The sequence below is a fragment of the Mytilus trossulus genome, chromosome 6, assembly GCF_036588685.1.
Source record: "Mytilus trossulus isolate FHL-02 chromosome 6, PNRI_Mtr1.1.1.hap1, whole genome shotgun sequence".
NCBI classification, from domain to species: Eukaryota; Metazoa; Mollusca; class Bivalvia; order Mytilida; family Mytilidae; genus Mytilus; species Mytilus trossulus.
The window spans coordinates 30,933,206-31,221,563 of record NC_086378.1 but is presented as its reverse complement, the minus strand read 5'-3'; the positions used below and the strand labels follow the sequence as shown (position 1 = coordinate 31,221,563).

General features: G+C 32.2%; 12 protein-coding genes across 24 annotated transcripts; 7 read left to right on the top strand and 5 right to left on the bottom strand.

Annotated features, from left to right (window-relative positions):
• Positions 1–3,068: 3,068 nt before the first annotated feature.
• On the bottom strand, positions 3,069–16,923 carry LOC134721110 (transmembrane protein 192-like). Of its 2 annotated transcripts, XM_063583856.1 has the most exons (7): positions 16,742–16,923; positions 13,636–13,782; positions 10,987–11,257; positions 9,800–9,928; positions 8,982–9,087; positions 7,530–7,556; positions 3,069–3,312 (listed from the first exon to the last, which is right to left on the bottom strand). In XM_063583856.1, the coding sequence occupies exons 1-7, from the start codon at positions 16,775–16,777 to the stop codon at positions 3,168–3,170; spliced, it is 861 nt and encodes a 286-aa protein (XP_063439926.1). In that variant the 5' UTR covers positions 16,778–16,923; the 3' UTR covers positions 3,069–3,167. The 2 variants fall into 2 exon arrangements, with proteins under 2 accessions (XP_063439926.1, XP_063439927.1); XM_063583857.1 differs by lacking the exon at positions 7,530–7,556.
• On the top strand, positions 16,904–25,235 carry LOC134721109 (deubiquitinase OTUD6B-like). Its single transcript, XM_063583855.1, has 4 exons — positions 16,904–17,012; positions 20,273–20,504; positions 21,268–21,628; positions 24,300–25,235. Exons 2-4 carry the CDS (start codon positions 20,286–20,288, stop codon positions 24,608–24,610), a joined length of 891 nt encoding a protein of 296 aa, XP_063439925.1. The 5' UTR covers positions 16,904–17,012; positions 20,273–20,285; the 3' UTR covers positions 24,611–25,235.
• A 14,297-nt stretch (positions 25,236–39,532) lies between these two features.
• On the top strand, positions 39,533–43,905 carry LOC134722485 (zinc finger protein 345-like). Its single transcript, XM_063586107.1, has 2 exons — positions 39,533–41,426; positions 42,278–43,905. Exons 1-2 carry the CDS (start codon positions 39,533–39,535, stop codon positions 42,697–42,699), a joined length of 2,316 nt encoding a protein of 771 aa, XP_063442177.1. The 3' UTR covers positions 42,700–43,905.
• Positions 43,906–55,388: 11,483 nt separating this feature from the next.
• Positions 55,389–60,337, bottom strand: LOC134721108 (uncharacterized). The gene is made up of 3 exons (XM_063583854.1): positions 60,018–60,337; positions 58,013–58,044; positions 55,389–56,498 (listed from the first exon to the last, which is right to left on the bottom strand). The coding sequence occupies exons 1-3, from the start codon at positions 60,039–60,041 to the stop codon at positions 55,571–55,573; spliced, it is 984 nt and encodes a 327-aa protein (XP_063439924.1). The 5' UTR covers positions 60,042–60,337; the 3' UTR covers positions 55,389–55,570.
• A 7,696-nt stretch (positions 60,338–68,033) lies between these two features.
• Positions 68,034–70,261, bottom strand: LOC134722484 (uncharacterized). Its single transcript, XM_063586106.1, has 2 exons — positions 69,836–70,261; positions 68,034–69,794 (listed from the first exon to the last, which is right to left on the bottom strand). Exons 1-2 carry the CDS (start codon positions 70,259–70,261, stop codon positions 68,034–68,036), a joined length of 2,187 nt encoding a protein of 728 aa, XP_063442176.1.
• An 18,977-nt stretch (positions 70,262–89,238) lies between these two features.
• Positions 89,239–98,377, bottom strand: LOC134721107 (fatty acyl-CoA hydrolase precursor, medium chain-like). The gene is made up of 3 exons (XM_063583853.1): positions 98,277–98,377; positions 93,907–95,459; positions 89,239–90,487 (listed from the first exon to the last, which is right to left on the bottom strand). The coding sequence occupies exons 2-3, from the start codon at positions 95,436–95,438 to the stop codon at positions 90,292–90,294; spliced, it is 1,728 nt and encodes a 575-aa protein (XP_063439923.1). The 5' UTR covers positions 95,439–95,459; positions 98,277–98,377; the 3' UTR covers positions 89,239–90,291.
• Positions 98,378–106,240: 7,863 nt separating this feature from the next.
• Positions 106,241–116,829, bottom strand: LOC134721106 (nucleoredoxin-like). 2 transcript variants are annotated; one of them, XM_063583849.1, is made up of 6 exons: positions 116,587–116,829; positions 116,198–116,397; positions 113,484–113,640; positions 110,021–110,098; positions 107,260–107,513; positions 106,241–106,590 (listed from the first exon to the last, which is right to left on the bottom strand). In XM_063583849.1, exons 1-6 carry the CDS (start codon positions 116,678–116,680, stop codon positions 106,450–106,452), a joined length of 924 nt encoding a protein of 307 aa, XP_063439919.1. In that variant the 5' UTR covers positions 116,681–116,829; the 3' UTR covers positions 106,241–106,449. The 2 variants fall into 2 exon arrangements, with proteins under 2 accessions (XP_063439919.1, XP_063439922.1); XM_063583852.1 differs by having other exon boundaries at positions 107,260–107,462; positions 116,587–116,789.
• Positions 116,830–127,931: 11,102 nt separating this feature from the next.
• Positions 127,932–176,113, top strand: LOC134721104 (small conductance calcium-activated potassium channel protein 2-like). 7 transcript variants are annotated; one of them, XM_063583846.1, is made up of 3 exons: positions 127,932–128,014; positions 158,131–158,208; positions 173,350–176,113. In XM_063583846.1, the coding sequence occupies exons 2-3, from the start codon at positions 158,188–158,190 to the stop codon at positions 174,766–174,768; spliced, it is 1,440 nt and encodes a 479-aa protein (XP_063439916.1). In that variant the 5' UTR covers positions 127,932–128,014; positions 158,131–158,187; the 3' UTR covers positions 174,769–176,113. The 7 variants fall into 7 exon arrangements, with proteins under 7 accessions (XP_063439916.1, XP_063439912.1, XP_063439914.1 ...); XM_063583842.1 differs by lacking the exon at positions 127,932–128,014 and adding an exon at positions 137,022–137,196; XM_063583844.1 differs by lacking the exon at positions 127,932–128,014 and adding an exon at positions 146,083–146,195.
• A 10,189-nt stretch (positions 176,114–186,302) lies between these two features.
• Positions 186,303–190,916, top strand: LOC134723318 (small conductance calcium-activated potassium channel protein 2-like). Its single transcript, XM_063586938.1, has 2 exons — positions 186,303–186,446; positions 188,508–190,916. Exon 2 carries the CDS (start codon positions 188,619–188,621, stop codon positions 189,927–189,929), a length of 1,311 nt encoding a protein of 436 aa, XP_063443008.1. The 5' UTR covers positions 186,303–186,446; positions 188,508–188,618; the 3' UTR covers positions 189,930–190,916.
• A 12,723-nt stretch (positions 190,917–203,639) lies between these two features.
• Positions 203,640–206,322, top strand: LOC134723317 (toll-like receptor 4). Its single transcript, XM_063586937.1, has one exon. The coding sequence runs from the start codon at positions 203,643–203,645 to the stop codon at positions 206,193–206,195; it is 2,553 nt and encodes an 850-aa protein (XP_063443007.1). The 5' UTR covers positions 203,640–203,642; the 3' UTR covers positions 206,196–206,322.
• Positions 206,323–210,561: 4,239 nt separating this feature from the next.
• Positions 210,562–224,685, top strand: LOC134721103 (repressor of RNA polymerase III transcription MAF1 homolog). Of its 4 annotated transcripts, XR_010107826.1 has the most exons (8): positions 210,563–211,200; positions 213,179–213,316; positions 214,484–214,649; positions 215,367–215,491; positions 216,243–216,362; positions 219,531–219,608; positions 221,118–224,016; positions 224,060–224,685. XR_010107826.1 is itself a non-coding variant. In XM_063583840.1 (7 exons), exons 1-7 carry the CDS (start codon positions 211,118–211,120, stop codon positions 221,137–221,139), a joined length of 732 nt encoding a protein of 243 aa, XP_063439910.1. In that variant the 5' UTR covers positions 210,563–211,117; the 3' UTR covers positions 221,140–224,685. The 4 variants fall into 4 exon arrangements, 2 of the variants coding, with proteins under 2 accessions (XP_063439910.1, XP_063439911.1); XR_010107827.1 differs by having other exon boundaries at positions 210,562–211,200; positions 219,531–219,673; positions 221,118–224,685; XM_063583840.1 differs by having other exon boundaries at positions 221,118–224,685.
• Positions 224,686–233,578: 8,893 nt separating this feature from the next.
• LOC134721102 (Golgi apparatus protein 1-like) lies at positions 233,579–279,815 on the top strand. Of its 2 annotated transcripts, none has more exons than XM_063583839.1 (25): positions 233,579–234,019; positions 238,913–238,945; positions 241,810–241,896; positions 244,190–244,408; positions 246,024–246,272; positions 249,885–250,068; positions 250,966–251,213; positions 251,599–251,720; positions 252,638–252,739; positions 258,023–258,176; positions 259,315–259,461; positions 261,029–261,181; positions 262,713–262,823; positions 263,257–263,345; positions 264,119–264,233; positions 265,047–265,139; positions 265,761–265,832; positions 267,020–267,082; positions 267,698–267,818; positions 268,473–268,615; positions 269,369–269,470; positions 270,324–270,491; positions 271,541–271,661; positions 273,082–273,188; positions 274,729–279,815. In XM_063583839.1, the coding sequence occupies exons 1-25, from the start codon at positions 233,606–233,608 to the stop codon at positions 274,894–274,896; spliced, it is 3,585 nt and encodes a 1,194-aa protein (XP_063439909.1). In that variant the 5' UTR covers positions 233,579–233,605; the 3' UTR covers positions 274,897–279,815. The 2 variants fall into 2 exon arrangements, with proteins under 2 accessions (XP_063439909.1, XP_063439908.1); XM_063583838.1 differs by lacking the exon at positions 258,023–258,176 and adding an exon at positions 255,225–255,384 and having other exon boundaries at positions 233,580–234,019.
• The last annotated feature ends 8,543 nt before the right edge of the window (positions 279,816–288,358 follow it).

Below are 288,358 nucleotides of genomic sequence, written 5' to 3'. Positions count from 1 at the left end.
TCCTGGCATTTTTCAATATCACAATATCACAAGAACCATAACCGATGAACGGTGAAAGTGAAAATTGTCAAAATCAAATTTGAGCTCCATTTTGTCATCTGTAACAACATGTTAAAATTTGATCAGTTTACAGGGTGAATATTCCACTTAGGTGGGTGAACATGTCACTTAGCAGGTAAACAGATCAGTTTGCAGGATGAACATAATCACTAAGCCAGGTGAACATATCACTAAGCAGGGTGAACAGACCAATAAAAAGGATGAACATATTAATTAACGGTTGGACATGTCACTTATCATGTCAACAAATCATTAAACAGGGTTAACAGATCAATAAGCAGGGTGAACATATCACTAAGCATGGTGAAAAGATCAATTAGCAGGGTGAATATATCACAAGTGAACATACCACTTAAAGGCAAGTTAAAGAGTGAACAAAATCAATTACTAGTAAAAAAGATAAAAATAAATTTTAGCAGGGTAAATTAATCACCTCAGGATGAATATTGCTTTATTTTAATTCTAGAGATAGTTCACTGTCTCATTGGCAACCATATTACATCTCTTCAATTTGTATGAACAAATAACTTAGCATAGACAACAAATAACTTAGTATAAATGAGATTATAACATTTAACCCATTTAAAAAGAAAATGCACACTTTATCATGCCAAGCAAACCTCCTCTACTTATTTAAAGTGTCACAAAACAGGAATTAGGTATCTGACAGAAAAACAGAAAAAGTACCAGTGGTGGATCCAGAACTTTTCATAAAAGGGGGGGCTCCAGTCATGCTTCAGTAATTCCCTATATAATCAACCAAAATGTTCACATGCCCCTGGATCCGCCTATGAAAGCACACACACAATACAACTCTTTTGAGCTGCTGATGAAAAATCATCTGCACTAGCCTAGGATTACAATCCATTCCCCTCCTCTCCACCCTTGGCTGGCGAAGATGATGAAAAATATGGTTAATCGGTAAAGAACTTCCTGGAAAAGTGTGACATAACAATTGATAGATTGGAAAATGGTCTGCTGAGGTGATTGCAATTATGCACCCTTTTCAAAATTAGAGGGTATAAAAAAAATAATTATTAACCAAAATTCCCAAAGATTTTTTTCTAAAGAGAGGTCAAAAATTTGATACTAATTACTATGAAATAAATTGGAAGGAACATATCGATGCATTTTATTCATATAATATATAAACATATAAAAGACACATTGCATATTATACATGGCAAAATATTGTAAATAATAATTAAATAATATACATATATACTTTTACAAGAGAAATACATAAGCATGAAGCAAAACAATAAATTCTCAACCTTCAGTGTAATAAATCTTCATCTAGATTCTTAAACTAAACCAAATGAAAAATCAATTAGTATATATAAACAATAATTGTGACTGCAGAAATATATTTTAGATTATATATTAAAGTGTTAAAACAATCAATAGATGCTAAACTTCAACGTCGTTTATTTTATGGTAGTTGGCAATTATACCACATCTTCTTATATTTATGAGTAGAGGTTGCAAAACAGGTAATTCTAAATATGCATTATATTCATCAGTGGCGGATCTAGAAATTTTCATAAGTGGGGGCCCACTGACTGACCTAAGAGGGGGCCCGCGCCAGTCACGCTTCAGTGATTCCCTATATAAGCAACCGATTTTTTTCCCAAAAAGGGAGGGCCCAGGCCCCCTGCCCCCCGCCCCCCCCCCTAAATCCGCCTCTGTTCATGCTATTGATTGTTTCTCAGATATTTCAGTCATTTTGACAGCAGTATCAAATTCTGAAGTATGGAAAAGCTACAGATAATGGCACATATAATGGTATTTCTGACTGACAAGTACAGCAATAATACTACAGAATAAAAGGACTTTGATGTTTGTGATGCAGTATGGTTTTACTCATTGTTGGAGGCTGTTTAATGACCTACAGTTGCAAACTTCAACTTCAATTAGTTTTTGGTGAAACTTTGTCTCATTTGTAATCATTTATGCATCTTCTTATTTTTATATCTTTTGGGCATACTAGTGGAATTAAGCCGTTTAAGCCAAAAACTTATGACATGTATTTTTACATTTAAATTACCAAACAGCACCTTAAAATCTACTTTTCACAAACAATAAGATCATTTAAAAATAGTCATTCAAGACAGCACTAAATATACATATTTAAACAAAACATAATGAACACTTTACTGTTGTAATACAATGAAAGAAATGGTAGTACATGTAATAATAAAGCAATATACAGTTGTACACATAATCACTTTACACATAATTTGTGTTGATGCAGTATGAAGATTTTAATGGGTTTTTCTTTTTTCTTTTAATTTTGCTGTGTTTTTTTTAATTATTTCATGCTTTTTTTAATCTAACATATTTTAGATGTTCTTTTAAGTACCGTAACAAAAACAAAAAACACTTTAACATTCATCATTGATATAATTTTGTATTTTTTATTTTGTTGAAACAAAAAGCTACAATTTGACTAGAGAGTAAAACAACCTGGTTTTTGTTCTATTTATTAGTTCAATCTTTCAAAAACAAAATAATCTCTTTTGGATGTAACACGTCTCCTGATTGGCTGATGTTAATTTGTTATGAGCCCATAAACATAATTTAGTCATGTGACCGTGATGTCATCAACGTTTTTTCATGGTTTTCTACGGTTTAAAATGGAATTTAGAATCAAATTATAAGAAATGACTGTAATATTTTTTCTGTCTATTCGAAATAACAGAAAAAATGTGATGCACACTGTTAAATATCCCGCTACACGCGTTATTCAGTGTGCACCAAATTTTTTATGTTATTTCTTCAAAGACAGAAAAAATATTACAGTCATTCCTTAAATGAAATTAACAGAATACTTTTTTTTATCAATGATGTACTTATATCTAAATAATTTCTATTCATAAGTTACATCAATGCATGTAAATGGTTATACGCTATCAATGATCAAGTTTGAGTCAAGCTTAAGTTAATTGTAAATTCATTTGAAACTTTTTAACATCATTCTTTCAGCACATATTTACCCTATTTCTTTAACAGTTAATCGAGTACATATTTGTAGAATTTGGCGTGACATTTATTGATGTATATGAAGCTTGTCATGGGACATAAATGTAACATTAAACATTTGAACATTATCTCTGACCGATCTGAGATCTCAATGCATTATTTTCAGCATTCAAAGCTAGAATACGTTTCCCAAGCTGTGAATTGTGTTGTTTGAGATATCGTATCATATCTGCTTGTTTCTCTAATACTTGATCTGAATAATTCTCATCTCTGAAAAACAAAAAGAAAAGAAGATATAAGATAAGTGATTTTAATGCAGGTCAGCTTAAAATAAAAATATCCAATCACATTTAATGATGATGAAAGGCTTATTAAAGTCAGTCAAAAATAAATAGAACTCATGATTTTTATATTTCATGCTAAAAAAAATCATGCCACAGCAGAGTCATAATGAAGACTGTACAGTGAAGCCATCATGTGTACATTAAGGTGTTGATAAATATAGATTCTACCACTGCATCGAGTGTAATAAGATATTTATCCACTCGAGACGGTTTATTTTGAAATTTAAAATGTGAGGCTTGCCCGAGCGTTTTAAATATTTAAAATTTAACTAACTAGAGTGGATAAATATTGTATTACACGAGATTTGATGGTGGAATCTGTTTCTCTAATGATTTTCTAACATTATGCCACCTTCCAAGCAAGGACCGAAGCTCATAAACTTGGCAATCAATTTGTTCGAATCTTTTGTAAAAGTCTGAATCTTCTATGAATTCTACGTACTTTTCTTATATTTAAAGCAATTCACTATCTGCTCAGATTCGATATGCTGTTCGCATTTTTGTCTAGCCAGTGATTTATGTCCCAAAAGTGAGACAAAACGGCATCAACATTTAGGTTCCAAATGTGGATAAAGTCTTTTGAATGACTCTCTGTGAAATTTTACGAAAGTTGGACAGAAACTGTTTATGATCAAAATAGTATTCAGAGTAATCTAAAAATGCAATTATATCTTTAATTTCCCCACATTTTAAGGACAAAACGTATTTCATTCTGCAATTAATCAGTGGTAACAGGTCGCAGTTTGGGCTTACATTTTGTTATTTCTCAATTACATTAACTACATGTCGAACCTTCATCGAATTTTATGAAAATGCCAAACAAGCTTTTTCTATTCGGTACTTATGTCTAAAACTAAAATTTTGAAAGCATTTTTTTCGTTCATTTTTCTGTTCTTTTCTGATAGACAGCCGGATAGCCAAACTCTTCTTTACGCAATTATTGTTTTACATGCTCAATTTATAAACCTTCATAGATTGTCGTGAAATATTCCAGATCAAAAAAAAAATTTCAAAAGAAAATTTTAAATAGATTTTTTTTAAATCCCTTTAAAAGAACGATAAATTGATTCACTTTTTGTGGGAAGAAATCCTAGGTGTTCAAGAGTTTTTTATATTGCACCTCTTAGAAATATTTTTTCGTGTTCATTAAAAGGTGATTTTGTTGATTGTATGCTCACTCACAGCACCATATAAACTTATTTAAAAGTAATATTGGTTTGGACATTTTCTCTAAAACCAATGACCACTGGCTAGCTTCCAGTTTAACACGATGAATAAGTTAACATATTACAAGATTTAACCAAAACAAACAAGAGTGCACACACTGAAATGTCTTAGATATAGGAAGATGTGGTGTGAGTGCCAATGAGACAACTCTCCATCCAAATAACAATTTAAAAATTAAACCATTATAGGTCAAAGTACGGCCTTCAATTGCCTTCTTTACTAATTCTTGATACTGTCTTGCTGGACCTAAATATAAAGCTTTATTACAACTGTCACATAAACTCAACATTAACCAAGAAAATGAAACATTGATCAATGAACCATGAAAATGAGGTCAAGGTCAGATGAACCATGCCAAGCAGACATGTACAGCTTATGTGCATGTAACAATTCTTCAATACAACAAATATAGTTGACTTATTGCTTATAAATAAAGAAAAACAGACCAAAACACTTAAAACTTAGCAATGGACTGTGAAAATGAGGTCAAGGTCAAATAAAACCTGTGTAACCGACATATAGATCATAAAATATTTCCATACACCAAATAAAGTTGACCTAATGCATTAAGTATTAGAAAAATAGAATTAAACTCAAAAACTTAACTTTGACCACTGAACCATGAAAATTAGGTCAAGGTCAGATGACACCTGTCAGCTAGACATGCACACCTTACAATCATTCCATACATCAATTATAGTAGACCTATTGCATATAGTATAAGAAAAACAGACCAAAAACAAAAACTTAACTATAACCACTGAACCATGAAAATGAGGTCAAGGTCAGATGACACCTGCCAGTTGGACATGTACACCTTACAGTCCTTCCATACACCGAATATACTAGACCTATTGCTTATAGTATCTGAGATATGGACTTGACCACGAAAACTTAACCTTGTTCACCGATCCATGAAATGAGGTCCAGGTCAAGTGAAAACTGTCTGACAGGCAAGAGGACCTTGCAAGGTACGCACATATCATATATAGTTATCCAACTACTTATATAAGAGAGAATTTAACATTACAAAAAATCTTAACTTTTTTTTCAAGTAGTCACTGAACCATGAAAATGAAGTCAAGGACATTGGACATGTGACTGACAGAAAGTTCATAACACGAGGCATCTATATACAAAGAATGAAGCATCCAGGTCTTCTACCTTCTAAAATATAAAGCTTTTAAGAAGTGAGCTAACAGCGCCGCCGCGGGATCACTATCCCTATGTCGAGCTTTCTGCAACAAAAGTTGCAGGCTCGACAACAAACCATTTAGATTCAAAAGTATGTTGCTATCAATGATTTTTTACTGACAGGAATCATTATGGTATCTCATTCTCGATAGCTTTCCCTTTCGAACCCACTACCAGCAAGTGCTTTAACATTGAGCGGTTGGCACCCCTCATATCCCTTGCCAAGGTTCAGGCATACACGTAAAAATGACCCAGCTACACCACTGCAGAGGAAAGCAAGAAAATTCGACGTCATAATCGGATTTTAACCAATGAAGTACTGAGATCAAACTACATTGTAACCACACCTTGATTTAATTTTTTTATACAATGGGTGCAGAAAGGGATAAATTGACGAAGAATAAGAGAAAATAAAATACTGTTAATAATAAATAAATGATAACTATAATGTAGCACATTGATCTGAGTGCATTGCCTTGCTCTGAAAAATAAGCAACACCAAATATTTCAATTGCTAAATGAAGTTTGCCTTTTTCAAAAATGTTAATAAATAATATTAAAAAGGTTAATGATTATAGCCTGGTGAGGTTGGTGACAATAATTTTCTTTGGTAATGAAAATCATCAATTTGTCTAGATGCATTACTTTAAAATCTAATCATTAAGTTATAATCTTTATATAAACCATACTATTGTAGTCTTAAAAGCTATAATAATGTTATTTGCCAATGATATTAGTATACTGCCACCTACAACAACATGCTATAGATTTACATATCTAACAATATATACCAACAACTGTTACTTCTTTATACATGTTAAACATTTAGATTAGGATCAAGGAAAAGTAGGACATTGATTTTAAGATTACAAGACTTAAAATAAAGCTTAAACAACTACATTTGAATCAGGCCTTCCAGAATCAGGGATTGGAGTTAACATTTTGGCACGAAAGCCCACAACATTAATTTTAGTAGCCAATCTATATAGTTTCATAAAAGCTGCAATTTTAGTAGCCATTGGTAAGTGGGCCCTTGCTTATTTCAATTCCTGGATATGAAGTTATCATGAGGCATATAAAAAATTGACTATATCTTATTAATGATACTTGTCAAAATAAAAATAAAGGGACTTTTACTTTAATCAGTTTAATTTCAGTGAATAGAAGCTCAAGTCATAAACAGGGATAGTTTTTGATTCTGAAAGTCATTTTCTCATTTTGATTTTCAGCACTAATTTGAAATAAAATTTTATATCTCTAAATATATCTCTATATATAATCTGATAAATGTACTATCCCTAACATTGCAGTTCAATCCTGAAAATGGTTTTATTCAGTGTAAAAAAAAACCAATTAGTGGCAGCTGTTTTGCTGCTTCATTTCAGGGATATAATCACTGACATACATGTACACAAATTAGACAGTTAAAAAAAAAGTTAAAAAAAAATATTTGTAAACCAAGGATCTAACCAAACTTAACGAAAATAATTCTATACAGAAATTAAAAGGTATATAGTTCTAGATTAGTTATAAATCTGACTTTCACAATATGAGTGAGGAAAAACTATGGTTATTTATGATGATTACAAATAATACACATCAAACCCACAAAATTAAATAAAAATGTCACACCCATGTGTTGCTACTACATTAGTGCTAGGCAATGTTAACATATGTCTATAACTCATGCAAAAACTAAAACAAACTAAATAAACAACTCACTTAAATCCAATATCATTACATCCAAAACTGCAAACCATACACAATGCAGAAATTACAACAAGTGAATATATGTACAAAATTTAAGCCTAACTTGTATGAACTTATGGTTTATTTTAGAATTGTGAGGGCTTCAACATTACCATTCTGTTATTGGGTAAAAATTCACATAGTTTTTTCACTGCCAACAACCCCCCCCCCCCCCCCCCCTTTCCCCCCTCTTAACTTATTTTAGGAAAAATTGATTGACCCATATAGATATATGTAAAAATCAAAGTCAGATATCTACATCTTGCAGCAGTTCAACCCCCACCCCCAAACTATTTGAATTAAGTTTTTTTTATCTTATATTCTTTTGATGTCATCCCTTAGCATTAAAGAGTATGTTTTGTAGCTATATACATGCTTCTTTCTTTGTTAAGAAGTTGTGAAAACAAAACCACAATCCGTTCATTTCTCCTGTCAATTGTAAGATGGAAAGGCATTTTCAAAAGTCATGTTAAATACCCTGTAAGCTTAGCTGGGAATGGATTAATTTTAGCTAACTTTTCACTAATCATAAAATGAGAATTCTTCACCAAAAGTTGTAATATAAATTAGGGAGTTTATTTTTATAGTAAAATTGAAATTTGACTAAAAGGATCAATATTTAGCTCAGACAATTATGGTTTCATCCAAAACAAATAAATTTTGCAAACATTATATATATATATTCTGAAATGCAAAATACGTAAATATTTCCACAATGTGGATCCTTTTCAGGGAAGAGCAAAAAGCCAAACATAAGTACAGTAAGGACTGATGACAGAAGTAAAGCAATAAATAAAGTGAAGTGAAAATAAAACAGGAGACTGGTGTGTGTAATAGAAGAAAAGACATAGACTTAAGAAATTTGAAAAAAGGACATGAATATAAAACGTCTGCAAAATTGCTTTATTACATATATAAAAGAATTTACTGCATCCAAATATTACTGTGGTGAATTTTTGAAAATAAATATTCAACAAAACATGTGACAGATCTCTTTTATTTTAGTTAATCAATTAATCTTCCATTTGACATAATATGGACTTGTAATTATATTTAAGTTAAAAAGTATGAAATAGTCTAATTTTTGCAATAGTGTACATGTCTGCCTTCAGACAATAATTTCAGTAGGTCCAGTCAAGCATGGGCATCTCGTAGCAACTTGCTATATGGACCAGCATACACAGTAGTGCTGAAATGGACCTACATATATACATGTATTAGAACTGTATAGTATACCCTCTAAAGTATTTACTTTAAATGTTTGCCAACAGGTAATATGCACGTGTGGATGTGTCTATGTATTCATCCTATACCTTTATGAAATTCCATAAGTGAGGGGGGATTTCAGGAAATGTGGTTTATAACCAGGACTATCAATATCAAGTTCTATTGTCTAATTGTAAAACTATGTCATAACTTCTTTACCTAAAACCAATCTCTGAAGTACCACTGTTCTGCATGAAACTAGAAATCATTTCATCTTGAGCGACATCTGGGGACATCAATAAACTATTAAACTTTACGGTTTTTACTGAAAAAAATGAATGAAACTAAATATCATTTCATCTTAAGTGACATCTGGTGACATCAATAAACTATTGAACTTGACTGTTTTTACTATAAAAAAAAAATGAATGAAATATTTACTGAAATACATTTATTACAACTACAATGTACATAATAGGTCTCTACTAATTTCTGAATCGGTTGGATATATTTTGTATTCTAGCACATATAAATGATGCAGAAGCAGATTCAGTCATTTTTAATAGGGAGGGGGTCCAAATCAGTTTTCTATTAAAAGATCATAGATTATCTCATCATTATCATTCTCATGTTAAGAATTATCTCCCCTTAATCTTTATCAACTCTTCTACAAATGTAAGACAAAATTGTAATGAAAAGGTCAAAGCATAAGAAATACAAATCAAGCTTTTAAAATAACAAATTTGAATTAGTAGTTTGGTACATATTCAAATGAGTCAGTATTTAGGCATGTTGGATTTTGGACCATACTCAATGCTTTTGAATTTGACATTTGTTGATGGACTTTGAATTTTTCTTGTAATATATTTTTGTTAGTGTACATTTTGAAAAGATAATAAAAATGATAAAGAACTTAATCAAATAATGTTGCAATAAGAAAACACATTGTCTTTACAAACCAAGTTTAAAACAGATTTTTCCAGACATTATTTTTGACAAAATCTTAAATGTTTATGAATATTGTTGATAACATTTACCAAGATAAATCATCAGCACTGACACAGCTAGCACAGCCTCCAAGGCAATCACTATTTCTATATATAGATCTGTGTGGCTTCCATTTAAATCTTGTAAAATCTTCAGTACTACTAATAAGGCAGCATTACCTGTTAAATATCAATCAATAGTAAAATAATATAATAGATTAAAAATATCTGACTTTGTCTCAGACAAAAAAAAGGACTCAAAGTTACTCCATCTGGCATCAGTACAAAACATGTACAGAATCAAAGTAATAATGTATGTCCCATAGGATAAACATTAATGACAACTAAATTACTATTTGTGGTTAACCCTTTCCTCCACGGATTTTTTTTTCTTACATACTTGATTTGCATAGGATTTTGTTAATAAACAAAATTCATCGGGTTTAAAGTATTAATGGCTTTAATGCATTGTGAAAATTAATATTTCATCAATGAAATTCAAATCAGATATTCTCATGAATATCCTTTTAATATTGAATACTAATTTTTTTAAGTCTGATGCAGACATTTTGTAGTAAAAGCGTTTCAACTGAGGTACTACACAGGCGTCAAAAGGCGTCATTATGGAGTAAAGGGGATGGCGTCAAAAGGCATCATTATGGAGGAAATTTATAGGATACTAGGATATCTTGGTGCTTCCTACCAATAAATGCATTTTGTTGTTGTTCCATGTTGGTCTATGTTTGATTTTAATAAATTGAGTTTCTTGTTTGTTCATGCCATGGCCTTTAATAGCTGACTATATGGTATGGATTTTCTCTCATTAGTGACGGCTGTACAGGGACCTATAATCACTAACATCCATGTAATATGAAGTATGGTGGATAGTTGTCCTATTATCAATCATACCACATCTTTTTATTTTTATGGAATATAATATTAAAAAATACTGTGGATTCATTTATTTTCATGGATTAAGGAAAACTTGCATGTTCATGGACATTTGATTTCGTGGTTTTGCAAAATCTACATACAAGCATATACATATAAAGTATCTTTTAATTTTTATAACATTTAATTTCATGGTTCACCTGTCCCCACAAAGTTCACAAAAATTTGTATTGGAATAATTATGAATTCACTGTACACAATTTAAATTTCCATTTATGAATCCATACACCAATTTTTTTTCTCTTAGGAAATACACTAAAATATCCTAAGAAAAAAATTTCACTCACCTGCTGAATTTGCTAGCAAAGGTATTTTACGTAAATGTCTCGTTCTTCTATAAAATTCCAGATATCCACACATTCTGTGTCTGTAATGGTGGTATCTCAAATATCGATCAAACCCAAGCAGGACAAACCAAAGTCCTCCATGGACATAACAGGCTACGGATATTTCATCAATATGTGCTCCTAAATGTTTTCCATCATGTTTTGTAGTATTTCTATCAGGCTGTAAGACTTCAATATGTGGTAGTACAAAGGTAGCTATGACCAGACCAGTCTGAAAAAAAGGAAAAAAAAGTAAAAATATAGAAAAAAGAGGAAAATGGCTGTTCAAGAATTTAAATAATTTGTAATATGAAGGATCAAATGCTATAAACTTAGAATTTTCCAAAGAAAGAAAAACACTTCAAGTTACAGTGTCGCTCACCTTGGTCTATGTGAATATTCAACTAAGGACACAGATGGATTCCTGACAAAATGGTGTTTTGGTGATGGTGATATGTTTGTAGGTCTTACTTTACTGAACATTCTTGCTGCTTACAATTACAAAAATGTATCTCTATCTTTAATGATTGGCCCAGTTTTTTTCAGTGGAAAATGTTAGCAAAAATTTACAAATTATATGAAAATTGTTAAAAATAAAGGTGATAACTCCTTAGAGGGTCAATTGAATATTTTGGTCATGTTGATTTATTTTTAGGTATTACTTTGCTGTAAATTATTGCTGTTTACAGTTTATCTCTATATATAATGATATTCAAGATAATAACGAAAAACGGCAAAATTTCATTAAAATTACCTATTCAGGGGCAGCAACCTAACAACCAGTTGTACAATTTCAATTCATGTGAAAATATTGCAGCAGATAGATATTGACCTAATATTTCACTTCACCCCAAGTCAGATTTGCTCTAAATGCTTTGGTTTTTGAGTTATAAGCCAAAAACTGCATTTTACACCTCTGTTCTTTATTTAGCAATGGCAGCCATCTTGGTTGGTTGGCCGGGTCACCGGGCACAATTTTTAATCTAGATACCCCAAAAATGATTGTGGCCAAGTTTGGTTTAATTTGGCCAAGTAGTTTCTGAGAAGAAGGTTTTTGTAAAAGATTACTAAGATTTACGAAAAATGGTTAAAAATTGACTATGAAGGGCAATTACTCCTAAACAGATCAACTAGATATAGGAAGATGTGGTGTGAGTGCCAATGAGACAACTCTCCATCCAAATAACAATTTAAAAATTAAACCATTATAGGTTAAAGTACGGCCTTCAACACGGAGCCTTGGCTCACACCGAACAACAAGCTATAAAGGGCCCCAAAATTACTAGTGTAAAACCATTCAAACGGTAAAACCAACGGTCTAATCTATATAAACTGACCATTTTAGACCCGTTGACTTATTTGTAGATCTTGCTTCGCTGAACACTTTTACTGTTTATAGTTTATCTCTATCTTTAATAATATTCAAGATAATGACCAAAAACGGCAAATTTTCCTTAAAATTACCAATTCAGGGGTAGTAACCTAACAACAGGTTGTCCGATTCATCTGAAAATTTTAGGGCAGATAGATTTTGACCTGATAAACAATTTTACTGATGTCAAATTTGCTCTAAATGCTTTGTTTTTTGAGTTATAAGCCAAAAACTGTATTTTACCCCTCTGTTTTATTTTTAGCCATGGCGGCCATCTTGGTTGGTTGGATGGGTCGTCATACACAATTTTAATCTAGATACCCCAATGATGATCGTGGCCAAGTATAGTTTAATTTTGCCATGTAGTTTCTGAGAAGAAGATTTTTGTAAAAGATTACAAAGATTTACGAAAAAATGGTTAAAAATTAACTATAAAGGGCAATAACTCCTAAACGGGTCAACTGACCATTTTGGTCATGTTGACTTACTTGTAAATCTTACTTTCTTGAACATTTTTGGTGTGTATAGTTTATCTCTATATATAATAATATTCAAGAAAATGACCAAAAACGTAAAAATTTCCTTAAAATTACCAATTCAGGGGCAGCAACCTAACAAGGGGTTGTCAGATTCATATGAAAATTTCAGGGCAGATAGATCTTGACCTGATAAACAATTTTAATTCTTGTCAAATTTGCTCTTAATGCTTTTGTTTTTGAGTTATAAGCCAAAAACTGCATTTTACCCCCTATGTTCTATTTTTAGCCATGGCGGCCATCTTGGTTGGTTGGCTTGGTCACTAGACACAGTTTTTAAACTAAATACCCCAATGATGATCTTGGCCAAGTTTGGTTAAATTTGGCACAGTAGTTTCAGAGGAGAAGATTTTTGTAAAAGTTAACCACGATGGACGACTGACCATGCCGACGACAGACGACGGACGACGGAGGACGAAGGACGCCAAGTGATGAGAAAAGCTCACTTGGCCCTTCGGGCCAGGTGAGCTAAAAAAGTAGTGCTGACAAACTAGGTCATCTACAAGTAAGCAAAAGGGAAGAAAAAACTAAGTGTTTAGAAAATAAATCAACAGTTTTAAAAAGTTGATATAAGAAATTTTCCATATCAATAAAACCATGTCTGCACAAAATACAAAAAGTATTGATCAGGAAATGAACCATTGTAAAATATGGGGGACAACTCTTTTGTTCAATTGCTGAACATTTAAAGTTAAAACTTACAAAGAGTAGTATTTCCACTACAATAGCCCAAACTATGTGAATTTTTCTAAAAGGGGGATCCAATTCTGCACTTAAAGCAGGACTTTCTGACAGTAAGTCTTCTGTATCTTTGTTCTGTCCTGATCCATCCTCATTGAAAAAATAGCCCTGTAATAAACAATAATTGCATTTTTAAGTACATGCATTTGCATTGACAGTATTATTTCTGCCACCAGATATAGCTGCTTTTATCATAGACCAGTCAGATGCTTAATTGGTCATTCTTATCAACAATCATGAAGCTATATTATTAATAAAAAACTTTCAGTACAATTTTAGTTATATTTCATTTAGGGTTAAAACTTATGTTTATATAATTGTAGACATAGTAGACATGGCAGATGCTTCTACTTGTATAAGGATATTTGTAAGATCTTTTACACTTACATGTAAGGGCAACTAGATATCATTGAGATGGGAGCCATCTCTGTGGGCCCCGCTGTCAATAACGTGGGTTAAATAAGTTGTATGGATAATCTGATATGAAGCATTATTTGAAGTTATTACATAGTCTCACGTGTGATTTTAATCTAAGATTTTCAGTTAAAACTGATAAATATTCTCAACTTACTTTCATAGTATAATTATTATAGTGATATGACTGCATGATGTGAACTCATTGTTGACTACTCTTAGGTGACTTCTGGATATATGGATTGATGTTTGAACAATATGTTTAAAGGTGCTGCCCAATTGATATTTGTCACATATTTTTAGAATTACGCCTTCAATATGTTATGACCCACCTAGTATAAAGTATGAAATATTAACGGTTCTCGAGAGGTAGAGAGGAAACAATTTGTTAAGAACAACGATCGGATGGACAGACCGACGGACTGACCTTTGACCTAGGATGCATACATTATGACACATTCTCTGGTGTTGGTTAATATATATGTTAAGTTGAAAATGTTTGTCAGGTATAAAGTATGAAATAATAACAGCTGTCCTCTCAAAATATAGCGTGGATCAAATTTGTTAGTGATGGACTGACCAACAGACAGACAGACCTTTGACCTAGGAAGTGGTACATACATCATGACACACCCTCTGGTGTTGGTTAAAATGGATGTCAAGTATAATATTTGAAATCATAACGATTCTCAAGATATAGAGCGGACACAATCTTCACAACAGGACACAGGGTTGTCAACTGAAACCAAAGTTTTTTTGACGTTGACCTTTGACCTAGGAAGTTGTACATACATCATGACACGCCCTCTGGTGGTGGTTAAAATGGATGTCAAGTATAAACTTTGAAATCATAACGGTTATCTAGATATGGATTGGACACGATCTTCACCACAGGACACGGGGTTGTCAACTGAAACCAAAGTTTTTGACCTTGACCTTTGACCTAGGAAGTTGTACATACATCATGACACACCCTCTGGTGTTGGTTAATAATCATGTTAAGTATTAAGTATAAAATCATAACGGTTACCTAGATATGGAGCGGACACGATCTTCACCAAAGAACACAGGGTTGTCAACTGAAACCAAAGTTTTTGACCTTGACCTTTGACCTAGGAAGTTGTACATACATCATGACACATCCTCTGGTGGTGGTTAATATACATGTAAAGTATAAAGTATGAAATTATAACGGTTCTCTAGATATGGAGCGTACACGAAAGTGTTACGGACAGACGGACGGACAGACTGATCACTATAGGGCGACCCGCCTTAAGGCGGGGCCCTAATAAATCCTCTAAAAAGTTTTTGATGTAAATGGACAACAGGTGAATCACAACATTCAGTTTGGTTAAAATTTCTTTATCTTTTACACACATGTTTTTAATCTTTCAAAATAATCAACAAAAATGAAACTAGAGGCTCTCAAGAGCCTGTATCGCTCACCTGATTCTACTTGGGTTTTTGAAATCATATAAAAAAATATAAAATTTGGCTAAAAGTAACAACACAACCTCATACATGTCATAAGGAAAGAAACATTCAGGCTATGTTTGATTTCATTCAATTCAGTGGTTCTCTAGAAGAAGACTTTTGTATACATTTCCTATTACTTAGGGTCCTATGTTAAACTAGGTCCCCCCACTGGCGGCTATCTGGGATGATGGATCGGCTACAAAGTAACAACACTTGATCAGCACCTCATAAGGAACATTCTTGCCATGTTTGGTGTCATTCCATTCAGTGGTTCACTAAAAGAAGACATTTGTATATAATTCCCATAGGGTCCTATGTTCAACTAAGTCCCCCACTGGCAGCCATCTTGGATGATGGATCGGCTACAAAGAAACAACAATTGGTCAGCACCTCATAAGGAACATTCATGCTATGTTTTGTTTCATTCCATTCAGTGGTTCTCTAAAAGAGGTCATTTGTATGCATTTCCTGTAGGGTCCTATGTTAAACTAAGTACCCCTCTGGCGGCCATCTTTGATGTTGGATCGGCTACAAAGTAACAACACTTGGTCAGCACCTCATAAGGAACATTCATGCCATGTTTGGTTTTATTCCATTCAGTGGTTCTCTAGAATAAGTTCAAAATGTAAAAAGTTGACGACGACGACGGACAACGACGGACGCCAAGTGGTGAGAAAAGCAGAATCAACAATTAAGGACAATAACTCCGATAAGGAAATGTTCAACCATTTAAACTTTTGTGGACAGCAAGGTAGATTTCAAAATGCTCAAATTCTGGAACTTTAATTGACTGACAAACTGGTCCAAGTAGCTTTAATTTGATCTGTGTTGTCTTCATCATGTTCATACTCTCCAAGTTGTCTTTGAAGTAGGGATTTGGTCTGCATTATACTAAGTCCAAGATCAAATTTTTTTGCAAAAAAAATATTTTTGAATTATCATGATTATTGCACTCATTGGTTTATATTATATTTTATTAAGAGTCTGTTTGCGATGCGCCGACGTATTTTCATCAGTGTGTTGATGGATCGTCGTATGATGTAGATATAGATGTAGACATTTCCTTGGCCTTGTGCTTATGCCAGTTAACTGTCATGACTGTCAGATCTATATATCAATTTTTTTTTTAAATGTCATAATTGACGAATGAAAGTTCATACTGCAGTAAAAGTCATACCCCTGTGTGTCTCGATTCGTTAGATAAGCTGACCATCGTTAAACCAGGAAATTTTTAACTGTCACGTCGCAAAATCCAGTAATATATTTCATTAATATTTATCCAAAAATAAAATAAAAATCGCTACACCATAATTTCTCCCCTCCATCGTTAAAGATTTCACTTCCGGTCTCAGGAACACACTTTTGCGATTTCGCACAGTTTTTCTGTCAGTTCACAAAGCCTGAACTATCTTGATAATTACGTCATATTCTTATTTTTTATTGTCAGTGTAGGTATTTTATTTATTAACCGTTTTCATTCAAACAGACTTGACTACAGGTCAGAGATATGTGTAGCCCTTTTGAAAGAACAGTCGCCCCATACCAACTCGTCCCTTTGTAAAAATAACAATGGAGACTCTCGCCCCTCTTTCTACTTACTCGGCCTACATTCTACCACTCCTCCTACAATTGAATAAGCATTCTGTGAGTATTGCATGGCAGATTAGCCAATACATAGTCCTCTACTGGATACAAATTCAGAGCAATAGAACACAATTCTAGCAAGTCCAAATAATTATGATGTCTTGAAAGGCTATTATAGACGCCTTACTTGTGGGTCTCATTGGGGTCTAAGCGTGACACAGGATTGCCTACACGTGAAAGTCAAATTATTGTGCCGTAAAAACGGGAAATGAGGTTTTGCGGGACCCGGGAAATGACAAAAAAAATAAAATTGATTACGTACATAGTGTAAGCAGAACATGGGAATCTGACAAAACAGTAAGCGGGATCCGGGATCGGAACACCCCAATGAGACCCCCTTACTTCAAAGTAAGGCGTCATAGAAAAAAATAAAATAGCCTTTCAAAACGTCATAATTATTTGGACTAAATTCTAGCGTGATCTTTGATAAAATACATGTAATACACCAAATATAAAATTTATAAATCAAATCAAATAATTTATTGGTGTAAATTCCTATACCAAAATGATACCAGCCGACATTTACAAATACAAAAAAAACACAAAAAAAACCCAAAAAAACATATTTTCTCAATGTTAAGAGATACACATTTTATATTTACATTGTATGAAGGTGTAAGTCATACAATATATTATTAATTCAAGCTATTACATTCAGCTTTAATACTATAAAAGCTCTTAGCAACATTATTTTTGCTTTAAATGAATGTTCAAATCATACATATTGCTTATTCCAGCTACATTTTTTTGTACACTTACAGTATTATTAAATGTCTGTATCATTATTTTCAAAATGAAACTAAACTTATGTTGTTCACACATATAAACAAAAGATTTCACTTAAATTACAAAAGAGACTAAATTGAGTACATTTCTATTAAGTTCTAATGCTTTACATTGAATGAGAAAATGGAACTCATCTTCAATTCCATCCTTGCAAATTGGACATATTCTCTGTTCCTAAGGTGTTCTAGTATATCTACCAACTTTCATTTGACTTTTATTAGTTACTAAATTTACTATTACTAATTCTGATTATTACCATTTTAGAAATAACACTTTCATTGAGGTCCTGTCATGCCAGTAAAAGATATTTTTCTAATTCAAAATTATTTTTAACTTTGCGATATATGTTCTTAGCTTATTACCATGACTATTATCATTATTAAAGTAAAGAAAAAAGAGCTTGTTTCTAGTATTTTATGAATTCCTCTTCTAATTTCTTTTAAAATGAAAAAAGGATTTTTTTCTTTGACATAGTATTTTGATTTTTCCAGACATGCTGAAAACCAAGTTTACCTAAAACACTTTTAATTTACTACAAAAACCATTAGGAAGTTTAAATTTTCATTGTATGCTCTCTTTACCATACTCTTGCTGTCCATATTAATGATATGAAGCCAGAAATTACTTGTATTTATAAGGGCTGACAATGAAAGTGGGAATAAACCTAAAATTTATATCTTCAAGCATGAGGAAATAAAGTGAAAAACTGATTTAAACTGATTTGCCAGACTGACAAATAGACAGAGAGACAGACAGACTTCTTCAATAGGGGTCAGTAGGGGTCTAAACAGAACCTAAATTTTGGCCTGTCCATCTGCCCTACTGATTACATGATGATGAATGGATGCTTTACATGAAAAGGAGATTGTTGTGGCCAATGACACTTCTTGTTTTTTAGTTTTCAAGGATGACCTCTGTTAATCTTTTTAAATTCATACAGGTCAAGTGAGTTTGAAATTGAAGTTTCATTTGTTGTTTAATTTGCAGGTTGTTGAAAGTTTGTGAAAATACAGTCATCATGGTCATGACAGTGAATTTGTGAAAATAAAGGGTATAACAATCTATTATTTGAACTTGGAATTATCTTTAATTATCATGATCATGGAATTTGTCTAATTTCTTGTGCTTAATTTTTTTTTTAAATTCCATGTTGATTTGATATTATATATAATGTTTGGAGCGGTTCATATAAATTTCCATACAAAGTATTTTGTATAGATAGAGTTGTGCGTGGCACAGTACATTCTATTGAAAATGTACTATCTTTTGTGTAAAGCAACCAACAATCAATCAATCAATCTTTTGTGTAACAAAAAGTGTTGCGCACAGCACAGAACATTAAAGTATAGAATAAACATGGAATTTATCGATAATTTCAAGCACTAGAAATTATGCAAATTCCATAATTAAAAATAATTCCAAGTTTAAATAATAGACTGTTGTATGTATAACGTAAGGGTACCCAAATTGCACCGAGTACCCAAATTGCAACTATTTAGAAAAAATAGCAACGGAAATCTTGCAAGATTTCCTAGAGACTAAACAATTTGTATTTTTATGATCTGATACTACACACGTCTTTCAACATAGGTAAACACATTTAGATATACACAAAACGTTCACAGTATTTATCAACAGATGGACTGTTTACTGAAAGCGCAAAATGTACGAAAATGTCATCATGCGACGTCATCAAAAGGTCATATTTTTTAAATTAGCAAATACAATATATTATAAGCATCAATTTCGTAAAATATGAAGAGTAAGCATGGACTAATATCCAATTGTTCAAAATATTTGAAGAAATTAAACAAAAGCTCGGTTATTAGACTTTTGACGATGTGAATTTAAGCATGGATGCAATTTGGGTACTCCTCATTACAGAATCATGGATGGTTTGGAGGTTGATTCAAACTCATTTTTTTATGACTCAATATGGATTAAAAATTAAATTGGTGTACCTATACAATAAAGAAGGATAGGGCTACAAAATAAATACATTAACATGATTAAGGACATTTAATTCTTGATCATAAAAAAACGTTGGTGAAAAAACTGTCAAAATAGGTGCAATTTGGGTACCGTTACGTTATACATGTATAATATGGGCCAGTTCTTAATTGTTATAATTGTGTATGTTGGATATATGGGGTACATTTGCCATAATGACAAGTTTGCACTCAGTCTATATCCTCTTATCCTGGATGTGTTTGCCCATATTAAGTCTGTTCTCTGACACTGGTAAATTTACCTTATTTTATAGTATAATACATTTCAGGCTGGGAAAGAAAATGAGTGACTATGAAAATGATGAGGAATCAGTGGTAAAAAGACACAAAAAAGAAAAGAAGGAATTGCAGGCTAAAATACAACAGTTAAAACATAGTGTGTCAAAGGGAGATAAAAAGAAGAAAAAAGAGATCACAGAACAGATAACAAAGTTAGAAAGTGAACTTACAGATAAACATGTAACTGAACTCAAAGAATTCAAAGACAAAACAACCCAAGAGGTGACAAATTAATTTAAGAACGAATCAATTCAATCAAATATCTTCTTTTTGGCATTTTGCTGGTTGTTTTAACATTGAAAGTTTATTCATATCTTATTTTTAATGGACCGGAAGATGAATTTAATAATAGCTTTATGCTAGTATAGGATAATTGAATATGGCAACTGAATATACATGTAACTGGAGTAGTTATTATATTCAATTGACACTCTTTATTTCATTGGTTGTAATCTCATTCAACAGTTTCGAATTAACATGTCAAACTACCATGAGGACCATGAAAGGCAGTACATCACACTCAAAGGGTTTGATAAATTCTTTTTAAACCTTTTTTTTTATACCTTTACTTAATTTTATGCTATTATACTGAATACAATATTGTAATTATTAATTTCAAAATCCAAGCTTACGTTATTCATGCAGACAGGAAATAAGACTAACATGTTTCAACTAGATTTTAGGCTGTTACAATATAAAAATATAGATAAGCACTATGGTTTTTTTCATAAAAGTTTTAGGGGCCCAGCCTATATTTCAGTAGCATTGGCTACTAGGCCCCTGTTATTCATTTCCCCTGGCAGATATATCCAAAGCAAGTTCCAAAGTAGATTCAGCAGACTTTTGACTTTCTGACATACAAAACATTTTATTTTTGTTGAAATTTGTACCCATCATAGTTATAGAGAAATAATTTGTATGTTATCATCCTCATTGATATTTACTGTTATATATATTCAACCATGATTGAATGCATGTTTTCAAGGTAACAGAAAGACTCAGTTCTCTGAAAACAAATGATACTGTTGACACTGAAGCTGCTGGTGGTGATGTAGAAACCAGAGAGGACTCGAAAGAAAAGAAAGTATCAAAAGCTATGAAAAGAAGGGAGAAACAAGCAACAAAAAATAAGGAGAGAGAGGAAAGAATTAAAGAACAGGAACTGATAAATTTAACTGGTGCAAGACATATAGAATTTGAAAAAATCAAATCTATATTAAAAATTAAAAATTTGCAAATCTTTGAGATACCATCTGATGGAAATTGTTTGTATACTGCTATTAGTCACCAAGTTCCAAATGAAACATATGATACACTTAGAAGGAAGACTGCACAGTATATGAGAGGTATTTATTAATTTCCACACAACATTAACAAAAGACATTGTATATATAAAATGTAGTTATAACATGTATAATGTTAACACTGTTATAATGCATCAAGATACTCTAGAACAGGCTTTTATTGGAACATGGAATTATTTTTATTTGCATAATTTCTTGTGCTTGAGATTTTTAATAAATCCATGTTTATTTGGTATAATGTTCTGAGCGGGAAAAGCACTTTCCATACAAAATGTTCTATCTTCTTTGTAATAGATATTGTTATGCGCAGCTCAGTATATTCTATTGAAAATGTACTATCTTCTTTGTAATAGAAAGTGTTATGCCCAGCACAGTACATTCTATTGAAAATGCACTATCTTCTTTGTAATAGAAAGTCTTATGCCCAGCACAGTACATTCTATTGAAAATGTACGATCTTCTTTGTAATAGAAAGTGTTATGCCCAGCACAGTACATTCTATTGAAAATGTACTATCTTCTTTGTAATAGAAAGTGTTATGCGCAGCTCAGTATATTCTATTGAAAATGCACTATCTTCTTTGTAATAGAAAGTCTTATGCCCAGCACAGTACATTCTATTGAAAATGTACGATCTTCTTTGTAATAGAAAGTGTTATGCCCAGCACAGTACATTCTATTGAAAATGCACTATCTTCTTTGTAATAGAAAGTCTTATGCCCAGCACAGTACATTCTATTGAAAATGCACTATCTTCTTTGTAATAGAAAGTCTTATGCCCAGCACAGTACATTCTATTGAAAATGTACTATCTTCTTTGTAATAGAAAGTCTTATGCCCAGCACAGTATGTTATATTGAAAATGTACTATCTTCTTTGTAATAGAAAGTGTTATGCCCAGCACAGTACATTCTATTGAAAATGCACTATCTTCTTTGTAATAGAAAGTCTTATGCCCAGCACAGTACATTCTATTGAAAATGTACTATCTTCTTTGTAATAGAAAGTCTTATGCCCAGCACAGTACATTCTATTGAAAATGCACTATCTTCTTTGTAATAGAAAGTCTTATGCCCAGCACAGTACATTCTATTGAAAATGTACTATCTTCTTTGTAATAGAAAGTGTTATGCCCAGCACAGTATGTTATATTGAAAATGTACTATCTTCTTTGTAATAGAAAGTCTTATGCCCAGCACAGTACATTCTATTGAAAATGCACTATCTTCTTTGTAATAGAAAGTCTTATGCCCAGCACAGTACATTCTATTGAAAATGTACTATCTTCTTTGTAATAGAAAGTGTTATGCCCAGCACAGTACATTCTATTGAAAATGTACTATCTTCTTTGTAATAGAAAGTGTTATGCCCAGCATAGTATCTTCTGTTGAAAATGTACTATCTTCTTTGTAATAGAAAGTGTTATGCCCAGCACACTACATTCTATTGAAAATTTACTATCTTCTTTGTAATAGAAAGTTTTATGCCCAGCACAGTACATTGTATTGAAAATGTATTATCTTCTTTGTAATAGAAAGTGTTATGCCCAGCACAGTACATTCTTTTGAAAATGTACTTACTACTATCTTCTTTGTAATAGAAAGTGTTATGCCCAGCATAGTACATTCTTTTGAAAATGTACTATCTTCTTTGTAATAGAAAGTGTTATGCCCAGCATAGTACATTCTTTTGAAAATGTACTATCTTCTTTGTAATAGAAAGTGTTATGCGCAGCGCAGTACATTCTATTGAAAATGTACTATCTTCTTTGTAATGGAAAGTGTTATGCCCAGCACACTACATTCTATTGAAAAATTACTATCTTCTTTGTAATAGAAAGTTTTATGCCCAGCACAGTACATTGTATTGAAAATGTACTATCTTCTTTGTAATAGAAAGTGTTGTGGGCAGCACAGAACATTAAAGGACAGAATAAACATGGAATTTCTCAAAAATTTCAAGAACAAGAAATTATACAAATTTCATAATTAAAAATAATTCCAAGGTAAAAAAATACCCTGTTCTAGGTACATTTCAAGAAAATACTCTGGGGTCCCACAAAAAAATCTAACAGATGTTTGGACCCATTTAAAGGTAGAAATGCAAGGCAATTTATGATTTTTACAGTACATAACTCAAAAGTTGATACATAATGATACATAAATGCAGACATGTTCTGTTAATGTATACAATTTCAATAGATTTTTTTTGCATTTATTGAAACCAAAAAGTATTTATACGAAAAGCATGAATCTGCTAAAATTAATTGTTTTACTATACTTGTTGTTACATTTTGTATATGACCTTCTATACAGTTGTGCAGTACAAATGTACTGTAAATTTAGAAATAATTGCGTGCATTTATTTTTATGGTTTTGTCATTTCAGACTTAATTGCAATTTTAATTTTTAAGATTTTGAGAAAAATCCTGGTTAATTCATATAAAATAGTTCAAAATGCGGGTTCAAATTATTGCGTTTGCAACTCTGTCGCATTTTTGGCAATAATAAAAACCGTGCAATAATTTCTGAATTTACAATATATAATTAAATTGTTATACATATCTTGTATATTGGTCATTACTTTAACCTTATTGTCCTTATTGACTAATTTGATATATCTTGTAGTTGGAGGACAGTTTTAGTATGTTTTTTAATGAAAAAATAAATGGATGATGTTAATATTAAAAGATTAAGATGTTTTCTTTATTACAGAGAATCCAGATGAATTCCTACCATTTCTTACCAAGGACAATGGTGATTCTTACAATGAGGAAGACTTTGAAACATTTCTACAAAAAACTGCTGAGACAGCTGAATGGGGAGGTCAATTAGAGGTCAAGGCTATGTCAAGTGCATTACACCATCCTATAGAAATAATTCAAGGTGAAGGCCCACAAATCAAAATAGGAGAAGAATATGGTGCAGATTCATTAACAGTTTGCTATCATAGACATGCATTTGGACTAGGTGAACATTATAATTCAGTTGAAACTTATGTACCTGAAGAAGAGGCATTTTCATGATAATTATTTTATTTAGGTATTTTAAATATTATTCAGAATAACAGAAAGCCATTCAAAAATGAATGTTTGCCTTTAACAGTCATTTTGGTCTAAGCATCATCTGAAAAAAACTGACACAATGAACAAAAAATGTTAAATCTTGTAAGGTTGTTATTTTTTCAGATATTTTATTGTAGTAAATTGAGTACTTATACTTTTTAGATATTTTTTGTCAAACAATCCAGTTTGTTCTTCTCTGTACAGGAAAATAATTGCTACTTTCCATGCATGTATGCTTCACCTATCTTACTTGACTGATCGCTAACAGTCTGAATAGTACTGAATTAATGACAGTGGATAAGTCTGAAAATAGATTGAAAGACTGAAACAGTCATTGAAATCAGTGTTTTAATTAAAATCTGTTTAGCTAAAAATGATGGTAGTTTCAGAGTAAAATTTGTTTACTGGTGTGAAACTTGATATAAAAAATATGATATGAAAAAGAAGATGTGGTATAATTGCCAATGAGACAACTATCCACAAAAGACCAAAATGACACAGACATTAACAACTATAGGTCACTGTACGGCCTTAACAATGAGCAAAGCCCATACCGCATAGTCAGCTATAAAAGGCCCCAATAAGACAATTCAAACAAGAAAACTAACGACGTTATTTATGTAAAAAAAATGAACAAAAGACAACCACTGAATTTACAGGCTCCTGACTTGGGATGCATTTTTTTCTACATAACTGAGTACAAATCTATATATCTAATCAATTAAATCAAGTTTATATAAATGGGAAAGACATGAAAGTATTTACTGCAGGTCTCACTATACAAAACATTTATAAAAAATATTGAGTGTACATGTATGGTAAAGCTGAAAAAGTAAAATTGATGAGTAAAATATTTCAACAGTATAATTGTGATTTTTGTGTGCTAATTTTAGTATATAAAATGTATTGTACAATGTTGTATTTTCTACAGTTGTCATACTTAGTATATATATATATAAAAGAATATTAGACACACTCGGTAATGCGATAACGCACATGCTTGCCCAACTAAACTAAGCCAAATTTCTTTCAATGGAACACGGATCATTCGATAAAATCGATAACGGAAATAATTCCGGAAAATTTAAGATATAAAAAAAAAAAAGAGACAAGAAATTTTTAACAAAGATCTGTATGTGTATTCACAATATTTATTTAATATATTTGTGAAATCAATTATACTATAGATACTAATATTATGCAGGGCCGTAGCGTAATGGAGGCAAATGAGGCAAATGCCTCACTTTTGAAACGACGAACAAACTTTCGAAATGTCTTTTTTTTAAAATTATGTATTCTACATTACCAAAATGCGAGTTTCGAGTTTCAAATTATCTACCGGCACACTACATACAAGTGTTTCCAATCTGCAGCAGCGATTACAGCTTTTACCATAGCGGTGATGGTAAAAAAATAAGTATTCAGAACACAAATCAAAATAAAAAAATTGAAACAAATCTTAATGTCGTTACAAAACTGGTAGAAGAAGGGTTCTTAAAAGAAGAAAAAAAGATGAAAAAGGTAACTCATAAGTAAAAACACCCCCTATTAGTATGCTGGCTTATCTTCCTTGGTTTATGTTTGAATCGATAACGCTATACATGTAGGTATACCAATGTTTACAATATCAACTCACTGAACAACAAATGCTAATCAATAAAATAATTCATTGAATGAGAAATAATAATTATTAATAATTAAATTAAACAAAACCATGAAGCGCCTTTTCTATGTAAGTCTTTGATGTATAAGGCAATTCATGATTTTTATTTATCTTTAATAAAAGTATGAAATATATTTTTGCTATTGTTTGAAAATATTTTTTTCGTGTTTCTTTTTCTGATTATGATCAGCATTGTCTGGTTGTATGCTAGCGTGTTCCGTTTATTCTAGGGTTCTAGTGCGGTAGGTCGTGGGTTCGAACCCCCGTAGGTCAAACCAATGACTTAAAAATTGGTAGAATAATGTGTCCAGGTAGGTTGACAGCGGAATGTTTACAGACAACTTGTGATCACTTGTGTGTGACATTAGAATGCTTATAACATGTTCTCGTCTTCTAGAAGCTTATAACTTGCTACTGGAAATAAATATAAATACATGAATATACATAAGAACGTGACCAACAGAGATTAATTTTAATATTAACTTATAGGGTAGCTAATAAAAATAACGCATTTTTGTTATTTTTGTTTTTGATTTTTATCATAAATAGTAATGCTGAAATAAGCTAGCTTCTCCCGTTTCAGCCACAATACCCCCCTAAAAAAGGCTTAAAATTGCCTCACTTTAAATGAACATGCGCTACGGCCTTGTTATGAATAAGTTATATCTTACCAAATAGTGTTTCCTTAAACTATTAGGTAAACTAACATGAGGGATACTAAGTTACAAGCTGTAAACTTGGTTAATTGTAACAGCAAATTTGAAATAAAGATATTTATTACGTTTAAAAAAAAAATAAAAAAATATATATATATATATGTCTTGTTGAAACCTTGTTATAATTGATGTTGCATTTTAAAGTTATCTAGATACAATTAAAAGCAAATTTCAAAATATCACTAAACAATTAACAGGATATTTATTAAACTTTAATTTTCACTAGACTTTGTTATTTTTATGGAGGTAATTCCTGGAATACAGTGAGACCTGTATAATTCAAAGGCACCTGACATAACTATTTGACTTATCAGAAGCTACGAGTTACATCACATTTTCCCTTTCAATATTCTTCTGTGTATTGTCAACCTGTTATCATAAATGGTTTGGTTGAAGATTTGTTCATCTGAATTCAAATATTGTAATAGATGTAGGAAGATGTCGTATGAGTGCCAATGAGACAACTCTCCATCCAAGTCACAATTTATAAAAATAAATCATTAAAGGTCAAGGTACGGTCTTCAACAGGGAGGCTAGTCTCACACTGAACAGCAAGCTATAAGTGGACACATTCCCCATTTATTTTTGTATCATATTAAAACATATCAAACCATTTATTCCATAAATAATGAGAGTTTTAAAACAATACTCTCCTGATGCTAAGGGACTTTAGATTTGCACTCTGTCTGTCTGTCTGTACCGCAAATCAGTTTTCCAGACTTTTTTTCCCATATGCTTGAAGATATGGATTTGATATTTGATATAATGTTTTATCTGACATGACAAGTTACAGGTCAAATTCGATTTTCAGGATTTTAGCTTTTCTAATTGTTCAGTTAAAGCCCTTTTTCCTAGAATTAAATTTTTGATTAAAAACTTATTGTATTGACTAGATTTCTGTTTAGAGGAAATAACTCATATTTTAAAAGACAATGTATTAAGATAAATGACATTCTGGAGTTTTGCCCTTTCTTTAGTAAATTGTTTGAAGAATTTTAGTGATAGGTTTGTTTGTTATTTTATGTAGTTTTTATACCATGACAACTTATAGATCAAGTTAGAATTTCGTTCCATTACAATAAATTTTTAACCAGTAGGAGACTAGGTATTGCCATGCAATACTCACAGAATGCTGGTTTCTTATATTTGTATGCCCACACAGTAGCAGAGGTGCATTAAATTTTACCCATGTTGTACATTTGTTCATATGTGTGATCTTATATTGGCTTCTGTTCGATGACTATAGTTTGCCTCAATTAAATGTTTTGAAACTGATAAAAAAAATGCTTATTACCACAAAACATAGATCAAGTTTGAATTTTGATGGCATCACTTTTACCGTTTTAGAGTAATACCCTTTTATAAATGGAAAACTTCCTGAATTTTTCATTTCCAATCTGTTATCTTAATCTGCCTTAACCAGTGGCGGATCCAGGAATTTTCATAAGTGGGAGCCCACTTACTGACCTAAGAGGGGGCCCGCTCCAGTCACGCTTCAGTGATTCCCTATATAAGCAACCATATTTTTTCCAAAAAGGGGGGGGACCGCCCCCCCCCCCTAAATCTGCCTCTGTTAACCAAATGTTATGAAAGTTGTACTCAATGCATATTACTAGATCATTTAAAAAATTTAACGGTGTGACTATTATTGTTCTAGAGTTATTAGACTAAATTTTATCATCTGTATATGGACATCATTCGTAAATATAGCTCAACATGCAGACTTCTTATACAATTTTTTATTGAAATATTCTTTATAAAGCACAAAGTCAGTCATGATAACGTTTGCTTTGGTTTTTAGGTAACTGCCTTCAGCCCTGACAGCACTTTGATTTTGAAATTGTGACAGATGCTTGATAATGACCAACATACTGAATCCAAAGAGAAATTTGGAAATATTTATTTTCATTTTTGTCGAGCCTGCAACTTTTGTTGCAGAAAGCTCGACATAGGTAAAGTGATCTGGCAACGGCGGCGTTAGCTTCATACTTTGTATATAGATGCCTCATGTTACAAACTTTCTGTCAGTCACATGTCCAATGTCCTTGACCTCATTTTCATGGTTCAGTGACTACTTGAAAAAAAGTTGACATTTTTGGTAATGTTAAATTTTCTCTTATTATAAGTAATAGGATAACTCTATTTGGTATGTGCGTTCCTTGCAAGGTCCTCATGTCCGTCAGACAGTTTTCATTTGACCTCTACCTCATTTTATGGATCAGTGAACAAGGTTAAGTTTTGTTGGTCAAGTCCATATCTCAGATACTATAAGCATTAGGTCTAGTATATTCGGTGTATGAAAGGACTGTGAGGTGCACATGTCCAACTGGCAGGTGTCGTCTGACCTTGACCTCATTTTCATGGTTCAGTGGTTATAATATATAACCGTTATATTTAAGTTTTTGTGTTTTGATCTTTTTTTCTAATACTATATGTAATAGGTCTACTATATTTTGGTGTATGGAATGATTGTAAGTGTACATGTCTAGTTGGAAGTTGTTGTCTTACCTTGACCTCATTTTCATGGTTCAGTGGTCAAAGTTTTTGAGTTTTTGGTCTTTTTTTCTAATTCTATATGCAAAAAGGTCAACTATATTTGGTGTATGGAAATATTTTATGATCCATATGTCAGTCGCGCAGGTTTTATTTGACCTTGACCTCATTTTCATTGTTCATTGCTAAGAGTTAAGTATTTGTGTTTTGGTCTGTTTTCTTAATTTATAAGCAATAGGTCAACAATAATAGTTGTATAGAAGAATTGTTAGCTGTACATGTCTGACCTTACCTCATTTTCATGGTTCAATGATCAATGTTTTGTTTTCTTGGTTAATGTTGAGTTTATGTGAGTTGTAATAAAGCTTTATATTTAGGACTATCAACATAATATCAATTACTAGTAAAGAAGGCGAGACATTTCAGCGTGTGCACTCTTGTTCTGTATTTTACTTATAAATGGTGTGAGTTTTTTATACTACCACAAAAAAATTGTGTTCATATAATTCTATCATCTAGGCATCTGAAGAAACATTTTGTTTCTGGACAATAATTTTAGTATGGATCTCTAAGATATTTTACCAATTCCACATAAGGAAGGTTGGGGTTGATTTTGGGTTTTTATTATAAAACCAATCAGCATCCAAAACCAAACAATTTTGTAGCTTTCGGACCATAACTTGTGTGTAAGTGTATAGATCTCATGACAGTTTTGACCCAAAGTTGATGGTCCATGGAACATAAAAAATGATTGTGGGCATGATTAATTGGCCAAAGTCAAGTTTTGTCATGGTAAGCAAGAATACTTATGGTTTAGGACAAGAATATTTTCAAAGGTCTAAGGTCAAGGTTACATGAAGGTTATGAAAAAAATGTGGCATTGTATCATATGGTAATACACCTCTATGCTAAAATATCATAAACCAGTGTCAAAAGTTAAAGCAGTTATGGACCTGAACAAGGTTCTATGAGAACGAGAATTTAGTAGGTACATTTTTTCTCATTAATATATCTGTTTCCACAAAACTATCCATTTCTAAAAATTATCAATTTTAAGACTATAAGAATGAAGAATAAGGTCAAACAATATCCTTGGTGTCACCATTTATAAAAGATATAAAACAGGTTTACTTCAAAAGCAAACGCAAATAATGAAAATTATGGTACGATTAAAAGATGAAAATCACACCATAATATTTGCCATATGAGGAAATAATCGAGTGTTTATCAACGTATTTTAACCAACCAAAGGCATTTTATTATTGTTCTGTTTCTTAGTTACCGGTGGTTAGCATCCTTTACCAGAAACACAATAAATTTTATACTAGTAGTTACTAAAACGTTCCAAACGTGCCTATTTTGACTGAGTAGAGAAGAAATAGTTCATGACCTGCATAATTCTTATTCAGGATATTTACAATTACTCTCTGAAATATAACAGGACCGCCACATTTTGATTCTAGCATGTTCAGGATTTTTTTTCGGAAATATACTTCAATCAAATTATGGAGGTCATGAAATGCTTCTGTAAAAACGAATCATTGATATTGAGATCCTCTATATAATTCAAGAGGTCAATAATCAGGTTCTCCTGAATTCGAATTATGATGGTCCGAAAATAACTTCATAATATGCAAAAACATAAGTGTCCAGACAAACCTTAAATTGCCTAGAATCATTTAAACAAGTTTTGAATAAATAGAGATAGTTACAAAGAGAATGGGCTGCCATTAACTCCAAATTAGAAGAAAAAAAAACACAAAAAATAAACACTACCACTGACAATATTTCTGACGTGTGGACCTGCAAGTTGAATGGTATTTAACCTACTCATTTCTATTATTTCATCAACAATCTAACAAATGGTACATATAGGATTATTGAAGACCGCATTTCGGTTGTATAACTTTTTAAAGCAGCAACGTAATCCTAATGGAACACATTCATTAAGTAGCCAGTAAGAAATAATCATTCAATTTTAGAAAGTAAGAACATGCCAACTTTTTAATTTATTCGCAATAAAACATTAGTTGAGGAAAGAAGAAGCCAGATTTCATGTTCTACTAATGGCACCGGTTATGTTGCTCACAATACAGGAGAGTCAGATGAAAATCGCATAAAATTATGTAATAAAGTAGGAAAAGAATGACTGGGTTTAGTGGCTGTAACATATACAAAAAGAGCATATTCGTAATAAACTTACAATTCCTGAAAGTGGTATTAGCTTCGATGTAATAAAACCCCAAATTGAAGTATGATTTAGTTTGTTGGGAAAATAGTGAAATAATAACAAAACTTTTTGAAGCCAGTTTTGTTTTAATTTTTTCGAACTAAGCTGCCGTAATAAAGCTATACATGTATAAGCAATATTGCTGGTGAATTATTAGTATTCACTTGCAAATAAATAATTCGACCTCATTGTATGACTATCCGTATTCAAGTTACCTTCAATTTATCTCCTTATCTAAAGATTGGTTACGCGTAAATAAGCCGTGTTTATAGTTATTAAAAGACAAGACTGTCAACCATGAAAGTGAAACAATGGTAAACCATTTGATTGAATGATTCGATCCAAAAAAACTCATTCTTGTACAGGTAAAATCGACGATTAACAGATCGTTTTAGCCTATAATAGGAAATCAAACATACCGAGAAAAATTTAATCCATTTTAATGTAATTTTATGTTTATATTGGTATATTACTAATGCTGCCGTCGGCGGTCTCCTGAGGTCACCTCGATGGTAAACTAGATGGCGTCTAGACTTAAATTCGAACGAAATGCTGCATGATACATATACTCCATATACAGGTGCTTTTGGAATGTTACTACATTAAATAGGAAAGTTTATAAAAGGAAAAATGTGAGTCAAGATAAGGTACTGTTTGGAATTTGGAAAGATTCAATAAACGTTGTCATCACAATTTCAATTATTCGATGACAGAATATTAGGTGGAAGATAATGGTACCTTCTTTTCATTCTTCTTGAAAAGCTTCTGTATAAAGTGTACATGATCAAATACGGCAAGAAAAGGGGTACAGTTGGTTCTAATGGGAATGATTTTGCATACTAGTACATGTAGTATTATGATCTGACTTTTTCTACAAGAAACAGGCCTGAACCAATAATCTCAGTCCTTCTTTTAAGTTAGAATAAGGAATACGTCTGTAAAGGGTGGTAAAGATCAAATGAGTTTTAATGCATGATATAAATAATGTGAACTTTCCATTTCTCATGTTTCTATGTAGCAAAATCCCAGCAACGCCTGCAAGTGCAGTATGTTTATACATCTTTAGTAGATACAATATTCCGAAAATTGCGTTTCTTATAATTATTTCTTATATGCGAAGGGTTGCCGCTTACACTTGAGCTATTGATCATGAACCTTTTTTTTTTTAACTTTTAAGTTATATTCATTTTTTCGAAAGTTTACGTTCACATGTGTTGTATATACATGTATGTCTCTGATTATTTATGGACTTATCGTTTGTTGGCTCTTCCAAGAAATATTAGTATGTATATAGAGCAAGTCATAATCAGTTTCTTATTTCCTATATTGGATTAAAAAAGAAATTGTTCTTCAGTAAATCTGTAAAGAAAAATTAACAGTAAAAGTATATGGTTTTTGAAACAGTAACAAAAGTTTATTTAAGTAAAAGTGATCTATTATGGGCCCCTTTCTTGAAAAAAGTTAAAACACAAAGATACTGAACTCCGAGGAAAATTCAAAAAGGAAAGTTCCAAATCAAATGGCAAAATCAATAGTTCAAACACATCAAACGAATGGATAACAACTGTCATATTCCTGACTTGGTACAGGCATTTTCTTATTCGAAAATGGTGGATTGAACCTGGTTTTATAGCTAGCTAAACCTCTCACTTGTAGGACAGTCGCATCAAATTCCATTATATTGTCAACGATGTGTGAACAAAACAAACATACACAATAAGTAAAATTGTCAAAAATAGGGGTACAACAGAAAAAATTGTGCCGTTATCATCTTAATTAATCACTATAATAAACAGCTGCGCCACGAGCGCATGATACGCCCGACGTCTTATGTGGAAGTTATATGCAATAATCATAAATAGTTTCTGAGAAAGTTTTAAGCAATAACCATATATAGTTTTGAGACACGGCGGGAAACACCCCACCATGTTTTTTTTACAAAAACTAAATATCATTAAAATAAAATCAAAACCAAAATCTATACAGATCTTTAGATTAATATAACAAAGAAGTGTGTAAAGTTTGAAGCAGTAATCATAAATTATTTTTGAGATGCGGCGCGACATGTAAAAAAAAACTCCCCTGTTTAACAAAATACTCAATAACTCAAAAATAAAATTTTGAATCATTACCAAAAAGTATACAGCTCTTTAGATCAATTTAACAAAGAAGTGTGTAAAGTTTTAAGCAATAATCATAAATTGTTATAGAGATACGGCACAACATGTAAAAAACCCTCCCCCTTTTTTTTTACAAAATACTCAATCACTCAAAATTTCAATTTTGAATCATCATTAAAAAGTATACAGATCTTAAGATTAATATAACAAAGACATGGGTAAAGTTTATATCAATAATCATAAATCTATTTGACCATCATGAGAAACAACTATATGAAGTTTCATGAAATTGGATAAGTCGTTCTGAAGTTACGGTGCGACATTTTTTACGCCGGACAGACGGACAGACAGACAGACGGACGGACTGGCTGACGGAAACCGGACATGTGTATACCATAATACGTCCCGTCAAAATTTTGACGGGCGTATAAAAACAACAAATTGTCCCTTGAAGCATGCAAACTACTTATTTCCATGTGTAAAAAAAATAATCCTCCCCACCACTTTGCCTATATATTTTGAAAATATAAAAAAACTTTACTCCGACATTTTGACAAGCCCCCTCCCAGCCAGGTAAATATAATAAGTCCGTTATAATCAACCATTTCGGTAGTTTTGAACTAATATCCCGGTTTCGGTTACCCGTGATTACTTTACGACTATCTTTTTACTTTGAAATTGACTAACACGAATTTCAGTGTGCCATTTACAAAGAATATAAATTGTCAACGGATGGCTGTATCACTGGTCGATAGTATTAAAAAAGACATTAGACATATAAATAATGTTTTCATGACCATATAAAAACGGAAATACGACTCCGATCCGGTGACGGTCTAGCACTTAGTGTTCGTGCACTTGCAGACAGTTGATGCAGATGTTGGATCTCTGTTCCAGGATAAAGCATCGTTTGTCAACATGATATTGTTATTGCATTTCGTCGATACAAAGTAAATGAATACCCTTACACGCTCCAAGCTCTTTCTAATAACGTTTTGATACACTCAAACGAAAAATTGCATTACTGATTCAACCCAAATTTGGTATGCAGACATCAGCATAATGAAAATATTGATTTTACATATAATTATAAACAATGGCTGTTTACTACGAATTTTGTGGTAAATCAGAGTGAGGATAACTTTATTATGCTATTTGCAAGTTACAAAAAAGCTCAAATGTTACAGTATTTTATGAAAATATTAAATATTTTTCAAGATTAGTTTCCTGTTTCATAGTCTAAATAGTTATGATGTCTGGAAAAGGCTTCTTTTTCTTTTCTTTCTGTGATATCTTCCTACAATGAAGGTGTCACAGAAAAAAAAGGCCTTTTAAGACTTCATAATTATTTGCTCTGTTTTCTTTGTTATTTGGTTCAATGCTTCTCATTTCATTCTAAATCTATACTCTTAGTCAGAGGAATCAAAACAAAAAATACTAGTACCGGTAGATATGAAAATTAAAATGTGGTATGCCAATGAAACCACTATCCTACCAAGTTTTAATGACCTCAATGTATAAGCAATTATAGTTCACTCTACAGCCTTCAACAATGAGAAAAATCTCATACTATCTATATACATAACAGCTCTTACATGAAAAAAAAATTGAACGATCACACATGAATTCTACAGTCCACAGGTTATTGAAAATTGAATCTCCTAACACAAGAAAATATTTTAAAATTGACAGACATAAAAAACTTTTTTAGCTCACCTGGCCCAAAGGGCCAAGTGAGCTTTTCCCATCACTTGGCGTCCGGCGTCTGTCCGTCGTCCAGCGTCGTTAGCTTTTAGAAAAATCTTCTCCTCTGAAACTACTGGGCCAAATTAAACCAAACATGTCTACAATCATCATTTGGGTATCTAGTTAAAAAAATGTATGGCGTGACCTGGTCAACCATCCAAGATGGCCGCCATGGCTAAAAATAGAACATAGGGGTAAAATGCAGTTTTTGGCTTATAACTCAAAAACCAAAGCATTTAGAGCAAATCTGACATGGGGGTCCAAGTGTTTATAAGGTCAAGATCTATCTGCCCTGAAATTTTCAGACGAATCAAACAACCCGTTGTTGGGTTGCTGCCCCTGAATTTGTAATTTTAAGGAAATTTTGATGTTTTTGGTTATTATCTTGAATATTATTATAGATAGAGATAAACTGTAAACAGCAATAATGTTCAGCAAAGTAAGATTTACAAATAAGTCAACATGTCCAAAATGGTCAGTTGACCCTTCAGGAGTTATTGTCCTTAATAGTCAATTTTTATCTATTTTTCGTAAATCTTAGTTATCTTTTACAAAAATCTTCTCCTCTGAAACTACTGGGCTAAATTAAACCAAACTTGGCCTCAATCGTCATTGGGGTATCTAGTTTAAAAAATTTGTGGCGTGACCTGGTCAACCAACCAAGATGACTGCCATGGCTAAAAATAGAACATAGGGGTAAAATGCATTTTTTGGCTTATAACTCAAAAACCAAAGCATTTAGAGTAAATCTAACAGAGGGTAAAATTGTTTATAAGGTGAAGATCTATCTGTCCTGAAATTTTCAGACGAATCAAACAACCCGTTGTTAGGTTGCTGCCCCTGAATTTGTAATTTTAAGGAAATTTTGATGTTTTTGGTTATTATCTTGAATATTATTATAGATAGAGATAAACTGTAAACAGCAATAATGTTCAGCAAAGTAAGATTAACAAATAAGTCGACATGACCAAAATGGTCAGTTGCCTCCTTCAGGAGTTATTGTCCTTTATAGTCAATTTTTAACAATTTTCATATAATTTGTAAATTTTTATTAACATATTCCACTGAAACTTCTGGGCCAAGTTCATTATAGATAGAGATAATTGTAAGCAGCAAGACTGTTAAGTAAAGTAAGGTGTACACACACATCACCATCACCAAAACACAATTTTGTCATGAATCCATCTGCTTCCTTTGTTTAATATTCACATAGACCCTTGTGAGCGACACAGGCTCTTTAGAGCCTCTAGTTATTTTTTTTTAAATGAAACAAGAAACATGGAGTTTGGAATTTGCTTGACAGAGAATCTTTTTCAAATGCCACTTACAGGAAATTGTTGAAAAATTGTTTGACATCAATCATTTCTTCATTAATAATATTGTGATATTATAAGCTATTTTAGACTTATTTAAGTACAAATGAAACTTTAAAAAAGAAAATATAAGAATATCATGCTATCAAATTATCATAGATGGATCAGGCCAAGTGAGCTTTTTCTCATCACTTAACGTCTATTGTCCGTCTCCGTCCATGCCTGTCGTCCATCATCTTTAATTTTTACAAAAATATTTTCCTCTGAAATTACTGGGCCAAATTTAACCAAACTTGGCAACAATCATCATTAGGGTAAATTGATTTAAATATGTGTCCAGTGACCTGCCTACCAACCAAGATGGCCGCCATTGCTAGAACATAGGGGTAAAATGTAGATTTTGGCTTATATCTATGAAAACCAAAGCATTTAGAGCAAATCTGACATGGGTAAAATTACATATCAGGTCAAAATCTATCTGCCCAGAAATTTTCAGACGAATTGGAGAACCTTTTGTTGGTTTGCAGCCCATGAATTGGTAATTTTGAGGAATTTTTGTCGTTTTTATTTGACCACAATTTTTTTTACGGTCGTATATTGGTATATGGGGAGGGTTGAGATCTTATAAACATGTTTAACCCAGCCACAATTTTGCGCCTGTCCCAAGTCAGGAGCCTCTGGCCTTTGTTAGTCTTGTGTTATTTTTAATTTTAGTTTCTTGTTTACAATTTGGAGTTTAGTATTGCTTTCATTGCTGAATTAGTATATATATTTGTTAAGGGGCAAGCTGAAGGACGCCTCCAGGTGTGGAAATTTCTCGCTGCATTGAAGACCTGTTTGTGACCTTCTGCTGTTGTCTGCTCTATGGACTGGTTGTTGTCTCTTGGTCACATTCCCCATTTCCATTCTTAATTTTATTTATCTAGTGTCAGTACAAAAAGTTGTGTACAAGTATTTCAATTGTTCTGAAATTGTACCACAATGTTTAATACCATAAGTAGAAGGGTGGGATATATTTTGTGGGTTATTGGGCAAACAGTTTAGAAAAAAAGGGCCAAAAAGGAGCCAAAAACGCGTTTTTGTAGTTTCAAGACATTAAATTTGAGTTTTCTATCTTTGTCACAGCAAGATTGTTCAGTAAAGTGTGATCTACAAACACATCACCAACACCAAAACACAATTTTGTCACGAATCCATCTGTGTCTTTTGTTTACTATGCAGTTCTTTAAAGCCTCTAGTTTACATCTAGTAAACAAAGAATTGATTAGGAGGTTAAAAAGTAAATGAAAGCTTTAGGTAAAACCAACAATATTTTTTCATGGTCTTATTTAAACCAAAACAATTTGCCAAATAACAAATATGACATAAACATGATAAATGAAACAAAGATAACCACTGAACTACAGGCTCCTTTAACTTGTATTGGGATATGAAGAATTTAGTGGAGTTTAACAAGTTTGAAAGGGCATTCCAGTGGCGGATCCAGGGGAGTTCAGGGAGTTAGATACCCCCTTTTTTTTGGACAATCAATGCATTGAAATGTGAACATATAGTTGGAACACCCCCCCCCCCCCCTTTTACTCTGGGTTGGGACCCCCCCCCCTTTTTTTCAATGGCTGGATCTGCCACTGCATAAACAACATAAGAACAAACTGTAAAACCCAGTTGCAAATGGCTTGACTCAAATGACCAGTTTGAAGCTGATAAAACTAAGATGAAAACAAATAGACCCAATGCACTGGTTTGAGAGTACTTAGAGGTACAGTTTAAGAAACTAATGACCTGGGACAATCATGACAAGCCAGTGATATTGTTGACTTTTTTCAAAACCACCACTTCTCTTTTTTATTGGGAAAATATGCATCATTTTCATCAAATTGGAAAATTAAAATAAACCACAAATTTGACTGAAACTTCAATTTACAGACCCCCTTTCAAGATTCAACTCCTGCTTTGAAATAAGACCGCTTTTTGTCAGTGATTATATATAAATACACCCTCAAATCTGCACATATAGTCATTTTAGGCATGAAAAATGTTTCAATAAGTATGTATTCATGCACAATCATTTCTGAGACTGCACTGTTTGGGAAAAAAGTTGTCTGTTGGGGAATAATTTTAAGCACTTTTTTTTTCTTCAATTTTTCAAATTGGGATTCTTCTCCAGGGGGAAAAGCCTTTATTCTCCACTAATTGAAGGCAAACAATATCACTGCAAGCCAACAATATGAGAATTTACTTTCCTATTATCATGATTATTTTTTATTGCTACAAGTTATTCATGTTATTGTTATACAATTTTTTGGTAAATATGTTTTTCTATTTAAAAAGTAAGACGATATTTGTTTATTTTCAGTTAAGAAACTTAATTAGAGTTGTGATGGCTGACAGTATAGATGTTGTTCGTATCAAACAAGAACCTATGGATTCCGATATACCCCCAGATTTAATGAATTTTGGTGAACTGAATCAACTGTCCAAATCAATCTATCAAAAGTTGACGGAAGCATTCAAACAGAATGGAATTAACAGCATCAAAAATACTGATTCTGATAAAGGTAAAAAGGGATACAGTGTGAACGGGAAAGGGAAGAATGAGGAAATGTATCTGATCAATAGAAACAGTGATTTGTCTGGAAGCAATGAAGCAAATACTGGATTGTCTGATGATAATTATCTCCCTTGCAAAATTAGATTTTCTGATGATAATTATCTCCCTTGCAAAACTAGATTTTCTGATGATAATTATCTCCCTTCTAGATTGTCTGATGATAATTATCTCCCTTGCAAAGAGCTTAAAACTGATAGACAAAATTCAAATGACCCTGTAGACAATGTTCCTGGTACCGGTAAAGTTGAAAATTCTGTTTTAAGAAATATTCTTAGCAAGGAACCTAACTTTGATAAATTGAGCAAAGATTATAGTGATGAAACAAATAACAGTGAAAAAAATAATGTTGAAATTGAATCATATTCATATGATGATTTAGAGGTTTTCGAAAGAATAACACAAAATAAAACACAACAGAAAAAGAAAAGTATACAAAAAAAGCAGTTATCTAGAAGAAGCAAAAAGACAATTGAGAAAAAAACAAATACTAGTTTGAAAACAGTATTGACTACAGTTAAATCCACTGAGAAAATCTTGAAAGAAAATGAAATTAAGAAAGAACCAATAATTTTGCATGAAGATAAGGACATTGAAGAAGAGAAAAAAGAACTCGACAGATTGATTAAAGATGAAGTAATGGCTGGATTAATTAAAACAGAGTTAGCACCCCCTGAACCATTTGACTTTTCACAAGTCCCTGATCTACCAGAACTGGCAACAACTCATTCAGAGGCTAATCAGTACATGAAAAGCTACATGCATAGTACAATTTATTCATCTGATACTGTCCAGATCGATAAACCGTCAAGTTGTGAATATTGTGGAAAGGTTTTTGTGAGTGGACAAAACTTGGTGAAACATTTAGAACAACATGTTGGTGATCGACCATTCGTTTGTGATATTTGTGGTAAAACTTTTAAGATACGTCAGAATTTACGTCGACATAGTGTGATACACAGTGGAGAAAAGCCGTACAAATGTTCTCTGTGTGATAAATCTTTCACAACATACACAACTATGAATAAACACAGATTTGTACACACAGGTGAAAGGAATCATGAATGTGATGTTTGCGGAAAAAAATTTGCCCATAAAACAAACATGAAAACCCATCGTCTTTGTCATCTCAAAGAAAGACCATTCAAATGCCATATTTGTCAAAAAGGATTCAATAAAAATGCAAATTTAAGATCCCATATGAAGGCACATCTTGGTGTTAAGCCACATAAATGTGAATATTGTGGTAAAGGTTTTACAGAAAAATTCCAACTAACAATGCACGTTAGGTCCCATACCAACGAGAGACCCTATCAATGTAATCAGTGTGATCGTAGATTTAATCAGATTTCTAACTTGTACACCCACATGAGGGTCCATACTGGTGAGGTTCCGTTTGTTTGTGAAATATGTGGTAAGGGTTACAGGATTAAAATACATCTGGAGCATCATGTCATGAAACACAAGGGCAATAAGCAATATAAATGTAATTTATGCAAAAAAGAATATTGGTTTAGAGGTGAGCTTAACAGACATATGAAAAGACATACTGGGGAGAAGAGTCATAAATGTGAAAAGTGTGATGCTATGTTTTTCACTCCAGGAGAGGTGAGAATACATGTACGAGGGGAACATGGAGGGGAAATGTACAACTGTCAATATTGTGATCGAGAATTTTTAAGGTACAGTAATAAGATGAGGCATGAAAGAATACATCTTGGTATTAGGCCACATGAATGTGATGTTTGTGGCGAGAAATTCTTCCAGCGAACAGAATTACGGGATCACAAGTATAAACACGAGGGGATTTTCCCATTTCCATGTGATTTATGTGAAAAACAGTTTCGTAAGAGGTCACAGTTCAATATGCACAGAAAGATTCATACAGGTATTTGACCGTTTGTTTTTATAGTTGTTGATCAAATTGATAATTGACTTATATTTTAATATGACAGCAATTAATTTAAGATAAAAAGTTTTGATTTTGGACACATCAGTGTAGAGATGAAGATGTCTATGTACATGATGTACCTAACTTCACCCCTAGTTTATATTTGGTTTTGTGTTGCTCAAACAGTAGCGTATTGTGTTGATTTACATCATCAGTTGCTTTCTTTTCTCTCATTTTCCTTTGGCCATGTTGCTATGTGTGTGTTTTATTGTGCTATTTTTGTCTTCTCACATTTGTCATTTCTTATTCAAGTTATGAGAATCCATGCAGATACTGCAACATATTAAAAAAAAGTCATGTTCATAAAACCTAAATGGAGTTTGAAAAAGTTTAGGCCCAAACAAATTGTGTGTATATTTTCTGATATAGGCTTAGTTTTTAGACAGTTAATATCATAATTCTACTGAGTACTCCAACATCATCACTCCTAGGCAAGATAGACTGTTCCATTGATCTCTTGACAAATTTGTTACCTTTATAAAAAAAATACATACAACCATTTTTATGCTCATACTGCAATTACCAGGTACTGCTTTATTGAGAAGAACATACACATAACATAATCATCATTTTATGTCAAATAATTACACTATCATGACTATGTCATGTATGTAATTTAATTATTTTATGACAAATAATTATTATTTTAAAGTACATTATCATATCATCTATATTATTATTGAAAATCTAAAATATATCATGTATATATATTATTGCATTATTTACCTGAGATTAGTCTTTGTCATATGTTTGCTTTGATTTATTTTTATAAAGCTCATACTTTTCAGGTGAAGGAATTGTTGAATGTGTTCCCTGCAACAAGAAGTTTAATTACAAAAGTTCTTATACAAAACATTGTGAATCTGAGCGCCATCATAAACAGGAGGTCATCTTCAATGGAAGAGCTATGAAAAAGAATAAAACGGCGTCTAAAAACAAGACAAAATCAACAAAAGGGAAAAGAGATGATACAGAAAGTGATGATAATACTGATGAGATTGAAGATGAAAGCATTGATGAAGAGGACGGAAATTTGAATGCAGATGAAAAGAATGACTATTCAGATGTAGATGAAACTAATGGAGAAGATATTGAAAAAGGAGATGATTCTTCAGACACTACAATAGATAAAAATTATTCATCTTCTCTGAAAGAAGACAAATTAAAGGGAGGTAATCCTGGCATGAAGCTTATAATAAAAAGGAAATAATAATGAATTTGTAACTGTAACTAGTGTTATGCAATTTATGGACTTTTGTAAAATTAATTCTTCATGTCTTTATTTTATGGTCTCTATATATTGTATACATATTATTATACTGGTTCATCATAACATTGCAAATTTACTAGTCAGTGTGCAGTTCAAAGAACATTCTATGGCTGTGTCACAGTTTTACTTGTTAATAATTGCATGTTGTACAGCTTTGCTTTGTGATAAATGTATTTTATCCAACTTATCTGCATCTTTTTTTAGTCCCCATTTAGGGCATAATGGGCCCCTTATGTTTTTCAGTTTGTGCATCCATTTGTTTGTCCTTGTGTTCATCCCTCCCCCTGTCTGTCCCTTTGTCCATTATTCTGTCTGTTCCACTTCAGGTTAAAGTTTCGGTCAACTTGAAACTTTGTTCATATGTTCCCTATGATATGATCTTTTTAATTTTAAACTACAGTTTTGACCTCAATTTCACAGTCCACTGAACATTGAAAATAATAACGCTTGAGGGGCATCAGTGAACTATGGACACATTCTTGTTATCAAATGTGTTCTTCCTACATTGTCATACATTTCTTAGCTTTCTTTTATATATTTATTTATATTATGATACAGCGAATTCATGAACATGATTAATGCAAATGCTTACAACATTTTTGATTCATAAAAACTTTAACTTTAAGTGAATAAAATATATCCTTTGTATTTTAGTTTTGTGAAATATTTTACAGAGCGTATTTAGAGTGCAAAAGTGTCTTCAATATTATTTTAAAATGATATTTTAAAATATTTTTGTTGTACTTAATCATCTATAACAAGTTACCAACAAAGTTAAGCATCTTTATTTATAATTTTTATACAATATGTCGCAGGATACCTTTTTGGAAATAATTTATGTAGTTCTTTATAAGCTTCTGTAATATAAAATGCCAACATAAACAACAAATCATATTATCCAAATCCAAGTCGTGGATAACCTTGTGGTGCAGTTATAAATTATTCTTATTGGACATAAATATGCAATCTGCATGTTAATATGTTTATATATTGATCAGCAAATATACCAGTGTCAAATATTAGACATTTCATAGGCTATGTACATTACTGAGCTTAAATTGTATTAAGAAGAAAAAAATCAAAGTGCTTTTTAACAAATATTTTGTAGGAATTGTTGCTTCTTAATTGTAAAGAATGATTTTAAAACTTGACTCTTGTGATTTTAAATCACATTTTTTTAAAAGAATTTTAAGAAATTCGTAAGGAATTTGATGCGACTCATACAAGTAAGAGGTTTAACTAGCAATAAAACCAGGTTTAATCCATCATTTTCTACATGAGAAAATGTCTGTACCAAGTCAGGAATATAACAGTTATGATACATTTGTTTGATGTGTTTGGGCTTTTGATTTGGACATTTGATTAGGGACTTTCCATTTTGAATTTTCCTCCTAATTCATTATTTTGGTGATTTCACTTTTAGATTGTAATAACAAAACCCATAAAGAAGGTCATGTACTAGTACTCATTAAAATCAAGTTTTAATTTTTACCTATCAGGAAGTCAATTGAGCATCGAACACTTTACAATATTCTAAGTTTGTAAGAAAATGAAATTGTCTTTCTTCATGTTAAAAGTACTACCCTTATAAAAATGAAATTGAGGTATTTAAATGGAGATGCAGCTCAAATGTGGTTTTAATTTACAATTGAATAGTTAGTATGTCATGTGCAGCTTGATGAAAAACCATATAACTATAAAATAACAACTACTACTATTGGGAGTTTTAAAGACTGCAACTATTTATAAGGGTTTGCACAGTGATAAATTTCATCGACACAAAATAGTTTTCAGATCTGTAGAATAAGAAAAACACATATTAAGTTGTTAAACCATAGCGGAGAACACAGTATCCTTTTTTTGCAAACTATTTGTTTGTTTTGAAAAATCATAATCTAGTCGTTTATCTAAAAATATTATTGCATCATTTATTAGCTTAAGTAACTGATAAAATTCAACACGTTCTTAAATTTAACTATTTTGCTGATTTTGTATTTTTTAAGGCTGTGAATGTATTGGATTAATTGTTATTATTGTATTATTTATATTATTGTTTTGTATATTTTTATTTAAGTAAAATAAATGTTATATAAAGATCAGATTCATATTTTTTACAGCATCTGAACAAAGTATCAGGATATATATACATCTTGCTTTTGGTGGCATTCACAATTTATACCGTTTAGAATTTAAATGATCTGATTTTTGCCATTATTGTTTGTTACAAGTCTAACTTTATCAATACCTTAGTGCATAATGAAACTTTTCAATAATGAGCAAAAATTAAATAGAATGTAAAGTAAGCTATAAAAGGCCCTGAAATGACAAATATAAACAATTCAAACAAGAAAACTAACAGGCTAGGTTTTTTTTACAAAACAAGAGGAAGATGATATAGTTACAACCAACATAATGGATCCAGGGGGGGGTCTGTGGAATGAAATCCCTTTTTTTTGGCCGCTCAAGGCATTTGAATGGGGACATATAGCTACCCCCCCCCCCCCCCTTTGTCCTGGGTTGGGAATTCATTGAACTAGTTTGCTAGCGGCAAACACTCCCCCTTACCTGAGACAGGGGTCATCACATGAATACAAACAGTAGATATCTAACAAAATACACAGACTAGGCATGGCAGGGTATTTATACATCCCCACAATATAAAACATGCTCAGTGCAGATCTGGTAGTATTCACTGCTTCTGAAAGTTAGTTCAAAGCCATAACAACATTAATCTAAAATGTCATACAGTACACATCCTACATCCCATGGATTTAGGACAAAAATACCATTTATATCCAGAAAAAACATAAACTCGTGTTGGTAAACAGCACACAAGTTTAGATGTGCTATCCTGTTAAAATCTTATTTATTTTTTCATAGTATTTGAGACTTTGACTGGTCCATGATAAAGCTATGAAAAATCAAGAGAGAACATTTTCCCGCCAAAATTCAAATGGCTGACATCTAGAAAATGAGCACATTGACCCCTATATTTTTTTTTGCTTTTTTGATTCCTCAATTAATCCCCTATCAATATATACTAGTTTCATGGAAAGTTATTTATTTTGAAACTGACCAGCGAACATCCTTAAGTTGTGTTCTCAGCCAACCCTCATTGTCAATTTCGTGATGTTAGCCAAGATTTGAGACAGACTGTTGCATCCCAAATTCAATTTTGATAGGATAGACGAGTTCAACATAGTTACCAAACTTTTGAATTGTTCAGTGAGTTGGCATCAACTACATATATAGCGGATAATGCTAGCTTCTTATTATTATTCCTCAGAAGCTCCCAGGTGTAGGTAGTCCGAGATTACTCTGACGTTCAACGGCTGTTATGCCAGACAAGCTGGGGCCGTGGGACATACGGGCCCAGCTTGTCTGGCATAACAGCCGTTGGACGTCAGAGTAATCTCGGACTAAGGCGAAGGCAGCATCATAGGAATATTGAAACAAGTCGGCAAGAATAGGAGCACAATTGGTTCATATGGTTATACCCATTTTTTGTTAACATATGTTATTTATCAATCAAGAATACAAGCATGGTTATGTCAGTTATGATATTTGTACCTTCGTCGGTCATTTTGTTAACAAAGCAGGACTTATTCTTCTATACACGTGTGTTTTAGATTTGAATGTTGATTACATGTGATAAGGTTTGAAAAGAAAAATAACTAAATACTATTTCAGGAGGAAAGGCTCTTAGATAGTATGCACCCTAACAATCACTGTATCACACTTAGTAAAGTAGGTAGTTGCACGATAATTTTGATACCTGATTAAGATTGCTGATCACGTGACAACTGATGTTAATAATTTAGAACGAGAGGTTTCATGGAGCACTCTGAATACCAAGTAATATAAGTAACGTTGTTTTAAGAACACTTTTAGGTATCAAACACAGTGAAAGAAAATAAATTTCAAATGAATATAGAACACACCTATGATTGTTCAGAATTTCCACTTAGGCACTTAATTGTCAGGGCTATAAATCAATCAAATTAAGGTCATCACTCAAGAAATTTTACGGTTGCCATCATGAGCTGATTGGCCATTATGACAAAAGTGTGTCAGAAATCATATCTGATATTCTTCCTCAGTCATAATAACCTTTCTTCGAACTGTACAGAGAAATAACACGACGGGTGCCGTATACGGTGTAGGTAATGCTTACTCTTCCCTGAGACTACTATGTTATAGTAGTCTCAGCTCTTCCGGAGCACCTGATTTCACTCCCGGTTGTTAGTGGAATTCGTGTTGTTTTTTAATTATTATTTACAACCGTTGATGTGAATGTCCTTTGGTTTTCTGAGTCTTTGTTTACTCCTTGGTTTTGATTGTTATTGTCTTATTTTGTAATGAAGTAGTTCATTTTGATGGAACGACCTGACAAATAAATATTAGTTGAATATTTGGTGAAAATTAATATATAAAATATTTGAAGATTTATAATTTATCATGAGAACAATATTTCTCATGACTATTGCACATCTGTATATAACTGTTGCGTTTATTTACATTCTTAATATACAGTTTTATAAGTCAAAAACAGGGAAATCTATAGTTTTCTAATATGAATTATTTCGAGTACTTTGTACAGGTATTGTCATCTTAAATGAATAGAGTTATCTTTCTTTGTTTATATTAAATGAATATAGCTATTTTTGTTTTCGCTTTATCGGTTTGATGAAATTTAGTACGGTGACCGAGTAAGGAAAAGTCGCTTATGTTCTTATTCATACTTCAAACGAACATAAAGCATTTACAAAGTAAAAACTCAACACAATTTTTGGTTATCAGCTCGCCCCGACAGCACAGAAAGCTTATTTTTATTATAAACAATAAACAAATGTCCAATTTGCTGTCATCGACCGCTGCCATCACATATAAACACAATCTACAATAGAAAAATGTTCTATAAGTTGAAGAAAAAATCTTTTCGATTTTCATACATGTATTTTATCAACTATTTTCTACATAACATATTGAATCACATTCCTATTAAGTCTTAATAAAAGGGGTGGGTGGGTGGGAAACGAACCTTTCTGTCGGATAGGCGAACCTCGAATGACAATTCTAGACTATCTTATTATAATTTTAGCGCTAAAATTCTAGCATGAAGTTATCATGATTGATATTACTTAAACCGGTAATAACTTACTGATAGTCCAATCAAATTAAACATAAACATGTTTTGATTTTAAAAACACACGTGTTAAAAGTAAACAAATACACGTGTTCCCGAGTAACTGTAGGTGTCATACCACCAGTTACTCCCTAAAATTTAGAACGTATGTGAAAGTAGGCCTACTCGGATAAAAAATAGTGCATTTGATGTCATTGTTTACTTAAACTAACCAACAAATTGGCAGAAATGAAACTTTTGGTGAAAGAGAAATATGTTAAGACCATTTTGAGCTAAAATTTACTTGTTTATGAGTTTGCATTCAAAATTGAGGATTAATGCACTCCATAGTATACTAATTTAAGATTTCAAGAAAACCAGGGGTTATTTTTAGCGGTACCTCTATTCGGAAGACCTTTTGTTTTTTATATGATTTTAAACACCTGTTGAAAATTGGCATGTAGAAAGCTGATACATGTGCAATTCAGAATATACCTGGTTTCTATGAAGTTAAACTTAAGGTAAAATATTTAGAAAGCTGTGAAAATTGTAAAATTTGGTTGAATAGATAGGGACTTTTAATTGGTGGTATGACACCTTAAAAAATATTTGTTCCGGCGTGACATTTGTTCCGCCGGAACAAATTTGATATAAAAAATATGTTCCACCGGAACTTATGTCACAGAAAATATGTTCCAGCACTATAAAATTTGTTCCGGAACTATTTTTTTAAACAAGTGTGAAATAAGTTCCGGAACAAAAATTACAGCACCATGAGTTTTGTTCCAATACTAAAATTTAAAAGAAAAGGTGAAATAAGTTCATGTGATAGTAGTTTTGAACAAAGGTATTTTAAAGAAATCAATGAAAATGTTTTGCTCGAACCTATTTTACAGAAAATAAGTACTGTGCTTGAATGGGGTACGTTTGCAATTGAATGCATGATTGTAGGATGAAGATAAGAGATAAAAGCGATGATAATGTATCATAATGTACTTAGCTATGGTCATTGCAGTTTTTAAAGAGTGTGTCTTTTGTTTCTTTGTCTTTTAAAATAATTGATCAGTCACTTTGTCCTTTTTTAAAAAGTACAAATGTTCACTTTTAACTATGATACCTTTTTTGGGGGAATGACTTTTATTATTATTTCTTATTCTTCTCTTTCCTTGTTCATAATTGTCATTTTTAGAATTATTAATTGAGTATGTTATTTAACTTTTGCTGAACTCCACATGATCCACATTGGATGTTTACACTTTTTATTTATTACATTATCAATATAATACAGACTAAATACATGTTTTTTCTAATGACTTTAAACTGACTGATGACAAGTGCTCAGTATATAAGATAACTTGTTTAACCAGTGGAACATATTTCATAGACAAGGAACTTATTTCACCAGGTGAGGAACAAATCTCACAAATCCAGAACTTATTTCACCAGGTGAGGAACAAATCTCACAAATCCAGAACTTATTTCACCAGGTAAGGAAAAAATCTCATAAACATGGAACTTATTTCGCTAGGTAAGGAACAAATTTCACCAACCCAGAACTTATTTCACCAGGTAAAGTGTGGAACTTATTTCATATAGATGGAACAAATTATATTGAAATTGTCTGTGTAAAAAGTTCTCCCAGAACATATTACCTGTGAAATTAGGTCCACTGGAACTTTTTTCACAGGAACAAATTTTGGCTCACATAACCATTATAAATACATTTGATTAAGGAGTTTAATTGTTATTCGGACTATACGGCTATAAATCACAGTATTGGTAGATCAAAGGTTAAAGTTAACATTTTGACTTGTCGTCAAAAAAAATCGTACGGTGCAATTTTCGTAAAATGGACTTTGAAGTACGTTAGTTTACTTAAACAAAAATTCGACTTAGAAAAGTTTTGAGGTCTTACTACATTGTAAAAGTCATCCGTTTTATGATTTCTGTTGTTATATTCATTGTTGGTACAACTTATTTTAACAATTTCAAATAAGTTTAGCAAAATTAATTCGTTATTAAAGAGTTCATGTAAAAGATTACCAACGCGAATATTTGCATCTAATAGAGTTTGTTTCAAATTATTTTTTTATTTTTTTTTTCTAACGCAAAATGTCAAATAATTAACATTTATATGATATTTCATACCTTTATTAATCAATAATATTACATTCATTTATCTCAGAAGCATTATTTCAGCCATTTAAGCCAGACACATGTCCTAATGCTCATATGACGGAGATATGTGAAGCTCATATGCAGCCTCTTATAGATACATATATAAGCAATGGGGATGTGATGTATCACTTACATTCAAATACTATGATGTTTTCCTTGAAGCAGTATACATTTTGCTTTCAAATGTTAGTGCAAAATGAGAAGGAAATGATCAATTCCTTCAGATCGTCATGCCAAATGTATCCTTATTATTTGTGTAACCAAACGTACCAATTAATGAAGGTGGATTTACATACTCAATATCCTTCAACTTTCTGAGAATTTTATAGATGGCTACTTTGCTTTAAGACAGACTCCTTGACATTTTAACGGTACATGGGCCGTTATAAAAGCCCAAGGTGATCAGGTGGCACTGTAGGTATAACAAATCAAAAGTCAGCGCCTATTAGATTGACCCTTACTAGAGATTTCTAAGAATCCCTTAGTCGTGTAAAGCTAAACAAAGGCTGGAATTGCTGCAAATAATGCGAATTCACAAGAGGAAACAAAATCAATAGCAATGAAAAGCGATGAAGAACATGTTGTTACCATTATGAACTAGTTGAATGATCCATGAATGATCCGTTTGATATCTTCTCCATGTCTTATTAATATCCATCTAGAATGCATGCTACAAGAGATATTCGATTTCTTTGCTCACAACTGTAGACGAAGGCTTGAACATGTCTAAACATTGCATCACTAGTGTTTTTTCTTTAAATCCAGTCAAGGAGTTTTTATAGTCCGATATCAAAGTCAAAACTAAAAACGTTTGAACACATGACCACAAAAACATACCTTAAATATAAATCGGGGGAAATACTTTTAGGTCACATAAATCCATAACTTGTATTTGGACATGCACTGATTTTGGAAAAATGTTGAGATGATGTTACCATAAAACATGTTCTGTCGCACCCTTTAGGTCCCATTCGAATTTCCTTTTTTTTGCAAGATGAAGGCACCATAAGAAAATTATGCAAGTCTTATTTGGTGAAGCAGTATGAATCTGTATTGATATTAAGAATCCACCAAAGTGTATCAGATTATTGAGGGGAGAAGTATTCCTGACTGCAAAACTTTGAAATATCCCCTATGAGTCCACCTGATGTGAAATTGTCAAAGACATATATATTAACACTGTTAATGGCTGACGTAGCTTGCTTAACACTCAATATGAGATCTAGGTCGATACTCACTGTCTTAAACTATTAATATTAATTCCAATTCCAATACTTAAAAATATTATTATTATAAACTTTGACACGAAGTTTATAGAAATGCGAAAGAGCGGAAGAACAATCATAATGCCTCTAATACAAATGTGATTGGTCTGTGTGTTCACAACTTTAAATATATGACACATTCAAGCGAGTTGTGATTGCGTTGTGATTGCAGATGGGGAACATTAGCTGTGTAAAGGATGGGCGGAGATTTTCACCTATTCACTAACTATGTCTGTTTTTCCCAACAATTTGTTAACTATGAACTGCTGTACATGCAGTTGCAGGATGAGACTCTGTTTGGAGTAGGTAAACACACTGTTTACAAGATTTTGATGGACACGCACGACTATTTCAGTGGTTTTTAGAGTTTCGGTAATATTGACAAAGATAAACCCCCTGCTTTGGCATGAACGTTAACTTCAAAGCTTTATGATCAGAAAACTCTCTTTAAAACTTGCCAATAGTAAAGATGTAAGTTTATTCGGATCACCTCCCTGTTAGGCGACAGTGAAACAGCATGTTTCACGTATTACGTTTCAAACTAAAAATTTGGACCGCATTACACATTGCTAAACCTCTATTCCGTCAATTTTACAATACGGTTGGGGAAAGTTATATGATTCATTACACCCCGTGTATTTTAAAGAACATATGTCAGCAGAATTCCAGCAGGATCTTGTGTTTTCATTGAAGAGAAAATCTTTATGTAAAAAAGTCAGGTGTTTGTTCATAACAAACCCTACATGTCCGGAGCTTTGCTACTGTAAAGGGTCAGCATTATGTAGAAATTTTAAATCATGTTCCTTGACAGATGAACCAGAAGATACTTAGTATAATTCTATTGTGTGGATCTCTTTGATTAGATTTTTGAATTGTAACTGTTTTGAGTGCTTTTTGGTTTTAATGAATTATATGAATGAGCTTAGGCAAAATATGCCTTCATTATAAAAGGCTTCTTTCGGTAAAATAATAATATTTATCTTTTATTGATGAGGTTGAATGTCAGTCTGCAAGGTTATAACTGTAATGTTAACAGAAATTGTGTAGAATAGATCAAGTGTTTGAAAAACGCAAATTACAAGAATAAATCGATTTCCTAATTCATTTTTTTTTTACATTTTTGAAATAATTTATTTGTATTTGATTTGAAAACATGTCTGTTTCTGAAATTTAACCTCAATTTGTGTATATATCTTCAAATTTAAAAAGTATGGAAGAAAAAAGGAAAACACAAAATTTGATCTTTGACCTTATTTCATGCAAAACTGTTACCACATTTCTTTTTGACGACATCGATAATATAAAAGTACTCATTTTTCCGAATCCAATGATATATAATATAGCCATATAGTATGTTTGACGATTAAATATAAAAAATAGTGGGTCTGGTCACCGTACTAATTGGGCAGCGGTATACCAAGTTGTTCATTTTTTTGTACTGATTATTTCAATTCATAGTGCATTGATCTGAGGTATTTATTTTGTTGTACGAACTAAACAACCTCGTTGCATAAAGCTCTATATTATACCTGTAATATATAGGTGGACTAAAAGATATATATATTTAATCGAATTATTCGAATCATTTCACAGTTTCCATGCTTAGCATTAGTCTTCTGTTTTTGTTTATTGAATGTGTATCAAACCTATTAATATCATTATTAAAAAAGATTTCAACTTACGTTTGTTCATTGAATAAGTGTCAAACATATAATTATTAGATTAAATAGCAAGATTCCAACTCGATCAGTCAAAGTTTATCTAAAATGAATTTTGCTATCTTTTATTCATATATATAGATCTTTGCGTATTGAGATCGTGCTTTGGCTTTCAATTAATTGAGTTTGAGCGTTCCCGAAGAAGGTAAATAAAAAGAGCGCATCGGACTCACGAACAGATTGATATATAGACAATAATAGTTCATTGGCTTGACATATCAACGATATAATATGTGCCGAGCACAACCTCGCTTTTCCCCGTTTGAAAATCCCATTTACAAGCTGATTCGCTCTTTTCGTGACAGTCTAGCAGTTGGTCGTAACGTGTTTCGGAATGTTTTGGACTCTTTCACAACCTCTTCCTTTGTTTCATCCCATATGTTTCTTTTCTTTTTAGATCTTACTATGAACGCTACCGTTGTTGTATAGGGGAAAGGTATTTTTTTTATCTTAGAGTTTTACTGTGTCATATAGTGAGGTAGACAGCCTTTTCCAACACAATATCCGTTATTAGACGTCTTATCATTGGACGGAGGTCGCTCAACCACAATGATTGGGTCATGGTTTAATACCTGGCATGTCTTTAAGACGAATCGTTTCTAATGCTTAGTTTCGATTTCTGATTGTTTCATTTGTAAAATATTTAAAATAACACATGAAAGTCATGAAGACTTGATGAAGAAAAAAAAATGTATCAAACAGATAAATATAAAATGTATACTTGGTGAAAGGTTAGTTCGAGTCAGAACTAAATTCAGTTGAAGTGTGTAATATTTGAGAGCAAATTTGAATTACAAGCAATAATAGCTTAAGACTTCGTTAACATATTAAATATACTTTTCAATCATGGTAATATAATGGTTGATATCATAACATCTATTCAATGATTTGACAAGTTAAAATATTGCCTTGTATTTCAAAAATTGGGCTTCATACATACAATACAACGTACAATTTATGAAGCAGTCACGAGTTACAGAAATGCTTCCCAGTAAGGATTCAAATTCCATTACACACGATACATATTTGATATTAACACAGCAGGTACCATTTTTTTGGTTTCTGTAATTTTTTTCACGAATCTATGCATTATTCTTGATAATAGTGATGTTTTTGTCCCAAGCGGATAACCCTGACCTCACAACCTTTTAGAACTTTTGGTCCTCGGTGATCTTCAACTTGGTAGTTGTTATGGATTTCAAACTTTTTACATCTGAGCATAGTTTTGTGTGGACGTAGCGCGCGTCTGGTGTATAAAAGTATTGTTTAACCTGTTACCTTTTGATGGCTTTTATTCGTTTGTTTCTCTGTCCTATATTTTCTCCCATTTATCTGTTTATTTATTGTAACCCTGTCGTGTAATGTTGTCATTTTAATGTTATAATTAACACTGCCATTAAAGCGGGAGGTTTGACATGCCACAAAACCAGGTCAAACCCCCATTTTTTCATTAAATGCCCTGTACCAAGTCAGGAAAATGACCATTGTTACATTATAGTTCGTTTCTGTGTGTGTTACGTTTCGGTGTTGTGTCGTAGTTCTCTTATATTTGATACGTTTCCCTCAGTTTTAGTTTGTAACCCGGATTTGTTTTTTTTTCTATCGATGTATGAATTTTTATCTGCGGTATACTACTGTTGCCTTTATTTATAGCTATTTAAAAAAAAAAGAGCTTGATAAATTGATAGATGACTGACGGGCGTTGCCCTCGTGCTGTCTTTTGTTATTGTTGTCGCGGGGTTGCTGGGACAGTGTCTCGTCGGTGCAGATTTCAGATAACTATATAGATCATATAGATATATATGCAGCCTTATTCTCAACATTTAAGTGACCGAATATTTAGTTTTAATAACTGCCCGAGTCCCTTCTCAGAACCAAATGGTCTACGTCCCCAATAACACAATATTGACTGCAGTACCCCTATTTTTGACATTTGTTCCTATAATGTCTGTTTGTTTTGTTCACACATCGTTGTCAATAAAATAGAATTTGATGCAACTGTCGTACAAGTGAGAGATTAGCTAGATTTAAATCCAGGTTTAATCTACCATTTTAAACAAAAGAAAATGTCTGTACCAAGCCAGGAATATGACGGTTGTTATCCATTCGTCGGATGTGCTTGGGCTTTTTATTTTGCCATTTGATTAGGGACTTTCCTTAATGAATTTTCCTCGGAGTTGATTTTTTTTTTTTTTTTTAACTTTTTACAAATAAAATATTCTAGATGTATATATATGTACGCATTTAATGCTTCATAAGTATATCCAAGGAAAATAGAGATTAAAAAGTATCCATAGATTAAATTATTCTTTATCAGGACAAGACAAGTCATATCAGTCTATTCATATTTCCCCCCTTTAAATCAAGGTACTATATATTTTATTTTAAGGAAACATTGCCCATCTATCACATACATGTAGAACATTTAAAAATTTAAAAATACATGTTCTGATTAAGTTGACAACATGCAAAATTATTATAAAAATAACTTTATTTTTAATTTAATGCTAGTAACTTTGTTGTCTTTATGCAGTAATTTCTAAAACAGCATGTCTGGTAGATTTCGTTCGCCTTCTTTTTCCAGAGGAGCTTGTTGCTGATCTGGTAAATCTAACAGATTTAGAGTCCCCTGATTTAGGAGGTTTACTCGAATCATTTTGTTTATGTCCACTTAGACTCCTAACTTTAGCCATTTGAGTTATGAATGGAGTAAATGAATCCTCGTCATCACTACCACCTAGTTTTTCTATAGTAAATTGCTCATTTTCAGGTTTAAACTCTAATAAGTTTGTTCCATTTACTGGTGTGTTCGATTTGGCAGAATTTGGTTTCATATTTATATTGTCAATTGTGTGTTCGGGTGTCAACCGTGGCTTGTGATAAGACCACCCAACCTGTAAATCTGCCTTTTCACGTCTCGTTAGTCTTACACAAGGTCGTACAGTGCTTTCAAACTTCATAGGTTCCTTGTCATCTGTTGCTTCCTCCCAAACATTCTTTTTATTGCTGGTTTTCACTGTAAAAGCGTCAATAGTAGTTAATAGCGAGGGTGTGCGCACTTTGGAACGAAGTTGCTTCATGTAATGTGGAGAATTTTCTGGGTCTAAATAGGTGTCGTCTTCGTCATCACTGTATGCTAATTTCACAATTTTCCTAATGACTTCCGGTGATGGCGGTCTTTCAACTAATATAATAGGGTCATAATTTAAAACTTGACACTTTTTGACGAAATATTTCTTTTTCTGTTTCATTTCTATTTCCATCCGTTTAATTTGTGAATTGATATATTTTAACTGTTTAGATAATTCTCTGTCTTGTTTAGAATTTACATCGACTAAGGTAGTTCCATATTTGCTGACTCCAGGATTTCTAGCACCGTCCATAGCCTTTTCCCGCTCTAACATTGCTCGTCTGCTGGTGAAGTTCGCGAACTTGAGACTACGCTCCATTGATCTAGAGGAAAATAAGATTTATTATATTCTAAGGAAACTTAAATAATAAAGTGTAAAATAAAGTGGTAGTATGCATTAATAGGCAAGCGTATGACCTTCAACAATGAGGAAAACAAATATTGTATAGTTGGTTATTAACGTCACGACATGAAAAATATGAAACATTCCAAACAAGAAAACAGTTACCAAAAACCCTTAACCGGTATGACAGACATTCGTTTTTGGCATGAATGTTGAAATTGTAGGTAAAAACATAATAAATTCGCTCATTGAAGAAACATATAAATGTTATTTTGCACTTGCTACGAAACAGAAGAAAGGGTGGTAGCCTCGTTCTGTTCTCTGTTATATTTAATCTCGTAAAAATAAAATTTGTTCCAGCGATGTACAAATATAGTAAAGAACGACGAGAACACATTTGACAACTCATTCTCAAAATAGCAATATAGTTCCACGCTTTGGAAAGGCACAATTAAATGTTGGGGCTAAATTCTTGTTTTAAATATCAACTTCCATTTAAAAAAAAGTAAAATAAATCATTTCCTGTATGTGCCAAATAATCATTATTCGATTTCTGATTTCAAAATAATCTAGGCGACGATAATCACAGATATATATATGCAGTCCTCCTTGCTTTTCTATGCAAGCACAAAGAACAAAAAATTGTTTTGTTCGTTATACTAACCATATTGATATATTCAATCAATTCATTTAACTTATACCATTGGTAAATTATTATATATCATTGTATAAAATGTTTATGAAATTTTACCCGCATTCAAACATTGTATGCCGAGTCATTTAAAAGTTAAGTTCTCAGCGATATTAGAATTAAATGCAGAGTGTCGTGTGTAAAGTTTACCATAATATAATATTAATTAAATACCAATTAAAATGATAAAATGAAAAATGTTTTATGCGGCTTTTCGTCAGTCATGTATTATTGACAAGAAGTCAACAGTAGTTAAAACATGATATACAAGTAAATACGGTGGCATATTTATTGTTGTATTTTCACGAAATTCTCAGTACGTATATTACTATGTATATTTGAAGTATAACTACTATCAAGTATTTTCTCGACTGCTTCGTCTATTTTGCCACTGGACTTTAAACCACTAACAATCAATCAATCATATTTTTGTCATAGCCTCTTGACATCTATGGTATTCCGCTTATGTTTATGCATGTTATCTGCGATGTTTCCTCCTTTTTTTCTGCTGTGCATGCACTGATTGTTTTGTCATGGATGGATATCACTTTGTTTCATTATTATCTAACAACTTTTGCAAACTGATTTTTTGTTATCAATTTAAAGCTTATTCCAATAAACGCATTCCCGATATTAATTTCATTTTCAACCATACCATTTCAAAAACCGGTGTTACATTTATTTACCGAAGAAACCGACAAAAAGTCCGGAAATATGTAACTTGAGTGAAATTCAATATAATTCAATTGTCTTTATACACATGTAATGAAATAAATTTAAAAAAAAAATCTAGCTAAACTTACCTGCTTTGTCTCTTTGGTTGCTGTCTAGCAAACTACAAGTACAAATGAAACTTGATTTAATTGAGAAATAGTTTGTCTCAATATATTTATGCATGTTACCTAGAAGCAAAGTAGAAATCGATTCTTTCCAAAACAAAATAACATAAATGGCCAATTTTCATTTCATTTCAGACAGCAAATTTTCTGTTCGATTATTTCGATTTTTATTGAAACTGTTTTCCGGTTGGTCTTATTTAATATCAAATTCTACCAAATAAATTCCACCTTTTATAACTCTTACTGTGAAAGATTTTTAATCAATAGTTGTATATTTCTATAACAGTAGGTAATAGGATATGTTAATCTGAAGAATCAATTTCCCGATATTTCTATTCACATACTTATAACAATGATTCATTTCTATCTAAACTTTATCACGAGTAAATCTAAATCTTTCACTAAAATCAAAATATTTATATATGCGAACAAATTTATAATTTGAAAAAGTTTCTTTAATAAATATTTTTTATCAACTGGTACTCAAGTTCAGTAGAGAACAAAAGTGACTAAGTTAAGTACTAATTTGAAATTTGGCAGCACACAGCAGACACATGCTTCTTTAAAAGAGGGGGGGGGGATACTAAAAGAACATTCAAACTCATAGATCGAAAATAAACTGACAACACCATGGCTGAAAAAGAAAAAGACAGACAAACAAATAATAGTACACAAAAACAATGTAGATAAAGCAACACTAACACAATCAAAACTTGTGGTGATCTTGGGTGCAATACATCAACTTGTGGTGATCTTGGGTGCAATACATCAACTTGTGGTGATCTTATGTGCAATACATCAACTTGTGGTGATCTTAGGTGCAATACATCAACTTGTGGTGATCTTATGTGCAATACATCAACCTGTGGTGATCTTATGTGCAATACATCAACTTGTGGTGATCTTAGGTGCAATACATCAACTTGTGGTGATCTTAGGTGCAATACATCAACATTTTGTTAGCATCAAAACCAAAAAGGACTTAAATACAATAGCTAAAACTGTCAAACAAAATGTTAACTTTGACACTAGCTTAATAAAAGGAGATATGATTTATCATTCCAATTCTAGTCACCATAACCCCATCCTCTTTCCCGCAATTATGTTCATTGATTAGTTTATAATTACACCAGTAACACGACGGATTATCCACGAAGAGCAGGAACTGTTTATCCTCCCAAAGCACAATACCGGTTTGTGGTGGGTTTCGGTTGCTAAATCTTTAGTTAGTTTTTTGACATGGCGTTGTCAGTTTTCATCGATTTTATAAGTTTGAATTTCTCTATGATATCTTCGGCTTCTCTTCATCTTCTATATATGCTTTAACGACCAAAATAATCAAACTTGTGTTTGTTATACTCTGTTCTTTTCAGTTGGTTAAGAGAGATAAATGAGAAAGGATGAGGAATACAGTCCCAGTAAAGGAGGCGTTCAGGAGACAGATAGAGATAGTATGGAGGAAGAAGAAAGAAAAGGCAGAATTATGATGATTGATGTGAAGGAGAGAGAGAGAGAAACTTCATGTTTGTTCATTTAATTACTATCAAATTGTTTTGAAGAATTGCTTTATCGTTGTCAAGCTTGTGAAATTCTTTGCGTAATTAAAGCCATCTCTTAAGTTTCGGGCGCCTTTTGAAACTAATAGTGCATTGACGTTACAATTGTGCATATTGCTTACTGCAAAAACGAGAGAAAATACCAAAGCGGCAACCAAAAGCAACAAGCCAAAGCAAATAGACTCGACAAAAACACACAAAAAGACAGAAACACAAACCACAGTGATCAGAAAATAATTAAAAAAAAGTAATAGTAACCTCATCTTTTACCCAGACCAAGGATAAACTCGGGGGAAAAAATCGGAGTTAACCAATGGAACAAAAACAAATGCACGTTGATTTATGTGTCATTCTTGCTTGATTGACATAATCAAACATCTTGAAAGCTATATTATAATGTAGGAATGATTTACCTTTAGTTTTCTGATGCTTGCCATTCTTCCTTCCTGTTATCCGGTAGTAAGATAAGTTAAAATTCTCCGATTCTCACGGTTGACAATGGATTCAGTGGCTCTATCGTTCTAAACAGTAAATAATCCTTTCTGCATATGATTTATACATTTCTGACGGATAAAATCTTTATCTCGTACTAGAGACAATTTAATCTAATTTTTGTGTCATTTTAGTATCGATCAAGGTAGACATAGGAGTCGTTAGCAACCAACAACTACCTTTAACTGAAGTGTAGGATGTTTTAAATCATATCTCATTGGGACAGTTCAACCGTCACAATAATTCAGTAATAAATAGATCTGCTCCAACTTCTTGTATACATTTATATTTAAAATTTAAATTTATTTAAAGGTCACTTTATTCATTTATCGAATTTAAAATTCTTAACGCTAAATTTATCGTCATTTCACAAGTTTTTGATGTTTTGATTAACTTTATAGCTGTAATTGGATTTATTCGATAGACTGTTCATGGCGATAAGCAAGTGCATTACGATCGCAAACCGTTCACGTGCAATATGTGCATTACTGTATTGAATGTCTGCATCAAATTAATCCGACGTTGAGGTGCAAAGTCCTTAAATTCGTCAATAATAAATTTGACAAGGCAATAGTACTTCTTATTACCATTTTATGGATATATTATGGTTATTTTACAGGATTTTTAAATTAATACCATTGAAAGCATTGAAATTTCTTTCAGCTACAATCTCGTTAAATCGGAATACTTTAATCTGAATTCTCATAACATGTCTGTATCCGAAAATTTGCCGATCTGTATGTTCAGGTATATTTCCCCAATTTTCTTTAAGGTGTAATACCACCATTGATTTCACCTACAAGTTTTTGTTAAATTTGAAATTTTCCAAAACATGTTCCGAGTTTATCGTTGTTCCAAATAAAGAAATTCAGGACACGATTTAAGTTTTATCCTGAATGCTATAGATATTAGACAAAATTTCACGCAATATTTCATTGCATATAGAAAAATAGCCATTGCTGGAAATTAACCAATTGAATGTTCACCTCTTTTATTTATATGTACAAGCTTTGGTAACCATGTAACCTCAAGTTTTAGAAATATTCTATAGAAACACTAAATAAAACAAAATAATGGTGCTTTTACACCTCCAAGATATATGTTTATGACTTAGACCAGTGGCGGATCCATAAATTTTCATAAGTGGGGGCCCACTAACTGACTAAGAGGGGGCCCGCTACAGTCACGCTTCAGTGATTCCCTATATAAGCAACTTATTTTTTCCCAAAAAAGGGGGGCGGCCCCCCTGCCCCTCTAACATCCGCCTCTGTAGACATTTGTTGCTGCAATGAAATGTAGAATTAATTTTCTACAACTGTCAAATTCAAGGGAATATTTTTTCTATCTTTTTTTTTGTGTGTAGAACTATGTATAATGATTTGGTGGTAATACACCTTATTACAATACAAAGTAAAATTTAGTTTCAAATTCAACCAATGGCAATCATTCTGTAAGCTTTATAGTCAACTTTATTGCAAAAAACATGAAACCCTGACGGGTTAAAATGCAAAAATAGTACATTGTCTATTGACAAGAAACATAATTTTACATGATACATGTTTTTAAAAAGTGAAGTTGATATTAATAACATATATCTATATATATATATATATAATTGACATATGTGGACCTTATTTTCGCAATTCCACAGATTGCTTTATATAATCTACAATACTAGACAAAATATCTTTAGATGGGATCTAGAATAGTTTTAAGTTTAGAGTTTGAGTCAAGCTGGTTAAAATTAGGATAATGGGTTTTAATTGCATTTATAAGGGAATGTCTTGCATTACTGTTAATTTGACAATGAAGGAAAAAGTGTTCCTCATCATCTAAAATTTTACAAACTTAGCACAGTCTGTGTTCTCTTTGAATTTTTTTTATAACGTCCTAATTCAATTTCCAAATTATGATCACTTACACGTAATTTTGTTAAAAGCTGACGACTATACCAATGATATTAATCCTCTGTTAATACCAATGATATTAATCCTCTGTTAAAAGAAGCCTATGAATTAAATAAGTCCCTGCATAATGATGGTTTTCATAGTTGGTATACATTTGCTCTAAATATTTTTAAAGAGACTGGATTAAATGCTAAAGATTTTAAAACTTGTGATAAACCATACAATAAAATTAAATATTCCTTAAAGATGAAGTTTAAACAGGTATCACATGAATTTTATACAAAAAAAGTCTTGAATAAACTTTCTTCTATAACAGACAGTTCGAAATTATTTCTATATAGTCAATTAAAAACTGAGATAAAAATTGAAAATTATTTATTAAAAGAATCAAATTTTAAAACCAGACAATTAATTTCTAAATTAAGGGTTAGTGACCATAACCTAGAAGTTGAAATGGGAAGATATAAAAATGTACCCAGAGATCAAAGGTTATGTAAACTTTGTAATAAAATTGATGATGAATACCATTTTTTACTATACTGCAAACTAAACTCAACTTTAAGAGATTGCTTATTTTTAAAGATTAATAATTTAAATCCTGATTTTACAAATTATCAACCACTTTTAAAGCTAAAACAACTTTTAAATCCTAAATCTGAGCTTTTGACAGAAATTGGTGACTTTATAAAGCAATCATTAGAATTGCGAAAATGAGGTCCATGTCCATCAAAGGCTACATTAATTACCATTTATAACTATGGGTTTTTTTTATGTTTATATTTGTAATTCTTCACTGTCTGTATTAAATGTTGTATTTGTGTTTGCTTGACCCATATGGGTGTATTTTTGCAAATAAAATTATTATTATATTAAAATTGTTTAGATTGTGCAGGTAGTCCTCAAATTTGATTTCATTTTTAGGTTTACTATAAAGATAAAGTTTTGAACTGTTATCAATATTTGAAAGTTTTTGAAGAGTGATGTTATTATACTTTTCCTTCACTATACGTTTAAAAGTTTTTTTGAGTGATTTTTTTATAAGTTTAAAAGGTTTATCAAAATCAACATATTGTTCCTCATCAATATCAAATTCTTTAAAAATATGCTTGGCAAAAGTGTACCAAGTATATATTTCATCTTCAGACATAGGCTTATTTACTGCAAAAGCTTCTTTACAAGAGGGTTTCAGTCGGAAACCAGGTTGAAATAGAATAAACGAATCGAAGCTCTTTATTAAAGAAGGCGAAAAAAGACTACTGTATAGTTTACTATAGTGACAAAATTTTTAAAAGTTAATAGAAACAAACAAAATTGCATTTTTCTTCTCAATTACGAGGTGTTTTATTTTAAAAACACTATTTGCATAAGTTTTCAATTTATCTAGTACATAGTAAAGCAGAACAATTAGATATCAAGTCGACGACATGGGTATCTTTCAAGTTGGATGATGAAAATGTATAACCTCCTATTTTTTGGAAAAAATTACCACGGACGGAAAACATATTAATCTATTAGTTCAGTAATTTTCGTGTCTGCCCTTCCATTATGTGACTGAAGAAAAAAATACAAAAAAATGGGTAGCAATTGTATCGAAAAGAGAAAATCGAGGGCACCTTTTTATGTTAGGGCGTGTTTTAGTTAAGTATTTTGTCTTAATATCGTACAAAGTAAGAATATTTCATACATCGTTTCGCTTCAGATTCTATCATTTTTATATATTAAAGCTACAGGTTGACTTTATAACACCAACAAATCACAGTACTAAAAGATGAAATATATGGGTCAAGTGAAATACCTATCTAGTGAGTCACAAAATCAGAGAAGGTGTGTTCGAATAGCTATTTTTTTACTGAAAGTACTTGACGACAGTCTTTCAAGTTGGATGATGAAAATGCATATCTTCGAAAATTTCTAATTTTTTGTGTGTGATAACTAGGGTTTATAGTCATCATACACTATAAAAATCTAGTCTGCCCTTCCACGAAATATTTAAATAGGATTTTTTAAAATGTTTATGAAAATTCCACCTGACAACCGATCAGAAAATAGTTTTAAGTTGAATCATTGCAGAAAAGATTATTAACTGATGCTCATTAGCTAGTTGATACATTTGTCTTTGAAAATACAACTGACATATAAGGATCCAAATGATGCAATGTGGATGAATTTATTAGTTTCCAAGAGCAAACTTGGTAGCGCGTCATCCCAACAATGGCTTCTATTTCTACGATTGTGAAAATGAACTGGCGTAATGGGGAGATAATTTTGACGAAGTAGACTTCTGACTGGGTTTATTTCATGGCAGTTTATTCTACAAAAATATAATAAAACTTGAGTTTTAATAAAAGAGTCAAGTGGAAATCGTCCTAACTCAGACTTTGCAGCTATATTACATGAGGTTTTTTTTAATTCCAAGAACAGTTTTTCAAAATTTATGATGCACTTTCTCAAAGCTGAATCTATCTGTCAATGATAAAATATCACAGTTAGTTCCATGCAAAGTGGCTCTATTTATGGCTCTAAAAATTGAGTAATAATCTTCCATAAACCAGGGTTGAGTTCAATATCGTATCAGCTACGTAGTCTATAGCTGCGCGTTCAATAGTTAAAATCTACGTAGCACTACGTATAGCAGCTACGATATTGAACGCGGCCCAGATCTCGCTATTTATAATTCATGCGTGATTATCATTCGTCTCAACTCGGCCGATTTCATACCCTCATCTAAGATTAGATAGGAGGAGAGTAGCGGATTCTACCGAGGATTGCCGAATGTCGTGATTATATCGATATCAACCACTATTGCAAAGGCTTTATCAGGGACTGTGCAATATTTATCTGAGGGTGGGGCCGGTGCAAACATGGACGGGGCACATACTTTTTTTATGCAAATTATGAGCGGGGCGACAAGTTTTTTTTTAAGAAACATTTGGCGGGGCGCACACTTTTAAAACCCCTTTGCGTGTGCATAAAAAATAATTAAATCAGAGTAAAAAAGATTAAAACTATTTATTACAATCAAATTGAATAACAGCACATTTAACATATCGATGGCATGAGATAATGTTAGTTCATACACTTATATATTATCTGAATGCAACATGTTTAAAGGTCTAAATGTTCTTTTCAATACATATATTTGTGATTTCTGTGAGAAAAAAATAACTTAAAAAAAAAAAAACACAATGTAATCTAAAACAAATTAGCCTAATACAGTGCTTCAATATATTTTTGTGTGTTTATGCTTTTAATTATCATTTAAAAAAATGAAATACTGACCAACATATAAATATATAAAATGTTCATATACAATGTATATATAACCTATTTGTACACATGTACATATATATTGTACTCACATTTTTGTTTATAAAAGTAAAGGAGAATCAAAACATTAAACTCAAATGTATTAAAATGAAAAAAAAGAATGTTGAAACTAAAACAATGTAAAATAAGAAAAATAAATGTTTTGCACTTTAAAAAAATATCAAATTGCTTTTAATATAGTACATTATTATTATCTGTATAAATAAAATATCTGGAAAACTATTAACATTGGTTTGTAAATTAAACATAACATAACATATGGAAAATAAATGCTTGAACAAGTGAACATCAACAAAAGAGACAAGATGAAGGGGCTAAAGGATTTGAAGATTATGACTGGGTAGACATGTTTGAAAATAATAATATTGATAAACAAACAGTGTCTATTCTTGACAAATACATAATTCATAAACAGCTGGGCTATTTTAAATATAAGCATGAGAAGGTTCAGGCAGTTAAGAGAGCAATTGCATCAAATCTGGTAGTTGAGGAGGAGGAATTAGTTGATGATGAAAATGACGATCTTGTTATGGAACAGAATGAATCTGAATCTGAAATAGACACTGACGCTGGATCTGTCTCTGAAGCTGAATCGGACTCTGAACAAGATGCTATTAACCATTCTGCATGTTCTGATAGTGACATTGAAAGAGGGATAACCCCAGTGATAACAACTAGATCTAAAAGACAAATTCGTGTTCCATCACGATTTCATGACTTTTTTTAATAAGTAAACTGTTTTATAAAATACATCAAAAATGAGTTATCACAAGCCTGGTAGTTAGCACATATGTGTTGACACAATATATGAATGACATAGTTAAATTTATAAATTTACAGTTTGCAAATTTTGAATTCATTGAAAAATTAAGGATTTTCTTCCTCAGGCATAGATAATTCCTCAGCCTCATTTGGGATACTTTTTTGGTATTTTTGGTCCCCAAGCTCTTCAATTTTATACTTGATTTGGCTATTTCACAATTTTTTAAAATTTATATAGTTTTGTCAATATCTCAAAATAAATACTTCTTCAAAAGTTTATAAAACTTAGTAAAAATGTTGGGTAAACCCTTATTAAAGTTGAATTTCATAATTCCAAGGAAAGTATATCATGTATATCAATGAATATAAAAAAAAATGTATAGAAACATTCTAGTGGCAGTATAAAATATTATTTTCAAAACACAATTAAAATGTGTTATAAAATCTTTATAATATTGAAATATATGCATTTGAGTTGATATATTAACTCTGATATACATGTGTTATTGAATGTTGTGCATTTGAGTTAAAAAATATCATGTTTCCATATGTGTGTTTTATTTTTTTCAAGCGGGGCAAGGACTTTTTTTATAATTAATTGAAGCGGGGCAGGAACTTTTTTTTAAATAAATTTTGGCGGGGCATAAAGTTTTTTTTTAATAAATATTTGCTGTACACCGGCCCCACCCTCAGATAAATATTGCACAGTCCCTCAGACCCCTCGTTTGTTTCGTTTCACGTCATGTGACAAAATCTAGTTGAGCATTTTAGTTAGACTTGCTATATGTTCCTTCCTAATTTCCCCTTTTTATTTAAAGTTTACCCCTTCAACGAGTTCACTGTAATAGCTAAGAAATTGCCACCATCGACAATCAATATAATGGCATTTTTAGTAAACAAATAAATTAGAGAGAAAGATGTAAATTGATTGATTGATTCATGTTTGCTTAACGTCCAGTTGCAAATATTTCATGTATATTCCGGATGAGAACAAATCAACAATTAAGACGAAATGTAGGCTTTGTAATAGAGGTTTCGGAAATAGACTGTCGTGGGAAATGAGAGAAATGAGGGTATATTGGATATGGACAGAAATGTAGCCGTACAACAGGTCACCTACGGACCCCAAAAAGAGTTGCAAGGGTTCTTAACGTGCAAAGGTGGAGTCATCGTATTAAACGTCCCCATTCTGACCGGACTTGGCTACAAGTTTGTTAATCCCGCACAGCCAAACGGAAGCACTTTAGCTAGAATTTTACTGCCGGTCGGAGGAAGACTAATGGTGACCATACTTCTATACCCCCAGAAAGATATAAAAGAAAGGGAATTGTTAAGGGTACATTTTTCAATATCAATTACCATATTGACCTTCAACCGATGTAATCCCTCGATTTAATCTCTTGTGAATATATGCAGTTTTTTTGTGTTGTCTTAGGTACAATTTTTTCGATAGGCTTGTATTTTTTTTCTCCATTTGTTATATTGTTTACAGTCTTTTTGCTTATAGTTTTTTTTATTGCATCTTAATTGTTTGTAAGCTACTGTCATCGTAGTGGCATGTTCGGAGCATCAGAGTCTTGAAATAGTTTTCGGTGCTGTTAATGTTGCTCAAAGCTGAATGTTATATTTGTGGATGAACATTCGTCTTTAAATTTAATAGGTTGTGTGTCATTAAATCGGCCGTCTACCTTTGATTCACGTTATTTACAAACTTGCAAAAATATGTCGACGACCTACTATACTAAATGTATTTATACAATCATTTAAATATAAATAGATCCATTTAAATGTCATTAAAACTAATTATATCTAAATTCTTTCTTCTTATTTGCCAAAAAAATAAAAAAAAATATTGTCTCACGTCATTCATACTTATGTCATACCAAAAAAAGAACTATACAAATAATCTGTACTTTAATTGTTCTCTATTTCTTGGGATCTTTATATTTGAAACTTCCTCTGACTAGACTTCCGGTTCCAGAGGGTATCATCAGCACAGCAGCTAGTACTCTGACTAGACTTTAGGTTCCAGAGGGTATCATCAGCACAGCAGCTAGTACTCTGACTAGACTTTCGGTTCCAGAGGGTATCATCAGCACAGCAGCTAGTACTCTGACTAGACTTTCGGTTCCAGAGGGTATCATCAGCACAGCAGCAAGTACTCCGACTAGACTTTCGGTTCCAGAGGGTATCATCAGCACGGCAGCTTGTACTCTGACTAGACTTTAGGTTCCAGAGGGTATCATCAGCACAGCAGCTAGTACTCTGACTAGACTTTAGGTTCCAGAGGGTATCATCAGCACAGCAGCAAGTACTCCGACTAGACTTTCGGTTCCAGAGGGTATCATCAGCACGGCAGCTAGTACTCCGACTAGACTTTAGGTTCCAGAGGGTATCATCAGCAGAGCAGCTAGTACTCTGACTAGACTTTCGGTTCCAGAGGGTATCATCAGCACAGCAGCTAGTACTCTGACTAGACTTTCGGTTCCAGAGGGTATCATCAGCACAGCAGCTAGTACTCTGACTAGACTCTCGTTTCCAGAGAGTATCATCAGCACGGCAGCTAGTACCCCGACTAGACTTTAGGTTCCAGAGGGTATCATCGGCACAACAGCTAGTACTCTGACTAGACTTTCGGTTCCAGAGGGTATCATCAGCACAGCAGCTAGTACTCCGACTAGACTTTTGGTTCCAGAGGGTATCATCAGCACACCAGCTAGTACTCTGACTAGACTTTAGGTTCCAGAGAGTATCATCAACACGGCAGCTAGTACTCTGACTAGACTTTAGGTTCCAGAGGGTATCATCAGCACAGCAGCTAGTACTCTGACTAGACTTTCGGTTCCAGAGGGTATCATCAGCACAGCAGCTAGTACTCTGACTAGACTTTCGGTTCCAGAGGGTATCATCAGCACGGCAGCTTGTACTCTGACTAGACTTTAGGTTCCAGAGGGTATCATCAGCACAGCAGCTAGTACTCTGACTAGACTTTCGGTTCCAGAGGGTATCATCAGCACGGCAGCTTGTACTCTGACTAGACTTTAGGTTCCAGAGGGTACCATCAGCACGGCAGCTTGTACTCTGACTAGACTTTAGGTTCCAGAGGGTACCATCAGCACGGCAGCTTGTACTCTGACTAGACTTTCGGTTCCAGAGGGTATCATCAGCACAGCAGCTAGTACTCTGACTAGACTTTCGGTTCCAGAGGGTATCATCAGCACGGCAGCTTGTACTCTGACTAGACTTTAGGTTCCAGAGGGTACCATCAGCACGGCAGCTTGTACTCTGACTAGACTTTAGGTTCCAGAGGGTATCATCAGCACAGCAGCTAGTACTCTGACTAGACTTTCGGTTCCAGAGGGTATCATCAGCACGGCAGCTTGTACTCTGACTAGACTTTAGGTTCCAGAGGGTATCATCAGCACGGCAGCTTGTACTCTGACTAGACTTTAGGTTCCAGAGGGTACCATCAGCACGGCAGCTTGTACTCTGACTAGACTTTAGGTTCCAGAGGGTATCATCAGCACAGCAGCTAGTACTCTGACTAGACTTTAGGTTCCAGAGGGTATCATCAGCACGGCAGCTAGTACTCTGACTAGACTTTCGGTTCCAGAGGGTATCATCAGCACAGCAGCTAGTACTCTGACTAGACTTTCGGTTCCAGAGGGTATCATCAGCACAGCAGCTAGTACTCTGACTAGACTTTAGGTTCCAGAGGGTATCATCAGCACAGCAGCTAGTACTCTGACTAGACTCTCGGTTCCAGAGGGTATCATCAGCACAGAAGCTAGTACTCCGACTAGACTTTCGGTTCCAGAGGGTATCATCAGCACAGCAGCTAGTACTCTGACTAGACTCTCGGTTCCAGAGGGTATCATCAGCACAGCAGCTAGTACTCCGACTAGACTTCCGGTTCCAGAGGGTATCATCAGCACAGCAGCTAGTACTCTGACTAGACTCTCGGTTCCAGAGGGTATCATCAGCACAGCAGCTATTACTCTGACTAGACTCTCGGTTCCAGAGGGTATCATCAGCACAGCAGCTAGTACTCCGACTAGACTTTCGGTTTCAGAGGGTATCATCAGCACAGCAGCTAGTACTCTGACTAGACTTTCGGTTCCAGAGGGTATCATCAGCACGGCAGCTAGTACTTCGGTACTCAGTGACATGATTTATAACAAACTTTGTAAAAAATGCCCGTTCATAAATTTTGAAATATTAAGAAAGAAGAATTTAACTCCCTCAGGCAAAGTGAACTTAGATGGACTTGGCTATTTAAGGATTTTTTGGTCATAGAGCTCTCTGTCTGGCCTTGAAGTCTTGAAATATTTGCTACTGGACGTTTATCAAAAAATTCATAAACACTGTCCAAATTAGAATAAACTGGAATTCGAAGACACGAAGAATGTGTTTTGGGGATTTTTGTTGTTGTTACACATTTCATCCATTTGTTTAACTTGATTTTTATAATGGAACTTGTGTAATCACAAAAATTATTATTTTTAACAAAAATGATTATTTTTAACAAGTTACTAAATAAAGACGACTGAAGTCTTCTTAGAAAATTGATATGATAATTGATAAACATTTTTCAACAAGTCGTACTAATTGTTTTAAGGAGACACTTTATTTTTATTTGACGTGACAATCATATTTCCTTTTGTAATTAATTCCACTTTACAAAAACAAAATTATTTCTCCATTGATTATTTTATTTGATTTCAGCAATTAAACCAGTATGATCGTGAAAATATAATCGCGATAATAGGAACGATTATATTCTTTGGTTTCCAAGAGAGAATATTGTTATAAACTAACTCTAGTCACGCAAATGCCCAACTAAGTAACTTGTAAATTAAATTGACAAATAGATTTCTGCAATTACATTAAATTTTGAGATTAAATTGGTCTGGTTTTGAGAAAAATGTCTCCTTGCAGAGCGAATGTTGTCTAATTCTTTCGATGTACAATGTTTATAAAGCTTGAAGATGTGGTATGATTGCCAAAACGGATTTATGCAACATTTGATATGCTCGTTATTTCAGTTAAATTCCAGCTAGGCTTGTTTATGTAATATTTTCATTTAAAAGATACTTGTATGTATAACACGAATACGTATTTCAGAAGTTGGTCATATATGTCACTAAGCTTCACAAAAAATATAAGTTATTGTTGACGTATGACAAATGGAAGTTTTTAACGACCTGTACTGGCTACACAGCCCTTGCACGGTCGGGATGACGCATGCCTCATCTTGCGAGAACACAAAAAGTGGTATTTCATAACCTGCTATTTATTGTTATGTTAAAAAATTCAAACACGTATATATACCAATTGTCCGTCAAAAAAACTTTTCATCTTGTCTTAGTGTAGCAATGGATGAAGGTTATGAATATAATTTTTAGATTATTTTGGTTCCGCTTATTTACATTTTAAAACACAACTGAATCAGATTTATTTTTTATTCGGATATTCTTAGATACATTTCTTTTTTGGCACAATTTTACCATCTTTCTGAATTTAAAACACTGATTTAAGATGTTTGCTGTACACTTATTATAATAAAAAAAATTATGTTCAAGCTAAGATGAAAAAAAAAGGAATAAGAATTAACCTTTCATTTTTCCTATTTTGAAACTACGATATCTACGGGGGTTGGAGGCTAACATGTCATCACCCTAGTATTGGATAAAGTAACGTGTTTTGGCTTAAAATAGTCAATATTGTTTTTAGTCTCGCTACACTCGGCGACATTTCTTTTTTAATTTGATATAATAACGCCCATTCAAAATCTAGGAACCGCCCCTAAAGGTAAAAATAGATGTGAACTGTGCAGTATATCTGAGGTAGTTAATGCACACCTTTGCTTTGCATTATTCAGATTATAGTACAGTCAGAACAAAGAGATTTTACTCATGTCATGTGTTAGTTATGTATAATTGTCATTTTGTTTATTTTTTTGGGGTTACATCTTCTGACATCAGACTTGGACTTCTCTTGAATTGAATTTTAAATGTACGTATTGTTATGCGTTTACGTTTCTACATTGGCTAGAGGTATAGGGGGAGGGTTGAGATCTCATAAACATGTTTAACCCCGCCGCATTTTTGCGCCTGTCCCAAGTCAGGACTGCCTCTGGTCTTTGATAGTCTTGTATTATTTTAATTTTAGTTTCTTGTGTACAATTTGGAAATTAGTATGGCGTTCATTATCACTGAACTAGTATATATTTGTTTAGGGACCAGCTGAAGGACGCCTCCGGGTGCGGGAATTTCTAGTTTCATTGAAGACCTGTTGGTGACCTTCTGCTGGTTTTTTTCTCTATGATCGGGTTGTTGTCTCTTTGATACATTCCCCATTTCCATTCTTAATTTTATTGTTTGCTTTGTTTGTATAAATAAAATTGAGAATGGAAATGGGGAATGTACCAAAGAGACAACAACCCGACCATAGAAAAAATAACAGCATGAATGTTTGCGCATTGAAATTAAGATTGACATGTGCAAATAAAATAGATAGGAAAAGATGAAGCTGCATATATTGTGTTTAAATTTAATTGGACACCATCCCAAATACAATTGTACAATACAAAAACAAAGCAAGCAAGCAAGCTAACAAAACTTTTACCCTACACACATTAGGAAATTAGCTCTAATGTGTTTTAATATGAAGCTTTAGAAAGGCCGTCCTACATTGTTGTCTTACAGAAAACATTTTAAGGTATGAACACTGATTAAAGATAGGATCTTTTTCAATGTTCAAGGTCAGTTTGTGTACAGAATTTCAATATTGAAAAAAACACAAAATAAACCAATTCAGTTGTGTTTTAGAATGTAAATAAGCGGAACCATAATAATCTAAAAATAATATTCATAACCTTCATCCATTGCTACACTAAGACAAGATGAAAAGTTTATTTGACGGACAATTGGTATATATACGTGTTTGAATTTTTAAACATAACAATAAATGGCAGGTTATGAAATACCATTTTTTGTGTTCACGCAAGAGGAGGCATGCGTCATCCGTGCAAGGGCTGTGTAGCCAGTTATTGTAGAGGCAACTGGTCATTTCGATGGCAGCTGTATGCCACCATAATGATACTTCTTTACTGTACCATGCTTGCTTTAATATACCAAGGAGGAATTCACTTAATATTGTATGATGCATCATTATTATATCCACCTTGTGTTTTGTTCCTTATCATTAGCGTTTATGATTCTGTATTCTGTTGTGCAGTCCATTTGATTTAAAAAAAAAAAAAAAAAAAAAGGTTGTTGTGGTATAAGTTGGAATTCAAAATAGTTCTTATCAGAACCATTTTGTAAGATCAAATTGGTGTAACAGTAGAACAACTGATTACATTGTAAAAATAGGCTGCATAGGACTAGACAAAGTAACAAGGAGTAGAAAAACAACTAATAGAAGGTATCAAGGTGGATGGGGGAGGGGCTAAAACAGCCCGAGTTTTACTTTCATATGTCTGTTGAAATAAGGGAATTAACTGGGTTCCCCAATTTCCACCGTTTCATCCGTGAATGCAGATATATGAATTACAAACCATTTTTTTTCAACTTAAAAATAAACCGGATACCATACAAAATCAATGAATGTACAGGCCTATCAGATGGTGCCTCGTGTGCAGTCTGATGAGATTGGCATTGATGAAAAATTGAACCGTAGTGCTGTGATATGACTAGATTAGGTGTACTTGACTCATATTTTGAAAAGTATTTCAAAAGAAAAATATCAAATTCGGTTCTATTGTTTTAATTTGTTTTGTTCCTTAAATCAACTTAAGATGTACAAATGTTATTTTTAATTAAAAAAAAATTGACAAGTAACAATTTCATTCGGACAAGTAAGTTTTGGTATGTACTTGTCCTAATGGACAAGTTGATAAAAAAAAGTTATTGTATAGGCAACTGGTCATTTCGATGGCAGCTGTATGCCACCATATATATACTTCTTTACTGTACCATGCTTGCTTTAATATACCAAGGAGAAATTCACTTAATATTGTTTGATGCGTCATTATTATATTCACCCTGTGTTTTGTTCCTTATCATTAGCGTTTATGATTCTGTATTCTGTTGTGCAGTCCATTTGATTTAAAAAAGGTTGTTGTGGTATTAGTTGAAATTCAAAATGGTTCTTATAAGAAACAATCTGGCCATGGTTTTGTCGATTTAAAAAGGTCGTTATGGTGCGTTATTTCTAAAACATTATAATCGGTATTGGTTGAATTTATAATGGTTTTTGAAAGAAACAATCTTGCTATGGTTTTGTCGATTTAAAAAAGTCGTTGTGGTGCGTTATTTCTAAAACATTATAATTGTTATTAGTTGAATTTATAATGGTTCTTGAAAGAAACAATCTGGCTATGGTTTTGTCGATTTAAAAAGGTCGTTGTGGTGCGTTATTTCCCAAACATTATAATTGGTATTAATTGTATTTATAATGGTTCTGGAAAGAAACAATCTGGCTATGGTTTTGTCGATTTAAATGGTCATAGTGGTGCGTTATTTCTTAAACATTATAAAACTTTTAGCTGGAGTTTTAATGGTTCTTAAAAGAAACAATCTACGATTAGAAAAGGTCGTTTTATGCGTTATTTCTCAGAAAAATATAAATGGTTTTAGTTGGATGTTTTAATGATTCTTATAAAAAGCAATCTTCCTTATATGACTTACACCGTGTATCCTCGTACAGCGGACAATACTCACCAAGCGGGCGTGAGCGATTTTGATCTTACACAGTAACGAAAATCTTTGTACCTATATCCGCTGTACTGATGATACACGATGACTTAGAACTATCTATAACAAAATATTGAAATATCATAAAACAACAAGTAATAGCTTTTCTAAAAGGCTTGTCGTCTTGTAATTGATAATATTGAGATCAGTGGTTTGTGAGTGAAGGTTATTTTTATTGGAATATTGCACTCCAAGCAAAATGAATACATAGCACTTTTTCTACTAATTTGTGATTCTAGTTGTTTTATTGGTGGACCAGGGTTATAATAGGAGACTTAATAAAATTGAAAATGGAAATGGGAATGATATTATAATAAAATGCATACAGTGTCTATTTCAACTTGATAAAAAAAAAAGCATATAACCTACCACTTGCCTTTCAAATTTGAGAATGTTACATCTTATACGTAAAGAAGTGATTTTATCTTATCCGACTTTTGTCACAGAAGAATTAGTTTGACGGTACACGTTAAGTTATAGTTATTGACCAAGTAAGTAGGTATATAGAAGTTAATCTGCACAGCTCAGGTGACCCTTATTAACCCGAACGACGAAGGAGTATATCTGAGGTAGTTAATGCACACCTTTGCTTTGCATTATTCAGATTATAGTACAGTCAGAACAAAGAGATTTTACTCATGTCATGTGTTAGTTATGTATAATTGTCATTTTGTTTATTTTTTTGGGGTTACATCTTCTGACATCAGACTCGGACTTCTCTTGAATTGAATTTTAAATGTACGTATTGTTATGCGTTTACGTTTCTACATTGGCTAGAGGTATAGGGGGAGGGTTGAGATCTCATAAACATGTTTAACCCCGCCGCATTTTTGCGCCTGTCCCAAGTCAGGACTGCCTCTGGTCTTTGATAGTCTTGTATTATTTTAATTTTAGTTTCTTGTGTACAATTTGGAAATTAGTATGGCGTTCATTATCACTGAACTAGTATATATTTGTTTAGGGACCAGCCAAAGGACGCCTCCGGATGCGGGAATTTCTCGTTACATTGAAGACCTGTTGGTGACCTTCTGCTGGGTTTTTTCTCTATGATCGGGTTGTTGTCTCTTTGATACATTCCCCATTTCCATTCTTAATTTTATTGTTTGCTTTGTTTGTATAAATAAAATTGAGAATGGAAATGGGGAATGTACCAAAGAGACAACAACCCGACCATAGAAAAAATAACAGCATGAATGTTTGCGCATTGAAATTAAGATTGACATGTGCAAATAATATAGATAGGAAAAGATGAAGCTGCATATATTGTGTTTAAATTTAATTGGACACCATCCCAAATACAATTGTACAATACAAAAACAAAGCAAGCAAGCAAGCTAACAAAACTTTTACCTTACACACATTAGGAAATTAGCTCTAATGTGTTTTAATATGAAGCTTTAGAAAGGCCGTCCTACATTTTTGTTTTACAGAAAACATTTTAAGGTATGAACACTGATTAAAGATAGGATCTTTTTCAATGTTCAAGGTCAGTTTGTGTACAGAATTTCAATATTGAAAAAAACACAAAATAAACCAATTCAGTTGTGTTTTAGAATGTAAATAAGCGGAACCATAATAATCTAAAAATAATATTCATAACCTTCATCCATTGCTACACTAAGACTAGATGAAAAGTTTTTTTGACGGACAATTGGTATATATACGTGTTTGAATTTTTTAAACATAACAATAAATAGCAGGTTATGAAATACCATTTTTTGTGTTCTCGCAAGATGACTGGGCATGCGTCATCCGTGCAAGGGCTGTGTAGCCAGTTATTGTAGAGGCAACTGGTCATTTCATTGGCAGCTGTATGCCACCATATATATAATTCTTTACTGTACCATGCTTGCTTTAATATACCAAGGAGAAATTCACTTAATATTGTATGATGCGTCATTATTATATTCACCTTGTGTTTTGTTCCTTATCATTAGCGTTTATGATTCTGTATTCTGTTGTGCAGTCCATTTGATTTAAAAAAAAAAAAGTTGTTGTGGTATTAGTTGGAATTCAAAATAGTTCTTATCAGAACCATTTTGTAAGATCAAATTGGTGTAACAGTAGAACAACTGATTACATTGTAAAAATAGGCTGCATAGGACTAGACAAAGAAACAAGGAGTAGAAAAAACAACTAATAGAAGGTATCAAGGTGGATGGGGGAGGGGCTAAAACAGCCCGAGTTTTACTTTCATATGTCTATTAAAATAAGGGAATTAACTGGGTTCCCCAATTTCCACCGTTTCATCCGTGAATGCAGATATATGAATTACAAAACATTTTTTTTCAACTTAAAAATAAACCGGATACCATACAAATTCAATGAATGTACAGGCCTATCAGATGGTGCCTCGTGTGCAGTCTGATGAGACTGGCATTGATGAAAAATTGAACCGTAGTGCTGTGATATGACTAGATTAGGTGTACTTGACTCATATTTTGAAAAGTATTTCAAAAGAAAAATATCAAATTCGGTTCTATTGTTTTAATTTGTTTTGTTCCTTAAATCAACTTAAGATGTACAAATGTTATTTTTAATAAAAAAAAATTGACAAGTAAAAATTTCATTCGGACAAGTAAGTTTTGGTATGTACTTGTCCTAATGGACAAGTTGATAAAAAAAAGTTATTGTATAGGCAACTGGTCATTTCGATGGCAGCTGTATGCCACCATATATATACTTCTTTACTGTACCATGCTTGCTTTAATATACCAAGGAGAAATTCACTTAATATTGTATGATGCGTCATTATTATATTCACCCTGTGTTTTGTTCCTTATCATTAGCGTTTATGATTCTGTATTCTGTTGTGCAGTCCATTTGATTTAAAAAAAAGGTTGTTGTGGTATTAGATGAAATTCAAAAATGGTTCTTATAAGAAACAATCTGGCCATGGTTTTGTCGATTTAAAAAGGTCGTTGTTGTGCGTTATTTATAAAACATTATAATTGGTATTAGTTGAATTTAGAATGGTTCTTGAAAGAAACAATCTTGCTATGGTTTTGTCGATTTAAAAAGGTCGTTGTGGTGCGTTATTTCCAAAACATTATAATTGGTATTAATTGTATTTATAATGGTTCTGGAAAGAAACAATCTGGCTATGGTTTTGTCGATTTAAATGGTCATAGTGGTGCGTTATTTCTTAAACATTATAAAAAGTTTTAGCTGGAGTTTTAATGGTTCCTAAAAGAAACAATCTAGCGATAGTTTGTCGATTAGAAAAGGTCGTTTTGATGCGTTATTTCGCAGAAAAATATAAATGGTTTTAGTTGGATGTTTTAATGGTTCTTATAAAAAGCAATCTTCCTTATATGACTTACACCGTGTATCCTCGTACAGCGGACAATTCTCACCAAGCGGGCGTGAGCGATTTTGATCTTACACAGTAACGAAAATCTGTGTACCTATATCCGCTGTACTGATGATACACGATGACTTAGAACTATCTATAACAAAATATTGAAATATCATAAAACAACAAGTAATAGCTTTTCTAAAAGGCTTGTCGTATTTTAATTGATAATATTGAGATCAGTGGTTTGTGAGTGAAGGTTATTTTTATTGGAATATTGCACTCCAAGCAATATGAATACATAGCACTTTTTCTACTAATTTGTGATTCTAGTTGTTTTATTGGTGGACCAGGGTTATAATAGGAGACTTAATAAAATTGAAAATGGAAATGGGAATGATATTATAATAAAATGCATACAGTGTCTATTTCAACTTGATAAAAAAAAAAAGCATATAACCTACCACTTGCCTTTCAAATTTGAGAATGTTACATCTTATACGTAAAGAAGTGATTTTATCTTATCCGACTTTTGTCACAGAAGAATTAGTTTGACGGTACACGTTAAGTTATAGTTATTGACCAAGCAATTAGGTATATAGAAGTTAATCTGCACAGCTCAGGTGACCCTTATTAACCCGAACGACGTAGGAGTTCGGGTTAGAGGGTCACCCTGAGCGTGCAGATTAACCTCTATATACCGATTTGATTGGCCATTAACTGTTTTAACACATGACGTCATCAATTAACAAGAACGTTTTAGATGTGGACGATGTTCAGCAATCCACGGATCCTAGGATAGTTCCTTGTAGGCTTGTAGGGTAAAGAAAGGGGTGAAATACGACTTGGATAAGTTTTAAATTGCTATTTTTTTTTTTGGTTTAGACTTACTGTAAAATTGCGATTTAATGGTAGAATTTTTTAATGTTTCTTTTAAATCTATTCCCATTTTTTATTTAATAACTTACGATTAAGACTTTGGCAAATTGTGTACTTTCTGAAATCGTTGTATAGGAAAAAAAACATAACTGAAAGGTTGTTAAGCTTTTGAATGTCTTTCCCTCAATGAAATGTTTTAAAAGAGAAAGATAAACCGAGACAGATTACCTAAATTTTAAATGTTGAATAAACAGAAAATACGCTTCTCTTTCCAATCTTTTACTCCCCCCTCCCCAAAATTGCTTTGTATCTACTGTATCAATTTTGAAGACACAACCATCTAAATGAAGTCTGTTTGATCTCCAGCTAATCTCCCTGTTTTAAAAGAAACTTAAAATGACTCCCTTTAAATTCGATCCAAAAATATAGGGAATAGATATTCAAAAAGTCGTTATAATCTTATATTTAGTCTAAAACTAATCAAAATCAGATTTATTTTTTATTCGGATATTCTTAGATACATTTCTTTTTTGGCACAATTTTACCATCTTTCTGAATTTAAAACACTGATTTAAGATGTATGCTGTACACTTAATATAATAAAAAAAATTAAGTTCAAGCTAAGATGAAAAAAAAGAAATAAGGATTAACCTTTCATTTTTCCTATTTTGAAACTACGATATCTACGGGGGTTGGAGGCTAACATGTCATCACCTTAGTATTGGATAAAGTAACGTGTTTTAGCTTAAAATAGTCAATATTGTTTTTAGTCTCGCTACACTCGGCGACATTTCTTTTTTAATTTGATATAATAACGCCCATTCAAAATCTAGGAACCGCCCCTAAAGGTAAAAATAGATGTGAACTGTGCAGTATATCTGAGGTAGTTAATGCACACCTTTGCTTTGCATTATTCAGATTATAGTACAGTCAGAACAAAGAGATTTTACTCATGTCATGTGTTAGTTATGTATAATTGTCATTTTGTTTATTTTTTTTGGGTTACATCTTCTGACATCAGACTCGGACTTCTCTTGAATTGAATTTTAAATGTACGTATTGTTATGCGTTTACGTTTCTACATTGGCTAGAGGTATAGGGGGAGGGTTGAGATCTCATAAACATGTTTAACCCCGCCGCATTTTTGCGCCTGTCCCAAGTCAGGACTGCCTCTGGTCTTTGATAGTCTTGTATTATTTTAATTTTAGTTTCTTGTGTACAATTTGGAAATTAGTATGGCGTTCATTATCACTGAACTAGTATATATTTGTTTAGGGACCAGCTGAAGGACGCCTCCGGGTGCGGGAATTTCTCGTTACATTGAAGACCTGTTGGTGACCTTCTGCTGTTTTTTTCTCTATGATCGGGTTGTTGTCTCTTTGATACATTCCCCATTTCCATTCTTAATTTTATTGTTTGCTTTGTTTGAAAATAAAATTGAGAATGGAAATGGGGAATGTAACAAAGAGACAACAACCCGACCATAGAGAAAATAACAGCATGAATGTTTGCGCATTGAAATTAAGATTGACATGTGCAAATAATATAGAAAGGAAAAGATGAAGCTGCATATATTGTGTTTAAATTTAATTGGACACCATCCCAAATACAATTGTACAATACAAAAACAAAGCAAGCAAGCAAGCTAACAAAACTTTTACCCTACACACATTAGGAAATTAGCTCTAATGTGTTTTAATATGAAGCTTTAGAAAGGCCGTCCTACATTGTTGTTTTACAGAAAACATTTTAAGGTATGAACACTGATTAAAGATAGGATCTTTTTCAATGTTCAAGGTCAGTTTGTGTACAGAATTTCAATATTGAAAAAAACACAAAATAAACCAATTCAGTTGTGTTTTAGAATGTAAATAAGCGGAACCATAATAATCTAAAAAAAATAATATTCATAACCTTCATCCATTGCTACACTAAGACAAGATGAAAAGTTTTTTTGACGGACAATTGGTATATATACGTGTTTGAATTTTTTGAACATAACAATAAATAGCAGGTTATGAAATACCATTTTTTGTGTTCTCGCAAGATGAGGCATGCGTCATCCGTGCAAGGGCTGTGTAGCCAGTTATTGTAGAGGCAACTGGTCATTTCATTGGCAGCTGTATGCCACCATATATATACTTCTTTACTGTACCATGCTTGATTTAATACACCAAGGAGAAATTCACTTAATATTGTATGATGCGTCATTATTATATTCACCTTGTGTTTTGTTCCTTATCATTAGCGTTTATGATTCTGTATTCTGTTGTGCAGTCCATTTGATTTAAAAAAAAAAAAGTTGTTGTGGTATTAGTTGGAATTCAAAATAGTTCTTATCAGAACCATTTTGTAAGATCAAATTGGTGTAACAGTAGAACAACTGATTACATTGTAAAAATAGGCTGCATAGGACTAGACAAAGTAACAAGGAGTAGAAAAACAACTAATAGAAGGTATCAAGGTGGATGGGGGAGGGGCTAAAACAGCCCGAGTTTTACTTTCATATGTCTGTTGAAATAAGGGAATTAACTGGGTTCCCCAATTTCCACCGTTTCATCCGTGAATGCAGATATATGAATTACAAAACATTTATTTTTAAATTAAAAATAAACCGGATACCATACAAATTCAATGAATGTACAGGCCTATCAGATGGTGCCTCGTGTGCAGTCTGATGAGACTGGCATTGATGAAAAATTGAACCGTAGTGCTGTGATATGACTAGATTAGGTGTACTTGACTCATATTTTGAAAAGTATTTCAAAAGAAAAATATCAAATTCGGTTCTATTGTTTTAATTTGTTTTGTTCCTTAAATCAACTAAAGATGTACAAATGTTATTTTTAATAAAAAAAAAATTGACAAGTAACAATTTCATTCGGACAAGTAAGTTTTGGTTTGTACTTGTCCTAATGGACAAGTTGATAAAAAAAAGTTATTGTAGAGGCAACTGGTCATTTCGATGGCAGCTGTATGCCACCATATATATACTTCTTTACTGTACCATGCTTGCTTTAATATACCAAGGAGAAATTCACTTAATATTGTATGATGCGTCATTATTATATTCACCCTGTGTTTTGTTCCTTATCATTAGCGTTTATGATTCTGTATTCTGTTGTGCAGTCCATTTGATTTAAAAAAAAGGTTGTTGTGGTATTAGTTGAAATTCAAAATGGTTCTTATAAGAAACAATCTGGCCATGGTTTTGTCGATTTAAAAAGGTCGTTGTGGTGCGTTATTTATAAAACATTATAATTGGTATTAGTTGAATTTAGAATGGTTCTTGAAAGAAACAATCTTGCTATGGTTTTGTCGATTTAAAAAGGTCGTTGTGGTGCGTTATTTCCAAAACATTATAATTGGTATTAATTGTATTTATAATGGTTCTGGAAAGAAACAATCTGGCTATGGTTTTGTCGATTTAAATGGTCATAGTGGTGCGTTATTTCTTAAACATTATAAAAAGTTTTAGCTGGAGTTTTAATGGTTCCTAAAAGAAACAATCTAGCGATAGTTTGTCGATTAGAAAAGGTCGTTTTGATGCGTTATTTCGCAGAAAAATATAAATGGTTTTAGTTGGATGTTTTAATGGTTCTTATAAAAAGCAATCTTCCTTATATGACTTACACCGTGTATCCTCGTACAGCGGACAATTCTCACCAAGCGGGCGTGAGCGATTTTGATCTTACACAGTAACGAAAATCTGTGTACCTATATCCGCTGTACTGATGATACACGATGACTTAAAACTATCTATAACAAAATATTGAAATATCATAAAACAACAAGTAATAGCTTTTCTAAAAGGCTTGTCGTATTTTAATTGATAATATTGAGATCAGTGGTTTGTGAGTGAAGGTTATTTTTATTGGAATATTGCACTCCAAGCAATATGAATACATAGCACTTTTTCTACTAATTTGTGATTCTAGTTGTTTTATTGGTGGACCAGGGTTATAATAGGAGACTTAATAAAATTGAAAATGGAAATGGAAATGATATTATAATAAAATGCATACAGTGTCTATTTCAACTTGATAAAAAAAAAAAAGCATATAACCTACCACTTGCCTTTCAAATTTGAGAATGTTACATCTTATACGTAAAGAAGTGATTTTATCTTATCCGACTTTTGTCACAGAAGAATTAGTTTGACGGTACACGTTAAGTTATAGTTATTGACCAAGCAAGTAGATATATAGAAGTTAATCTGCACAGCTCAGGTGACCCTTATTAACCCGAACGACGTAGGAGTTCGGGTTAGAGGGTCACCCTGAGCGTGCAGATTAACCTCTATATACCGATTTGATTTGGCCAATAACTGTTTTAACACATGACGTCATCAATTAACAAGAACGTTTTAGATGTGGACGATGTTCAGCAATCCACGGATCCTAGGATAGTTCCTTGTAGGCTTGTAGGATAAAGAAAGGGGTGAAATACGACTTGGATAAGTTTTAAATTGCTATTTTTTTTTTGGTTTAGACTTACTGTAAAATTGCGATTTAATGGTAGAATTTTTTAATGTTTCTTTTAAATCTATTCTCATTTTTTATTTAATAACTTACGATTAAGACTTTGGCAAATTGTGTACTTTCTGAAATCGTTGTATAGGAAAAAAACATAACTGAAAGGTTGTTAAGCTTTTGAATGTCTTTCCCTCAATGAAATGTTTTAAAAGAGAAAGATAAACCGAGACAGACTACCTAAATTTTAAATGTTGAATAAACAGAAAATACGTTTCTCTTTCCAATCTTTTACTCCCCCCTCCCCAAAATTGCTTTGTATCTACTGTATCAATTTTGAAGACACAACCATCTAAATGAAGTCTGTTTGATCTCCAGCTAATCTCCCTGTTTTAAAAGAAACTTAAAATGACTCCCTTTAAATTCGATCCAAAAATATAGGGAGTAGATATTCAAAAAGTCGTTATAATTTTATATTTAGTCTAAAACTAATCAAAATCATATTTATTTTTTATTCGGATATTCTTAGATACATTTCTTTTTTGGCACAATTTTACCATCTTTCTGAATTTAAAACACTGATTTAAGATGTATGCTGTACACTTAATATAATAAAAAAAAATATGTTCAAGCTAAGATGAAAAAAAAGAAATAAGAATTAACCTTTCATTTTTCCTATTTTGAAACTACGATATCTACGGGGGTTGGAGGCTAACATGTCATCACCTTAGTATTGGATAAAGTAACGTGTTTTAGCTTAAAATAGTCAATATTGTTTTTAGTCTCGCTACACTCAGCAACATTTTTTTTTTAATTTGATATAATAACGCCCATTCAAAATCTAGGAACCGCCCCTAAAGGTAAAAATAGATGTGAACTGTGCAGTATATCTGAGGTAGTTAATGCACACCTTTGCTTTGCATTATTCAGATTATAGTAAAGTCAGAACAAAGAGATTTTACTCATGTCATGTGTTAGTTATGTATAATTGTCATTTTGTTTATTTTTTTTGGGTTACATCTTCTGACATCAGACTCGGACTTCTCTTGAATTGAATTTTAAATGTACGTATTGGCATACATTGGCTAGAGGTATAGGGGGAGGGTTGAGATCTCATAAACATGTTTAACCCCGCCGCATTTTTGCGCCTGTCCCAAGTCAGGACTGCCTCTGGTCTTTGATAGTCTTGTATTATTTTAATTTTAGTTTCTTGTGTACAATTTGGAAATTAGTATGGCGTTCATTATCACTGAACTAGTATATATTTGTTTAGGGACCAGCTGAAGGACGCCTCCGGGTGCGGGAATTTCTCGTTACATTGAAGACCTGTTGGTGACCTTCTGCTGTTTTTTCTCTATGATCGGGTTGTTGTCTCTTTGATACATTCCCCATTTCCATTCTTAATTTTATTGTTTGCTTTGTTTGAAAATAAAATTGAGAATGGAAATGGGGAATGTAACAAAGAGACAACAACCCGACCATAGAGAAAATAACAGCATGAATGTTTGCGCATTGAAATTAAGATTGACATGTGCAAATAATATAGAAAGGAAAAGATGAAGCTGCATATATTGTGTTTAAATTTAATTGGACACCATCCCAAATACAATTGTACAATACAAAAACAAAGCAAGCAAGCAAGCTAACAAAACTTTTACCCTACACACATTAGGAAATTAGCTCTAATGTGTTTTAATATGAAGCTTTAGAAAGGCCGTCCTACATTGTTGTTTTACAGAAAACATTTTAAGGTATGAACACTGATTAAAGATAGGATCTTTTTCAATGTTCAAGGTCAGTTTGTGTACAGAATTTCAATATTGAAAAAAACACAAAATAAACCAATTCAGTTGTGTTTTAGAATGTAAATAAGCGGAACCATAATAATCTAAAAAAAATAATATTCATAACCTTCATCCATTGCTACACTAAGACAAGATGAAAAGTTTTTTTGACGGACAATTGGTATATATACGTGTTTGAATTTTTTGAACATAACAATAAATAGCAGGTTATGAAATACCATTTTTTGTGTTCTCGCAAGATGAGGCATGCGTCATCCGTGCAAGGGCTGTGTAGCCAGTTATTGTAGAGGCAACTGGTCATTTCATTGGCAGCTGTATGCCACCATATATATACTTCTTTACTGTACCATGCTTGCTTTAATATACCAAGGAGAAATTCACTTAATATTGTATGATGCGTCATTATTATATTCACCTTGTGTTTTGTTCCTTATCATTAGCGTTTATGATTCTGTATTCTGTTGTGCAGTCCATTTGATTTAAAAAAAAAAAAAAAAAAGGTTGTTGTGGTATTAGTTGGAATTCAAAATAGTTCTTATCAGAACCATTTTGTAAGATCAAATTGGTGTAACAGTAGAACAACTGATTACATTGTAAAAATAGGCTGCATAGGACTAGACAAAGTAACAAGGAGTAGAAAAACAACTAATAGAAGGTATCAAGGTGGATGGGGGAGGGGCTAAAACAGCCCGAGTTTTACTTTCATATGTCTGTTGAAATAAGGGAATTAACTGGGTTCCCCAATTTCCACCGTTTCATCCGTGAATGCAGATATATGAATTACAAAACATTTTTTTTCAACTTAAACATAAATCGGATACCATACAAATTCAATGAATGTACAGGCCTATCAGATGGTGCCTCGTGTGCAGTCTGATGAGACTGGCATTGATGAAAAATTGAACCGTAGTGCTGTGATATGACTAGATTAGGTGTACTTGACTCATATTTTGAAAAGTATTTCAAAAGAAAAATATCAAATTCGGTTCTATTGTTTTAATTTGTTTTGTTCCTTAAATCATCTTAAGATGTACAAATGTTATTTTTAATAAAAAAAAATTGACAAGTAACAATTTCATTCGGACAAGTAAGTTTTGGTATGTACTTGTCCGGACAAGTTGATAAAAAAAGTTAGTGTAGAGGCAACTGGTCATTTCGATGGCAGCTGTATGCCACCATGTATATACTTCTTTACTGTACCATGCTTGCTTTAATATACCAAGGAGAAATTCACTTAATATTGTATGATGCGTCATTATTATATTCACCCTGTGTTTTGTTCCTTATCATTAGCGTTTATGATTCTGTATTCTGTTGTGCAGTCCATTTGATTTAAAAAAGGTTGTTGTGGTATTAGTTGAAATTCAAAATGGTTCTTATAAGAAACAATCTGGCCATGGTTTTGTCGATTTAAAAAGGTCGTTGTGGTGCGTTATTTCTAAAACATTATAATTGGTATTAGTTGAATTTATAATGGTTCTTGAAAGAAACAATCTTGCTATGGTTTTGTCGATTTAAAAAAAGTCGTTGTGGTGCGTTATTTCTAAAACATTATAATTGGTATTAGTTGAATTTATAATGGTTCTTGAAAGAAACAATCTTGCTATGGTTTTGTCGATTTAAAAAGGTGGTTGTGGTGCGTTATTTCCAAAACATTATAATTGGTATTAATTGTATTTATAATGGTTCTGGAAAGAAACAATCTGGCTATGGTTTTGTCGATTCAAATGGTCATAGTGGTGCGTTATTTCTTAAACATTATAAAATTTTTTTAGCTAGAGTTTTAATGGTTCCTAAACGAAACAATCTAGCGATAGTTTGTCGATTAGAAAAGGTCGTTTTGATGCGTTATTTCTCAGAAAAATATAAATGGATTTAGTTGGATGTTTTAATGGTTCTTATAAAAAGCAATCTTCCTTATATGACTTACACCGTGTATCCTCGTACAGCGGACAATACTCACCAAGCGGGTGTGAGCGATTTTGATCTTACACAGTAACGAAAATCTTTGTACCTATATCCGCTGTACTGATGATACACGATGACTTAGAACTATCTATAACAAAATTTTGAAATATCATAAAACAACAAGTAATAGCTTTTCTAAAAGGCTTGTCGTCTTTTAATTGATAATATTGAGATCAGTGGTTTGTGAGTGAAGGTTATTTTTATTGGAATATTGCACTCCAAGCAATATGAATACATAGCACTTTTTCTACTGATTTATTATTCTAGCTGTTTTATTGGTGACCCTTATTAACCCGAACGACGTAGGAGTTCGGGTTAGAGGGTCACCCTGAGCGTGCAGATTAACCTCTATATACCGATTTGATTGGCCAATAACTGTTTTAACACATGACGTCATCAATTAACAAGAACGTTTTAGATGTGGACGATGTTCAGCAATCCACGGATCCTAGAAAAGTTCCTTGTAGGCTTGAAGGGTAAAGAAAGGGGGAAATACGACTTGGGTAAGTTTTAAATTGCTATCCTTTTTTTGGTTTAGACTTACTGTAAAATTGCGATTTAATGGTAGAATTTTTTAATGTTTCTTTTAAATCTATTCCCATTTTTTATTTAATAACTTACGATTAAGACTTTGGCAAATTGTGTACTTTCTGAAATCGTTGTATAGGAAAAAAAACATAACTGAAAGGTTGTTAAGCTTTTGAATGTCTTTCCCTCAATGAAATGTTTTAAAAGAGAAAGATAAACCGAGACAGAACATCCAACTAAAACCATTTATATTTTTCTGAGAAATAACGCATCACAACGACCTTTTCTAATCGACAAACTATCGCCAGATTGTTTCTTTTAGGAACCATTAAAACTCCAGGTAAAAGTTTTTATAATGTTTTAGAAATAACGCACCACTATGACCATTTAAATCGACAATACCATAGCCAGATTGTTTCTTTCCAGAACCATTATAAATACAATTAATACCAATTATAATGTTTTGGAAATAACGCACCACAACGACCTTTTTAAATCGACAAAACCCTAGCAAGATTGTTTCTTTCAAGAACCATTATAAATTCAACTAATACCAATTATAATGTTTTAGAAATAACGCACCACAACGGGAGGGTCTAAAACGCGGAAGTGGAAAACGCGGAAGTGAAAAATTGGTGTATTATAATTAATATCTCTGGAACCGCTTAAGATAAATCAATAAATAAAAGTGATTCTGAAAGCTATTACAATGGGCTATAAGATTAAATTAAAAAAAAAAATATTTGAATATGCTTTTTTACCGAAAAGTTGACCGGAAGTGTTTCTTAGTGTGACTCTGACAACACATTTTTGAACAGTAAAACTTATATTCACGAAAAAGCATATAACCCGGTCAAAGTCTGTAAATTGATTCTTAAAGACATTTAAATGACAAATAATATGATATAAAGAAAAAAATAAATATATTACTATAAAAGGGCAAAAAGTTGACCGGAAGTCACCCTGGTATATAAATGATGAAGTCAAATTTTCAACTTTGAATTACAAGTCCAAAAAAAATTAAAATCCCGGTCAAAGTCTGTAAATTGATTCTTAAAGAAATTTAAATGACAAATAATATGATATAAAGAAAAAAATAAATATATTACTATAAAAGGGCAAAAAGTTGACCGGAAGTCACCCTGGTATACCACAACGACTTTTTTAAATCGACAAAAACCATAGCCAGATTGTTTCTTTCAAGAACCATTATAAATTCAACTAATACCAATTATAATGTTTTAGAAATAACGCACCACAACGACCTTTTTAAATCGACAAAACCATGGCCAGATTGTTTCTTATAAGAACCATTTTGAATTTCAACTAATACCACAACAACCTTTTTTAAATCAAATGGACTGCACAACAGAATACAGAATCATAAACGCTAATGATAAGGAACAAAACACAGGGTGAATATATTAATGACGCATCATACAATATTAAGTGAATTTCTCCTTGGTATATTAAAGCAAGCATGGTACAGTAAAGAAGTATATATATGGTGGCATACAGCTGCCATCGAAATGACCAGTTGCCTCTACAATAGCTTTTTTTTTTTATCAACTTGTCCATTAGGACAGTACATACCAAAACTAACTTGTCCGATTGAAATTGTTACTTGTCAATTTTATTTTTTTTATTAAAAATAACATTTGTACATCTTAAGTTGATTAAAGGAACAAAACAAATTAAAACAATAGAACCGAATTTTATATATTTCTTTTGAAATACTTTTCAAAATATGAGTCAAGTACACCTAATCTAGTCATATTTGCTTTTCTTTCTTCTAAAAAAAATGTACTTTGCATAATGAACTATATCACATATCATTGCAAAACCCTAGATAACAAGGTTTAGGTTGGAGTGCATGCTACTTTATGTGTTTATATACAGATTAGAAGATGGTGTATAATTAACAACTCTCAGCTCTTTACATGCGACCAAAATTCACAGAAATTAAAAATTATAAGTCAACATCCGTTATTCTTCAATGCCGAGCAAAACCCAAACCGCATAGTTATACTATTAAAAGCCCCGAATTGACAAATGAAAAACGACAATCATGTTATTTCAAAATCCTGGACAACACGATTTTAGGTTGGATTTAATGCTCTTTTGAGGAGTTGAACTTATATATTAAAATTCTTCAAAGTTATACCTTTCTTATTTCTCGATATCAGAATGACAATCGTGCGTAACAATAAATCTCGCTGAGTAGGTTCAATACACTAGTTTCTGATTGAAAACTAGATTGCACATGTGGCTTTTTATAAAGAATTTGAATACTTTAAGTTTAGGATCAGTTTATGTTGACTTGGGGAGTCCAGCATTATTCCTATTTACATAGAAGTCAAATGACCACTCGATCAAAAAAACATCCTGATAGCAGTCCTTTGTGCCTTTAACACATATGTTTTATTATAAAAAGCTCTATCAATATCAAAACACAAGGAATACAACAGATAAATATCATTGAAACTAAAATAATCATAATTCATCACGTTGACCGGTGTCTGGAGTCGCTGATTCCAAATCAGTAGCTGGTAGTTGGTTTGACCAAAGGTCCAATATTTCAGGTTTGTAGTTACTTTTTAGTGCCATCTCATCGTCTAAATTCAGATAATGTTTGTCTTCAATATTGTATGGTTTCCATGGTACCGACCCATCACCACCGTATGGCACTCTACAATAACATAAAATAATGTGTCACTAGTATTAAAGAATGTGGATGGAAAACATAGTTGTTAATATAATCTTTAGCCAGACATTATAGCGGCTATTCTTTAAAAGAAAACTATCGTATTTCATTTATAACATTTCATTTAGCTCCTCGTGTTATTTTCTTTCGCATAAATTTGATTAAAAATTTCACAATTCAATATTTCTGGTTTAAATGCTCGCAGAGTCATTTCTTTTAAAATACTATCAAGGGGTACAATCTAAATCACGTGATGGATATACACACACCGGAAGTAACAGTCGAGCAGACCGCTTGAAAGGTAAGTAGTCGTATTTTCTTGCTTATATCAATAAAATTTAATAAATAAGGCAGTGCACCGAATGTCGGATACTATCTAGTTTTGAAATACAAAATTATCCTTGCTGGAAAGCGTGCAGTTAATGCTAACACCTCGACACAGTTCCAAAATTTCACCAGATAACTGTGTCGAAGTCACAGGCACTTGTTTCTGTCAATATGGGTTTACTATCCATACCAGTACTAAAAAAACACAAGGTAGCTAACGGAAATTTTCAATGTGTTCGCTTCAACCAATATTTTATTACTTTCCCTTGCCCCTTTCACGAATAAAAGTACACCAGTCTTTCGGTAATTGATTTATCTTTACAATGAAACAACTCTCACGTACCTTGAGAATACCCCTCAAACAGTTTAACACACTTGAGATGAGAATAATTGACCTGTTTCCAGACCATTGAATTTGGACGGACTTAACTTCCGGTTTACTTAGGAAGTTAATAAAACTGTGCAATCCCATTGGTCACATTTTTCTGGTTTCTGGTAACTAGTATAAATAAACAGGTAACCAGATGAATTCGACCAATCAGATTGCTGTGTTATATTAACTTCCTAAGTAAACCGGAAGTTAAGTCCGTCCAAATTCAATGGTCTGGAAAAAGGTCAATAATTCTCATCTCAAGTGTGTTAAACTGTTTGAGGGGTATTCTCAAGGTACGTGAGAGTTGTTTCATTGTAAAGATAAATCAATTACCGAAAGACTGGTGTACTTTTATTCGTGAAAGGGGCAAGGGAAAGTAATAAAATATTGGTTGAAGCGAACACATTGAAAATTTCCGTTAGCTACCTTGTGTTTTTTTAGTACTGGTATGGATAGTAAACCCCATATTGACAGAAACAAGTGCCTGTGGTCGAAGTGTTTGCAATAACTGCACGCTTTCTAGCAAAAACAATTGTGGAATTTAAAACAACATACTATCCGATATTCGGTGTGCCAAATTACAATCAATATTTAATTGATATAAACAAGAAAATGCAACTACTAACCTTTCAAGCGGCGAGTTCTACTGTAACTTCCGGTGTGTGTATATCCATCACGAGATTTTGATTGTAACCCTTGACTATAGCATAGCTGATATCATTTTTAGAATTTATGTATTGCATTAATTCTTAGTAAAGTTCTAATGATCATCCACTGTCTCCAAAGACTTTTATATATTACTCCACAACAAAGGATACGAACATTTATTTTGAAATTTTAAACCTCCATCGTGAAAGTGTTTTTTTGAGTTATTGTCCGAAAACTGGAAAAAAAATCCCCCTTTTGAAATTAATAAAAACCCAAAACTCGGAAACGTCAAATCTGAAATTTATAAAAATTAAAAGGGAACTCACAACAATAGATATAAACAATCGACCACAAAAGTTTCATTTAAATTGGTTAAAGCGTTTTGAGTTAATGTACAAACATGTTGATGACGGACGGACAGACGGACAACGGTATACCATATAACACGTCCTGTAAACAGGCGTATAAATACTGAGCATTACGAACGTCATCAAAACCGTTTGGTTATCAAAGGGGCTCTAGAGGGATAAATATATCTCTTTTCACACCAGGCACCAGTAATCTTACAAGTTTGATGTATGTCAAATTCGGTGATGCAAAATTCTAGTAAGAGAGGACGTGGCTGTATTTAGAACAATTCGAATATATCCATCGTAATCTGTGAAACTAGCAGCGGAACCGTAGCTCTTAGGTCCTTATGTTATTTTTTTTAACTTTTTTGATGACCATATGCTAAAAGCGCATGATACGTCTGTTTTCCGTTTAGCTTGTCTTTATGCTGTAAATGATTTTTTTTTTCTTCATTAATTAGGCTTTATTCTACGATTTTTCCTTGATCGTTTCCGACATTTTTTTCAAGAAGAAAAATTCCACAACTGTACAACATCAAATAAGAAATTATATAAAACACAAAGGGTACTTAGTTCAATAGATATAAACAAGTCACAATAGTTTCATCATACACTGCTGAAAGCATTTTTGATTTATTATCCGAAAAACTGGGGAAAAAAGCCTCATTGTTTTTAAGAATAAGACTGCATAACACCAAAAATGTCAAATCAAAAATTCATATAAATCATAAGGGATCTTACATCAATAGATATAAACAATTCAGCAAAGTTTTATAAAATTGGAAAGTGTTTTTGAGTTTTTGTCCAAATACTGGAAAATCCCCCCTTTTCAAGTATAAATTCATAACTGAAAAAAACATAAAATCTAAAATTTATAAAAAATTGAAAGGTAGCAAAGGGTTTAAGAGTGATTGTCCGACAACTGAATCCCCCTTTTAAGCATAAAAATTCATTACACGGAAACGTAAAATCTGAAATTTATAAAAATCGAAAAGGAGCATACACCAATAGATATAAACAATTATTCACCAAAGTTTCATTAAAGTTGATGGAAGCATTTTCGAGTTATTGTCAGAAAACTTAAAAATCCCCCTTTTTTAAGGATAAAACTTCATAACACGGAAACGAAAAACCTGAAATTTATAAAAATCGAAAGGGAGCTTACGTCAATAGATATAAATAATTCAACAAAGTGTCATCAAAGTTTGTGGAAGCTTTTTTTTAGTAATCATAGTGACTGAAGTGTGGACGGACGGACGGACAACAGTTTACAATAATACGTCCCACCTTAGACGGGCGTATGAAAAATAAATAAAAAGGACCATAAGAGTTACGGTTCCGCAACTACTGTGAAACAGATATTCCAACAGTTATCAAAATGCACGATGCATGCCGTGTCTGTAAATTTTGTAAGCGGAATTACTTTAATTCCATCATATTATGAAACCTTAGGTTTGAAACCTTTCTTTCAAATAACAAGTCCATGATAGGAAATGCAAGCTTCGATTTATCGTATCAACTGGGAGAATTATATTCCATGTACAGGTGCTGATTCATTGTTCTATATAAAACATAAGTAACATAAAAGCTGATGCACGCGAAAAAAAATTACTACAGGAGTACCTGCGGAGATATGATTGTAAGTGGACTTCAAGTCTTGCTGGACTTTTTTGGCAAAAAAAACTTAATCGTCATTTTCGACTTACCCAGTCTTAGCAAAATATGTCCAATAGCTTATCATTTTCTTTTCAAAATCCTTATCTTCATTATTCAGTACCACTTCTTCGTCCAGTGACAGAAACTGTGTAATGTTGAAAAAGTAAAGTAATTCATCACCATGCCCGACACCTTTGAACCATGACGGAGGAGGCCCGCCGACAGGTTTTGGACTTAATTTTGATACCACATATTGATATGTGTTACCTCCAGAGTGATATTCTAACATTTTATTGATAGCAAAATTAAATAAAATGTCAGCCCAGGCATCTGTTGCTTTTAAAGATTGATCTGCGATAGACTCTGCGGAATAATATTTACATAGTTTGTCCTTGACGTCTGAGTTGTTAGCATACCACAATTCCACTAAGGGTGATACTATTCCGTCACAAAGTGCTTTGTATGGAATACCTTCAGTAACATTAAAGGCATAGTGTTCTTGAAAGCTTGGTGGAAACATCATATATAATACGGATCCTTCGTTAGAAGTAGCTCCCGCCATGAAATCTAGAGAACGGAAAAAATGGGACACATCTGATGACTTGTCTTCAAGACTTTTAATTGGATGTTCTAGAAACAGTTCATGATCTACGACCGGCATTCCAAGGCAATCAAACATCATCTTGTCCGTTGGCATTGAAGCAAATACGTCGGATAATTTAAGAAATTCATCAGCAGTTTTCTGTCTTAAACAGTCAACGAATATTTGTTTATCATCAAATGGACAGGAAGATTTTTCAGCTATTTCTGCTACAAATTTTTCAACACTGCTATCTTTTAGAAGTACAAATCTAGATACAACACTACTCTGTGCAATAACTCGCTGAAAAAGTCCTTTATTTGAAGGTATAAGTGATTGGAATGATGCACTCATTCCCCCCGCGGATTCACCAAATAGTGTAACAGACTCGGGATTACCTCCAAATGATTCTATATTATCATGTACCCATTGGAGTGCCATCTTTTGATCCCATAAACCATAGTTACCTCTTGCTGCAGAATGACCTACAGAAAAAAGGCCAAATGCACCAAGTCTATAGTTTATTGTTACAATAATAACATTTCCTTCCATAGCAAGTTTTCCACCATCGTATTGGTGTCCATAACCAATCCAAAAACCACCACCGTGTATCCATACCATAACTGATAATTTTTGACCTTGTAACTTTCTTGGAACGTAGACATTCAATACCAAACAATCTTCCGACATGGCTGGTCTACTAGATTCAGGTATGAAATCGATACCCGGCTGCATACAGATGTGTCCGTACTTTGTTCCATCGTGTACTTCTTTTCTTTTTTCTAGTGGTTCTGTTTTTTGGAATCTCAATGAGCCAATCGGTGGTTTCGCAAAGGGTATTCCCCTGAATTCAAATAACGGTTCTCCTGTTTTGGGATAATTCAGTCTAAGTCCTTTGATTGGTCCAGATGGTGCATTTATAACCGCTGTGTCTGCGTTACTATCAGCACCAATTAAAACAACCAAAAAAGTAAAAATTAAACACACGAGAGATGATTTCATTGTGATATTACTGTGATCTACCTAAAAGAAAGATAAAATAACAATTACTGTTTTTACTGTATTTGGCACAAAATCTCGAGATTTTTCGGTGTCATATGCAATTCAAATTTGTGAACTTAAAGCTGTTAAGTATTAAGAACCTCTGGTGAGTATTATATTGATAAAATTCGCCACTAATGTACAAATTCATAAGCCTGGTATCTTTGATGACATCGTCCAGCTCAGTATAGTAAAAAAATAGAAAATACTAATATATATCTGTCAATTTTTTAGTGATAAAATTTTCTACTACTATGAAATATTAGGTTTTCTACCCAAAGACGAGGAATGCAATGGTCGTGTTTGACAATATTTTTCGACATTTTCGCTATTTATAACACTTTAATATCTACGTACGTATTTGATATGCCCGCCCTCCCCCCCCCCCCTTTTTTCGTGGGAAAAATTTGGTTGAAATCAGTGAAGCATGACTGGACCCCCTTCTTCTCTCTAATGAAAAGTTCTGGATCCGCCACTACAGAAGCTCGCCTCCTGTAAACACTTTAGTAAATGTTATGATCACGATAGCTCCAATTATGGTGAAAGCTCATACATAGACATTAGACATTATTTTATTTTCCAATCATGGGCCCTTGTCAGGCAAGATACAAAAACAATGATTATATAAACATTAGTGAAATACACAATAAGTAATACACAAATAATAAATTGATAATATGAGCAAAGTAGGATATAATTATAGTAAGAGACATTGAGTGTAATGAGGCCGATTTAATATTAAAACAAGAGGCTGTCACAACGACAGCAAACCGGATTTATTAGCATTTATTTGTGTCCTGGCAATATCACAAGAACCATTACTGATGATTGGTGAAAGTTAAAATTGTCAATATCAAATTTGACCTCTATTTTGTCATCAGTATCAACATATTAAAATTTGAAAAGCTTAGATTGAATGGTTTGTGAGTAAATGCAACAACGTGAATGGAAACACCATTTTACGATCTTTCAAGAACCATAACTCCTGAACGGTAAAAGTCAAAATCGTCATTATTGAACTTGACCTCTATTTTTTCATCAGTAACAACATATTAAAATTTGAAAAGCTTTGGTTGAATGGTTCATGAGAAAATGCAGGGACACTACTGGAAACACCATTTTTCATTCTTTCAAGAACCATAACTCCTGAACGGTAAAAGTCAAAATCGTCATTATTAAATTTGACCTCCATTTTGTCACCAGTAACAACATATTAAAATTTGGGAAGCTTTGGTAGAACAGTTCATGCGTAAATGCACGGACACGACTGGAAACGCCATTTTTCAATCTTTCAAGAACCATAACTCCTGAACGGTAAAAGTCAAAATCGTCATTATAGAACTTGACCTCCATTTTGTCACCAGTAACAACATATTAAAATTTGGGAAGCTTTGGTAGAACTGTTCATGCGTAAATGCACGGACACGACTGGAAACGCCATTTTTCAATCTTTCAAGAACCATAACTCCTGAACGGTAAAAGTCAAAATGACCATTATTGAACTTGACCTTCATTTAGTTGTCAGTAACTACATATTAAAATTTTAAAAGCTTTGGTTGAACGGTTCTTGAGTTAATGCACGGACAACATTTGATTGCCGCCCGCCCGACCGCCCGCCCTGCCGCCCGCCGAGCATCCCCAATTTAATAACCGACATTTTTGTCACAAAAATCCGGTTAAAAAATGATACGATATTAAGTTTATTTTAAAATACAGAAACTAAAAAATAGTAAAAATAGAACCGGGAATATAGTATCTCAATCTGCAGATACTATATACGAGGGGGAGGACAGGGGGTACCCTTCTCCCTTCTCCCACCCCTCTTCTCCTTTCTCCTACCCCCGTTCTCCTTTCTCCCATTAGAATAAAACATCTCCTTTTGAGATATTTTTTCTTGAAATATTAGATATTTTTTTAAAAGGAGAGATATTTTATTTTTTCTCCTTTCTCCAACCTTTTCTCCTTTCTCCCAGCCTTCCTCTCCTTTCTCCTACCCCCTTTCTCCCTGTCTCCCTTACACCTGTCCTCCCCCTCATATATACGATATTGTACTCCATGTGCGCCAATTAGGTGAAATAAAAAGTAACAAATTCAAACAAAGGCGATGGCTTACCGTCAGACTTTCATTTTTGGAGAGAGTTAAAAATGAATGTTATAGTTTCCAATATTGACGCGAAGGGTGACATCAACATTAAAAGTTATACATAACGCTGTTCTTTCAAATTATGGTGGACAGCAATATAAAATATACACAAGGTCAATTTAAAAAAAAATCTTTCAAATTTAAAAAAAGCTAACGGTGAAGTTGACCGAGCCAATCACTGAACTATGTTGTACTGTTAAAAGTTACTCATTTCACAGATTTATCTAATATAAACTGTGTATGTAGCTATTTTTTAGCTACAGTATAAACAATACAACAGTTATTGAAGTGTTGACACAAAAATGAATACCAAGGATATAAAAATCCATCCTTGGTTTAACGCTTATCAATGAGCCATGTAGGTGAAAAATAAATCCAATATTTAAAAATTATTTTAGAAATAAAGGAACCAGGAAGTGTTAATAAAGAAGTTTCACTGAAATCAAACATCAATTTATATACGAGTTACAGAGGTCAATTTATATTTGTATGATTGAAATTGAAATAAATTTATAAATACATGTGTTTGATATTCTTATCTAAATTACAATATCGCTATATTTTACTAACTTTTGTGTTTAGATCTAAAATATTTGCTTCACACACATATATACACGATGTTTTATTTTTCCAGGGAGGAAAACACACACACTTACCTTTGCAAAAAAACAAGAAAACACCTATAAGCATCTACCGGTAAAATCGATCTTTTTATGATACAGAGATAGTCCTAGAAATTAAACCCCACATTATGCATATGCCTTATTTGGTAATCACGTGATCTCTTAAAAATTACTCAGTTATTATATACAATCTGTAAAAAGTTCAGGTAATAGCGCGAAAGTAGATAATATTATATTATTTTAGGGGTTATCAGGGTGCATATTATAGTTCGTAGTTTCAACTTCAAGGTTTCTATGCTAACACTTTTTTTTTTATAAACTATGATTCAATTCAGGGTTTTCTTGTTGTTTATTTTTGGTTTTCACTGTACATAGGGCTAAATATGGTCTTATTTCTGAATCTTCGTATTTCACCTTCTACATAATAATGTTAGCAAAATCTTTTTCAGACGATTCCTTTTACCATTATACTTTAGTTGCTTTTCTTTAGATCCAGAGCCGAATTAAAATATCATTTAGCGAGAAATAAGTATTTTTTTCTGACCAAAGTTTTTTACTAATTTAAAAATCTAGTTATCCTAGTATTCATTTATAAAAAAACATTATGAAATGCTTAAATGATATGATTTTTTTTTCAGCAGCTCTTATTCATTAAAGATCAAATATAGGCGGAATTAGAGGGGGGGGGGGAAATTGGTTGATTATATATGACCGGGGGCCCTCTTAGGTAGGCAGTGGGTCACCTCCTATGAAAATTTCTGACACAAAGCTTTAAAGGATTTGAAGAGTTTTAATAAGTGTTGCTGAAGAAGATGAGGTTTGAAATTAGGCAATGCCGTAGCTGCGGACTTATGTGAACGTGCATGTTTTATAGATGCATATATACATTACATTGAATAATGTAGTACACATTTTTTTCAATATATGTACATAGTTTACTTTCTATGGACATAGTTTTCCTATAAAATAAAGCACAGAGTTTACTAAGTTTTTCTATATATGCGAATTATTTACTTCATATATAAAAAAGACGATGTGGTATGATTGCCAATGAGACATTTCTCCACAAGAGACAAAATGACACAGATACTAACAACTATAAATAAAAACCTACAGCATTCAACAATGAGTAAAATCAACACCGCATAGTTGGCTATAAAAGGCCTAGAAATGACAACAAAAAAAACCCCGACAACCACTGAATTACAGGTTCCTGACATGGGGACAAGCACATAGAAAATTTGGCGGATTAAAACTAGTCTTTAGTTCACCAACCCTCCCCTCACCCGGGACAGTATTGTAACAGTATTACAAAATCAGAAAAAAATGAAAAAAAAAGTTGAAAAAGTCTGAATTCATCAGATGGATAAAATAGAAATACATCTATCAAAATCACAGAGTGGACGTAGACCCCAACAACCAAAAAAACACTAAGTAAAGATCTGAGTGTACTCTCAGTAAATTACTGCTAGTTCAACTTGAAGCCAATAACAACTTACAAAAAGAAATCATGAATCAAAGGCTAAATTAACACTTAGTTAAGATCCTCATACATTTTCTATATATATGCACATGAGATCACTTTCTATGCACATAGTTTACTTTACATGCGCATAGTTTACTTTATATGCGCATAGTAATTTATATGCACATAGTTACTTATATGCACATAATTTACTTCATATGCACACAGTTGACTGTTAACTTCATAAACGCTTAAGTACTTGATATGCGCTTTGTACTTGATATGCACATACTTTACTTTAAATGCACATAGTACTTGATATGCACATAATTTATTTTATATGCACATAGTTTACTTAATATATACATAGTTTACTTTATATGCGCTTAGTTAACTTTATATGCACATAGTTCTTTACATGCACGTTAGTACTTTATATGCACATAGTTTACTTTATATTCACATAGTTCACTTTGTATGCACATAGTTTACTTTATATGCACATATTTTACTTTATATGCACATAGTTCTTTACATGCACATAGTACTTTATATGCATTAAGCTTACTTTATATGCACATAGTTCACTTTGTATGCACATATTAGTTTACTTTCTATGCACGTGGTTTACTTTATAAGTACACAGATTACATTATATGCACATAGTCTACTTCATATGCACATAGTACTTTATATGCACATAGTGTTCATATATGTATATATATAATTCGTCTAAATAACAGTCTAACAATCACGCAATGTGAAAATTTCCACCAATCTATGACTTCCGTGAACTATTTGTTTAATGACACAGAAACTTACAGACATTTTTATTCTAGCTCACCATTTAAAAAGCATATGCAGGTAGCTCCTAAATTGAGAAAGAAAGAAAACAAACAAATATTATTTCCGATCTTCGTGTGGCAGCCCATATAAGGAATGATCATAATATTATACATTCAATCGATAGAACGTAATTCAAATGAAGACCATAAAAGGGAGTATACTCAAAACGAGACTTAAAAGGCAGTCTATAAAAAGAATTTGATTGCAGAGAGCAATTTATAGGTCGGGACATTTTATATTTGGATAAGCTTTAGACTGCTAAAATAGATTTACATTTTTACCTGATATACACGTTCTCTATTTATAAAAAAATATTTTACGGCCTTTAAAAAAAATTGATAAAAAAATATTAAAAGTTCACACTATTACATCTTCATAATATATGGTTACTTTTGAGGTGGTACCAACACTATTTACTTATTAAAGCGTATTCTAAACACGATTATGTAATCAGTTATATTTGTTCTTAAGTGATATATCCTGCAAAACACTGTCGCTAACAATAATATCTAGCGCTTAATAAGCTTTTGATTTTATGGGTATATATATAATAAATAGGTTCATACAATCAATATCTATTTAGTTAAGTTTTAACCTTAGTTTCATAATGTCATTGGTTTTTTTCAACCTTTCTATATACGGTTACAAGAGGGTTGCTGCTCACTACGGGAAGCTATTAAACAAAGAGTTCCAACTGGTTAAGTTGAAATCATCCCTTCGTAAATTTTAAGGACGCCATCACGAGTTGGTTGACCGTTATGAAATAATCGTTTCACAAATGATATCGGTATGTTCCTTACTATCCCCTTCCCTTTCATAAATGTGACCTACCGAAATAGACTATTTACTGGATTTGTTATATACCATGACCAACACGACGGGTGCCACATGTGGAGCAGGATCTGCTTATCCTTCCAGAGCACCTAAGATCATCCCTAGTTTTTTGTGGGGTTCGTGTTGCTTATTCTTTAGTTTTCTATGTGGTGTCATGTGTACTTTTGTTTGTCTGTTTGTCTTTTTCATTTTTAGCCATGGCGTTGTCAGTTGATTTTCGATTTATGAATTTGACTGTCCCTCTGGTATCTTTCGTCCCTCTTTTACAAAAGTATTATTATGGTCACATCTGTGGTTTGTTTCCTATAAGAGTAAAATAACAGATTTTTATGATGCTGTGTTACTTCGTGTCCATAAGTAAATGTTTTTTGGGACAGACTTTTCTTATAATTTGCCAAAATGAAGATTTTCCTATGTTTTTTTCTAAAATATAATAAAAAGTATGGGTCACCGTGCTAATTTTTTCAAGGTATGAGTCGTTGAAAATTGCCTAAATTTGGTTAGTTTATTCATGAAAAAACACATAAGTGAGAATAAAAAAAAATCTATGAGCTAGAATTTTGAAATAAATTGTGAGAAGATAGGTTTCATAAAATGTTTAAAAAAAAATAAAAATAAAACATAGTGTCACCAAACTTATTTTCTTGCAACAAGTAAAAATAAAAAAAAAACCGAGAGTGGGGCGCCCATATTCGCCGGGGACACAATTTCGCCATTTTTATGATTTGGAGGTGTAAAAACTCCAAAGGATGGCTGAAATGGAAGACATATACTGGTAAAGGATATTATATAACAAATATGATTATTTTTTTAAACTTGCAGCACCTACTGATAAGGACCGAAAAACGGACAACGATTTTCGGCCAATTTCCAGAAAAAAAAACACGAATTCAAAGAAGTATTTCTAAGTAATTCTTTGACTGAATGCCCTAAATTTCAGTTCTTAACACCTTTGAAATGTCTGCTATTCATCTAGAATGAAATTGATTTAAATAGATGTGTAAAAACGGCGAATATGTGTCCCCCATTGACAAGAAAATCAGAAAATTTCAAACACCCTTTAACCTAATTTTTCAGATGATTATATTCAAACAAACACGTTTTCAAGCTTAAAAATATTTTGCATTTGAAGTTATCTTCATATAGAAATATCAGTATACTTCAAAAACATTTAGACATGAACATAAACTGTAGAAAACATGAAAAGATGTGGCGAAAATGAGCACCCCACTCTATTAGCCCACTATAAATTTTGTACTAAAACAGTTATCTCCCCTTACATTGCTCATTTAAAAAAAATGATTTTAAAAACCTAAAAGATTGATATTTGTTAAAATATTTAGTATAATACAATAAATTAACAAGTTTTCTTTATATGGATAAACAGTCTAACCATTAAATTGCCAGTCGTTTCCAAATTTGCTGATTTGGGCAAATAACTAGACCGATTGTGTACTGTGATTGCACAACCCAAGATGGCGGTATACAATAATTCTACCTTATTTCAGAAGTAAATTGAAAAGTCCATACACATTTATTTTCATACGAAAAGGAAAATAAAAGTTGTGTAACCGAGAGATGCCATGCACTGTGAGTAAGGTGGACTTATTGTTTTTACAATGTTTTATTAAAATAGGGCTATTCTCAGGCTCGAGATACTCCACCAACGAGATCAATCATGGGTTCGGTTCGCCTGGCGATTCTCAGTATCGAGATTCGTCTTTAACGGCATTGATTGGTTCGTCTGATGACTCTCATGATCGAAATACTTCATCAACGGCATCGATTGGTTCGTCTGGCGATTCTCATGATCGAGATTCGTCTTAATAAACGGCATATATTGGTTCGTCTGGCGATAATCAAAATCGAGATACTTCATCAACATCATCGAATAGTTCGTCTGCTGATTTGCACGATCGAGATACTTCATCTACGCCATCCATTTGTTCGTCTGGAGATTATAATGACCGAGATACTTCAACATCATCGATTAGTTCGTCTGGCGATTCGCATGATCGAGATACTTCATCAACCGCATTGATTGGTCTAGCGATTTTCAGTCGATTGCATGCACTGGAGACGTTAATATTCGCAAACTGTGAGTATATTCGCAGATACATATATTATATATTAATGCCGAAAAAAACATTTAGTTCCCTTCCAAAGATCAAATAAAAAGCTTCGCTGAGCGCAGTCTTATACTGCGACCGCATAGGTTGAACCCTGAAAAGTTGTGACAAATTTGGATACAATATTCAAGCTAGATTCTGTCAGAATTTGCATTGTGATCAAATTTTTGACATAGTATAGGTTTCTGGCACCAAAAAAATGTCAAGACCTTACAAATCTATTGCATGATACTGTGCAATTTAAGATTCTTCGTGTAGTTGGAAATTTAAAAAAAAAACGATTGCACCCATTAAAAAAATTGGAAACCCCAAAACTATTTGCCCCCCTTTCCTTTTGAATTAATTACCCCCACACATGCAGCCTTTTCTTTGTATTATGGAACCTTGAAGTATGATTTCAGAGAGATATATATTGTTAAACATGAGTTATGGTCTGGAAACTAGAAAAATAGAATTGAGAATGGAAAAGTGCTTGTTTTGGCCCTTTTTAGGCCCCTTATTCCCTTAAACTCAGTTCCAGCCTCCCTTTTGTGATATGGAACCTTGTGGTACAATGTCAGAGGGATCAATATACTTATACACAAGCATGGCGTATACGTTATATAACATTTAGTTGAGGCTCTCACAAGTTAAAGAACGGAAACCAAATTTGGGACGTACGGACGTACAAGGGTAAAACTTAATTTCCTTGATATAGAGTTGCTGCTTCATGTTCCAAATGGTGTAACCACAATCCGGTTCCCTGTTTTCTTTATAAAGCATCATCGGCACCTCGTATTTTCCCGTTTCTAAGCCTCATACAAATAAATTTCATATTTCAAGACACTATACGTATATTGTCTTTATACGGGAATCGAAAAAAAAATGAAAAATGAAAAAAATATGTAACAAAAATTGTTAAAAAAAAAAGTGTTTGGAATTTCCCTCTTGTGGTACCATTTTTGGGTATTTCCCTATGAGCGTAGTCAGGGCGATAAGACATTGACATATTAAGGAATAAGAAAGGGAAAATTAACTTAATTAATAACATTTGATAATCATGGTATCTAAAAAACCAATTTGAAGACGTAAAAGTATAAATTCATAAAAGTTTGACCATTGTTACTTTACGTTGTCATGGTCGTGACGTGACGTTGTTGATGAAATACAATACGGAGGCGGGGCTTATAGGTTAGTTGGGGCCATTGACGTATAAAGCTAACGTTTATATGTATAGTAAAATAGCTGATTGCAGTATAATAAGAGTTATCATATTACTTGTACTTATATGACAAGACAATGGTGTCATAAATAAATATAATTACATTAGGTGTATGTTTCATTATAATACGTTATTCTGATTGGCTAACTGCACATCACATTTTATTCCTCAAGCAATTGCTCAGTCAATAAAACTTATCATTCATGATAGCACGTGGTCCCACAATAAAGTGTACAGGTGAATTAAATTAAAAATTTATAAAATTCGTGTTTTCATGATCATAGCTAAAAAATGTAATTATAAGTATTGAATGCTTCTTTTTATAACTTCATAGGGTTGTAAAAGCGTTGACCGTGCGCACATTTTTAGAATGAAGCGCTTCCGCGCTTCATACAAAATGTACTTCGGTCAACGCTTCTACACCCCAATGAATTTACAAAAAGAAGCATTCAATTCTTAAATAACAATCTGCCGAAGCATCTGATATCACCCCCGTTTTTAGTCGTAATCATGTTGCTAAGTTTTTTCTATGTTGTGATTTGTAAACAGTTGTTTTGTCTTTTTGTCGTTAAGTTTTATTTCATTGTTTTACCATGGCGTTGTTGATATTTAACTCATTAGTTTGAATATCCATTTGGTGTCTACCCCTCTCTTTTGGATAAATATTGTTTCCGGCAAGCAAGTATTTTATTTACAATATGAAATAATTATTTGAATGAAAGAGCATCATTGAGTTATTACAAGAACAAATTTCCTTATTAATGAATTCACAAAAGCAAAAAACAATTGTTAGTAATACATAAATCACCGAAGAATGACGGTAACATACCAGAACAGATATAGAAGGCGTTTGAATATATTCCCGCTGGATGACAAACAATGGTAAGCGTTCGGCCTTTGTTTCGACTGAATGAAAAACAACGGGAACGTTCAAACAATAGTTCGACCTTTATTTTAGACTGAATTAAAAACAATGGGAAGTGTTCGACCTTTATTTCGGCTGAATGAAAAACAATAGGAAGCGTTCGACCTTTAATTCGGCTGGATGAAAAAACAATGGGAAGCGTTCGACCTTTATTTCAGCTGAATGAAAAACAATAGGAATCGTTCGACCTTTAATTCGGCTGGATGAAAACAATGGGAAGCGTTCGACCTTTAATTCGGATAGATGAAAAACAATGGGAAGCATTCGACCTTTATTTCGGCTGAATGTAAAACAATAGGAAGCGTTCGACATGTAATTCGGCTGGACGAAAAACAATGGGAGGCGTTCGGCCTTTATTTCGGGTGAATGAAAAACAATTGGAAGCGTTCGACCTTTGAATCGGCTGGGTGAAAAACAATAGGAAGCGTTAGAACTTTATTTTCGGCTGAATGAAAAAAATGTATAGTTTTCGAACTTTGTGTCAGTCGGATGAAAAACAATGGGATGTGTTTGAACTTTATTACGGCTGGATGAAAACCAATGGACATGATGGAAAATGTTCGATATCAATTTCAGTTGGATGAAAAAACAATCAAATTTGCAGAAAGAATTTTTAATAATAAAAGAAAAACTAAATGAATGATATCCTAAACAAATTATAAATAAGGTGGTAAAATATCTTACAACTTAAAGTTAATAAATAACATCGTATAAAAATTATCAAAACATGTAGATGTGGTTTTTAAATAAATATTGCAGATTATTGCAGATTCAAGAATATCATTTAATATCCATATATTGTCTTATTATACGTTCCATGCAGCTGGGAATGTTTCTGACGACTGGACACTAGCACGGCCATTTTTATCTATTATTTCTCCTGTGTTACCGTTTAAGATGATTAAAGTTGGAATACCACTAACTCCAAATTTACTACTGCAGGTAGCCTGAAATAACAAGGTTAAAATGGAATAAAATTTCTATGGACGAGTTCCAACATTTTATCACTTTCAAAAATATTTCCATTGTCAAAAGGAGTATGTTATACTTGTGTTACTAAAAGAGGCAATTGTTCATAAGTTCTTGATGGCTATTGTTTTATTTTAGAGGACTTTTCTCAATGCCATTACAATATAATTGATTCTGCAAACGATCTATTTCGTTGCGTGTTGATAATTTGGTGATGTCGGCAGATTTTAAATAGTTTTGTTCAAATTTACCTTTTTTCAGACTTCGATTGAATTAAACTTTGACATTTGAGCCTCGGCTCCGAGTTGAAGACTGTACCTTGACCTATAATGGTTTACTTTTATAAATTGTGAATCGGATGGAGAGTTGTCTCATTTGCACTCATAACACATCTCCCTATATCTATATACTTGTATATATAATAAATCTTGTTGAAGAATGTTTGTCTGTTGGCAGTGTGTGTCGTTGTTTGCTGTCTGATTGACATTAATCAAACATCTTATTTTGTCTATTTATATCACAGACGTTTTAAGCAACAACCAAAATGTAACAGTGTTTTAAAAAAAGATTGCAATTACTTTTTTTAATCATTTGCCAACTTGCCCTTCGCCAAGTCACTCCTTACTTAAAGTTATAACACAACAAACCTTCAAATCTCTTTTTTCGAAATCCATTGCTAGCCATGGCATTTCTTTAAAATAGTCATTAAAACTAGCTTCATCACGATCAGAACTAACGAACACAATCTCAAAGTTATTGGCGCCAGCTTTTTTCCAGTCTTCGTACTTCTTGGCAAGAACTGGTGTGAATCCACGACATGGTGGACACCAATGGGCGGAAAAGTACAAACCTGAAAACGTACACAAATATACTTTTAAAAAATAGGCGGAAAAGTACAAACCTGTAAACGTACACAAATAAATTTTCAAAACATAAGAACAATGCATTTAAACACTCAGGGTTCATTGCCTAAAAAGGTTTGACGAATGTAATTGACACGGTGAATGCAAAATAGCCTGGAAGTGGATTTGTGGTCTACAATTCACATTTTGTACATGTTGTAAGACAATTTTGTTTAATAAATAAAAACAGAATTATTTTCAATTTTAAGAATCAAATTACAGTTCTAAAACTAGAACGTTGGATTTATAAGATGCACATGAACATATTCTCGAAATATATTTATGAAATTAGATCTATAAATTCCTTCAATATGTATTCATTTGTTTCATGTTTCATTGCTCTAATATATAAAGTAAAGGGTTACTGTCATTCAAAGTGGGTTATCCGCGCTATGAAGCCTTAAATCAGAGAACAGTGTACAACGGTACAATACCTGATTGAAGTTACATTGATTCAAGGGGTATGTTTATATAACAGTCCCCCCCCCCCCGGCTTCGACCCCCTAAACAGTATTAAAATAAACCAAACCTAACGCAAAATTAAAACTCTGTATGGACTGACAGTTTCTGTTATATGGGCGTTTTTCAATAAAAGCGTTATTTTCAGACCTAAAAAAAAAAGGAAAATCTACTTGTCTAAAATTTAATTCCAAGAGTTATTTTGAATACCTCTATAATAGACCTGTTTGTAAACAAAAAGTGCAATCTTAAATATTCTTTAAAATGATATTATTTTCATAATTTGTGTACTGTTTCGTAGGGTACTTTTGTCCCCTACGAAACGTCTTCTAAACACACATATTTTTTTGCAATTTTAAATGTTTCCTATAGACATTCCAGTTTTTTTACTTTAAATACTAGAAAAATATCATTGTTTTCTGAATTGGAAAACCATTTTTATCGATAAAGATTAGACAGTACTACACATATGAAGGTTCAACTTATGTTACGTAGTGGACATTTTGATGCGTTTCGTAGTGGACAAAAAGTTTCGTAGTTGACATCAACCCTATCATATGTTAATAAAAACATAATAAAAATTACATGAAACTAACCCTTGTTATTTGTTTTGCACGAATATAATTGAAAAAAGATTTAAAAAAGACTGCATGGTAGTGGTAGTGTCCACTACGAAACGTTTTTCTTCCATACTTGTTTCGTAGGGGACCGTTTCGTAAGGGACGTATTCGCATGTTTTATTTTTTTCCCACAATCCCTATATTGCAACAGTAACAAGACTGATTGTATTCATCAAAGCATTTATCAAGCTGTACACAGATATTTTTTTTATAATTTTAAAACCAGATACTGAAGGAGATTTGACCCGTTTCGTAGTGGACATTATCAAAAATACGGTATCACTCTGGTCCATTTGATGTGCTCAATTTTTCTTACCAACAATTTAATTGCCGTTATAAAAGCATCACTTCTTTTGTAAGACCCTAATGTTTATATCTCTTGCAAACAAAAATTACAATGATTTTATAGAACTGTTTATTGGCAAATTTTAATGACTTCGTTTCGTAGTGGACATTTTGTGAGGGACACACCTTCTGAAATTAAAAAACCTATAATGAAAGCTGTTTATTAAAATATGTTGGCTCTGAACATACTTTTGAATATTTAAAGAACTTATGTAAGGTAAAAAAAACCATTTATTTCTTCTTTTTTTATGATATTTTAGAGTATGAATGTTGAACAGGCGGTCTAGGGACATGCCATTTTGGTTGTTTTGGACCATTCAGGAGTCAATACCTTTTCAATCCCTCTAAAAATAAACTGTTTCTTTGCATAAAAATGTTAAATCTAATTCAATGTACTGACTGCACAAAAAAATACTTGCAAAGATCAAACACATTTTTTTTTAAGTGGCTGGGACAAGAAAATACGTTTTTATTGAAAAACGCCCATATATGATTTCAGTTATTGTAACCAACATATGAACTATTTAAAACTTGGATTTCCCAATACTTGAGATAATACATACACAAATATTTACACACGTATAAACACAATTAGTTAACCTTGAATTGTCTGTAGTACTTGATCTATGATATATTGATATTGTTTACATGTGTTTATATTGGAGATTTATAAATAGTGTATTTTCCTTAAACAATCAGATTTTAACTCTTTTTCATTTCTACTTGAATTTTTTTCTTCAAATCATTGATTTTATGACAGAAATTACTGATACAGATCCTTGTTAAAATTTATAATTGGTTCGATAAAAATGTAAGTAATAAACAGTGAAACACCAATAGGGGATTAACACAATGATCAATGAATAAACGAATGGAAGGAAAACTGTTACTGATGTATCCCATTTGACAAATGCTGTCGAAGTTATTTACTTATTTAGTCTTTTTGTAATAAAAACGAAACCTATATTATACATATACGGTAGTTTTTGCCTTAAGTAGGAGAATATCTAAAAATCGTTGAACCATGAAGTTGTAATAATAATAAAGTTTGTTAAGATCAAAATAACATCGTTAAAACTTACCGACAACCTTGCCTTCTCCGGTAAAAGAACTGGTATCTACAGCTCCATCTTTTCCCTTCACTTTATCACCAATTAATTCTACAATGGCAGACATATTGAGTTATTTCACAACAAGTTCGTGGTCAAGCTATATCAACTCTGGATATAAATATACTGACTTGACGTATAGATTAAATGTAGGTAATTATAAATGTAGAAACTCTCAGGTATAAACACGTTTACAGATAATGGAAAGTTTTTACATGTATAGGTGTTAATAAATAGGTTTGGGAATGGGGAATTAATAATGCATGGACAATATTGGTTTAAGAACACTATAACATGTAAATGATCCATTGATTTAAATTTGATTTACTATTTGTTTACCGCGAGTAGAGTAGGATAACTGTATACACCCCCTATTTCTAAAACGCTTGACGTTCCTCATAAAAAATGATAGTAATAAAGCTGATCATTAAAGATTGTTTTTCTCATACTTTTTTGTGAATAAGTCGCTGCAAGGAATTTTATAAATTAATACATTGCTTCGTCGAGCGTAGCTGGATGCGACCACAGAGATCCAACCCTGAACAGTTGGGGAAAACTGGAATGAATATTCGCACTTGATACAGGTCTGAATATGGGTTTTAATTAAATATTTGACACACAAAAGGTTTCTCACACATAATATTTATAGTCAAAGAACTGGAATTGGTTATATAATTTGCTTTTTGCTTTTGTTCAATACACTATGATGTTGCGAATTGACACCCCCTTTATTTTTGCCAAAAAAAAATATAGCTGATTTAACCTTCCCCTGCCCCTTTTCCCAAAAATACCTTTCCGTCAAGATATGGTCATAATCTCAATTCAATTGCAACCATAATAAACCATTTAAATACATCGTTAAAGTCTTAAAATAGAAAATGACATACATCATCATGGCTAAAATTAAATTACCTAAATCAGCATTTTAAAAATAGTAACTTCGAAAAATAAATTGACAGCTAATCACCTTAAGACAAAACATCATTTCTTTATACATAATTTATAAGCAGTGTAAGGGAGGCGCTTGTCAATTTTGTGTTTTAATTACCTCCCATTCACTGTTGATCACTGTTTTTTTGCGGTCGTATAAAAAAGATCCAAATAACTCTCTGTAATCCGGCATTTTTTAATATTTCCTCAAATTTCTGGGCAGCTGCACCCGTTGAGGACAATAACAATCAAACCCAAGGAGTAAACCAAGACTCACAAAACCAAAGGACATTTACATCAACGGTTATAAATAATAAATAAGAAACAACACGATTTCCACTAAAAACCGGGAGCGAAATGAGGTGCTCCGGATGGATAAGCATTTCCTGCACCGTATACTGCACCCGTCGTGTTATTTCTTTGTACAATTCAGTAATGATGGAAGGTTATAATGACTGAGGAAGAATATCAGATATGATTTCTGATACACTTTTGTTATAATGGCCAATCAGGTCATGATGGCGACCGTAAAATTTCTTGAGTGATTACCTTAATTTGATTGATTCATAGCCCTGTCGTAGCAATTTTTGAGAAAGCAGTATTCCTCGTTCAACAAAATCAACATACTTTGAGTAAGCGCTAGAGTAACGTATCAATTGAGACACATATACTCCATATGCTAGTGCCGCTGTGATGTTGCTACACAGAAATGGAAAGTTGACTATAGGAAAATTAAAATCATCGCGCTTGTCATAAATTTTGGTATTTAACTTACCATCAGTAGTCATTTCGAGAAAAAGATCTTAATATCAAGCAGATTTCTCTGCGTCGGTAGTATCTTTAATTTCAAGTTCACTTGCATATATAAAATGTAAATGATCACTGAATCTATTATTATTAAGAAACAGTACATCATCTTGAAAACTGCAAGAGGACGAATACAAGTCAGGATTTTTTTAATTCGCATTACAATGAACCATTCTATTCGCACGACCTCATCATATTTGTTTTTATGGATGTCATCAAGAAAATACAGACTGTTTCCTTTGTTAAATGATAACTACTGAAGTGCCCGCTTGTATACGCAAGCCAGAGAAACAAAAGATGGACTACGTTGTTGGCAAGTACAACCAGTATAGAAGAGATGGAATTACAAGGAAGTAATTCATCGGATGTGTAGCATAATATAAATACTCAGCAAGAACAGATTTATAATTCATTGTATTCCGATAACAAGCTGTTTTTGAAATCAGGTTATCAGTAAGAAATACGTGAACTGAATCATGGAGTCCTCCGGAATCTAAACAAAATTGGACCTTGTTACCGGATTACATAAGCATTCCATGTTTTCACATTTACAAATAAAAGTTAAAAGTTTCTATAAAAAAATAAACGAAAAAGACACTTTTATAGGCAACAAGAAAGTTGCGATTGCATTGCTGATTGATTAGTATCGTGAAGACGAGGAAACTCCATAAGATGCAAGACGACTGTTATAAAGTAGTCTCAGATAAGAGTTCATATAACTTACGACCTTAAATGAACCAATCATTACGGGACACACGGAATTCTTAGGGCTACATTCGAGTTCACCAGCGCAACGGCGGTGTCATAACAATAGTCATTTAACAATCTATAATGTGTGTGTCATAACATGCAACGTCAGCAGATAAATATCATAGCCTTTGCCAAGGGTAATATTGAAATAATTCTGTAGAATAAATAAAGCGAATACACAAGAATTAAAACTAACCATTAGTGGTATGATTAGATTTCATGTAAGTCTTTAGGCTCATTGTTAATAAAAACAAAACCGACATGAGTCGTTAGTTTTCTCGTTTTAATTTTTTTATATTTGTCATTTCAGAGCCTTTAAAAGCTGACTATGCGGTATGGGCTTTGCTCACTGTTGAGGGCATAACGGTGACATATAATTGTTAATTTCTGTGTCATTTGGTCTGTTGTGGAGAGTTGTCTCATTGGCAATCATTACACATGATATATGGCGTGGTTTGTAACTGTTTTAAATGCCTGTCATCGACGATATGTATGATTGTGTATCGTTCAGTCAGTCTGTCCGTTTACATGTAAACACATTTTTAAATAATTTAATCAAATATCATTGAAATTTCGGAAGCGCCAGAGGCCAGAACGGGTTTTTGTGTCGTTCAATGTTACGGGCCTTCTTCACAGCATAAGGCATCTACATGTATATTCAAAGTATGAAACTTTCAGGTTTTCTGCCTTATGAAAAATTAAGCTTTAGGTAGTTAGTTCACAGCAAATAAATGCAAAAAATAATATATCAGGTGGCAATATTTCCAAACCGGAAAGCAGGTTTTTCTTAAATGTTTTACTTTAGGGTAATTATATCTTCACGTGCTTACCATTTTTCGATTTTACACTTTAATATAGCTCCATAGTTTTGAAGATAACAGGTAACCTTTGTGCCAAGTGAGCTTAAACGTATGCTCCGCCAAATTTTGTCCACGTTGACCGATCTTACCTTTGATATTAACCGGATCTGTATTCCATGTTTTCGGAAACTCGTCACTTTCGCCTACATCTTCTGAAGCGTCCTCGCTGATGACAGTACCGGTTTTTCCACATACAATTGATAATGTAGGTATACCCTGCACTTCAAACGTTTCAGACAACTTGTTCTAATAAAAAAAAAGATGTGATCAAGGAACATACAATAGGGTCAATGAACAATGACTGTCATATATGCGATTAAATTCGGGTTATTTAATTATATCACACATGCATGGTTATGAAGTTATGAATACAACATCGACCGGTTTTACTAACCCATAGTTGTTCAACTCTGCGACGGTCGTTTTGGTCTCTTGTGGAGAGTTGTCCCATTGGCAACCATACCACGTCATCGTATTCTATTATTATTATATAAATGACTTTTCAATAAAATATGTCAGAAAAGAACCGATAATAGGGAATAGTAAGATAATAGTACGAAATCGACTTCAGTTCGCATGTCATCGACTCAACATGCTCAAGGATACTCAAAACCCAAAGTTTGAAAAAAAGTTATAAAACACAAAATATTCAATATAAGAATCTCAAATATTATATAAGGTTTTCATAAAATATTATTATATTGTCCAATCTAATGCAATAATAATTGGATTAATGTTCTCCGGTTAAACTTAGTAATTATTATAATAGCGATAATTGTTTCTTTTGTAGTTTTGAAAGATACATGTATTATTATTTTACACTTTTAACTTTAATCCGATGAAGTTGTGAATTACTGAAATCTACAAATACTGTACTGTTCTTGTAATTGTTTAATTAATAGTGATATTGTGCAATACAGTACTATTGTTCAATACTGCTCTATTGCGCAATACTGTGGTGTGAAATTACAGATTTCTAGCTTTTGTGCAATACTTTGGTGTGAAATTACAGATTTCTAGCTTTTGAGCAAAACTGTTCTTTTGCGCAATACTGTGGTGTGAAATTACAGATTTTTAGCTTTTGTGCAATACTGTGGTGCGAAATTACAGATTTCTAGCTTTTGTGCAATACTGTGGTGTGAAATTACAGATTTCTAGCTTTTGTGCAATACTGTTGTATTACGCAATACTGTGGTGTGGAATTACAGATTTCTAGCTTTTGTGCAATACTGTTCTTTTGCGCAATATTGTGGTGTGAAATTACAGATTTTTAGCTTTTGTGCAATACTGTGCTATTGCGCAATACTGTGGTGCGAAATTACAGATTTCTAGCTTTTGTGCAATACTGTGGTGTGAAATTACAGATTTCTAGCTTTTGTGCAATACTGTTCTATTGCGCAATACTGTGGTGCAAAATTACACATTTCTAGCTTTTGTGCAATACTGTGGTGCGAAATTACAGATTTCTAGCTTTTGTGCAATACTGTGGTGTGAACTAACAGATTTCTAGCTTTTGTGCAATACTGTTCTATTGCGCAATACTTTGGTGTGAAATTACAGATTTCTTCTTGCTTTTGAGCAATACTGTTCTTTTGCGCAATACTGTGGTGTGAAATTACAGATTTTTAGCTTTTGTGCAAAACTGTTCTTTTGCGCAATACTGTGGTGCAAAATTACAGATTTCTAGCTTTTGTGCAATACTGTGGTGTGAAATTACAGATTGCTAGCTTTTGTGCAATACTGTTTTCTTGTGTTTTATTGCGCAATACTGTGGTGTGAAATTACAGATTTTTAGCTTTTGTGCAATACTATGGTGCGAAATTAGATTTCTAGCTTTTGTGCAATACTGTGGTGTGAAATTACAGATTTCTAGCTTTTGTGCAATACTGTTCTATTGCGCAATACTGTGGTGCAAAATTATACATTTCTAGCTTTTGTGCAATACTGTGGTGCGAAATTACAGATTTCTAGCTTTTGTGCAATACTGTGGTGTGAAATTACAGATTTCTAGCTTTTGTGCAATACTGTTCTATTGCGCAATACTTTGGTGTGAAATTACAGATTTCTTGCTTTTGAGCAATACTGTTCTTTTGCGCAATACTGTGGTGTGAAATTACAGATTTTTAGCTTTTGTGCAATACTGTTCTTTTGCGCAATACTGTGGTGCAAAATTACAGATTTCTAGCTTTTGTGCAATACTGTGGTGTGAAATTACAGATTGCTAGCTTTTGTGCAATACTGTTTTATTGTGTTTTATTGCGCAATACTGTGGTGTGAAATTACAGATTTCTAGCTTTTATGCAATACTGTTCTATTGCGCAATACTGTGGTGCAATAGCTTTTTTGCAATACTGTGGTGCGAAATTAGATTTCTAGCTTTTGTGCAATACTGTGGTGTGAAATTAGATTTCTAGCTTTTGTGCAATACTGTTCTATTGTGCAATACTGTATGTATTGTGAAATTAAAGATTTCTAGCTTTCGTGCAATACTGCGGTTGAAATTACAGATTTCTAGCTTTTTTGCAATACTGTGTTGTGAAATTACAGATTTTTTAGCTTTTGTGCAATACTGTTATATTGCGCAATACTGTGGTGTGAATTTACAGATTTCTAGCTTTTGTGCAATACTGTTCTATTGCGCAATACTGTGTTGTGAAATTACAGATTTCTAGCTTTTGTGCAGTACTGTGCTGTTGTGGAATTGAAGATGCCGAACACATGCCATTGCACAGTCGAGGCGAGTAACGCTACCACGAAACCACCGAAACTGTTCAAGAAAGAAAGAAAAAATATAAATAATTACCCTTCGTTCTTCGTCATCATAAGGAACTGTTAGCCAAGGCATTTCTTTGAAATAATCGTCAAAACTCGACTGGTCCCTGTCAGAACTAACAAAGATAATTTCAAATGGATGACCAGCTTTCTTCCATGTCTCATATTTCTTGGCCAAATGTGGTGTAAAGGCACGGCAAGGAGGACACCAATGTGCAGAAAAATAAACACCTGCAAAAGGGTGTGGTAAATATAGACTATTTATGGAAACGATCATATTCATATGGGAACATTCCTCAGTGGTCACTCAGTAGACATGCAAGAAGATAGCGAAATAAATCATTTCTTGGGAAAAAAGAAATTTAACAGAGATATTTCAAACGTTATTCAAATTTAATAATCTAATTAAATCAGTCTTACCTATAAGTTTCTTTTCACCACAGAGATCTTTTATATCAACATCACCATTCTTGCCCTTGACTTTCTCACCAAACAGGTCAATTATTTTCTCCATTCTGATTGTATCTAAATGTCTGTGTAGTATAAACTTATAATGGTTGAATCGTTATGGATTTATACTTCAATGTACACTCACTAATCTATTTTTAGGTCTTAGTATGATTGAACTTCTAGAATGTATTGGTGGAATCGTTTATGATTAAGAATAATTATACTGACCACTTACTTACTAGTCTATTTTTAGGTCTTATTTCAACCTGTAGTCAGTGTATAAATGTTAAAAATAGATTTATGAATCGTCTACACGTATGACGTATTTTGTGTAATGTAATAGCATTACCGATAATGCGTGTTTAAACATTGAAACTAATCAATTATTCTGTTTTTTAAAGTGTGCTTTTGAAATTACAAACTATTTACAGTTGAACAAAAAGAATGTTTTGAATATCGGACGAAAACTAAATAAATGTTGTTTAAAGCAAAATGCTTGCTGTCAATTAAAAAAGAAATACGTGAACCCGAGACTGCTGTCTTGTCACAAACAAATGTTGCTGATTGAAATTAATATTTAGGCATGCACGTGTTAGGATTATCTCTCTTACAAGAAATGGTCAGTGAAAAGCATACGCACTTAAATTTATACTCGTCATTGAATAAAAAGTTGCGTCATCACATCATCACATCTAATATTAAAGTTAGTTATAACATAATACGGCATTTTTCCTTTGAAGTTTTTACGTGATAATCTGCTTAATAGTTCGGTTTCTGAAAAACCATCACAAACTAGTCAAAACTTTTACTAAATTTTATCATCGGTATAAAGACATCATTCGTAAATTTAGCTCAACATGCAGACTTCTTATACGTTCAGGTATTTCACATCCATTTTTTTATGGAAATATTCTTTATAAAGCACAAAGGTGTCAGTATTCACCTCATAAACTTACAAAACCTTTGAATAGACTTATTAAGAAGGGATATAATTACGATACTGTAGTCAAGTCATTAAAGATTGCATATTTTGGCGTTAATATTGAGTCACTGATAAGGTCTTTGCGTCGCAACTAAACACAATTATTCTAAAAACAGTTGTTGGCATGACACGGGTTATGTTCTTCTCATATATGTTATGATGGTATGATACTAAACCCCTAACGGGAAGGATTGTGCCTGATGTTCATAGGATGAAATCATAATCTTTCAGTCAGTTTAATTGAAGTCTGGAGCTGGCATGTCAGTTAACTGCTAGTAGTCTGTTGTTATTTATGTATTATTGTCATTTTGTTTATTTTCTTTGGTTACATCTTCTGACATCAGACTCGGACTTCTCTTGAACAGAATTTTAATGTGCGTATTGTTATGCTTTTACTTTTCTGCATTGGTTAAAGGTATAGGGGGAGGGTTGAGATCTCACAAACATGTTTAACCCCGCCGCATTTTTGCACCTGTCCCAAGTCAGGAGCCTCTGGCCTTTGTTAGTCTTGTATTATTTAAATTTTAGTTTCTTGTGTACAATTTGGAAATTAGTATGGCGTTCATTATCACTGAACTAGTATATATTTGTTTAGGGGCCAGCTGAAGGACGCCTCTGGGTGCGGGAATTTCTCGCTACATTGAAGACCTGTTGGTGACCTTCTGCTGTTGTTTTTTTATTTGGTCGGGTTGTTGTCTCTTTGACACATTCCCCATTTCCATTCTCAATTTTATGATAGTTTAATATAAAGATTGATATGTTATTCCATAAAAAAAAGAATCATGACGAACTTTGTCCTTGCAACATATAGAAAGGCGGAGCTTAAACATTGTTAAAGGGGGCCTTATACTATGGCTTAATCTGATAATGTTTATGTTAAACCATGATTTTAACTCCGTCTCAGTGTGCTCCTTCGTATCCTATTTTACAGGCACCATCTGTACAGTTCCCATCAAAACCATTGCATCCTCCTTTCTCGAGTCTTTGTTTTACGCCCTAATGTGGTTGACAGTCCAGTGAATGCACGAGGACAAAGATTTCGTTTGTTAAAACAAATATAATTTCTACTTTCTGGAAATTCCGTGCATGACTTCATAAAGGAGTAGGTCCAGTAAGGGCCTATTTTGGCCTCAAATTTCAGGTTCATCTAACGAAAGTTTTGGGACACTTTTTAAACACTAAAGTGTCTATTTCAATTGATCCGTTTAGTTTATGTGAAAGATTTTAACTGATTTAGTCATTAAAAACGCTCTGATTCAAGCTTAAATATGAAATGTCTATCAAATATGCCAAAAAACGTCACTTTTCAGATGGTTTTTGTCAAAAATGAAAGTGGCGACATGCGTGTTCATCCTCAACCTTTATATATGTTTTGTATTATCATTAAATACAATTTATATTTCAATATTATGAATGAACACGAATGCGGCCACTTTCGTTTTACACGAAAACCGTCTGAAATTAACCAAAATGGTAAAATTTTGAAGATTTCAGTAATTTAGCACGACTTAATGTTGCTAGTACACGATATAAGTGCATTGTATTGTCAAAATCAGCCCAAATTGATGTAGCATTCTACTGGCCAATGAACAACTAAAAATTTAAATTTTAACAATTTTGTAAAACTGTTATATTTTGGGGCCAAAAAGGGGTCTTACTGGACCTACTCCTTTAAGTGATTTAGTGATGTCTTCGTGTCATTGCCCCATGTCCGTCCTTATACATCAGTGGCGGATCCAGGTGGGGTGGGGGTCCGGGGGTTGTAACCCCCTCGTTTTTTTGGCCGATCAATGCATTTGAATTGGATCATATAGTTGGAACCTTCCCCCCCCCCCCCATTTGTCCTGTGTGGCAACGTTAAAGTCCACAATTCCTCTAAAGTCCACAACACCGCTAAACTCCACAACAATTTTCCGCTTAAGTCCATAACGCCGCTAAAGTCCACAAACTTTCCGCTAAAGTCTACAAAATGACCTCCGCTAAAGTCCAAAAGAAAACGCCGTTAAAGTCCACAATAACAAGTTCCGCTAAAGTCCACAAAAAAGCACCGTTAAAGTCCAAACATTTTTTTTATTATCAAAAGATCAATTCGCTGGTTTTATACTCCCAATAGTATATATATCTAATAAAAAGCATAAACCCTTGTTTTTTCAAAGTATTTCTTACGAAAGCGTATTAGGGACATAGTAAACATAAAATTTGTAATGAAATATTTTTCAAAGTCGAAACTTTGACATTCCAAATCTAAAAATTTCGACTTAATCTAGAATTTTTGACCTTCTCAAATTTTTGAATTCCGACTAAGTATTGATTTTTTTAAAACTCGAAATTTCGACTTTTCTCAAACGCAAAATTCGACTTTTTTCAAACTCAAAATTTCGACTTTACTTCAAACTCCAAAAAATACTTTCTTAAACTCCAAATTTTGACTTTTCTAATGATGCGTTCACACGTAATTCGCTTAACTGTCCGAACGTCTTAAACTTTTAATTTGTATCAACAAAAACGGATTTCTAAGGCGAATTGGTTAGTGCGAATTAGACAATTCAAATCAATTCGAATTAAAAAGGAAGAGTGTGTGAACACGATTAGCGAATTCGATTGGCCTTCGATTCGAATCAAATGTACGTGTGGACAACATATTGACTTATTTAAAACAAAAACAAAAAAACTTTTAAAACTGAAAATTTCGTCGTTTCCTCCCTATTCAAACATAGGCTGTTAGTAATCAAACAAAGCTACTAGTATTAAAATTTAAGGAGGAGAAGACATGGACGCAAATTAAAAAGCAACCGAGAATCCAGACATTTTGGCAATTTATTTTCAGAAATTCGTTTGGTTCTAAAAATATGATAAGGATAATATTTAATTGAAGAGTTTCATTCGGAAAGAACATGCATGTTGACAGAATTTTTTAGTTTGAATAAATTTCAAGATTTAAGAATGTCAAAGTTTCAAGTTAAAGTCAAAATTTCGAGATTTGAATAGTTCAAATTTCGAGTTAAAGTCGAAATTTACAGATTTGAAATGCCAAAATTTCGACTTTGAAAAAAGAAGTTCACTGCTAATTTTATTTCTACTATAATATATTAAAAGAAGATGTGATATTATTGCCAATGAAACGGCCTTATTATGTCCCTTATGTGGGGCCTTAAACTAACGGCCTTACTATGTCCCTTATGCGGGGTTCACACATTGCCGATTATTGCCCCCGTTTGAGAACAAACAGCGATACGACACGAAAAGTGAAAAAGTCGGATTACTATCCTCAATTATCTCGAATGTTCTATAATTATATGAACAAAGTCGTATAAGTTCGTAACAGATTCCTACGGGTCGGGAAGGGTCCGAAAGTTCGGCGAAGCACCCCGACAGTTATGTGCGTCCCGTAATGCGGGGTTCACACATTGCCGATTATTGCTCCCGTTTGAGATCAGACAGCAATACGACACGAAAAGTTAAAAAGTCGGATTAGTATCCTCAATTATCTGGAATGTCCTATCATTGTCTGATCGCAGTCGTTTAAGTTCGTAACAGATTTCTACGGGTCGGGAAGGGTCCGAATAGTTCGGCAAAGCACCCCGACAGTTAGGTACGTCCCTTAACATTCGGGGAAATTCAGCCGATTTAGTATAGTCGGATTACAATCGTGACTTTGTCGTGACAGATTCTGCTGTATCGGATCACAATCCTAACAATGTTCTGTGTATTCTGGATGGTGTCCTGTGAAACGGGGATGATCTGGAGAAATTTGCATTGCTGTTTTTCTGCCGTTTGAGTCCAGATTGCATCCAGATCTTGTCGATTGCGAACCGTTTTTGTCGAAACCGTTCCGAAACAGTCCCGTTATCAATTCTAAATTCGTCAATGATACCCACGTCAGAGTCCCGACAATTACAGAATACAATACTACTGAGACCAGACAAAGCCGTTTGCAATGCGATAGAGCGGACCGTGATAGGATTACGTTCCGACAGTACCTGGTCATCCCGAGTATACCGACAGTTTCCGAACGGATAACTTCCGTCAGCGTCGGTTCACTGTCTTGTCGCTATCTGATGGCTGATGGATCACATTCGGTAGAATCGGGACGCAGTAATGACAGACTCGGTCGAATTTTACCTGGCGAAAGATACAAATCGGATTAGAAGCGGATTTAGAACGGGATTATCGGGATAAATTCGCTTGGAAAGGGTTGAATATCGACGCTTCCTGAACAATATCTGATTGTTGTGATTAAAATATTTTTTTTACAAATTTTAATTGAAGTTTGAATTTCCATCCACGATTCATAGGATCTTGATCAGACTTTTAATAAATTTTAATCGGGAATGGTCCTGTCAAGGACGGCAGTAAAAATCGTGAATGTGCGACCCTAGCTTAAAAGATACAAATAAGATTAGAAGCGGATTGAGAACGGGATTATAGGGATACATTCGGTTGAAAATGGTTGAATATCGAAGCTTCCTGAACAATATCTGACTGTTGTCGTGATTAAATTATTTGTTTTACAAATTTTAATTAAGGTTTTAATTTCCATGCACGATTCACAGGATCTTGATCAGACTTTTGACAAATTTTAATCGGGAATGGTCCTGTCAAACTGAGACGGCAGTAAAAAACGTGAATGTGTGACCCCAGCTTAAAGCCCCAGTCCCACTAGACCACGATTGCACCACGCTCACCTCGATCATAAAAAAAATCAGAACGCGGTGAGGTCGCGGTATGAGCATGATTAATATCGCTCTACGATCTGTGAAAAAATGCAAATTTTGATGATCGTAGTACGATCGTGTAGATCGCAGTAAGGTCGTATCACGGTCGTGGTGTGGTCTTCAAGATCGTGATGAGCGTGGCTAACTTTGAACATAGTATTTTTGATAATTTACCTTTTGCTTATGTTGAAATAATTTTTAAAACAAAATAAAACGATATATGAAAAATCTTGCATGTCTGCTTTTCAGTTTTTTTGTTGTTTTTTTTTTTATCAAAATCACTCACGTGTACGTTATAATGTCATTTTTTTAGTTTGAAGCAAAGTCGAAATTTTGAGTTTGAGAAAAGGCGAAATTTTGCGTTTGAGAAAAGGCGAAATTTCGAGTTTAAAAAAAATCAAAATATTAGTCGTAATTCAAAAATTTAAGAAGGTTAAAAATTCGAGATTAAGTCAAAATTTCGACTTTGAAAAATATTTCATTACACATTTTATGTTTACTATGTCCCTAATACGCTTTCGTAAGAAATACCTTGAAAAAACAAGGGTTCATGCTTTTTATTAGATATATATAATATTGGGAGTATAAAACCAGCGAATTGATCTTTTGATAATAAAAAAAATGTTTGGACTTTAACGGTGCTTTTTTGTGGACTTTAGCGGAACTTGTTATTGTGGACTTTAACGGCGTTTTCTTTTGGACTTTAGCGGAGGTCATTTTGTGGACTTTAGCGGAAAGTTTGTGGACTTTAGCGACGTTATGGACTTAAGCGGAAAATTGTTGTGGACTTTAGCGGTGTTGTGGACTTTAGAGGAATTGTGGACTTTAACGGTGCCACAGTCCTGGGTTGGGAACCCCCTTTTTAAAAATGCCTGGATCCGCCTCTGTTCAAAATATATACAATGTACTAGTATACAGTATATGCCTAATTGGCTAAAGCTCTCCTGATTTTTACATAGTCCGGCTAGAAACAAGATATAAAATGACTTGGCTAAAGTAAACGCGATTTATTTCAATTAATTTAGAATAAATTTTAAAACGACAAAAAAAGATAATAAGACTTTAAAAAAACAGGAAAAAAACACCTAGAAAATGTTCCTTCTTCATGAACACCATCAAGGATTGGGACTAACTTCCACCAGATACCGCCACATCAAAGTCTCTAGAAATATTCAAGTCTCAAAACAATAAATTAGCTAAAGCCACAGAACAATTTGTATATAACATGTTTTTTATCATGCCCAACTTGCCAGAATATTTATCAAGTTGAATGTGGTCAGTATTTGGAAGAAGAAATATAAAAGTTTACATATTGTTCTTTTAATATATGTTGTTAAAATACTTGTGATAGGTCATGACAAAATCATATTTTTGTTCTGGGAAAAAATGTAACTTGGTACAGAAATCCTAGCTAGATTTTATTATTAGAAATATGAAATCAGATACACCATAAAATTTGATATATAAAAATATGATAAGAACTATGATCACTGGTAGTTTTATCATAATGTTTTATAACTCATTCTTTTGCATCAGTATCAAAACTCAAGCTATAGGGTATTCCTCCAGGTTTGTTTTGTAAGCACAGATGATTGAATATTTGACACATGTGGAGAGGGATCTGCTTACCCTTCCGGAGCACTGAGATCACCCCGAGTTTTGGTGGGGTTCGTGTATCTAAACGCTTTCCTAACCACGTTTAGACCTAAATATGTAGATGCGTTTCAAATCTAATCGCTGTTTTTACAGTGTAGTCTTTAGATGTCTGTGTTGTGTCTTGTGTACTATTTTTTTTTTATCTTTATTGTGTACTATTATTTGTCTGTTTGTCATTTTCAGGCTTTGTTTAGCCATGGCAAATTCCAAAAAACTAGAAAAGGTGCAGGAAAGAGCACTCCGTTTTGTGTATGAGGATTTTACCAGCTCCTACGAGGACCTCTTACTTAAAGCTAAGGTGCCCTCCTTGCAGATCAGACGGATAAGAACAATGGCCCTAGAAACTTTTTTAATTATAAACAACATAGCTCCTGTGTGCTTACAAAATTTGGTGAATGTGAAAAAATCTAAATATTCTTTCAGGTATGTAAATATTCTTGAAATTCCACAGGTAAAGTTAACCCGTTACGGTAAAAAAAATCGTTCAAATTTGCTGCTGCTACTTTATGGAACAGCCTTCCAAACCATTTCAGGACTGAAAACAGTTTTTCACATTTTAAGTCTTGTTCAGTCCTGGAACGGTTTTGAATGTCGCTGTTATGCTTGCAGATAATTCTTGAGCTGTTTATTATTATGCTGCAGTGAGTGCTTTTTGTTGCTCTGATCAAACATGTTTTTACTTCATTCAAAAAAATTGTTGCTTATTTTTATTGCATGCTATGTATGTGAGATTTCAACTTTGTATTACAGGTTGTTTTATATGTCAAAATGCACTGTTTTTATGTTATTTATATGTTTTTATATTCGGTCAAAAGTTCCTTAGAGCTTGTGTTGCTTATTTGTACTTATGCCGAATCAAAATAAAGTTTTCTTATCTTATCTTATCTTATCATCTCTGTTCGATCCATGAGTTTGACTGTCCCTCTGGTATATCTTTCGCCCCTCTTTTTGAATACGATCGTGAAAATGTTAGCACAAAGGTAACATACAAGTTCTTTTAAAAATAAGCCACTGATTAAGGGTATATTCTTCTGACGTTTCAGTCTCATTGAAATCTCGTCCTGGAATTATTTCCGAAATATGTGATACAAATGGAAAATATCATTGAATTACAAAAAAAATGTTATTATAATCAAACTTATCTCTGTGAAAAAATTGTTTATTTACAATGAATAGTTTTTAAGCATCCAAATTTTCAATTTTTGTTTACATTTCCAGTCAGTCTTTTAGCCAAAATTTTGAGAAAATGATTGAGAGGTACACAAATGATTTTACCAGTAACATGTACATCCCATATCACTTTTTTTCCTTTTAAAATTCTTAGATATGTATTTTTTCAAACATTTATAACAAAAAAGTTGAAATAATATTCATTTTGATCTTAAAACGGAGGTAAAATTTACAAATTTAAAAAATTGTCAGCATGCTAAATTTGACACAAAAAAGCATCAAAATATGAAAAAAAAAATCTTATTTTAACACCTAACTATAGTTTTATTTAAGTTAAATCTATTCAGACTGGCCTACTTCATCTTTATTGTAAGTATAAACAAAAGTTTAATTGTGGAACTGTGACTTTTTTTTTATTATAAAAATTGATGAAAAATGGGAAAATCATCCGTGAAAATTGGGTACTTTCAAAGGGCTGTAGCAAAAAAAAAAAGTGCACCACATTATGATTTTTCTTCCCCAATCACTTTGTTACAGTCATAAAACCCCAAATCAGGTTAAGAAAAATAGTTTAATTCTAGAAATCTTTGACTCCTCAGAGGTGTACATCTCTAATCTTCTTAAAATATTGTGGCTTTAGGTAGCAATTCACTTTTAATACACATCATTTGACTGTTAAACGGGAAATGTGTATTGCAGTTACCATTCTTTGGCCATCAGATCGATTTATTGTCTAGCATAATCATCAGTCAATATAATTATCTCAAAGGTTTTTCTTAAAAGATTTACACACAGAACGATTGTAATGTATAATGAATTCTATTTACTTTCATTGATGGCGTTGTATTAAAGAAAAACAATTTTGCTAACCTTGGCTTCAAATCTAGTGGAATTTTATCTTTGCCAGTTCTTTAAATCAAGAGGGGAAATAATTAATTCGTTGATGATACTAGGGTAGTACAACATCAACTTGTCTTACAATATTTAGAATCCTAGATACCCGATGTGTACACATTGGTACTAGTTTACCTTGTTAAAGGTTCGCCTGGAGTCTTTGAAGGGGGGCTTTTATTTTGCTCCAAGTAAGGGGTTTTCCATTGAAATGTATTTATTCTCACCAATAGTGGCACATCTGGTCAGTATTGAGTACCAAATCATATACCTAGTATGTAAGGATGCCACGCTTTCTACATGAATTCGTATGTGAGCTGTTTTCCTTTTCCGACATGCTCTTCTTTTACGGTGAAAGTCCAAATTCCCAGCCCTCCTTTCTGCATAATCCTGGAGAGACTGTTTTAGGAATATATTAGATATACAATAAAGTCAATGTGAAAAAAATACCAAAACAATTGTATGAGGCTACCGGAGAAACTGGTTTTGTTTTATACTGCAACTTGATTAAATTTAATACATAAATGATTGGTAGCTGTTTAAATTGTAACACAAATTTTAAACTTATTTTCATCTCTAAGTAGACCCTGATTTTGGAAAAAGTTATCCATGATGAATTTGGAATTGCACAAAATTTAGCTTTGCCACTATATTTAGGAGATAAACACTAGTTGAAGTACAACTTTGTTGTAGTCTCGTATATGTGCCTGAACTATTTGCTACTATACGTTAAGCGAAAGAAAACAAGTCATGATTAGTAGAAATTCATTAGACATTTGAGAACCTAAATTGACCAATAATCTGTCTTGTTTCATTTCTAACTTCTGATTATAGTATAGTATATATAGTATTCTGTGCTTTGATAACCTTATTTTTAGACTGTCAAACAAAACAAAAATCGTTTATCACTTGGTGAACAACTAATATAACATAATTCGGACGCTAACATGGTGTTTTTTTGTGTGTGTTAGAATTAATTATCAAACTAAAACATTTCTCGTTTTTTATATAGATAAGACCGTTGGGTTTCCCGTTTGAATGGGTTTACACTGTAAATGTTTTGGAGCCCTCTAAAGCTTGCTGTTCGGTGTGAGCGTATAGGCTCCGTGTTGAAGACCGTACCTTGACCTATAATGGTTTATTTTTATAACTGTGACTTGGATGGAGAGTTATATCATTGGCACTCATATCTTCTTATATCAAATAATTGCTACTGGAAGTTATAGGAAAACAACAATCACCACATTCAGATTTTGTCGGAAAACAGAAATAAACTAATAAAACATAAATTATAAACAATATCGACATAAATAGATTTGGAAATTTATTAAAAGTCCTGGTAATAATTGAATGTAATTTATAGTCATTTTAAGGGGATCTTTGGTTTTGCTCGATGTAATTACTGTTTTATATATTATACGGATACATGTAATATGAACAGTTTTGTTGTTTATTTTTTAACCTTCGATTCTATTGCTCATGCATGTATTCCCGATATGCTTGTCTACCTAGATCATACTTTATGTTGTCTACTCTAAGGTATCAGACTAGAAAAGGAGCGACTGTATTCTCTATCAATTCTTTGTTATTGTATGTTTTTGGTACTTTGTGATTTAATTGATAGGTTTATACATATACTGTATATAGTTGTAATTTAATGTCTGACCATATATAACATTATAGTATAGGAAAATTCAATATTCTCCACTTTTCTGACATTTTGCATTGTGATCTTATCTAGGAAAAATGTACGAGCCAGGCAAGTCCTAAATACCACAAACTTTGGATCACATATAGATTGGTATTAAAATATCCATAACTTTTATCAGGTTTGGATAAATACCAAAAAAAGGAACTTTACGTGTACATTGGGTTCTTATATGTAGGTGTACAGATGGATTACGAACAACTCCGGGACTGTGCGTAGACTAATTTTATATTTCATCCAAGTAGATTTGAGAACAGTCCTAGAAATTCTTTTTAGGTGAGTCTGATTTTTCTGCTTCCATTTTGTTATACAGAACATATCCTTGTTTACTTTTTTAGATATGACGAACTAAAAAAAGTAAGTTTGATGGTATCATTCTACTCGTTGATATGATTTGTAGAATTGGTTGAATAACGTTGAAAATTAAGGACTTCATGTTCTGCGAATTACTTTCAATAGTTTGTCAAAACTAATAATCTAGTATTACTATCCATGTTTTGAAACTTCTGGTCCTACGTCCTGTAGATAGTTAACTATTGCCATCTAACTAGGTCACACTTTCTCAGACTATTTCAAGCATGTTTGTCCTAAATCCGATGGCAGTGTACTGACTGAAACATAATTATGGAGAAAGTAGTGTTTGTTTGTTGAAAAAGGTGTGTTTGTTACTTGTATGCAAGTGTTTCATAGACAGCTTTTAGTTGCTTCGATTCTCTTGTAACTGTTCTTTGTTGAAGAATCATTGGTAGACAGCTTTTAGTTGCTTTGATTCTCTTGTAACTTTTCTTTGTTGAAGAATCATTGGTAGACAGCTTTTAGTTGCTTTGATTCTCTTGTAACTTTTCTTTGTTGAAGAATCATTGGTAGCCAGCTTTTAGTTGCTTTGTTTCTCTTGTAACTTTTCTTTGTTGAAGAATCATTGGTGGTTGTTGTGCTGTTTCCTGCTCTTTTGTTGGATTTTTGACTCTTTGACTTATTCTCCGTTTTTGTGCTGTTTCCTGCTCTATTGTTGGATTGTTGCCTCTTTGACTTATTCTCATTTTTATTCTCATTTTGATCTTTTGTCATTTTGTCTACTGATTTATGCTTAGATTCCGACCAGATTAGTCAAGTTCTTTTCAACTGATTTTTAAATTTTATTCCAATGTTGCAATTTATACGACACGGTTCTTTTAGTTTGACTTTCAGTAACTGTATTATCATTTTCATTGCGGTATGATTAGTAAATGTATTTGTGTTTTTGTTGGCAGTTATTCTGTAATTCAAGAGTTTAGTGCTTTTCCTATACTACGTTTTATTGTATGTTCTTTTCTGTACGGTTTGAAAATCAATTGATCAAATAAAGTGGTGGGTTTTTGTACTTTTTGTAAATCTATTGATTATAAAAACGGAGGAGTGTCTGTACGTTTTGTAAATCTATTGATAATAAAGGGGACAATATTGTCAAGAATTTCAATAACGTCCGGGAAACAGACTTAACTCGACCAAGCCCGACCAAGACAAATTACGTGATCGGGAGACTGGTCTGATTCAATCGACATGAATGTTCGGGATAGTCTACCTTGCTCGTCATCGATCTGACTTTCTACCCGAGAGTTTTTGACATGTCAAAAACATTCGACGCGAGTAAGGATCGAGAAGCAAGTCACTCAAGAAGTGATCGAGAGTTCGTCGAGTAGCGGTCGAATTGATCGGGAAAGGATCGTGAAGAGATCGAGTTTGGTCGGAATACAAACATTTTACCAATCAGTACTCGATCCTTTCGATCTTTGTTCGACTAATGTCCGATCATTTCCAGATTAACTCGACCAATGCCCGATCGCTTCAAGATCACTGCGACTTGTATATTTATATTATCTCTGTCGTCAATGTCGTTTAGTACGTGCAAACCTGTATTGTTGTCTTGGTTGCTGTCAAATTGATCCTACAAATTAAGTTTCCGAGATGATATAGATTGATTAAAAGTTTTCCTTATTTCGAGGGTGATGTAGTTTACTCTATTACATGCCGCCGAGCGGAAGATACCAGAGATGCATTCAAGCTCATAGATAAAAAAAATAAACTGACAACGCCAAAGTGTAAAATCAAAAAGACAAATAATAACTTACAAACGACACAACATAGAAAACTTAAGACTAAGAAACGAACCTCACAAGAAACTTGGGGTGATCTCAGATACTCCGGAAGGGTAAGCAGATTCTTCTCCAAACCGTCGTGTTGCTCATGTTATTACAAACCCGCGGTATATAGTCTTAGTCGGTAGGTCAAGTTCGTTAAAAGGGAACGGGATTGTAGTTACGGCAAGTTTCCCATAACACATCAACATATGCTAAAAGTGGACGCATGTTTAGTTTAAAATACATTGTTCATGAGGACTTTTGCCAAGACAGTTTAAGTAACAAGAGAAGATATACTTTACTATGGTTTACTTTTTTTTAATTGTTATTTGTATGGAGAGTTGTCTCATTGGCACTCACACCACATCTTCCTATATCTATAGTCGATGTTATGTGTTTGCTTCAGTTTTTGGATTACCACTATTGAAGAAGGTAAAACATAAGTGCGTATGCGACAGGGCTTTTAGTTTACTATGTTGACGGTAGATCGATCACAGATACTTTTTAAAGATGGCTGAGACTCTGATTCGCTCTTCTATGATAAAACAAGTAATTCTGATTTAAACGAATTTATATCATCTATGCCCTTTCTATTTACCAAATAACTGTTTATTTTACGTAAATTCATTGTGTTTATAAGAAATCGATGAGACTAATGGACATCCTATAAACAGCCTTAATAAAATTTGAAATCGAAACGGGGGTTGTCATAGAGACAAGAACTCGACCAAAGAGCAGAAAGCAGCCGAAGCCCAATGTGTCATCAATACAGCGAGATTCTTAAACTTTATACAGAAGTGATATTTTAGATGAAACAATCGTACATAAACGATCACCACGATCTTCACAGCTTAATTTTTCATCAATGTCAATTCCACGTAAATAGATATAGGGAGATGTGGTGTGTGTGCCAATGAGACAACTCTTCATCCAAATAACAATTTATAAAAGTAAACCATTATAGGTCAATATACGGCTTTCAATACGGAGCCTTGGCGCACACCGAACCATAAGCCATAAAGGGCTCAAAAGTTTCTAGTGTAAAACCATTCAAACGGGAAAACCAACAGTCTATTCAGTATAAAAAAAATAAAAAAAATATTGATTTCTTTGAAAAATTAGAGATGATCATGAATTTATGAATTTATGAATTTATGAATTAGATGTTAAACAACTAAAGGTTTAAGTTTGAGGATAAAACAGCCGCTTTTCGTCCTGCTTTTAAAGCTCATACAAATATATTTCATACTTTTCGACGATATACTGTTACATATATTGTATATAGTCATCTTGGATGATCTCCTCGGAAAATTAACCCCATGTCAAGAAATGACTGTGCATGGCTGTGCGGGATGTATAAAAACGCAGCCACTGGTCCTAACGGCATGGAGACGTTAAGGATGTCGCGCTTTCCTCACTATCTTTTCTTCCGCAGGTGATCTGTTGCTAGTAGTTGCAAGGAAAAAGTTTTCTTTTATATTAATTAATTTCTTATCCAGTCTTAATGTACCATTCATCCTCGTGGTTAACCAAATTTGCAGAACTTGACTTCTTTATTATTTGCATGCAATGTGAAACAAATAACAATCAATCAATCAATTAAATTGGATAACTTTTTATAATAGTAATCTTTAATCGGCATTCTGAAAACGAGGAAACCAATTTGTTTGTTTTAATGCAGACTTCGATCGAAGGACTTAGGTTAAGTTAGAAATAGCGCTCATTTTTTTTTATATCTTAAACAAGCTCATGCATTTGTGTGCTTATCGCATCAGGCCAAGAGGCTTTGCTTACATTAGGATTGAAGGACGTATTTTCTCGAAAATAATATCCGGAATAAATCATATAAAATAGAGTAAAACACTCGTCGATCGTTTACCCTGATTTTAGATGTACAAGTTGCATCCATTAGAGTATGGATGTATTATATTGACGGCATATATAGTACTTCCCCATGATCAGAGCGTTGGAATCACCTGTTTACCTAGTCTTTTTCCCGGCCATTCTTGACAATACTTTTTTGATATTTGTATATTCCGAAGGCTGGGTATTTTACGGAGGGGACGAACCTACTGTGTACCAAACTATTACTATTGAAGAGATAGATACCAATAATATAAGACAGAAGCAATTTTACCTTTCGTTATGGAAAAGCATGATTATTGCAGATATCAAATAACATTTAATGACATCTTGGTGTAAATTAGCAATGTTATCCCTTACATTTTCATTGGAAATTAATGCCAATACGTTTTCAGGTCTAATAAATATTTCCATTTAAAATCCAATGTTCTATCAGCTACATCGATGAGCTTTTAATGTTCAAGGCAAATGGCCGTTAGTTCATACTTAACGCTTCAGGAAGGGTTCTTTCACATTGTTGGTGATTACCGCGGTATAATAATATTTTGCTGCGAGTAACGTATATAAGCCATTGTGCCATACTGATAAACAGTTTGTCATTACTATTCAGTATCATAAAGACCATTCTGTTTACTTCATTAACTCCAATTATAAATAACTGACATTTTATCGAAGAAATTGTTATTTTTCATCAATTTTTGTTATCCGTGTTCTTTTCTGTTTAATATCAAACCTCATCAAAAATAAAAGGCTTTGACAATAAAACGTGAATATTAATGATAAATTTTAGTTTATTGGCAGAACACAGCTTGTATTTTGGTGTTTTGACAGTTTGAATACAGAAATGAATTACTTTTCGTCTGCATTATTTTCCCTTGTTAGGTTTGCTACAAAAATGGATTATTTACTCTGATTATATTTGGATTTTGGGTCATTAAACTGGCAATTTACAACTTCTATCAAAAGATTAATTATGTTCTTTTTTGGGGGATAGTTTGATGTTCTAGACTCTGCTTGCGAACTGTAAGTTCCGGAGGGTATTACAAACCTAGTAACTAGTGCTTTTGTACTGTCATGATATAGATTTAATATTGATAGGTGTCAAACTATTTCCAGTTAGGATTTAGTCAGTTAGCATGACGATGAAAGTCTTTGTTTAATTGTATGGTCATACTTCTATATCACACTAGGTATCACAACTCGGTCGATTCCGTGCCTCATCTAACACGGATAGAAGAAAGTAAAAACACAAAAATACTGAACTCCGAGGAAAATTCAAAAAGGAAAATCAAAAATCAAAAGGCAAAATCAAAAGTCCAAACACATCAAACGAATGGATAACAACTGTCATATTCCTGACTTGGTACAGGCATTTTCTAATGTAGAAAATGGTGGATTGAACCTGGTTTTATAGCTAGCTAAACCTCTCACTTGTATGACAGTCGCATCAAGGAGAGAAGGAGAGAAGCGATGAATGCCGATTGACAAGCTCCAATATCACACTAGGTATCACATCTTCTTCAGGATTCATTTTGTCTGTAATCAGCATCTTCCTTTTTTAGTTCTTGTCTTTTTTGTCTTTTCGTTTTTTCTCTCTTCCGAACTCGATATTCGAGTTTTCACTGCTTGATTTCGAGCATTGATGATCTTCTATAAAGTTCTGAAATTCACATATGGTGTAAAACCACATCTGAGTAGAATTCTCTTCTAATGAATCATGTCCGCGAGGGTGATTTACAATCATACAACCATTGGATCGGTTATGAGTGACACGGCTAGTGTTCTGAAGATACAAGAGGCTTACATTACCAATTTGGGTTGATATTACTGTTGGTGGACTGCAAGTCCGAAAATGTAACATACAACTACAGTGTCGATATCACTGTCGCGTACACATGGGTATTATAAGTTCGGTATAAACCAGTGCATTTGATGTTTTGCATAGATATTACTTTGATATTGATACTGTAGGTGACACCGTGTCATGTATGCTGTGGTTTTGTTTATGTCATTTGTCGTGGTCTCATTTAAAAGTTTTTGGTCTTCGATATTTGCAAATCTTCTACAGTATTATAATTCGAGCACCACTGGTTGAAAGAGTTTTATCCGATTTTATGCCTTTTATTATAGATCTATATTTAGACCTAATGTATTTAATGATGCTTTAATATACAATGTATCCGTTTTAGCAATAATTTATACATGAACTTCATTTTATGTTTGTTTATGCACATGTAGTTAAATTTTTAAACATCTCTCGTATTCGGTGTAATATTTTCACTTTTCATCTAAAATTATCTGGTTTGTTTAAAAAAAAAAGTACAATTTATTCCACGTCGATTAAATTAAAACACTTAAATAAAGCTGTTGTTTTTATGCCTTTTGTTTTTTTAACCAATGACGTATACCAAATACATCTCCTTTTATTTACACAATCTGGTTTCGCAAATATTTTTGATAGAAAATCTTTAATCATAGTTGTCTTTATGACCAAACTAATTCAATATGTATGTTATAAGTACACTGGTACTTTATGTAACCCAGACATGTTAAAAAGATCTGAGATTTCGTTTACTGTGTACTTAAGTGTGAAAACTTCAATTATTATATTACATCCCATGATCTTCTGTTTGTTGCAGTAATTATCCAATCAACACCTTTGTAAGTATTTAGTTCTTTGTGGTCGAATTAAATGCTTTTTGTTTATTGAGTTATTTACACTTTGTTCATTTGTACTTTTCCATACGAAAGTCTTACAAGAGCCACAAGGACTACGTCTGTCATAGATGACAATAAATATTGTAGAAGTCACACTTCCTTTTGTTTTTGCCTGTTTTTATCATCGTTCAATTTTCACATGGAATTTAAAAGCAGAGGGTGCCACAACGTACCCTTCCAGAATTAAAAAGCAAATGGTGCCACAACGTACCATTCCGGATTAAAAAGCAGAGGGTGCCACAACGTACCCTTCCAGATCATCTGCGACTTTTCTAGGTTTATGGTAGTGTTCAAATAGCAAGGTTTTTTGTTCTCTTTAGGGATTTTTAGATTGTTCTTTGTTCTTTCTATCTTTTTTTCTCTCTTGACAGTAACTTGTGTTCTGTCTTTTCTTGTCCGTCATTAAACGAAGCTCAGTGGAGTGTTTGACAAGCCACCGTCCTACTAGACAAGTTATTCGGTTTTATATATCTCCCACATTGTCTCAAGTGCACGTCACAGAGCCTGATCAAAGCATCAGACTTGTTTGTAATCCAATGTATGTCTTTTGCTTTTTATGGTGTTTGATATAATATATGCCAGGACATTGTTTTTAAGCCCTGTTTATGGGCATTGTGCTTTTTGGTCTGTGTGTCCGTTCATTCGTCCGTCCGTTCGTTCGTTCGTCCTTTCGTCTGTTCCCCTTCCGGTTAAAGTTCTTGGTCGAGGTAGTTTTTGATGAGGTTGGAAGTCCAATCAACTTGAAACTTAGTACACATGTTCCCTATGATATGATCTTTCTAATTTTAATGCCAAATTACAGATTTTACCAAATTTTCACGGTCCACTAAACATAGAAAATGATAGTGCAGATGAGGCATCTGTGTACTATGAACACATTCTTGTTTATCTTTATTTCGTGTAACTAGTATTTCACAGTTTGTAATACCAGTGTCCTTTTAAAGATTTCTATACGGCATTGGTTTTGCTCATATATTGAAGGCCCCGCAGTAACCAGTAAATTGTTCATAAGTGTGCCATTTGCTCTTTGATCGACATTTGTCTCATTGGCATTCGTTGTACTTTTTTTAAATACCTATTGACATATTTTTAATTGGAAGAATATCCAAACTAACGTAGTTGGAATGAGAGAAAGTGTTGTACCTTGTACTATAGGTAAGCTATACCGATCTCTTCAGATAAATACCAAACAGCTATTGTAAGCAATAACACTGACGCCCCAAACTTTGCAATTGATTGTAGAATAGGAGATCAAATGTAGTTAGACGATGCTGTTCTTTTTCGTGGAATTATGGCTCTTCAATATACTCGTCACAACGATACCAGGATTAACGGTTTCTACTCAGGCCAGACGCGCGTTTCGTCTACACAAGACCCATCAGAGACATTCGAATCAAAAACTTTAATAGAGGTCAAATGAAGTTGAAAAGCTTTGAGGATACAGATTTCGTTGCCAAATACAACTGACTGTAATGTATTCTTTGGATAGAAAATCCCCAGTACTTGGAAAACATTTGATGTTTTGGGGTTTCGAACATTGCGACCACTGATTGAAAAATAACTGATCCCCTCTAAACATTGTTATGGTTGCTAGTGTATGTTTCAATCTTTATTCTGCACTGTTTTGAGTAGATGGAACGCTTTTGTTGTTACCATCTGTTTTAAAATCAGATACTGTATCTAAAAATACGAACATATACTAGTATATACTTCTCCGTAATGAACTGCTGCTATGTGTGATCTTAAGAAATGCTTTTCATTTGATAGATCTGGGATTAGTATATCTAACAACATATATGTTCCTGAATACATCTTCAATAGTTGAACAGTTGTTTACGACTGTGGATTTTAATATTTTGAAGTCAACCATTACGATACGAGATAAGATGTGGTATAAGAACCACAAACAGGCACCCACAGTCAGCCACAGTCAAGAAACATCATGTCTGTAATTGCCTTCATTAATTAGCCAAGTTTTCCATGTAATTAAGCTTAAATTTTGTCAGCATAACTCATGACATCAATTATGTATTACAATTAATTCAAAATAAACGAAAATGTTGCATGTTGTAGTGTAAATTTAGCTACTTCTTTCTCTATTACGTATTCTATATTGACTTTATACACATGTTTGTGTGGGAGAAAATATTTAAATGATTTTGTCACAAAAACATAATCTTATAAGAAATGTTATAAACTGAATGAAATCTAACATCTGTTACCAGTTTATCGTACTCTATGCTACATTGACATTTCATTTACACATTCAGCAAATCCGAATAAATCACGTCCAGATTGGACTTTTTTTTATTATTTATAAGATTTGGTTGAAAGAAATTGTAACAGCATGAAATTAATTAAATAGCTTTTCCTTGAAGATAATTACGACTGTTTAGAAGTGAGGAAAACAAATTAGATCTTATTAGTTGATTTGAAGCATCTCTATTCATATGGCACGTTTAGAATTCTCCACAAAGGATCTTCGTGGTGAAGGATATAGTTAACCATCTCGTATATCAGAAATCGATGGTAAATAAAATATATTATAGTTAATTAACCAATCAAATCACAGCGCGCGCTGTGATCGTCTGCTGTTGTATAGCTCGTGCGATGTAATTGCAGTTGTCTGTCATAGTAATTATTAGTAGAGTTGTTTTGACTATATTAGATCTGTCAGAGAATCGCCTCTCGTCTGACACCGCGCCAGGTGTAAAATTGGAATAATATGTCAGACACTCATTGGATGTCATCAATACATAGGTAAGACCATTTCATACGTACAATTCATATATATATTGCAGCCTTGTGATTAACTATGATCATTACTTATAAAAACAATATTACTTTCAGTTTATTAGACCTTTCTGTGTTATGATAATAGAGAAGTTCTGACAATAAACGAAAAAAGAGAAAAGAGCAACTGAAAAGGGAATTGCATTCTTGTACTCTTATGTTTTCATGTGATTCCTTTCCAGTTTTAACACTTTTTAAAACTCTCGAGTTCAAACTGCATTGGTTCATTAATATGACATGATAAACATCCAGAACGAACGTCTATTTTTTGTACGGAACACATAATTTTGACAATAAAAAGGATTTAATTAAAAAAAAATATTTGAGTGACTACAAGTATTTGCCGTCCATCCAAACGGACAGAATCAGGAAATTATGTGTTAAGCGAAATGAAATATAAGTAATTAACTTATTTACATTTCTATTTTAATTTGGTATGGAATACGGGGACGTTACTTTTTTTACTTTTCTATCTTAGAAATTCTTTCTTAAAAAAAAAAGGATGCGTTTGTGTCAATGAGACCACAACTTTAAGAACACAACGAAAACGAGAAAGGACATCTAAAGGTCAGAACATGGTCTTCAACAATAGACATATTATATCTACACCATATGTGAAGAACTAAATCGACCGATATATATAATTCTTCAGCTCAAATCGACCATACGTTAACTCTTCAGAGTTATAAGTCCTAACCGGGCAAACAGTTGTGATTGTTTTTCCATGCAGCTTACTGAACAAAACATCATCAACGCTATTTATATCCTTGTTGTTCCATCAATTAATTTACGAACTGCGTTTATGTCAATCGGCTTAGGTCGAAAATAATATTTTCTTTTAAACACATTTGCATTTTAGTAATAGTATATGATGTTAACTTTTGTTAGTGTATACAAATATTTTTGTGCGTTTACAAGTTGTTTGTGGATTGTGTGGGTTGTTGAAACAAACTAGATAACTATAAAAAAAAAAGTGTCACTATAAATGGAAAGATATATACAATAAAATTGCGTTTATTATTCCTGCATATACAAGTTGTTTTTTTGTTGTTTTTTAAAAACAACCCTGTTTTATGGAACTGTGTTGAAATGTTAACAAAGTTCGGTAGTAAGACGTTATATATACTGTTGATGACGAAACGCATGCACATTTTGCTTGATGCCATAACGGATTTTGTCCGTTTATACATATTTCGAACTTATAAATTGTTATAATATTAATTTACCTTATACCTGCAGACTGATATACAATTTTGAAGTCTACTTTGACATCTTTGTACTTATTTATTTGTTTATCACTGTGTTTTTGAGCAGTGTTTTTCTTCATCTCTGAGAGTTATATAGCAGTGTTTTTGTTCATTAACGTGAGTAAAGCGGTTTTTTGTTCATCACCGTGAGTAAAGCAGTGTTTTGTTCATCACCGCGTGCGTTAAAGCAGTGTTTTTTCATCACCGCGTGCGTTATAGCAGTGTTTTGTTAATCACCATGCGTTATAGCAGTGTTTTGTTCATCACCATGCGTTTAATCAGTGTTTTGTTCATCACCATGCGTTATAGAAGTGTTTTGTTCATCACCATGCGTTATAGCAGTGTTTTGTTCATCACCATGCGTTATAGCAGTGTTTTGTTCATTACCATGCGTTTGATCAGTGGTTTGTTTATCACCATGCGTTATAGCAGTGTTTTGTTCATCACCATGCGTTTGATCAGTGGTTTGTTTATCACCATGCGTTTAATCAGTGTTTTGTTCATCACCATGCGTTTAATCAGTGTTTTGTTCATCACCATGCGTTATAGCAGTGTTTTGTTCATCACAATGCGTTTGATCAGTTTCTTGTTCATCACAATGCATTTGGTCAGTTTTTTGTTCATCACAATGCGTTATAGCAGTGTTTTGTTCATCCCCATGCGTTATAGCAGTGTTTTGTTCATCACCATGCGTGATAGCAGTGTTTTGTTCATCACCATGCGTTATAGCAGGGTTTTGTTCATCACAATGCGTTTGATCAGTTTCTTGTTCATCACAATGCATTTGGTCAGTTTTTTGTTCATCACAATGCGTTATAGCAGTGTTTTGTTCATCACCATGCGTTATAGCAGTGTTTTGTTCATCACCATGCGTGATAGCAGTGTTTTGTTCATCACCATGCGTTATAGCAGTGTTTTGTTCATCACAATGCGTTTGATCAGTTTCTTGTTCATCACAATGCATTTGGTCAGTTTTTTGTTCATCACAATGCGTTTGGTCAGTTTTTTGTTCATCACAATGCGTTATAGCAATGCTTATTTTCATCACCATGCGTTTAATAAGTGTTTTTGTTCATCACACTTGCGTTATAGCAGTGTTTTGTTCGTCACTTGACCGTGCGTATAAGCAGTGTATTTGTTCATCACCATGCGTTTAATCAGTGCTTTAGTTCATCATCATGCGTTTAAGCAGTATACGTTTGTTCATTACCGTGCGTTTGGGCAATGTTCAGTGTACCCCTATTATTTTGGTGATGTGTCTCTTTTGTTTGATGCAGGTAACTTATAGCCATGGAAAAATCTGCAAACAGTCTTGATAGTCAATTAAATTTTCTAGATGAGTGACCATGATAGGTTAAAAAGAAAATAAAAAAAAAACAAGATGTGGATTTGTTTATAAATAAGATTTGCTTCGTTTCTCTTGTTATTAAACATGCTTTCATTCGGAACTTGAGGACTACGTACCATTTCATTGTAAATATCAATTTATCAAGTTAATAATTGATACAAAGTTATGTTCAGAATTCACAAAGTAGAACCGATTCTTATCGTCCTATTTCTGAGTGCTACAAGAAAATAAAACAATGCCTGTGGTTTCCTTTAATCCCCCAGACAAACGTTAAGGTGATTAGATGGAATTAGTCCTTCTCCTTGGCATTAATTTCTGATATATATACAATTGTATCAATACTGACGATTTAATGGTCCGACCTTTTAATAGTAATATTTGCTGATTGTTAACATTAACAAAATGTCAACACGCATCATTTGAGGAAATTGGAAAATATAATCTAATAAAATATCTTGAGTGATTAGATAGTCTTAATAAGTGCATTTTAGATATTAACCTATCGAGGAATTGTAGGTCTTATTTTCTTTTTTCAAGAAATGCTACAATAAATGCAAGTTTCGGGTTTTGAATATCGTAAATACATAACTGCAAAATAAACTATAGGTGTTATTTTCGGTAACGATTTCACTAAACCTAAAATATACAAACCATTTTCATCTTTTTTTTAAAGTCATAAGAAACGAGTGACCGGTGAAAAATAATGTTCTTCCAATTCTTGAACCAACGCATACAAACATCATAAACTTAGTCTTCTGTACTCGAATTTATCATTTTTTTCGTGAAAATTTCGTATAATCGTCAATTTTTTTTTCAATCGGTCAGTGTTGTTGTGAAAATATAGCAGGTAATTAAAGTTCGTGTTTTAAAGCCGAAGTTTAACGATTGTCACCTGTTTGTCAACAATTGACGAAAAATAAACAAAAAGCATGGAAATTGAGCACGTGTATAACATGTAAATACAGATAATAGTTTATTTTAAGGACATCCATGCGTATTGTGGTCACCGGATTTTTACGAGATGGGTCACACTGAGGTCACCTTGCATACGGAAAATATGTCGGGGGAATTGCTTGCTGGAAGGAAGCAATTCATTGCTTGCTGGAAGGAAGCAATTCATATAAGTAAACTTCTTCTAAATATAAATAAATTGAAGAATTTTCTTCAGAAAAAAAGTATATGTACATAAGTTTTATAATGAAAACTATCCATTGAGTTATAAAAAACATATGCATTATTTTTTTTTGACTTGAGGTTTCTTATGACTTTAATTACCCTTTTCCTACATGTCCGCACAGTCGTGTAACTGACCACAGACATTTGTCTCTGATAGTATTGCCCCTATAAACCTTGCTATAAAGGGGTATATTTTAGAGGCAAATGCCTGTGTATCAGACGAAGTAAAGATCATCAGCGATAGAACTGAATGCAGGGGATTTTTGAAAAAGGGGCGTAATTTCAAATAACGACAAAACAAATAATTGTATTTTATGCTACAAAAACATATAAATGAAGAAAAACATGATACAAGAAAATAAAATTGGCGATGAAATGGGGCGTATGCCCTCTACACTTTCCCTGTGGGAAACTCTGGAGTGAAGTTGATGTTGTCACTGTGGGGAGGGCATCTATCAAATACAACAGTTGAACTCCGCATATATTGTTAAAAGAAGTTATTGCAAGTTAGTAAAGTAAATTCTACTTGTGAATGATTATAGTCCAAATGGATTTTTTGTGTTAGCTCATTTAGCCCGACAAATCACTGAGAGTTAATTGATAATTTTTTGTTTCTGTCGATATATATTTTCTTCTTCTCATTAATTACGGCTATAGCTAAACAAATTTGACAGGAATAATGTATTAAGCATTTCAATGTTTTTCAATGTATTCTGATCGTAGGAAAAACAAAAAAATGCCTGATGATATTTTGCTTTATGGTTGGACATTTTTTAAATGTCTTTCTTAAACTACCAAGAAAAGTATTTCAGAAAATTGGTGATTTATTTCCACAATAACATTGCTTTTTTCTAATTCTTTTATGAAATACATGTATATATAACACATATGCGTAATGTAATGAAAACAATAGCATCTCGCTTTAATAATTATCATCGACACATATTCTAAGAAAACATTTCTCAAGAGTTCGGCATCATTGGTATATATATTTGCCGGGTAGTCATTTCCATGTTTTCTTCACAAGAAACAATCATGAATTAAGAACAAATAAGCAACGGTGTGTACTGTTTTCACAGACATCCATATCATATTTACTAGAGCGCTCAGCCCGAGCTTAATAAATATTGCAAACAATATTTCAATTGTGGCAATATTTAGAACTTATCAGAGATGCGATTATCACTGAAAAATTTACCCCCCCCCCTTTTCCCTTCTCCCCCCTCTACATATAAACAGCAACGGGAAATGTGTACTATATTGATGCCAAATTGAATCTAACTTTAACACCGACTAAACAACCTTCCCGCGGTTTAGGTTTAGTTGACTGTGATATGCCCGCCATTATTTCCATTTAAGAATGCGGTCACTGTAGTTAACTTAGAGCAACAGGTGCGATTAAACATGGTAAACAGCTTTAATCCTAAAAAAATAATGTACTTATATAGTATGTAAATACCTTTATCCATGCAATTTATCGATGTTTATGCGGAGACTGATATACAATATGAGAGTCGATGTGTTTGGTGTTTATTGCTAGCTCAAACGTTGTTTACAAGTTCGACGAAAAAGAGAAATAAAAGGTTTCATTTACGTACATTTAAAATGGGTGCGCTATGGGGTGATTTAAATCAGATTGATTTATACGTACATTATTTTTGCATCTCCCCTCTGTCTTCTTGTCTGACCTCGTTCCTATCTATGTAACTATCTATTCTCTTTGTGACTTTCTTTGAAACAACAAAAATCTAAGTACTCCTCACTCCTGTTTGGATGGGGTTTTTTTCTCAGAAAAAATAAAACAAATTACATTCATACCAAACTTAAATATCAAATCATAATCTGACAAAACTAAAGACATAAGGGTATTTCTGATTTATTTAATGACTTTTACAACATCGTCATTGTGATAGCTCTTGAGAAATAACTCGGTGTCAATAATATCGCAAGATGCGTAAATTCAAGAATAGCAAATCAACCAAATCGAATAAGAAACTGTTACGTAAAAGTATGTAGATATCCAGAAATAGAAATGTCAGTAACTCAGGTAGTTGTTGGTTTATAATTATTGTTACAATAATTATGTTCACATTAAATAATAATTACAAATCTTGTTTTCTCTAGTATAGCATACTTACCATACTGGCTAGTAATTACCGAAATGTCTTCGTCTTGTAAGCGCATGGCTTATTCTGAACATGTTACCAAGCCCGTACATTATTTTTGAATGGAATGTCATCAGTAACTAGAAGATGTAATAAAGTTAATTAAAAAGATACAGTTGAGAATCTACATTTTTGAAAAGGGGTCCACCAAGGTAACTTTACGTGTGTCACTGTCTGTGCGTTAATCATATACATAAATATGTAGCTCCATAACATGATGAGGTGAATCACCGCCGTAATTCTCCTCTGAGTTATCACCATATTTTGTATTTTTTATCGACATAAAGTTGAGAATGAAATAGGGAATGACAAATAGATAGCAATCCGACCAAAGAGCAGAGAATGCCACTAATGGGTCCTTAAAACAGCGAGAAAATCCCGCACCTGGAAAAGGGCATCGGTTAGCAACTTAAAAAGCTAAACTCCGAAACAAATAAATGATGCAAAATTAAAACAAACCATAGAAGACTAGCAAAGACCAGACTTAGGACAGGCGCAAAACTGCGGTGAGGATTTGTAAGATCTCAGCGCTCCCCTATACCTCTAACCAACGTAGAAGAAACAAGCACAAAGCAATACACACAGTAAAACAGCATATTTGTCGAGTTTATTGGATTGATATTTCAACTAACCTCACAATGAGTACATATTTCAATTTAATAAGCACATATATATGAACATGAACAAGCATAACAATTATCGACAAAAAATAAGCACATAAAGGCACCCAATAAAACGGCACATGGTACAAGAGCATAATATATGCAATGTCATATTATCTTTCTACTGTGCTTACAAACAACAGTATTTAGATAAACGCAATTAACATTCCCAAACATAAGCAGAAAACATTAATATAAGCACATAACGATATTTATAGCCAATAAGCACGTAGTAAAAACAGATAAAAAAATAGAACATCATTTAGGCTTGAGATTGCAATGTTTTATATTAACAGGCACTGTCAAAAATATGTGTGCCACATCACAATCTAGAGTCTGATCTACAGATGATACCATATTTCTTTTCTTATTCGGCATTGAGTTTCAAAATCATGCTGCTTTATATATAAAAGATTGTTTACTTTACCATTCATTTAAGTGCTTGGTCATTGGTATAGGCATTTTGCATGAACATATTCCGTGCACATGGTGCATTACATTTTGGGCACAACCATTTATCATCACAATTTTAAAGTTTGGTATACGACTCGTTATCTATATGTGTACATCGCTTAAGGACCAATAGGTCACACTCATCACATTTGTATGGCTTTATCGTTTCGTTTTACAAGTGTTTGGCATATCAAACAGCTGTTTTGACTTTGTATCAAACTTCGTGAAAATAATCACCGAAAGCTTCCCTAATGTTTTCGGCAGCACTATTTATTATTGCACGTTGCAGCCAGGTATGTTCGACTACATTCTTGTTTGACTATGATTGGTGAATCTCACTCCATACCCCGGCTTGCTTCTATCACATATACAAACTAGTCCCACGATGCAACCAATAACGCTGAAAGTGGCGTTAAACATCAATAATCAATCAATCAATTTGTGCTCTACAAGTGACGATATATACAAATAATCAACCAATCAATCTGTGCTCTACAAGTGGCGATAAATACAAAACATAAGGATGTGTGGCATGATGGCAAACGAGACAACTATCCACTAGAGACTAAAAAGACGAGGTTTTAATCAATTTCATGACATTGCACAGTCTTCGACAATGAGCAAAACACAATGATGTTAGTGAAAACCTACCTCCGATCATCACCCTATATTCAAAATAGAAAATGGATCGGAGTCTACACATACAATCAAAGAAAACATCACTTCAAAGAAAGCTTGTACGGAACATCTGACCATCGATTTGATAATTAATTTACTTACAGACCAACTGGACAAAAGAACACAATGACATTAAAGAAAATACACCAGAGTGTACTAGGCGATTTATACTATCGAAAAATAAGATAGTAATCTATGCTCATTAAGAGACTAATTTCTGTCTCTGCGATTGCGATTACCAATCGCTTATCGATATATAATTACAGAATCTAGCACCCAACAGCTAGTGATATATCCAACCAGAGAAAAACAACATCATATATCTAATAATAAAAACGTAACCTAATCAGTTCACCGACATTCCTACACCAGATAGAGCGACCATGACATAGTTATTGGCACTCGGAATGATACAGTGCCTAAACAATCTAGACCTGAAGAACGTGACCAGTGACAAATATTTCAAAAACATCAACACAACATATTTGTAGAGGAATTCTTCAGCCAGATAAATTCATCTGGAAGGAATAAACCAAAGAAAACATCATAATAATCACATAACCAAATAACTGACCAAGAAATTCCATCATTAGGACTCATTACTTACTAAAGAAAACGAAGTTGCTTTAACAGACCTAGAAAAGGTTAAGACAATTAACCAACAATTTACAAGGAATTTTAAACTAGAGTGCAATTCTTTACCACAACAGTCGACACTATAGAACACATATATGATAAAAAATCAGTCAATACGAACGCTCAGAGTTATGGCCATCAACTTTCGGTAATCCTCAAGTGAATTCGCTACTTTTTGACAAAGGTACGGAATCGGCCGAGTTTTGACGAATGACTGCTGCAAATAGACGATTTGACGGTTGCAATTTCAGTTTTACTTGCGACGCGTACATTGACGCGTCACTGCGGTAATATTCGAATACGGTACTGGTATTTCTATTATAATGCATTTCAACAAGAACTAGTACAATGTTATATTCAAGATAAAAAAAATCGCTGTTTAACTATGAAGTTATATACTAAAGCAGAAACTAGTTTACGGGAAAGTGCGCGAATTCGAAATTTGTCTCAAATATAACGTCATTTTGTCGTGACGTCACGTTATATATATAGAATTACGTCGTAGAATTTTAGCATTTGACGTCACAGACGTCGATCTGCCGTATGTAATGACAAATCGAATGAACAAATATCGAGCTAAAGGAATTCAGATGGCTAAGGCGTGAGTAAAACATAACAAACACAAAGCACACTAAAAGCTCAAAGAGTTCGAAGTAAAATCATAGCAGGGGGAAACAGCAGTCGTCATGTAAATGGGTATTTGTTAACGTAACATTTAGAAAGATAACATATTTGCCGCATTAGCTTACTTGCAAGCTGAACTATGAAGTCATAACTGGGTTAGGTATACTACTCTCCTTTAAGAGTAGACTAGTCGGAAAGATAGCCAACCTATTTGTCTGTAGGACTAGACTATTCCGAAAGGGGTGTAGTTTACCTGACCTCATAATGATTTCACGGTTCAGCTTCAGAGCAAGCTTACTAAAGATTTTTCGTTTCCAACACACCCAAGGCATTTTGCTGTAATTGATATACCTCTTTAATAAGCCGTAAACTGTTCACTCTCTTCTTATTCATTTGTGGTGAAACTCATATCTGATACATCCACGAAAAGGTACAAATCAAGGTAAACGAAAGACTGAAGACTGGAACCCCACATTTTTTTTGACGATCCATGCATTTGAATGGGGACATGTAGTTGGAACTCCCCTTTTTGTCCTGGGTTAGGAATCCCCCCTTTTTTAAATGGCTGGATCCGCCCCTGAAAATGAAGCTGCTTAGAAATATAACAATGGGAAAACCTGTAATACAAAATTCAAAAAAATAATGTAGCAACTATGTACCAAATGAAATGCGTGTAGTTGAAAAGAAATATGTCGATAGAATTAAACAAAACTCACTTTAACTTATTAGTAACAAAATCCGGTTTAGTTAAAACTGAAGTCTGAATACCATGACAAAAAAACTATTGCAGTCCCAAATCAGGAGTAAACCCACAAGGAATAAACATAAGTAGTTTATATTAGAAATACAATAATGATTTATAAATGTTGACTAGCTCATAACATAGCAAATGCAAAAAATTCCCCCTGAATAAAAGACATTTTGTCAAAATTTCATGTTCACATTTTTCCAAAAGCTTTCTTTTTTCAGTTAAAATTTTTTTTAGCAATTGTTTGTATTTTTGAGCAATTGATTTTTTTTCTTTTCAATTGTATCATGAAGGTTAAATACAGTAATGCTACCAATATGCATTTTCATGTTATTAAACAGATCAGAAAAATACAAGTGTTGGGCATGTTTATTGGCATAATGCATTGATCTTAAAAGATTTATGCTGTGTCTTACTATTTTTCCTTATCCATTGCTTTCATCACTCGGTATAATTTCTGACTAAATAAACAATTATTCTACGCGTTTATCGTTTACATGACGTATCTCTCGTGTTGTATGTTTTATATATTGTTTTATGATTATTTTATATCTCAAGTCCATTACTCTGAACGTTTATGTATTCGATCTGCGCGTATTTCTATGGCTTTCTTTGATACATTCATGGATATGTTGTATGTTTCCCTCAAAAAAATATTATTAATAACCATACCATTTTGATCAATACTAATTTAGCATTCGTATCAATAAAAATATCTTTATTGTGATGAAAACATATATATTCGTTAGATTATTTTAAAGTTTTTTTTTCGATGAATGTTATATATTCTATTATAGTTTCTGCTATTTTCAGCAATTTGCCTTGAAATTATTTAAATGTTACTAAAATTTATATTTATTTACTATTATAGTAGATCTATAGTAGATCTATTTACATGTATATCTGAAAAAAATTCTTACATGTAATGGTTTACAGATCAATACCTTTCTTTTATGTAAAGTCTCAGGGTTTTTAAAAGTATTTATGATGCGCAGTTGATCACGAAAAACAGTTTGCATTGGGGTCATCAACTTTTTTTTTTTTTACCGAACTCCAATGAAATTCTAGACGGAAATTCCCTATGCAAATGGCAAAATCAGAAGCCAAAACACTTGAACGAATGGATATACCTATTGTATTTATTGGTTTTTTTTTGTCCTCGTCCTGAAAATGCATGAAATATTTGCCACTGGACGTCTAATAATCAATCATTACTTGTGTCTTATCTATGTTGCTTAAATTTGGCAAATAAACTGATATTAAACTAATTCTATACCTTGACAATTTTGATTTAAAGTGTCAGGATAAACACCTGAACTAATTGCAATTAAAACAGAAAGGTAAATGTTGCACTGACATCTGGAAAACAGACAATAACGAAACGGAAACTTAATTGAAACAAACAATATTTTCAGAAAAAAAAATGAATGAATGTTTTTAGCAGCGATGTAAAAAAGTAAATAGACAGCTGAAATGAAAACGTACCTTCTGTTTGAACGGTGCAGTTGGTATTCCGATCAAGAATGTCTATAATTTAAAAACATATGTCAACTTATTTTTGGTATGTTGCATAACTAAGATGATTAATAAAACATTCGGAATAATTATATTTAGATTATTTTATTGTTGCTCACAAGGAAGTAATTGAGTTCAAGTTTTTTGTGACGCAGGTTTTTGAACATTTACCATAATTTTTGTCCATTGTGAGTTCCGTTAACAGCTATTTTATTGGTTCATTGAGAAATTGAAAGTTGGTTACATGTGCCAGCCGGTTTTAAACAAGGGAATCGAGTTCCATTATGTTTCATTAGTTTGGTCTGCAAAAATGATTTTCATTAAGATAACGTGAATTATACAAGACAATTTATAAAAAATACTTGGTCACATACACCTGCGAAAAACATGTACAAAATACAGCAACATAAAATTAAAGAAAGAAATAAAACAACACTAATATTGAATATATTCATAATCACTATACTTGAAACGAATAAAGATATATTTTAGTACCTTTATAGTATCAATTGACAGCAATCCTTTCATTTTAACTGCGCTGGGATAATTTACATAGTACTTTGGAATGTAACAAATGATTCGAAAGCTAAGAATAACTGGCTCATACTTCATATGGTTTCTTGTGGAAAGTTGTCTCACTGGTAATCATATATCACATCTTATTTTAATATTTGTATACTTACAAATGTTTTGAAAGTGATATAAGTGGTGCTAAAGATATTTGTTTTACAAAATGAAAAACTCTGATAAAAAGATTGGAATCAGAAGAACATTGAACGATGTGCTTGCCTTATTAACTTATTGATGCTACTGATTTCTTAAAATTGCAGTTAAACAATATGAAACAATACGAACAATATTATCAATTCTCAATTATAAAATAATATTATCAATTATCGCTGTGTTTACGTTATCGTTGACCGGATCTCGTTGTGGGAATTATAAAGTTGCTTCAAAGATGTTGTTTTTCTGGACTTACATTCATCCAGAACACTTGTCCTTGGTTTTCAAGGTTATGAACAGAAATGCAAATCGGACATATTATTCTCCTTTGAGATGTATTTAAGAATTCATATAGTTTTCACCTTCAGTTGTTCGATCAATTGAATCAAGCAGGCATTATAAAGCGACTATCAATATTTCTTATCTAAAGAACAACTGTAAACATTGATTATATACTAAGTGTTTGGTTTAACCAACTGAACGATTTTGTTGTTGTATAAATCTTCAGCTACATCCTGAGACACGACTCGTTATATCATGGAACGGTGATCTATTTGTAATAGCTAATTATAAGACACTTGATTTGGTGCAATATATGCGCTTTTCGAAAAGTTATTTATGGTTAGTGGTCCTTGGAACCAATTATTGAAAATGAAGGTAAGTGTAAGAGAAATGAACTCAAAATAATACGTAAAAACCAGATGATGAATAACGTTAGTTATTTCGTTTGAATGTTTTGCATTTGTGATTTCGGGGTCTTTTAACGCTGACTATGTGGTATGGGCTTTGTTCATTGTTGAAGGCTGTACTGTGACATACAGCCGTTAATGTCTGTGTCATTTTGTGTCTTGTTAAGAATTGTCTCATTGACAATCATATCACATCTTCTTTTATAAATATACATTATTTAGAGGATACTAGAAGAACTTTTTACAACATTGTGTCCATTGCAAATTGCATGGGGGGGGGGGGGGGATTCTGAATTACATCTAATAAAAGTAACAAACTATGATATAAATATAAAGTGTTTGTGAGCTTGCTGTTTTTGGTTTGCTGTTTCGTCGAAAATAACCCCACTTGGTCCCTCTATAGCGCAAAACCCTGACCTTTTGGAAAACTTAGGACCGGTTTGAACTTAATCAATTATACTTCATATGAGTTATTCGGCCAACTGAAAAACGTTGACAAAGTTAGTCAAATGTATTTCTAAGGCAGCAACTATTTAACTTTGAAAAAAGGGGGAGGGGTATGGTTGTTTATCTGAATCAGATTTTTTTTTATCAGTGTTCTATAATGAAAGAACAATAATTTCATAGAACTGAAAATGTACCTAAATAAAGGATTGGTGTTGTAATAATTTAATCCAAACTAGCGTACTATTTTATTACTATGATTTTACACTGAAGGGGCAGCTGGTTGTATACCATGATAGTATAAATAAATTTGGTGTATTTACTGTCAACTGATTGGTTAAAATTATTAGTTTTATTTTCAATGTTATCAATTTTGATGGCGACACGCCCACTCTGACGTTGTGTATTCATACGCTAACATGTGTGTATGTTGTTATTGTCAAGATAAATAATATAAAAAGTTCTTTGAGCCTTATTTTTGATAGAAATTTATTTATAATGAATGGCAATAATTTATTTTGATTTTATTGAACCATAAAACTAATTTTTGACTCTTCGCGGATTATTCAATGTGAAGAGTCAAAAATTTGTTTTATGGAAATAAATTATTGTCATTCATTAAATAGTTCTATGAATGTACAATTAATATATAGTAAAATGTGCTTCTTGTTTCCTATTTGATAGGAAACTCTATTTAAAGTGTAATAATTTAAAACTATTGACTACTGGGCTGGTACGTTAAACGTTTCACCTGAATGTACTACACATAATAGTAGATAGCTGTTAGTACAATTAGTTCGAAGTATATATAATGTAAAAGTACCGCATAAATAGCCTACGTTTTAGTAGTACAAAAGCACACATGCACATGTAGCTGTGTATGTCTTTTGATTAGTCACTGGTAAAATGGTGACCAAATCATCTTCGCTGAACATGCTGAAACGTTTCTCAATAAATTGCTATGTTAACTTTATATATTGATTAGATAAAATATTTCAAAAAAAGTTATTTTGAAATAAGGAAGCACTGGATTTAAATCTATAAATAATGTTTTAAGACGAGATATGCAGTTAAAATCGCATTTTTATTAAAGATTTAGCTTATTGAAGGTTTTTTTAAACTGATTTAAGCGTGTTAGGTATGTACACACCTTCATTCTGTAGGCCTAACAATTTACTGAAAGATGATATAAACTAGAGATATGGAACACCACAAATATATATGAATGCTCATTTTCCCCTTAGGTTAAGCAGGTCCATTCCACAGAGATTTACAACGAATTAAATTATAAATTCCTTGTAATTTCTACAACTGAAAAATGCGAATTTTGTCAACAAATTACACTAACTTTGTCTAATTGCCAATGTAATTAAGTGATGCAGTTTTCACAGCATAGGTAATTACTTTGGTACCAATCCATTGGGGTGCTAACGCATGTCATTCTACATATCTAACGTGGGGGAGGCAGTTAGACAAACATTACGAGCCTTACATATAAATATAGGATAATCATAGTCAGTCCTCATTATGTCTCGTTAATATACCGGGGATCCAAACAGAATCTTTAAAGTATGATTACATCTTATAATGTCTTTTATCTTAAATATACACGTTTTTGTCATTAATTTATCATTTTAAATATTGATGGAATGCCGAAGTTACGTAAGAGTAATGTTAGTTTTAATTGTAAGATGTATAATTCCCTTTAACATTGGTGCCCCCTTGTGGATCCTCACTATAACTAAGTACTGAAGCTAAGTACTGACACAATGCAACATCCCAAGGTTAGATGTGGAAATTGTGGGGAAATAGAACTAGACTTTCAATGAATTCTGATGTGAATAATAGGAAATGTATTACCTTAATGAATTCATCAAATAACGGTAAGAGATGTACAAAATGTCGATATTCCATGGATTTACTCTTTCAGGGTTTTTTCTTTAGAAACCGAACTAGTTTTTTTTTCATCGCATAGCCGAGATCGTCATATAGTTTATTTAACATGAACCCTTTCACGTATTTTTAGTTAGAAACTTTATTATCCAAACTGGACATTTTGCCATAATGGTTAATTATTTTGTCATCGTTGTGCTTTACATTTTGAATCAATTACTTGTACTTTTCATATATATAAACCCCTTCCAGTAATTTTGCATAGACCGATAACTATCTAAATATGCGATTGTTTCAGTGATATATACGATTTGTTGGCATTCTCTTTTTAAAGATTTTGAGTTTAAATTTTAAACCAATCTTTTCGTTTTAAAACACCCGAAATTGTAGCTTAAAGACACTAAATTTGCATTTGAAATACACTTGCTTGCCTCCTTGGTGTCAGTAATCACATACTCACAAATGTTTTGCCAATATATTTACATTATCATAAATAATTTTGTTAAAAACAAGATAACCAAATAATGAAAAATACAGTCCTAGATTATCAAGTAATCAAATAATCACTATTTGGTTTGGTAATCAAATAATCACTATTAAAAGGGCCAAGTAATCACATAAATAAAAACCCATGAGGAGGCTCCTACTTGATCCTTCTTGGGAGGTTGTATTTGCACAGACATATCTTTTCTCAGTATGAGATAATATAATGCAAAACACTAACTGTCATTTCTTAGAGGAAAGTTTGCCAAAATGTTAAACAAAAGAGCGGATGTTATAACTGACAACAGCAATACAAATATTACAATAACTAAACAAGCAAAAAAATAACACTTAAATTCATACATATCATTATCGTATTCTAAACTATCGGTAAATATAGTTAGTACGAACTTTTGACTCGACATTGTTATATTTAATGATAAATAAAAAATAAAAATTATGTGCTATAATATACTAAGAGAATATGTGTCAATTTTGATATAACTAAACTGATCAATTCAAAATAACCACTGCATAACATGCTTCTGACTAGGCACAAACACACACAGTAGGTTGTGGTATACCTAGCATGTTTAGAACGGTAAAAAAAACCCAACAAATTCGAACAAAAACATGAAGAAAAATCAATATATTAAAATAAGAATGTAAAAGTACGCGCCGTTACTGAAAACTATTTTACATGTCTATTTCAACAACTAAATACACTGTTTTCCCAAATTAAATATAAGTTAATACACATTTATCAGATTTAGTACCAACAAAACCCCGTGCTAAACGGTACGAGAAAATCCCGATCTCGAGAGAAGAGCCAATTTATTAGTAGACACATGATGTAGCCCATAAGTATCCATGTCTGTCTAGCAATTAATATCTAGTTATATTTTAATTCATTTTTTATTCAAAACCATGTTAGTACCGTTCAATACATTCATATTCAAAGAGCTTACTATGGTGTTAAAATGAGACTCTTTAAGAATATTAAGATGCTTTCAAATGGTCTTAAAGTTAACATGGACCGTATTTAAGTTTATGGGCTTTATAAACTGATTCAGTGTAAAATCAGTGAAGAGACAACATGTTTGTAATAAGGTTTCTAATGTAACGACACGCTTTCCAAAACCAAATCTTTGTTTCTTTGAAAATTATAATTGGTAAAGGTTTTACAAAATTTTAGTTTTTGTAGTTGATTCTATTGGATATATCCTGTTCAGAATCGTTTAGATTCATGTGTCCAATATCAAACTTTTATAAAGTTTTCTGCTTTGAACATATCTGGAAAAAACACGAGAAATGACGCTTTAAGTGTTACAAAAACACTTGAAAATTGCTCACAAAAAATGATATAATAAAAATCGTGTAGCTTGAATATAAGTGTGTATAGGACATATTGTTATAATGTAATGATTTACTGTGTAGATAAACTTTTATAAATCTTAAACTTTGAAGACGGGTTATGTCGTAACACGGAATTTTTGTTTACTGTTAAGAAAATTCTTCTACGTAGAGTTATGCATAACATACGAAAAAACCTAATTAGTTAATTCGTGTTGGCAATTAATATAGTATGACCGTAAGTACGTATTGATTCAACCGGTGCAAAAATTCTTTATCAGTTGTACATTATAGCAAAACTTGCTATATTATGCTCACTAACTAGATCGCACTGAATAAATAACTATACTACATAGTGCTGACTAACTATAAATTGCACTTACTAAATAACTACTGAAATACATTAGAGAGAACCGATTATTTGTTCCAGCAATATAATTATTGGATATGAAATGAAGGGTTGTTGATTTTTATATGTCATCCGGAAAGTAAAAGGAAAAGTGAAAAACGCCATGTTGAATGTTTCTTTATTCAAAAACATGCATATGAGCCAAGGCTCCGTGTTGAAGGCCGTACTTTAACCTATAATGGTTTACTTTTTAAATTGTTATTTGGATGGTGAGTTGTCTCATTGGCACTCACACCACATCTTCCTATATCTATATATCGTTAATGTTCGGATTCGTATAATCATATATTGTAAGATTCGGATTCTACGGAAGCCTTTTAAGTCAATGCAATTTTCTAGTTTGATATAACGAATTATCTATTTGATATAACTGATCATCAATTTGCTACAACAGATTATCAATTTTATATAACAGAATATCAATTCGATAAAACAAATTGATACTTTGTTATATCAAATTGATAATTTGTTATAGTTAATTGATAATTTGTTATAGTTAATTGATAATCTGTTATTTCAGTTGACCCCTAAATGAGTTATTGCCCTTTATAGTAATTTTTTTCAATTTATAGTTATTTTTACCAAATTTTCGTAAATTTTTGTAATCTTTTACAAAAATGTTCTTCTCTGAAACTACTAGTCCAAATGTAAGCAAACTTGGCCAAAATCATTATTAGGGTATCTTGTTTAAATAGTGTGTGCGGTGACCCAGCCAACCAACCAAGATGGCCACCATGGCTAAAAATAGAACATAGGGGTAAAAAGTAGATTTTGACTTATAACCCTGACACATAAGCATTTAGAGCAAATCTGACAAGGGGTTCATTTGTTTATCAAGTCAATATCTATCTTCCCTGCAATTTTAAGATGAATTGGACAACCTGTTGTTGGGTTGCAGCCCCGCATTGGTAATTTTTTAAAGATTTTTTGCCGTTTTTTGTTATTATCCTGAATACTATTATAGATATAGAAAACTGTAAACAGCAATACTGTTCAGCAAAGTAAGATCTACAAATAACTCAATATGACCCAAATGGTCAGTTGTCCCCTTAAGGAGTTATTGCCGTTTATAGTCAATGTTTTTACAATTTTCATTAATTTGGTAAATTTTGGTAAATTTTACAAAATATTTTCCTCTGTAACTAAAGCCAAGTTTATTATAGATGTAGGAATTTGTAAGTAGTAAGAATGTTCAGTAAAGTAAGATCTACAAACACGTAAGAGCCTCTAGTTTTATATTTACTGCCATTTTTTGTGCATGTGATTCATGATGCATGCTTATTTAAAAAAAATCTATATATACGTTTTAATTTGTGGAATGTTGTTTGCCTGCTCTTTCTTCTTTTGTTGATATTGTTGTGTGTGGTTTTTCCATCGTTTTGTGGTATTTGCCTTTTTTTTACTCTTTGATGTACCACCAATTTGTATTACTAAATGTACTTATATTACAATCGAACAAGTATACAAAAGGTTCATTATGAAAATTATTCCCATTCGAATAAATGTATGGAAAAACCCAGCAAATTTATACGAATGAACCTGTATTCCCGCGTATTATTTAATTATTTTTAGTGCAGATTTTTTAATAAAACATAATGGTCTGATGTTCAGTTGTTGTCGTTTGTGGATGCGGTTCATAAATATTTCTCTTTTTTATATATAAATTAGACCGTTTTCGCGTTTGAATGATTGTACACTAGTAATTTTTTGGGCCCTTTATAGCTTGTTGGTCGGTATGAGCCAAGCTCCGTGTTGAAGACCGAATATAATGGTTTACTTTTACAAATTTTGTCTTGGATGAGGAGTTGACTCATTGGCACTTATTCGACATCCTCTAGATCTTATATTTATAAAGCTATGATTTAATATTGAGAACATGTATCGTACATTATTGTATTTGTTTCTTGTGTTGTATCTGTCATTCTGATTGGTAATATGCCATTGTTTTTCTAGTATTTGCAAAGTGATGTACAACATATTTGCTTTGTTCCAGTTTAAATCTTTGCAATGCAGTAGTGCTCTTTCACCATGCTTACTTGACATTTCTTTCTTGGTTCGATGCCTATTTATTCGGAGTTATATAACAGAATAGAATCTCAGCCAAGAATACAATGCGAACAACATGTTTTACGTTTGTGAATATACCTAGGATCAAACACACTGTCATACATTATTCTGTATGACTATGCAGCCTAAACTTTAAAATACTGGAAGAAATTATACGATTAGTTAAATGTAATATTACTAATAACGTTTATAAAAAATTAAAAACAACACGTTTAATAATTTCTTGCGTCCGAAGCGCTTTTCTGAATTTACCTTCATCATATAAGGTATCCACTGTCTTTTTGATAATTTATTTATTTAATTTTAACTTTGTGTGTAGTGCAGTTGTGCATTATCCTGACAATGATATTTATCCTTTTTTTTCATCAAAATATCATTTAATCTAATTGAAAAATACCAACAAGGATGTCGTTCGTTGTTTCCTGTACCAATGAATGTTCGTGTAATGTTTTGTTTTAATTATGACCATTGGTTTTTGTTTCATATTTGTCATTTTTGGGCATTTCATACTGAGTATATTGTGGGGATTTTTTTCCCTCATTTTTGATTTTTTGTCGTTCTAAAGTTTCTTAAAATTACGTCTTTTTTACTCTGGTGGATAATCTTCTCATTGACAATCATATACAACATCTCTTTGATGTTGTAAGGTCTTAAGACATGTTTTTGACGGTTACAGCGTGATTTTGCAGTAAAGTATCAAATATACCGAACTTCAATAGAAATTTAGATCGGAAAGTCCCTTATCAAATGGCAAACTCAAAAGTTAATACATATCAAGCGAATGAAAAAGAAAGTACTGTTATATTTTGTCTATCAGCTCATAGACATAATTTTGTCATGTGACAGTGGCGTCAGAAAAGTTTTTTCATTATTTCCCTTCTGTAGCACCTTGTGAATTTCATAATTTATAAGATAAAAACTTTATCTTTTAATTATGGGCATACGCTAATTAACAAGGAATTTATAAAATTAAAATATTAACAAAATACTCTTTGCTTTACATTTAATGTAAACCTCCCAAATTAGTGTGGGATATGAATAACAGAAAATTTCCATATTCCCATATATGTGTTCCTTCAAAGTTTTAATGCATTCCAATACTTAACACCATGATGATGGAAATAAAAGAAAGCAATCTAACAATAATCCCCATTCCTGCCAACCCCCCAAAAAAACAATTTATATTATTATAAATAAACTCATCACAGATACCAGGACCAAATTTAGCATATACGCCAGACGCGCGTTTCGTCTACAAAAGACTCATCAGTGACGCTCGAATCCAAAAAAGTTAAAAAGGCCAAATAAAGAACAAAGTTGAAGAGCCCCACAGAAAAATAAAAACATTAAAAATGTATCAATAATACGTATAATTTTTTTTGAAAGAAAGTACAAGATGATTGAAGTTACAACACTTAACTTTCAAAATAATATCTGATGGATTGCTGATTTATCTTGCTGTTTAAAACGTGTAAACAACATTACCCAATGTAGCAATTACAAAAATGCTGTTTTCTGTTGGTACAGACAAGCTCATATTTATGTATTCGCTAATGCTATTTGTCAGAGTTATTGTTTTGTTTTGCAGACGATGGTTTATGAGAGACAGCGAGGATGAAAGAATACAAGACTTTACCATACTATAATGGACCTTCCCTTCCGCCAGGTGAGTTCGTTTGTACTGAAGTGTACCACACTTTACCATACTATAATGGACATTCCCTTTCGCCAGGTGAGTTCGTTCGTACTGAAGTGTACCACACTTTACCATACTATAATGGACCTTCCCTTCCGCCAGGTGAGTTCGTTCGTACTGAAAGGTACCATACTCTTCTCATAATTGGAAATATCAAACTATAAAAAAACATTTCATATAAATATTTTCTTTGGCAAGTATGGTATGCCATATGTTAAAGGACATTCCCTGTAAACTTCTGATAAAAAAGGAGAACCAATGCAATAGTGTGTCCATTCATCAAGCTAACTAACAATACTATACGAAGGATCTTCTTTTCCAGCCGGTAAAGAAAGAAAAAAAAGATTATTGCCCTTCTTTTTAGTCGTAGTAATCTCCAATCTTTCATATATCCTTTGGCAAACAAAATAGAAGGATAGATAACATTCTGATTTTACCTTATGAATTCTGAAAGCAAACCCTTAGAAACGTCATATTTCTGAGTAAAATTCATAAGTGACATACCTTTTCCCATCTGTTACGTAATTTTGTTTTCTATTCATTAGTTCAAATACTAGGATGTTATTAAATTTTCTCTTTCGCAAGACGAAAAATAATCCTTTCTGCAAATCAGCTTAAAACTCAATACATTGATAAAACTTCACCTCATTTATAAATAAAACATGACGTGCGTCATAGGTCTCTGGTGAAGAGCTGTCTCATTGGTAATCATCTTATTTTGATATAATCTTCTTAATTTTTTATCATGTCTTTTTTTGTTTTTGCAAACATCACGATACAGTGGTAGAAATCTAAGTTTATAAATAAAAGACGCTTAACGTAAAAATATGAGCGTGCCTCCCGTCAGATAAAAGACAAACCTACCATCGACTGTAAGAAAACATTTTACACCATTCTTCCTTTCTGCACGTCAATTATAGATTTTTCTCGTAACAGCACTGTGCTAAAACAGTTTATGTTAATGTTAGGATTTGGACTGTAACTTTAAAAGAAGGGCATGTAACTATGGACCCTTCAAAAAATTTGATTTTTTAAACTTACATATACTAGTATATATATATTGAGAATGGAAATGGGGAATGTGCCAAAGAGACAACAACCCGACCAAAGAGCAGATAATAGCCGAAGGTTCCCAAACTCAACTATACCTACAAAAGGCATCGGATCAGATGTAGCCATTTATTTAAACAACCCACACAATCAAACAAATTACTTCTCTTGGCAGATGTTCCCCTCGAATGATTCATGTACATGTATTTTTGAATTTAAGTCATTTAAAAAAAGTTATAAAACCGATGTCCTTACAGACGACACGTAGTGGAGCCAGTTTTAAAAACGAATGTTTCTGACCGTCAAATCCAAATTTAACGACATCAACTGTACAAATACGATACTGTTATTCCTAAAGTATTTATACGAAATATAAAGTGCATTACAAAAAGAAATAATACATTAATTCTTGCAAAAATGTATGAATATATTTTTTTTGCTAAACTTCACAAAGCTTTTTGGAGCATAAACGTCAGGCTTTTATGACGTCATAAAAATGAAAAACTTTTAAACTGCGAAGGTAATTCGGTTACTTGTACGATTCAAATTTGGAAAACATCTCATAAAAGCGGCGTTTTTTTGGGTAGGTGTTGTTTTATTTTCGATTATATTGTATTAATTTGTAGATTCTAGCTATTCAATATGGCGGCTATAGAAATGTCACGGCCAATGAAATAAATTTTATATAAAGGTTACATTAGAAACAACATTCTTTTAGGCAAACATTGGCTGGTAAATATAAGATAATTTGTATTTTATGCAAGTTTTCGAAGTTTTGTGGAAACATCAGGTAGGAATCATTATTGCAAGGTGAAGTGACAGACAGCAGCTCGTTATTCTTTTGAATTGGTTATTCCCATCGGAGGCAGTGATTGATACTAGTTGATTACATCTAAATGAGAGATGTTACTAAGGTTCCCTCAGAATACTTCTGTTTGAAGACAAACGGAGAAAACTAGCCACATGTAAAGTGCATTGCTGTTCTGTATACCATTTTCCCAATGAAAGTCATAGATGACTTTGGATGATAGCGGACTTTTACCCATCTGTCACACAAGAGACCAGTAGAGTTTTAGTTAAATTTTTCTTGGTTAATCTTTTATGCAATTTGTTATAAAAATATGTTGTATTTATCTCCTAGTTTTATTTTATTTTTTAAAATTGGTCTGTTCAAAGAGTACAATTTGAAGATGGACCTTCTCATCTTTCGATTAACTGATCATTCACAAAGTTAACATGAGGGGATAAATCACAAAATTAATATAATCAGCGATATGTTAATTTAGACACAAAGGACATTATGAATGTTGACATCGGTATTTTCAGTATCTTCCTAAGTAATTGCTGAATGTAATCTGACAATGTCATTTACTGTAACTTGAAAATGTCATTCACCTGGATGTTGTTGTATTTTTATGAATTGATTTCCCCTTCCCTGCTGTAAAACTATCGAATTACAGTTGACTGTAATGAATGGTTAACAGTTTCCATCTATACTAAACCATACCATATCTCCTCGTTAAATAGTCATTTCATATTCAATTAAGTGACCTCGAGAGTATAAACCTTTTATGATAGCCAATTATTAGGGATGTACGGTTCAAGTCAGTAGTTTGATGTCGGCTCTAAACACGCTATCATTGTATATGGTTTATTCAATAAAACAAATAAATATTTATTATCGTCAGACAACACAGAAGCAGTCTGGATGTTATCTTTTTCGTCATTGCATTACGTACTGCAGCCCACCTTCCAAAGGAATATGATTTAATTACTCTCGCATTTCATCAAACTTTTACGTAATTATTTTTGATTTACAAAAACAAGACCCAGAACGTACCAAAACATACTTTTGGAATATCCTTACTAACCTAAGTTGCTTCGTTCCGTCTAGTACGCTTAATGAAATATTTTGACTAATTGGCCACTTGTTTGAGTGTACATGATTTACCGTATGTAAACCTTGTCAATCTTGTACATTGTTGTTCAACCCTATTTCAATCATATTTTACGGTATCTGCTTGTCACCTTGATCTGGAATTCCTATATGTTTTGAACGTTCATTGTTCTCTTCTTAGTGTTTTTGATGGCGTATGACTCATTCTTTCTTTGGCATATCTTCTCCGCTCAGCACTTCTTACATATTTTGCATGTACATTATTTTCTAGTTGTTACAAGATCTTTTCGGTCACTGATTTTTTAAGTTTTGTTGCCAAAGATATGAAAAATCGACACTTTTCTCATATCACATTTTTCAGTTGATATATATATGTTTGACAGCAACCTTGTTTCTGCTGACGATCTAAAATATGATTTTGTAATAGCTTTATTCAATTTGACAAAGCTTATTGAATATAGAAAGAACAATGTCAAATATCTGAATCATGGAAGTTATATCTGATTTCCAAGAATTTTCTAATGAATAACCATCTTGACATATGAAGTAGACATAGCGTGTCTCAATATTTACCTACATGTCAAAATTAATTTGATATAAAATCTGGTATCTCTAAATAAATCATGGACATCACAGGGATAAAATAAGACTCTTTTGATAATAGGTTTATATTCCAAGTAGGGAACAATTTTTAGTTCAATCCTTATAACAGAAAACGGATAATTTAACCGCAATTCGTGATCCTCATAAACCGATTAAACTGGCAAAGACGGAGAGACAGCCACGGTGAATTCATGTACCACTCGGTTACGGGTATTAGATCTTGCTTTTCTGACATTTTCTCGAGGAATATAGACAACGCTTTTTTTTTTATAGTCTATACATGTATGTGGTCCTCTGGATGTCCTATTTTATTCTTATTTGTGTCGTTGGATTGCTGTCTAAGGACCTTCCCTACACATCCTTTTATTCATATTTGTAAAGCATGTTTTAAGGGACCCGTCATATGCCAGATTAAAAAAAGCTAAAAAAGAAAAGAAAAAAAGAAGGATAAATCGACATTTTGTTTGACTTTATTGTCAGTCAGAACTTCAACTTTTTATTTGTCGATGATATTCAGCAATTTAACAAATAGTGTTTTATATTCATTTCTTGTTATGATGGTGTCTGGTTTTCCTTTCAAATGTATGTTTCTGTTTTTCTATTAATGAGTGCTTTGACTATCTATCAGACAACAAATACAAAATGATATATTTATTTATGTATTTGTGCATGCAAAAGTACTTTACATTTTATAAGGGAAATATCATTTAGACAGCTACATTGTAAAAGCGTGCCGTACCTAGCATATTACGCTTGTGGCGACGTCAAATTGTGATAACGGACAAACTTGCAAGACATTTTCATTTACCTGTATTTTTTATAGATAACCCTGTAATCTTAATGCTATTTGATATACCAACTTCAACTTTAAAAGTACTTTTTATTGGTATAGCTATCAAAGCCGAAAAATAATCTCCACGAAATCAAATCTCTGTTTGTTTGGCCGTAAAAGTTTTGTGAAGGCATGAAAGTTTAACTCGGACATTTCCGCAAGACATTGCAAATCTATTGTTTTGAATTGAATATCTAGCTCAATTTATTTTCCAATTCGAATTTTGGGAGCTTACACTTAGTACAAAACGATCGTGCTTACAATTTAATGAATTATCTGTCAAAATTTTATTTGTGAACTGAAATGTTTCAAGTTTCCAAATTAAATTTCCGATGGGACATTTCCAAAAATCATAATCTTTTGAAAATATGTATGCAAATTTTAAACAGAGACAGCCATGTTAACCAATACTGAAAAATATCACGTCATAGAATGTTCATGCAAAATTTCGAAGAGTTGCGTGAACATTTTTCGCATTGTTCGAGTTTTATGTTTTGGGTTTGTTACATGGGACAACGCTAAGTAAACGTTTTTTTTTCGGATAATCTGTGTCTTCCTAAGCCTATGAATATTATATGTTTATTCTTTCTCTATCATAATGTGAAAATTTAAGAATCAATCTTTATTTTCATGTATAATTTGAATTATTTATTTCAGCATTTCTATAAAAAATTTCCCTTCAAATATTTACTTTACGCTATTTTTCGTGGTAGTAGCAATATCTAACATTGCGTCTAACTGATGAAAATAAGTGCCCCTTTTAAAAACATAACGACATCACATCTTGTGGGAACGAGATATCTTTCTTATGGGAACGGCATATCATCTTGAGGTAACGACATAGCATCTTGGGGGAACGACATAGTATCTTGAGAGAACGTTACATAGCATCTTGAAGGAACCGCTTAGAATCTTGAGGGAACCACATACTTTTTTTTCCTTTCATGGCCACATTCTTTAACCGTATTTTTGTTATAAAATATAATATAAAAAATATCTATACGTAAGAAAAATATAAATAATCATATTTGATTAACACATTTTGTTTTTCCTATCAGCTCGGCTTTATACGTATAAATCATTAACCCCTTGAAACAATAATTTTGATTATGTCATACCCATTAAATGTAAATATGTATATATGTATGTTTTTCCTCGACATACATTTTTATGACAGATGGAGCTATAATCTCTACATCTATATATGATGTGTTTAATTGTCACTAATTTATCGAAATTAAGTAAATATAATTGTATCAAATACCAGTGTGTGTCTTATTTAGAGAAATTAAGTATATATAATTGTATCAAATATCAGATATGATTGCCATACGTGGGTTACTAGTCATTGCGTATGTAAAATAATATAGCTATATCATCCGCAAAAATAACTGGTTGATCTTATTATTGGTTATACCAGATATATCAATAAAAATAAAGGAAAAACAAATATATATAAATGGTATCTAGTGATAATAGCAGGGGTATCGGATGATTACATTTGATTTGTTTTGTAATTCATACATATTTTCATAATCCTTTTCATTTATTCCTTAATGTTAGGATATTATTTTGTTCTGGTGTTAATATGGAGAACTTATTACTAGGTATTTATATCGTCATCTGCTTCTAGGATTTCTGCTTTTAATCATTTGATAGAGATTATGTTTTGGTTGTGCGTGGACAAATCAACTATTTGACTTTCAACCGTATCATTGAAAAAAAATGTGGAAGTCTTAGAAATAAAGGTAAGGTTTTGTGAACTAATTTCAAGAAAGACAAAATTGTATTAACAAAAATTAAATTGAACATAGTCGTGTTTGAAAGAAAAAAAGTAGAAAAAATATTTAAATGAAATTTTGTTTGCGTCATTGTAAAATTAATACTTGAATTAACATATCTGTTGATTACAAAAATAATAAACATTGGACAAATTCATTTTAATTTTATTTAAAATGTTGTTATTAATAAATTAGTAAAAAAATAATAGATCAAACATTACACATAGACTAGAATAGAATGTTTATTTTCCATTTATTTCCTAACAAATTCATAAAAAAATGTAATACTATCAGGTAAATAAATTTGAAACGCAAAGCCGAAAATGGATCGAGGTGAGTAGATTTAAATAAAGAGATATTCTAAAATCTCACCAAAAAGGAACAATTTTTTTTCCATCAGATGAGTTAAGCCTGATTTTTATGTTGTACGGATACATCACTGTCATAGGTTAGGGGAGGATTGGGATCCCGCTACAGGTCCGAGAACACAATTAATTCGTAGTGCATTTCTTTTAGAACATAAATGAAATTTAAAAAATTCCACCTGCGCTTTCTCAATGAAATTTTTAGTATGTTGTACTACTTTTGGAACAAATTATATCAAAATTATAGAAAACTTCATCGCCTCTAACTCAAAATATGGACAATTTTGTGCTTAGGGTGTCTTGAAATCTTTTGACAGCTTCCGAAGTGCTAATTTTTAACCTTTTTCAGCTGAACCATATCACTACTTTCTTGTAAAATTCTGGACCCAAATTTTTTACAGTGTAATTTCACTCCCCTACTTACAATTTGAGGCATCAAACATGGAGAAATAAATTTGGAAGGGGTATAAAAATTATTGGCAAGTAACCCACTGTTAACACTAGGGACTATATTCAGTGGTTTTTGTTTGTTGCTATGTTAAATATTTGTTCTTTGTTCATTTTTTGTACATTTTAAAATTAGGCCGTTGGTTTTCTCGTTTGAATTGTTTTACATTTGTTATTTCGGTGCCTTTTATAGTTTGACTATGCGGTGTATGTTTTGCTCACCATTGAAGGCCGTATGGTAACCTATAGCAGTAAATTTTTGTGGTATTTGTTCTTCTTCAAAAAGTTATCTCATTGGCAAATATGCCACATCTTCTTTTTTTATAAGTTGAAAATTTATTACGCTATACAAACTTTTATTATTCATATCTCTGACTAGAGACGCTGGAATAAAAAAAACATAGGAAACTAAAATAAATACAAAGTCAAAGAGCATTAATAGCCATATGTCCTTTAAAATTGTCCAAATATGGCTTTGACCATCTGTGTTAATTAAAGAAAATGTGGTGTTTCATGTTACCGCTCTCTTGTATCATAGTTCTTTTTTAAGGGACTTGTATCTTTCTATTTGGCAAGTTTTTAGATTCATTTTAATGGCGTTGCTTCTGTTTTTAAAGACTTACTAAATTATAATCCTATAGTAATTTTTATAAATTTCCTGTTTACGAAACTTTTCGAAAAACTAAGAATGTTCTTATCCCAGGCATGGATTACTATAGCCGTACTTGAAACAACTTTTTGGAATTTTGGAATTTTGGATCCTCAATGCTCTTCAACTTTGAACTTGTTTGGCTTTATAAATATTTTGATATGCGCGTCACTGATAAGTCTTATGTAGACGAAAGGCGCGTCTGGTGTTCTAAATTATAATCCTGGTACCTTTGATAACTATATTGACTTGATGACTTTGATGGCGAGTTGTCTCATTGGTACTCAGACAGTGTAAAACCTTTAATAATACGCAACTACTCCCCCCCTCATTCTTAGTCAGGGGTATAATAGCACATCGTAGGAACTGTAAAAACAAATTGGAAATTTTTTTTGTCTTATCAGATCAACACAAAGCACAAACGACAATACAAAAATTATTTCCGAAAAAATCACATTTTGGCATTATTTTGATTTGTCATTTTCTATATAGCACCCACAGATTTTAAATTAACCCATAACGTTTACATTACATAAATTGCCAATATAACATGTATTAGCAAATGAAATTATGCTGTTTACATAAAATATGTCGAAATTGATTGTTATATATCAAAGCATATTAATTAGTATCGTTAAGAACCTATATTGTCTCTAGAGACTACTAGAGAACTAACATATTCAAATACTAAAACACCTTTTTGTGCAAATGTAGATTAAGCATCTATAGTTCATACTGTTTTTATTGATTAGAAGTCTTCTTAGTATAAAAATGTCTTATCACCAAATAAAATCAAATTGAACAACAACGATCTGTAAATTAGCAGGAATCGTCAAGGTTATATGACAAGTGCTGATAGTGAATGGTGTTAACAAAGGAACACAAAATTGTTTCATTGTAAGCAGCATTACTGAATAGTTTATTTCGTTAAGTATCAGTATGGAATTGATAGACTTCATATTAATATGGCGTGACTAGTTTTTTATCCGTTGGAGTCTCGATATAGCACTGTTGCATGTGTTGTGCTTGTGAAATTATGTTGCTATAAGATATATTTTATGTTGGATATTAATATGGCATTGCTAGATGTTTTAAGACGTTGGATATCAGCATCACGACTTGTAAGTAGAAAAAATCTCAATCTATTTGCTTTTAAAATGTGGGAGAATTGTAATGTGGTACTAGGTACTGACGTTGTGTATTATCTTGATAACGTGTTATGGTGTTCTTTTATAAATGTCTTTGTAAGTTATTACTTTTACTGTTTAGTCTTTTTATGGTTATATCTATTTGCCGAGGCTGGGTACTTATACATGCCGTCATTGTATTATTGTGCTATTATAAGTTTTTGTATTCTTGTTTTTCGTATTTGCCAATGTGCTTTGACTACATGCCTTTTTGTTTTTGTTTGTTTACATATTTGTTTGTTTTTAAAATAATTTAGATTAAATCACAATGTTGTCTGCTGCACCCAAAATATTGACATTTATACCTATTATGTCTGTTTGATTTGTCCACACATAGTTGTCCATTATCACTGAACTAGTATATATTTTGTTTAGGGATCATCTGAAGCACGTCTCCGGGTGCGTGAGTTTCTCGCTGTATTGAAGACCCATTAGTGGCCTTTGGCTGTGACACATTCCTCATTTTCATTCTAAATTTTTAAAAGTGTTTCTTTACGCAGACAAAGATGTCAATAACAAGTTTTGGCACAACTTTCAGAATTTTCAAATTTTCTATGCTTTTCAATTTTGTAATTGAATTGTTCTCCAAGCGCTTTGATCTTGGCGCCTCAGACGAAGTCTGGCATTTGAATTTTATTGAAATTTTTAAACTTGTCTTTATTAATGAAGTAAGCATCCGTTGAATCTTGTTATCTTCATTTTTTATACTTATTTTTCATATTTATTTTATTGCACATAGTTTAAGTTGATTTAAATCTATCTGATTATAAATCACCTAGTTCTATTGCGTAATGAAACGTATTTACAACATTGATAATATAGTATTTACGAAACCCTTCTTTTTTTCTATAACAGAGCAAAATAAAAGCTTTATTTTGAAGCTGATATTCTGATTTGTATTGACAGCTTTGTGTTTTAACGTAAGTAGCAAATTTTGTGTTCACACTTGACATTTTTGCTTACTCAGATGAAATAAAGCAAATTGTAATTACGCCCAATTTTCATGTGATCGGTTTTTATATCAGCTTTTTTAAACGGAGACTTCGCTAATCCATAGTCGTTGCTTCTAAGTAACACAGTTCTGTATCTTCTCTTGTGTTTAGACTGTTTTTATGTCACATACAAATATGAATACTGTAGTGCAATGCAAGATATTGCCCGTGTATATCTTTATATTTATCGCAATATTCTCATTCTCTTTGACACGATCCCCATTTCCATTCTCAATTTACGACAGAATTTATTTTGTCTCGTCACTGGTAATATTCAAGCTAATAATATATTATATTTTTTGTACGTGTTACATACAACAAAGATGTTACGTTAAATCAATTGTAAAAAGAAAAAAAAACAGTAAACTAAATATGAACTGACATGCTTCATTGATAAATAGAGTGTAAAATGTCAAACCTTCTTGTCGTTCTACGTAAACAGGTCTAAATAAACTTATCATTTATACCAAGCTTTTTTTAAGCCTTACGCACATTTCGTTTATTAAAGATTCATGAGTGAAAGTCGAATTATAAAAGTAATGAGACCAAATAAAGTTCAAATGGGAAAAGATTTGAAGACTCAAAATTCCGAAAGGTTTGCCAAATACAGCTAAGGTAATCTATTCATGGGTATTTGTAAAGCAAGACATTTGTTATGTGATCATGGAATATTACGAAGGCTGAATTCTGGTATTTGTGCTACATATTTTGATTTTGTATCATGTTTAAGGCAGGCTTGATACAATCTGTACATTGTCCAAGATGTCATTGAACAAGTTTATGCACACCAAATCTACTAATGCAACAACAAATTATTTTTCACCACTAACAAATCCCACATTTCTGTAAATCTAGTACTAATTACATTTACAAATACTAACATACCTACGTCTGAATGAAAACAAATTCTCTGATGTAAACGCAAGGGACGTGGAAATGGATTATTTCATATGAACACTAGCCTTATTAGTAGTGGTAAAAAAGCCTTTTCTTTGGGGATTCATAATTAAAACTATTCAATCAGCTGTATACACAAGATATATATAAAACAATTTACTTAAAAATTCACAATGTAAAAACCATTTCATCGGTAAATAAAATCAAATTGAATAAAAGCTAAGAAACCTAAAGTTATTTGCTTAACACATTAAGGCCATGATATTGACGAATGGATGATATAAAACAAATTTCTGTGCAGACAAATGTGTTACAAATCTGATTATATCCATGGTTTTATTATACCATCTCATGCGACTGTCATACAAGTGAGAGGTTTAACGCTATTTAAACAGGATCAATCCACCATTTTCTACATTTGAAAATTCCTGTACCAATTCCGGAATATGACAGTTGTTGTCCATTCGATTGATGTGTTTTATCATTTGATTTTGCCATTTGATTTGGGACTTTCCGTTTTGAATTTTGCTCGGAGTTCAGTATTTTTGTGATTTGACTTTTTCAGTTATAATACTCGTATATATTTGTTTAAGTTAATTTACAATGAGAAATCAATTTTTCATAGGAGCATATTAACGTTAGATTCAAAACTGTCGTTTTATATGATGAAATGGTTAGTCATTATGAAAGGTCGTTTGAGAACTTATCTTTCCGACGCAAGAGAAGATTTCGATTTACCTTTTGTGAACTTTCCTTTTCTGTGTAGCAACATTTTGACTTCGCCTGCATGAAAAGTACGTATCTCCCAGTTCGTAGTTTATTCCAGGGCTTGAGTAATACCATATGATTTCCTTGATAAAGAGTTGATCTTATGAAATCAATAGCACAACTGGTCAAATTGAAATTTGAACAGCGATTGCCTTAATTTACGGACGGGATTTTGTTTTTCGTTATGAAATCTCTGTCATAGATGAATATACAGGTTGATCCACTGTTTACTGTTACTGTACCAACCCTTCCTATTTTGTTGAATGTGGTGTCACGAATGCGATTTTCATCCAATTATTTCTTGCATTAGATAACACGATGAGTGATAGAAGTGGAAAACTTGTACTATATTCGGCTTTTGGTTGAGTCCTGGTTGCTCAATTTTAAATGTTTTGCGTGTATTGTTTTGTTGAATGTTATTTGTCTATTACCCACATTTCTTTTTTTCCAATACTGAAAATACATAAGATTTAGATAAGTTGAATTTTAAATAACATGATTGATATTCCAGCTAGTGTTAATTTCATGTATCAAATATTATTACATCATAACATACAGATAGTTTCCCTGTCTGTTCTGTCAATTTCAAGATTGGGCTATGCACTAAGCTTGCCATAAGTTTATTTTTTCTCGAGGGTCTATCTTGTCATTCGCTATGACTCTGTGTAGGACTGTGTAGTGACGTATTTGAATGATACTGACATTCTCTAAATGTTTGAGTATAAACCATGACGTCCTCAAGTGATTAGGTCAGTAGAGATTGCCAGGATATAATCATACTAGTATTCGTTTGCAATCGTCATTCCGCAAACATCTCTGCGATGATTAATTGAGGTATGAACATTTTCGAAGCCTCTGCTTACTGACAAACTACTGTGTACATGCATTCCCCGTTATCCCTTTGTACTAAACATCTTTCATATGGATTGCAAAAGAAAATAAATTTTCTGTATTGAAAAATCTAGAAATATGTCTTAGATTGGTGTTATAATGGTAAAACTTCCACTTAGTAAAATCGATATTGTTAATACTAAATGTTGATAAGATCAAATCTTTAAACTTTCATGGCAATCTTCGAGTGTGTTTTTTAAAACTTTAAAATGATTGACCTTAGTATCAATGTTTAATTTTTACCTATATTGAGTTATCTGCAAAACCAGATTTTCAAATTATTTAATAGGGTTTTCTATGATTGATGCATTTCTTTATTTTAAGTTATGTCGATAGGAGAACTTTAACAGGATGAAGTATGTTATACTTCGGTGTTGACATGAATATCAATAATGTGGTCATTTTTATAAATTTCCTGTATACAAAACTTTGATTTTTTTTGAAAAACTAAGGATTTTCTTATCCCAGGCATAGATACCTTAGCCGTATTTGGCACAACTTTTTGGAATTTTGGATCCTCAATGCTCTTCAACTTTGTACTTGTTTGGGTTTATAAATGTTTTTGATTTGAGCGTCACTGATGAGTCTTATGTAGACGAAACGCGCGTCTGGCGTACTAAATTATAATCCTGGTACCTTTGATAACTATTTACACCACTGGGTCGATGCCACTGCTGGTGGACGTTTCGTCCCCGAGGGTATCACCAGCCCAGTAGTCAACACTTCGGTGTTGACATGAATATCAATAATGTGGTCATTTTTATAAATTTCCTGTATACAAAACTTTGATTTTTTTTTGAAAAACTTAGGATTTTCTTATCCCAGGCATAGATACCTTAGCCGTATTTGGCACAACTTTTTGGAATTTTGGATCCTCAATGCTCTTCAACTTTGTACTTGTTTGGGTTTATAAATAATTTTGATTTGAGCGTCACTGATGAGTCTTATGTAGACGAAACGCGCGTCTGGCGTACTAAATTATAATCCTGGTACCTTTGATAACTATTTACACCACTGGGTCGATGCCACTGCTGGTGGACGTTTCGTCCCCGAGGGTATCACCAGCCCAGTAGTCAACACTTCGGTGTTGACATGAATATCAATAATGTGGTCATTTTTATAAATTTCCTGTATACAAAACTTTGATTTATTTTGAAAAACTAAGGATTTTCTTATCCCAGGCATAGATTACCTTAGCCGTATTTGGCACAACTTTTTGGAATTTTGGATCCTCAATGCTCTTCAACTTTGTACTTGTTTGGGTTTATAAATATTTTTTATTTGAGCGTCACTGATGAGTCTTATGTAGACGAAACGCGCTTCTGGCGTACTAAATTATAATCCTGGTACCTTTGATAACTATTTGTTTCGCCTCTTTTTATGGAAAATCATTAATTCTTAAATGTTTCGACAATATATTAAATGTTTTTGCAATGTATATGATCTGAACTAATAAATGCATCAATATCAAAGTTATCACAAAGCATCAAACATTTCTCGTAATCTGAATGTATATACAGTACTTCCACAAATATGTTGTGCGTCATGTTTGAAGAAGTTCGATATTAACAACCAGTTAACAACTATAATAAAATATTACTAGTATTATGTAACTAAACAGAAATCTGATAAAAAATTGAAAAAATACGCTTCATACAAAAATGCATTTTAAAAATTCAATTGGAAAATAAGGTCATAAAATTCGCTCTCTTGCACCATAACAATAGATTAGTTATCTGTTTATTGTCTGATAAGTTTACATAACCTCAGTACTCTCCCCTTGCAGAGTTTTGTTTTGATTTCTTTAATCGATAAAGCATGGTTACTATCATTTGAATCTTATCAATTTTATCATTCCATTGAATAGTTCGACATATATATAATAATTTTTGCATCAAAGTTTTTACAGATCTTTTTGCAAAGATTTGCTTTGGCAAAAATTTCGAAACAAATTTGAATCATTTATATAAGAATTTAGTTCAGTTTGAATGTCCTTTTTGTTGTTGTGTATTTCTTCTTTTTGACTTCTTTGGCAATGCTGTTTTTGTGTCATTTTCAACTTGTGCCACTAAGCTGCCAAATTGATGTCCTCTAGCATTTTTGTATTTCCACAACCATCAAATCTTGCAAAATATAAACGCATGACACCGATTCTACTGCACAACACATGCGATCTTGAATATGTTTATCATTGTTTCCTTCAGAACGATAATTCGAAAGCAAATATATAAAAATATGGTGTCATTGTAACCAAAATGACTTAAACAAAAAGATATGTCAAGATGCTCAAAGAAGTTATGTTATACATTGACTGAAAATCAACAGCTTAAACATGTTTCAAATAATAAATTCATATATAAATCTACACCTTCATAAAAATTTGCAACAATTCACCTATAACATTCTTTTTAAAAGCACCACATACATTTAAATAAAACCAGTAAGTACGAATTGCCTTTCTTTCATTCCTCTTTCCTCGTGGTGACAGTTATATGAACATCGTTAGCTCTGATGATGCCTTGAAATGAGACAAACTTTGAGTTTACAAAATCATAAATGAATTCAAGTTATTGTCCGTGAATGACATTCAACCAAAGTGTAACAAAAACAAATAAGGCGCACGTGTCCATATATATTTCCCTATGCTGGATGTCAACAAATTTGTAATTTACCAATAATATATCAAAGAAAAGAACCTTTCAAATGAGTTATTTCCAAAGGATTGTTGATGAGTTTGTTTTATAATTTTCAGAAATTGTCCAGAGTTTGCACCATAATGGAAAATGCTGGAATACCACTAGTTAAGTCAGATTTTCAGTATACACGTTACGTTAGTACAGATGAACTAGTTGATGTCCAATCTGTGAATAGTTTCAAGATCATGGATGAAAAGAATAATTTAGGATTTAGACTTCGTCATAGAAAGGAATTGATAAGCCACAGATCAAAAGTAGTTGATACGTCGTTTGTTCTTAGTCTTGTAGGAATTATTTGTAATGTGTTCCATTACGAGCTAGTTTTAGGAGATGTTATAATATACGACGGGGCAGCATCTACCGTTTTACGGATAATTACCACTATAACAACATGTTTTCTGGTAATTTCAATCTTTATGTACAATTTGATTGGCATACGACTACAACTGGTGACAACAGGTCTTGACAACTGGAAGTTAGTCATTAATTCAAATATTATTGTGAAAACATTGCTAGAAATTATTATCTGTTCTATACATCCGATTCCATATGGAAATTTTACTACGCCAATGCTGGTATTAAACCCAGATACATTTATTTATGAAACCCATCAAGTACCAATTAATGCAATTTTATCAGTACTGATGTTTCTACGTATTTACATCTTAGGAAGATTTCTGGTTGTACACAGTGGTCTTTTCAGGGACACTACGGTTCAAAGTTTAGGGACACTAAGTAAAGTCAATATAAATGCAAAATTTGTATTCAAAGCTTTGATGTCAACAATGCCCGGGACCATTCTGACCGGTATATTAGTAACGACGCTGATCGTAAATAGCTGGGGCGTTAGGATATGCGAATATTATTCATTTGAAAATTCTGTCGTCAAATCTCCTGCGGGTAGCTATCTTAGCGCTGTATGGCTAATAGCAGTAACCTTTCTTACATTAGGTTATGGTGATATTGTTCCTTATAGCGTATGTGGCAAAGTATTTGCCATCACAACCGGAATGATGGGCGTCGGTATAATGGCTCTGTGCGTTGCCGTATTGGCGAAAAAACTTGAACAAACACGTTCCGAGAAGTACGTACATACATTTGTCCAGCAGATCCATATGGACAAAATTCGTCGTAATGCTGCAGCTGATGTAGTAAAGCAGTCAATGTTGATATGGCGTCTTCGCAAACTGGGCTATAAACATACCAGCACTGATGTTATTCGTCATCGCAGGAAATTAATATCTGCTATCCGCGAAATGAATAAGTCCAGTGACGAAAAGTATAGATTGCGCGATAATGTCGTTGGCACTGTGGAAATTGCCAAAGGAGTAACAGAAGTATGTGATATGGTTGAAATTATTAAAGACAATCAGGAAACCGTCAATAAAAGGCTTGAAAATCTGGAAACTTCATCCGCCAATATACAAAAACAACTTTATGAAATTCGCAATTTACTTCGAACAAATTTAAGATGATTAGTCTTAAAGACCCATGCACATTATTTGGCCAATTCAGATTTTGACCATCTTCATGAAAACAACATTGACAACTGTCCATCTAAAAACTTTTTGATAATGTGATTTATTATACTTTCACTCCTACGTGCACAGCAAGCAAATATGTATCTTCATATGATTTACAGAAAGACTTTTCAATGAAAATCAAATGCTCATCAAATTATTCTAATAAGTATTTCAATCTTGTCAGTTTTTGTATAACATGCACGACAATGGTTGGCCTTTCACTGAGGGAGCAGAAAGAACAACACGTGGAATGATATTCTGACTTAATATGTTATGTCCCAGGAACATCCGTGGTATGTAGTCATCTCAGGATTATTGGCAGTAAGGAACAAGATGTTAATATGTTGATGGGAATATCTGTGAATGTCTCTTCCTGTCACGTGTGTCATCATTTATAGTCGCATATCATGAAATCATCTGAGGAATTGTGTTTGGTTATTATTGTGATTGCATATCTCATAAAACACCAAGATATTCATATTACTAAAACGGTTACATATTATTAACCAAATATTCCAACGTCACCTTAGTTTTATAATGGAAAGTTAAAATACAAAAACGTTCTATGTAAATCCCTTATTCATTCCGTAGAATGCTAACATTAGCAGTATATGAACACGATTTGATCACTAGTATATGTTCACTTTGTACATTTCCAGTTCGTCGTACCAGTTTTACTTCTTTTATTGGAAGTATCCAGATAAATAGTTGGTGGCTTATTGACTTACACGCACAGTCTATTTGGAGCTTCAACCTATTTTAGGTCCGTTAATGTCTATAAAGTAACGTACAGAATAAGTTTCTACTCAATCGAATTATGCACATCTTTGATGACGAAATTATTTATATTTTTATGCAAATTTTTAGTAATCTCCACGATTCCGCTATTTTTTTTTAACTGCAAGCACATATGAAATTAACTATGGTACACAAAACATGCTTTAAAACTGGCGATTGTCTTTCTGCTAATACTATGTGGACATGGTTTCGACACCCCTGTTGGATTCTCTTCTCTTCTCGCTTGAATAGTTTCCACTGTCAGTCAACCAGAGTTGTAATTTAAAAGTTAAATTCAAACCGGGTAAAGGTAACTACTATTTCCAGTAAATGTGCAAACTTGCAGGGTTGAGGCTCGATCATTTCGATAGCGTATTGAATTTATCTGATTATAAAGAAACCATTTGTATATAAATTAGAAGTTTAGAAAACTGTTGTAAATACAGCATAAATCACCTGCACGGTAATATTGCAATGGATACGTTATTGTTACTGTTGAAATTAAATATAATATTCCTTTGTTGTTTCTTGTTTGTAACGTTATCAAATGCATCAGAAAATGGGATAAACATACATAGGAAAACATTACAACCATTCCCATTTCATAATGAAAATGATAAATTTTCTTATGATATCAGCAGAATCAAAATAAAACAGATTTATACAAAACATATGCAACTGCTGCAAAACATTTAATTCCACAATGTGCATATATAAGGAAACAGTCTTAATTCAAAATTTTGTTGATCCATTTTAAAATCTACTAACCATGTAAAAGCTAATGAGGAATTCATAGTAAGAAGTCCAAAAGACCTTGTTGCGTTGATAGGATTAGCGTAAATAACATTTAGAAGACCATTCATCAGGAGAGTATAAAGTAAAATTGATAAAAATTACCGAACTCCGAGGAAAATTCGGTTCCCTAATCAGAAGGCAAAATCAACAGCTCACACACTTCAAACGAATGAACAAAAACTTTCATATTCCTGACTTGGAACAGGCATTTGTTATGTAGAAAACGGTGAATGAAACCAGTTGTTTTCAGTAGCAAAACCTTTCACGTATATGACAGTTGCATAAAGTTCTATTATATTGACAACGATTTGAGTAGCTTTTGCATAAAGTTTATGTTGATATTTATACAAACGTATGACATTACGTCTTTGTCTTGTTGGTACGTAATTGACAAATATTCCATATAAGTCATGAAATAGAAATTATTTCCACAATTACCGAAATAAAAAATTGCATAAATTAGTTTTTCCAAGGTTATGTTCACATTTTAATGACATATTCTTTCATCAGAGTCTTTCAAATCAAATACTAAAATGTTGCATGCTACCTTCCATAAACAGATATGTTTAATTCCAAGTTACCTTTCCTTGAGCTATATACATCTAAGTTAATAGTAAATAAAACAACGCATTGAAAATTTTGTGCGCTTTTTCTGGACTTACCTTCTCTAGAAACACTCGATATTCAAACAAAAATGAAAGCCAAGAGTGTTTATAGTGTATAGAAGATAAATAACCATTATATGATTGTACGAAATAGCAAAATCTCCATAAGGTCAACCTAAACCCACTACCGTTCAGCAAGATACAACATGAACATATTCAATAGAGAGAACCAAAGGTATGATTTATATACAAAACAAAATGAGAAAATATAATATAAAGCAACGAAAGACAACCACTGAATTTAAATGCTCCTCGGTAGGGATAGATACATACAAACATTTTCGGGGTTGGACGTGTTTGCGGGTGTTCAAGTCTACAGTGGTGATATGGTTACTTAGTAAATAAAGATTCCATGTCAACGATAAATCTTGTTTTTTTTGTTTCGTGTGTTCTTAATTTGAAAAACGTCTGGCAAAATACTACCAACACAATTACAATCTAAATTCAATACACTTAATTAAAGGAATAACATAACACAACTCTTAACACAAAACAAACGAGAAATATATAAATAACATTTATATAATGCACAGTATGCCACTCTGCAATAAACATTGACATTTACAAGTGACAGAGACGCCCTCAAAATGCCTAACATTTACATTATTATGATAAATCTACCAACGCATATTACAAAATGTTGGAAATTATTATAAATTAAGGAATGTATCTCCCTCATATAAAGCTCTGATTCCTTTCACGGATTTGCCTATACTTTTTGGACCTTTTGGATTATAGCTCTTCATCTTTTATATAAGGTTTGGATTTCAAATATTTTGGCCACGAGCATCACTGAAGAGACATGTATTGTCGAAATGCGCATCTGGTGCAGGAAAATTGGTACCGTTTATGTTATTACACGTCTAATATTTATTTTTCTATCGAAATAAACTCATCATAGATACCAGGATTTTTGTATTTACGTTTCGTCTACAAAAGACTCATCAGTGATGCTCGATTCCAAAAAAGTTATAATAAAGGCCAAATAAAGTACGAAGTTGAAGAGCATTGAGGACCAAAATTTCTAAAAGTTTTGCCAAATCCAGCTAAGGTAATTTATGCCTGTGGTAGAGAAACCTTAGTATTTCAAAAAATCTAAATTTTGTAAACAGTTAATGTATAAATATAACCACATCAATGATGATTCATGTCAGCAGAAAAAGTGCTGACTACTGGGCTGGTGATACCCTCGGGAAAATAAATCTCCATTAGCAGTTGCATCGACCCATTGGTTGTAAATAAACTCAACATAGATACCAGGGCTAAATTTTGAATATACGCCAGACGCTCGTTTCGTCTACCAAAGACTTATCAGTGACGCTTGAATCCAAAAAAGTTAAAAAGGCCAAATAAAGTATGAAGTCGAAGTGCATTGAGGATCAAAGTTCCTAAAAGTTTTGCCAAATCCAGCTAAGTTAATCTATGCCTGAGGTAGAAAAGCTTTAGTATTTCAAAAATTCAAAATTTTGTAAACAGTAACTGTTAATTTATAAATATAACCATATCAATGATAATTCATGTCAGCACAACAAGTACTGACTACTGGGCTGGTGATACCCTCGGGGAAATAAATCTCGACCAGCAGTGGCATCGACCAGCGTTAAAAGATGTCCTCAGGAAAAACAACTAAAAATTTATATAAGGGTTGATTTCATATCTGTTAACTCTTTGAACAATCATCATCTGCAGGGTTCAGAGGAATGTTTACAAAAGATTGAATATATCAATCGTTCACAAGGAATTGAACAATGTATGCATAACATGGACTTACTAATTACTGCATGATGCATGTAACATTAAAAGAGAAAACAAAGGGATATTTATTAAACAGGTAATGTACATTGATTCCTGACCTCAGACAGGAATTTTCGTTTAATTCCTGACCTGAAACAGAAATATACGTCTAATCATCGGCTTTAGATGGAAAATGTACGTTCGATTGCTGATTTCAGGCGAAATATGTCAGACATGTTTCACTGTTTATTCAACTGTCGATATCGACAATGTCGACACAATATGGAATCAATATTGATGAACTTAAACAATGGGACCAATTGTGTTCATCTTCTTGTCGACTTGTTTATTTATTATTATGAGACCGAATTCATACAGGAACTTCTTGATAAGAAGAAAGATAGGAGTTAGCAATATCCTTTAACTTTACGTTCCGCTATATATATATGATGTTTTCTCACTAAATACTACAAAATTTGATGACTATGTTTAACAAATCTATCCCATCGAGCTAGAAATAAATCTGATGTACAGTTGTTGTCGTTTGTTTGTATAGTTCATTCGTGTTTATCGTTTCTCGTATATATATATATATAGATTAGACCGTTGGTTTTCCCGTTTGAATGGTTTTACACTAGTAATTTAAGGGCCCTCAATAGCTTGCTGTTCGGTATGAGCCAAGGCTCCGTGTTGAAGACCGTTCATTGACCTATAATGGTTGACCTTATAAATTGTTTCTTCGATGGAGAATTGTCTCATTGGCACTCGTACAACATCATCCTATATTTATATAAAGGATACTACAAATTCAGTTAAGTCTTCCTCATATCTTGATTTACATCTATAAATTGACATAGAGGGTCTGTGGAAAACTTTACGACAAAAGATATGATTTCAGCTTCCCAATTGTGAACTTTCCATTTCTATTCAGCAGCATTCCAGCAGCTCTTGCATACGAAGTATATATTTCCCAAGCAATAAGATATTCCCAGCTTATATTTCCTATCGTAGATAGAGGATTGCTGCTCACCAGAAAACTAGCAAACCAAGAGTTCCAAATGGTGAAGTTGAAATCATCCCTTCGTAAATTTTACGGACGCCATCACGATTAGGTTGACTGTTATGGAATAACCGTTTCACTGATGATATGTAACTTATGTCGTAATTACAATACCCTTCCTTTTACATGAATGTGACCTATCGAATAGACTATTTACCGGATTTGTTATAACATAGCCACACGACGGGTGCCACATGTGGAGCAGGATCTGCTTACCCTTCCGGCTGCCTGGGATTACCTCCGATTATGTATGGGTTTCGTGTTGCTTAGTCTTTAGTTTTTTATGCTATGTCTTCTGTACTATTATTTGTATGTTTGTCTTTTTGTTTTATCCATGGCGTTGTCAGTTTATTTCATGAGCTTTGCTGTCCCTATGGTATCTTTCGTCCCTCTTTAATTCCAGGTTCCCCCTTCTGTCCTTGTCAAGCTTTGAAACTATCGTTTGATATATGTCCTTCCACTCATAATTTGGTGTCAGCTTTTATGTTTTCCTCCAAGTCCAAGTTAATGCCCCTTACATATAATGGGTTTTTAGCCAGATTGAAACAGTCTTTAAAATCTCTGGGATATGACAGTTCTAAGTACTCCGGGCACAGTTTTCGTAGAGGCGGGGCAACTTTTGCATTAGAATGTGGCGTCCCTTCTGAAATTATTCAAACACAGGGGGATTGGAAGAGTGATGCATACAAAAATTATTTAGATCCTTCTTTCACTCACCGACAGACTGTCATGAATGTCTTTGCAAAAGCACTTCCCAAAATGGTATAAAATGGTTTTCTAATCATAAATTTTTTAATAACATTGATATCTAAGTTTTTATTATTCTGTGTACAAATATTTATATACTATCCCCTACCTCTAAATACAGGTTTGGATTTCTATTTTGGAGAACCACAGTTTTTATTACACATCATTTATCTTTTGTATTCATGCATTACTTACATTTTGTATTTGCCTTAATTCATTTAGCATTATCTTCAATTATTGTATAATTGAAATAATTACATGCATACTTAATAAACTGTGGTTAGTTTTCCCTGTCTTTGTTCAAATATATAATCAACACTGCCTTATGTTCTATTTGGCCGCTGAATCCTTCGGGTGTATCCAAACTTGATATGGGACGTTATATAAGTCATACCATATCAAGCGTTGGCAGGGAGGCTGAAAAGAGGCAGTGTTTAACATCATTGGCAAAGGGGGGAAGGGTGGGTCCTTATTTTCATAACATAAGATTAATGTGGATATTTTATTTAAATATATTATTAATCATGGTTGAAATCGCAGGGCAGTGATTGCATTGCAATCGTATCTGGTAACTATGTACATTGTTTATATCTCCTGCGCCTCTACATCCTAACTTGTTCATATTGACCAATTTAGGATGCAGCATAGGTACCGTTGATATGTCTGGCATTTCATATCAACCAATCAAGAGCTAGTATTCATATTTCCCGCTTCATTATTTAGCCAATCAGTTTGTAGGTCAATTAACATCGTCTGGCATCATCGTCAGGTTCAGCATTCAAAATAATAACTTGCAGCAGCAAACACCTTGTTTAAACTAAGGCTAAAGATTTTTATTCCCACCCTCCCAACCCTCATTCATGTATTTATGTAATGGCAATCAGTTCATGAACTGTCTTTTAAGTTTGTATCTTGTCATGTTTATTATTTTTTGTTGTACTGTCTATTATATAATATTGTATTCATTGTATTTTCATGTGTAGTTTAGTCTTGATGTTTGAGAACCACAGTTTTTATTACACATCATTTATCTTTTGTATTCATGCATTACTTACATTTTGTATTTGCCTTAATTCATTTAGCATTATCTTCAATTATTGTATAATTGAAATAATTACATGCATACTTAATAAACTGTGGTTAGTTTTCCCAAACCTGTCTTTGTTCAAATATATAACCAACACTGCCTTATGTTCTATTTGGCCGCTGAATCCTTCGGGTGTATCCAAACTTGATATGGGACGTTATATAAGTCATACCATATCAAGCGTTGGCAGGGGGGCTGAAAAGAGGCAGTGTTTAACATCATTGGCAAAGGGGGGAAGGGTGGGTCCTTATTTTCATAACATAAGATTAATTTATAATATTTTGAATGAAATCTTGAAATGTTGAAAGCTGCCTTTTCATAAAGGAAACTTTTTTAATTCCAAGTTACCTTTATCTATAGAAATATGCATCAACACAGTCAAACAGGAAACAAAAATAACATATGATAAATCATGTGCGCCGATACTTTTTATGGATTAACATTTATCAGGAACGCCCAAAAACTCAACCAATATGTAATATAAGCATTTATTCAAGTTGTGATGATTCCTAATAAAACGAAATTTACATAAGGTCAATTTATACATATTCTGCATGGCAATGTATAAGACCATGACATTACAACATGGGGAAAACATAAAATGAGAAAACCAGAAAAATTGATATGCAAATCAACAAACATAACAACTATCATATACAACAACAAACGGTAACCAATGACTAACAGGCTCCTTATAGGAGATATGCATATAGAGAATATTGCGGGGCTAAACATGTTTGCAGCGCTCAACCATGCAGGGGTGTTATTGTCACTTCATAAATTTATATTCCATGTGTATGATCAGTTTAAAGGTTATGCAAAATAAGAGTTCCATGTACCTAATATGAAAATCTTACGCTTAAAATCAAAAGTACCATGATTATAATTTAATACGCCAGACGCGCGTTTCAACTTCATGAGACTCATTAATGACGCTCAGATCAAAATAGTTATGAAACAAAACAAGTACAAAGTTGAAAAACATTAAGGGCCTAAAATTCCAAAAAAGTTGTGACAAACATTACCAACATTATAACGAGGCTTATTCAAAATAACTATATGTATTCAATAACAAAATACTTAAATCAAACACAAAATATGAGAAATAAAGAAATATCATTTATATAATGCAGAATATGCCTCACAGCAATTACATTTAAAATTTAAAAGTGACAGAGACGCCTTCAAAGTGCCTTACATTCATATTAATATATTGACGGTTCTACCAAAACAAATTACACGAATAACATTTATTCATTTTGACTTTGAATAATTCATTCGAAGAATATTCTTATTCGCCAAATACTTGCAAAATGCGTGAAACATGTATGAAGGAACTGTTTTTAATGATAAAGCCTTCATAGGAAACGCTTTCTGATACAAAATAATCCTTTGGTTTTGCCAAGTGATTATGGATTTTCCGTTTTGAATTTTCCACGGAGTTCAGTTTTTTTTTGTGATTTTACTTTCTACACAATTTCAAGGTATAGTTATACCACATAGCAAGGTGTAAAAGGCCCTGACAAGATAAAATGTGAAAACGACAACAACAGCGGCGTGTTTTATTTACAACACAGCAAACAAAAACAATTGCTACTTAGTTAATTAAAACTTCGTGTGTATGAAAAATTTAAAGGTCTTGCAAATCAGAATGGTAACTAGAATGAAATTCAAAACAGTGTGACTGTGGCCATTGATTGACACATTAAATTCATCCATTGACTAGGACAATTTAGGTGAACGTTTGTATGAAACGACCACTGCTCAGTATGCACTTTTAAAAGACTCTTAAACTATGGGGTCACCAAAGGTTCTCATCACCTAAAAAAGTAATTCGAAAAATTAATCAGAAATAACACGATGTTTTGATTTATATCAATTATATAAATCAAAACATAAAGATTTTTTCTGATTAATTTTTCGAATTATTTTATAATTAAAGGCGTTTAGAAACCTTTGGTGACCCCACAGTTTAAATGTTTATCGTAGGTACGTCGTGAACAGTGGTCGTTACAGACAAACGTTCACGTAAATTGTCCCAGTCAATGGATAAATTTAATCTGTCAATCAATAGCCACAGCCACACTGTTTTGAATTTCATTCTATGTACTTAATTGCATAAGCTTCCGGCATAATACTACCAAATTGAATGTAATTATGTGCCTTATTTCAAATGCATTTATGTGTTTATTATATGAGATCAAAACTTTTAACGTTAGAGATATTCAGAATATACTCGCCCATTTTCGCCTATAGGGCTCGGGCTTTTTTAAAATACTCATAAGAGGACATCACTAAGTTTTATCAAATATATATAACATATATGGATATTATATAATGCAAAAAAATGCCTTACAAGTGACAGAGACTACCCCAAAATGCCTAACATTTACATTTATATAAAGAAGGTAACCCAAATAACACGACTAACGTGAATTTATTTTGACTCCGAACAACTCATTCAGAGTGCATTCGTGCACGCTTAGAACAGTATATCTATATTATTATAATCCTGGTACCTTTGATACCTATATATATTTTCCTGATTAACGCCAGATATAATCAAGATGTGAACAAAAAATTAACAAGGAATAATATCGTCTCATTTACATTATGGTTGAGATCAAATCTGTAAATTTTGAGTAAGTAAAATAAGAATTATCGTCAGCAGGGTCAAGAGGAATATTTACATAACAAAAGCAGAAAAAAACAACATTTAGCATTTGAACACACATGAAAAAACATTAAATGCATAAAATTCGACCGACACCTGACTGTAGACTTAAGCAATCAAAACCTTAGACTAGACGAGAATTTATTTACGTCCGATGTCTGACTATAGACATGTAAATGACATAATGTACACTGATTCCTGACCTTGGACATGAAGTTATCTTTTGATTTACGTCTACATTCTGTCTTTAGAGGGAAAATGCATGTCTGATTCCTGACATCAGATGGAACATTTACATCTGATTCCTGTGATATCAACGTATGATCTTTACTTTTGTAGGAAATGTAGTCTTTTTCCTAATATATAGCTACATCTGATTTCAAAATTTTGACAGAAATGAAGTTCTGGTTCCTTGTTCCATGAATGTATTGTTCGGTTCTTCTGCTGACTGTAAACGGATTATGATAATCTTATTCTTGGCTTTCACAAAACATTTACGTCTGAAACCTAACGATTTCTGATATCTGAAAGTAGACGGGTATTGTAGGTTTTAATCCTGGCAATAGGCGTGATATTTACGTCTGATTTCTATGACGGAAGTGTTTTTCTTATTCTTTACGCTTGACAAGGCAATATCATCTGATTGCTGACTTTAAATGGGAGGGGGTGAAGAGTGCTGACTTGCTTTCGACCAGACAATGGACTTGATTTCAAATGGAGAATGTTGTTTATTTCCTGACTTAAGACGTAATTTAGGCATGAAAAAGACCATAGTTTGTCTATAATTCAGCAATGTGTACTGTTAATTTACAAATGAACATACTAATAATATGTCGAGTCAGCTCAACGCCAGACACCCGATATATCTACATGAGACTCTTCAGTGGTGGTCCAATTAAGTCAGTTGCAAGAGGAAATAAATAGGGCGGCAGTGAATGACTGATAGCTGACTTTCAACGGATTATATATTTACGTCAGATATCTTACTTCAGACACTGTTAAATGTACACTTATATATATATAATTTAGATATATTGCCTTTAACGGGTATTTTTGATACAAATTTTTTTAATGTGTTTTCGACGGGTGAAGAAAGTCTAGGTCATGGTAATTAACGTGTGGTACCTGGATTGGCAAATAATGAAAGTTTTTTTCCATGGATTTTGACTATTGTGCTTTTAGTTCCAGGATTTGGGCGTATAATGGACGTCTAATTTCTTTATCTAAACATGTAATCATCTTATTCTTGGATTCGGATAGCTACAAATGAATCTGGATTTGGATAGTATTGAACGTTTTAATTCCGGTTTTGAAAAAACTCCAGATAAATGCAAGTTAAAATTTCGTCCAAAATTGTTATTCATCAAGATCGAAGCAGAGCATTAAGGACTCAATATTTCGAAAGGCTTCTCAAATACAGTTAAGGTTATATATTCCTGGGTATTTTTAAGACATTGGCAATGCGATCATGGAAATTAAGCGGAATTCTAGTATTTGTGCTACATATCTTTTTATGTATCTTGAAAGAAGGCATCATATAATCTGCACACTGTCCACCATGTCATTTAACAAGGCTATGCACACTGAATCTTCTCATGCAACACCACATTATTTTTCGCACCAAACAAATCCCACATTTCGTTAAATCTTGTACTAGAATCAAAGTTATGTAATACAAAAACACTTACATGGGAATAAAAACAAATTCTCTGATGTTAACGCAGTGGACGAGGAAATGGATTTATTTCATATGAGAAATAGCGTAATTAGTAGTGGGGACAAACATGATTTTTCTGGGGGGATTCATAATTAAAGATATTCAATCAGCTGTATTCACAAGATATATACCAAACAATTTAGTTCATATTGTTTTCTATCGAACTGAATTTGTTCACAGTGTAAAAACCTTCTCATCGGTAATTAAAATCAAATTGAATAAAAGCTTGGAATCTTAAGGTTGTTTGCTAAATACATAAGGAACATGCTACTGACGAAGTAACAACATATTTTTTTCTGTGAAGACAAGCTGTAACAAATCTGAGTATATCAATGATTTTAATCGGTCAGTTCAGTGATTTACATTTTTTAAAGGTAAGTTGCAACAAGGAACTAATTTTTTATAGGAGCATATTTACGTTAGATATGCATTTATATATTGAAATGATAAGGCAAATAGAAATTTGCAATGACGCTCAGTTGAGAATTAAATTTCCGAAGCAATAGAAGATTTTGATTTATCTATTGTGAACTTTCCTTTTCTGTGTAGCGCATTTTTTTTTTACCTCCATGGCTTGCATAGTCTAATACGATTGACTAATATATCTGTCATATGGATAACAAACGAATTAAAATTTTTGATATTGAAAAATCTGGAAATCTGTCTAAGATTTGTAAAACATAATGTTAAAATGTCCACTATGTAAAATCAATATTGTTAATACTAAATGTTGACAAGATCAAATCTTTAAACTTTCATGGCAATCTTCGATTGTGTGATTTTGAAAACTTAATGGTTGACCCTAATATAAACGTTCACGTATGTTGGATTAACCGCAAAACCAAATCTTTTTCTATGTTTGATGGTATTTCTACTTTGCTAGTGTTGTCAATTGGAAAAGTAAAGTTTGCATTTCTGTAAATATCTACAATAAAATTTCCCATAGGAATTCCTTTTAAGGATAAAACTGTACCACTTTTACTATGAAGTTTTGAGATATTAAAAATACCCTAGAATGGAAAGCTCAGATGTACTTCTTTTTTTCCAAAGGTCAAAATATAGCGCTGTGTGGCATATTTTCAACGTTCATATGCCCCAAACTTCTAAAAGTTTTAAATAAAACTGAAAGTATGTTACTACCCTTGTTTTGACTTTAGGATTTCTACAGATTTCCATATGACTGATATGAAAATGTATATTAACTGGTAACAATCCAAATCTATGTCTCAATGAGCTGAAACACAGAAACCTTAACTTGGAACCAGTACATAAACAAAATTAATTATCTATGAATATTATATATCTACCCAAAAGAGGCGTGGTTTGAGAAACAGCTTTAACTACTGGACCCCTACGGATCTATAGAGGGTGAATAAAATCCATAGGGGATTCGGCCTCCGGCCTTACCCCCCTATGAATTTTACTAAACCTCTATGAATCCTTATGGATCTGTAGCGAACCATATAACTTATAATATTACCTTTATGAAATAACATTTTGATATGCATGTAAAGTATTGAAAAAAAATTAACCTTTTTTTGTTTGACCTTTGATGTATAAAACAGTTCAATTTGTATGTCCCTTTTGCTGTTTTTTATTTCTTCTTTTTTTATGCTTTGGTTATGGTGGTTTAGTGTTCTTTTCAACTTATATTATTTAGCTGCCAAATTGGTGCTTCTATCAATTCTTATATTTTCATAACTATCAAATCTTACAAAATATAAACAAATGACACCAATTCTAATGCAAGACGCATGTAATCTCGAACCAAAAGAACATAACAAAATGTCAATATTCTTGAAGACGTAATAAAATTGATAATGAAAATAGGGAATGTGTCAAAGAGACAACAACCCGACCATAGAAAAAAACAACAGCAGAAGGTCACCTACAGGTCTTCAATGTAGCGAGAAATTCCGGCACCCGGAGGCGTCCTTCAGCTGGACGCCAATTATACATTGATTGTAAACTAATAGTACATGTATAAATATGTGATTTAAAATAATAAATTCACATAATCAATACCTTCACAAATGTTTGCAAGAATTAACATTTAACTCTTCTTTTTTTTTAAGATATACCATATAACATGTTTGTTTATAAGTATTACATACAGTTAGAATAAAACCAGTAAACAAGATATGCCTTTCTTTTATTCCTCTTTCCTCGTTGTGACAGTTAAATGAATATATTTACCTATTAACCAAAAGTTCGACAACTCTGACACGAAATAAACACAAATTAATACAGGTTATTGACCATGTATGATATTCAACGAAAATAAATAAAGAAAGACAAAAAGGCTCAGGTACTCATGTCAACTTCCCTCTGCTGGTTGTCAACTGATATGTAGTATTATCGAGAACATATTACACAAACGGCGGTCAAAATGAATAATTTTCGATGAATTTTTGATGAACTTGTTTTCTTTTCAGAAATTGTGAAGAGTTTTCACCATGATGGATTATGTTGAAATACCACTAGTGAAGTCAGACTTTTAGTACACACGGTACATAAGAACAGATTAACTAGTTGATGTCCAATCTATGAATAGTTTCAAGATCATGGATGAAAAGAATAATTTAGGATTTAGACTTCGTCATAGAAAGGAATTGATAAACCACAGATCAAAAGTAGTCGATACGTCGTTTATCCTGAGCCTAGTCGGAATTATATGTAATGTGGTCCATTACGAGCTAGTTTTCGGAGACGTAATTATAAACGACGGGCCAGCATCTACCGTTTTACGGATAATTACCACTATAACGACATGTTTTCTGGTAATTTCAATCATTATGTACAATTTGATTGGCATACGACTACAACTGGTCACAACAGGTCTCGACAACTGGAAGTTAGTCATTAATTCAAATATTATTGTGAAAACATTGCTAGAAATTATTATCTGTTCTATACATCCGATTCCATATGGAAATTTTACCATGCCAATGCTGGTATTAAACCCAGATACATTAATTTATGAAACACATCAAGTTCCAATCAATGCAATTTTATCGGTACTGATGTTTCTTCGTATTTACATTGTAGGTAGATTTCTGGTTGAACACAGTGGTCTTTTCGGGGATACTACTGTTCAAAGTTTAGGGGCACTAAGTAAAGTCAATATAAATGCAAAATTTGTATTTAAAGCTTTGATGTCAACTATGCCCGGGACTGTTCTGACCTGTATATTAGTAACGACGCTGATCGTGAATAGCTGGGGCTTAAGGGTATGTGAATATTATTCTTTTGAAAATTCGACTGTCGAATCTCCTGCAGGTAGCTATCTTAGCGCTTTATGGCTAATAGCTGTTACCTTTCTCACATTAGGTTATGGTGATATTGTTCCTTATAGTGTTTGTGGTCGTTTTTTTGCTATAACGACCGGAATGATGGGCGTCGGTATAATGGCTCTGTGCGTTGCCGTATTGGCGAAGCAACTTGAACAAACGCGTTCCGAAAAGTACGTACATACATTTGTCCAGCAGATCCATATGGACAAAATTCGTCGTAATGCTGCAGCTGATGTCGTTAAGCAGTCCATGTTGATACAGCGGCTTCGCAAACTGGGATATAAGCATGCCAGCACTGAAGTAATTCATCATCGCAGAAAATTAATTTCCGCTATTCATGAAATGAATAAGTCTAGTGACGAAAAGTATAGATTGCACGATAATGTCGTTGGTATTGTGGAAATTGCCAAAGGAGTAACAGAAGTATGTGGTATGGTTGAAATTATTAAAAACAATCAGGACAACGTCAATAAAAGGCTTGAAAATCTTGAAACTTCATCCACCAATATACAAAAACAACTTTATGAAATTCGCAATGTACTTCAAACAAATATAAGATTATAAGTCCAATCTATAAGACCATTGAACATTATTTGGTAAATACCATTTTCATTTAACCAAAACAACATTGACATTTGTCCATTTAAAGTGTCGTTAATGTGATATAATTATACATTTATCCCTCCATGCAGTGCATGCAAATGTTTATCTCCATGCGACTTACAAAAACACTTTCTAATGAAAATCAAACGCATATCGAATTATTCGTAATGCTAAGATTTTTAATGTTGTCAGTTTTTACACAATGTGAAGGACGATGGTTGACCTTGCACACAAGAAGAAACAATTCCAGTAACAACCGAAGTAAACACTCGTCTCATGATTATTCGTGGTAATAAAAACTATGTTTGTTTGTTCATGGGCATAACTGTGATTATCACTTCCTGTCACGTGTGTCATCAACTATAGTCGCATATCATGAAATCATCTGATAAATTGTGTTTGGTTATTATTGTGATCGCATATCTTATAAAAAAAGTTTTTATGTTACTAAAACGGTTACATATGATTAACCAAACATTCCAGCGTCACCTTAGTTTTATAATGGAAAGTTAAAATACGGAAATGTTCTATGTAAAACCCTTATTCATTCCAAATAATGCTAACAGTAGCTGTATTTGAACACGATTTGATAATATGTTCACTTTGTACATTTCCAGTCCGTCATACCAGTTTACTTATGGAAGTATCCAGATATATAGTTGGAGTTGGTGGTATATTGACTTACACACACAGTCTATTTGGAGCTTTAGCCTATATTAGGTCCGTTAATGTCCATTAGTGTCCATAACGTAGCGTACAATTTGTTGTGTGTTTTGTGTTCTCTTATTTGTATGTTTGTCTTTTTCTTTTATACCCATGGCGTTGTCAGTTTATTTTCGATCTATGAGTTTGACTGTCCAGCGTGTATCTTTCGACCATCTTGTTCAATTATTTTATGCGTATCTATGATGATATAATATTTTTTCTCCTATGCAATTTTTTTTTCTAATCACTTTTTTTGGAAATGCAAACACATATGAAATTAGCTATGGTAGAAATGTCTTGAAACTGGCGTCTGTCTTTCTGCTAGCATGCTGTGGACATTGGCTCGAACTAGTATAATTTACTTAATGTCACTGTTAGCCTCCCAAATTTGTTAAGTTCAATTTCAGTATAGATTGAAAAATGAAAAAGTTGAGGTTCAATACCGTTACAAATTTATCTGATTATAAGGAAACCATTTTTATATAAATAAGAAGTTTAGAAAACTGTTGTAAATACAGCATAAATCACCTGCACGGTGATATTACAATGGATACGTTATTGTTACTGTTGAAATTAAATATAATATTCCTTTTGTGTCGGTTGTTTGTAACATGTTATTAAATGTACCAGAAATGGGGTAAACATACTCAGGTTAAAAATACAAACCTTCTCATATTATAATGACCATAAGGATTTTGTATACCAGGAAAATCAAAACGAAACAGGTTCACACAAAGCAACTAAAGCTGTTACAAAATATTCCACAATGTGTGCAAAAAGGGCAACAGTAGCGTTTTTTAAATTTCATAAATCTTTTAAAATCCCATTGGAAAACAATTGAAGGATTCATCACATCTAAGTGAAAAGCGTGGTTGCGTCGGTAGGGTTAGCGTGAATAACATTTTAGAAAGACATTTATAAGCAGAGTACGAGTTACTTTTACACAAATTAATGTCGAAATTATAATTAATTTGTGACATTGAGTCCATGTCTCGTTGGTATTAACTGTAAATGTCATGAAATAGAAATGAATAACCCCAAAATTATATTTATACATTCATTTTTCTCAAGATAATGTTCACATTTTTTTTCAACACAATTAGTAATTGTTACACTTCTATGTGTATGATGAATTAAAAGGTCTTTCAAAATAAGAATTTCGTGTTCTTAGTTTGAAAGACTTCCGACAAAAGAATACCATCATAGTAACAAGCTAACTTCAAATACATCTAAAAGAGGGACGAAAGATACCAAAGGGACAGTCAAACTCGTAAATCTAAAACAAACTGACAACGCCATGGCTAAAAATGAAAAAGACAAACAGAAAAACAATAGTACACATGACACAACATAGAAAACTAAAGAATAAACAACACGAATCCCACCAAAAACCAGGGGTGATCTCAGGTGCTCCGGAAGGGTAAGCAGATCCTGCTCCACATGCGGCACCCGTCGTGATGCTTATGTGATTACAAATCCGGTAAATAGTCTAATTCGGTAGGTCAAATTCATGAAAGGGAAGGGGATTGTAGTTACGACGTACGGAACATATCCGATATCATTTGTGAAACGGTTATTCCATAACGGTCAACCAACTCGTGATGGCGTCCGTAAAATTTACGAAGGGATGATTTCAACTTCACCATTTGGAACTCTTGGTTTAATAGAGAAATAAAATTTATAAAGGTAGAATATGCCGCTCTGTAATCATATTGACATTTACAAGTGACGGAGACGCCCTCAAAATGACTAACATTTACATTATTATGATGAAGGTTCTACCAACGTACATTACACGAATAACATTTATCTATTGTGACTTTGAACAATTCATTCGAAGAACATTCATAGAAGGCTTACAAAATTAGCGAGGAACACCTTTATAGAATAAACTTTCACCAGGAACGCTCGAGGGTACAGCATAATTCAAATCTACATATGGTCAACGTATACTCATTTCACAAAGCAAGGTATAAAAAGCCCTGGCATAATAAAATGTTAAATGATGCAAACGAGAACACCGACAGCATGATATATACAATAAAGCAAACGAAAATAATATATATAGCAACAAGCAAAAAACACTGAATTACAGGCTCCTTGTTTTGGAGAGGCACATACAGAATGTTGTGGAGTTTGGGACGCTTACCTCACAGCGGTGTAATTGCTTCTCACTTAATTAAGATTACATGTGTACGGAAATGGTCTTGCGAAATAAGAGTGGCATGTAATTTATTCTAAAGCTTCCGGGAAAATACTATCAAATTGAAAATAATTACAAATAATTGGATTTGCACATTTGAAAATCACATAAACATAATACAACAGTAAAGTGATGTTTTGAGAAAGTTAGAACATACTTCTCAATTCCTGTCCAATAGAAAATCAGTACACTATGACGTTAAGCAAGATATTGCGTCTCAAATGGTAACGTCAAATTTGTACGTTTTACGACGATTAACGATTATTTGGGATAAGCTTACAATTTTTGTTTTGCATATCAATATGGAAACTTCTTAAGTTTGGTTGTACTGAGTATGCATGAAATATTCCCACTGAAAGTAACGTAAGCAACAAACCAAATATATCGTATTTGGGTAATGCATAAGTCTAAATAAAAAAAAAGAGACGATATATACGGTATGATGAGTGCCAATGAGACAACTCTCTACCAGAGACCAATTGACATAAAACGTAATAAAATGCAATGTTTCCCCATTTAGATCCGAAAAGGAGGAATACATATATTTCGCTTTAATATAAAATGTTTGTCGGAAATTACAAGTTAAACGGGTCTTGCTTATAAAATTCACTTTACTATCTTTAATAGCGGTACAATTAGATTAGGAAATGAACGAAAAAAAGTTAATTATAATTCATCTCAATTGTTTACAAGCTTTGTATGATGTGGAGAGGTATAGAGCCATGGTACGCTTTATGACCAATTTCATTTTTACTGTCAAGTTCTATACATATTAATCTTATTGCAGAGAAATAAAAAAACAAATATTTGAACATTTGAAAAAGAGGATTTTTTACCCTCTCGTGATACAAAACTTTTTCACAACTTAAGAACCCCATCTAAACGAACAACCCATGTCATTGATTTTTTTTATACTTTGTGGTCTGGTTGATAGTATCTTACTATCAAGAACATTATATCTGAGGAAATATATACAGATGATCCACCATAAATAGCATACCCCGAAACGACAACGTTGAAAACATATGAAAATCGTCCAGTGGACAAACTTGCAAGACATTTCATTTCTTTGAAAACGAAGTCGTTTTACAGGCACGCATATTCAGTAATATTGTTATACTTTATATATAAAGCATATTATTCATTCGAATTTTCGTGGAGATAACACTGTTTTGAAGAACACAAACACCCCTGATGCGTAGTCTGTTACGTCTGACACGTCTATTTTTGACGTTTTGTCAATATGTTGTCCTTATTTTAGACTAGTAAAATATGATAAAACATTTTGTACTTTTTTTCGGAATAGTATTTACCTGTCTAGTCTATGGATAAAAGTTTTATATAACTTAACTGTTGTGATTCTATAGAAAAGCTATTTATTAGTGTGGACTGGTTGATTACACGGTATTGACGCAATAACGTGCGTAACGTCTACCTGAATATGGGAGGACTTTACATAATGATTGAGGTCAAATATGTTAATTTTGAGTACGTAAAATGAAAAGAAACATCATCTGAAGGATTTGAAGGAATATTTACATAAGAAAAGTTGAAAAAAAATAAACATTTGAACACATAAATACAATGGGTGCATAAAAATCGACCAATTGCTGACGGTAGACTGATGCAAACAAAACTGTAGACTTGACGAGAAATAATTCACGTACGATGTCTGACTTTAGACGTGTAGAGGGACGAAAGATATCAAAGGGACAGTCAAACTCATAAATCTAAAACAAACCGACAACGCCATGGCTAAAAATGAAAAAAGATAAACAGAAAAACAATAGTACACATGACACAACATAGAAAAACTAAAGAATAAACAACACGAACCGATTCCTGACCTACGACATGAAGTTATCTTTTGATTCCTGACCTAACACGTATAATTTTAGTCTAAATCCTGACTTTAGAGGGAAAATGTAGTCTGAATCCTGACTTTAGAGGGAAAATGTAGTCTGAATCCTGACTTTAGAGGGAAAATGTAGTCTGAATCCTGACATCAGATTGAATATTTACATTTGATTCCTGCAATATTAACGTAGGATTCCTAACTTTTGACAGGAAATGTAGTCCTTTCAAGACTTAAGACGACAAAGTTACTTCCGTGCATTCAAGACCTGACAGTTGGCGTGTAATGTACGTTCGATTCTATAATTTATACTGATAATTTACATTTTATTTCTAATTTTAACAGGAAATAAAGATCTGATTTATGACTGTAAACGGGTAACGTTCGTCTGATACCTAACTTTCAACTAGAATTGAACATCTGATTCATGGAAATTTACGCCTGATTGCTGACTTTAGATGGAGGATGTTGTGTGATTCCTTACTTTAGACATTATTTGGTATGATTTTTTTCCTCACTAGGTAATGTACGTCTGATGCCTGACTTAATACTTGAAGTTTAGTATGATTTCTGTCCTTATCGGGTAATCAACGTTTTATTCCTGGCATTAACCGACTAATGTAGATATGAATCCTGTCTTTGAACGATTAATGAACAAATGAATTCTGACTTTGTGTATGGTAATGCAGTCCAATTCCTGACTCGGGACTGGTTATGAACGACTTATTGCGGCTTTTTTTGCGAGTAATATACGTCTTGTTCCGGTCTTTTGGTGTTAGATATATATTTGAATCCTGGTTTTGAAAAACAATCCAAGATACCAGACATATAATATCACCAGCTCATAACTTATGTGTTGACATGAAATATCATTGATATGGTCATAATCATAAATTATCTGTTTACAAAACTTTGAATTTTTGAAATGCTAAGGCTTTTCTACCTCAGGAATAGTTTACCCTAGCTCGTCTGAGGCAAATACAAAATTTTAACCCTGGTATATATGATGAGTTTATTTTTCCATGCGCCTTTCGTCTACATAAGGTTTATCATTATAGAAAAAATCAAAACAGCTAGCTCGAATGCCAAATCGAATACAAATACGAAGAGCAAAAAAATCCGAAAATTGCAAAATTTTACTAAATAGTAAATACACTCCAGTCAATTTATGTCGGAAAGTAGAACAAACCTTAGTCTTAGATGCATGCCTTTTTTATTAGTTTTTATTACCTCTGAACTAGCTGTCAGTAACTGCAAGTACTCTCAGAACTGTATATACTTGATGTTTCAAATAATTTAACATGTTGAACTGTTAATGTACAAATGAACATATTAATGATGTGACACTGACGTCAACACAAAAGCGATGGCGATACTCGTTGAGACGAAACGTTTATCAGTATTGGAATCTTCCTAGTGGCTGTAAAAAAAACCTTCTTAAAGATACCATGCTTATTATTTGGTTCGCAAGATACCGATTTCGTCTACACAAGACTCACATGTTCAAGAATATGTCCAAGCAAGATAACTCAAGTTGTTTAAGGAATTTTTATAAAAACTCTGATAGTTTTAAGTTGCTCACCGAGGTATAATTTTATTATGACACGTGATATCTCGTATGTGTATTGAAATTAAGTCTTCATAATTTTGGTAAATTGACATAACCTCGGTTTTGAATGTATCTGTGTTATTCTATTGTTCATTTTTTTTATCGAAATATATCATGGCCACGGTAAATCAAATTCATAAACAAAATACGTCATTATGATACATTTTTCTGTATCAAATCTCTTAAAATTCGATAGAACTTTCAATAACAAATACCACTTTTTATTGCTAAATAATAAAAGTGGGTAAAGCAAAAACTATTATAAAGTTAAGCTTTATATTATGTCGATGCATTTGTATACTGTACATACGTCATCTGTCGAACGGAGGATTGAAGTTAGCATTTCAAAATGCAGTTGACAACAGAAAACATTAATTTAAAATATTTTTTTCTAATAATTTATTTTTTTCGTCATTTTTCAATCTTATCTGTTATAGAAAAATTAACTGCGACGAAAAATGGATTGTTTATGATATTTTTAAAGCATTAACCCATATATATTCAAAGGTACAGTAACCACAATAGAAACATAGGGGGGGGGGGGGGAGAAAAAAATATGAATGTTGTTTTCAAATGGCCATTGACAACAGTAAACGCTGACTTAAATTATTTTTTTGTAGATTCAAATTTGGCAATCCTTCCAAATCTTCACTTGCTATGGATTTTTTTTATCACATTTAAGGTAAAAAAGATATCTTAAAAATTATAATAGGGTATAAAAGAGGGAAGAAAGATACCAGATGGAGAGTCAAAGTCATAGATAGAAAATAAACTGACAACGCCATGGCTAAAAAGACAAAGACAAACAGAAAAATAATAGTACATAAGACACAGCATAGAAAACTAAAGACTAAGCAACACAAAACCCACCAAAAACTATATCAGGTGCTCCGGAAGAGTAAGCAGATCATGCGCCATATGTGGCACCCGTCGTGTTGGTTATGTTATTATAAATACGGTAAATAGTTTTATTCGGCCTGGACTGATTCGGATGTGTGTCTATTTTGTGATAAACTTGGGTTTAGTTTTCTGTAATTAGTTAATATTTCAGTTTCATTATGTATATCTCTTTCATATTCATTTGTTAAAATTTACTGTTTGCAATAGCATTAAGTATTCTATATAATAAGGATGTTCTTATCCCGTACATAAAAACAATGCCGTATTTGTCAAAACCTTTTCAACTTTTGATCTTCAGTGTTGTACAACTTTGTACCTTTTTCACGTTCGATCTTTTATATCTAGGCGTTATGTATTCAGGTTTAGTTTTCTGTAATTAGTTAATACTTTAGTTTCTTTGTGTATATCTCTTTCATATTCATTTGATAAAATTTACTGTTTGCAATAGCATGAATTGTTCTATATAATAAGAATGTTCTTATCCCGGGCATAAAAACAATGCCGTATTTGGCGAAACCTTTTCAACTTTTGATCTTCAGTGCTGTACAACTTTGTACTTTTTTCACTTTCGATCTTTTATATCTGGGCGTCACTGGTGGACAAGGCGCGTTTTTGGCGTATTGAATTTTAAACCTGATGCTTTTTGTTATCTATTAATCATGTTTTTCTGTGTCTAATATGTTCTCCTATTTATTTGTATTGTAGTCCTGTAATATTATGTTGTCATTTCAATGTTATATTTAACTTTGCAATTAAAGTGCGAGGTTTGGCATGCCTTAAAACCAGGTTCAACCCACCACTTTTATTCCCCTTTAAAAGTGTCCTGTACCAAGTCAGGAAGATGGTCATTGTTATAATATTGTTCGTTTCTCTTTGTGTTTCATTTTAACGTTGAATCGTTTGTGTTTTCTCTTATTTTTGAGATATTGAGATAAGACGTGGCACGGTACTTGTCTATCCCAAATTCATGTATTTGGTTTTCATGTTACATTTGTTATTCTCGTGGTGTTTTGTCTGATGATTGGTCTGTTTCTGTGTGTGTTGCGTTTCGGTGTTGTGTCGTTGTTCTCCTCTTATATTTAATGCGTTTCGCTCGGTTTTGGTTTGTTACCCCGATTTTGTTTTTTGTCCATGGATTTATGAGTTTTGAACAGCGGTATACTACTGTTGCCTTTATTTACATTCGTGAAAATGGAAAGGGTATTGTAGTTACGAATTTATGAACATATCCGATACCATCTGTGAACGGTCATTCCATAACGGTCAACCAACTCGTGATGGCGTCCGTAAAATTTACGAAGGGATTATTTCAACTTCACCATTTGAAACTCTTGGTTTAATAGCTTCCTTGTGAGTAGCAATCCTCTATCAAGGAAATCATGATAAAAAATACAAGCGCGGGAATATCGTATCAATTGGGAGATATAAACTCCGTATGCAGGCGCTGCTGGAATGTTGCTACATAGAAATGGAAAGTTCACTATTGGGAAGCTGAAATCATCTCTTTTGTCGTAAAGTTTTATTTTCAACCAACCCTCATTGTCAATTTCTAGACGTAAGTCAAGATATGAAGCAGACTTAGCTGTATCTGTAGTATCCTTTATCTCCAGTTCGATGGGATAGATTCGTTCAACATAGTCACTTAATTTTGTACTATTTAGTGAGAGAACATCATAAATATAGCGGGAAGTAAAGTTAAAGGATATTGCTAACTGCTTATCTTTCTTTTAAAGAAGTTCCTGTATGAAGTCAGCCTCATAATAATAAAGAAACAAGTCGGCAAGAAGAGGTGCACAATTGGTTCCGATTGGAATTCCGACAGGCTGATGAAAAACATGTCCTCCAAACGTAACAAATATGTGGTCAATCAAGAAATCAAGCATCTTGATAATGTCAGTTTCAGAGAATTTTTGATTTGAATCAGAGGTATTATTTTCAAAGTAGGATGTATCCCTTCCCAAGACAAAATACGTGAATCTACGTATGCCATGCTTTTTTATGAAACAAAAAAGTAATACAAATTATTTCAATTTGTCTTTTAGTTTGGAATGGGGACACTTGTGCGAAGTGTAGAGAAGTCAATTGTTTTAATACTACTGCAAGATGAGAGAGTCTTAGATTGTATGTACTCTAAAAGATCTTTGGTTTTTTTTATCCACATCTGAATCACGTCACCTCTAAAAAAGGCAGTTACACAAAAACTTTGGAGCCCGGCTTTGATTGCTGATAAAATAGATGTCAATAATTTAGAAAGAGGTTTCGTGGAGCACTTGGAAGACCAAGCAATATACCGTTGTTTGTAAGGACACTTATGTAGATTAGGTATCCAATTCAATGATGGAAGATCCAGTTCTTCATCTTCGGTTGAAATTCCAAATGAACATAGAACAGACCTATGATTTGTATTAACAACCTCACAGCCTTAATCCATTAGGAAAGAGTTTCTACGTCTTCTTTCTCGCATTTAGCCCATGCTATTGCCTGACATAATCCTCGACTGAATCCATCAGTATTTTGAAGATGGATTTAGGCTCACGATATTTCGGACCTTTGGATAACATATTTCGTAGAAAAGTATTATTGACAATGTTGAGGTATCCGGTAATAACGTGCTTAGCCGGATTATATGTGAATGGGGAACTAGCAATCAGGAGGTTTTGACTTGAAGTCGTCAATGTATAAGAATAAGTATAGCCAGAGTTTCCCTTGGGTCAATTATTTTTTTCGCCACCTCTTTCGCCAAAACAATATATTTTTCGCCACTTTATTAATTTTTTGGCCAAGTAACATAATTATATATTTGTTTAAAATTATTTTTTTTCTACCCTCCCTTAAATAAGATGATTTTTCCCCATTGAAGGGTAACTCAAATTCGAAGGGTTGTTCCCAGCCTTTTGGATAGATTTCTTCACAATATTTAAAGGTTCTAATGCCTTTCTTTCGATAAACACTAAAAGAAGACAAGTACATTTGCATAATTGAACAAGTATATCAAGTCTTTTAAAAAAAATGCATGTCGAGAAAAGGTGAAAATTTTCTTGACCCCTAATGCGAACTTCACGAGACACCGGATTTGTTTCTGATGTTTAAATCATTTAGGTTTGAGTGGTGTATGACTCGGTGAATGAACAAAAATCATAGGCGCTATATAAGTTTGTGTTTGCTGCTTTATCAAGTGAGACTATTCAATTTCTTTTAAAAATAAAAACGAGTTATATTACCCCTTATATGTATATATATAAATATAAACGAGTCTTAATTGAAAACTACGTTCAAACCTATGATTGCGTTGGATAAAAACCGCAATTTTTATACGTGTGCATGTCAAACAAATTTCGTTGTAGAAGGGTCTAAAAACAGCACAAACAACATTTTCCAAAAGACCAAAAATGTGAAAAAGTATATTCAAACAAAACGCATTTGTGAAAAAGTATATTTAAACAAAACGCATTTGTATATATCAATATTACGGAAAATTTTAGCAATAACATAACTTTTGCAAACGGAATTACGAGTTATCGCCATTTAAAATTTACGTTCTTTATATACATGTATTATAGTCTATTTCGCATTGCTTTACCGAATATTTCCCTGGAAGTATAGTGAGACATCACAGGCACTCGTCTCAGAAAAAAAATGCTTTACCGAATATTTCCCTGGAAGTATAGTGAGACATCACAGGCACTCGTCTCAGAAAAAAAATGCCTATATACTGTTATATAAAGGTATATAGGAAATTTGTTTTCTGATACGAGTGCCTGTGTGATACCAAGGATTTGTATAGTTAGATTATTACTATGTTAACTATATACAAATCCTTGATATCTGTGAATGAGTGTTATTTTTTGTGAGTTGAAATTACAGAATTAACATTTAAACTAAGATAAGATGCCGTCTTGATTCGATAGTATTCTAAATCATTATCTCACTGTGATATATAAAATGTGAGTTTTAACTGAAATGTAGGTTTAAGAATGACAGGACACATTGATATATATAAACTTCAAATTGAAGAACCAAGTAAAAAGTCTTCTTTTAGTCTTTTAGAATGTTCTGTATTTCCAATTCCATATAAAAATGTATCTGTTGTGAAGTAAATACAGGATAAGAAAATTATATGAATCGAGTTTCTTGTCATTTTAATGTAATCCAAATTATTGAACTAATGCATTTAAAAAAAATTGAGAATGGAAATGGGGAATGTGTCAAAGAAACAACAACCCGACCAAAGAGCAAACAACATATCGAGTGTTCAAAACGAAGTTCTGTATGTACGTTTTTTTTTTTTATATAATTCTTCATCCAGTTATTGTTAGGCATACGCTTAGCACTTTTCGAGTTTGTTACTAAAGTTTACCGGATCGCAGGGACGGATCTAGCTATTTTCAAAGAAGGGTTTCAAGACCCAATACAAATGCATTGATCGTCCAAAAAAGTGGGTTCTCATCCCCCCCCCCCCCCGCCGGAACCCTCGCCCTGTACTGTTTTTCTATAGGACTGCTGGGGGCCAAGTTGTACAGTGGTTGTTATCGGCCTGTTTCTTTATTGCCTTTGTATTGTATCTAATACATAACTGATACTTTAAATACAATTACACGGACTCATTATAGATGATACACGGACAATTTTTGGTTTCTACACGGACACTTTTTATGAATAGAATTACCAGTGCATGATAAGTGAGTTCATGGGCACTTTAAATTTCAATTAAATTTGAACTCTTTGTTTCACCATCGACACATTTCCCGTCTTTTGTAATAAAATTTGAACGTTGGCATCGATACCTATATTTTTTCAAACAATTCCCGTATATTGAGATTCATATCAGTACACTAAGAAGTAAACCATCTAACGCTTAATGGTTATGATTTTCCTTAAAAAAAAATGTTCTGAATATATCAGACTGTATCTTACATTAATTTGTAGGATCCTTTACTATAGATAATTTAGCTGATCTGTAACAATAACATCTTCATGCCTTATATATATCAAAAATTCATGTACTGCAGTATGTCGCTAGATTAAAACTGACGTGGAAAGGTAGCACACGGCCAGCGAAAGCTCTATTATTTTGTAGAGCCTAGGTGGTCGTGTGGTCTAGCGGGACGGCTGCAGTGCAGGCGATTCGGTGTCACGATATCACAGTAGCATGGGTCCGAATCCCGGCGAGGGAAGAACCAAAAATTTACAGATCTAACATTGTTGGGTTGATGTTTAGACGAGTTGTATATACATTATGTATACAGCCATGTATCACCATCATTGATGGCGACCCGATGGATACATCTGTTGTAGAGTTGTCACTGACTCAGACGTACTTATATACGATTTTAGGAAATTGACGGTATATAGTACACTTTGGGTAATTCCTATAGAATATTGAAAATTGTATGATGTTACAGTTGCAGATTTGTGCGGAAATAGTTACAAGGAAATAACTAACAAAGAATCGTTCATCCGATGAATTAGACCAATTGTGTTTTGATATATATTTTTAAATATTTACAATTAGTACGTATTCTTTGTTTGAGCTACAAGGCACACGTATGTATTTAACTAATATATTATTATAACATCGTATAATTAAGCACGTGCCGCATTTCAGTATTTGACCATGGACGGTGAGAAAGAAGACGGAATTGTGGCTTCTACATATTTGTTATATTAAAGTGTCTCAGACAGCAATCCTCCATAACGGACATTTAAATCATGATGAACATAAATAAAAATAACATTAGAAAAAAAATCTTTATGAATACAGAAAAGACATGTTTAAAATAAAAATATTGTGTTCAATCGAATTGCATATACAAAAATATGCATCATTATACAGAAATCTGTATTTTACTCAAAACTTGCCTAATCAAAATAAGAGTTAGCATGAAGTTACTATCATTTCAATTATAAGAATAAAACTTCTTCGCGTAATATAAGACGCTTAAAGAACTTAAAGACGATAAAACTTGGAATAACGTGTATGCCAAACAAAATGAGAAGGTGATTTGCACTTTTATTTTACTTTATTTTTAGTTTGATTTTTTTCACAACAGTCCATTCAAATCGTTATTAGACATCTAAATTATCGTGTTAAAGACCGTATCAAACAAATATTAAAAACAGATTGTGCATGTTGTACATTTCCACTCAGCAAGCGGTCATAAAAGAGTAAGACCGATGACTTATGGGCTCGTAAAAATTCGATTTGCCTTGGTTTTGAAAGTCGATTAGCCAAAATAATTTCTCGTGCTAGCATGTAAAATTGCATAATAGTGATATAAATTTATGTAATCGTGCGTCTAATAATTGCAGTTTGATGTTGAGAACTAATCAATGACCGAATCAGACTATAAAATAATGTCTAAATATTTTACTTTACTTCTATTTTTCTCTTAGCATAGCGTCATGTATTCGACTTATATATTCGTTTTCGGGTTGGTTATGTCTTCCACTCAACATCGTCATGAAGATTCTGAAATTAGTAATTTTAAGAGAACAGCCACATGTAAAACCAATGAAAAGTTTAAGGTTGACTGCACAGGGAAGAATTTATCCCATATTCCCACGTTTCCAAATTCCACAAAAGCACTCATTCTAGCGAGAAACAGGATAAAAAGTATATCGAATGGAATATTTTCTGCCCACACTGTTCTTGAAGATTTGGATTTATCACATAACGTTCTTGTTACACTGATGCCAGATTCGTTTAAAGGACTGACTAACTTATTGCGGCTGAATCTGCAAGGTAATATACTAGGAAAAAATAACACAGAATTCCCGAAACAATGCTTTAAATATCTAACGAAACTACAACAACTAAACATTAAAGACAATCGAATTACTGTATTTCCAGATCTATCTTTGGTACTTAATCTTCAAACATTGAATGCAACTTTTACCAACAAAATGACTTTCGGTCAACAATTACAAGGACTAGGGTTTCTAATCAATCTAGATTTATCTTCCTCATCATGCAAGCCTAAACAACTTGATTATAATACATTTAAAGGCATCACAACTTTACGTTATTTAGATGTGTCAAACAACACATTAGACAGTATATGGAAAGGTACATTCGCACATATGCAAAATCTTCAGTTTTTGGACATATCTTATAATATTCGTCTGGGATTTCGAGGACTAAGAAATGTCACCACTGATTTACCCAAAACATCAATTGAAATCTTCGTATTTAAAAAATTGGTACCGACATTTGCACTGAATCAGATGTTGATGAGAGAGCACTTGGTACTTCTAAGGAAAACCAAATTAAAGGAGATGTATTTTGATAGCAATCGAATTCAGCTTCTGCAAACAGGATTAATAAGTCTTTTACCGAAAACAATAGATATAATTTCTATTAGTGACAATCCGCTCTCGTTTGGAGAATATGTTTTGGAGTTTCGACAATTATCGGCAAAAATTTTAAATGTTTCATTTCTGGGCACGTCACATCCACCAGTCGACGAAGGATTTTGTGTATCGGATTTGAATGAGACGGATTTTAAACAAACTCTGTATGAGTTTAATAACGTTGTAAAAGAACAGCAGGTATCAACTATGTCTCGGGAATTCATGATATTCAATGCTGGTTTTAAACTGAATGTTTTGAATATAATTAATCTACCATTGCAACTTCGTGTAATTTATTTCACAGCCGGTAAATCAGAATTTGAAATGCCTAGGCTACGTTTTAGTGAAAATGTGCTAGAAAAGGTTGATTTCTCCTCCAATATATTCTACTCATTGAAAGGTCCTATAGTCAATTTGCCTCATTTATATGAGGTTGATTTATCAAACAATTTCTGTTCAAACATTTCGAATGTATTTTTCAACGGAACTCCAAATATTAGAAAACTTCAGCTTCAAAATAATTTGTTAGGCTTTATTCTACCCAACGACGAAAAAGGAGAAATATTTAGGCCTCTGGTGAAATTAGAAATCATTGATTTGTCAGACAACCGAATTTCAAGATTGCCTTATTCCATTTTTGAGTCGCATCAATCTATAAAAGAAATAAATTTAAGGAGGAATGTGTTAGACAAAATGCAATTTAAAATTGATCACATGAGAAATCTTACTTTTTTGGATCTGTCAAATAATGTGATACGATTTCTAGATGCTGATGAAACGGTTAATCTTGAGAAAATTGCAAAATACAGTGCCAATTTTACATTAGACTTAAGCGAGAATCCAATCCAATGTATATGTAGCAACATTAACTTTATAAGGTGGATGGCAACAACAAAGATTCGTTTTAATGGGTTAAAATCTTATTCCTGTCAGCTGTCAAATCTTACCAAAATGTCTCTGGCACATCCGAAAGACCTTGAAAAAATACTCGAAAAAGAATGCTCGTCATATCTTGGTTTGATATTAGGTATTGGTTCGGCGTTGGTTCTTTCCGTTGTAACGGTAACCACTGGAATTGTATATAGATATCGATGGAAGCTTAGATATCTTTATTATATGGCAAAACTGAAATATAAAAAAAAGCCGAGCATGTTAAAAAATGATGTTTCCTACGATTTTGATGCATTTGTATCATATGCCGAAGAAGACCAAAATTTTGTTCATGACAAATTTATCAACCATATTGAAAGAGATGAAAAACTACGAATTTGTCTTCATAAACGCGATTTTCTTGCTGGGAATGCAATCTCTGACAACATTACTGATGCCATACACAGAAGTCGTAAGACTGTTTGCATAATCAGTCGCCATTTCTTAAACTCATACTGGTGCATGTTTGAATTCAACATGGCGCGAATGGAGAGTATTTACTCACGAGGTAAAGAGAACATTATATATTTAATCTTTCTAGAACAAATTCCAACCAATATGTTACCCTTGGTTTTATTGGAACTCGTAGAATCACAATCGTACATAGAGTTTCCGAATGACGAATATGGCGATACAGTGTTCTGGGAGAATTTGAAACAAGTTTTGTCAGATTGAAAATATTTCAAAAAAATGGGTGCGCTATATTCATGTTTCCCAAATTGTGGCGTTTATCAATTTCTACAAAAGAGGCTTACTCCTTTCAAGTCAAAAAGGTTTTTAAAGCATGTACACCCTATACAAAACATACACTTAAAACGTTTTATATGACGTTTTTATGTTTTTAATTTTGAATAGAGCGATTATAACTGAATGTATTTCGTCATTATTTTTATTGTGAATTCAAACTTAAAACTAGATAGATAAAAAAACTATCAACTGAAATAGTTTTTTCCGCATAAAGTTTCAAAAGGTCAAGTTTGTATACAATTTCGTGCAGACTTATATTTCGGCTTTTGTTCTATTCTTTACTTTGTGCATACAACATGATAGTTTTAAAAAGAAACGTGCAACTTTTCATGTGAACTAATATATTTTTAGTAAGTCATCATTGCTTTTTCACAAAGCGTGTTCGTTGTATTCAAATTGCGTATGTATATAAAATCATTTCAATGATAATATAGAACTCTTAAATTAATTATTTTTGCTTAAAAAATTTTTGATCTAGAATTATAAAATATAAAAAAAAAGATGAGGTATGATTGCCAATGAGACAACTATCCAAAAAAGACCAAAATGACACAAACATTAACAACTATAGGTCACCGTACGGCCTTCAACAATGAGCAAAGCCCATACCGCATATTCAGCTATAAAAGGCCCCGATAAGACAATGTAAAACAATTCAAACGAGAAAACTAACGGCCTCACTTATGTAAAAAAAAAATGAACGAAAAACAAATATGTAACACATAAACAAACGACAACCACTGAATTACAGGCTCCTGACCCTCCCCCTAACCTGGGACAGTGGTATAACAGTACAACATAAGAACGAACTATAAAAATCAGTTGAAAAAGGCTTAACTCGTCAGATAGACAAAAAATAAAAGTGGACCACGTTTAATAAACAATTGAACAGACCACATCAACCACCCATTACAATTTGCAGAGCCACAAACTGTGATAGGAGATTCGACCAGTTTTATATATACCTTCCTGCTAATAAGGGTCAGTAGTCAGACTATGGTTTCATACATCAAGTGACTATCATTAACCCTACTTTAGTCTTATGTATCAAGAAGAATATGAAAGAGTATGCCTAGCAGTTGGTGCATTCATAGAAGAAGACATCCTATCTAACAACGTTTGGGGTGTGTGCGATGCCTTCATTTTCATATTTTACTTTGGTGATTTGTTTTACTTTTTTTTAGTTTAACATCGATAGATTAAAAACATAGGTTTGGTGCAATGTAAACTAACAGTATTCTGTAAAAAGCAAACCCACAACAAATACTGAACTCCGAAAACGGAAAGTCCCTAATCAAATGGCAAAATCGTATGATAAAACACATCAAACGAACGAACTGTCATATTCCTGACTTGGGACAGGCATTTTCTGGTGGATTGAAACTTGTTGGATAGAGCTAAACCTCTCACTTGTATGACAGTCGCATCAAATTCCATTATATTTACCAGGATGCATGAACAAAACAGACATAAGACGTAAAATTGTCAAAATAGGGGTAGAGCATTCATCACCGTGTCACAATCTCAAATAAAAAAAAAACAACAAATATTTTACAAAGGAGCACAAATCAAATTTAACAACCACATTCATTGCTTACGTATAATGTATTTTTAATTAACCCATAAAGTCCTGTGACTGAATAGCAATGTTCACATCAACTCAAGTATAGAGTGACGTGTTTGATGTCAGAATGTAAACGTCACATATGAAGAGCTATAAATATGATTTTGTCGTTCAAAGTATTTTCAAAATTATCATAAAACAATAACACAATGACGGGATCTTTAAGAGTACCAGAGCCACGTCATATGTACCAAAGAAACACATAAAGTCACACTTACAAAACACACCAGCAATAATGAAAGATAATACAAGCAACACATTGACGTGATGTATAAGTACATAGCCACGTCAAATGGATAACACCGAAAACAGAGCAAACAGTAAAAGTAATATAAATAATAAAACAATGACAAAAAAAAAGAACAATATAACACGTTATTAAGATAATAAGCGACATCAGTACGTAGAATCTATACACCAAGACCATCATGTATTATTTGTGAAGTTGATACGAAATAATTATGAACAAGATATTGGTACCTTCCAATAAACTTTTTTTAGAAAAAAAGACTTTCTTTCACATAACCCTGGTTCATCAACTTTCTGCCCAGACACTGGTGACGATTTACAAAGTCTGTGTAGCAGTTGCAAGCTCTTGAATATCGAATAAGTTGGGAAAATCAAATGTATATCCCGCACGTAGGCGGCGTTAGCTTATTTCTTAACCGCTTTATATTGTAGAAGGTAGACATACTTTGTATATAGATGCCTCATATTACGACGTTTCCGTCAGTCACAAGTCCAATGTCCTTGACCTCATTTGCATGGTTCCGTGAGTACTTGAAAATGAAGTTCAGATTTAATGAAATGTTAAATTCTCTCTTATTAGAAGTAATAGGATAACTATAATTGGTATGTGCGTACCTTGCAAGGTCCTCGTACCCGTCAGGTAGTTTTCACTTGACCTCGACCTCATTTCATGGATCAGTGAACAAGGTTAAGTTTTGGTGGTTAAGTCCATATCTCAGATACTATAAGCAATAGGTCTAGTATATTCAATTTATGAAAGGATTGTTAGGTTTACATGTCCAACTGGTAGCTGTCATCTAACCTTGACCTCATTTTCATGGTTCAGTGGTCAAATTTAAGTAATTGAGTTTGGGGTTGGTTTTTTTTTTTGGGGGGGGGGGGGTTCTAATACTTTATGCAATAGATCAACTATAGTTGGTGTATGGAATAGTTGTAAGGTGTACATGTCTAGCAGACAGGTGCTATCTGACCTTGACCTCATTTTCATGGTTCAGTTGTCAAAGTTAAGTTTTTGAGTTTTGACCTTTTTTTAAAACTAAATGCAATAGGTCAACTTTATTTGGTGTATGGAAATATTTTATGATCTATATATCAGTCGTGCAGGTTTTACTTAACTTTGACCTCATTTTCACACTTCATTGCTCAGTGTTATTTTTTTGTGTTTTGGTCTGTTTATCTTTAACTACAAGCAATAGGTCAACTATATTTGTTGTATGGAAGAAATTGTTAGCTGTATATGTCTGTTCGGTATGATTTATCTGACCTTGACCACATTTTCATGGTTCATTGGTCAATGTTTAGTTTTCTTGGTAAATATTGCGTTTATGTGACAGCTGTAATAAAGCTTTATACTTAGGACTATCAACATAATATCAATGATTAGTAAAGAAGGCGAGGCATTTCAGTGTGCGCACTCTTGTGCTACAAAGGTGGGAGAAATTGATAATCCAAAATAAAAATTGTCTCGTTCGTTATAGATTCTGGAACTGAGATGACTGTGCACTGATCACTTGTTCCTCTGTGTAGAATGTTTTACCCTTTGTTCACTATTAACAAAGCATGCCTTTAAAACTAATTTCGGTAGATATCTAAGAATATAATTAACTTATTATTTTTCAATTTGTTACGTGTTTGAAATAAGAACTGTCCGAGTTGAACTCTATTACCTGTTGGACACTCAAAACTAATCTTAATGGTTATCCTTTTGGTTTTGTTAGACAGATATCATAATAAGTTGAATGTCACTGTATGACTGTCAAGTTTTATTACAATTCCATGTCTATATAGCTTATATAATTATATGGGCTAAATCCGTTCTTTTTTAAATGTCGTTAACCTATGTTTCTATTATGAATATTGTTTTATTTTTCTATCATTAAAATTTTGTTAATATCTGCAAGGATTTGTATAGTCTAACTATACAAATCCTTGGTGATACATATATGATTGTTTTCTATTTGAATACCGTTTTGTACCATGCATCAAAACTACATGTGTCTTCCAGCCGGTGACAGCTACGTAGAAATAAAATTTATTTTGAGCATCATTATGTGACTAAAAACATGCGCCATTAAAATAACAGTAGCAAGTTATATCCGCCATTTTCTACATTAGTTTTTTCCCATTCGTTTAATGTGTTTGAGCTTTTTATTTTGTATTTAGATAAAGGACTTTCCGGCCGTTTTCCGTTTTCGGTATTTTTGTTATTTTTGTTTTTGCTGTTTAGATTATTTTATTTTAGAAGATAGCTATGTAAATAACGTATAAAAATGTAAGTATCTATAAGCAGGGCAGAAAATAAGATTTAGATGCAGTAGATACTTGAGAAGGACAATGTGATGGAACGAAATGGTGGTTTTTGGTACGAAATTAGAATGGTACGAAATGTCTTGATTTATATGAAACAGACTATAGACGAAAAGGCTTCTGGGATATGTTTATATGAGGTCAAGGTTATTTTAAGAAGAGGACAGAAGAAAATAAATACGGAAATAATAATAATAGAGGGAAATTTCATAATTTGTTGAAACATAAGTCACTGATACCAACATCTCTACCCTTTATCTACCGAGTGTAGTGGAAAATCTTTCTAGATTTACCGATTGAGATCAATTATAACTCTATTTTCATTGTTATTTTCATATCAATTTTCAGATGAAAATGTTTGATTATCATTTTGTTGTTGATATGTGTGACAATTTTGCTTATTACAATCAGACTGTAGAAACAACGAAAAGAAAAAACAGTAACATTTCTCCTAGTAGTAATCAACAATCCTTAAATTGTCCTTGTGGATCGCTTAGTATACAGAACTAATTATCTAATTAAAGTTAATTGCATTAAGTGGACAGGTGACATTTGTCAATCAACAGTCACACTTAATTAACCACAGTTCATTTGATTGAAACTTGAAAGAAGTGGTGAATTGATATATATAATTTAAAGGCTATCACATTAGCTAAGAAAGAAGTCCATCATGAAGCTGCTCGAAAATTCACGATTTGAACAAATAAATTCAGCTCTATCACAAGAGCTTGGAAGCTATAAATTGGAGGGCAGGTGAGTTGAAACCGTAGAATATGATAAAAAAAATAATTAATTTTAAAACATAAACAAAACAACACATCCTATCTTTATGTTCAGATTGAGAATGGAAAAGTTTTACTATTACATGTATTACACATGTAACTTAAAGCAAAAAAAGATATACATGTAATGATCTGAAAGAATTACCATTTTACAAATCTCTTAACCCATATTTTTATCAGCTATAGCAGGACTTTGAAGTATGTAGGTCCTCCAAGGTTGCAGGCCAAGACTGATGTGTTAATTTGAAACTTATTTATTAAAAGTGGATTGGAAAACAAGCTACAATGTATTGCGACTTATATCAATCCCTTTCCACTTTGCGGGTGCGAGTGATGCCTTATAGCCGCATTAGCCTGCTCCTTTTCGAAATCTACATGGGTGTCTTTATTGTGCTAGTGCTATTGCTCTCTCTCAACTCAGGTCAGTCATTTATCATCCCCTTCTGACGGAATATCATCCGTTTTCAAGACCATACTCACAAATATCTCAAGGGAGAGCCAAAAAATTCAGTCCCTAAAATTTACTACCCAGAACCATTGAGAACAGGGATCGCACCAGGAAACTTTGATTTAGTAGTCCTATGCGCTAACCACTACACCACGGCTCTCACTAATAAGTTTATTTGACATTTGATAATGGCTGAAATACTAAAATAAAGAACTTCTTACTGGTACATTTACATTCATAGAACTGTTAGTAGAACCATCATACATGTACCTCCTTCTTTATTCTTTCCTCCACTATCTGGAGTATCTGTAGTGTAGCATGGATAAGCAACTTATTACTGTAAGCATTTGCAGGAATAATTTACAGTGAATATAATAGGTGCACAAACCAGTACAATTTCGCCTATAATCAAATGTTCAGCATACTGGTATAAAGTATATCAATACTGCTTGGCGTACCCACCACCAATTAAATATTTACAACACAAATACATTATATATTTGAAAGGTGACACTAAAAAACATATAACAACATTTACATATTACAAAAATGTTTCATATACATGTACATGTTAATATTGCAGTATTGTGTAAGTTTTATTGATAGACATCAATTATGAAAAATTCCAAAATCATGATACATGTATATTTCCCATATATAGATAAATGCAATATACGTGTGTATACATATGTTGATAATTATATACATGTGAAATTGTATATTCTATCCATAGTAACAAGGTATAGGAAACCAAATGACAAGCTTGATTTAACATGTTAATCCAAGGTTAAGCCTTAAGGCATAAATAAGTAATTAACATATCGATAATAAAATGGATGCTATAATTTGATACAATTTAATAGGATTGTAAAAGCTTTGATCTTCATGATCAATTTCTCAATTTTAGTATGGAGCCCTTCTTTCATGTCTTTGCTTCATACAAAATGTTCTTTAGCCAATTCTTTTACACACCAAAAGGACTAAATAACTTTAAAAATAACTGATTCATCATAAATATAATAAATGAGATAAAAGATCACCAGAAAATGACAAAGTAAAAGTTCAGATGTAAAGTTTAAAAAAAAATATATACACATGTAAATATCATATAATTTTGTACAGGTTTAGTCCTATACATTCAGAAATCTTCTTATCATCATAAAAAAAGGAACATAAACTCATTAGGACATACAATTCATATTCAATATTCATTTTGTTGTCTATATACAGTGTATATAGACATAGATCGATTATACATGTACATGTAATTTGAACCCCATATTATTGACAAGAAGAATTATAAATACATGTAAAAGCACATACTGATATGGGTCATTAGGTAGAGTGTTATATATATATTTAATATTGAGAATGAAAATGGGGAATGAGTCAAAGAGACAAAACCCCAACCATACAACAGAAAACAGCTGAAGGCCACCAATGGGTCTTCAAGAAAGAAAGAAAAATTGTATATTTGTTTATTTATATATATTTTTTTAAGAATTGAGAGTTATTCCTGTAAGATGGCTGGAAATGACAAGCGATTGTATAAATTGATCAGTGCAGAAGGTGGAGTAGGTCCAGAAGATCTCCAGGCTTTATCACCACCTCAAACTGTCCTCTCAGTATCACCTTCAAAGTGAGTATATATATCTACTTTAAAACAACTTATTTTTGCTACTTTCGGAAGTAGAAAAATAACGTAATAATCTTCGTGAATATGTTAAACTTGGATCCTTCCCTATCAAAATACATCAAGTACATTTGTAAATTAGAAATGCATAATTAAATACCAGCTAAGAGGACCAGAAATTGTTCATATTTTATAAAACTTAAATACAATTGAAAGAATTAACAACAACATTTTGCTTTATAATCTTTTATTCATTCCAGCAATTAGATAATCGTAAAAAAAACGCTGTAGATTTACACAATTATTACGGGGCTATTATTATGCCTAATGAATGGTGAATAAATTTTCCTTATAATTCTTCAGTCAAACATGCACGATTATTAATTTACATTATTACTTTGATGGCTACTATATGTACCATCAGAAGCACAACGGCATGTCGTAACTAAGGAGTACGCCGCCATCTTGACTTTCTAAAAGAAATTAAATGTTCGATAAATGCAACAGAATCTAAAATGAACTAGCACCTACCTCAAAAACTTCATTTTAATTAGATATTTTCCGAATTTGAAGCGTACAAGTAACGAAATAATCTTCAGTGTGAACGTTTTCAATCGTATGTAAATTCGCCAAATCATGCATGAAATTTCCCGGAATTTTATTTAAATTTTATTTTTATACATTTTCGAAAGCTTAAGTGCATTTATTTTATTTCTTTTTTTTTTTGTAATATATGCATTAGAATAGAAACAACTGTTATGCAATTGTTTTATAATCTCAACTTGCTGAAAATCCCTGTATCCCTGCAAGAATGTGTATCGCGCATGAATAGATTATAAAAGTAGTTTCGGAAACATGGTTTATCGAAGTGTAAACCAAGAGAAAATTTCTAATTGACCTATCCAATTCAAGTATTTATAGATACGCAAATGATATAAGAATTATACCATAATATACATACTCAATTTTTCTAATTCACAAAAAAAGATGAAAATGCATCTCTAACAGTATTAAAATTTTTGCTGTACTGAGTTTACAATATAATTCTATGTCAATCAAATGGAAATGTAGCTACGGTACATGTATGCTTCACTTGTAAAAATATCATTGTATTTGTATTGTTCATTCAGACATTTGTAAACAGACACTAACTATATCCATGTATATTTACAGACAATACAGTAAGAGTACTGGAAGTGACGGAGAGAGTTACTTATGTGATACGATATCAACAAAGACATTATTCTATCTGATCTCAACTCTGAATGCTTCATTTAACCCTGATTACGACTTCAGTAACGCAAAGAGTGAAGAGTTCAGTAAAGAACCAAGTCTAGAGGTAAATACATTTGACTCACTTGTTAGAGGAATATATATGTACATGTTCTGTGGATCAATATATTTCGTGGGTACTAATTTTCATGGATTTTGGATGCCTTAATATATGTTTTCGCAATATTTAATTTCATGGTTTGGCAAAAGTCTGCATATCTTCCTATAGCAAATTCATGATTTGTTGTATAAGTAAATTTGTGGTTCACCTGTTACCATGAAATGCATGAAAATTGATGAAAATTGGTATACAACAAATAGTTATGAATCCACAGGACCATATATCAGTAACTTGTCCTGAACATGCATGAAATATTTGCCACTAGACATTTAGCAATCAACAATCACTATGTGGCTGAAGGGAAATCATACTTATTAATTCACACTGATAAAAAATATTTTAGATGGAGTGATCTTTCTTGGCCAATTGTAGATTGCTTATGCTGCATGTGTTTTGCTCATTGTTGAGGTTGTAGGGTGACCTAAAATTGCTAACATCTACATGCATTTATAGCATTTGGTCTCTGGTGCATGATCATACCACATCTTCTTACTTTAATGTTATGAAAATGTATGTTAAAGATTTTTTGGGGGATAGAACAGTGTCAGGCAAAAAATAAAGAACTTGTATGATAGGAATTTGTAAATTTCACTTCAAACAGAGTTGATAAAATAACAGTTTACAATTCAAAATTTCTCATGGTTTGATAAATTTATATTCTAGTGGGTAGCTCACAACATTGACACACAGTTGTATGCCACTCTTGGTGAAGCTTATGGAGCCTTGAAACAAAATCTGTGGACAGCATTTGATGAAGAATGTTCTCTTCAGGACTGTGAAATTTACAGGTATGCTTTGAAATAAAAGAAGGTACATGTACAATTTGAGCCAAACGTGACTTTAAAATTGTACTTGTTCAATATTTTCAATTTGCCAATCAAATGGTACCTTATGTTTAAAATGTACGTTTTGAGGTTAAACATGGTTTATAAAGTGTTCCTGAAAACAGAAATGTTCATATATTATCTTAACTCTTATTGTTGTGCTCTTAAAACAAACCTCATTTATTATATCATTTTAACCATATCACAGAAAAAGCTAATCATAAGAGTAACAGATACAAAAAATCAGGAATATGAATAAAAGTGAACTGCATGTTTTGTCAATGAGACAGCAACAGAGCAAACACTTATAGCACAAATGACAAAAAGTGGTCAAAATAAAGTCTTTGTCAATATACTCTCTAATCCTGTCTTCAGATTAGAGAGTATATTGACAATCTAAATAATGTATGATTTTTAATGGTGTTGTAAAAGTTTAGCAATATAAGTGTATGCCAGATCCCCATGGAATTTAATTTAGAAACTGGATCTATCATGTTTGTGTGATCCTTATTTCTCTTTTCATTTGGAAACATTTCAAGTATTTTAGAATATCAAACTTGCAGTTTTACCACATTTACCAAATTTTGTACCTTGTCAAACTTTTCTTTAGATATGCGTGACCTATTGTTCCATGATTTGTTTTCTATTCTTTGCATTGTAGGCATTTTGTGTTCACTAATCTATGTTATAATTCTTATTTTGTCTTTTTATAAAGTTACAATCCAGATTTAGCATCAGATCCCTATGGAGAAGCGGGGTGTATTTGGTCCTTCAATTATTTCTTCTATAACAAGAAATTAAAGCGTCTGGTGTTCTTTACCTGTCGTTCATCAAGGTAAGTTACCCATCAGCTGTTTATGTAGGTATAAACTCGTTAAAACGTCTGGTGTTCTTTACCTGTTGTTCATCAAGGTAAGTTATCTATCAGTTGTACATGTAGGTATTCGGTTACACTGTTAGGTATACATTTATGTATATTTTTAAATCTCATTTTAACTGGTAAGTGCTTCATGACATCATTTCATCTTAAGTTGGTACATAACATTACAGGGAGATAAATCTATAAAAATCAGCAGAACATTTTAATCACGTTCTCTAATTTAGGTAATATTAAACATCTCAATGATTAAAATAAGTGTTTGTCAAACAACTATATATCTAATGTTTAAACTGCTATATATCTAATGATTTTTTTCTGATAAAGGATACATATTTTCAGAGCTCCAGATAAGATTTCACAAATTGGGGTTTTTACCCACCATTTTCTTATATAATTGGGTGATAAAGTTTTTTAATTGCATTATCAATTCCAATTCACCCCTCAAGTTGATACCAAATTGGGTTTTTCACCACCAAGCTCCTGAATGTATTGGGTTTTTTCATCACCACAATATTAGTATTAAGGCAATATCAACCCCAGATTTTTTTCCATCTTAAATATGTTTCTTTCTTTGTTTAGCTATTTTATGTGGTTTAGGGTAAGGGTTAGGGTTATTTGCTAGCTGTTTTATTTGGTTTATTCACTGAGGAGCAAATGTAGGATTAATTTGTGTCCCTTTTCAAACCTTCGGCCATTTTTGTATTTTCTCACAAAAACGGATATATGTGTTTTCACAGGCACTCGTCTTATACCTTTATATAATAAATTGTGAGACCAGTGCCTGTGTGCGTATTCATTAATTAACCGTAAAATGAAGAAGAAAAAATAGTATAAAAACTCTAATTATACTTGAATGTTTTTGTTTTATTCAATTTACATAAATCTGGGTTTAGTTGTCTTTTATTAGAAATTTTGGTTTCTGATGCTATATCATATCATAATTGATTTGCCCATTTCACTTTTTCCAACTGATTTTGTTTTTGACAAACCCTGTGTTTATTAGCAATGTTCTCGTTAAGGTACGCACACACGCCCCTGCTTTCGATGGACACTTCCTAAAAACACTTGCTGAGTCTTGTTATCATCATAACTTTCCCTCAGCTTTTCAAAAGAAGCAGAAAACATGCTTCTATTCAAGATTTTTACCGGACATTCACTTTCGTTTTAATTCAATGTATGTTATGATAAGTCCCGAGCAATGCGAAAAAAATATGACTGCGTGTGCACATGACACACGCTAATTGGATAAACGCCGAGAAGATCGAAACGTTTTCAAAAACATGTGTACCTATTGAGCAAGGGAAAACTCCAACAGGGACCCATTTTAGCTGCTTGATGCAGGGATCTATTTTTAGAACGAAAGGAAATTTCCAATTATAAATATTATAAAAATAGACGACTGTAAACAGATAAGGGTAAATAACGCAAACGGTAGTCAATAAAAGGGTTGAGAACTCATGGTTTTGGTATATAATTGGGTTTTCCTTTGAATTAATTGGGTTATTGAACCCTGCAATGGGCAATTGCTTTGGGTTTTTTATTATTTGTATTGCGTGATCACGCAAATACGCAGCTTATCTGGAGCTCTGTATTTTGGATTTTTTTTTTTTTCAAAGGGTCAAAGAAAATATTTTGTCAAAATTTAAGGAAAATGAAACTAGCTAAATTAGTTTTAATCAAGATGTTTGGTACCACCTTAACTGATATTTCAAAATATTAATGGAATATTAAAGATAACTTGTTATCATCGGTCATCATGTAACCTATATAAGTATAGACTGTGGGATCACTTGGTTGTAGTGAATTGTGTGTTTTTGTGACATGATAACTTTGTCGTCATATTTTACACCATTCTATGTCAGTCTGCACTGTAAGCTACTAGTCTGAAGCCCTAGACTAGTAAACTTTTATTTGGACTATTATGTTTTTTCAAAATTTTGTTTAAGCTGCGAAAAAGAAAGAAAAGAAAAAAATATTAGTTTGCATTGGTAATAAGAGACTTTTACTTTATTATTTCATATGAAAGGCAATAAAAGTGAGCTAAATGAAATAAGTTGCTCATAAAAACTAATTTTGATTTACAGGACGTGTATAATAATAAAAGTAAACACTGAGGACAAATTATATTCTAAGATTAAGCACAAATACAAACATGTAGTAACTTTAACAAATTCTGTCTTAAAGTGAGAGATAGGTAGCAGACGATTTATTGACTCTCATTATTAGATATAGGAGCTTACAAAATAATTTTTCCTCTCTGCTACAGAATTCCTTGTCACTCTGCAGTTGTTGCAAAGATATAAACTTCTAACAGCTCACAGCTTTCACATCACATCATTACAGTTTCAAACATTATTATCATATCAAATCTCTCACTGTAGTATTGATGTAAGTTTTTATTGAGTCAACCATGGGATATGATATATAAATCATTTTCAAATTTCTTGCAAAATATGCCATTTTGGATTTAAATACATTCTTCATTATATTTCCTAGATTAATGCTGCCCAAAACAATGATATTTCAGTAATCTCATTAAAGGCATAATATTATTTCCATTTTGACAAAAGAACAATGAAAGAACGAAATTGCCCAAAATCCTTAAGATTTTAAGCATAAAATATTTAACAAATGTTTTTTGTTCTTAATGTATAGTATTTTAAATGACCTTTTTTCAATACCTCAAATCAATAAAACTAGTATTACATAAAAAAGGCCTTTCTTATGTTCCCTAATACAGGCATTTACAGCTCTAAAACAGAATTGAAAAATTACAACAAAATTGGTACGGAGTAAATGTGTTGGCTCAATAATACACTCAAACATTTCATAATTCTTTTTGTCAGCCATTCACATCAACAATGTGGTGTTTTAGTTTTGGATTACAGCAACATGGATGATCAGTATCCCTGACTGCAAATATACTTTAATTTTATATTTTAATTTCAGTAAAATCATCTAAAAAATTTATAACAAAAAAATGTTGAATATTTCAAAGCAAAAGGTGTTTGATCTATTCAATTTTAATGCAAATTGTGAATGTAATTCCTTATTTGTTTTGAAGTAATGTAAAACTGGTTCATGTTGTTGTTTGGTATGATGTTAGACGTTGTTTTATTGTAGTTCCTCTTACACAGACTCTGGAATAGTACAGGATAGCAGTATGTTTGATATGACAGATGATATGGACTCTTTTCAGGAGTGATTTGGGGGCACATCTTCCCTATATACACATGTAGAATGGGGTGGTGTGGGACTATACATGAGTGAGTTGGGGACTCGTTATCACCTTTCATATGCAGTAAAACATTTCTTTCCTCACCTCTACATACTTGTATTAAATTCACTTCTTTGTTTTTTCTTAGCTTTTTAATAAATCTTCATTGGTCGTCAAAGGTCCTTTTAACCTATTTATTCAAATGATAAAGTGCATCAAGATTTGGTTTTTTTATTGAGGCTGTAAAGATTCTGAATATTACCAGAATAGTTCAATCTTCAAATTTACCAAATTGATTTGGCAAACTGATACCGTATAGCGGGTTATTTGCGCGGGGTGTAAATTTTCACTTATTTTAGCGGATAGAATAAAATCGCCAAAATAAATTCCGCCAATTTAAAAGTGTACATGCAAAGGTAATGTTGAAAATGTTGAATCTGCCAAAATAATAACCGCCAAAATATTTCGTATACCTTATTGAATGAAAATCGCGAAATTTTACACCCGCAAAAATAACCCGCTATACGGTAATATACTATGTCAGGAATTATGTGTAAAGTTTCACTGATTGAACAAATGAATAAGATTTGAGTTTATTTTTTTTGCTATTTCTTTCAAAAAGTGAATTTAAATGAAAGGTTTTAGTAAATAACTGAAAAATAAGTGTATTACTGCATTAGAAGTTTTAAATTTTCATGAAATCATTTCAGTAAGTTATTTCTTGACAGCTTTCCATCATCAATCTTTTATTATCTTCTATGTGTCTGCCTGCTAGCACTTCAGTATTATTAGTATAACCAATATATTATATAAAACTGTTAACATCATGCATATAACATATTATGAACTTAAACCTAACATTGACCATTAATACTACTTTTTTGTACTGTTAATTTGATTTTTGTAAAACAATGAAGCCATTTGCCCTTCAATTTGATCTTAGATCGCGGGATCGACTTTGACTCCCACCGGAAGAATTACATGTATGATTCTAATTCATCCCCTGTTGTTTTTCTTTTCAATTTTGATTTAATTATATGCCAACCAACCAATAAGATAAGTTTTCTTTTGGTCTTTTTTTATTCAGTTTCCACCATAGATGCATAATGAGTAGCTGCAGATTTAAGTTTTGTTTTGGTTGATCTTACTTACAACATACTGTGGTTATTGGAGTGGGGAAATCATTGAATTGATTATCCTGGAAAGGGGTTGGGTGAATTCCAACATTTCTGAAGAATTTTTTTTTCACGTTTATGAAAAAACTTAACCTTCTTTCCTGGATTCAGGAAAATTTAATCATTAATTTTCTAGTCCTAATATTGTAAGTCCTTATTTATTCTAATCCATGTGTCCTGGAAAAGGTCCTTCCACCACTCAATCTACAAAAATGTGATCTGTAATTTGTAAATAGGGTTTTGATATTTATTGATCTCATATGAGTATTCATGTGAGTTTTTGATTTATTATTATTATTGGTAATGTTATAATTTCAGGTCTGAGTTGAATATGGACTAAGACTTAACATACAGAAAAGACGCATAAACCAAGCCACTGTATCTAGTTGATGCATGATCAGAGGAGGCATACTACCTCTTATATCATGAATATTCATCGATTGTTAATTTACATAGATGTTTTAATATTTCTATTTTTACATCTAGTGCTTATTATTAATATTATAGAAGTTTTGTTGTATTTTAATTATTTTATTCCTTTTTCCAGTTATTTGTATTTTGTTTTGTTTAATGTCAGTAGTCTAAAGAAGACAGATACACCAAGTAACAAAAGCAATAAAATGTAAATTATTGCGAATTTGACATAACTAACTGAAATTAATAACTGTATACAGATATGTATGCAACTGGTTCACTTTTCACAAAAAAGTTATGACAAAAAATGATCGTAGATTAAACTAAAATTTTCATGACTGATAGGTAATTTTTCACCTTAGATTTTTTGTAAAATATGTTGCAGATATAAAAAAAAATGTGAGTTCTTAATACTGCAATACTCACTAAGTAGCATTATTCTCATTTATAAAAACTCATAATATTTCTGAATTTAGTTTATCTGATTTTTTTCTAACTTTATAAGAATAATTAAGTTTTGGGAAATGATAAAATGTATAATTCATGACAATTATCAAATGAATGAAATACAATTCAGTATCAACACAACACTAAATGCATAATGCAGAAATGGACACAAAGGGAGTTAATAGATCTAAATTATCTCCCCTTTACTGGATTATTAAAAAAAGTAAGTTTTGTCTTAAATAAGTGAGGGAAATTAAAACCAATGTTGACATACATATACTAGCACACATGTAAATAGATTTATTATATCACATTTATAATGTGACTCTAGATACTGGTGTTAATATTTTTTCGATATAGAATTGATAGATATAGAGTACTTTATTTTTCACAGTCGTACTTTATCAACCCTAGTTGAAGTGTTACCTATTCAGCATTTCTCTTAAAATCAGCAGTTAATCAATTTAACTGTGCATACATACTTTAAAATCACAATCATTTACAATAGTTTTAACAGGAATGATTTTAAAATGTTATGTAAAAAAATGTACATTGTAGAGAATTTTATGTTACAATCTTTGAAATATATTTCATAAATATTTCAAAGAAAACATTTTTTTTTGTGTAAATCAGTTTTCTAAATGATAGAAATGTTTTTTGTTTTATAAGTATTGATGTACATTACATATTGTTTTAATGCTATTGCATCAAAAATATTTGTGATATATATTGTCATACAAATTACGTGAAATAGTCAACACTGAGTTTGTGGGTTTTAACCCTGACTCATGACAGATGGTGAGATGCATTGACTCCTCAATCTTTATTGACTTGAATTTGAAGTTTACATTAGAAGACATTGTTGCCCATTGAGGTTTAACATACTCTATGTTTAGTACCTGAAGATAATTGCAGATGTTTTAACTACATATGAGGAATGGCCAGAACATGTGTCTGGTCAGATATAAGAAGTGTGGAGGCTATGGTTCTATTTCTGTTTGAAGAATGTGAAGGCCATGTGCCTTTAAAGATCCTAGCGTGCCATTTTAGTTGTGAACTTATTTTGAGCACGTGTTTTAGTATCTGAAGATGGATGTAGATTTTTTGAAAGATTTTAACAAGATATATTCAATTTGTTTATTCTTCTTGAAAAACTATGTGAAGCAGTGTCAAGTTAGAAAACACACAACATTGGGATGTATTGCACTTGTGCATAATTGATGGCAATTTGAATTTCATTCATAATAGTAAGAGTTTACATTGAATTGAAAGTTTAATAGTTTACTATACAGAGAGTAGTAAAACAAAACAAGGATTCTGTTTTTGTAAAACTGTAGGTAAATACATCTATTATTATTTGATATATTTTTTTGTTTTTAAATTACCTATACTGTATATATTGAGTTGCTTTGTTTAGCCTTATACTAAGATGGTATGGCATTTGAAGGAAATATGTTTATATCTTCTTCTTTTTTTTGCAATCATTCATTTTAAACAGCCTTCATGGATATCTACATTAATTCCATCATTAGAGGAGGTTCAAAAGGGAGGCTTTATTGAGTTGCTTTGATTAGCCTTATACCCAGATGGTATGGCATGTAAAAGATACATTTTGACAAGACTGCCTTTTGAACCCCTTCATTGAATTTTATGCTTATTCCATCAACAGATGGGGTTCAAAAAGAAGACTTTTATAATCTTACTATTTTAATTGTTTGTATTATCTTGCATTATTCTTTTTTAATATTTTTTTTGTCTATTGTCTTGCATTGAATTTTATCTACTTATGGTCATGAATTTTAGGTTTTTAGACTTTCTGCACAATTTGTTCGAAGCATCTTGTAAAATGAATCTTTTTTTTTTAATATTAGAAGTAATTTATCATAAGAATGAAAATCTGGCGGAGTTGACAGCATATTCCTATGTTCTGAAACTATGATGTCTAATGGAGCATTATTTTTCTGGTCTGTACACTCTTGCAGCAAAGTTTAACAACTTAAATTAAAAATTTCAAGCAAGGTCAGTTGTTCTTAAGAAATAACCAACAAGATAAAGTTTACATTTTCATCTTTACATAAAACCTTTACAACTTTACATTTGAACTGTGTTTTAAAAACTTTGAAATTTTGTCTATTCATTATCATTGGAAAAAATAAGTCCTAAGTTCTCAGTACTGATGCTACTTAAGTTTCCTATTCATTTGTAAGATATGATAATCACATTCTAATGCAACATTGTTTATCAGTTTCATTTTGATTTGATTTGATAACTTCACCAATTTTCATAGCTTCAATTCACAATTGATACTTTGATAAACTTACATGTAAGTGCAGACGACTTATGACAGATTTCAAATGTATGATTTAACATTGTTTTCTGTTAGTTTCATTAGAATGGAGAGGACAACAAAGTATTTTAAGTGCAGACTGCATCAATTGGTTATTTGACAGTCGCAAATACCTGTTTAATGGCTCTGTTAACTTGTCACCAGTAAACTTAATTTGTGACCATCATTATTGGAAATTTTGTCTGTTCATTATTATTGGAAAATCACCAATTGATGCCTTTTGGTTCTTAAAATACAAAATCGTTATCTCCTAATTTTCAGGACATTTATAACGATTTTTTTAAACTTCTGTATACTGGAATGTTACTATTGTATTGGGAAAGGCTTGTAAAGACCATATTGATTCTTCATGAGGACAGCTTCATTCTGTAATGCCAGGCAGATAACTATGTTCACAAACATTCTCTAACCTGCTCAGATCATCATAAGTTAAAGAAGACTGTTCATGGCCTTAAAAGAATTTTCCATTGCTGCATTGTAAATAATTGTATTTGTTTTATATTGTACATAATTTTAGATGTTATAACAGTATGTTAAGTCCTGTATATGAGATTTTTAGTTTAGTAATATGTAATTTTACTTATCTTCACAAAAAAAAATCCATTCATGTTGTTGATTTTACAGTTTTCTAGATACACTGTTTTATGTATAATAAATTGTTTTATTTTGACTTACAAACTGTCTTAAATTCTTTCTAAACAACTTTGGGTATAACAATGTTTTTGTGATGTTATCACATTCTTTAATGAAAGGGTGACACAAGTTTCCCAGGGCAAAAGACAGGAAGATGTAAAAACATATCTTCGAGATTGACGGAATTTACCTAATAGAAACATATAGATTGTTTAACTTGTATTTACAATTGATAATTGTGGTCTATTAAGTTATGATTTGAATTGTACAAAAACAGAACTTTCACAGAAAGGTAAACTTGTGTATTTTCTGCCAGGATACCTGAAATATTAAAGAACCTTTGTAAGTATACTTGCATACCCAAAGCCCCCACATTGTCAATGTGCAAACAAAATAATCTTCAGATTCAAAGTTCTCACTCATAACTGCTACAAAAGTGTACTGATAAAGATTTGATGTGGATATGTACATCTTCATTGTATACCCTAATTATCTACAAAGTTTCATGAAATTCTGTTGTGTCGATACAGAGGATTAGCAAGGACAAACAGACAGCAACCTCTTAGATGGGTATAATGTCTTAATATCTTGTTGTTAAGAGAAAAGATATTGATGACAATTCTTTGATACTTTCTAGTGGAATCATTTCAACTTCTGGATGCATGAAAAAACATTCAAAAACAACCGTCAAAATCAAAGAACAGGCCTAGTAATTTTGGGGCCCTTTATAGTTTGTTGTTCGGTGTGAGCCAAGGATCCGTGTTGAAGGCCGTACTTTAACCTATAATGGTTTACTTTTTGAATTGTTATTTGGATGGAGAGTTGTCTCATTGGCACTCACACCACATCTTCCTATATCTACTTATGATCCAAGAACAACCCTAACATGCAAGAACTACCCTCTACATCCAAGAACAACCCGTAACATCCAAGAACAATCCTTAACTTCCATGAACAACCCTTAACATCCAAGAACAACCCCATTCGTCCAAGAACAACCCTTTATTATAAATTTACTGTAAACACCTCAGAAATAGATTACCTTAGCTGAATTTGGATAAACTTTTAGGAATTTTGGTCCTCAATGCTCTTCAACTTCGTACTTTATTTGGCCTTTTTAACAATTTTAGTTCACCTGGCCCAAAGGGCCAAGTGAGCTTTTCTCACCACTTGGCGTCCATCGTCTTTGTTAACAATTTACATTTTGAACTTCTTCTAGAGAACCACTGAATTGAATGGAACCAAACATGGCATGAATGTTCCTTATGAGGTGCTGACCAAGTGTTGTTACTTTGTAGCCGATCCATCACCCAAGATGGCCGCCAGCGTGGGACTTAGTTTAACATAGGACGCTATGGGAAATGCATACAAATGACTTCTTTTAGAGAACCACTGAATTGAATGAAACCAAACATGGCATGAATGTTCCTTATGAGGTGCTGACCAAGTGTTGTTACTTTGTAGCCGATCCATCATCCAAGATGGCCGCCATCAGGGGACTTAGTTTAACATAGGACCCTATGGGAAATGCATACAAATGACTTCTTTTAGAGAACCACTGAATGGAATAAAACCACACATGGCATGTATGTTCCTTATGAGGTGCTGACCAAGTGTTGTTACTTTGTAGCCGATCCGTCATCCAAGATGGCTGCCAGTGGTGGACTTTTGAATGAAATTAAACATGTACCTTTCCTTATAAATGAGGTTGTGTTGTCATTTTTAGCCAAATTATATTTTTTTTATATGATTTCAAACACCCAAGTAGAATCAGGTGAGCGATACAGGCTCTTGAGAGCCTCTATTTTGATTCAAGTGTTACTGATGAGTTTTTTGTAGACGAAACATGCATCCGGCATAAATATATTTTTTTAATCCTGGTATCTATGATGAGTTTATTTACACATTCAAGAACATTTCTAACATCCAAGAACAACTTTCAACATTCAAGAACAACTCTTACATCCAAGAACAACCATTTACATCCAAGAACAACCCTTTACATCCAAGAACAACCCCAAAAATAAAAAATAAAACCTCACATCCAGGAACAACCCCTTACATCCAAGAATGACCCTTAACATCCAAGAACAGCTCTTTACATTCAAGAACAACCCCTAACATCCAAGAACAACCCTTTACATCCAAGAACAGCCCTTTACATCAAAGGGCAATCCCTTACATACAAAGAACAACCATTTAAATCCAAGAACAACCCTTTACATCCTAGAACAACCCTTTACATCCAAGAACAACCCCTAACATCCAAGAACAACCCTTAACATCCAAGAACAACCCCTTACATCCAAGAACAACCCTTTACATCCAAGAACAAGCCCTTACATCTAAGAACAACCCTTACATTCAAGAACAACCCCTAACATCCAAGAACAACTCTTAACATCTAAAAACAACCCTTTACATCCAAGAACAACCATTTACATCAAGGAATAATCCTTACATCCAAGAACATCCCTTACCATACAAGAACAACCCTAACACCCAAGAACAACCCTTTACATATAAGATCAAACATTTACATCCAAGAACAACCCTTTACATCCAAGAGCAACCCTTTACATCCAAAAACAAATGTTTACATCCATTAACAACCCTAACATCCAAAAACAACCCTTGACATCCAAGAACAACCCTTAAAATCAAAGAACAACTCTTACATGCAACATTCATGAACAACCCAAACATCCAAGAACAAACGTTAACATCCAAAAATAACCCTAACACCAGAGAACAACCCTTTACATCTAAGAACAACCCTTTACATCCAAGATTTGAACAACCCTTACATCAAGGATCAACCCTTACACCCAAGAACAATTTTAACGGAAAGGGTCATCAATTCAAGTCAGTTTTCAATTAAACGAAATAGTGTGTGCTAATATAAATATAGTCAAAAAGGCTATGCAATTATGTATAATTTTTTTTATGACATACAAGTATGATGTTGAGGAAAGTTGCAGTTTATCATGTTGGAGACAAACAAGATCATAAAATAATACTCGACACAAGGATAAAATAACCTATATACCATATAGCTACATTAGGATAGAAATCAAAAGGACAAGTACAAACAAAACATTGACTAGAATTATATCTTTTATTTTAAGCCGTCATAAATTATCAATAACTAATGAACTAATGCCTGTATACAGTAACAGTATACAAGATGGTAGACGAAAAACCAGTCGATATGTCAAACAAGAATGTGCCCCCAAGTACATGGATGCCATATTCGCACTATCATTTTATATGTTCAATGGACCGTTAAATTGGGGTACAAACTCTAATTAAATTGGCATTAAAATTAGAAAGATCATATCATAGTGAACAGGTGTACTAAGTTTCAAGTGGATTAGACTTCAACTTCATCAAAAACAACTTCGACAAAAAACTTTAACCTGAAGCGGAATGAACGAACAGACGGATTAGCGGAACGGACGGACAAACAGACGAACGAATGAACGGACCCACAGACCAGAAAACATAATGCCCCTCTACTATCGTAGGTTGGGCATAAAAATCCCCATATGAGGTAGATCTTGTATTGCTGACCTTTTCCGTTGTATACAGTTTCTAATACTTTCTATGTTATTACATTTCATAATATCATAATACTTGCTTTAAACTTGTCTTAGTTATGCAAACACAATGTTTTAAAATTGCAATCATTAATGAATTATTGGGTCAATTAAAATATGCACAATCCTAAAGTTAAAACAAGGACAACTGAGCACAATAATCAAGAGAACAGCTTACCATAGTAAAGGATAGGTTGGTATAAATACATGTATAAATAGTATCATTAAATTACCATGATAAGACTTAAAAGACTATAGCCTTACAAGACAAGAGACACGAAAGATACCAAAGAAACATTCAAACTCATAAGTCGAAAATAAACTGACAATAACCTGGCCAAAACAGAAAAAAAGACAAACAGACAAACAACAGTACACAAATCACAAAACACAACATAGAAACTAAAGACTGAGCCACACGAACCGAATAAAAACGTAACATTTTAATAGTAATACTTTATTGATGCATATGTTAAAGCTTTTTTTGTGTGTAAATACCTTTGTTAGTCTTGGATCCCAGTTGACGTTTAAATAATAAATTAAAACAAATTAAAAACATTAATTAAAGTATTAAATTAAACCTAGAAAGAACTGGCTTAAACCACTAGTAGCAACACACAAACTGACTTGAGCATAATGGACTTTGCTAAAGTGTTTAACAAGGTCTCACACCGTCGCCTCCATTACAAGCTCTATGGTATTCAAATAACACACGTCATCAATGGCATCTCTTCCATCTCAGTAAACGTAACATATTGCGTACCCCAAAGGAAAAGTATAGGGCACATTGTGACAATACTGCTCCTTGTATATATAAACGACCTACCTGAATTTTAATTACAACACAGCAAGCTTAGACTCTTTGCCGATGACAGCATAATTTACAGGGAAATAAAACACACGATGGTTGCCATAAACTACAACTCGAGTATTGTATAAGATATATTCGTATTTATAAAAAAAAAATGGAACTCTGTAAAGTTTCAATACTTTTTTTTCACTGTAGTCCTATTATAATGTTTTATTTCTACTTTGGAATCTGAATCACTCAAACTTATTGAGTTGTTCCAAGTAAATAAAATGCAAACAAACCCTGACAAATTGAAGGTTTTAACAGTTGAGCAAAAGACATATAACAAAAATCCATGCATATACGTATTTCGTGTGAGCCAACTGTCAAACTACTTTGAATCGACATAGATTATAAGCCAAATTTTGATATTTACATTGGTAAAATATGCAGGGAGGTACTATCTCAGCAATTAATATTTTGAAACGTTTGGAAACTTATTTGAACAAGCTTTGTAAGCTAACTATTTCAATTTTAATTTCTGCCCTTTGGTATGACATTTCTGTACCGAGAAAAATTCTCAAAAAAAATCGAAAAAAAGAATACAAGAAAGGGCACTAAGGTTTGTGTACGAAGACCGTCCAAACTCATATCAATAGTTCACTGCCTATTAAGACACAAAGATCAACGGTAATGGAAACTTATAATATAGTTAATACATTGACACCTGTCTGTTAACATGATTAATTAAATGTAAAAGATTGTAACCGAAATTCGAAATAAAACTTTTGTTTTCGTATTCATATACCTCAAACTATTATTGAAACACCCTCTGTTGACAGCTTTAGAGATCCGCTAACATCAGCTGTTCTCTCTAGCTTCAAATAAACAAATTCAAACCAAAACATGTACACAAAACGTATGAATTTTTAATATAATCACAATCTGTGAGGGTAACCAAATTGCACCTATTTTGACATTTTTTTTATCAACGTTTATTTATGCTTCAGACAAAAGTTTTCATTATGTGTTTATTTTGTAGATGTATCATAATGTACGATATGGTTTCACATATTTAATTTTGAATCCATATAGAATCATAGAAAAATTGGTCTGAACTGATCCCTCCCCCTCAAACCATCCAATGGTTCTGAAATGAGGAGTACCCTTTCATCCATGCTTAAATTCCACAGGCACTTGTCTCAGAAAAAAAATTCCCCATATACCTGAGAGAAAAAATTCTGAGACAAATGGTCGTGTTAAAATTCGCATCGTCAAAAGTCGAATAACAGAGATATTGTTTATTTTTTTCAAATATTTTGAACAATTGTATATAAGTCCATGCCAACTCTTCATTTTTTAAGAAATGGATACTTGTAATATATTGTATTTGCCTATTTTTAAAAAAAAAAGGTGACGTTTTGATAACGTCGTTTGGCGACGTTTCTGTACAATTTCCTTTTTCAGTAAACACTTCATCTTTTATAAATACTGTCGACGTTTTGTGTATATCTAGAAAGGTTTACCTATTTATAGATAGAGATAACCTGTAAACAACAATAATGTTCAGAAAAGTCAGATTTACAAATAAGTCAACATGACTGAAATGGTCAATTGACCCCCTAAGGAGTTATTGTCCTTTATAGTCAATTTTTCACTATTTTCAGAAAATTTGTAAATTTTTACTAACATTTTCCACTGAAACTTCTGGGCCAACTTCATTATGGATAGAGATAATTGTAAGCAGCAAGAATGTTCAGTAAAGTAAGATGTACAAACACATCACCATCACCGAAACATAATTTTGTCATGAATCTATCTGCTTCTTTTGTTTAATATTCACATATACCAAGGTGAGCGACACAGGCTCTTTAGAGCCTCTAGTTTTCGTTAAATATACTGTACATTTAATACTTTGAAATCTATTTGATATGGTGATGATAACTTATATTAAATGAAATGGTTGGCATATAGTAGAGTAACTTCTTGATTCATCAGTGAAATTGTCTTGAACATCCTTCCTGTTACTGATTATGGTTATGCTGTTACTTTTTAGCTCACCTGGCCTAAAGGGCCAAGTGAGCTTTTCTAATCACTTGGCGTCCGTCGTCCGTCGTCGTTAACTTTTACAAACATCTTCTTCTCTGAAACTACTGGACCAAATTTAACCAAACATGGCCACAATCATCATTTGGGGTATCTAGTTCAAAAAATGTGTCCGGTGACCCGGACAAACAATCAAGATGGCCGTCATGGCAAAAAATAGAGCATAGGGTAAAATGTAGATTTTGGCTTATTACTCTGAAACAGAAGCATTTAGAGAAAATCTAACACGTGGTAAAATTCTTTATCAAGTTAAGACCTATCTTCCCTGAACTTTTCAGATGAATCAGACAACCGTTTGCTGGGTTGCTGCCCCTGAATTGGAAATTTTAAGGAAATTTTGCTGTTTTTGGTTATTATCTTGAATATTATTATAGATAGAGATAAACTGTAAACAACAATAAGTATCAGCAAAGTAAGATCTTCAAATTTGTTAACATGACCAAAATGGTCAGTTGACCACGTAAGGAGTTATTGCCCTTTATAGTCATTTTTACCCTTTTTTCGTAAGTTTTTGTTATCTTTTACAAAAATCTTCTCCTCTGAAACTGCAGGGCCAAATTTAACCATACTTAGCCACAATCATCATTAGTGTATCTAGTTGTAAAAAATGTGTCCAGTGACCTGGTCTACCAAACAAGATGGCTGCCATGGCTAAAAATAGAACATAGGATAAAATGTAGTTTGGCTTATTACTCTGAAACCGAAGCATTTACAGCAAATCTAACAGGGATAAAATTGTTTATCAGGTTAAGATCTATCTCTCCTGAAATTTTCAGATGAAGTGGACAATCGGTTGTTGGGTTGCTGCCCCTAAATTGGTATTTTTTAAAGAAATTGTGCCGTTTTTGGTTACAAATAGTAAGATATGAAATAAGTTAACGTGACCAAAATGGTCAGTTGACCCCGTAAGGAGTTATTGACCTTTATAGTTGATTTTTCACAAGTTGTTAATGTTTTTTAACTTTAACAATTTTTCATTAATTTGGTAAATTTCTGTAAATTTTCACAAAATATTTTCCTCTGTATCTAAAGAGCCAACTTTATTATAGTTAGAGAAAATTGTAAGTAGCAAGAATGTTCAGTAAAGTAAGATCTACAAACACATCAACTTCACCAAAACACATTTTTTTCATGAATCCATCTGCGTCCTTTGTTTATGATATGCACATAGACCAAGGTGAGCGACACAGGCTCTTTAGAGCCTCTAGTTATCAGGTAACAGGACAGAACAAAACAGAAAGGAATTACACAGTACTTTTTTTTCGAAATTGTGTAGAAGTTTACTTCCATCTACATATATCAATTTGATATTATACTATAAAACACATGTAATGTTATAGTGCTGACAATGAAATATTCCCAGAAGGTGCACAAAAAGGTTGTAACAGGAGAGAACAACAAAATTATTTTTCTCCAAATCATCTGATCTTTGGGGAATTCAGATTTTTTAACCTGGCTGCTATTCACCTAAACATATGGAGTCATACATTCAGGAAATGATGCTCTTCACATTGCATTACAAGAAATACATTTTTGTTTGTTTCAAACATGTCCACAGGAGAAAAAAAAACCCAGCGGTAACAGGAGGGAAATTACCCCTGGGGATAACGTTAAAAAGCCCCTTAAAAATTCAATATTTTCTCACATGCTTTAGTTATATCAAAACCAGACCAGTAATGTAGAAGTTTTTTTTATATAATTTATCCGATTCTTTCAATGAATTAATTTTTAGAAAATAACAGGGGACAACATGGTGTTTTTTGTTGTTTTTTTTTGGGGGGGGGGGAGGTGACCACTTAAATTATCATATTCTATTAGAAGAAATATTAAAAATAATGTTTATGATTGGGTGCAGTTGGTGCATTATACTGCAGTTAATACTGAAACTTAAAATTTTCCCAAAAGATGCCTGAATAAAAAAGTAATTGCTGGTGAAAGATGGGACAAAGAAATAATACATTTTCAGATATTGTCTCCCTGTATACAAACACTGACACCCCCTTTTTTCTCCCCAACACTAAAACTGTTGTTAATTTTTTTTTTATGAATTGATATTTTTTATCAATCACGCATGCACAACATGTTTTCTTCGGTATTGAAGCCTTTTTGGTCCAGAGAAGAAGAAGGGACTCCCTGATAGACATTTGGGTACCGTTTTATAAAGAAGAGTGCAAACGGTCAAGTGTTTTTAAAAGCTAACACTTGTATAGTTTTTATACTGGAAATTATGTCGATTTGAAAAAGGAAACCAGTCTTCAAAACGGAAACTAATACACCACAAAAGATTCCTTACCTATTGTACTGATGATATGTTGAGTTACCACTTTCTAATTAAATAGTATAGCAAAAGTCATAATTAAATATCTACTGTCGATCTTTTTCACAATGTATAATTGTAAAACAGCAGCAAAAAAATTGACAGGCAGGTAAACAGTGTGCAATGATTTTTATTAGTAGTGATTTGATCAAAATGGAGAACACAAGTCGACGTGTACTTCTGTTTTTATTATTTAGTGTTTTCATTGCCCTTGTCAATTGTCAGAATCTAAACGACCAACACGCAAATCCTGCACAGAATGAAGAACGATTTAACCCCAAATTCAAACCCATGGTAGGACAAACTGGTGGAAAATTAGCCGGTGTTCCCAAGGCAAAGGTTGGAGTGAATGAAGAAAGTTTGAGACAGCAGAGACCTTTAGGATTTGGACAAAACGCAGATGGAAACGTACCTGAGGGCCAGGTACCAAAAGGCAGACCAAAAAAGTTTCCTCAGTTCAAACTGTCGGAACAACCACAGTGCAGAGAGGACATCAAGAGATTCTGCAACCCCAAAATAGCTGATAACAACTTCGAAGTCATTGATTGTCTACAAAGTGATGAAAAGGTACATGTACATGATCATAGTTGGCAATTTATACACTGGCTATCACTATTATAGTCAAATATTCTGTATTCAAATATCATCTACTACAATATAAATGTTCATCAAGTTTCTTAATGAACGTAGATACACGCTATCTTGTCTTCGGGAGGGAAAAATCCTACTTTGTAAAGGATGCCTCTGATTCAATTTTTTTATAATCTGAAACTGACATTATCAAGATGCTTGATTTTTTGATTGACAACATATTTGTTATGTTTGGAGTACATGTATTTCACAGACTGTCGGTATTCCAAACGGAACAAATTGTGCCCCTCTTCTTATCAACTTGTGTCTTTATTATTATGAGGCTGACTTCATACAGGAACTTCTTAGGAAGAAAGATAAGAACTTAGCAATATCATTTAACTCTACTTTCCATTATATAGATGATGTTCTTTCACTAAATAATTTAAAATTTGGTGACTATGTTGAACACATCTATCCCATCGAACTTGAGATAAAGGATACTACAGATACAGTTAAGTCAGCCTCATATCTTGACCTACATCTAGTAATTGACAATGAGGGTCGGTTGAAAACAAAACTTTACGACAAAAAGAGATGATTTCAGTTTTCCAAGTGTGAACTTTCCTTTTCTAAGTACCAACATTGCAGCAGCACCTGCATGACCTGCATACAGTGTTTATCTCCAAATTGATACGATATTCCAGTGCTTGCATTTTCTATTGTGATTTTCTTGATAGAGGGTTGCTGCTCACAAGGAAGCTATTAAACCAAGAGTTCCAAATGGTGAAGTTGAAATCATCACTTCGTAAATTTTACGGACGCCATCACAAGTTGGTTGCCCGTTTTGGAATCACCATTTCAAAAATGATATCTGATATGTTCCTTGCGTCGTATAAACTACAAAAACCTTCCCTTTTATGAAAGTGACCTACTGAATTAGACTATTTACCGGATTTGTTATCACATAAGCAACGTGACAGGTGCCACATGTGGAGCAGGATCTGCTTACCCTTTCCAGAGCACCTTATTTTATTTTTTTTTTGGGGGGGGGGGTTGGAGTTGTTTATTCTTTAGTTTTCTATGTTATGTCAGGTGTACTATTGTTTGTTTGTTTGTCTTTTTCATTTTTAGCCATGCCGTTGTCAGTTCATTTTCGATTTATGAGTTTGACTGTCCCTCTTTTAGTGATTGTCATTGTGCATGATAAACTAGATATAATATTTGTTCTGTAGGTACTTACATGTAATCACAATAGACCACTTTCGAGTTCATCTGTCACCGGAAAAAACTCGCCAATTATACGTGCCTTTATCACCGTCATTTGTGCGTTTAGGGGCGTCGTCACTTCCGTTCCAATGTTGAGCAAGTGGTTGGAAACCTATAATTCTATATTGTACAAATTATTCGACAAATTGAATTCTCAAAATTGACAACCAGTACTGCTGTCATTAGGGAATTGTCATTAAGTACCTACAGAACAACCATTATTTCTAGTTTATCCTACACAATGATGATCACTAAGACGCTTGATGAACGTAAATAGTGCAGGGATACAGACGACCCCCTCTATCTGGTAAATGACATCATAAAGGTGTGTATAATTGACGAGTTTTTTCCAGTGACGGATGAACTCGAAAGTGGTCTATTCCCTAATGACAGTGCTCAGTGCTGAAAGACAATTATAAAAATTCATTTTTCTAAAAAAAATCTTGCAATATAGCTTTATATAAAAACGAAGATGTGGTATAATTGCCAATGAGACAACTGTCCACAACAGACCCAAATGACGATGACATTAACAACTATAGGTCACTGTACACCTTTCAACAATGAGCAAAGCCCATACCACATAGTCAGCTATAAAAGGTCCCGATAAGACAATGTGAAACAATTGAAAAGAGAAAAGTAACGGCCTTATTTATATAAAAAAATGAATGAAAAACAAATATGTAACACATAAACAAACAACAACCACTGAATTACAGGCTCCTGACTTGGGACAGGCACATACTTAAATAATGTGGTGGGGTTAAACATGTTAGCGGGATCCCAACCCTAACCTGGGACAGTATTCCAACCACTTGCTCAACATTGGAACGGAAGTGACAACCCTCTAAAGGCACAAATGATGTTCACTAAAACCAAAGTTTTTGACTGTAATGCATCGAACTCGAAAGTTGTCTTTTGCATTTGTTTCCTCACTGACGGGTACTGAATGCCGAAGGGGAAATAAAAAAAATGGTGCTTATGGCATTTCAGTAACTGAATTTAACAAACCATTGTACTTTTAAAAAAATCACTCTTTATTTATTGTTCATTTTAGATAAAAAAAAATGTATATACTTCACAATAATACTTTATAAATTACCAATTCACCTTTTCAAAATTCGAATCCAAAATGAAAAAATGTTATGTTATTGGATGGATTTTCAGTGTTTCGAACAATTAAAACCAATCAAAATGGTTTGGTGTACACTTTTGAATATATTACCCAGAATGCATTAGATTCTGAAACAGCAAATTCGTTGTACGTAACATCATGAACATTGTATATATATGTTAAGAATTTGGAATTATGTGGTAAAATGTTTTTCAATCATGTCAATAAGACTCCTCAATAGGCCATAAAACTTACAGAGACTCATACAGTTTTGAATTATTTCAATTTTAGATCAGATTAATTTTCCAATAGATATACTGATCCCAGTTTATGGGTACAATTGGAATTGGAATGATAATCATGTTAAAAGTTAGCCCTTTAATTTTACACAGAAATTTTGATCTGTTGAAGATTATGTAAAAGACTTCAATTACGAACGCAGTGATTAAAAAAATTCACTGTCCTCTGATGGCTAATCACGGTCCCTCTTATTACCAGTTTTATGTTTACCATTACCAACACCTTAATTTAATTTTAAGATGTTTCCGCCACAAGCCTTTATCAGTTTTTTATATATAAAGAAACTGAAGAAGAGTCCAGTGGCCAAAGCATCTTAAAAAATAAATTAATATTTCTCATTTAAAAGAGCACTGCTTCAATAACATTTACTTGTAGTTCCAATAACATGTACATGTTCATTCAATCACATCAGATCTACATATGTTTAGTTAAGTTCTTAGAACAAAAATTTAATAAAAACAAAATTCTATTCTGATATGTTTAATACAGATGGACTTTATCTAATTCTAAATAAAATAAGAGAAGACCATTATTTATGTTTATATGGTCATGAATGATGGTACTAATATCTAAGCTTTTAAAATAATATGGATATACTTCATTTCTAGCATTTAATCTAACTGTCCATGTAACCCAATAAACATATTATGGGAACTCGCATAATAACAAGTCCTTGAATCTTCTTTATTTTAGGTCTTTTCATTTCATTGTATATTGTTTATTTAAAGAAGTTTGAACACATAATACAAATGTATCTGATTATTTTTGTCAATGTTTAAAAGTTATATAGAGGATAATTTTATTATGTATGGCTTTTTAAATCGTATTCAGGTATTTAAAAATCTTGGGGACATTATTTAATACTGTCAAATCCACAGTGGTACATGTAAATTCCATTGAATTGAGAATTGTCCTAAACATTTAGACTTTTGTTTCTAAAAAAATAAAATTATGACGTCTACTGTTATATTCCACCACTTTCAGTTTCATTCACATTGACTTTGATATTCTAAAACATACTTTTTTCCTACTTGGTACTTGTGGTAAAATTAAGACATTAGTTTTTGTCTTGCCTGCTTTGGTTGTAGATTGTAATTAAAGGGATAACAATCAGGCAGCGATGACAGCAAGATAAACTATTTGTATTATGCTTCATATTTTAGAAGGTAGAACAGGGGCGGATCCAGCCATTTTAAAAAGAGGAGTTCCAAACCCAGGACAAAGGGGGGGTTCCAATTACATGTCCCCATTCAAATGCATTGATCGTCCAACCCCCGGAACCCCCCCTCTGGATCCGTGCCTGTAGAAGACCTTGAAGCTGATACCTTATGTAACAAAGTGTCCATCTTTTATTTCATTGTCCTGGACCTCATTTAAATGCTTCAGTGAATGCTTGACATGTGAAATACTCACTTATTATGAATAATAGGATAAAGGAGTATGTTCGATAAGGTCCTAAAATGGCCCCGTTTTTTAGCGTAAATTTCAAATTCATATTTATCGACCAATATCAAGATAAATTACAGCTAATACATTGACTAGCTAGGATATAAACCATTTTGTTGAAAATTTTACGTTTCTGCGTTTCATTATGACGTCACAAGTTGTACTCATATTGATTTTTCATGAAAAAATCAACGAAAATGGGTAAATTTCCATAGATTATTGGACAGGAAACATAGAGCGCATACGTCGACAACAAAGATCTTTTAAAATTATGTTTGTGAAGACATTTAACATGTCTTCTTTGAATCTTAAGCTTGTCGACGCCTGCGCTCTATGTTTCCTGGTCCTTCATTTGGTTGAAATCTAGCTGATTTTGTCAAATTTCACCAAAATCCCTTATTTTGACCTTTTTTGGATGTAAAAATGAACGTGTTAGAATTAAACTTTGACAAAAACAGTTCTGTTTAACTTTCTAACATGTCTTTAGGGCAACTTGAAACATGTATTGTATTGTAACTATGAACTTTATTATTGGGGCCAAATATGGCCCTTACCGAACTTATTCCTTTGACATATACATTTGTATATTTGATCCTTGCAATGTTTACATGATGGACCTTAACCTTCAAAATCATTTCTGCATGTGCACTTTTGTTTTGTATAAAGACACAAACATTGCACAATGGCTGACAATGTATTTATAAATATTGAATAGTTCATTGCAATGCATTTTATTAATGGTTTTATTATGTTTATTTCAGATTGCAGATGAAGTGTCCATAGATTGCCAACATGTAAGTTTTATTTTTGGATTAAGACCTACTATACTGGATACATTTGTAAACCTGTGTTAAGGAACACTATATATGGCCTTAGACACAATTTATTTATACTTTGAAGTATTTATGTACAGAAATTTAAAAGCAACCACAGATTTCAATGTTGATAGTATATCTATATCTATATGGTCTGAGTTAAATTAATTTATATTTTATCAAATCATTCCTTTTTATGTTGAGGAGAATCCATCAAATGGGGAATAGTTCTCCATATGAGAAGCTATTCCTTAAATGAGGGATACTTTTCTAGTTTTGAAAAACACATTTTGTTTATGACTTTGCTGTACAATGTAGACTTTGTGTTTTATCTTTTAGAGCTCTACTTTTCTAAACATTTTTGTAGTAAAAGCTGGACATATTTTTTAATACGGTAATTTGCTTAAACCAACTCTATGAACTACATGACCTGAGAGACTAGGCATCCCAAAAATAAAGAGGCAATGCCTAGAAAAGGATAAAATTTATGTAGATCAGATCATTACAAATATGGAATACAAGACAAATGAAAATTTACAATCAGAATATAATAAGTGTAATCAAGAAATAATTGCATTGTTTTTGGTCCAAATCCTGGTTCAGAGATAATTATAGATATAATTCATCAAGTAAAATAAATTCCCTTCCTTTTCCTTAACTTTTTTTATGTTGATACATTATAAGTGTCAAATTCGTTATTAATTGTTGACATCAAATTAAATGTTGTCATACGCAATATAAAAAACCAAACAAAACTGTTTGATAAATTAAGAGTTGTTTATTTACCTTGTTCTTTATAAATTTAATAATGTGATAATATATATTTGTATGAAGGCATTTCTGAAATAGAATGAAATAGTCATATTATCAGGGGCAGAAAACCAACAGAAAACAAATGTATTTAAAGGATGCACAAAGCAAACTAAATGTAGGCATAGCTTGTTGTTCGGTGTGAGCCAAGGCTCCGTGTTGAAGGCTGTACTTTAACCTATAATGGTTTAATTTTTAAATTGTTATTTGGATGGAGAGTTGTCTCATTGGCACTCACACCACATCTTCCTATATCTATGTAAGAAATTAAATACATGTATGCATACATGTATGTTAGGGTGGTACCTAACACTATGGGGAGATAACTCTGTAAAATCAGCAGAACGTTTAAATAATGTTGTTTTGTTATAAAAGAAATATTGAGCTTCTCAATGATCAAAATAATTGTTCTTCAAATTGCTATATAACCAGTGTAATTTTTCTGATAAAACGGTTGGTTCAAGTTTTTTGAAATTTTCATATTTTTCTCCAAAGAGTCAATACTTTGTTATTGGTTGTCAAAAATTTAAGAAAATTAAACAATCCAAATTAATTTTAGATAAGGTGTTGGGTACCATCTTAATATACAATGTACATAGAGGTAAATAAAATGATTCCCCAGAAGGACAATCAAAATGAATACCTGTAAATAAATCACATGACTAAGAGAGATATCAATCAGTACACCTCTAAATATGTAAAGTGTAAAAATATCATTTAAAAGTCGAAAGAAGTCTTGACCTTGTTCAATTAGAAATTTTGTTGTTTGTATGATGTAGTCATTACTGAAAAAAAATAAACGAACAGAAAAGTATAAAACATTTTATTTTAGCATGTTAAGTATTGACAATGTATGTATTCATAAATCAGAATTCATAAGATTCACCAATCATTAGACACGAAGTTGTGACCCTACTATCTTAATTTCTGATCAGTGATTTTGGATTTTCAGAAATCAAAACATGGACAGATCAAATCCTTTAAAACTAATTAATAGAATTCAACCTTTCTTGCACAGGGTATTCAAGTTGACATGAACATGATGAAATTGTGCATCTTTTTAAAAAAAAAAATTAAATCTTTTTGATTTTGGGGTTTTCTGGACAGAAACATGTGCATGAGCATCGATGAGATTTCAGTTGTCAGTGACATGTCTTTCTTGGTAGACGGTAACTTTTTTTTAATTTAAGAAAGGGACATGTAACCAATCGGCATGGTGAGCCACTAGTCCGATGCCCCAGACTAGTAAAATTTCATTTGGACCAGTAATTTTTGTACATGTACAATGTACCAATAAGCATGATAAGAAAAATATCAGAATATTGGTCTTCGTACTTTTAGTTGAAAAAGTTTTGGTGCAGACTGCCATGTATGACAACATATATATAATATAAGTTCACAAATATTATATGTTATTCAGGTCTCAGACAGGGTATATACTGTGACATTCCCGGCTTAGAGTTTATATCCCCTGAGCCAAAGGCGAAGGGGATATAAGCTCTAAGCCGGGAATGTCACAGTATATACCTTTTCTGAGACCTGAATTACACATATATTACGGATTACCCCTGACTTAATGTTATTTCCCAGTGAAAGTATTTGTTGACAACAAATATATAAGTTAAAAAACCCAACCTGTTCCGCATACGTGAAGTATTTTCTAATTTGCTTTGAAAATAATTTTATCGTGTATGTAATAATTAATAATAACACTTTTAACATTAAATATAAGTATTAAAAGTGTTAATTGCGTGATTTTGTATAAAAAATGTATTATTGACTGAAGCACGTCGTTATTTTCCCTCTGTGAGCCTTTGACAGTCTGATAGCTTTTGACTACGTCACATAGTAACCGGTGTTATGATGACGTTTTTGAGGTTCCAATTGGGGATAAAAACGTCGTATATACCCCGGCAGTTTCCTGAATATATACTGACATCTCTGTGTTGTTATCCAATCACAAACCTCGACACATTTGTAATCCGTAATATAAGATTATGTATTCATTTAATTTAGTTTACATTTCTTTTCAGCTTCTTTGGAACTATAAGAAAAATTTGACTAAAGATGACAGATTTGAAATGGTTGCAAATGATGTCTGTAAGGAGGATTTGCCTCGGGTAAATATTACAAATAACTATAACTAGAGGACTGAATGAGTACTGAAATCAACTTATCTTTTTCTATACTTTATTTCACATTTTACCCTTTCTAGACCACTTTGCAGCAATCTAATTTCGTGATAATCTTATATACTTGCAGGAACAATCCAGGTTTGACATATTCAGGACAGTTTATATTCGTGTTATTACTATAGCTTGCAAAAATAAGTTGGTTTACAGTAATATATTTGTTATGTTTAAAGGACATGTTTTTCAACAAACTATTGCTATTTCAATGAGAACAAACTGCTCCTCTTCTTGCTGACTTTATTCTTATGAGGCTGACTTCATACAAGATCTTTTTAGGAAGAAACAAAAGAAGTTATCAATATGCTTTAACTTAACTTTACACTATAAAGATGATGTTCTCTCACTTGAAGAAACAATAATGTGATGTATTATGTTGATGACTTTTACCATGTGAGTTCGTCAGGCTGTTTGCTCTCGTTTATGTCATTTAGGGGTCTTAAAAAGCTGTCTATGCAGTGTGGGTCTTGTTCATTGTTGAAGGCTGTTCAGTTACCTATAGTTGTAAACAGTTATGTTATTTGGTGTCAGATATAAACCCATCATAGATATCAGGACTTAATTTTCTATATACGCGCGTTTCATCTATAAAAGACTCATCAGTGACGCCTGAGTCCAAAAAAGTTAAAAAGGCCAAATAAAGTACAAAGTTGAGCATTGAGACGGTAAGTTGTCTAATTGGCAATCAAACCACATCTTCTTATTTTTATAACACTTTAAAAGTTACACTCAGTGTTTTGTGGTACATGATGTAGTACAAAGAAGGCTTCATATTTCATATCCTGTTTAATATTGTGCTCTCTTCCTGAATATATAAGTCTTCTGGTAAACAGCAATTCATTCATTCTATTCACAATAAGGGGGGTGGGGTGGTGGAGGGGTCACCATGAAAATATATAAGCAGTCTCCTGTGTTCTTTCCTTTTCATTAACAGAAAAAAGGAAGTTTAGCTTCCTTTTTTCTAGTGATTTGTGATTTGAGAATTACTACCCCTAAATGAGGAAAAATATTCTTTAGCTTTTGTCAGATGATGTAAGACAAGGTCAAATTTAGTCTTAAGTCATTTATAGTTTGGTTTCTATGAAAAATGAAACAACAGCTTGAAATGATCAATTATAAATGTTAAATTGCGGGATAAAAACAAATTAAATACAATTGTACATGAGTTAAAACCACATACAGGAAAATGTTTAAGAGAATATATGTAAAGTCAGTGACAACTACATGTAATCAATAAATTTGTTTCCTAGAATTTAACAGCAGGTGGTATAAATGTGTTTGAATGACTGTTCTCTTTAATATTGACCAACAATGTATTGATCATACCTGGAAAGATTTTAATGTAAGTGTACATGCCTGCATATCCATCTGGCAGGTTCATTGGTCAAAGTTCATTTTTAGAGGTCAAGTCTGTTCATCAGATATTATAAGCAATCGGTCTTTTATGTTTAGTAAATGAAATGATTGTTAACTGTAAATTTAAAAAAGAAGATGTGATCCATCTGACTGACTCATGTCATGATAATTCTGGGTGTCTGTCCGTCTGTTAGTCGTAATTTCGAAGCATTCTCACATATATACAATACATAACAGATTTTTATGAAATTTACATGATAGTTTAGTATCAGCAATGTCATGTACATACTTGAAACTTAGTTTCAAACAACTATTTATGAGAGATCCTTGAAAATATAATCTTTATGGAAAATTGTATTGAAAGCTCTCTTTAGCCTCCGTTTCTTGAAGACTTATATTATGAAATTTATAGTGACGGTTAATATCTCCAATGTCTCAAATGAGTTTTTAAACCAGCACTGATGAATATATTTTACAAGAGTTATGTCCCTTAGACATGTTAATTAAGTAGAAATGCAGCTTTCTCAACTTGAGTCGGGTGAACAATTCTATATTTGCCAGATATTAATGAAATTTGTATCCAAGATTGATGTCAGCAATAAACTTTCAATTTAATCAACTGTATTGCACTTTACCTGGCGTTCTGACTCGGTACGTTCTTCATCAATTCAACCATATAATCCTGCTAACACATTTGTAACATGAATCCAAGATAACACGAATCCAAGATTTTGTGTATTTCAGCATTAGTTTGTGAAATTAGAATCTATGATTTTATATATTTGCAGTTTGTGAAATTAAAATCTATGATTTTATATATTTCCACAGTAGTTTGTGAAATTAGAATCTATGATTTTGTATATTTCAGATGGAAGAGTGCAATCAATTGCCAAAGGGTAGTGGACAGATAATTCCATGTCTGGTTGACAATTACCAGAAAGTTGAAGCCAAAGAATGTAAAAGATACCTAGAAAAAATGTCCAAAATCGTCTTCAGTGACTACACCTTGATATACAAGTTTGCTGATGCATGTCATGATGATATCCAGAGGTTTACATGTGGTAGATTAGAAACAGTAGAAAAAGAGGTATAACTTATAGTTCATGAGGAACATGGAATTGTAGATCAACGTGACAAAAAGACACACCATTTCACAAACAAACATAAAACATATCAGCATGATCAGTGAATAAAAAGTTTTTATTAGTTACATGTACTTATAAAAATCAATTTCATAATTATTTATAGATTAAATATGGTACTGTTTCACAACTTATGGACTTTGATGATGACGAGAGCATTGGTTTGATCGGATTGATAAAAATCTAATAATATTTACTTTAATTGCAGGATTTTTTTCTCCAAGAAATTTAGTTTTATGGCATTTCATTTTATTAACCAGATTTTTGTGACAAAAATGTCGGTTATTGATTTGGGGATGTACGGCATGCAGGCTGGCGGCAATCAAATGTTGTCTGTGCATTAACTCATGAACCGTTCAACCAAAGCTTTTAAAATTTTAATATGTTGTTACTGACAACTAAATGAAGCTCAAGTTCAATAATGGCGTGTCGTGTCCATGCATTTACGCATGAACTGTTCTATCAAAGCTTCCCAAATTTTAATATGTTGTTACAAATGACAAAATGGAGGTCAAGTTCAATAATGACAATTTTGTCTTTTACCGTTCAGGAGTTATGGTTCTTAAAAGATTGTAAAATGGAGTTTCCAGTCGTGTCCGTGCATTTACGCATGAACTGTTCTACCAAAGCTTCCCAAATTGTAACATATTGTTACTGATGACAAAATGGAGATCAAGTTCAATAATGACGATTTTGACGTTTACCGTTCAGGAGTTATGGTTCTTGAAAGATTGAAAAATGGTGTTTCCAGTAGTGTCCCTGCATTTTCTCATGAACCATTCAACCAAAGCTTTTGAAATTTTTATATGTTGTTACTGATGACAAAATAGAGGTCAAGTTCAATAATGACGATTTTGACTTTTACCGTTCAGGAGTTATGGTTCTTGAAAGATTTTAAAATGGCGTTTCCATTCACGTTGTTGCATTTACTCATGAACCATTCAATCTAAGCTTTTCTAATTTTAATATGTTGATACTGACTACAAAATGGAGGTCAAATTTGATATTGACGATATTCACTTTCACCATTCATCAGTAATGGTTCTTGTGATATTGCCAGGACACAAATAATTGTTAATAAATCCGGTTTGCTGTCGTTGTGACAGTCTCTTGTTTGAATTTGACACCATATGGCACTTTTTTTTTCCCCAATTATAGTCCAAACCAGAATATTATAATTAAAATCATGATAAATTTTATTGATGACAATGTAAGACAATTGTTTATTATGGGCCAGAAATCAGATCAGCAAAACTTCAAATTGAATGGCAGTATTGATACACTCATTAAAGAAACTAGCTTTAATTTTTTTTTCAAAGTTGAAGACCATTGGGAACTTAAATTTCCAAATGGTTTTGACATTAAAAGCTAAAATAATCTATTCCTGGGATAGAAAATCTAGTAAAAATGTAGTTCGTGATGAATTATTGCTTTGTGTCTTTTTATTTCTGTATGTTTTATATTTTTTTAACTTATATTCACATATTTTCTTATTTGATTAAAAAAGAATAAATATTGTTTCCTTCCAGTGAATAATCAGTATAACATTATAATTGATAGGACTCTGTACATAGACAAGGAGCTGTACTTGAATGTCTGGTGAGGAACATAACTAAACTATCACAACATTGTAAACATCAGCTTCTACGAGTGGCCGAACTACAGTCAGATGACTATCACATGGACAGACCCTTATATTATGCATGTCGAGATGCCAGGGAACATTTCTGTCCAAAGACACCAGCAGGCAATGGAAGAGTTTATGAATGTTTGTTTAAAAATAAGATGGACCCAGCCATGCCGATACAGGTATTTAAGTCTGTGGTTTACCGAAACTAATTATCAATTGAAAAATCACAAACTGATGTTTTCGTCATATAAATGCTTTAAATTCATTTGTAAAATAATTTGACAACAGTCCTATTGGTATGAAGGAAAAAGATCAATGTTACAATATTGATCCAGAAGTAAATTCATGTTCCTTTGATTTGATTTAGTAAATAGATACTACTGTGAATTCATTAATGTTTGTGGGATACCAATTTTCATGGATTTCGTAGTTGTATGTGAACCTTGAATTCAAATGATCAACGAAGTACAACATTTCTATTGGCTTGTATGAAGAGTTTGGAAAAACCATGAAATCAAATATCCTTGAAAACATAATTTTTCCTAAAACCATGAAAATTGGTACCCACAAAAAATTAATTAATCCACAGTATATGAAACATGTCTAATTTGCTCTTGATATAGTTCTCAAAACAGTGAGTGCTGCACAATAATGGAATAGAAGAGTGTCAACTCTTGACTCACAGTCCTCAAAATAAGGGCAGGGCCGAAAGGACATGTCTGGTAAAAATATAATTGGTCCTGTCACTTTTTGTTAATTTTGTAATACACATGATATATATTCCTAAGAAAATTTTGAAAAATCATCAATTTGTTCCTGTAATACCAAACTATGACTGCACTCAATATAACTGAGGGGGAAGGATTATTACCAGCACTCTGGGATCGGGCGTTTTTAAGCCCTGGATTTTTGAGATTGGTCATTTGGGGATTAGGGAATTCTTTTATCGAATTTCGGGATGTTGTGATTTAAATTTCATTAAATTCTGGACCTCAGGATTTCATGTTTTTAGCCTGGGATTTAGGGATTAGGACTCATCGGAGACCCCCATTCATTTGCTGACATTCATATAGATCAAACCTTTTTGGACTTGATGGTTTTGTGATTATCATTGATATATTTGTTCAATGATTTCTTGTTTAATTCTAAGCATAATTTACCGCGAAAGATTATAAAGAAACAAACATATATTATACACCAGCAAGAAAAATTAAAAAAAAAACAATATTATTTACATCAAGTTAAGACATGACCATCAGCTGTTGCATGTAAAATAAAGGACATTAATTGAAAATTTTCATGTTTTATATATGCAGAACATGTACATTAAAAGTACATGTGCATGTAAAAGTAATCCATGTTAAAGCAAAATTTAGTAATATATGACTGGTACAAATATTCAAAATTGTTTGTCCCCAATATGCAAAGAGAAATCGAAGGTCATCATGGACATATTTACCATTCATCATACAAAAACTAAAAAACTACAGCTGATTTCTAGCAAGCAAGCTAACCAAAGATATTACCATTAGCTACATACTCATTGAAATCAGCTGTAAATCTTATTTTGACTCTTTTTCTGTTTTTTTACTGCATCAAAAGAAGACACACATGTCAGGACATGAGAACATGGCTTTATGATGTCCTTGATTTTGAAAGACTTCAGACAAACCATAACTTGGCTTGATAAAGAATACTAGTTCCTTTTAAGAACTCTTTTTCTCCTCTTTAGTGTAATTTGTTGATTTCAAGCGATATAAACTCGTTAACAGTTTTAATTAAACGAAAGAAGATGTTTTTAAATTAATGGCATGGATGTGTTAGGTTCATATGACAAACACAATAGCAGACTGCGTCATACACAATAGCAGACTGGGACATACTCAATAGCAGACTATAACATCCACAATAGCAGACTATAACATCCACAATAGCAGACAATGACATACACAATAGCAGACTATGGCATACACAATAGCAGACTATAACATCCACAATAGCAGACTATTACATCCACAATAGCAGACTATGACATACACAATAGCAGACTATGGCATACACAATAGCAGACTATAACATCCACAATAGCAGACTATTACATCCACAATAGCAGACTATTACATCCACAATAGCAGACTATGACATCCACAATAGCAGACTATGACATACACATAGCATACTGTTACATCACAATAGCAGACTATGGCATACACAATAGCAGACTATGGCATACACAATAGCAGACTATGACATACACAATAGCAGACTATGACATACATTAAAGCAGACTATTACATCCACAATAGCAGATTATTACATCCACAATAGCAGAATATGACATACACAATAGCAGATTATTACATCCACAATAGCAGACTATGGCATAAACAATAGCAGCCTATTACATCCACAAAAGCAGACTATTACATCCACAATAGCAGACTATGACATACACAATAGCAGACTATGGCATACACAATAGCAGACTATGGCATACACAAAAGCAGACTATTACATCCACAATAGCAGACTATGGCATACACAATAGCAGACTATTACATCCACAATAGCAGACTATGGCATACACAATAGCAGACTATGGCATACACAAAAGCAGACTATTACATCCACAATAGCAGACTATGACATACACAATAGCAGACTATGGCATACACAATAGCAGACTATTACATCCACAATAGCAGACTATGGCATACACAATAGCAGACTTACATCCACAATAGCAGACTATGGCATACACAATAGCAGACTATTACATCCACAATAGCAGACTATGGCATACACAATAGCAGATTATTACATCCACAATAGCAGACTATGGCATACACAATAGCAGACTATTACATCCACAATAGAAGACTATGGCATACACAATAGCAGACTATTACATCCACAATAGCAGACTATGACATACACAATAGCAGACTATGACATACACAAAAGCAGACTATTACATCCACAATAGCAGACTATGACATACACAATAGCAGACTATGGCATACACAATAGCAGACTATTACATCCACAATAGCAGACTATGGCATACACAATAGCAGACTATGGCATACACAATAGCAGACTATGACATACGCAATAGCAGACTATTCATCCACAATAGCAGACTATGACATACACAATAGCAGACTATGACATACACAATAGCAGACTATTCATCCACAATAGCAGACTATGACATACACAATAGCAGACTATGACATACACAATAGTAGACTATGGCATACACAATAGCAGACTATTACATCCACAATAGCAGACTATGACATCCACAATAGCAGACTATGACATCCACAATAGCAGACTATGACATCCACAATAGCAGACTATGACATCCACAATAGCAGACTATGACATACACAATAGTAGACTATGGCATACACAATAGCAGACTATTACATCCACAATAGCAGACTATGACATACACAATAGCATACTGTTACATCACAATAGCAGACTATGACATACACAATAGCAGACTATGGCATACACAATAGCAGACTATGGCATACATAATAGCAGACTATGGCATACACAATAGCAGACTATGGCATTCACAATAGCAGACATTGACATTAATGTCCCTATTGATTGAAATATTAGCATCTAGTTGTGAGATTTATAAGTAGTATTAACTAGTTTTACTTCCTAGTAAATGTTTTAAGTTGGTAACAGTCTGAATTTGTGGTGCAAAACCTTTTACTGGTAACTTATAAATATAACAACAAGACAAATTAAGAATTTGCTTTTTTCAGTGTAAAGAAAAGTTACAAAGAAGACAGAGAGAAATCGCTGAAGATGTCAAAGTAGAAAAAAAGTTCTATGTTGCTTGCCGAAAAGATATTCAGCAATTTAAATGTTTTCAACATGGTCAAACTAAGGATCCAGATACCAAGAGGGCAACTGTACTTATCTGTCTGGAGGATGCTATGAAAGACGGTAAGATAAAGGTCAAAGGTTGTCAGGAGGCCATGAAATTAAGTAAGATAAAGGTCAAAGGTTGTCTGTAGGATGCTATGAAACAAGGTAAGTCACAGATCAAAGGTTGGAGGAGGCTTTGAAAAAAGTTAAGTTGTGGATCAAAGGTAGGAGGAGGATATGAAATTATGAAAAAATAAGGTCAAGGGTTTTCTGGAGGATACTATGAAAAATAAATAAGATAAAGGTCAAACTATCAAAAATGTTTCTGTATGTAGTTTGATCACACAGGTTATTTGATAATTTTGTCCTGTACACTAAGTTGGAACTGTCCAAAAAATTAAAAAAAAAAAATATCAATCCCAATTATACCTACATAGAGCAACAGTGTGTACTGTTTTGGTATTAACTTTTAATGGTATTGAATAGGGGAAGGAAAACATTTATTACTTATTTCTTGGTCTTTATCAACATTATACACTTTTACACTGACAGCTGCAATCTCAAATGACATGCATGATTCCACAGTATCATTTACAATTTTTGCAGATAATTATTAAATACCTGTCCCTAGAACTGCTAGGGAATCACATATATGTATAGGTATTTAAGATCTTACAAACAACATTAAGAGAAAGTATTATACAGTTTGATTACATTAGGAAATATACATTGATAAAACAATTTTGAATGCTACATTAGATTTAAATGCAACAGATTTAATGTAACATTTTGCAACTAAGATTTATAACAGATTAATTCAAACTATATGCCAAAATATTCAAATTTTAACTCCTCTTTGTGATTAAGTAGGTTGATTAAACCCAACTGATTTTATTCAAAAAAATTCTCAATAAACTATTAACAATTTTTTCGCAAAATTCGGTATGACTTATTTTGTATTGATTTTATTTTCAGATCAAAAAATTACACCTGAATGTTTAGCAGAGATGAATGAAGTGAGACAGACATTACTGAGTGATTACAAGATCAACCCAGAACTTATTGCTATGTGTGAGCATGAAATTAAAAACTGTATACCAGAGGACAGCGACAAGCTGGAGGAAGGGCAGGTGGTCCATTGTCTAATGGATATGGCACGGACTAAATCAAGGAAGAAGGCCGCTGATAATAGAGTACCAATGTCTGCACAATGTCAGCGTGCTGTAAGTTAGAGTCATTATCTTTTACTCGGGGATTCATTTTTTGTTTCTGTTTTCTTTATGATTTAATTTGCCTCAACTAAATATTCTGAAATTTATACACAATGCTTGTTACCATAAAAGACAGATTAAGTAAAAAATCTTGGTAGCATCAATTTTATATTTCTTCAGTTATGTTCTTTTACAACTTTATATGATATGTCTCGTGAACATATTCTCCATATTTTTTTTCTGAGTGAAATTATTTCTCCAGTAGAAGCCATCTTAAAAATAATGTTGTGCATATTTTTTTGTTTTGAAAAAATTGTCATTTGAAGATTCGCTTGAAACTTACATATAATATATATATTATATTGAACAATGAGTAAGCTCACACATTGTTTTACAGGTAGAAGATTTATTGTTAGAAGCTGATGTTGGCAGTAACTTCCAGATGGACAAAGTTCTCATGAAAGCTTGTATGCCTGTTGTACAGACAGCATGTAGAAACATTCAGGCTGGAGATGCTAGGTTGGTTTCAGAGTTCCCTTACTTTCAACAAAGTAATAAACTTAAGATATCCAGTTCATGTGAGGATGTTGTAACGATAATAGCTAATCACAGAACTGAGATTTCAAAATGCAATTATCATGCCCCCAAACAGTCCCCATCTCAAAATAGTACTATGGATTCACTTAATTTTCGTGGATGAACTTAAACTTACATGTTACTGGATATTAAACTTCCAGAGTCTGCACATAACCCTTAAGAAAATTTGTCATTCATTGAACTTTTAATTTTCTGGTTTAAATGTACCCACAAAAGACACTGAAATTGGTATCCAACAATATAATAATAAATCCACAGTATTAAATATGTTTTGTCATTGTCACATGAAATAGATGAAGAATATGTGTATTGCATCAAAGTTGATGCCTGCATTTTCACTGCATTTGGTTTAACCCCACAAAAAAATAATTTGGATTGTAATTTGCTGATGATATGAAAAAGGCATGTGTACATAGAAAACTGTATTGTCTTAGCATGTGAACATACAATGTATTTAATTCTATAGAATATTGAATTGTTTGAAGGAAAAGATAGATTTAATTTTAAGGAATATTAAATTGTTTGATAGATAATATTAGATTTTGATTAAAGGACATTGAATTGTCTGGTGGAAATTAAAAGATATATTTTACTTTACAGAACATCAATTGTCTGATGGATATTAAAAGATAGATTTTACTTTACAGAATATTGAATTGTCTGATGGATATTAAAAGATAGATTTTACTTTACAGGATATTGAATTGTCTGGTGGAAATTAAAAGATATATTTTACTTTACAGAACATTAATTGTCTGATGGATATTAAAAGATAGATTTTACTTTACAGGATATAGAAATTGTCTGATGGATATTAAAAGATAGATTTTACTTTACAGAATATTGAATTGTCTTATGGAAAAGATAGATGACGATGTAATGACAGATGATTGTGAAGAGAAACTGATGGAGATACAATACTTTGTAATGAGAGATTGGAGGTAAGATCACAATACTTTGTAATGAGAGATTGGAGGTAAGATCCTCGTTGTTTAGGTTCCTGGAAAACATATACTCGATGAACCAACAGAAATGAGCCTGTGGTTTTCTCCTGGCACTGCAGCTTCCTCATTCAGAAAAACAGACCAAAATTGGCGCTTAAAAGTTGTGTGTTTATTCACCAACCAATCAATCCACCAACAGAAATGAAAAATAAAACATCATGAAAGTATTATAATGTCTTAAGGGCTATTCCAGAAAAAAATGTATGGGGGATTGGAAGGCAGTATTTGTCAGCACTCGCCACCCAGACAATTGTAATTGAAAATTATAGTGCATTATAGTGTGAAAAGTTGCTCTGATACCCATCACCCATGTATTAATAATACAATGTGCCTTCCAACACCCCATACATTTTTTTCTGGAATAGCCCTAATTACTTCAGCAAGCCTTGTATGACAGTCTTTAAATATAATTTTCAAGATAGAACAAAGCAAAACAAAGACACCTCATATATTGGTTATCATTGATTTATACTTTATAGTAATTTAATTTATTATATTTATATGCTCTATTTATAAAAGTTTTGAATGACATAGAAGATCATTAGAATGTCATTTTACAGAATAATATAGAAATGTTTATTAACTCAAAATGTTTTAAGTTAATATGGTTAGCTGTACCATGTTGGTTTATAACAAGATAATGTTGTTCAAAGATTATTACAAATTGCAGGGCTTTAGTTAATTGTATTTTAAATTTACCAGGTTTTCGTAAATATCCAATTCATCAAGTAATCTGGCAAAACACCACTAAAAACGCCAAAAATGCAAATATATGCAAATTTCTCATCTGTTTAAACCTTCTGATCTTGACATGTACACATGTTAAACACTTATAATTAATTAAATGCACATAATCTTAATTATCTAGAGCAGGGTATAAAATATCTGCTGTATCAGCCTGTGAAATCCATGAGTTTGGCGTCGCTGTCATGTTGGATTTCTCAGACTGATATGCATATAGGTATATAATTAACCAATGCATAATGCTAAAGGCAGCAGAAAGCCTGCAAAATGAAAATGAATATAGAAATATAAAGTAAAAAAAAATTAAAAAAAAAATTATTTGTTTATTTATATATGTACTTGGAAGAACCTCTTAGATATATCAATATGCATACAGTTGATTATTTATTGCAGTGGGTTAATAATACCTTTATAAATATTCTTAGATTGTCATTTTAACAAAACTACATTTATATACATTTATCCTGTCATTAAGAAAAGTAACATGCAAATCTAGATAATACTTTGGATTCATTATTTATCATTGGCTATAAATTTTCAATATTCTTGTATGTACTATGCATATGCTAAAAAAATATACAACAGAACAATTATTTTTACACACAACACTAAATGAATCCACAGTATTATGTTATGATGGCCTAATTTTAATCAAAACATATCTAGCATATATAAACAAGTTTCATCCATTGGAAGTATTCAGTTTTAAGACCTTGCAAATTGTAGAAATGATGAAATCAATTATTTCTAAAATTAGGTACGTCTTGAAACACATATACATATCAGCTTCATTACAAGTATATGCTGCACAACATTGGCGTTCTAGCCCTGGTAATGGCTATTTCAAAATGATATGTATAGGAGTGTTTGAATACTCCAACCCCATTCGATTTTTAATTTGAAATTAATGTGCTATTGTTTGAAACTTGGTTGACTCGCCCCCAAAAACTCTATTAACATAAGGTGCATTTAAATCCGAAAAACATTTTTATTATTTATTTCAGATTTTTTATACCCATTCATTTCAAATAGATCCTAGTAGTGAACTGCAACAAGCTTTGAAAGAAACATATCTTTGTTGGAATATGCTTAATTTGCTATCTTTATCATATTTATTCCAATGTTAAAGAGTTAAGCTGTTTTATTTTATGAAGATGAACTTAGATGCAGATCTTAAAATGGCAAATTCTGATACACTATACTGACAAGATGAAATAATATTTTATGAACCTTAGTCTATTGTTGGAAATGTCTCTTATATCCTGTTTCGCCATAATAAATGACATGTTTGAATAAGATATAAAAAAAACTGAAATTTTGCTCAGAATTTGCCTTTTTCTGAAATTAACTTTTTATGTATTAATAATGGTCATTTCTTTTAGTATTACAATGCTTTGTATCAGAGTATATGGTGTTTCTACACCCTGATAGTCCACATTCAATTCAGTGTGAAATCTATGATTAAATTCAAAATTGAAATGATTTTTGTCATGTTTGTTAGAATTTTATTTTATTTTTAATGATGACACATCTATCTTGATATTTAAACACAAATAAAGTCTACCCACAAATTTAGCTTCATGCAAAGCTGAAAACACATCTTGCAAACTCTGGTACTAGCAATAGTTGGAATGTATATCTTGCTTATTAGAGAAACCTGAAAGCCCTTTCATTACAGATTAGATGCTAACCTTTTCAAACACTGTCATGAAAATGCCAAGACCCATTGCAACGCCTCTCCTCATTGGAATGATCAGAAATCCACTAATGTTGACAACTGGGGATTAGTTTTACCCTGTCTATATAGACACATGAAATCTGAAGACCCTAATAACCAGGTGAGACTCCAAAGTTCATAACCAACTCCTCCTCATGTTCTGTCCGCAAAAAATATCAGTGTATATAAATATAAAGTACATAAAAAAAATTGTCCAATTGAAGAAAATCTAGATAACAGCAGGGGATATTATTGAACTAGTTTTCGAAACGAAAACTTCTGTAAATTCAGAAATTATTGCAACATTTATAATTGCGATTTTGTCATTTTAGACTTAAATGTGATTTTTACCGTTTAGATATTGAGAAAAATCCTATTTATTTCCTATAAAAAATTTCCAAATGCAAGTTAATAAAAATTATAGCGATTATAACCATGTCGCATTTTTTAGCAATAATAAAACCATCGCAATAATTTCTGAATTTACAGTATCTAAATGAACAGATAAGTTTTGATAACTTTATGCTTACATTTGTAATTTGTGGTTTTAAAAAGTTAGACAGTTGCAAGGTTAATATTAACTAAGCCATTGGCAATGGTAAAAATAATTTATCTTTACCCCAGGTGTGTGTTAAGTATTTCTAATTCATTTACAATTGTACTTTCTACTAAGACACTGATATTTCTTTGTATGCTTTGTGCTAGTCTCTCAGTGCATGATTTCTTTAGCTTTTACATGTTAATCCTTCACAAATCTATACCCTTTTCTGTTAAAATGCATGATATCTTGTCTATTGGGTGTTTGTTTTTAAGATTAGAAGTAAAATAATTGCAATGCTTTGACATTTTACAAGAGACAGAAATTAGTTTTAAAATGTGTGAATGATCTTCAGACTAAAAAGTGATTGTAATTTGATTCAAAGAGTGGTAAAATTCAACAACATTTTTACAAATTCATTAAATCTGTCTCGTAGAGCTTACAGTACATTGATTTAAAACAAGTTTAAATAAAAGGAATAATAATTTTATATTTTTATAAAGAACTTTATCATGCATAAAATATAAAAAAAAATGTTTAATTGGTAAAAAAGGCCTGAATAGAAATTCAACAAGTTTAAATAAAAGGAATAATAATTTTTATATTTTTATAAAGAACTTTATCATGCATAAAATATAAAAAAAAATGTTTAATTGGTAAAAAAGGCCTGAATAGAAATTCAACACGTTTCTTTATCATCATTTTCATTTTGGAGTATATCCTAATTCCTTTTGATTATGAAATGGTGCATTGATTAGTTATTAAGGGGGTTCGCGGGTCTAAATCATTTATATAGGATTTCTCTATATTTTTCTATAAATGAACTTTATCTTATAGTAAATAGAAAAATAAAATAAAAAAGTTGGGTCACCGTGGATTTGCGCTCACAATCTGCCTTCGAAAGAAGCATACATTTTTGTAAAAGTGTTTTTTTTCTGTTGAAGTAATAGGAGAAATAAAGTTAATATCGAAATAAAAAAAGAAATTTATTACAGAAATCGCTCAAATTTTACAACAATTTAGTTTAAGTACAGCTTATATGGAATTTATATTAAAAAATATAGGTCACCAATGAGTTGAAAAAGATAGTACAATTTTAAAGCCAAAAAATGGCTTTTTTCACCAAAGGGAGATAATTTGAAACTTTTTCAATGATGTATACATTTTAAAAGTCATCTGGGGCAAACACGAATTGATTGTTTTAAATTATTTTTGTACCATATGATAAAGTAACAACTACAAAAGGTAACAAATAAAATGTGTAATGAAAAACAAATGTTAAATTTTTTTCTGAAATTTTTATACCCTCGAGCCTCCTTAATCTGTCCATTGTTTGAAGATAACAAAACTCTATCAGTCTGAAAATGTTGCATGATGGTAGTTTGAATTGATATCATTTTTTGTGTAGCAACATAAATACTTTGGATTGGTTGAAAAAATGTCTAAGCATTGCCTTCTCTTTTCACTGTTTTCACTAGCATGAGAAACCTGTGTACATGTCTAACTTGTTCAAACCTTTTTAACCTACTTATATATAGATAGTCCTAGTTACGGTAAAAGTCTAACCAAGAAAAGGGAAGAAGGTTTACCAATATTTCCTAAGTCTAGAGTTCCATAGGACAAATCCCACTTCAAGAAAAAACACAATGACAGTTTATTCTGTGAGGTTGTAATATGGAACTCTTTTTTTCCCTCTTTAAATTTTGGCATGTTATGCAGTTCTGGTATCTGGATGTACCTGATGCAGTTTCTGCATTCTAACCTGTAAAATATTTGGTCTTAGGTAATAATTGTGACAGCAGTGGGCAAAATAACAGCATGATGGTTATGCAGCATAAGTAAGCATGTGCTTTTGGTATAATTGTATATTTAGCCAATCAGGAATGGGACTAGAATACCTGCAAGGTTTAACAGATAAAATTGACAAAATCATTCTTAGCAGAGCTGTATTTACGGGAAACTTAAATTAAGCAAGTTTTATATTCAAATGTGAAGAAAAATATTAAAATCTTACAAACACATTATTTGTAAATCCCAGTAATACGATAATAATTTACTGAGCTTTACTAAATACAGAATGAGATGTAGTAAAGGTAACTTGCAGGTATTCATAGTATTTATAGCTACCATACCTAATGGTTATGTATTTTTAGATAAATTTATTTGAGGTAAGGAAGGTAAAGTTAACAATTTGAAAATATAAATTATTTTGCCTAATTAGATTAGACAATCAGCTGTACCAGAAGTGTCGGCGATATGCGAAGGATTACTGTGGCTATAAAGGCAAATGGCAAGAGAAAACGTCCAAAAATGACACAACTGGACAGCATGTCATGTCCTGTTTATATCGACACTTGAGAGACCAACAACAGCAGGTTTGAACGATGGGGGAAAAAATAGAGTAGCTTCTTATAAAACTAAATTTACATTTATCATATATATGTGGTTTGAGGGATGTCATGGTTAAAAAAAAATCTTCTGTTAAAGATATTTTTTTTTTAAAGTTTTGTCTTTTCATATGTGGTTTATTAACCATGTTACAAGATTATAAAAAATATGAAACATGATTTTTTTTTCGTTCAATCATCATGATCATTAATGAAAGTGAAAAAGTGAAATAATATATTGCTTTTAGCAGCCAGTATTGTTCAAATTTGTCAAAATACATTTAAATAGAATAATGACATTTCAGCGTGTACACTCTTGTTTTATGGAGAATTTTATTTTTAACAAGTACTTTGAACATAGGAAAATGATCAAGTTACTAGTAACAGGATCAATATTTCAACAAATTAATTAAATACTTGCTTTAAACCTTCTTAATAGAATCAAAAGCCTACAAATACATAGTTAGTTGTCATTTAGAAAGACTGGTTTATATGTACGGTGCTGAGTTGGGCTAATACCTTTGTTCCTTAGATTGGGGAAATCAGTGTTCCCTTTCTGTTTCAGTTTTAATGGGTGAATATCATGCAGATTAGATACATAGAAGTATTTATATATATTTTGATAAAAAATGTCAATAATAATGTACAAGTCTATTCTCTTTTACTAAAATTAAGATAAATAGAGAATTAGGGAACACTGAAAAAAATCTATAGAAAAGTGGGATATCTACAATTGATCTATAAGACTTTAGGATAAAAACAAAAAAAGAAGAGGGAAGACTTTGTACTTGAGTAACTTTATAGGGAATCTGTAGTAATTTGATACTTCTTGATAATTTTTCCTGCTTCTTTGATTGTAACTATTTGAATAAAGTCTGTAAATTTGTAAATTGATTATTTTATGACATAGACAATATAATGTTTGATAAGAGTTGAATTTAATGCTGATTTACATACCTTTTTAAAATTAAGTTAGCTACACTTTTCTATTTCTCATAAAAACAAAAGTAGATAGTTGAATGTATTATGACAGTCTGTTTGTGAATGGGGATCTTTGTTTAATTGTAGCTTTCTCGAGCATGTAAACATGAGATGTTTGTGAATGGGGATCTTTGTTTTATTGTAGCTTTCCCGTGCATGTAAACATGAGATGAAGAGAGTGATGAGGAATAGAGCTAGGAAGATAGAACTTGACCCAGAAATAGAGGAGAATTGTGTCTCAGATCTAGGTCGCTTGTGTTCAGACCAGGAAAAGGACATAGGCAAAGGAGATGTAAGTTTGACTGTTGTAAAAAGGACATAGGCAAAGGAGATGTAAGTTTGACTGTTGTAAAAAGGACATAGGCAAAGGAGATGTAAGTTTGACTATTGTAAAAAGGACATAGGCAAAGGAGATGTAAGTTTGACTGTTGTAAAAAGGACATAGGCAAAGGAGATGTAAGTTTGACTGTTGTAAAAAGGACATAGGCAAAAGAGATGTAAGTTTGACTGTTGTAAAAAGGACATAGGCAAAGGAGATGTAAGTTTGACTGTTGTAAAAAGGACATAGGCAAAGGAGATGTAAGTTTGACTGTTGTAAAAAGTTTTAGATTTTCTCCTGATTTTGTGTATGTATTTAAATAAATGATATTGATTTCATTAAGTACCAGATACTTTGGGGAAGAATTTCATCAGATATGCTGAAGACTTTAGGCAATTAAAAACAAGAAAAAATTGAACCAACAAGCAAAAAAGAGCCTCAATCAGAACTATTTGCTTTACATGAAATACTGATTTTTTTCTTTAAAAGATGAAGAGTAGCAATAAAAGCCCTGTTTCTTTGCTTTTTAGCTCACCGGGCCCAAAGGGCCAAGTGAGCTTTTCTCATCACTTGGTGTCCGTCGTCCAGCGTTAACTTTTACAAAAATCTTCTCTGAAACTACTGGGCCAAATTAAACCAAACTTGGCCACAATCATCATTGATGTATCTAGTTTAAAATTTGTGTTTTTTGACCTTTGGCTTATAACTCAAAAACTAAAGCATTTAGAGCAAATCTGACATGGGGTTAAATTGTTTATCAGGTCAAGATCTATCTGCCCTAAAAATTTCAGATGAATCAGACAACCCATTGTTAGGTTGCTGCCCCTAAATTGGTAATTTTAAGGAAAGTTTACTGTTTTTGGTTATTATCTTGAATATTATTATAGATGGAGATAAACTGTAAACAGCAATAATGTACAGCAATGTAAGACTCAAAAATAAGTCAAAATTGACCAAAATGGTCAATTGACCCCCTAAGAAGTTATTGTCCTATATAATCAATTTTTAACAATTTTCATAAATTTGTAAATTTTTACTAACATTTTCCACTGAAACTACACGGACAAGTTCATTATAGATAGAGATAATTGTAAGCAGCAAGAATGTTCAGTAAAGTAAGATGTACAAACACATCACAATCACCTAAACACCATTTTGTCATGAACTGTCTGCTTCCTTTGTTTAATTCACATATACCAAGGTGAGCGACACAGGCTCTTTAGAGCCTCTAGTTTGAAGTTTTTGCTGTGCACATAATGATTGTGTGTCATTGATGGATACCCAACGTCTTGTCTTTTATAATACAATAGTTAAATAAAGTCTATTGCTTTCAAACAGCACCATTTAGGCCTCTTTTTATTTCTCTTTTTACTGCTTCATGTTCAAGAGTTATTTTTAAATAATCAAATTTTTACTCCCAAAGTTCATTGATCTATTTGCTGTGTATTGTGATAAACAATCTATGCTGGCTTTTGGCTATTTTGCAAGTGGTTGTTTTTCTACACTGACCTATGCTTGTACATGTGTACTATGATTTTAGGAACTCTCCTGCTTACAAGACAACTATGATGAGTTAACAGAGGCATGTGCTAATGTTGTTGGTAATATTACAGAAGACGAGGATACTTACCTTGACCTTGATGTGGTCTTAGTCAAGTCATGTACACCAATGCTCAAGCTCTTCTGTTCAGAGGTGAGGTTTTTATGGTCAACAAGAATCTGCTTGATAAAAAGTTAACATTGGTGTGTAAAATACTTCGAAACTATTATTTGTAGAACTTGATTTTACCAATGAATAAGTATTTATAGACCCATATAGATCTTCAAAACCAATCCATCATAGTTAAGTAGTTAATTTAACAGACTATTAAGTACCATTTACACTAAAATTCTATTTTAAGCAGATTCCAAATGCTTACTATTAAGATAACTTTTATAACTTAACAGTTCTTATACCATAGAAGCCATATCTACCCGGTATATACATTGTATTCATTCATTATTTTAAAGTAATTTCAGCATTAATTTCATTTATTTTTTTATTTTTTTGGAAAAATTAATTGCTTTAGGTCCAAGGCCGATTGTTTGAGGTAATTTTCACCAATATTAACAAAACATATTTAATCACTCTTAAACTTTTAACATGAAAGTATAATTAACTTCTTGACATTGAAAAGAAACATCAAAATTCCGTATAACAATATGATATTTTCCTTGCAATTTTTTGAAAATAGTTAAAATATTAGAATCAACAACTAAAAATACAGAAAAACTAAACTTTAATTTACTTTTATTATTTTCTTTTCTGTATGAAATGTTTCCAATAGTTTATGACATTAATCAGTGGTATTGATACTTTTACTCCTGCCATTAAAACGCTAAAATAAGGCTCACAGTTTCCATCCCTTCAAGGTTGTACACTTAAATTCTTTGCCTCTGCCTTAGTATGCTTAGTCCTATAGTCATGATAGTGCATAATGTTATTATTTATTTTAAATAGTCATAGAATCCAAATTTTCTCCTATTTTTGTTAATACCACTTATATCTTGTATACACATATCTCATTAACATCTTTTTATCATAATGATTAAACTTTAAAAATATATTCACCAAATATTTTTTTTTGCAATTTTACTATGAGAAAAATTTGATTTAAATTTGATACTCATGTAGTTCCATATACCTTTGTACTATTTTGAATTACACTAATTCAATGCTTTGATTCGGCATCAGGAAATTTATATAAAATTGTCTATAATTCACTAATTTTACGAACTGACTTGCTAGTTAGAACCAAATGGATATTTATTGTTATATTGTGAACAAGTAAAAATTGTGCTAGGTATAAGTTGTTATTTGTTGGATACTAATTTTCATAGCTTTCTTGGTTACCTTGGCCTTGAATTCACAAATTGCATTATCCAAAGGATTTCACACTTTCTATAAGAATGTATGCAGACTTTGGCAAAAACATTAAATTAAATCAAATAACCATGAAAATGTATTTTTCCTCAATCCACAAAAATTAGCACCCACATAAATTAATGAATCCACAGTATTTCTTATCATTTCCTTCTTTCGAGAACCATTACTCATTGACAAAAGACCAGTGGTTGCTACGTTAAATTAGAATTTATGATCATATACCAAATGGCCAGGCATTGGCAAGTGGAATTTTAATGCTACATGAATAATGGAACATGCTATATTTATATATTTGTAGGAGTTGGAAGAAGAAGAAGATGAAGATGTGGTCATGCAATGTTTGATACAACATAAACATCACCAGAAAATGGATCCCAAATGTTATGCCGGAATAGAACATCATCAACTTGTAAGTTCAGTAAAATCCAAAAATAATTCCAATGTTTTTTTTGGTTTTTTTTATCTACGTGAAGATTGATTGTAACAAGATAGAATTGCCAAGAAATAAAAATTCACATTTTAAATGTTGATAGAATTTTACGCAGCATTTCCTCAAAATGCAGCAATTAATCTCACATCTTTGCTATTTGTTCATTTATCTTACTAATAAATGCATGACCAAAATTCTTATTTTCCTTTTTATAATATCATAAAATTTAATTGAGCATCACATATGGTGATGACATAAACACCAAAAATTTCCTTTTAAATGTTTTGGATTGACAATTTTATTAATCAATTTTACAATTGTCGACTTGTTCATCTATCACCCAATTTTACATATAAATTAAAAATAACATAAGTGAAACAAAATTGCCTTAGAAGTTAATCGTTTATTTCAGATCTCTATGAAGAACTATGAATTCTCACACAAATTTAAAGAAGCATGTAAAAAGTCTGTGAAGCAGTTCTGTCCAAATGTAAAAAGAAAGTAAGTAATCATCTATCGTTATGTGAATAATATGGACTATGTTCTGTGTGAGCCAAGGCTCCATGTTGAAAGCTGTACATTGACCTATAATGGTTTACCTTTTTTTAAAATTGTTATTAGGATGGAGAGTTGTCTCATTTGCACACACACCGCATCTTCCTATATCTATATATTTAGATAAATTACTGTTCTTCTATATATTGCCAGTATCATTAGTTGATAAACATCAATTTCAAGTTTTTCGCAATGCCTTAATACTTTAAAGCATATGTTCAGCATTTTATCAAAAAAATTCTATGCGAATCAAGTATGCAAAAAAAAAAATTCAATGTAGGAAAGGGTTAAGACTGACCTTAAGTTTTGCTATTTTAACTTTAAAACGTATGCAAAACAATCACTTTTGGTTAGTTATATTTTTTTAAAACGGACAAATTAATTTAAAGTACACTTTTAATCCTGTACCATATTTTGCATGAAAAAAAAATCTTTGTAGAGTATATTGTCTTAATTTACCATGCCTGTCACTTTTAAAGAAAAGACAACCTCTTAATTTAAATTAGTCGTTATTGTATTTCAATGAGTAAAATTGAAAATGGAAATGTAGATTATGTAAAAGAGAGAAACCAGACTAAAACAGCTGAAGTCCACTAATAGGTCTACAATGCAGTAAGAAAACCACACACCTGGAGGTGGGCCTTAGCTAGCCCCTAAATAAAATCCTTTAAATGAATATCTTTAGTACATTAAAAAATTGTTCTAAATATTTTTTTCAGAGGTGATGTTGTAACCTGTTTAAGTGAACATGTAAGAAATGATACACTTCTGGAATCAGATCACAGAATTGATAAGAATTGTAGGAGACAACTCAGATTTGAATCTATGCAGAGGGTAGGTTACATGAAGTAGAATATTTTTTACAGGGAATGCACTAAAGGAAAATTTTTGCATTGTTTATATTAAAGAAGGAACCAAATAGGGGCTTTTAATATAATGAGTTGTGTTTCTATTGACACCCAGTATAATATGTATCCCATGATTTTTCTGCCACAGCCATATCAAATGTGGCACTAGGTTTTACTCTTGTCTGTCAGTATGTCCTAAAATTGGTTTCCAATCTCTATCTTTAGTTGCCTCATCGAAAGGTTATGAATCTTATACACAATGATTATTACTTCAAAATAACAGATCAAGTACTGTAAATTCAGAAATTATTGCGTGCACTTATTTTTGCGATTTTGTCATTTTAGATTTAAATTTTTATGATTTTGAAAAAAATACTGTTTAATTCATGTACATATTTCAAATGCTAGTTAAAATTATTGCGTTTATAACTCTGTCGCATTTTTCGCAATAATAAAAACCTCGCAATAATTTGTGAATTTACAGTATGAATTTTGATGATATCAATTTTACAGTTATGCCTCTTTACTAATAGAAAAAAATGCTGTATTTATTGTTTCCATATTATATATTTAGTTTGACTCAACCATCTTTTATGAGTTTTGTAATTAATGCTTTGTTCTAAGAAACACAGATCAAGTTTGATTTTCATTGGCTTCTCTTTTACTGTTCGAGAGTTATACCCCTTTATTTGTTGTTATAAACAAGTCTTTGTAAGTGAAATTTGTCTATTTTGACATAGCTTGATGGATTTCAAACAATAAATTTGACATTTTGATCAATTAAACTTACTATTTTCAGGGAGAAGATATCAAATTAGATGACAAACTAGATAAAGCATGTACTGAAGATGTTCAGAATTTCTGCTCCAAGGTTAAACATGGAAATGCTAAAGTAAGAAATTTTGGCTGATATATGTATATGATAAAGTTTGTAGATTTGAATTCATTCAATCTGATCAAATACAGATCCTGTGTTCAATCTGATCAAAATACAGATCCTGTGTCCAATCTGATCAAAATACAGATCCTGTGTCCAATCTGATCAAAATACAGATCCTGTGTCCAATCTGATCAAAATACAGATCCTGTGTCCAATCTGATCAAAAATATAGATCCTGTGTCCCAGTTTTGCATAAAAAGATCAGAAAAGGATCTGTTCTACTTTAAATTGCAATGGAAGGTCAAGGTCATCAGTGTACCTCCTATATCTACTCATGTTTTAGTTTTGAATCTCTGACAGTGCATACATGTATGTTGTAATACATTATTGTTCCTTTATTATTATTATGAATTAAAGGTGCAGGTTGCAACAAATCAAACAAAAAATTTTGTATGCAAGGTCAAGGCCAAGAGGAGATAATAATAGAAGCAATTTCACTATAAATCACAGGGGTCCTTGGAAGGATAAAATTATCTTTTGTGAATCTGGACACTCCCTAGTATATAAAGACACAAGTTCTTAAATTTTCCACAATGTGACACATATTGTAAACTATATTTTCTTTTTGTCTAGGTCATTGAATGTTTGAAAGCACATCAACAAAAGCTGTCAAAGAAATGTCATAAAATTCTGTTTAAAAGAGAAGTGAGTATATACATAACATAGATTAGAATGAGTGGTGCTTCTGCTAAGATGTAAAAAAAGGATTTAAAATTGACATGCAAATGGACTAAAATTGAATCAAGTTCAAAGGAAAAGACATATATTTAAGTAAATGTATTTTAATTAACTAGGCCTGTATTCATTTGAACAGTGTTGCATACGACTTTACAGATAGGCTTGACTACTCAGTCCTTGATAAGAGGACGTCAAAGTAATCTAGCGTAACTGTTTGACTAATTCTAGGTTTATGTAAAATTATGGTCAACAGTCAGGGGTTTATAGGAATCCTCATTTTTGTCTATCCATGCATATGTCGCTCTAACATTTGGTTTTCAGATGATAAATAGAGAACTGTTTTTTTAAATTAATTGAAATTATAATGGATGTTTTGGACCACTTAAGATAGGATCATTTTGATTTTGTCATTTTCACTTATACTCCTACAGATTTATAGTTCTTGATTGTTGGAAAATGAAAAATGGTTTTGTTTCTAGGTAATAAATAAAAAAATCACTTTTTGAAATTGATAGAAATTTTAGTTGAATGTTTTTAATTCACCAAACAAAATCATGATTACTCTGTTGCTGTTGACAGAAGTATCAGTGATCAACTCTCTAGTTCAAATACTGAAAACCAACTAAATTTCGCGAGCGATTTTTTTTCCCGACTTTCGCGAGTAGAAAAATAATGTGAAATTAAAGCGTCGCGAAATGGAATAACTTGGATCTTTCCCTATCAAACTGCATTTAGTAAATAAGAAAATCGGGAATTTAAATCACCCCGAAGTTGACTAGGTGGGTATAAACGCCAAATAAAGTATCTGCGAAAATAAGTTGGTTTACAGAAGTCAATATTTAGAAGGTGTCCACATAACATTTTTAAAGGTGGCACATAACACTACAGGGAGATAACTATATTTTTTTCAAAGTAAATATTTTGACAAAATTTTATGAAAATTAAACTAGCAAAATTGATTTATAATTAATTGAGAACTAGCATCCATGAACGATAAAAATATACAATTAGAATTGATAAATTATTATAAGTTTGCAAGTTTCTTTTAAACTGATGTGACCTTCTGGTGTTGTTTTTTTCTATGGTCGGGTTGTTGTCTCTTTGACACATTCCCCATTCTCAATTTTATGATGTGTTTGTTTGTTTGTTTTCAGAAAGAAGAAGTAAAATTGGATGCTGATTATAAACTGCACCATGTTTGTAAAGGGATGATAAAGGTAGTGAAAATTACATTTGTAATTTCCCATCTTTTAATGATGATTTCAGATTAATGTAAGCTGAAAACTAATAATCAAGTTAGGATTGTTTCCTTTTGCTTGGACTTCGAACAGGAAGTGTGGTTGTAAAGATCTGTAAATTAGTAATAAAACTTTCAGAAATTTAAGCTGTCCAAAGTGCTAAAAATGTAACTATAAGATGAAAGAAGATATAAGAACAAGATCCACTGAAAATGAAAAAAAACCCACCAAATTACAATATTGTAGTGGCAGATGAACGAATACGTTAAGGGACACAAAGATTTCCCATATGTTTAGAGGAGGTGAACTATCTGAAAGAGGGTTTACAATGCCAATTTGCACCTTCCTATATTAATGACTGTACTACTATCTTCTGTTAAATCAGAAATTATTGCTTGCATTTATTATTCAATGTTGTCATTTTAGACTAAAATACGATTTTATTTTTGCAATTTGAGGAAAATCCGATTTAATTCAAATAAAAAAATTCCAGATGTGAGTTTTTTTTTTTTTTTTTTTTGCACTAATAAAAACATTGCCCATTGCCATAATTTCTAAATTTACCAAAACTAAATTTGTTTGTTATTTTGACAGCAATATTGTACAGATGGTGATCCAGATATAGTCACATGTTTAGTTGGTCATAAACATGATCCAAACTTTGATGCCAACTGTAGAGAGATACTGGTTAGAAGACAGATTACAAAAAATAGAGGTATTCATTTTACGTATACCAGTAGACATACTTTTTTTATTAGCTCCCCTTGTCCAAAAGGCCAAATTATACCTTTTCTTATCATTTGGTGTATGTCTTTATTGTCTTTATCCGTTAATTTTAACAAATATCTTCTCTGAAATTACTGGTCCAAATTTATCCGCCTATGGCTACAGTCAGCTTCAGGGAATCTAGTTTGTAAAAATGTCAAAGTCAGCTGCTTGCCATCCTTTTTTGCCTATTATCTCTTCAGTCAACTCCTTATTGGAGTTTTTGCTCTTTAATAAAAAAAAATCCAATACTCTGGATTCATTTATTTTTTTGTGGGTACCAATTTTCGTGGATAAGAGAAAAATTGTATGTTCGTGGATATTTAATTTCGTGGTTTTGCCGATGTCTGCATACATGCCTATAGAAATTTTGTCATTCGTTGAACATTGAATTTCGTGGTTTACCTGTACCCACGAAATCAACGAAAATTGGTATCCAACGAATAATGATGAATCCACAGTATTTGATATTAGTTAAAAAAAAGTTTTTACTCGTTATCTTGAAAACTTGAATAGATAGGTAGACACTTAGAAAGTTTAAACCGATCAGCCAGACAAGATACACTGAGTCTATAGTACTGAATAACAAAATATTATATTTTAGATTATAGACTAAATCCTACTTTACGGAAGGAGTGCAGTATGGATATCAGAAAGTTCTGTACTGATATCATAGAGAGAGCTTCACCAGACCAAGAAATGAGTGGTCAAGTTATTTTATGTTTAAGAAGACAATTTGTTAAAAAGGTAGGAATACTTTAAATTCAGAAATTAATTCTGAGGCTTTTGATAATTTAAATAATATGCCTGGATGAGTTGTAATTGTAAAAATAAGAACTTGCATTCTGATATCTGATTCTTTTTTTTGTATGCAGAATTTTCTGAAATAACAATAATTAAACTGGTATTTTTGTCAACTTGTATTTTTGTCAACTCTCTGAAAATTGCAATATGAAGTGACACAATTATTTCTGAATTAACATTGTGTAGAAAGTTTGATAATTTCTGGGACAATTTCATCATTACTCTTGTCTTTGCACATATCAGCTATGCTTCCTTTGCCATCTAATTTATCATTAGTTGTTAACAGTGAAGAACGGTTAAGGTTCTACAACCATCATATAAAATGTTTTTGATAGAACTTTAAGGAATCCAAATAGTCTGAAAAAAATCAACATTTCTTTTCTATACTTTCTTTAGATATAAGAAGATGTGGTATGAGTGCCAATGAGACATCTCTCCATCTAAGTCACAATTTATAAAAGTAAACCACTATAGGTCAAAGTAAAGTCTTAAACACATAGCATAGGCTCACACCAAACAGCAAGCTATAAAGGGCTCCAAAATTAAATAGTGTAAAACCATTCAAACAAGAAAAACAACAGTCTAATCTAAACCTATATATGCATTTTGATGACTTCAGAATACATTTAAAAGGATTTCTTTGAATTTGTTTCTAAAGGGAATCTGCTAAATAAAATTGATTTTCATCTTTTTCAGAATTTATCTGGTAGATGTACAGATGTAATAAGAGATGTCATTAAAGAATCAGCAATGAATTATATGGAAGATGTTGCCTTGGCTAATGCTTGTGAGAAAGAGGTAAATTGTGTATAAAAACTTTTTAAGTATTGAAGGTTGTGTCAGAAGGAGAAAAATTAAAAGTAGTACCTAGAATAAGGTAAGTAGTACTTAGAATAAGGTCAGTAGGCCTTAGAATAAGGTAAAATCATAATTTATTGATAGATCAGTTATTCTCCATGAAGCAATCTAATTATCTACTGTGTCATAATACAAGTAAATTTCTATTTTGATTTTTTTTTAAATTATTTACTTACTTAGATGAAATTTTTCATCCATATAAATTATATGGTATTCTTATTCCTACATAGATAGAAGAAGATGTGGTATGAGTGTCAATGAGACAATTCTCCATCAAAGTCACAATTTGTAAAAGTATATCATTATAGGCCAATGTACTGTCTTTAACACAGAGCCTTGGCTCACACCAAACAGCAAGCAATAAAGGGCCCCAAAAAATTACTAGTGTCAAACCATTCAAAGAGGAAAACCAAGTCTAATCTATATAAAAAATGAGAAACAAGAAACACTTATGAACCACATCAACAAACTACTGAACATCAGATAAATTTAATTAGGTACTGTGTCATAATACTATTTAATTTCTATTTTCTTTTCAAGTTATGTCCTACTTAGATGAAATTTATACACATATATTGTATGGTATTCCTGTATTCGTATATTAGTCTATATTAGATAAGTGAAAAGTTTGGTAAAAATGAAAATTGTGATCATGCAAATCTATGAATTTTAGATTTTTCATTTTATTAGTTTAAGAGGTACACATTTTTTTCTTTTGATGAATAGCTAGTTATGAAACATGTCAGACCTTAAGATAATTGTTTTGTAGTAATATGTATTGTGATAATTTTAGATAAAACAGCACTGTGACCCCGAGCATCAGAGGGCACTACAAGGGGCTGGAGATAAAGATTCTAACAGTGTCCTCCAAATGTCTCAGGAAGACAGCAAAGGAGAAGTACAACAATGCTTAATGAATAAATTTAAAGAGAGATTGATAAAAAGTACAGAATGTAAACAGGTAAGAATAATGTTCTGTGTAAATGGAAAAGACAATTGTGGTTTCTCACATTCTCATCTTCTCCCAAATATTTTCCCCAGGAAAAGTATTTTAATATGATACATAACACTGCAGGGAGGTAACTCTGAAAAAAATTAGCTGAACGGTTTAATCACTTCTATTGTTAAAAAAAAAAATTGGCCAACAAACCTTAGATTTGTCAATAGTTTTAAGCATACATCTTCATATTGGCATTATTGCAACAACTGTTTACAGTTTTTAACTTGCTGGTCTGACGTTGATTATTAAATGTGAACAATGTCTGTCTCCTACCCTCTGAAAACTTAAAATTCATCACTAGCTATATAAGTTGAAATAATATACCATAAATTACACATAGTAAACAGTTTATGTATGTTCATGATGGAAAGACCTTCTCAAGGTAGGAGAGATGAAAGAAGAAAATGGTGTTGACTATGTAGACTTCGATATTGACCTATGTATGTTGATTTTTTTCTGCAAAAACCAAAACTAAACTATAATTGATAGTGTCTTATTTTATTTCTACTTTGTTTTCGACATAGAGGAAATTAAAACTTACATACTGTTTAGGCACCAGTTTATATTTACTATGCCCCATTTATTATTATTACTGATTCATGAATATTATGTTTTCTGGTCTGTGTGTCCATCCCACTTCAGGTTAAAGTTTTTGGTCGAGGTATCTGTTCGTTCGTTCGTCCATCCATCCCACTTCAGGTTAAAGTTTTTGGTCGAGGTAGTTTTTGATGAAGTTGAAGTCCAATCAACTTGAAACTCAGTACACATAATTCCTATGATATGATATTTCTAATTTGAATGCCAAATTAAAGATTTCCGCTATTTTCACAGTCCACTGAACATAGAAAATGATAGTACAGATGGGTCATCCGTGTACTGGGGACACATTCTTGTTGTCCATATGTTGATGGCTTGATGTGTTTTGGTTTTGCAATTGTGTTTCTGTCATCTTGATATATTTCTAAGAATTTTTTTTCATAAACTTGAGATGCTACATTTTTGTTTTGCAGCAAATTGCAAGAATTATTCAGGAATCTGAGATAGATATAAACATAGACCCTATTTTACATACTGCTTGTCAGAAAGATTTACATAAATTCTGTACAGATGTCGAGTCAGGTGAAGGAAGAAGTAAGTATTTTATATTTTTTTCATCACAACTTTTTTGGTGGTTTTTTTTTATTCAGATTGTTAGGATTCATAACACATTATACTTATATGCAAGGGTCCGGAAACGGTCTTATTTGCCAGTCATGTCCTAATCTGAAACTATAATGTCCTAAACTTTTTATTGGGATTTAGGTCAAATTTTATTTTTCAACAGTAATATTTTCGGTCATTTCGTTGAGATCGACTTTCAAAATCGCCATTTTGAACATATTTTTTTTTGTTATCGACTTCCTGTAATTAATCTGCCACTCCAATTAAGTGTTATACTCATGAGGGCCCTCCTAATAACTATATTAATGCCTTGGGGAGCTATTGGCTAATGATTGCTAATCTCTTTACCTGTGTTTTTAATTCACACCTGGCTCCAAACAATTATTATAAAGAAATAAAAATTCCATACCAACTGGCTTCATTACTTAATTACTCAACAGGTCAGACAATTGTCAATTATGATTTAAAATTAAATTAAAACTTGGTTTAATTTATGTAGAAAAAAATATTTTTTTACTTCTAACGCACGTGCTTTGTTTACTATGTAATACGCATGCTTGAAATTCTCTTCCACAGATTTAAACAATTAATCGTTAATTTAAAATAATTTCATCCTAAATAAAGCTAGTGCAACTATTTTAATTAATATTCTTACACTATTAACGGTAAAATATTTAAAAGCCGATGATTTCCTGTGATTTGGATAAACAAAACTAATCCTGGAAATGAGTCCGGAATTGTTCGTTTTAGTATTGTCGCAGTACATCCGGTTTGAATTTTGACTTCAGAATCGGAAGAAACGTAAGCGATAACTGAGAATATTACCGTTTTGAGTCATTAAAATCATTTTATTTTTAAACTGTTGCCTTCCATTAATTGCTCTTGATCGATTTTTGGAAAATGGTAGGACAAATCATGAAGTAAATGCGATGCAACAGTGAAACAAGTTTGTTGATGCTACAAACATGACGATCGAGTATGAGCATACTCCTAATGAGTCTCATGCAGTAATGTGATTTTGACAATCATCTTTTGAAAAGGGGCATCAACTTTTAAGTAGTATGAAAATGACCGAAATTAGGTGAAAAAATTTCCGGATCCTTGCTTATATGGACCTGGCTTGTCATAAATTCTTGAAATAAATTACATGCCTCTAAATAGAAGGACATTGTCATAAAAAATTGTGTTAAATCTGCATATATTTATAAATTTATTTTCTCTAAAAGAGGGAGGATAAATTCTCCTGACTGTTGGTCATTTGTGTTTTTCTCGGAAACTACAAAAAAACAGCTTCCTGAAATTTGGTAAATATTTTTCGATTTTTATAAAATATAAAACATTTATGATTTATATGTTAGAAATTAGTTTGTACATTTTCAATTATTTTTAGAAATGACATGCCTTTTACAAGAATATGAAGATCATCCTAATAGACTGGATAAAAGATGTCACGAACAGTTAAAACGAAGAAAAGATTTGTGGGAAATGTCAGTGCAGGTGGGTGATTTTATTGACATAAAATTATTTTTATGTGTCATGAAGAAGTGTTTAATAGGCGACAAAATACGAAATCAGGCACAACATATTAAGATCTCTGTTTAGAATTAGTTTTTGATAAAATGCCTTTCCTCCCAATGTTGTCAAATATCATTGATGATTTGCAGCACCTGTCATTTTGCTTCCTAATTTGTACTTCATAAGTTGCTGAACATGTGTACAACATTTTGTTTGACATATTGGCATTACTAAATATTTCCTTATGTGTAAAACAAGCTTTTATTTACCAGGTTCACTGTAAGAAAACATAATAAGGTATTTTTAGTGTTTATCAAATTTTGCCCAGCTTAATATAAATGCTGTAACACATAGCTAACACAAAAAAATTTATCAAACCTCTTAATGATAAGGTTTAAATGTTATATTCAAACAAACTTACATGCAACAAGTGAACTCCGTAAAAAAAACACCAAGATGTCTTGCATTGCTTCAAACTGATATTTTTAGGTAATAACTCAGTATAGATTAACACTTTAGTTACACCATTGTTTTTAATGGAGAAACAGCAATAAATCTGGGATGAAAACATGATAAGTGAAAATACGGGATTAAAACCTTTATTTTGCTTTTCCTTCAAAAAATATTACTATCACTATAGGTGATTGGAATTATCTATTAATATACACTTCTCTTCTCTATGGATGATTATTATAAATAAAACAATAAAGCTGTATTTGTTTGTCACCTTGTTTACTTTTGTATAAGTATTACTAGCAACAGTTTTAAAATTCTGTGTTATTAGTCATGGAGACAGAAAAAAGTGGCTTCATGTTGCGAATACAAAAATTTCTTCCTTTATCAAGCAAAATTGGTTTCTGAATGATGATAAACTCGCATTTTATACCTCTCAACCAAATCTTCTCAAATTTTAACATAATTTTAAGATACTGGTCAAGCTCAAATTTAATGATTCTGACATTTACAGTTTTATGAGTTCCCTGAATACATTAAATTAGATTTTTCTTTGGTTTCCAAATGATCAAGAAACTACTGCTTAACCATCTCTTTTAAAACTTGACCACACTATCATTGATGGTGTTGTTTTTAACTGATCCAGCGTTATGTTAATTACTTTAAAATAAGATTTTAATTTGACTATTGCTTTTGGGATTTACTGGTAAATATTCTGCAAGCACATTTATCTATAATACTAGATCACCTTATTCTAGTTTCTTCATTACTATCATATAAACTGCAGTATATTTATAATCAGCACATGTGTTATGGATTAACATATGTATGAATTAACACTGAAGATTTTTTTCACAAATAAAAAAAACAACTAATATAACAAGTATAAATATTACCTAAGTTAAAAAGTAATATAAAGGGTTTATTGTTTTTTGAGTTGGAAGATTTGAATTGTTTTGCTGCATAACAATAACATTGTTATTTTATAGATGGGGATTCTCTTATTTACGAATACTGATTTATAAACAATATTTTGTGTATTAATAAAAAAAAAATTCTTTCGTTTCAGGTTGCTCCAGTTGAAAGTGTAAATGAATTAGTATCACAAATAACATCTTCACCTGCAAAAACGTATCTGCTTGGAGTTATTTGTTCAATAATAGGTGTTATATTTCTAATAGGAATTACGTGTGGACGAGTGACTAAACGTGTATCAAAAGAAAATAAAATGAAATAAAATTGTCATTGTTATACTATTTTTAAAAATACCATGAAAATAAGTTTAAAAAAAATGCAGGGTCTTGGCTTAATCTTTTTTTCTCATTCTCAACAAATACCATGCAAATATGAAATATCAGGCAATTGCTCTTTTTCAACTTGAAATTTTATGATTAGGGTAATTTCTGCTAAAAATATTAAGTACTATGAAAAACACTTAAAAAAAGATCCAACCAATTATTTGATATTTTTTGTATGAATTGAAAAATGTATTTATAAGTCAAACAAACCAATCCACTCTTGGTAGCATTTAATATTTGCCATTGTTTGATTATAAATTTTAAAAAATGCTTTAATTATTGTGTTGGATGAAATCTTCTATATCATTATTTTTAATTCAGTGTATTTTTTCATCATTTCATTCTGCCAAAACATTCCATCTTTTCACCTTGCTACTTTCCATTATATAACATTTCAATTGCAGTACATCCAATATATTTATTATCATGGTATTTTTATGTAAATTTCATTAAATTTTATTTTTTTATGTCTTTCCTTGGGTATATAAATTCTGTATTGCATTAATTTGTTAGTGGGATATTATTTATGATATTTTTTGTGGCATAAGACAGTGCTCTTTTATTTTGAATTTGAAACCAATAAACTACAAAATTTGACAAAAACTAGAATCTGATTGTAATTTATACATTGAAATTTCCAGTTGACTGAAGTAAAAAATATTTGTAATCTATTATATATGCTTAATGTATGTTGGTTTCAAAGTGAAGTCTGTCTAATATGAATATCATATCCAGATTGTACTTTATTGACTGGTTATTTTATTATATAGTCTGTGCTTATAACTTTTTGCTAACGCTACAAACACATATTGGACTTGGTTATAATATGGAAGTTTTTGAAATTATGTTGACTATAGTTATAAATAATTTTGCTTTAAACTAAAGTGTACTATATTGATTGGTTATTTTCATGAATAGTCTGTGCGTTTAAATCTTTGCTTACACAACAAACAACTAGCTTTAGAAAGAAATGGATGACCTGAATATTATATGGAAGTATTTGAATTGTGTGAATAATTGTTTAAACAAAAATTTATTAAGAAGAGCACCACTCATACATTTTGAATCATTTTTAGTATAAATTTAGAAATCAATTGTATGTTAATGATATTTGGTATGACAATTACATGATACATTGTGAATTTTGCTATTTCTCTCTACTGATACAAATGAAGAATGTATATGATGATTACTAAGAGTTTTGCTAGGAAAAATGATTTCCCAGAAATGTGAGGATGATATTTTGGAATGATATTGGTCTATAAATAGAGAATGATGTAAATTTAGAATCTCATGAAGGATGTTCATGATATGTGGTATGGGAAGTATTATGTGAGTGATCCATACAAATGTGATGTCAGCATTGTCAAGAATCAGTTGGTTTTAAGTGGTGTTATTTCTGATACTTTATAATCTAGTGCTTGCCATAACTGTAATCCACCAGACTATAGTTAATTTTTGAGCCCCCAATAATAGTTTATAGTCTATTTTTTTTTTCGATAACTGTAACCCACCCGAGTAGAACACATAGGTCAAGGTCTCAAAATTAGCTAATTCAAGCATTTTTTTGGACAAGAAAAAATAAAATGTATCAAAACCTTTTTAACCATAGTTTTAAAACCAAATAACTGTGTATTTGATGGTATTGTGAAAGTTTAAGTGCTTCACAATATATGTATTGTAGAAATTCAGAAATACTTGTGTTGATGTTAAATAGTTTAGTTAGATTCTGTTTAGTTTGTCAAATTTTGAATTTTAGGGTATTGCATATTTTTTTTTGTAATTTTTTCACTACTTTTTTATATCATGATTAAAGTCTGTATGGACAAAGAATTCAGAACTTTATTAAGGTTACGGTATTTTATGTACGGAAATTAATATCATTTTTGAAAAACATTGATTTACTTTAATTGCTAAATTTTCAGTTTATATTGTGAAGCCAATAGTCTTATATATTTATTACTGAAACAGCCCTTACACAATTGTGAGATAGCATTTAAAATACGTGTGAGACCATAACAAAATTTGGAAAATAAGTGTAAAAAAAAAATACATGAACTTGCCTTCTTTATAAAACCAGTCACAAGTAGTTGCAGAGCTTACTAGGTATTCTGTTTATGTCAAATTGCTTTAGAATTTTTAAGGTACTTTGTTTTCGTTGCATGTGGTGAATAAAACCAAAGTTTAACATGTGAAATCTCTATTTAATGCTGTTTGAATGATGGATGGAAGTATATATTGTAAGGAAGAAGGAATGAAAGGTTTGAGATAACTAAAATCTAATACTGTAAATTCAGAAAATTATTGCAATTTTGTCATTTTAGACTTTAATGCGATTTTAATTTTTACGATTTTTAGAAAAATCCTGTTTAATGCATATATAAAATACTTCAAAATGCGAGTTTAAATTATTGTGTTACTGTAAAAAGTCTGTTGCATTTTTCGCAATAATTTCTGAACTTACAGGTAGTATGTATGACCTTTAGCTGAATGGATGAGTTATTGTATTTACTTGGTATATTTTAAGGCGGTTACCTTTATTAATAGTATTTTGTTCATTGATTATATGTATATGGTTCATAGTAGATGTGTTTTAACCTGTTTGTTTAGCGCTATATTAAAATTTTTGTCTTTGGCAATGTTTTAAACTGTTTATATTATTGTTTGTTTTTCTTAATAACATTGGATTAATGAAGACGTTCTTGATTCGATGTGTATTGGATATAATGTAGAGATTTTATAACGCATAGAGATTATTAAATACCATTTGTAAAGATTTTTGTTATCAAATACTGTTTATAAAGGTTTTGTTATCAATTAGTTATAGAATATAATTATACTAAATCTTTTATAGAATTGTTGTAACTACTTTCACCTTTATCTAAGAAAATTAACTGTTAATATACATTTTTGGTATCCATATATTCTGCTTGGATTCATACATAAACATTCATTAAAATGCATTATACATATTTTTCTCTAGGGTATTTGCTCCAAAAATCTGTCCATATAAAAATACATGAAGGCAAAGCTACTGTGTCATTGTGTAGCAGGATAAATGATTTATTTTCTATCGAAAGATCATGTATATCATATATTATATGGATTGTAATTCTAGTGCAGTGCTTTTTAAAAAAGTTGTATAGATATTTATATGAGAGAGTGGTAATAGAATGTATAAACCCTTATGATATGTAGAAATGACATGAAATATCAGTCCTATTTTACTGTACCTTAGTTATTGCATAATTTTGTCCAATTATATTGATGAATATAAATTCAGAAATTATTGTGAGGATTTTTATTGATGCAAATAATGTGACTTAGTGATTATCGCAATAATAAGAACTTACATTTTGATGTCTGAGACATACATAGCATTTATTTTCATTCTTTAAAAATTGCAGTAACTTCTGAATTTACATTATACGTTCATATTTCTGATGTCAACATAGTATAGAGGGCAGCACATATTTTCTGCCATTCCACTTGTTTTTGATCAATGAATTTTTGTCAGTATAAAAAGACCATTCAATAGATTGTTTTCAGTCTGCACAGTATATTGAAAAAACGCTTACCTTATTTGTAGAAATGATTGCCAAGTTACCTTATTTATTGCTAAAAGACCTGGGACCAACTTTTCCAAATATCCAGAAAAAAAATATTACCAGTAGTAGTCATCTTCAATTTGATTTATGACCAATTTTAATTATGAATTTTTGCCAAAAAAGATTTACTTGATACTTTTAAGAAATTTTTGTGTCAAATGTCAATTGGGCATTTAACTCGTACTTTATTTGGCCTTTTTAACTTTTTTTGATTTGAGCGTCACTGATGAGTCTTTTGTAGACGAAACGCGTCTGGCGTATATACTAAATTTAGTCCTGGTATCTATGATGAGTTTAATTACCCATTTCTTTCTTCACTCCAGAAAGTTACATCATACATTTTCCTTATTTCGTGTAGTTTTTCCCTGAAGAATAAGATAAATGTGAACTACATGAGTTCTATTGTCTATTTATGGTCTATAGTTAATGCAATTTCAGTAGATGAGGCAGATGCTCAATGAAAAAAAAATGTTCTGTTGTGGTCAACTTCATAGCAAGTTAAATAGTTTTTTTTGGCAAGTTTAAGCTTTCTATAGTAGTATATATATGTAAAATAGATAACCTATACTCCCATTTTGTACTTTTGATAAATGTTCTGTTTTATGTGTATAAAATACCAGTAATAGAGATAAATCTTCCAAATATGTGTTATGCCAAAACTTAGTTCTGTTAAAGCTTTGTATTTGGTTTATTTTCAGTTTAAAACTGTATGGGAAGGTTTTAGATCACTATTTACCTGATTTTTTTCATGCTTAAAATTTTACTTTTGTATGAGCAGTAAGAACAAAGACTGATATTTCTAGAGGTCCTTTTTGATATTACCCTTAGAGTATAGATAAAATACTAAAAATAAAATAGTTATAAACTTATTAACAGATGAGGCATGTTTCAAACTCCACAGAAGTCATCGTATACTGTACCTTAACAATAGACCACTTCATGACTATATGTACAATTGATATATGGCTTTTTTGTTCAGTAAAATGTTACATATTTCTTTGAAAAATGTGAGTTACCTTTACTCTCTTGAATTTTTTCGAGAAAATGTAGAATTTTACCATTCAAAATGCATACTTTTGTCAACAGGTCTTTTTTGTTTATTTTCAACTATATCAAATATTGAACACAATTAGTTTGACAGTTTTTATCTTACTGTTCAGTGTATTTGTTTTGATGTAATCTCATTTGTGTTATTTTGGTCTTTTGTTATGTGTAAGTGATGTTAAAGAATAAATGCAATTGCCTTGTTAGTTCTTTTATTAATTGTCCACTATTGCAACACTGACGTGTATGCAATATCTTTAGTTTGTTTTCGTCTTGCCTTTAAATAAGTTGAATAAATAAGGCTGAGGCATACAATATCTGACAGCAAATTGAACATTGAATTAGTTTGTTGACACATAAATTACCTGATATGATAATTGTTTTTCATTTGTTAGATGTGTTTGAGCTTTTGATTTTGCCATTTTATAAAGGACTTTCTGTTTAAAAAAGAGGAACGAAAAGATACCAAAGGGACAGTCAAACTCATAAATCTAAAATAAACTGACAACGCCATGGCTAAAAATTAAAGACAAAAAGACAAACAATAGTACACATGACACAACATAGAAAACTAAAGAGTAAACAACACAAACCCCACCAAAAACTAGGGGTGATCTCAGGTGCTCCGGAAGGTTAGCAGATCATGCTCCACATGTGGCACCCGTCCTGTTGCTTATGTGATATGTCCATTGGAGATGGGTATTCTTGTTATTTTACTATTTCATAAGTTTCCATACATACAACATTATATTGTTGAATCTTCCAAGTGCTGAATGAAACATTAACACAAATTTCATAAGCAATAAAAGCCATATTTCAAGTTATGATGAAATAACCTACTATAAAGGTGGCGCGAATCAAATGTATGCAAATAGTTTAGATTTCCGAAGATCTGTTAAGAGTTTACAAAATAAGACTCTGTCCTCTTGAATTTGTATTAAAACTTTTGGCTTTTCCACCCCTAATGCAAATATTCCCCATTGTAACTTTTAGACAAAATTAAGGAATTGGCCTTGCTTTGTTTCATTATCAAGAATTGCAATCTGGAGGGACACATCTACGTCTGGCACGAACATAAATTTTTTAGCCTAGTATATATGATGGAATTTATTTGCAAATAAAACAATGCTCCAAACAACAATTTCTCTGAAACTGACAGTATCCAGATGCTTCATTTCTTGATTGACAATATATTTGCTATCTTTGAGAGACGTGGTTTAATAAACAATAAGCATTCTCATGGGAACAAAATGCACTTCTCTTGCCGACTTGTTCGTATATAAGTGGCTTACTGTATACATGAGCTTCTCTGGTAGTATAAAAAGGAGCCAGCCTTTTACTTAACTTCATAGATGATGTTTAATAAATAATGCAAAGTTTTGTGATAATTTTTGATTGTTTTTCCCCATGAAACTTGTATTTATCTACCATTCGGTATGCTATTATTTAGACAATCAATTCATCTTACGACTTCCGTTAATGAGGATTGTTGTGTACAAAAAAAGTCAAATCCAAAAAATACTGAACCTCAAGGAAAATTCAAAACGGAAGACCCTAATCAAGTGGCAAAATCAAAAGCTCAAACACATTAAACGAATGGATTACAACTGTCATATTCCTGACTTGGTATAGGCATTTTCTCATGTAGAAAATGGTGGATTGAACCTGGTTTTATAGCTAGCTAAACCTCTCATTTATATGAAAGTCACATTAAATTCCATTATATTCACACCGATGCGTGAACAAAGCAAATAGACAAAAAAGGTAAACATTTCAAAAATACAGCATTCAACGTTGTTTTATTCTTAATCATTAAAAAAACCAAAGAAGCACAAAATGGCATATAGACCAAGCATATTAGCAAAACTTGAAGACAAGTATTACACAAATTTACCATAGTACAATCATATAATGACGGGATGTACGGAGCCACGTCATTCATGTAAAAAAAGAAACATATCACGGCAAATATACAAAGCCCATATCAATAATAAAAGACCAGCAACAAACAAGTTTTACAATAGCACCATAATGGGATGTATAAGTACAGAGGCAACCTATATATATCGAAGTAACACCAAAAGGCAGAGAGAATGCCCATTATCAAAAATGAAAAACAAGAATAAACATAAACAATAATGACAGGATGTACAAGTACCACAAGTATCTTAAGTACTATAAAAAAAAACCATTTAACAAAGAAGTACAAAAAAGGCATAATAGTATATTAAATTTAACAACCTCATTCATTGCCTTCTATTTTTTGCATTTTATTTATGTATGCTAAATCCATCCATAAAGATTTTAGGTACTGGTCCGAATGGATACATTAACATTGACTCCAACGAAGAATAGTTGAATATGGTCCAAATGTCGCAACCACAAACCAGTCATCTTTATGTCGATTGTGACCTACTAAAGCACTGGGTTTGAACTTCATTAACAACACGGGTGTAAGATGTGGAGCAGACTCTGTCTACCCTCCGAACATCTGAGATCACCACGATGTTTCATAGGGTAAGTGCTGCTTATTCTTTAGTTTTCTGTGTTTGGTATGCTGTTGTTTGTTGCTTAGTTTTCATTCTTTACCATGGCATTGTCTGTTTTTGGATAGATAAGAACTTGTTCTAAATCTTTACTAAGACACTGGCCTCCCTAACAACACGACAGGTTAGCTACTTTTATTAAATGTGTTCACACTGAAATATAGTTCCTTATACTTCTCATGTATATGCACATAATACACATATGAACTGAAAAAAAATGGTATATTTTTGAAGCAGTTCATCCAAGAATGTATGTAACCAAGGTGTGTTGATGTGCAGGCCTTTCTTTTATAAGAATTTGATTAGGTAATTGGGTATTGATTCAATACTATAATGATTAACAACTATCATTATCACCAAACAATCAGAGACAAGGTGGACCTTTAATTACAATGCCCCACCTCCTAAACTGTCAATCAAATATGACCATATTACTTATCAACCTCAGTCTTACATAATTAGAACCTTCAATATAAAACTTCAATATACAAATAGTTTACCTCATAATTGAATACTGAAATGAAGTGATTCTGTAAATTATGTCTGAAAAATAAATAATCGATGGATAAACAAGATCTTTAAAAAAAAATGAAATATGTATATAAATATGAATATATAAAAGCTATTAAAGTAAGGCCTATAATTTACTTGATAAATTTCAAATAATCATATCTGTAATTTATCAACAGTTTTATAGATTAGTTTACTTTTTTTATCATCAGGAATTGGCTTGAAACAATTTTAAAATTTTAAACTTTTAATTTAAACAAACCATTGTTTATTAATTTATTCCCCATCAATTATTTTTTAATTTGTTTACGTTGAAAAAAATTATGCAAATTAAGAGACCCATATTATTAAATTAAATGAGCTCAATTTTTCACGCACTGGGAAAGCACTTTTCATTCTAAAGACCTACTGTTTTAAAATGCAATTTTCAGCAATAGTGCTTTATTAGTGTTCATTTTCCCCCACCTTACCTTAATATGAATTCTTTTCAAACTGCTCTTCTAATCTTTTCATGAGTGATTTCCATCACTTTGATCTTTTTTTCGACTTATGCGTTTAGATATGCTGATGGTATCTGCCGCCTCCTCTTTTATGTGATAAGGTTAGATTATGGCGAAGCATCTGTGGTCTGCGTTGGGTCATTAATCTTCCACATGTAGTAGAAGTGGCACATCGCATTTCCATGGAAATTCTTTATTCCCACATCCTAAGTCAGTTTGTGCTGTAGAAGCAGTATTCCAACTTCTACCTTGTATGGAATATCTGTTTCTACACTATTTCAATATTCAAAAGAGAAGTCATCAGTACTTGTAGGCAAAATAATAATGGGCCAGGGTAAAAAAAAGGTCTCTTTCTTTTTCTAGAAATTTATCGGAAATTTCCAAGACCTACTAGATAAATATCACAAATAATTTGATTGTTTTATTCACACATTGTTTTCAAGACAAGCACATGGCAGTTGTTATCCGCTCTTTTGATGTGTTTAAGCTATGATTTTGCTTTTGATTATGGACTTTCCGTTTTGAGTATTCCTCTTTTTCATTGTATAGCGTTGGAGCCTCAACTGCTTCCAGCGATAATAAAACGGATAATTTTTTGTTCATGTGGAATTTGCAAGTAGTTGAACTGGACACTTTATCAGAATGAGTTAAAACAACCAGGTTACATTCATAAGCTGAAAAACTGTGTGAATGATCGACCAAAGTCCAATTTGTGTTGTTCTTGCGGACAAAGCTTCAAATAATATTGCCTTTTAATGTAAATCTTACTACTTCGATTTTCGTGTAATTGTGAATAATATGTGGATCCTAAAACATTCTGAGAAATTTCTGAATAATTCTAAAAAGGATATATAAGCAGTCAGATCAATAAATTTAATGACCACTCGGGTAATCCCACGTACAAAAAACGTATTTTGATAATCGCAAATCAAAAATTATCCATGGCTTCAATAAACATTACTTTGAACAGCAATCCGGAGGACTTACCTTTTTTGTATTAAATACAAAAGCTTCACAAAATTCCGTTCAATCAAGGGTACACTACAGGCTCATCTTCATGTTCGGAAAGTATTGTCCATTAGATTAACATAAAATCTGTCCGCAGTTATAGAGGGACATCAGACCGTGAAAATGTTAAACCATGTAGGGGTATTAACTAAATGTGGATGAATAAAAATGCTGTAAAATTTCTGAATAATTCTAAAACTCGATCTTTCTTCTGAAATTAGTCCAATCAAAACTTTGATTATGCAACCCCGTATATCACTATTCCCCATGTGAAATTGAAATATCGTCTACCAGAAATAATCCACAGTGCTTTTCAACATAAAAATAGTAGCATATGCTATAAATTCATTACTTTAGGATACTATACGACATATTTGATTACTATAGAACATAAAGGTAAACCATTCTACTCAGAGAAACAAGTGCTTGAGTTTCTTATTGACAACATATTTGTTGAATTTGGAGGAATACTTTATCAACAAATTGTCGGCATCCCTATTGGAACGAACTGTTCGCCTCTCCTTGACGACCTTTTCTTATCTTTATATGAGTCAGAGTTCCTTCAGGCACTTGTTAACACAAGAGCTAGGATATAAGGAGTAAGATCAATTAATTTTCTCAATCATTTATATTCTTTCTATGATTAATAATCCTACCTTTGCTGATTGGGTTCCTTTAAAATATCTTCAGAACTACAAATTAAATAAACAACAGAAACGGCTTCGTCTGCCTATTTTTAAGAATTATTACTCCAGTCAATGTAGCATTAGTTTGACCATAACCTTGAAGTAATTGCAACAGAATATTTTAAGTTTAATCTTTAGCATTATACCCCAAATATACATAGTGAAAAGTCCTTGAAAAACTTGAGATAAACTAAAAAAATTACGATTTTAACATTCCTATGGAGATTTGCATTTATATGGAAGAAAACTCTGCAAAAAGGCAGAAATATCAATAAAAATTGATACAAATTTATATCTTTATCGCTTCTATTCAAGAGAATGTATTGATACTTGATATTATAGCCGTCTCCAGAGTATAACAAACAACTGAAAAGGTGTTTTCATATCTTTTATAAAGCTACAACCTAGATTTTATAATATTGTAATTCACAAGTTGACCAATTATTAGATTCTTCAGCATGTCAAGGTAAATAATCTCAAATTGAATAAAACTAATTAAGCATATATTCTCCTTTTTGTGTTTTAAACAAAGTAGATGCTGAACAAATATAATTTACAGAAATAAACAATACCGTACCTTGACCTATAATGGTTTTATATTATAAACTGTAATTTGGATGGAAAGATGTCTTATTAACACTCATATCACATCTTCCTATATCTAAATACCAAATATTCACATTATTTTTTCGAAATGGCCACAAAGCCATAATTTTGAAATTTTTTGAAAGAAAAATGTGCAATTTTTTTTAGAAAATATCCATAACACTTCGGTTTTGTACATTTCATGTGCAGAATATTATATAATATAGTTAAATACGAACTTATAACCTTATCAAAATATCATATTTTACATGAATTTTACGTAAATCAACCAAAAACTGACACAAAAAGACTAATTCCCTTTCCAATGTTTGTTTCAATAAGAAATTAAAAATGCAAAATTTGAGTTTTCCTCAAGTAACATTTTATGGGATTTTTTTCTGTGTATATTTGGCGCTTTATGCTATAGAATAGGACTAAAACTTTTTCTGTTGCAATAAGGTTGAGGTTCAAACTTAGTTTGACTGGAATATATACCTCGAATTTGACATACGTGGTCATCATAGTACCAAACTCTATGAAAAACGAGACAATTTTAATATAAAATTTGATTTTCCCGACCTTTTTAGCAATATACCAACTTCACCCCCATAAGGGATATAAATTGCCCAACTTATTCGTTATTCAAGCCTTGGCAGCTGTACTCAGACTTTGTAAAACGTTACCAGTGTCTGAGTAGAAAGTTGATGAACCAGAGGTATGCCAAAGAACGTCTCGTCCTTTTTCTTAAATAGATCATCGGAAGGTACCAAGACTATGTTGTTAAGTATCCCGTATTAACTTCACAAATTATACACGACGGTCTCGAAGTATAGATTCAGGGTACTGACGTTGTTTGTCATCATTATAACGTGGTACAGTATTCTTTTATTTGTCTTTGGAACTATTACTTTTACTTTAAGTCATTTTTTGTGACATCCAAAAGACGTGGATGTGTACTTATACATCACGTTATTGTGTTAATTATTGTGCTATGGTAAATTTTTGTATTCTTGTCTTTCATTTTTACTAATGTGTTTTGTCTATATGTCTAATTGTGTTTCTTTGTCGACATACTTGTTTGTTTTTATAGTGATTAAGATTATAACACAATGTTGACTGCTTTACCCCTATTTGTGATATTTTCACCTATTAGATCAGTTTTTTTTGTTCACACATCGTTGTCAATATAGTGGAATTTCAAGTGAGAGGCTAATCTAGCTAAAACCCTTAGTTAAATTCATCATTTTCTTCATAAAAAATGCCTGTTTCAAGTCAAGAATATGACAGCTGTTATCCATTTGTTTGATGTGTTTAGCTTTTGATTTTGTTCATTTGAATAGGGACTTTCCGTTTCGAATTGTCATCGGAGTTCGGTATTTTGTTCTTTTACTATTTTCCATCAAAAACCTGAACAGGACAACAATTACTAATCATTTCAAAGATAAAACTGCACATGCCATTTCATTTAGCTACACCAAAACTGCTTCCAAGATTTAAACCACAAGAGGTTTCAAGATTCAAACCTCATACTCTTGGTAATCGCCCCATTTAAATATATTCCGCCTGTTCAAAACTGCAAATTTTGCAAAGTTGTTTGCCAAAAGCTTTAAAACTTCTAAATTCAGCAGTTTAATTCTGTTTCCTTCTTAAAGTATGTTACTCTTTTTCTACTGAAAGTATGTTACTCTTGTTCAAGTAAGTAGATGAGTCAAATCCGGTAAATAGACACCACACATCAACGGATTGTTAATTATGTCTTGTATAACCATAAGTCATTACCAAAAAACAACTCCAAGGTAAAGTCAAGAGGGAGACGTCCATAAAAACAAAATCAAAGGCTAGACTAGACTATATCAACCAACTGAACGATTGAAAAACAATTACCAAATTTGACTTGATACAAGCATTTTCCAAAACAAATAGTGGTTCAACCCTGGTTAATATGGCTAGCTAAACTTCGCACATGTCTACATAACCGTTTTGAGGTTTTTTTGGTTTTTTTTATAGTTCCGCTATTTTCTCAAAATTTCATAGATATTTGATTTTGTTATGCTAGTTACGATAGATCTGAATGTTAATCAAATTGATTTCATTCACATAATACAATTGACCTAAAATTCAAGCACAACATACAAATATAATAAACAAAGCTTACATTTTTTTAATTGTAGATGATAGCAAATCTGACAAATATGCAAAATAAATTCCTTTTTTCAGTTGATTGAACATACCAGAAAGTAAAATAACAAAAATACCCAACTCCGAGGAAAATTCGAAACCGAAAGATGGCAAAATCAAAAGCTCAAACATATCAAACGATTAGATAACAACTGTGATCTTATATTCCTGTCTTGATACAGGCATTTATTGTGTAGAAAATGGTGGATCAATCCTGATTTGATAGTTAGCTAAACCTCTCAATTTTACGTCAGTCGCATAAAATTCCTTTGTATTGACAACGATGTGTGAACAAAACAAACAGACATAATAGGTAAACGTGTCAAAATAAGGGTAACACAGCCAACATTGTGTTATGATAACCTATAATCTCAATCACTATAAAACAAAGAAATATGTAACAAAGAAACACAAAAGAGTATATAGAATATGCACATACGCATAAATGAAAGCCGAAAATACAAAAAATTACCATAGCACAATAAACTGCATAGTACACTTTCTCGATAAAATACAAATGCAAAAAAAACCGCTTGTGTCCGCATCGCTATTCTTGACCCAACTGCACCAGCATCGCCATTAGCTGGATGCAAAAAATATCGAGTCGACATAAGAGAAATGAGGCAGAGTAAGCTGTATATGGAGACTTTATCAGAAACATTTTGATTGTTAATGGAATAACATGATAAACTAGTATAAGTATTAAATGTGTGTGAAATTAAATGATCTTCTCATT

Coding starts and splice junctions, on each gene's coding strand:
- LOC134721110 (XM_063583856.1), bottom strand. CDS start 16,777: ATGGTCAGCTTATCTAACGAATCGAGACACACAGGG. Junction 13,783..16,741: donor ACGAATCGAGACACACAGGG/GTATGACTTTTA, acceptor TGTTTATTACAG/GGCTATTTTTTCAATGAGGA. Junction 9,929..10,986: donor TTTGCTAGCAAATTCAGCAG/GTGAGTGAAATT, acceptor GATATTTAACAG/GTAATGCTGCCTTATTAGTA.
- LOC134721109 (XM_063583855.1), top strand. CDS start 20,286: ATGAGTGACTATGAAAATGATGAGGAATCAGTGGTAAAAAGACACAAA. Junction 20,505..21,267: donor AAGACAAAACAACCCAAGAG/GTGACAAATTAA, acceptor CATGTTTTCAAG/GTAACAGAAAGACTCAGTTC. Junction 21,629..24,299: donor GACTGCACAGTATATGAGAG/GTATTTATTAAT, acceptor TCTTTATTACAG/AGAATCCAGATGAATTCCTA.
- LOC134721102 (XM_063583838.1), top strand. CDS start 233,606: ATGGAGAACACAAGTCGACGTGTACTTCTGTTTTTATTATTTAGTGTT. Junction 263,346..264,118: donor TGTCCAAATGTAAAAAGAAA/GTAAGTAATCAT, acceptor TATTTTTTTCAG/AGGTGATGTTGTAACCTGTT. Junction 269,471..270,323: donor CTAATGCTTGTGAGAAAGAG/GTAAATTGTGTA, acceptor TGATAATTTTAG/ATAAAACAGCACTGTGACCC.
- LOC134723317 (XM_063586937.1), top strand. CDS start 203,643: ATGTATTCGACTTATATATTCGTTTTCGGGTTGGTTATGTCTTCCACT.
- LOC134723318 (XM_063586938.1), top strand. CDS start 188,619: ATGAATAGTTTCAAGATCATGGATGAAAAGAATAATTTAGGATTTAGA.
- LOC134721103 (XM_063583840.1), top strand. CDS start 211,118: ATGAAGCTGCTCGAAAATTCACGATTTGAACAAATAAATTCAGCTCTA. Junction 211,201..213,178: donor AGCTATAAATTGGAGGGCAG/GTGAGTTGAAAC, acceptor TATTTTTTTAAG/AATTGAGAGTTATTCCTGTA. Junction 214,650..215,366: donor GTAAAGAACCAAGTCTAGAG/GTAAATACATTT, acceptor TTTATATTCTAG/TGGGTAGCTCACAACATTGA.
- LOC134721106 (XM_063583849.1), bottom strand. CDS start 116,680: ATGGAGAAAATAATTGACCTGTTTGGTGAGAAAGTCAAGGGCAAGAAT. Junction 116,398..116,586: donor TGGTGAAAAGAAACTTATAG/GTAAGACTGATT, acceptor ACCCTTTTGCAG/GTGTTTATTTTTCTGCACAT. Junction 110,099..113,483: donor AGATCCGGTTAATATCAAAG/GTAAGATCGGTC, acceptor CTGCCATTGTAG/AATTAATTGGTGATAAAGTG.
- LOC134722485 (XM_063586107.1), top strand. CDS start 39,533: ATGTATCTGATCAATAGAAACAGTGATTTGTCTGGAAGCAATGAAGCA. Junction 41,427..42,277: donor GCACAGAAAGATTCATACAG/GTATTTGACCGT, acceptor CATACTTTTCAG/GTGAAGGAATTGTTGAATGT.
- LOC134721108 (XM_063583854.1), bottom strand. CDS start 60,041: ATGGCAAGCATCAGAAAACTAAAG. Junction 58,045..60,017: donor CAAGCATCAGAAAACTAAAG/GTAAATCATTCC, acceptor TTGTACTTGTAG/TTTGCTAGACAGCAACCAAA. Junction 56,499..58,012: donor CAACCAAAGAGACAAAGCAG/GTAAGTTTAGCT, acceptor ATTTTCCTCTAG/ATCAATGGAGCGTAGTCTCA.
- LOC134721107 (XM_063583853.1), bottom strand. CDS start 95,438: ATGAAATCATCTCTCGTGTGTTTAATTTTTACTTTTTTGGTTGTTTTA. Junction 90,488..93,906: donor ACATATTTTGCTAAGACTGG/GTAAGTCGAAAA, acceptor ATGTTATTGTAG/AGTGCCATACGGTGGTGATG.
- LOC134722484 (XM_063586106.1), bottom strand. CDS start 70,261: ATGTCACTGAGTACCGAAGTACTAGCTGCCGTGCTGATGATACCCTCT. Junction 69,795..69,835: donor GAACCGAGAGTCTAGTCAGA/GTACTAGCTGCT, acceptor TGGAACCTAAAG/TCTAGTCAGAGTACTAGCTG.
- LOC134721104 (XM_063583846.1), top strand. CDS start 158,188: ATGGACCTTCCCTTCCGCCAG. Junction 158,209..173,349: donor TGGACCTTCCCTTCCGCCAG/GTGAGTTCGTTT, acceptor TATAATTTTCAG/AAATTGTCCAGAGTTTGCAC.